Source organism: Balaenoptera physalus (genome assembly GCF_965194825.1).
Source record: "Balaenoptera physalus genome assembly, chromosome: 8".
NCBI lineage: Eukaryota > Metazoa > Chordata > Mammalia > Artiodactyla > Balaenopteridae > Balaenoptera > Balaenoptera physalus.
The window spans coordinates 78,094,282-78,382,639 of NC_138887.1; the positions used below are offsets into that span (position 1 = coordinate 78,094,282).

General features: G+C 46.0%; 2 protein-coding genes and 1 long non-coding RNA gene across 6 annotated transcripts; all 3 read left to right on the plus strand.

The window, feature by feature from the left end:
* Positions 1-7,719: 7,719 nt before the first annotated feature.
* GHRHR (growth hormone releasing hormone receptor) lies at positions 7,720-23,814 on the plus strand (the record flags this gene model as incomplete). The annotated part of the gene is made up of 13 exons (XM_082472209.1): positions 7,720-7,776; positions 12,052-12,154; positions 12,282-12,389; positions 13,072-13,169; positions 14,291-14,388; positions 15,121-15,253; positions 16,709-16,862; positions 17,150-17,210; positions 17,783-17,852; positions 18,542-18,633; positions 19,578-19,707; positions 20,287-20,328; positions 22,141-23,814. 13 exons carry the CDS (start codon positions 7,720-7,722, stop codon positions 22,264-22,266), a joined length of 1,272 nt encoding a protein of 423 aa, XP_082328335.1. The 3' UTR covers positions 22,267-23,814.
* Positions 23,815-86,508: 62,694 nt separating this feature from the next.
* ADCYAP1R1 (ADCYAP receptor type I) lies at positions 86,509-137,995 on the plus strand. Of its 4 annotated transcripts, none has more exons than XM_082471964.1 (17): positions 86,511-86,827; positions 98,084-98,222; positions 99,732-99,837; positions 111,382-111,489; positions 113,650-113,670; positions 114,915-114,956; positions 117,285-117,394; positions 118,030-118,127; positions 118,609-118,741; positions 119,590-119,743; positions 120,176-120,236; positions 120,874-120,943; positions 124,737-124,828; positions 131,590-131,673; positions 134,888-135,017; positions 136,440-136,481; positions 137,706-137,995. In XM_082471964.1, exons 2-17 carry the CDS (start codon positions 98,172-98,174, stop codon positions 137,892-137,894), a joined length of 1,491 nt encoding a protein of 496 aa, XP_082328090.1. In that variant the 5' UTR covers positions 86,511-86,827; positions 98,084-98,171; the 3' UTR covers positions 137,895-137,995. The 4 variants fall into 4 exon arrangements, with proteins under 4 accessions (XP_082328093.1, XP_082328090.1, XP_082328091.1 ...); XM_082471965.1 differs by having other exon boundaries at positions 131,593-131,673; XM_082471966.1 differs by lacking the exon at positions 131,590-131,673.
* Positions 137,996-138,139: 144 nt separating this feature from the next.
* LOC309665600 lies at positions 138,140-221,624 on the plus strand. Its single transcript, XR_014266562.1, has 3 exons — positions 138,140-144,786; positions 161,931-161,991; positions 218,853-221,624. It is a non-coding gene; the product is annotated as an uncharacterized lncRNA (long non-coding RNA).
* The last annotated feature ends 66,734 nt before the right edge of the window (positions 221,625-288,358 follow it).

The following is a 288,358-nucleotide window of genomic DNA, read 5'->3' on the forward strand; positions in this document are numbered from 1 at the left end:
GGCTGGGGTGGGGGGTGGTGAGGATCAAGCTGCAGGGAGAAGCCAGGAGAAGGCATCAGGGGACAGCCGGCCCCTCCTTCACGGACCACCTCGCCCACCCCAGGGGCAGGGAGCTCTTGCCCAGCCCCCAGGTCCTCAAAGGGGGGACCAGGGCTACTTTCTCCACGAATCTTCCAGGCTCAACCCAGCTGCCTTGACTGCACCAGCCACCCTGCTGTGCAAATGAGAGCTCGATGCCCAGGGAAGGTGGGTGTGGGCAGTTAGGTAGGGAGAGAGGAGGTGGAAGGGAGAAGAGGTGAAGAGGAGGGAGGGATTTTACCTGGGGCAGGGGAGGGCAGGTGGGGGACATCTGTACCTCAGGTGGAACACAGTGGTGGCCTCCTTTCTTACCTCTCCCTGTACATTTTAACTTTTTAAAATTACATTAAAAAATAACATACTTATACAATAATATATGTAGCCCAGTAGAGTCGTTTAGACCATGGCCTCTGGAATCAGACTGCCTGGATTAGAATCCAGGGTCTCATATCAGCTATGTGATCTCCAAACAATCACTGGGCCTCAGTTTCCTCATCTGTAAAATGGGGATCCACCTCACAGAGGATTAAATGAGCTCATGTATATAATGTGCTCATTAAAGAGCCTGGCACATAGTAAACTTGATATAAGTAGTAATTATTGTAGAGCTAAAATATTAAGTTTAATAATATAGTAAACACCCATGAGTCCATCACTCATCCCCCAAAGTAGAACATTTCCAATAATTTGCATCTAGCTATGTGTCCCCTGCTCCCCGAAGACCCCTTAGAGGTATCTACTATCTTGAATTTTGTGTTTATCATTCCTTTGCTTAAAAAAAGGTTTTATTTTTTTATCATGCACACATATGTGCCTAATCAATCTATTGTTTAATGCTCCTCTTTTTGAGCTTTATGGAAATGGTAGCACATTGTAGATAGTTTTCTGGGGTGTTCCCTCCATCTTCAGTTTCTGAGATTCATCCATCTGTCACCTGTGGCAGGAATTCATTTATGGTGGAGAATTTGTCACGCTTGGTTTCTCCCAGCTGCTCTTGCCCTCTCCTGACCGCTGGCCACACTGTAGCCAGGGAGGGTCTTGCGCAGAACAAATCCCACCACCGGTGCTGCTACAGCCTTGGAGCCTTTCGACCTCCACCCCTGCAGCCCTCTGCTGGCCCTCCTCAGCCCCCAGCCCTGGCATCCCAGCCCGGCCCCTGGATGCAGGGCCACTTCCCCTTCTCCCACTGCTCTGGGAGGAGTGGCTGGCTGGGTAGCACGCTAGCTTTGCTTCTGACCATCTGTGTGACCCTGGGTAGGTCTCCTGCCCTCTTTGGGCCTCTGTCTGCCCACCTGTGAGGAGAGTGGGTGAAGGAGCCCATCCTTCCTCGGCTACAGAGTCCTTCCTCTGCCTGCAGGGGGCACCTTGCCCCATCCAGAAAGTAAGGACAGTGTGTGTGGGGTGCAACCTCATTCTCTCCTCTCACTGGGGCCCACATGGGCACCTTTCCTCGGTGAGAATCCCACAGAGCTCTGGGGACTCTGCTCCCAGCACCCTCAGTTACTGTGTAATAACCTCTTTAACACCAAAATAAGCCATTGAAATTCTGAATCAGAGCCTTGCAGTGAATGATAACGTGGAACTTGGCCCACAGACAGCACCTGAGGCTGGGAACCTGGAGACCTGGGTCCCAGTCCCAACTCAGAGAACTTACTTCCCGTGTGACCTCGGGCACCTCAGTTTCTCCTTCTGTAACATAGGGACAATTATCCATGCTGGGCATGTGCCAGGGACAGTTATCCCTCACACATAGCACCTCTCGTCAGGCCTGGCTGGAGATAGCCTGCTCCAGGAGGAGGGGAAAGTCTCGGAGAAGTTTAAAGTTTATAAGAAAGGAGTTATCCATGCACAGATCAAAGTGCCTTCTGCAGTTAGAGGAAAACAAAGTGTCACATTGTCCTCATGTTGCCTCGCTGAAGGCCAGTGCTCCTCCCGCACCCCACCGCCCTGTCCACACCTTGTCCCGCCCTGTCCACACCTTGTCCCGCCCTGCCCCGCCCCCATTTAGCAGGTGTTCCTGCGGGGCCATAATTTCTGCTCAGGGGAAAAATCCCTTTGGGACTCTGAGATTGACCTAAAAAACTTAGAAACTGATTCACCCTCAGAGCCCAGAGAATATAAGCATCCTCGACCCTGGTCTTCATTCTGATCCTGACCCTGGCTGGAGACTGAGCCCTGACCCAGCCCCAAACTGAGCCCTGACCTTGACCCCAGTCTGAGCCCCAAACCTGGTCCAATCCAACTCAGACCCCAAATAGATGGCAGGCTGACCTGTGACTCTGGACAGAGACGGAGCCCTGACCCGGGCCTCAGGCAGAGCTGGGTCGTGAGTACATGTGAGGATGGTACGGCTTCTGGCAGCCAGAGCCCCTGCAGAGCCTCAGCTAAGTGGGGTGCCCCCTCAGACGGCCAAGGATGGGGCTTCTGTCCGTAGGGATCCATTCTGAGGCCCCAGGACCCCAGCTCCTGTGCTAGCCTGTTCCTGCCCCTGAGGAAAGGACAGAGTCAGGGAACAGGAAGAGGGGCTAAAACTCAGCCAGGTATAGGGCTCGCTCTGGCCTTGCTCTGAATACCTTCTGCCTGAAGCCCACCCCGGCAAGGGAGATCCCGGCCAAATATCCAGAAATAGCTGCACCCTGAGGCCTGTCCACCAGCTACAAGACCCCAGCCCCAGTTATGGACATGCCTGGAGCCCCCTGAGACAGGGGCCGCTTTCCAGCTTGGCCCTTCCGGCGGGAATCAGGAAGAGGCAGCAGTTGCTCAGCATTACCACCAGGGGGCATCGGACAGAGGCAGGACTGAAAAGCCATTGTGGCTGGGTTCCCTGGGAGTTTTGCTGTGGGTTGGAGGGGCTCTCAGGGAAGACCTTGATGGTCTGTTTAAAGACGCCCAACTGCTTGTGGCGCAGACATACTCCACCCTGACATCTACAATACCCACCGGTGACAAGGAAAAATTAAACACTAGCTACTGTGATCTTTTACATTTAATTTTGATTTTCCAAGTAGTGCACAAATACATTTTTCTTAAACACTGGAATATCAGAGTTAAAGCGACGGTTCCATTTGACCATTCCTCACATTCCATAACCTGTCCCTTTCCTCTTTTCTCCATTTTTAGGATTTTGATGTGGGAGCTTCCAGACATTAAAAAAAAAAAAACTTTTATATATACAAATATGTAACATTTTTCTACATATAATTGTGTCATCTGTGAACACAGATAATTCTATTTTTTCCTTTCCAATTTAGGTACCCTTTATTTCTTTTTCTTGCCTAAGTATTCTGGCTAGAACTTCTAGAACTATGTTGACTAGAAGTGACAAAAGCAGACACCCTGTCTTGTTCCTAATCTTAAGGAAAAAGCTTTCCGTCTTTTATTATTGAGTATGATGTTCACTGTGGGTTTTCATATGTGGCCTTTATCATGCCAGGGAAGCTCCCTTCTGTTTTTAGCATATTGAGTGTTTTTATCTTGAAAGGGTTTTAGATTTTGTCAAATGATTTTTCTGTACCCGGGGAGATGAGCATGAGTGGTTTTCTCCTTCACCCATTAAAATCTAATATTTTGTATGTTTTGTTTAAATTTCTTGCTGTTAAGGTAGAAGAAGAGTAAATCATTCTCTGTTACTCTGTCTTGTAGGGAAGCAGAAGTTCCTCAAGTATATATCTTTGAAATCTCTCCATGTTGATACAAATAGAATTAGTTTATCCTTTCAATGCTTTACAGTATTCTGTTATATGAATATATCACATTCTATTTAGCTATTCCATTATCATTGGACATTTGTGTTGTTTTCTGGGTTTTACTACACATTATAAATAATATTGCCCTCTGGAACAAATATCCAGAAGTGGAACTTCTGGTTTATAGGGTATGTTCATTTATAGATTTAAAAGATTATATTATATTGCTTTTCAAAGCGGATATACCAGTGTCCACTCCCATCTGCACAATATAAAAGTACCATTTCCCCACATAATTCCAAACATCATATTATCAGACATAAAATTTTAGGCAATGTGATAAGTGAAAAAGAGTAACTCATTATTATTTTAATTTTCATTTTCTTGAGTATTAGTGATGTTGAGCATTTCTTCATCTGTTCATTGGTCCTATTTTACTTATTTTCTGAATTGCCTGTTTATATCCTTTGCTCACTTTTCTATTGGGTTATTTTTTTCCTTATTATTAATTTGTGGGTATTTTAAAATACATTTTTGATGCTATATCTTTGTCATTGTTGGTTGCAAATATTTCTTTCAGCCTGTAGTTTGCTTGTAGTTTTATTTATGGGGTCCTTTCTTGAATATACTTTTTCTTTAATACTGATGTGGTCAAACTTATTAATCTTTTCTTTATGGTTTTAATTTTGTATATAAGAAAGTTTCCTTTCTTCTGGGGTTATTAAAAACAAATTTCCATTTTTGGAAAAAAATATTATTTTGTTGTTTTACAGTTGGGACTTTAAGCCTTCTAGAATTTATATTTTGTAAATGTGAGCTAGAGAGCTAATCTTATTTTTTCTGTACAAAGAATTGATTGTTCTAACTTTCTTTGCTGATGGTCCATCTTGTAACATGTTGTCCTCTATGAATTAGGCTCTGTATGAGGTACTTTATATGCCTTTACTTATCTGCTTATCCCATCAACCCTACAAGCAAGGTACCATCCTCATTTTTCAGATGGAAAAACTGAGGTTCAGAAAGGTTAAATAGCTTGCCCAAGGCCACACAGCTGGCAAGTGGTGGAGTCAAATTTTGAACCCTGAGCAGATACAGAGATAGAGATGGGAGTTCAATGACCCTGGCCCATTCAGAAGGCACAATGGGCCTGGGGGAACCTTGGCGAACACAAACAATTAGATCAGGGTCTCTCAACCTTAATCCTATTGACCTTTGGAGTGGATCATTTATTATTATTATTTTTTTCTTTCTTTCTTTCTTTTTTCTTTTTAATTTTATTTATTTTTGGCTGCGTTTTGGGTCTTCATTGCTGCACGCAGGCTTTCTCTAGTTGCGGCGAGTGGGGGCTACTCTTCTTTGCCGTGCGCGGGCTTCTCATTGCGGTGGCTTCTTTTGTTGCGGAGCACGGGCTCTAGGCGTGCGGGCTTCAGTAGTTGTATCAGGCAGGCTCAGTAGTTGTGGCATGCGGGCTCTAGAGCGCAGGCTGAGCAGTTGTGGTGCACGGGCTTAGTTGCTCCGTGGCATGTGGGATCTTCCCGGACCAGGGCTCGAACCTGTGTTCCCTGCATTGGCAGGCGGATTCTTAACCACTGCGCCACCAGGGAAGCCTGGATCATTTTTTAGATGGTTGTGAGGGCCATCCTGTGCGTGGTAGGATGTTTAAGAGCACTCCCAGTTTTTATGGTTTTTATCCCTTACATAAAAATAGCACCATGTCACACCTCCTCCCTACCCCTGACCCCTGGCTGTGACACTGAAAACTGACTCTAGGCATTGCCAAATATTCCCCAGGCCACAGAATTGCTCCTTCTTAAGAATCGCTAGTTTATATACAATGGAATATTACTCAGCCATAAAAAGAAACAAAATTGAGTTATTTGTAATGAGGTGGATGGACCTAGAGTCTGTCATACAGAGTGAAGTTAAGTCAGAAAGAGAAAAACAAATATGGTATGCTAACACATATATATAGAATCTAAAAAAAAGTGGTTCTGATGAACCTAGGGGCAGGGCAGGAATAAAGACACATGTAGAGAATGGACTTGAGAACACGGGGAGGGGGAAGGGTAAGCTGGGACGAAGTGAGAGAGTGGCATGGACATATATACACTACCAAATGTAAAATAGATAGCTAGTGGGAAGAAGCCGCATAGCACAGGGAGATCAGCTCGGTGCTTTGTGTCCACCTAGAGGGGTGGGATAGGGAGAGTGGGAGGGAGACGCAAGAGGGAGGGGATATGGGGATATAGGTATATGTACAGATGATTCACTTTGTTATATAGCAGAAACTAACACAACATTGTTAAGCGATTATACACCAATAAAGATGTTAAAAAAATTAAATTCTTTAAAAAAAAGAATCACTAATTTAGATAATAATTACTAGTAGTATTAATATCAATTATTAACCCTCAGTAATACTAATTGACACTAATTACCAACAGTGATTACTGCGGTATTTGTCCTTGGGCTGTTGTCTCTCTGCAGCTAGGGGACAGAGGCTCTGGCTCTCCCTTAAAGATACACCTGTTCAGTGCTCTGCTTCCGGCACTGCATCCTCACTCAGCCTGTCAACAGAGGGGCTCTGCTTCGTCCTGCAAATGTGCGAGCTAGTTGTGGTGTGAGACCTGCCCCAGGTCACGGCCAAGCACATGAAAATGCTTGTGCAAGGGCAGGAACGTCTGGGCTGGGGATGCTTCATGTTTTCTTTTCAAAATATTTTTCTTTGTTGGTGATGAACACAAATGGAAAAATAAAGCCCTGCTGATGTAAAACGATTCCTCAATCCAGACGTGGCAGGGGCAAGGAGCTTCAACATTCATGATTCGAGTTAGGCTGTAAACACGTCTGTGTCACAGCGTCTGGCCCGTCACGCTCTGGGAATGCAGACCTGCACACAGATGTTGGGACCTGCCAGGTACTGGCACATTCAGGGCCCTTGAAGATCAAATGTGCTTTCCAGTCCCCCCGGTGCCGTGGAGGATCCAGGGCAATTTAGAACACTGTCTGTAGCCTGGCCAATTGGGATTCCTTATTTTAAAGTCTAAAACTATAATAAAAATAACCAGGCAATGAATATGCAAAATAATCCGAGCTGTTGTGTAGGTCCCCTTGTTTCTGCCCCTGATAACAGTGGTTTTGCCCCATTCAGGATGGCTTAGCTCCATGAATCTTCTTGCACGTTTCCTGTTTTTCTCTGTTGCCATGAGGACTTCTGGAGAGACTTGACAAGGCCCCCATGTAAAGTCCAGAGCCTGGACGCCTGCAGACTTCACCTCGCCACCCAGGCTGGCATCCTTGCCGGGAACAGAAATGAGGTTCTGCTGATATGGCACCCTCTCGACCAGCCCATATGGGTGCTTCGTGATTGCGCTGCCCTTTTCTAAGCTCATTCCTACTTTCCAGTGCCCACTGACGCCCTATCCACCTCTGCTGGGTCCCCAGGGCTCTGAGTTCACCCTCCAGCACTGTGGATGAGGCTGAGATCGCAACCAAACTGGGGGCTCCCTGAGGGTGGGCCCAGGCCTTCTTCTTCTTCTCTGAATCTCTCCAGGGTGGGCCCGCAGAGGGCTGGGCTCAGAGAAGAAAACGATAAAGAATACTGACCTACTGGGGTAAGAGGTGTCCTGTGGCTGTCATTTCTCTGTGACCTTGGTATTAGGACAGACACAGGCCGACTTACAGACAGAGTGGAAGGGGGTTGCAGGGGCCCAACCCGTTCCTCCTGGGAACGTGGAGTCCCACCCCAAGGCCGGGGCTGAGATGGGCACAGTGTCCTGTAATCCTGGTGAATATTCAGCCGTTCTGTCCCCTTCGCTGGCTCCTGCCTATGCAAACAGCCACCTGGGAAGGGGAGGCAGACGGTGTGCTGGCAGCGGCGGCAGGAGCAGGGGACAGTGGGCAGGAGAGCGGGGCTCACCGAGGCTGACCGAGGAGCCGCTGCCACGCCCCTACCATGGACAGCAAGGTGTGGGGTGCCTGCCTCCTCTGCTTGCTGCGCCCCTTACCCATCGTGAGTAGCCAGCTCAGACCCTCCTGTCCCTCCCACTGGCCTCGAGATCTGGGAGCCACAGGGCCATACCGGGGTCCACCCTTCACCAGCACAGGTGTCTCTCTACCAAGCAAGGGGTGGCTTGACTTGGAGAACTCCTCATCTCCTCCGCGGCCCCCTCCTCTCCTCCCCCTCCCTTCCCAGGCACCCTGCTCACCCCTGGGGAGCTCTGACAATGAAACCGTCCTTCCTGGGGCGGAACGGAATTTGCTTGCCCGTTGCTCCCCCCAGGGCCTGTCTGCACCCTCTGGGGGCCACAAGACTCTGTCCCAAGACAGTACTTCCGCCTCCCCTTCACACCCCAAGTCTTATCCACACCCCTTCCTCCGACAAGCTCCCCAGAGCCCTCCCTATCCCCACGACCCCTGGAGCCACTCCATTTGGTTGCTTCCTTTGAAGAGGGGGTGGCCAGGGACTGAGAGGCCCTGGGTAGTAAGTGAGCAGCTGCTCCCCTCCGGCATTTGGGGGACACTTCCTCGCATGATACGGCCTGGGGCCCTGAGAAGCTGTCCACCATCAGATGTTGCTCGGAGGCCTAGGATGCTGGAGAACGGGCTGCCAGGAGGGGGCCCTCTCCGAATATGCCGCAGTTCCCCAGCATGCTTTCCCGGAGTGCATGCAAGTGACAGTGACGCGGGGACCAGAATGGGAGACGCGGGGACCAGGATGGGCGACACAGGTCCCGGGGAGGAAGCTGCAGCTCCCAGGGACTCCTGAGAGCCCGCAGGGACTGAGGACTCCCTCTTCCTCCACTGGCTTGTATGGGAGTGTGTGTATGTGGGCGGGGGCCCGTGCCGCGCCTCCCAGGTACTTTGCTGCACCTGCCCCTCGTGCATGGCCTTTAGGCTTGAATCCTGGAGCCGTGAAACTAGCTGTGTGATCTCTGCAAGTCCCTTCCTGAGCCTCACTTGTCTGTCTTGTAAAAGAAGAACACAGTATCTGCCCCCCAGGGCTGCTGTGCATGAAGTCAGATCTGACTTGTCTAAGGCTGGGCATGGGGTGCAGTATGGGAGACTTCTGTGCCCTCCCCTCTTCAGTGAGGGGCGCCTCCTGCCTCTCATCTGTGTGCACCCCACAGTGAATGCTCTATTTTTAGGAGGGGAGACTGAGATCCCGTGGGGGTCATTCAGCTGCTGGTGGCAGGGTCAGGGCCAGCACCAAGTCACTGTTTCCCAGTGCGGCCTCCATCCTGCACAGACCCCGGGTTAGCTGTAGTCACGGTCAGCAAGGCCGAGGTACGCAGGGTGAGAGAGTCTCCCCTCAGGAGGAGTGGGTCCAGTACAGGGGCCAGATGATCCCCGAGCCCTAGGTGAGTGGGGCGGGGGGCGTCCATCAGGAGCGTTTGGGTAAGTCTTGGAATGGTCCACCGTTCCCCACCCCGTACAGTCTCCACCTGTTACCACACATCTGGGTCACGAGTTGGGCTTCCCTGAATTTTCCTCCCCTTAGGAACGGTGAGGGCTGTCTGTCTCTCCTTTCGGTGGGAGGCTTCCCACCAGGGGCCCTAGTTCTTTTGGCCTCAGTGGTTCCCTAGTCAGGCCCTGAGAAGGTATCCCAGGAAGGGATGGGCTGCAGACGTGGAGGGGGGAGGAAGGGCAGACGGAGCCCGCAGTCCCATATCAGGCGAGTCTGCCCTCCCCATCTACCCGCTTCTGACCATCAGACTGCTACTGGGGACATGTGGGGGAGATAAGACTGGGGCTCTGCTCTGAGGTGGCTCCTGGGTCCCTGAGTCCCGGGGAGGAAGCCAAGAGGCACCACCAGGTTGGAGACCCAGAGCCTGGGTGGCAGGTGGAATGTGTAACCTGAGGTCCCAGGGGCCCAAGCAGGAGGTGGCAGAGCTGAGCCCAAGCTGGATTTGGGCGAACAGGGTCAGCAGGTCAGGACAGGGGTGTCCTTCCCCATAGGGCAGGGCTGATAGGGGTAAGCCTACTTACTGGGCTGTGTCTCCAGGTCCTCTCCTAGCCCACTGGCCTGTCCTTGGGTCCCTTCCATGTGGTCACCTGCTGTCCACTGTCCCCACTCTGGTGTTTGAAGTCCCTTCTCTCTCATCCCAGTCCCTGTCTCGCATCCACTGTGCTCTTTGCCGTGCCTGGATTTCTGTCAAAGGACACTGGGAGCTAATTAAACAGCTGCTGATGCAGACTCTGTGCCAGACACTGGGGCTTGTGTGTGCATGTGTGTGTGCATGTGGGTGCGAGGATGGCCATGGGAAGGGCTCTCCCCTCACTCAGCTCAGGTGCATCTGCCCACTCCCTTGTCTGTGCACATTCTTTGTCCCTAGTGCTCTTTTCCTCACCAATTAAAAAAAAAAAAAGCTCCTTTTTTTTCAGGTCCGGCTCAAATGCCACCTCCTTCGTCCTTGTGAGAAGGGCCACCCTCCCGTAGTGCCTGTCCTGCCTCTGATCAGTTTGTATTAGATCTATCAGGACCAGGTTTTAGCTCCCATCCTCACTCCACTCCTCCCTGTGAAATCCTTGGGGACAGAAATCTACACTGATTGAATTTGATGTGCATGTTGTACACAAATGTGGGCTATGGATCATGTTTACAGTGTAAGGAGCATGTCTTATAAAGCTGGGTTCCCTCACAGGTACCTGTTTGGGGCTGTGCCCTGTTGGACAGTCCATTTCAGATTTCCTCCAGTCTGGGGCAGTGGGAGGGAGAGGTGTTAAGAATTCCTGCCTTTGACTCCCAGCTTCCTGGATAACTTGTTAAAATGCAAAGTCCTAGATCCAGCCATAGATCTCTGCATATTCTTGGCTCCATCCCAGGTGATCTACAGTTAGATCATGAGGCACACTTTCAGAAATACTGCTAGAGGGTTTCCAGAAAAACAGCTTCTTTCCCAGCTTCCAGGGATCATTCCCTGTGGTCACTGGGTGGCACCAGGCTCTGGGAAACTCCTAAAACTGTAATCCTTCATGAATACTGAGTCACACAACAAACCCATTATCCCTCCATGTATCTATCCATTACCTACCCATCCATCCACCTGTCCACCCATCCACCATGCATCCAGTCATCCATCCGTCCATGCATGTATTCACGCATCTGTCTATCTATTCACCTATCTACTGTACGTATGTTCACTCATTCTACCAGCCAGCCACACAGTTACCCATTCGTTCATTCATCCATGAATCCACATTCATCTGCTCTTTCACCTCATTCATCTACTCATTCACTTATCCATCTATCCTCTCACTTACTAATCTACCCATTTTTTTCACATATCTTTGTCAGGGTACCTCTGAAAGCAGAGCCTGAGACAAAGGCATCTGTGTAGGTAGTTGTATTAGTTTCCTATTGCTGCTGTAACAAATTACCACCAACTTAGTGACTTAAAATGGCACAAATCTATTTTCTTACAGTTCTGGAGGTCAGAAGTCCAAAATGGTTTTCAGTGGTTTAAAACCAAAGTGTTGGCAGGGCTGCATTCCTTTCTGGAGACTGTAGGGGAGAACTCGCTTCCTTGCCTTTTCCAGTTTCTGGAAGCCACCTGCATGCCTTGGCTCATGATCCTCTACCTTCAAAGTCAGCAGTGTAGCATCTTCATCTCTCCCTCTCTCTCTCTCTCTCTCTCACACACACACACTCACACACATACTCCTCTGCTTCTGTCAAAATATCTCCTTATCTCACCCTGACACTCTTGCTTCCCTCTTAGAAAGACCCTTGTGATGACATTGGGTCCACCCAGATAATCCAGGGTAATCGCTCCATCTCAAGATCCTTAACTTAATCACATTTGCAAAGTCTCTTTGTAAGGTTGCATAGTCACAGGTTTCAGGGATTAGGACATGGACATTTTGGGGGGCCATTACTCTGTCTACCAAGGTACTTTATGTAGAATTGCCTTTGGGGAGTGGGAGTACAGAGCAGGGGAGTAAAACAAAGAAGGAAAAAAGGCTGCTACACGGATGCATTATTGAGTTGGCCATCTCTGTGAGATCTTCTGAAGACTTTTGTTTAATGTGACTCAGAACTTACTTCCATGAAATGGAAAGGGGAAGCATCCGTCCAAATCTCTCTTCTCTCTGCCTCTCTCCCTTCCTGCTTGCCTGCCTTTCGTCCAAATATCCATTAAGTATACCTGGATGAGCTGGGCCCTGTGCTTAAGAGCACGGCCATGGAAATGAATCAGGCTTTATCTCTGTCTTCAGGTCGTTAGACCAGCAAACCCAGAAGAAGCATCCAGTTGGCTTAGCTCATCCCATTAACTCTCTCCTGCAGGTACTGGGCCACGTGCACCCAGAATGTGACTTCATCACCCAGCTGAGAGAGGATGAGCGAGCTTGTCTACAAGCAGCAGAGGGGATGTCCAACTCCACCTTGGGTACGTGGCTCGGGAGGGCGGGGGTGGCTTGTCACGGATTTCCTGATCTCCTCCAGCCTCACATTCAGGATGGTGGACAAGCCTGTCCCCTGGGCTGAGTCTCCTCTGCTCCCATCTCGTTGTCTAGGCTGCCCTAGGACCTGGGATGGGCTGCTGTGCTGGCCGACGGCAGGTTCTGGCGAGTGGGTGAGCCTCCCCTGCCCGGCTTTCTTCTCTCACTTCAGCTCAGAGCCAGGTGAGGGGCGATGGGGGTGTGATGGGGGAAGGGGGAGGAGGCAGAGGTGACAGGTGACGTGGTTTCATCTGGTGGTGGCAGAATACGGTGGCCACGCCCCTGGCTTTGAGGCCAGGCAGACTTGGATCGAGCACCGCCTTCCCCCTCCCCCTCTTTCAGTGTGACCTCGGGCAAGTCAGTCACCCTCCCAGACCCTCAGCTTCCTGACCTCCCGTGACCTGGGGAAAACAAGAGCACTAACTACACAGGGGGTGGGGTTAATGATCGGGGCTTGGCAGTGCTGAACTCAGGGCCTGGAACTGAGTAAATGTCCTCTGGGAAGTTGCCTGCTTCACCTCCTTGGCCTGGGGGTCTGGGGTGGACGGTCCCTCCAGGGGCAGAGAGGGCCTCCTTTCTCCCCCCTGCCCTTAGGATGCTGGAGGCCCAGCTCGCTACTCTGCTCCTCAAGGGAACCATTCTTTCCATTAACAGAAGGTGAGTCTGAGGCCAGAGAGGAAGTTCCTAGAACGTGTCCCAAGCAGGCTGGGCCTGGACCCCAGGCCTCTGGAGAGAAGGGTCCTCTCTCTCTGCTGCAGAGACGGGCTGTCTGTGCAGACCCTGCCAGGGTCACTCCCCGGCTCCCCGACCTCTCCTGGGGAGAGAGGAGGAAAATCTCTCCTTCCCCGCCTCTGTTGCCTCCCAGGGGCCGTGAAGCGGGATTGCACCATCACGGGCTGGTCTGAGCCCTTCCCACCCTATCCTGAGGCCTGTCCTGTGCCCCTGGAGCTGCTAACTGAAGAGGTGAGAGGCTCCTGGCATCTTGGAGGAAGGGTCGCCGTGGATGTTTGATTGGGTGGTGGACAGCACAACGGTAGGGGCTGCCATTCCCATTGTAGTCAGCAGGTTGGAATATTCATTACAGCACATTTCCGGAAGATGGCAGTGTCTGGAAGAGAGGGGGTCTTGTGCTAACTTGCTCAAGGGTGACAAGTGGGCCACGCAGCTAGGAGGGAGAGGGGAGGCAGAGGGCAGGGAGGGAGATGTGCTGGCCACCGTCTTCTTTTCTCCTTGGTGTACCCTCTCTGTGCCCAGGCCTCCAGGGCAGGGAGCTGAGAGTAGTTCTGGGAAACAAAGGCTCTTAGTGGTCCTGGGCAAGCTCCTTGCCCTCTCTAGCCCTCAGTCTGTGGGCAAGCGAGAGAAACCAAAGCCTGGAGTGATGTCAGTGCCCCCTAACCTAGCTGGCACACCCCACGCTTCCAAATTGAGCAGGACCTTTGCAAGGTGCCTCCACACCCATAATCCCATATCTCTTTCCCCCCAGCCCTGAAGGCAAAGCATGAGTCTGACATTTTTTCAGATAAAAAGACTGAGTCTGGGAGGGGCGATGATTGCCTGCATCCCTCAGGCGAGCTGAGTTCCCGATCGATCCCCTCCCCGCAAGGCTGCACGCTCCGTCTCCATCTCCGGAGTCCAGGCTAGACTTTGATGGATCCAAATCCTTGGTCTTGGAAAGAGCTTTTCCTTGCAGCTGTCCCTGGCTGTCCCCTTTATTTGGGGATGTCGTGTTCCCAAGCCAGTGAGCAAGCTGGATGTCAATAAACAAGCCCAATTTCCTCCTGAGCTTTGTCACTCCCCAGGGATGTGCGGTTTCTGTGGCAGCCTCCCCCTACCCCCAGCGACAGCCAGAGTTAAGCAACTAGCTCCCTCCGCCCCTCCCCTCCCCTGCTTCCTCACCAGCGACAGGCTGTAAACAAAAGCTTCGCTTCAGTTCCGGAGGGAGTTTGCTGTGGTCCCCACAGACACCCCTGCCCCCACATGGGCAGTTTCGGGATAGAATTGAAAATGTCACCTGCTTGATTGTCAAGCCTCCCTTTCCTCAAAGGCCCAGTTGCTGAGCATTCCTCCGTCTCCACCCTCCCCAGAAATCCTACTTCTTCACCGTGAGGATCATCTACACCATGGGCCATAGCGTCTCTGCCGTGGCCCTCTTCATGGCCATCACCGTCCTGGTTTCCCTCAGGTTTGCCATCTTCATCACCTACTCCAGAACCTTCGTCCTCCGCATCGTCCACAGCACCAAACTTGAACCCTTACCTGGATATTCAAGACGTTCCCAGATCTGGCATCGGCCATTTCTAACTTTTCCTTTCCCTTTCCCCATCCCCTCACACTCCAGGTCTGGCTCCCACCTCTACACCTTTGCTTGTGTGGAACTTATTCTATTTGCTTGGAATGCCTGCCTCCTTTTTTCTCAGTGCCCTCATATCCGTTAAAATTCAAAGCTCAGCTCTCATCTGCCTCAAGAATCCTCTTTGTCTCTTCCATGAAGCCCTTCTTGACTATTTCAACCCTTTGATCTTTGCCCTCTCAAAGCCCCGCCCCACCCCACCCCCCAGCCTGGCCCGCGCTGTTCTCTGTCTCCCAGGGGGTGAGCCTCCTCTCTCTGATTATCAGGGGGCTCCCCTGGGCAGGACCCTGTCGTTTCTGCCTCTGTCCTCCACACCATGAGCTCCCTGAAGGCAAGGGACTGCTATTCTCTGTCCTCTCACCTACACTGAGCCCAGCTGCCCTGCAAGGTTATAGCTGAAGCCTCAAGTTCAATGCAATCCATCCGATCCAATCTGATCCAATCCAATCCAAGCCAATTCAGTTCACCTCCCACCCTGCTCAGCCTCCGCAAGCCTGCTTTGAGCACACCAAAAGCCCCTCTCCCACCTTGCCTCCTGTTCTTCACCCCTCCTGTCCCCTCCAGGAGGCTCCACTGCCCCAGGAACTACATCCACACCCAGCTGTTCATCACCTTTATTCTCAAGGCAGGAGCTGTGTTCCTGAAGGATGCCACCCTCTTTCACGGCGAGAACACGGACCACTGCAGCTTCTCCACTGTAACAGCCATGGGTCGGGGTGCTGGTGTGGGTGCGGGCGAGGAGATTGGATTAGAGATGCAGCTGTGCCTGTCCGGTAGCGTGGGCTGACCCTGCGGCTCCCGCTTTGCTAGCGACAGAGCGGGAAATCACCCCTCCCCCTTCCTCCCCCTCCTTGCGGTCAAGTTCTAAATCCTCCAGCTGTTTCCTGGACGACGGTGCCCATCCACAGCGTTTCCATTATTCCACTCTCCACTCCATATTCTGTATTCCCGTTCCATTCCCCATCCCATATCCCAACCCGGACCACATTTCACTCCAGCCAGCCTTTCCATTTCACACTTCCTCTGAGCACTGTCTGTCTGTGCTGGGCGTGGGTATGCCAGGGGCTGGGCAGAGCCGTGTGCCTCCCTTGAGAAGCACCCAGGGTGCCTAAGGGGTCAGATTATACCAGATTATGGGACCACTAGGTAGAGGGAGGTGAAAGCTGGGAGAGAACAGGAGAGGGCTTCAGGGAGGAGATGGCTTTGGAGCTGGGTGGGCAGCAATGATAGGGAGGGAGCGGGGAGGACCAGGGTGAACATGTCCAGTGTGAGAGGACCAGCTCTCACAGACAGGAGAAGCTGGGGCAAGTCCAAGAAACAGGGGTGTCATCATGCGGGCAGGGAGGTGGGCTATGAGAAGAGACCAAAAATAAGGGAAGTTGGGCTGAGTGTGGTGGCCCAGCACTTACCAGCTACTCTGACACCGTGCTGGAAATGAACAGCTACATGAATGAACAAACCAACAGATGACCTTCATTCGTTAATGAAAGACATAATAATAGTATATGTATCGAGCACTTATGTGCCAGGTATTACGCTAAATGCTTTACATATGTTATCTCCTTTTATTTCCTATATCTATTCTCATTTTAGTCCCATATGTAGATGAGGGGTAATTGGTGATGTCACCCAACAGCTGAATGGTGGGAGAGGGACCAAACCTGGGCCATTCTGAGCTCAGAGGCGAGCGCTCCTCACCCGACAGATGAGCAGAGTCACGCAGTGAATGAATGAATGCATGCACGGACACATGTGTGTATGTTCGCAGGACAGAGCAGTGCATGAATAAATGGTGTTCCATATCCTCAGCTCTAGGGATTGACTTGAGCTCAGGAGGGATGGGGTGAGAGTAAAAACAGTAGCAATTCGTATACAGGGTTTCCATTCAATCCTTATGATGAGGCCACGAGCCAGCATTGGAAGTTTTTCCTTTTAGAGATGAAAAGCTAAGGTGTGGGAAGGTTATCCAGATGGTAAGTTTGAACCCAGGCTGTCTGGATCCCAAATCTGTGCTCTTAACCACTGCATTACACTACCACACACCCTCTGGGGCAGCCCAAGGTGGAGGTTTGGGGCCTGAGTGGGGTAGGGGAGACTTGGCGGGGCTCCAATGGGTGTCCCGGCTCTGAAGCGCCCAACCCCTGGCCCGCAGGTTCTGTGCAAGGTCTCCGTGGCCACCTCCCATTTCGCCACCATGACCAACTTCAGCTGGCTGCTGGCAGAAGCTGTCTACCTGACCTGCCTCTTGGCCTCCACGTCACCCAGCACAAGGAGAACCTTCTGGTGGCTGGTTCTCGCTGGCTGGGGTGAGCACCGAGGGCTGGTATGGGCACTGTGCGGGTGTTGGGGGGTCGGGGATGCCCAGGGAGCTCACACCAAGGTCCCTTCATCTCACTCACGATGATCCCAAGGCCCAGGGAGAGGAAGGGCAGCTTACAGTCCTACAGCAAGTGCTGGAGTTCAGGGCCAGGTCCCCGGTCTCCAGGCTGTCTCCTGGTCCCACCTTCACAGTGCCCTGTGTGACTGGCTGTAGCGGTGGGAGGTGGGCGCAGGATGAAGACCCCTTACTCGTGTCTTTTCTGTACCCCCTCAGGGCTTCCCCTGCTCTTCACCGGCATGTGGGTGGGTTGCAAGTTGGCCTTTGAGGATGTTGCGTGAGTCTGGGCTATCCCTTCATCACACCCGTGCTGGGTCCCCATGGGGCATGGACTGGACTCTCGGGCAGTGAGGCTGTCCTCCAAGCTGGGAAGAGGAGGAGAGCTGCCAGGCTTGGGAGAGGGGTGGGAGATGCAGTCGTGGGTAGCACAAAATGGGCTTGAGCCTGGGCAAGAAGGGGGCGCAGAATCTCAGGGTTCGGGGCTCAGGGGGTAGGGGGCTGTAAGTGGGGGCCTTCTGGAACAGGGGGAGTGTTGGAGCCACAAGAAGGCAGCAAACAGACTGAGTTTTGAGAAACTCATCCACCTAGGTGGAGAGAAAGAGTGAACCCAGCTTGGATCAGGGCACGCCTTTGGAAAGTGCCTAAACGTCTGAGAGAACATAGATAAAGCTGGTTGGGAGTAGGGTGAGGCGAGAAGGCTCAAATTCCAAAGTGAGGAGCCTAGAGGCTGGTAGGTAGAGAGGAGGGAGGAGCATGGGTGCCGCAGAAAAGGGCTTTCCAGCAACTGCACTCTTCCCACCCCACCCCACCCCCGCCCCCCCCATCAGTCCCGGCCTGTCCTCTCCCCAGGTGCTGGGACCTGGACGACAGCTCCCCCTACTGGTGGATCATCAAAGGACCCATCGTCCTTTCCGTTGGGGTCAGTGCCTGGGGCCAGTGTCCTCTGCTTTATTCAGCCAACCTCCCTGGGTCCACCGAGCAGCCATACACAGCAGGAAACACGACTCCAGGCTGGGAGTCAGGACACCTGGGGTTCCAGCCTGGCTCTGCCGCAGATTCTCTGTGAGGCCCTCTCTGGACCTCAACAGCACATTGGTAAAACCAGAGCTCAGGTCTCTTCTAGCTCAGAGTTTCAATGAGTCTGGTGTCCTGGTTGCAGATCACCTACCGCCGCAGTGAGGCTGGGCTGGGAGAGTAGAAGACGTGGCAGCTGAAACTCCTACCTGCTCCCACGTGGAAGACAGAGCAGCTAGGATTGGTTTTGTGGCCTGGGTGAATGTACGCATTTTTGACAGTTTTGCAGTTGTGCAAAGAGAAGGCCACATGCTTTGTGCCAGAGAAGAGCCTGAGAGGTGCTGGAGGCAGGATGGCAAGGCCTGACCTCCCACCCTCGGTCCTGGGACTGGAAAGGGAGGGGGACCCTGAGCCCCCTATGGGACCGTCCAGTCTCAGGCGACAAGGTCTAGAGCAATGACCTGCACATCCATCTACCTGCACATCCCTGCCTCTCCAGGATTTGAGGTCTCTAGTCCCCAAAGATGTCCCACCCCAGGCCATTTGGGTCACCCCTGACCCTTGCCTTCCACCTCCCTACACCTCTATTTCCAGGTGAACTTTGGGCTTTTTCTCAATATTATCCGTATCTTGCTGAGGAAACTGGAGCCAGCTCAGGGCAGCCTCCACACCCAGCGTCAGTACTGGTAACGTGTGTGTGTGTGTGTGGGGGTGTGCGTGTGTGTGTGTGTTTCCGGGGCTTCTGGACATAACTGGAGTGAGAGTCAGCATGGTTCTCTTTTATGCACGATTAGGCATCCATGATCCTGGTCCAGTGCTTGTCCCTATGTCCCCAGAGAGAATAGATCTGGTCCCTGACCTCCAATAGGTCACAATATAGGAAGGATGGGGCCTCCAAACAGCCAGTTGCCAGGCCAAATAGGTTGATGAGTGTTGGGATCAATTTCTACGGGAGCCTGCGGAAGGAGATCTTTTCTAAACAGATGGTGGGGTTGGAGTACAGTCCGGGAAGACTTCCTGGAAGAGGTGTCTTTGAACTAGACTTTGAAAGATGCATAGACTTGACTAGAATAAATTGAGACAAGAGAATTTGTCAGAGGGAACAGCGGAATCCAGGGGCCCAAAGTAAGGAAACCCAGGGTGCGTGTGGGGAGTTCTCCAGGGTGGCTGGTGTGTAGAATTGATATGGGAAGCTGGTGGGAAGTGAAAGTAGGCAGGGGGCCCATGGGACTTTCCTTTTTTTTTTTTTTTTTTAAAATATTTCAGCTTTTTTTTTTTTTTAAACTTTGGGTTTATTTATTTAATTAATTAATTAATTTATGGCTGTGTTGGGTGTTTGTTTCTGTGCGAGGGCTTTCTCTAGTTGCGGCAAGCGGGGGCCACTCCTTATCGCGGTGCACGGGTCTCTCATCATCGCGGCCTCTCTTGTTGCGGAGCACAGGCTCCAGACACGCAGGCTCAGTAATTGTGGCTCACGGGCCTAGTTGCTCCGCGGCATGTGGGATCTTCCCAGACCAGGGCTCGAACCCGCGTCCCCTGCACCGGCAGGCAGACTCTCAACCACTGCGCCACCAGGGAAGCCCTCCATGGGACTTTCTAATTCCAGCCTTGGGCTTGTCTTTTTCTGCAGGCGTCTCTCCAAGTCAACCCTTCTCCTCATCCCGTTGTTTGGAATTCACTATGTCATCTTCAACTTCCTGCCTGACAGTGCTGGCCTAGGCATTCGCCTCCCCCTGGAGCTGGGACTGGGTTCCTTCCAGGTGAGGACCCCCACAGCACTCACTCCTTCCCTCTGAGTCCTTGGGCAGGAGGAAGGTGCTGCAGCCCACAGGCTTGGTTGATTTCATGGTAGGCTGAGGGCGACTAGGCTCGTTATTCTTCCTTCCAGCCACTCATCCATCTATTCAAGTATCCATCTGTCTGTTTTTCTCCCATCCATCCATCTCTCTATTCATTCAACTACTCATGCACCTATCTACATATCCATCCATCTACCCATCCATTCATCCATCCATCCATCCATCCAATCTATTCAACATTTACTGAGCACCTATTATGTGTCAGGCTCTGTGCTTAATACTAGGGGATGGAGAAATAAAGAGAATCAGAGAAACAGGCCAACGGGGCCAACAGTACAGCCTTGGCAGACTTGCTATGACAATTACATGTGACAATATGCCTGGCACATGGTAAGTGATGAATATGTCTACTTTCCCTTTTCCCAAAGACCTGGTCCAAGTCACAGCCTGGTGGAGAGTAGGGGAAAAAGGTAATAGGAAGACTGCAGACACCTTGAGGCCAGGCCAAGGTGATGGGGTCCTTTCTCTTTGGCCCCACAGGGCTTCATTGTTGCCATCCTGTACTGCTTCCTCAACCAAGAGGTATGTGACTCAGGCTATCCTTATTTGTTAAGCCTTCTCTCCCACCAGTCCTAAGGCTGCCTCTCTCCTGCCCAGCCCCTGTAAATCCCCGATCAGGCCAAACACTGAGTCCTGCAATCCTATGTGGAAACCTGTCCTGAGTTTCTGGATCACGCTTAACCTGAATACTTCCTGTAAACATCTTTTATCCATCCCTCCTCTGGGCTGGGCCAAGTTTACTGTCCATTCAGCAGGAGGTGGAGAAGGCCTTTCAGGGATCAGAAGAGGGATCCAGGGGTGGGTTAAAAGGATCCTTTAATTCTGTGTTTCTAAAACTAAACGAGAGAGAGTGGAGGAAGGAATAAGTCGGCTCCTGGAGAGACAGGGAGAAGACACAGAGGAACCAAGAAAATCAGAGGTGGACATACAAAGTCTAGGAAAATAAATTCAAGTGCAGAGACAGGGAGGATGATGGAGAGCAAAGCCAGGGACTCTGAGACAGAGCACCCGGAGGAGAGGCGCACAGAAAGAACAGACCAAACAGAGAAGGACAAACACATGAATAGACAGAATAGATGGTACCGGTGCACATGTAGAACTATGGAGAGATGGTAAAGAGGAGTGAATTATAACATCCCACCCAGAAGACACTTCGCATTTTTCCTTTAGGACAGACTTGCTTTATGGGGAGGGGTGGGAGAATTTAACTCAGTGCCCCAGACAACCAGGTCCTGTCGCTGTGTGCACAGGCAGAGTCATGGGCTCCCTCTGGTGGCCAAGGATTTGCTGTGGGCTCTGTGTTCTGCTGGAGACCTGGATGTACGTACCTGTACCCCAGCTGTGGAGCATTGCACCCCCCTGTTCTGCCACCACTGTCTCTTATTGACTCCCTCCCCTCTGCCGTTCTTTACTACCACCCTAGCCTTTCTGAGTCTTCTGCAGCCTTATCTGGCGTCTGGATGCAGACACAGGACTGCAGTATCTGATTGTAGTGGCTCATGGGCCCTGGGGTTGCTGAGAGGGGCGAGGAACAGCCCTGGACAAGGTGGGTGGGATCTGGAAAAGGGGATTCCACAGAGAGTTGTGAAGGGATCTGTCCCAGGAAGCAGTTTGGGGACCAGATAGTTAAATGCCTCTGGAGACAGGGAGCTTACTACCTATCAATGACACTTTCTATCATCAGGAAGCTCACCTTTATGTTGAATGGAAAACTGTCTCCTTTTTGTCTTTGTCACAGCCTAAATTCAGCTCTGTCAGAAATGTCACAGCCTCTCAGCCCCCTTTACCTCAGCAGCCCCTTGGAGATGTGAAGATACAGACACTCCCCGCCCTGCCCCGTGTCTCCCAAGTGGCTTTTCTTTCAGTTACTCTCAATCCCCTCAATTGCACCTCCTCAGACAGAGTTTGGAGGCCTCTCTTCCTTCAGGTCATGTCCCCTGGACAGGTTCCCAGTGGCCACAGTTCAGTTCAGTGGGCAGGGGCAGGAATGAGCCCCAGAGCAGGGGATCGTCTAAGCTTTTGGGGAAGACAGAGTCGTTTTTTGGCCAGAAACTCAAGAAAGCACCCATAAATGTCTTTAACTGGGCCCAGACAAAGGCAGTGCTAAAAGAGAAAGGAGCCACAGGGAATGGTCAGAAATACAGGAAGGAGGTAGTATCCTCTAGAGGTAGTACTTAGCAGTGGCTGTGGCCAACCATAGCTTCTCCTGCTCCAGGAACCCCTGTCTCTGTTTCTCCTGCATGGTCTCCCCCTGCACCCTCAGCCCCACTGGGGTTGGGTAAAGAAGTGGCAATGGGACCTTCCTAACATCCTCCCTCTTGTCCTTGCTTGGAGGTGAGGACTGAGATCTCACGGAGGTGGCGTGGCCATGATCCTGAACTTCTGCCAGCCTGGAGGACTCATGCCAAGTGGACGATGCCTTCCCGCTCAAGGGCGAAGGTGCTGACATCTGTGTGCTAGGCTGGCCACATCACGTGACTGGAATCCACACCTGAACTTGGGCAGCTACACGGGCCCACCACCCTTCAGAGGAGTGGGAGCAACGCCCCCTGGGAACCCTCAGTTGACGCCTCCACCCAAGCTGCTGCCCAGCCCTTCTTCCCTGTCCTGCCCCTGACTCTTTTCGCCCGGGTCTCTGTGTGTCCACCTCTGACTTCCTTGGTTCCTGTCTGTTCTTCTCATGTTCCTCTTCCTGGAGTCTGGGCCATAGCCCAGCGCCAGAGGAGCCAATAAACTTGTAAATGAATAGATACACGTTTGAGTGAAACCATGCGCCTCTGCAGGGGAGGGGTCTGTAGGCTTTATTTGAACCCCCGGTGCAGACGTGCATTTATCGCGTCTCAGTTCATGTCACGTCCCCATCACTTGTCTGTGCAAGGATCCTCGTGTTCAATTCATTAAAAAAATGTGTTCTCTTTTGTCTCTACCTGCACTCCCATTCCCCTCCTCCCACAGGCAAACATTCCAATGTGTTAAATGTGAATTCTTGTGTTTCTGTGTTCTTGCAGAATGTGTAGTGTTGTGTGTGTCTGTACTTTTAATTTACATAAATGCTGTCGGCTACATGCTTCATCCTGCTTCTGATGTTTTTCCTCTCAGCACTTTTAAGAGATCCACCCTTGTTGCCATGTGCCCATCTGGTTGCTTGTTTTGACTGCCGTATGGTGCCACATGGTGTCACCGCCCACGTGTGACCATCCTGTCTCCCCCTGCCTCTAGGTGAATGTTCGCGTGCTTGTGCCCTCATGCCCCCACGCCAGCAAGCCTTTCTCCGGGACACATACCACAGAGTGGAAGTGCCAGGTCAGCGGTTGTGCCTTTTCTTAACGTGACGGAGTGGTGCCAGATTGCACCCAGAGCTCCGGCGAGATCTCCACTCCCACCAGCAGCTCTGCCAACTCTAGGCATTACCCAGTCTTTGGGTAAAGAGATTATGGCTGATTTTTATTTTCTTTTAAAATCCCTTCTATTTCTCCCAAAAGCCCTACAATGAGTATGAACTGCTTTTACGATCTGAGACTAAAGGAAGAAATGCATGGTAGGGTTTTTAGACTGTGGTCACACTTTTGACATTTGTCTGACCAGGAAAGTGCTGGGCAGCTGGGCATTATGGCCAACAATGTGCCCTTGGGTTTCATATGGCTGCATCTCCTTTCACTGGAACCCCTGTGACTGTAAGGGCAAGAGTGGCCATCAGAAGAGAAGACAATGGCAGGGAAGGCTGAGGTAGTGAAGGAAGGCTTCCTGGAGGCTGGGGAATGGAGCTGAGTTTTGCAGGACAGATCTGCTGTGAGTGGTTCAAAAATGGGAGCGATTTCGTTTTAATAGTCAAAGAGTGGTCTTTTTGAGTGTGAGTGGTTTCTTTGTTTTCCTAAACCCTGGAGAGGGGCTGTGCCCTTCTATTTATTTATTTATTTTTATTTAAAATTTTTATTTATTTTATTTTTTGCTCTGTTGGGTCTTTGTTGCTGCATGTGCGCTTTCCTCTGGTTGTGGCGAGCGGGAGTTACTCTTCGTTGCGGTGCACGGGCTTCTCATTGCAGTGGCTTCCCTTGTTGCAGAGCAGGGGGTCTAGGTGCGCGGGCTTCAGTAGTTGTGGCAGGCAGGCTCAGTAGTTGTGGCGCATGGGCTTAGTTGCTCTGTGGTGTGTGGGATCTTCCCAGACCAGGGCTCGAACCTGCGTCCCCTGCATTGGCAGGCGGATTCTTAACCACTGCGCTGCCAGGGAAGCCCCTCCTGAAGTCTTAACTGGCATCAGTAGTGGTTAGTTAGCAGTTAGCGTTAGCAGTTCGTGGTGGTAGCAGTGGTTGAAGCAGAAACTCACTTTGTGAATTGTCCATCCCTTCCCTAGAGGTTTCATCTATGGCTGGAAGTCTACTCCTTGCTCCCTCCAGTTTCTACTGGAGCCTCAAATTCCCACCACTTTGCTAGTCTCTTCCACTACAAGGATCCTTTGCCTGGGGCTACACTGAGGGTTTCTGGGCAGATCCCTTGATTGGCAAACCCTTCCCTTCTCGGGGCCTCAGCAACCCCATCTGCAGCAGGAAGGAGTCGGTCAATAGGTGACTTCTGAGAGCTTTTCGAAAGGGACGCTGAATTGCAGGCAACAGAGTTGAGAGGAGCAATGCTTAACTTGGCCACCAGGTGGCAGAACAATGACGGTTAAGAACATTGGCTGGGCTGACCAAGCTCCCTGATGAGGCCCCAATGCTGGAGGTGGACACAGGGCTCCTAGGGCCTGGCCTGGGCCCCAGTGAGCCTGCAGGGTTGGTGGAAGAAGGACCTCGTGGTCTGGCCAGCGTAGCGGGGCAGGAGGCTTTTGGAGGAGGGGGGGAATGGGACACCCCCGAGCCCTTCCAACCCCAGTCTTGAGGAGGAAGAAGCTGATAAGAAGAGTGAGAGCTGAAGGGATAGGAGAACCTGTGCTCACTGGAGTCTCTGTACAGCGTTCACACCAGATGGGAGGGGTTTCCCTGGGCCCCTGGTTTTGTGCAGGGAAAGTAGGATTTTCCATCATCCACTGCAGCGATTTCCTTCCAGCCAGCCTCTCCTCAGGTCCTGAAAGGAGTTTCCTAAAGAGAAGGAAGAAACTTCCCTGTTGTGGCCAACCTGTGCTCCTCTCCACTGTGGGGAGGAGGAGGGAGGGTACAAAAGAGGGGCCTGTTCCCTGTCCCAGGGGAAACCCCAGGAATGTTGAAGAGATCCCCAGGGATGAGCCCAAACCTGGGTGTGAGTAAGAACGGGTATGTGGGGCTCAAATTCTCTGGGCTGTGGGAACTCAGAGAACAGGGTGTCAGTGAGGGCAGGAGCAGTCAAGGAAGGCTTCCTGGAGGAAGGGACTCGGGCTGGTTGTATAGATCCTAGAACCCCCCCAGGCCAAGAGCCACCATCTGCTGGGCAGGAAGCAAGAGTGTGGCTGATCTCAGCTTGAGGAGCAACGTTTGGAGGAAGGGTCTGCAGGACGGGATGGTGGGTTTCAGACTCAGACTTTGTTCTCCTCAAGGATATTCATGGACAGTCCTGTTAGGGCTCTGGGTTCTGTGGGGCCACCTATTTGCTAAGTACTTGCTTAGGTGGCAGACACCTTGCCAGCACTTAGAAACACGGCTGCAAACAATTCCAGAACATTCTTATTCAGGGGCTTAGGGTCTGGTTAGGGAGAATATGAGTCAGAAGTCTCTGTTGCAGGCCACAGGACCCCTCAGGCTGGGTTAAGCAGAAACATGATTTAGTCGAGAATGTCAGGGAGCTCACTGGTCTCCAGGAGTACAGTCAGAGGCAGCGCCCACCCCCAACCAGGCGACCAATGTGGTGAATTCCCCACTCCATCACTTTTGGTTGCAGACTCAGGTGCTCACAGCAGTAACACTGGGGACGCAATACCGGACACCCCACATGGCTGTCCTGAAAAGCCAGACTCCTCCACTGCCATGCTTGCCAAAAACTCAACTGCACTTGGCGCTGGCTTCCTCTTGGTGCTCTCTTCCGAACCCAAGTCTCACAGAGCTGCCTCTGATGGCACGGCCTTGGTCCTGACCCTGCCCACTAGCTGCAGGGGGTGCTAGAGAGCCCACGCTGACTTCTACCTGGAGAAGGTCCACACACTGTCGCAAGTTCCTCAGACATAAGACAGGCATTCAGAATAAGCTGGCTGGCCACGAACATGACAGATGTCCAACACTGGGAGACAGTCATGCAGCTCAAACAATTGCATGATAATGGCTATAGGTGTACAGAGGAGAAATAGAGTACCAAAAGAAGAAACATCTAGAGGACCAAGTCTAGTCTGGGGGTGTTAAAAAAAAGGCTTTCTAGAGAAAGCGACATGTAAGCTGAGATTAGACCGTGAATATGAGTTGGCTGGGTAAGGAAGTGGGTAAAATCCCAGGTAGCGGAAATAGCATGTGCAAAGGCCCTGAGGTGAAAAGGAGCTTGTCATTCGCAGGACCTGAAAGTAGTTACTGTGGCTGGATTGAAGTGAGAAAAGGGGAGGGTGGCCTGAGATGAGGTGGGGTGGGCAGCACTCAGATCACGCAGGGACAGGAAAAGCCACGTTAAGGAGGTTTCATCCCAAGAGCCGTTGGAAGTGTGTGATATAATGAGACATGTTTTTGCAGTAATCCCTCTGACTGGTATGGATGGGAAGACTGAATTTGGGGTGGAGACCTCAGCCGGAAGCAGGGAGGCTGAAAAGGGAGGCTTGGCTCAGGGGATGGTGGTAGGAAAGGCTAGGCCAGATTGAAGATGTCTAATTGGGTGATGAGTTCATGTGTGAGGTGAAGAGAAGGGAGCTTTGTAGGAAGATTCCTGGAACAGGCCGAGGTGGAGAGGAGCACGTTTTAGGGGGGAGAGCACATTTTAGGACAGTGAGCGTGGTCAGTGTGCGGTGCACAGGAGACAGATGGATGCCAAGGCGCAAGCTGGAGCTGAGGAGATGGGCCTGGCTGGGAAGTGAGACTCGTGAGCTGTGGGAATATCTGTGGTGGCGTCTGACCCCCGGGCGGTGAGAGTGAGGCTTGCGCCTGAAAGGACGCTGGAGGGACTGCATATCCCCAGGCCCCGCGCAGGAGCAGGAGCCTCCGGAGGAGGCTGGAGGGAGCAGCCCGAGAGTGGGAGGGAATCCAGATGGACTGGGGCGGGGATGGTGTGAGCGCTGCTGCGCAGCCCTAAGACCCGAGACCAGGCTTGCAAAGCAGGCCGTGGACCTGATGGCCCAGCTCACGGCAGGAGCAGGAGCGTTTGGGGCAGAAGATGGACTCGGAAGGCAGCCTGCAGGGGGCTACGCAGTGAGGGGGCCGTGTGGACACGCCCTTTATCCAGGCTGGTCTGGGAGGGGGAGGGGAGATGAGAGGGTATCGGGAGGGGAATGTGGGTCGATGGGGGGTTGTTTCTTTGTAAGAAGACTGTCTGGATAAATGCTAATGAGCTGGATGTAGGAGTCACCGAAGGATGGGGGGAGGGCAAGTGGTGGAGCGAGGTCATTGAGAAGGTGGCCCCAGGACCCAGGTGGGGGCATCTTGTCTGGGGAAGGGGCCCCTGCCCCCAGGGAGGTGGTAGATGCAGGCGACAGGAGGGCCGGGTGGGCGGCTGTAGGAGGCCGGCTGCTGGCTCCAGCATTCACCCCGGAGGTGGAGGCGAGGTTGTCTGCGGGGCAAGGGAAGGTGCGGTGGGAGAGGAGAGTGGTGGGGCCTTGAGGAGAAGGAAGAGGCTGGGAAGTAGTAGTGGCAGAACGTGGGGGGACAAGCTGGGAGGAAATGGGGTGAGCTGGGCAGGTGAATTCGGAGTTATGACCATTTCCCTCGGGGGAGTGTCTGGCCCAGAGAAGGCCAAGGGGAGCCTCTTCAGGGCGGGGTTTTGCCCAGAAGACAGTGGCACTTGAGACTTCCAGGCCGTATTTGCAAATGAGGGTTTGCACTGATGGCCCCGGGGATCTAAGCCAGAGGAGACGGTGGATGGAATGGAGCAGGTTACAGAAGCGTCAGCTGTGTAGGTGGGGGCATTGAGGAAAGACCCACAAGGACAGGCGGGCGAGGTCAGAGGGGATGAGAGCTGCTCTGGTGCGGTTTGTAGCCAGGGCAAGGGCTCCGCGCTGGGCGAGGGAGGGGCTGCCGGGAGACCAAGAGGAGGGCCGGGGGTGCTGCTTGGCCAGTGGGCCTGGGCATTGCAGTCACCCGGGATGAAGGCTGTGGTTGAGGCCAAGGAAGACTTAGAGCCAGAGTCTCCAGTGACGAGGGAAGGCTGGCGACTGCAGAGAGGGGCTCAGGCGCGGGGGGGAGTGACCCTGAGTAAGGAGGACAGGGCAAGCCAGAGGGAAACACAGGACAAGGCCACAGGTGGAGAGGACCCGGGCAGGGGGCAGGGCAGGAGGCAGGAAAAGATCCAGGCACTTGCCCCGACTCTGGAACCCTGGTGTGTCCCGGTCCTGCCCAGCCATCCTGTGATGGCCTCACCCTCCAAATTTTGGGGCTGCCAGTGGCCAGGCCCTGGAACCATTAGGAACAGGGCTGCCTTCAGAGGTAGAGCCAGGTTTTGGAAACCAGGAGGAAACCGTAAACTGCAGATGTTTGGGACTTTTATTTGGTTGGAGGGGGGCAGTCTGTTCTGTCTCTCTCATCTATGTGAACCTCCGTGTGGATGTTTCTCTTCTGGGGCTCTCCCTCTCTGTCTCTGTATTTCTATCTCTGTCTCTGTATTTCTATCTCCCTCTGTATTTCTACCTCTCTGTATTTCTCTCTCTCTCTCTCTCTCTGTATTTCTCTCTCTGTATTTCTATCTCTATATTTCTCTCTCTGTATTTCTCTCTCTCTCTGTATTTCTATCTCTCTGTATTTCTCTCTCTCTCTCTCTCTCTCTGTATTTCTCTCTCTGTATTTCTATCTCTATATTTCTCTCTCTGTATTTCTCTCTCTGTATTTCTATCTTTCTGTATTTCTATCTCTCTCTCTCTGTATTTCTCTCTCTCTCTGTATTTCTCTCTTTCTGTATTTCTATCTCTCTCTCTCTGTATCTCTCTCTCTGTATTTCTATCTCTGTCTGTATTTCTTTCTCTGTATTTCTATCTCTCTCTCTCTGTATTTCTCTCTCTCTCTGTATTTCTCTCTCTGTATTTCTATCTCTATATTTCTCTCTCTCTCTGTATTTCTCTGTATTTCTCTCTGTATTCTCTCTGTATCTCTGTCTCTCTCTCCCTGTCTCTCCCTCTCTCTGTCTCTGTCCTTCTGTCTCTGTCTGTTTCTGTCTCTGTCTCTGTCTCTTTCTTCCTGTGTATGGGGCCCCAGCTTCCAGTGTGGGAAGTGACAGGACAGCCCATTGGGCAGCTGGCCCGTCTCTGTGATACCGGACATCTGGGGTTGAGGTTGGCTGGAGGTGGCTGGAGCTTTTAGCTTGTATCCAGACGGCCAGCTCCCTGACCTGTCAGAATCCTCTGTGCTTCCCTCTGTCCATCCCCCTCACCCACGTCTTTCTCTTTCCCCCCGTCTTCCCTCCAGACCATTCTACCCCAGGAGTCCCTTCCACAGACAGGGTGCTCTGTGTGTGTGTGTGTGTGTGTGTGTGTGTGTGTGTGTGTGTGTGTGTGAGGAGTCTGGGGGATGACAGGTGGGGCAACATAACCCAAGTTCACGGAGCCTGTCTGCAGGCATCCCAGGGAGCAGGTCAAGCCGGCAGGCAGGATTGGGTTGATGGGCAGACCGTTTCCCAGTCTCGGAGATGTTGCATAAGCAGCCGCAGCTCTGCACACATTCCCATGGTTACGGGGCTGGGACAGGCTGGCAGTGGTGGCATCGCCATGGCACCAGCGTGGCCCGGGGCTCAGCTGGCATGGTGCTGGCACAGAGCAGCTCTGGGTTCTCACTGGACAGAACTTTGCCAGGCAGGGCCCCTCCCGGGCATCCAGCAGCCTGTGGAGTCAGGCAGGAGGCAAACAGCCCGGGACCAGCTTTGGGGGGAAGGCTGGACGTTCCCCTCAGCCTCTCAGCCCAGCAGCCAGAGCTCCGTGGGGTATGGGGGTGGCCAGGGGAGTAAACGCCTCCTACACTAGCCAGCTCAGCACAGGCAGACCTGACCCCGCCCACAGCCCAAGTCCTCAGTCCTCAACCTGCAGGAATCTTGACCTTGACCTTGACCTCAGTCTTGGAGTTCTCATCTCCTGCACACCCTCCTGCTAGGTCTGTGCTCTGGGGATCTCACAGTGGAGACCTAAGCCCTGCTTTTGGGGGCGGGTGTGCATACCGAGAACAGAGGCATGTAGGACTCAGGCCAGCAGGACGGTGGGGATTCAAATGTCAGAGGTCAGCGGGGGTCAGAGCGGTCATAGGAGTCCTCCTGGGAGGCAGTGGTGTGTGGGGCCCATGAAGATGAGCAAGATTTGGAGAAGGGAAAGATCCTGGGAGGAGGAGCAGCTGACATGAAGGTGGGGAGGCCCAGAGCACACGACCTGCTTGATCAGTTTAGGTCTTTCAAAAAGAGAATATCCGTGTGTGTGTGTGTGTGTGTGTGTGTGTGTGTGTGTGTGTGTGTGTGTGTGTGTGTGTGTGTGTGTGTGTGTGCGTGTGTGTAGAGGTTTCTCCGGGTTTAGCTCTGGGTTGCTCCAGCACAGGAAGTCTTCCGGAGGGTGGGGTAGGGGAAGGTTAACAGGAAATCGCCTTACAGGGAGCCTTGCCCATGCCCTGACACAGACTCCAGGGAAGATCTTCTGCAGGTCACCTGAGCTCCCACGCATGGCCCCATCCAGCCCCCCGCCCAGCTCCTCCTCCACAGCTCCGCGTGGGTGACTGAGGCCGGCTCCTCCTGCTGTTCTCCCAGCTCTGAGTGTTAACCCCATCAGCCCAACAGTTCCCACATGGATTCCAGGAGTAACTCCTGAATCTCCATCAGGAGTTTCTGAAGCCTCGGCCTCCCTCTTGTGTCCCACATCCATCCTCTTTCACCGATTCCCTTGTTACAACCCCAGAGCTCCTGCCACAGGGTGACCCCTCACTGATGGCCTCTTGGCCCTTACAGGACGTGGCCCACGAGGAAAGAATAAAGCCCATCCCAGCCCTCCCCACTTTCCCATTTGACTAGGAAAGAAGAACCCAAGTTCCTCTCCGTGGCCTGGACTGCCCACCTCCCCAGCCTCATCTTCTTTCATCCTCCTCCCCTGGGCTCTGCCCTGGCCACACCAGCCATCTCATGGTCCCCAGAACCCCCCAGGCCTGTGCTCATTTCAGAACGACTGCTGCTTGGGACACGCTGCCCCCAGCACCTCCCCTGGCCGCTGTCTCCCCTGACTCCTAATTCAGTGCCAGTGTCACCTCCTCAGAGAGGCTTGTCATGACCACCTAGTGACATTGCTCAAGGTCATATTGCATTTCCATGTTTTATTTGCTTGGTGCCATTTGGCAGTAGTTACAGCTGATCCTCATTATTCATGACAGTTACGTTCTATAAAGTTGCTGTGAACGCTGAGTTAGCAAATACGGAACCATCGCTCCTAGGAGAGATACAGCGTTAGGCTCCTGTGAGCCTCCAGTCACAAGATTTTGTCAACAGATCAATACATAACTTTGTTTTCTGTGTGTTCTGTTTATAGACACATGATTTAATATATATCTTTGATTCTTTAACATTGAACTTGTGGCCAACAGCGCTATCATTCATGACTGAGAAAAGCTAAGTTACACATGTATTTGCTCTGTAGGGCACATCACAGCTTCCATGCACTGAGCAACTCTAGACAACACTTCTGCACTATGCTTGGGGCCATTTAAAACAGTGAATCACCCACAAAAAGCATAAAAATGTGGAAAACATGGCCCTAAGTAAACCTCGAAAAGGACACATTTAAAGTCTGAGCTGAACCAAGAAGGCAGAGGTCACCATGGCGGAACCCAGCTGGAGACTTGTGCATTGGGCCGCTGAAGTTTTCCCTACCCTGTGTTCATCCAAGAATGACCATGACAACACTGTGAGTATCGACTTTGGGGTGCAAATACATTTTAACGAGCAGGCAAATTCACAGATATGGAATCTGCAAATAGTGAGGATCAGCTGTTTGTTATTTTCAAGTGTTTCGTGTTTATTGTTGGGCTTCCCTTTGCTTATTCACTGCTGTATCCCCAGCACCAAACAGGGTCAAGGTCAAGATTCACAGTACATGCCCTATAAATATTTATTGACTGACTGCCCTGCCTCTCTCTCTCTCTCTCTCTCTCTCTCACACACACACACACACACACACACACACACACACACTTACAACACAGAGTCCTTATCAGGTCTCAGAGCCGAAAAGATGTGGGAATCTTGTTTCTGGGCACCAGAGGCAAGGGAGAGAAGGAAGATTCTGGAAAGCGGGGGTAGGTGAGAGTCCTTGTCCTAAAACTTCCCTATTCCTGGCCTCCTCTCCCTACTTATTCGTCCCAGGGAAAGCTGTATGTGCACGTGGGTTGTTAAAACCCCCTCCCGCAGGAATTGATGTGGGCACATGCAGTATGTGCACAGCCTGGCTGAGGACCCCTGCGTCCCGCTCCCGGAAGGATGGTGTGCTTGTGCGCACGTGTGTGCCGTGCCCCCTCGCGTGTAGGCACGTGTGTGAGCACGGGCTCCAGCCTGCCCTGACGAGGCCTGCTGGCTTCCTAGCAGCTGCAGAGCTTGCTGCACTGACAGGGCCTGTAATCACGGGAAATTACCGAGCCCAGAGCTAAAATTAAGGCTGCTGCTGCTGCCACAAAACCTGCTTACAAAGCCAAGTGCCTGGAAGAGGCCCTGGGAGGCTGTGCTGGGAGCTGCAATGTCTGGGGAGGACACGGGTGGGGACTGGGCGGAGAGGCCACAGAGAGGAAGGAAGCCTCTTGTATTTGCCGTGCACCCATGAACTGATAAGCACTGTGCTAGTCAATTCTATGTTTCAGTTTATTTGATCCTCACAGCGGCCCTGCGAGGTAGGAATGGTCCCAGGGGTACCGACGCCAGAGCTGGTCTCAGAGGTTGAGTAAGGAGTTTCAGGTCATGAAGCTTGTAACTAGCAGAGCTAGGGTTTGAATGCAGGGCTGTCTGCCTCCAGGGCAAGGCCTGTGGGGCAGGGAGAGGGGAGCCCTGTGAGCTAAGTGGGAACGGGTGTCACAAAAGGCAGGATTCTCTGGCTTTTAGTATTTGGTACTTGGTGTAAGGAGCCCTGGAAAGAAGACCCCCATCCATAATACTGTCCCCCTCCCGCCTGTCACATGGTCCATGGCACACCCGTTAATACTTTAGGGTGAAGGTGGCCCTGTGGGAACCCACATATCCCTTCAGGGAAGAAACAGGTGAATCGTGCACACTGACATCAAGTCTAAGGGACTGTGTTCCAGGTGCGGGGTCGCCCCTTCCCCAAGCACAGCACCCCCGAACCTCATATGAGTGGGCCTGAGGGGAGAGACTATAAAGCTGCACCAAGGCCCAGGGTCTGGATTCCCAGCTGAGGGCCTTTTCCTTTTCTTTCTCCTTTTCTGTGGCCCTGCACAGACCCCTGGCCCCAGAAGGACCTAAATGTGTCCTAAAAGGACCCTGAGAACTACACTCCCCAACCCTCCCCCCAGCCAGCAAGCAGATCATCAGTGAACAGTGGGTGATGGGTGGTGTCTGTGGAGGGGCATTGGGTGGGGCAGGGAACTCCCTCTGCAGAGGGCAGCGGCTGCACTGGACAGACAGTCATCCACACTGTCTGGGCTGGGCTCTCCGGGTGAGCAGCACCCCGAACCCCTCCACTGTCTCAAGGAGAGCCTGGCTCACTGGCCTGGGGGCCGTGGATAGAGAAAACTCAACCCAGAGGTCCCATATGGCGTATGTTGGCACACAACTGAACTGGCCTCCAGCCAGTAAGTACTTTCGTCTGACTGAGCAATAAAATATTAATAGTGTCAGAGAGTGTTCTAGGTCACACAAACACACACACACACTCTCATACACACACACACACACTCACATACACATACTTGCTGAGAACCCTTTGAGGAATTAGCATCATCCCCATTTTACAGATGAGAAAACTGAGGCACAGAGAGGTTAAGTGGTTTGCCCATGGCCATAGAGCTGGGTGATCATGGAGGCCGAATTTGGACCCAGGCAGTGTGGCAGCAAAGGTTCTGGGCTAACCACTATACTATATTGCCTCTCTTGAGTCCCCAGTCCCCTGGTCTTTTGCAGGCCAGATACACACTGTGCAGGCTGTCTGGTGAGTGGCCATCTGGTCTTTGCCTGAATATGACCCTCACGGTTCCCTGAAGGTGGCTTGCCTGGGCAGAAGGGTCCTTCTTGAGAAGCTGAAACAGCCTCTTGGGAGTGTCTGCCTCCTGGGTCTGCTCACCTGGCCTCTTGTGTCTCTGCTGGCACCGGAAGAGGACAGTCACGTGCCAATGGACATGCTCGTGCACCAGCCCTCACAACCCTGAGCTCTTCACCAAAGGGCTGGAGGGAGCCTTCCGTGAGCCCGACTGCCTGCCAGACCTGAGGCTTCACTTCACGTGAGCTCGTTAATCTTTTTTCTCTTTGGGCTGTGACCAGCATTCAATATTTTTAATGAAATGGAAGAATAAAAATAGAGTGCATCATGCCTGGTGAGGGTAAGTACTGTTTCATGAAACTTTTATTTCCATTTTACATATTTATGCATGTTTATGCTGTCACAATGAAAATGAGGTAAAAAAACCCAAGTTTGAGGAACAGTCCCATAGGTTGCCTTCTCACTCCTTGTGTCCCATTTAGGTTCCTGCATCCACAGCAGCCAGCCCAGGATCTCTGTGAGGCCGAGCCCAGGAGTTCCCTTGCTCCCCACACTGCAGAGCCAAACCCCGCTCCGGGGGCCACAGGAGAGAAGTCAGCTTACCGACTGAGCAATGATCAAAGGGACCACTGTGTGATGTGCGCTCACCAGGTGCCAGGCTCTGTGTGGAGCGCTTTTAAGCCTCATCAAGTAAGTGGCCCTATTCTCTCCCATCCACAGACCAGGAAACCGAGGCTCAGCAAGTGTCATCTGCTTGCTCAGTCATGCAGCTCACACACATCATAACTGGGTCCAAATCTGGGTCTGGATGGTGGGCGCGTGGGTCCTGATTACAGGCAGGCGGTGATCAGAATGCACCCTGACCCTCCCACCCCACCTCCGGGGACACCTCCTCCTCCCTCCTATACAGAGGCTCCTCTGCCACCAAGCTCCCCTGAGGCCCCCTCCCTGAAGGCCTGTGGGATTCTGCAGGTTTACTTTGAAGCAGCTTCTGATTTCTGTGACCCCAGGGCGGAGTGACTCGGGAAGCCTGCTGGGAGCATGGGGAGGGGACCCACCCGAGGAGAGCCTGGCCCTGACTCCAAAGTCTGTTGCACAACCCTTGGGTCTGCACATCTGCCCAACCCAGGCTTTTCCTTTCCCCACGCAATTCACAGCTGGTGCCTGAGGGCAACACCACCCTCCTTGTGTTGCTGAGGGCGAATTGTCACGGGAGACACACTCCTTCCCAGAGCTGCTCATAGGGCAGCAAGGCTGCCCTTGGCTTCCCTCCCTCCACCCTAGCCCAAGCCCTTGACCCAGGGCTCGGTCCTGAAAGCTAACAGGTCACTTCCACTCCTAGCCTCTCCTTTCTCAGAGGCAGGGGACCTAGTGAGCACTGAGTTTGGAGTTAGTCGGACCTGGGTTCATGCCAGGGCTGGATTCAGAGAAGAATATGGTGCCTATTCCTACCCCGACAAACACTAATTTAAAATAAAACCTGTTATTTGCCAACTCTCTAGTAGCTCCCCATTCTCCTCAAAGTAAAACACCAAAGGCCTTAAAATGACCTACAAAGGGCTTCAAAGACCTATATGTCTGCTTTTCTGGACACATCTCCTTTCTTCTTTCCTACACTCACTTGGCTCCAGCCATGCTGCCCTCTTGCTGTCCCTGCCCCAGGGCCTTTGCACCTGTGGTTCCCTCGGCCTGGAGACATCTTCCCTCAGGTACCTGCATGGATCACTCCTTCACCTCAGTGAGGGCCCCTGACCAAATAACACCCTTTAACCCCAGCTGCAGCCCATAGCATGTCTTATGCCACTTTCTCGCTTTATCTTCTTCCTATGGCACCTCCTACAAAAATACTGTATGACTTATTTATCTACCTTGTTTATCATCTATCTCTCTCCATTAGAATGTAAGCTCCATGAGGGTGGGTTTTTTTCCTTAGCTTGTTCAGCAATGCCTAACACCGAGTAGGCATTAAAAAAAAGGTGGAAATGAACTGAAAGAGAGTTAAAGTATGTATAAAGAGGTCCAGAATTCAGATGTCTTCCATGAATTCCCTGAAGCTGCGATATCAAATTCTTTGAAACCAGAATCATCTAAAGAAATGTGTCTTTGACATTCTTGCTTTGCTATAGGCCTTTCTTTGGGTGGAATTCAGCTCTGATTCAGTGCCTGACCCCACCATCATCCTCCTGGTTGCCAGGCCCCAGGCAGGGCACTGTAAATACAGATACAAACCAGAAAGCTCCCCCTCCTGGAGTCACAGCCTGGAGGGGAGGCCGACAAGCGAATAGGAGGCGATGACACAAGTGTGACAGGGAAACACCAGGGGCTGTGGGCACCCACAGAACGGGAAAGTGCCCCAGATGGAGGGGATGGCTTGCGTGCCTAACTTACCTCCTTAGAGCCTGTTTCCTCACAGTGACGCTGAGCTTCTAGATCAAATGAGATGACGACCTGGAGGGCGACCCGGTCCTGAAGAGTGACGTGCAGATAGAGATGTTTATGTTTCACTCTTCACAAAGAGGCAGGAAGGCAGGGCAGAAATTAGTAAACCCATTTCACAGACTTTGCCATGTTCATCCTTTCCCGTGTGGCACTTCTTCCTCCTTCCCAAATTTCAGTCTCATCCAGAGCTCCTGAAGGCAGAGACCCTGTCTGCTTCATTTTGCCTCCCAGCCTGAGGCCCTTCCACTGCCAAACATGTGTTCTTTGGAGCCCCTGCCTCCAGCCTGGGCTCCCCTAGAGGATGCCATGACCTCTGACCCTGCTAAGCCTTCATCCACTCCTCCCGCACCCCTGGGGCTGTCAAACTCAGGGCTGAGGGCCTCTGGGGGCTGGCTGGAAACATGGGAATCAGGGTAAAGCCAGTTCTCACCGAAGCCTTTGCACGCCTCTGCCAGGGCTCTGCACTGCCTTCTCTCCTCCCCTCCTCCCTCTGGAGAGCCGCTCTGAGGGGGACCACGTCCTACCCTTTTGGGGCAGACTCTCCCAAGGCTCAAGGATACAGATTTTCAGGCCTAGAGGGGCTGTCATGAAAATCAAGGTCCTGCCTCTTCCTACCATACTATAGAGGAGGAAATTGAGGCCCAGAGCAGGTGAGAGGCCAGCCCAGGTCCCAGGGGGCCAGAGGCAGGGCCAGGTCTGGAGTCAGAGTTCTGCATCACCATCAAGTCGGAGAATATTTCCTCTTTCAGGGCTTCTGGTGTGTTTCATCTGGGCAGCATCCTGGACTCCTGGTGTCTAGCTAGCATTGCATACCTCCAGCGATGGGGGACTCACTACCAATCTTTGTTTTCTCTTGCTCTCTCCACTTCTGTTCTCCTCATCTCTGAACCCAGACCTTAGAGTTCAGGTTCTCTGCTTCCGACCCTTCCTGCCTTCCCCACTGGTGCTTCTAAAGACACTCACATGCTTGTTGTCTGTCCATGTTTACAGAGGGGACTTCTGTCCTGCTGCCACCCCCTCTCTACTCTAAACAGCATACTCAGGGCCCAAGGTGAGGTTTACTCATTCTTGTCATTCATTTCTTCAAAAATTCTTATTGAATGTTTGTTCTGCTACGTACCAGGTACTGTTCCAGGCACTGAGGATACACTACAAACAAACAAACACAAATATTGGACCAAACAGAGACTTGAACTGTTCCTGACCTAGACCCTCCGTCCCCATGACAGAGCCTCGTGCAGCTCTGAAACCGATAGCCGGAAGGGCAGACTACCATAGAGAGACAGACACACGGAACAGAAGTGTTCAGAGCGAAAGTGGGACAAGGCACATGGAAACTTTACAAACCACTGGTTAGTACAGTTCCTCTGCCAGGAAATTACAAGGTTGCCCTTTGACTTTCTTCTGGACTTGGAGGCTGAGAGTCCCTTGGAAACAACTGGAACATCTGCTAGCTATCCTCTCCCACGGAGGGAGACGGGGCCAGGGCTTGATTGGGCTGGGACTGGGGCCGGGGAGACCAGGCAGGTCCAGCGGGAGGCCACTTCCTCCTCCCAGATCCCTATAATATCACTTGTAGAGCCTGGGCAGGCCTGGCGCCTCTCCAGCCTCCCCACCAGACCCTGCTCGTCCTTCCTGCCGCCTCTGGCTTCTCAGAGTGGGCTGGGTCCACCAGGGGCACATCCTCTGTAGGGCCCTGTGGGGAGGTCAGCTCCCGCAAAGGAATGCCAGGCTCGGGGGCAGGGGCACCAGACAAGCCCATGGGAGCTCACTCTCTGGGGATAGTCAGGACCGGGCTGTCTGAGATTAGAGGTGGGAAGGTGAACGTGCACTGCGGCGGAGGTCAGGACTGGGAGCAGCTAAGACCGTTGGGGGCAATGGGAGAGACTGATGGGCTGGGGAGAACAAAGTGGGTGACTCACACCACAGACTGAAAGGGATCGAAGCTTGCCCCCCACCCCTGCTATTGGGGTTGAAACTCAAGGATGTTATGGGCCTAACTGGGGAGCCCCACCCCCCCGCCAATTCATATGTTGAAGTCCTAACCCCCAGTACCTCAGAATGTGCCCATATCTGGAGATAAGGCTTTTAAAGAGGGGATTCAGTTAAAATAAAGTCATACGGTTGGTCCCTAATCCAATATGCCTGGTGTCCTTTTAAGAAGAGGAGATTAGGACACAGGCACACACAGAGGGAAGACCACATGAAGACACAGGGAGGAGATGTCCGTCTGCAAACCAAGCAGAGAGGCCTCAGAAGAAACCAACCCTGCCGACCCCTGGATCTTGGACTTCGAGCCTCCAGAATCGTGGGTAAGTAAATTTCTGTTCTTTAAGACACTCAGCCTGTGATATTTGCTACAGCAACCCAGCAAACTAACATAGGTGCAAAGCTATTTGAATATGGCACTGCCTTAAGCATGGTCACTTTCAGCTCCCCTGGAGATCCCCTTGTCCAGATGCTCTGCCAGGAAAGCGACAAATACACTTTTAGGATCGTACTCCTAGATTACTATTTCCCATGGATTAGGGTCAAAACTGGGGCAGCTGTAGAAGCTGATATTTTTCATGGAGACCAGGCAGGACATCACTTCTCAGTGATGAGTGGTTTCTGCCTTTAAGAATGTAGGCGAAAACCTGACACAACATCGCCAGTACAAAGACCAACTAGAAGGGTACCCACTGTCTTCCTCTTGGACATTTAAGGGATAGAGGTGCCTTCTTCCCACCTGGAGTGAACAGAAAGTCTATGAAAAAGAGGAATTCATAAACATGTAGCAAGTGCCTGAGGCAGCACAATGTACCAAATTCTAGGATGTGGTGGGGTGCTGAAACTTCTTAATCTGGGGGCCGGGTGTGTGTCCACCGGACAATTATAACAATAGCTAACCCTTTTCTATTTCAGACATTAGCGACAGACCATATTCTAAGCATGTTACACAAATCATCTTCATCAATCCTCATAAAACCCTATGAGAAAGGCACTATTTGTGCCCCCATTTTATGTATGAGAAAACCGAGGCACAAAGAGATCACGTGACTTGGCAAAGCTTACACAGCTGGTAAGAAGGAAGAGTAATAATGTTAGAGGGAGAAGAGACTTGAAGACAAGAGAAAGGAAGGGTGAGGGCACAAGGGAGCAGACACATGGGTTGCCTTCCAAAATCTTGTCCTCCAGTTTGGAATGACTTCAGGACACTTATTGGAACCCTTCAATGAAGAACTACTTAACTCACCATTGGGGTCTAGGGAGTATTTAATCTGAAGATAAGCCCTACGAGACTGTGGGTGAGATAACCAAAAATGTCCATTAAAGTGGAGAAAGATAAACAATGGCACGCAGATCTTACGTATTTTGGGACAACTTTTAAGATGTATGCATCTATTAACCACTCTTGATATACGGCCAAGAGCTTTTCTTTGAGCAGAAGCCTGCTGACTGGAACTCTAATTTGTCTATTTTTTTTTTATAAAAAAAAATTTTTTTTTTTATAAGCCACACCACACTTTTTTTTAATAAGCCACACCCACGATACCTCATCTTTGGTTTCCTGTTCTGTTTTGTTAATATGTAGAGCAGTGAGGGTGTGGGCTGGTTCGCACTCTCTGGCCCTCTTTCTGTCTGTGCACAGGGCCGGATGGCCCTTCTATGCCCACCTGAAGTTGGTTACGGCCACATGACTTCCCTGGGCCAGCAGAATGTAAGTGGAAGCAATGGCCCAAACCAGAGTCCCTGCTCACCATGACGAATCTGCAGCATGACTAAGAAGAAAAACCTGTGTGGTTTGACCACTGAGGTTTGGGGGTTATTTATTATTGCAGCCTAGCCTACCTCCTCCTAACTGGTACACTCATCAAGTACTACAAGTCCAGTCTTAGTCTGGGCAGTTAGATGTATTTCTCTATATTTCTCCAGCATTTTTGTATCGTCTCCTTAGACCTCATTTCACAATTATTTTTAGCTATTTGCTTTTACTTTGGAATACCCAGGACACCCAGCCCTTATTCATGATGCTGTTTCTGTGGTAAAAGTGTGGAACTCCAAGGAGAAGCCCACTGGGCGTGCAAAAGGCAGCACATTGAGTGTGGGCATCTGGGGCACCCTGAGGGCAGGACCCACGCCCACCCCTCTCCTACTTTTCCCTCCTGCTGAGACAGACAACTAGCCTTGGACCATGGGCATCCCTCAACATTCCTGCTGGGTACTCCACGAACGCAAGGCCCTGACAGCTCTTCACTTGGGCCACTCCTCAGGGTCATGTTTGCCACCAGCAACCTTGAGAGAAGAGGTAACATCTCCCACCAGGCAAAGAGCAGGCTTCCTATCCACTTTCTTTAAAACTGAAGACTCTACCAAGCTCAGTACTTCCTTTCCTGCTACTCCAGCCGCTGAGTGACCCACCCATCCTGGGCCCCTTGCTTTGCCTTTGTGGGACTTGGATGGCACCGGAGAACCAGAGCAAACCGTCGTGAAGCTCTGGTAACTGCTTTTGTACAAGTAACAAAGTCCTTTGTCTTGGACCCAGGTGTCTGGGCTCTTCGTCTGGCATCCATGAAACAGTGGCAGGCTAACGTGTGAGCTTGTACACAGGGTAAAGTCTCAGGCCCTGCAACCTCCATCCTGAGTTCTGCCCAGGATTGGGCAGGCTGTGGGCCGATGGGCAGTAAGCATGCGTCCTTTTCTCTCACTGACCTCAGGAGTGGGGAGTCTCGGGACAGTCTCATTGTATACCTGATTCCCTAGGGGCCATTTTACTTCCTGGAGCCTCAGCTTTACCCTCTACAATTGGCACAAGAAACCAGGACCCAGTTCACACTCAGGGCTGTTAGATTTGGGGTTTGGAGGAAGATGACTGGTCTTCTCTGGTAATTGCCAGCTGATTTCTATCTTCCTTTGAGGTGATGCCAGCACACTTGGCTCCTCCCAGAGAACTTGGGAAAGAGGAAGAATTTACTGTTAGTGAGAAAGGAGGAACGCAGCCAGCAGAGACGCCGTTGGCCGTGGAGTCTTTCCTGTGGGCATCTGCGCGAGCAGGACAGGGACTTGGTGTTGTCACGAGGCAGGGCTGGAGTGCGTGTCTCCTGGGGCTCTGTTTGGAATGAGAAACGTGACACCCACCTTCAGGGAGCTGATGGGAAGGACTTGCCTTAGTTTCCAGCCAAGGATTTGCGGTTGCTTTGTCGGGGCAGCTGTGGAGGCCTAGGGAAGGTAGACGGCGGCCAGAGACAATGGGACAGGCCTCTGAGGTCGCTGCCCAGGCTGTGCTGGAATTTGCACCCAAATAAACACTTGGCAAAGCTGGGGTGTGTTCCTGCATTTCAGATTTAATAAATCCAAAGAAAGCAACTCAGTGTGAAATTGAAAAAACAAAACAAAACAAAAGGGAGGGACCATTACTTGACTAGCGTCTTTGCTGTGCCTTCAACAGCTCTCACCAGGGGACATATGTGCCCCTGCATCTCTTTCCTACACTTCAGGGAAGGAGGAGGCTTAGGGAAGATTGCAGGTGGGACTGGAAGGGGAGAGAAGAGGCAGTGGGGTGGTGCAGCAGCTCTAGGAGAGGGAGACGGGCCTGAGCCAGGGAGGGGACGATATAGGAGAGAGGAGGGGATGAAGAGGGGTACACGATGAGGGCTAATTCTCAGCAAGGGGTGTGGTGGCTGACTGGCTGGGGGACCCCCGTGTCCCCTCATCTGCCACACCCGGCTCAGGGCTTTCTCTTCGCAGAGGATTCTGGGAACCATTGCCCCTCCTAGTCTTGGGTCCACAGGGTTGGGGGTCGGGTTGATCTCAGGAACCCAGCTTCCCCGCCCCCCGTCAAGGAAGGGCCTGTCGCCAGGAGAAGGATAACCCTCCCGTGTCCGAGTCCTCATTTCACTCGCAGCTGGGCGCTAATCCAATTGCTGGCTCTAACCTAATTCTCCATTGATGCTCGAGTCCTTTGCCTGCCGATATTAAAACTCTTTTCATTTAATTGTGCAGAAGATAGATCCTCCTCAGCTGGCAGGTGGTAAATATAGAAGAGCTGATGTGGAGCTCTAATTTCTTCCCTGGCAGGCCTCCCACGGCTCTGAGTAACTGGGGACCAAGATGTTCTGAAAGGAGGGGGCCAGGAAGGAGGGAGAAGGGAGGCGGGTGGGTCGCTGGGATGTTACCGCGGCCCAGAGGTTACAGATTGGAGGGAGTTGGGCCTGGTCAGTGTGTTCCTGGCCTGGTCAGTGTGTCCATTTCATAGGGACAGTCACTTCTCTCCCGAATCTCTCACAGGACTGGTATCCCGAGATGTTATGGGAGAATCAAGGGTGACCAAGGGGAGGGGGCTATCCCACTGTAAAGAGTAGGAGGGGGTCATGGGAGCCCCCAGCGTTAGAGGCAGGGAGCCGTGGTCCCGATAAACCCCTTTGATCTCATCACAGAGAGGACCGTTCCAATCTGAGTCAGGACTTTTAATGGACCAAGACCCTTTGAGACCACTGACTGCAGCCCCCTTGTTTGGTGACCACAAGCAAGGCAATGAAGAGTTGGCGACAGAGGGCTGGCTCTTGATTTCCAGTCCAGCCTGGAACGTGGTGGCCACCCTGTGTCCCCGTGGAGGGAGGGACGGAGCATCACAGTGACACCCCAGCAGCCATTCGTTAGCAGGTTCACCCTCCCACTAGAGGCCACCTGAAGTCACTCCCGCCATCCACTGCTTATCCCCCCCCACCCCCGACCCCGCGCGCACACACACACACACACACACACACACACACACACACACACACACACACACTTATGCAGGGAAAGGCAGGACAGACGTAGAGACCACACAGCCGAGGCAGTGGGTCATGGGTAGGTCCCTGACCTGTTACTGACCTCACACCTGACCGCAAGGAGGCAAGAAGCATTCTGGCAAGAGCCACCGGCCACCAGACACTGACTTCTCTAGAGGCCCAGCCCCACCTGTGGCTTCCCAGGAGCTCACAGTTTCTGGGGCTCCGTCGGGCTCTGGAGGACTTGGCACCCACTCCACCTCCTGGGGAGCGGCTGCTCCTTCTTCTTGGCCCCCTGCTCAACTCCCAGCACCCCAGAGCTCCTTGTGCTTGATCACTGGTGGACCTGAGCTCCTGGATGCGCCCTGCTTCAAGAGGCTTTGCTACACCTTAGTTTCCTGAACCCCTCCCTTCTGCCACCCCTTGTCACAGCCTGGTGGGGACCTCAGATGGTCCTTTCCTCTCTTCTTTCCCTTCCTGCCTCAGAACAAGGCACATAGCCAGTATTTCCTGAGGGCTCCTCTCTTCTGGACACTGGGGATTCGTAGACCTCCTTCCCCTCCTGGCCTGCCACCCCAGGCCTTTCTGACTCCACCCCAGTCCACTCCCCAAGATCTGCTCCTCCCTTCCTACCTCCAGCCTGCGCTCTGCCTTTACCCCTTCTTCACCTGCTGAGCTAGGAGATCCTTGGGTAAGGGGAGGGCATACCCTGGGGCTTGGGGTACCTGCTGAATCTGTCACCGACCAGGGTTCTTGGCTTTCCGCAATCAATAGAAATTGACAAGAGGCCAGACAAGAAATTCAGGCAAGGCTTTATCGGGGCCCCTGCCGCAGCAGGGGGCAGCCAGAACAAACAACAGGTTCTCTTGCTTGCTTGCTCGCTGAGGGAGGGGGCAAGCTTGTTTCTTATATGGGGTGAGGGTAGGGGTGTGTCCAGGGGTCGGGCCAGAGGAGTGGCTTAGGTGTTTTGCCCACCCCTTTGGTGGTGCTGTGTGCAGGAGGCATGCGCAGTGCCCTGCTTTTGCTCCAGGCTCTTCAAGAGCGGCAGTTGGGTTTTTTGGTCTCTGTATCTTTTGGGTCCAGAATTTGCCCCAGCTGCGCATGCACGCAGTTATTTTTAGTCCCATACAGTTTCTTTGTGTTTTGTTGCTCGAGGAGAGGTGTGTCCAGGTGCAAGCACTGCAGCAAAGGGTCCCAGGTCCCAGCAAAGGGTCGCAGGTCCCAGGCCTTTCTCAAATTCTTTGACCAGGAGGTCCTAGAGAAGGTGATCAGGGTGGTTTCCAAGACCCTGGCCCAGAACATCACCACTGTCCTTTCCTTCAGAATTTGGGGCCAAACCTGCTGACCTGCTGACTTGGGGTCCCTCTCCTTCATAGTATTTTCAGAGCAAACACTGGCAGGACATGTGACTGCTGGGAACATGGGCCCAGATGGTCTAGTCACAGGATCCCTGTGTGCCGCGGCCATAACGGCCAGGGCTGCTGCCCAACCCCTCTGTTCAAATGAGGAAACTGAGGCTCAGATACACACACAGGAGGGCATGTTTGCCCAGGCTCCTGCTGTGACTCCATCCAGAGGCCCTGGCCTCCCAACTCCAGTCTACACTCTAGACGTTTCTGCCAGTAGAGTCAGAATGATGGGGGTGCTTCTGAGCATGGGGGTCAGGATGACGGAGTGCCAATTCCAGTTCCACCTTCTGCTGGCTGTGTGACCTCCGGCAAGTTACCTGACCTCTCTGGGCATCAGTTTCCTCACCAGTCAAGTGGGGATGCCAATGGTATCTACTGCTTATGTGGCATGAGAATGCACTGAGATAATCCTCCCAAAGCCCCAACACAGCATCTGGCACGTGGTGAGTGATGATTAGCTTTCAAGCAACATTCAGCTCCACTGGATCACAAACATCCTTAAAACCAGTAGGAACCATAACGAACATTAGCTATTCAAGAAACAAGCAGGCATTTAATTTACTCCCTCAGAAAACTGAAGGGTTCTGTGTCAGGAGACTGTTTGGATGGTTTTCTAGAAAGAGAAGTTTGCACAGATGTCGTTATTCCCTCCATAGATGTTTCCCAGCACAGAGCAGGGGCAACAGAGTCATTCTGCTTATCCTGAGGCTACCCCCAGGAAGCAGAGGGAGCCACCCAAGTCAGGATGCTGCTGGTTCTTCTCTAGAAGCTCTCCAGAAGCCCAGGACTGCCCTGACCTGCAGCCCACCTTCCGCTGAGCAGTGTATCTAGTGCTGTGGGAAGCCCCACTCCCCATCCCAGGACCTTCGGAGCAATGATTACGCCCTACGGTTCAGTCCCTGGCAAGGTGTTAAGCAAAAATGCTGATACTCACCAGGACCAGAACTAGGGCGAGGAGAGTGAGGCACTCACCTGGGATGCAAAATTTAAGAGGCACCCCCAAACTCAGTAGCCAAGATAAATAATATTTTAAAACATTAAAATTAATTTAAAAATCCACAATGAACAAAATATCACACTTTTAAATAGAGACAGGCTCTGCCCCTGCAGAACCCTGAGAGTGAGTGCCTCCCTGGCCTCACCCTAGTCCCAGCCCTGAAGCTCAGGTCCCTTCCCAGACCAGTAGAGTCAGACGCCCTGGGATGGGGTTCCAGACAGAGGTACCATTTGGGGAAAGCTCTGCAGGTAGTTCTGCTGTGCAGAGAGTTGAGTACCCTGCTCTGAAAGAAGTAACAAATGCAGGCACGTCTGAGGTTTGCAGAGGGGAAGGGAGGGGATGCTATGTGATCCCTTAATGGCAGCTGTTGAAGAGTTCTGTGCAGAGAGGCCAACAGTGCCCCATCCTCCAAGGGCACTGAAATTCTGCTTTTCCACCCTCTTCTCTGTGGGTTTTCTTTCAGAACGCAGAAACTCCTAGAATAATTAAGCAATACAATAAATTAACTTGTTCAGTCTTTGAGGACTCTCTGCTCCACTGTTTCCACTCCAGATATCTGGGGTCCTTCTCTCTGCTTATTTAAATCCTGTGAAGATTTCCAACCCCAGTTCATCTCTCATGCCGCTCCCAGGAAGCCCTGCTCAAAATTCTGTTTCTGGAATCTCTCCCTCTATTCATTCCATAAGCACACATTTGAGGACCTACTATGTGTCAGGCTGGATTATGGAAATACAAGGACTGAATTAAGAAAACTGTGTTTGGGGAACTCAAAGTAGTGCCAGCATATAACTAAAGTTAAATTATATGAGAAGGTTTAGAAGGAAAAGTAGCAATCTCTGGTCCAACTTTCTCCAAGTTCAGTATCGCCTCTAGGCTCTAATCACCCTTAATTCTTTTGGGTGTTTCGTCTAGTATTTAGTTCCATTTTTCTAAATATAGGCATACACAGTTTTTTGTTTTTTGTTTTTTTTGATTTATCAGTTTTGGGCATTCAGTTTTGAATTCCTGCCATGGTAAATAAAGACTTAAATCTCCCATCTCCCTCCTGCTTCCTTTCCCTCCATCCTCCTAACATAAGTATTTTCCAATTTTTTATTGAACAAAAGCACTGCTGAGCCCAGTTGTACATTATAACTGCATTCTTTTTTATACAACCCTTTTTTTCTAGAACTAATAACCGCCTTTTTTATTTGTCTGATGTGTAGTATCTATTGATAACTTTTCCAATGTCCCTGCCACTCGCCTATCAATAGTAGTTCCTCTCAATCAAACACATCGATTTTATTTTTCCCTCTATTTTCTTGTTTTAAGCTAGACTTGTTGGTTGCTGAGCCTGGGACTCAACTGTCCTCTTAGGACACTTGATCTTCATCTTCATGTCGAGATATACCTTCACTGCACGTCTGTGTTCACGTCCTCACTTCTGGAATCTCTTTCTTTCTCTTCCTGGGTTTGTTCCCCTGTTTTGGTGGCATATATTTTCCAATAGCTTCCTGAGAAAGGGGACATGGGAGGTAATATTCTCCATCCTTTTATGTCTGAAAATGTCTTTATTCTATCCTCACACTTGGTTGATGGTTTCCCAGAGCATGGATTTCTAGGTTGGAAATACTTTCCCTTGTAAAGCATTGCCAATTAACCTCTAAACTCCAGACCTGCTAGTAACCCAATGCCATTCCTGGTCTCCTGTGACCTGCTCTGTCACTTGGAAGCTCCTAAGGTCTCTTCATAACCACTCTGATTCTTGTTCATGACTCTTTTTGCATCCATTATGCTGGGAACTGGGTGGGACCCTTTTGTTCTGGAAATTCATGTCCCTCAACTCTGGTGAGTTTTTGTGTGTAATTTCTTTGGTAATTTCTTCTTCTCCATATTCTCTGTCCTCACTATCTCAAATTCCCTTAGCCAAATGTTGGACTTCCTAAAATGGAGCTCTAATTCTATTGTAATATCTTCCCCCTATATTCCTTTTTAATTTTTAAAAATTTTTCCTGATGGATTCTTTGTATTTCATCTTCTATCTTTTATTGATTTTTAAATTTAATACTCTTTTTATTTTAATTTCTGAGAACTCATTTTTGTTCTCTGTTCCTTTTTCAAAAATCCCCTGTCTCTGGATGTGATTTTTTTTTCTCATTAAGAATGTTATTGTTAGTGTTGTTGAAGTTTTCTTCTGTTCCCTGCATAGTGTCTATTTTCTCTATCTTTCTCCCTTCCTTCCTTCCTTCCTTCCGTCCTCCCTCCTTCCCTCTCTCCCTGACTCTCCCTCTTTCTTTCTTTCCTTCTTCTTTCTTTCTTTCTCTCTCTCTTTTTCTTTCTTTCTTCTTTCTTCCTTCTTCCTTCCTTCCTTCCCTCCTTCTTTCCTTCCTTCCTCCCTCCCCCCCTCCTTCCCTCCACCTTTCTTTCTCTCTTTATCGCTTTCTCTTTTCTCTCTTTCTTTCTTTGCAGTTTGGACCTTGTATTTTCTTTCTTTGCACCTTGGTCTTTAACATCAGAGGATTTTCTAAAATTCTGGTGATTCTTGGCTGCCTGTTCTTACTAAGAGAGGTCCCCAGATGCTGATTAGAAGCCCTGCGTGCCTGGCAAGGCTAGGTTACTGATGGGCTCCTCTGGAGGTGGTCAGATGACAAGCCTGCTTTTTTGTTGGGGGACACCTAAATGTCAGATTTTGTTTATACATATTTTATGGGCTTGTTCAGATCTCCTGAGAAGAATGTGTGTGGCTGTTGGCCTCCTGGAATCCAGGAGGAGTGGAGGGGAAACACCTGAGAGAGGTTTTAGAAGTGGAATCCACAGGACTTTTTTTTTCCTGAAATTATTAATTTTTTGTTTGTTTGTTGCTTACTTAGTTTTCATGTACCTACGTGAATTCTTCCCCAAATCTCCAACAAAACATAAAACTGCTCTCAATTCTGTCAACCTCTGTAGATAATCTATAAGTGTGATTTTTTTTTTTCTTTTTTTGAAGATATGCCCCTTAGAACCTCCCGTTCCCACATGGAGGGGGCTTTCTCCACGTCTCTTCCCCAGCTGAGGACGGTCATTCTAGAGCTCTCCTTCCTTATCTTCCTGAGGATTCACTTCCCTCTCTCTCTGTCTCTCTCTCTCCCTCTCTCTCTCTCATGAGTTGATCCCACTATGTCCTGGATCCAGTGCCTTCCTATTTCTTGGCTAACTTCCTTGTTTTGGTGTAACACGTTCTCCAGTAACTTCCTAAGAAATGTACACAGGAGATAAATTGTGTGAATCCTTGAATGTCTGAATAAATATTTATTTTTACCTTTTATTTACTCTTTATTTTACTTACGTGATGGATAGTTTGGCTAGATATGGAATTCTAGGTTGCAAATAAATTTTCCTCTAAGTTTTTAAGACACAGCTAGATGTCATTCTAAGCCTTTGTCCTTTGTACGTGACCTGTCTTTCTCCTTTTCCCTAAATTTTTCAGGATTTTTTTCTCTGTCTCTGATGCTCTGTGACTTGGTATAGATCTTTTACGATTCATTGCTCCTGTGTACTCATGACTGTTTTCAATGTAGAGACTTATGTCCTTCAGTTCTAGAAAAGCTTCTTGTATCATCTCTGAAAACTTTCTGCCCCTTTATCCTTTCTGTTTGTACTTTCTAGAACTCCTATCACTAAAATGATTTGAACTTCCAATTTCTTATCTTTTATCTTTTACTTTCTAACTTGTCAGTTTGCTCTATTTTTTGAAAAGATGTTTTCAAACAACTTTTTAGTTCTTCCACTGATTTCAGCTATAAAATTTTTTTTACTTTCCATGAGCTTTTGCTTATTCTTTTAATGTACCTTTTAAAGATACCATTCTGTTCTTTTTTCCCCCCATGGATGCAATATATTCTATTACTTTTCAGAGGATATTAGCTATACTTTTAGTTTTTTACTTCCTACTTGTCTCTGTTTTCTCTAAGTTTCTTTCTTTATCTGCCTGATTCCTTTCTTGCTTCCCCCTCCTTGTCTAGTGCCTTTCACGTTGGAGGCATTTCTAGTGCGTCTGGGGATCCTTGGCAGGAGTTCATTTAAGACAGAGGCACCCCAATCTGATCGCAAACTCTGTGTGGACAGGGCTTGTCTTCAGAGGGGCTTCCCTGGAGGGGATCAGGTGGTGAGCTCATATGCTACTATCTCTAGGTCTTTCCTCTTGAGCTGATTGGTTTCTCCAGAGAGGGTTTCTCTACTATCCTACTGGGAGTCTTTAGCCTTTTCAAGTGGAGTAGCAGTTGGGACTAGAGGTCCACCATCCTGTACGTAATCCCCCATTTTCAGTATGGCGCCTCAGGCCCACCCCCGCTACGCAGTCCCAGTGTCACTAAGAAATCCTCTTTCCATCCTCAGCTAGGTGGGGAGAGAATTTGCAGGGAGAATGGGCAGGGGGAGAGGGTGGGTCTAACTCCCTTCTTAAAGAGACTTTCATTGTTCCTCTTTCAGCCTCATTTTTGCTTTCAGAGGAATCTGGCTGCTCTCCATCCTGAGCCTTTCCAGGCATCGAGGTAGAATACGCCTTGCTTCTTGCTGCCTTCTCTCTCCGCTGGCATTTATGTTTCCACTTTCTCAACTCTGTCAAGGCAGTTACTGTTCTGCCATTCACTTTCCCTTTTCCAACATTTTGTTGAGTCCTATTGTCTCGTCTCTGGTTGCCTTTGTCTTTTTCTGTCATTTTAGTGGGGCTTTGCAGGGGTGGGGGAAGGGAATATAGTGGGTGTGGTCAATCCCCAGGGCTTACTTTTTTAAAATAATTAATTAATTAATTTTTGGCCACATTGGGTCTTCGTTGCTGCGTGCGGGCTTTCTCTAGCTGTGGTGAGCAGGGGCTACTCTTCATTGGGGAGCGCAGGCTTCTCATTGCAGTGGCTTCTCTTGTTGCAGAGAACAGGCTCTAGGTGCGCGGGCTTCAGTAGTTGTGGCTCGCAGACTCTAGAGTGCAAGCTCAGTAGTTGTGGCGCACGGGCTTAGTTGTTCCACAGCATGTGGAATCTTCCCGGACCAGGGCTCGAACCCGTGTCTCCTGCATAAGCAGGCAGATTTTAAACCACTGCACCACCAGGGAAGTCTCCCAGGGCTTACTTTTGAAGGCATCAAGACAGGGCTGCATTGACCTCCTGGGACATCTATATGCTGATGATCCTGATTCTATTCTCCAGCCCAGCTCTCTCCCGTGAGACCAGGCCATACGTTCAGCTGTGTTCGAGACACGTCCGCTTGTGTGGGCCACAGACCCCTCGAATTCAGTGTACCTCAAGCTGAACTCATCACCACTCCCTCAAACCTGCCCTTCCTCTTTGGTCCTTCAGTAGTGAATACCCATTCCCTTCCCTCTGTGGTCAGGGGACAGGCCTTCCTGTATGCCAACAAGACAACCATCATGCATTGGGAATACCGCTTCCCACTCGCCTCTTGAGTCCACCCACGTGTCTCCATCACCACCTTGACCAGTCTAGTCCAGCATCATTTCTCACCTGGACTGCAACAGCCCCTAACTGCTCTGCTTTTCCTAGTCTGGCCCAGAAAGACCTCTCTCAAGCTGATCATGTCCAGTGGTTTCTCATTGCCCTTGAGTAAAGACTAACCCTGTCACTTGGCCCATGAGTCTTGCTGACTGCCCCTACTAACCTCTTCAGCCCCATCCCTTGCTTCTTACCCTGCACACTGTTCTTTTTCCCCCCAGGCCTTGGAGTTAGGCCTGTCTCTTCCCTCTGTTCCTTCTCGCTGCCTCTTCCCCTTTGCCTGATCTCTCTTATCTGTCAGGCTTCAGCTTAAAATGTCATTGCTTCCAGGAAGTCTTCCATGACTCTGAACCCCACCCCACCTCATGAAGACTGATTAGGTGCCCCTACTCTATGCTCTTTATCTTGCAAATTCCTTACCTGTTCACCTGCCCTGTCTTCCCATCAGGCTGTAAGCTCTGTGAAAGCTGGGTCATGGCTGACCCAGCTTTGATAGGGAGCAAACCTATCCACCCTGTCTCCAGAGCCCAGCCAGTGCCTGGCATAAAGCAGGTGCTGAATTGGTTATGTTAATAAATCAATGTTATAATTAATTTACAGCTATATATCATACGCAGCCTGGTACATGGGGGAGCCCATGGGAGGAGTGTGCGTGTGTGTGTATGTATGTGCATGTAGTTGCAGGAGTCAGAGAAGTAGGCGGGGCCCAGCCTTCGCCATCCCACAGTGCAGAGGGTGGAGGACAGAGGGTAGAGGGGAAGGGGTCAGCCAGGAGGCAGGGAGCCCAGCAAGGCGGCTGTGGTTGTCTGTAGAGAAGAGGGCAGTCCACTCTCCAGCTCCCCTGCCACAATTCCACTTGGCAAACTGTCCTGAGCTCGGCGAGAATGGGCAGCACTTTGGTATGATGTATGTGCACCAGGGACGGTTCCAGGCACTCTACACATGTTAGCTGGTTTAGTCCTTACAGCAATCCAATGAGCTAGTGTTATCTTCACATACATTCTACAGATGAGAAAAGTGAGGCACAGAGTGAGAAAGGGTCTCTGGTTTTCGTCCCCAGGGCGCAGTGAATTCCTTCTGCCCTGGCACTGCCAGCAGTAGGTACCACATCCCCAGGCAGGGCAGCTCTTTTGTCTGCCCCAGGCAGCTGGGGCCCTGGGCAACTTTGGAGACTTAGGACTGTGCTTACCTCTGCTCACCTCCTCCACGCTCACCCTCCTCCCAGCCCTCCCTTCCTTCCACACTCCCAAATTGAGGGCCTAGGGGTCAGAGGTGAAGGGGGGATGTTCCACTCCCATCAAGCTCCCAGGCTGCTGGAACATCACACAAGCTATGCTCTCCGTGATCATGATCGTTCTGTGTAGTACCTGCCTTGTTCAGAGCCAGGAGGTGGAGCTGAGAGAGGGGAAACGGTTTGCTAAAGGACACACTGCTGGCCTCTGCCCTTCTCCCATCACCCATCGGGTCCCAACCTTCCTACCCCAGGATCTCCTCCCTCCACAGATATTCAGGGCCCTTATGCAGCTGAGCACTGCTTATCACAACCTGGTCCACCCTAAGGGGGTGCCCTAAGCTCCAATGGCGACCATTCTGGCATCTGGGAGAACACTGATGGGTTAACACAACCCTGGCTGCCCCGAGTCTCCCTTGGAGGGAGCATGTGGGTGGTGCCCAGCATTGGGCAAGGAGTCAGCACCACTCCCTCCCTCATCTTGTGCGAGCTTAGAGGAGTAGACAATGCTCCCCAACGCCCAGCTTGGTCCTTTGAGAACTGAAACGCCACTCTCAGGGGTCCACTCCTCAGGGTAAGGCCATGCTAAAATGCTTGGCTCGGGCTTCCCTGGAGGTGCAGTGTTTAAGAATCCGCCTCGCCTGCCAATGCAGGGGACACGGGTTCGAGCCCTAGTCCGGGAAGATCCCACATGCCGCGGAGCAACTAAGCCCGTGTGCCACCACTACTGAGCCTGCGCTCTAGAGCCTGCGCACCACAACTACTGAGCCCGGTGTGCCACAACTACTGAAGCCTGCACCTCTAGAGCCCGTGCTCCACAACAAGAGAAGCCACCGCAATGAGAAGCCCGCACACCGCAACAAAGAGTAGCCCCCACTCGCCGCAACTAGAGAAAAGCCTGCGCGCAGCAACGAAGACCAAACGCAGCCCCCCACCAAAAATAAATAAATAAATAAAACAATAAAAAATAAAATAAAATGCTTGGCTCCCTGGGAAGAGCCGCTTGAAGCCTTACCAGTCACACATTCCTCAGTGTGAATGAGACCTCCCTCCTTCCTGAGCTCGGCTTTTAATGACCGGGGTGGGAATGTAGGGGACGGAGCCCGAGGATTCAGGGCACAAGAGAGGAAAATGCTTTTGTTTGAGGTCACACAGCGGAAGCCAGGCAGAGATAGGGAGCCTGGGCTCTTCTGAACCTACAGCTGGTCCTCCGGGCCCTGCACCACCCGCTCTGTCCTTGGCCTGCTGCCCCAGAACGGAGGCAGACTAGGTTGATACTGTGGAGAAGCCGCTGGGACAGATGTAAGTTGCGGGGGAGAATACGGGAAATGGAGGAAAATACCGCCCCACCCACTCTGCCTCCGGCTGGTTGCGGATCCCCCGATTCCCACATGTGCTTCTTCCGGGGGGGCTGTGGAGAGGGTAGAACACCGGACCACATGTCTCCCTTGCCGTTGCCCCAACACCTGGCCCTTGCCCTCTTTCCTTCTAGCTGAGGGTGGAGCTTTTGTTGTTGTTTTTGCGGTGTTTTTGGCATCGGGGGTGACTCTGGTTGTCATGGCAACTCCAGCAGAGGGAAGGAAGGAGAGGGCCCGAGGGCGGTGAATTTATTCCACCGTGAGCTGGTTCTCCAAGTGGGGATCTGCAGAGGATGGAGACTGAGGGACCAGAGAAAGGCCCTGGCCCAGGAAGGCCCTGTGGACCTCCACGCTCCCTGGCCAGGCTGGCTCCAAGCCGGCTTCTGCACCTCGCAAGGCTTCCTCTTTGGGGGGAGACGCAGGCCTCCCCTGCTGCCACGTGAGGTTCTGGGTCTAGACAGGATGTCTTAGTGTGGGTGAAGGAAGGGGAGGGAGAGCCCCAGGGCCTGGGGACTTGTGCTGAGCCCTTAATCCTGTTGGGGCGGCAGCCGGCGGGGGGTGGGGGGGCAGCTCCAGGGAGTCCTCTGGGCGGCCTGAGAACACAAACTCAACCGCTAGAAGCCTTGGGCCAGGAAGTCAAATGAGAGCACAGAACCATGTGTTTGATGGTTAAACATCTTTCTAGGGAAACGGTCTCCCTTTGCTATTTTCTTCTTAAAACATATGTTCCCTCCAGTTCAATTTTCCACTTTTGACAGCGACACAATGACAAAGAAATAGTATTTTATTAAAACAACAGCACGTCTGGTGGTAAATGGCAGCTGGCATTAGGGATGGGGGCGATGGGGAATGGTGAGGACTGTGGCCAAACGGAGACCCTTTTTTCTGGGTGATGGGTACTGCTCCTACGCACTCCAGTTGACCGTTGCCATGTGGACATACTGGCTCAATGGCTCAGGAGAAGTAGGCAATCCATTTTATGTGAAATTTCCTGAATTTTACCTTTTTCCTCACTAGAGTCCTGTGCCCATCTAGACCCAGGACTTCTGAGGAGCATAGACAAGGGGGCCCCTGCTATCACTTAAACAAGTTAAAGTGGGCCAAGCCTCTAGAAATGATCTCATCTGCCTCATCCTGCTACAGATAGAGAAACTGGGGCCCAGATAGGGCAGAGACCTGCCTGGCTAGTGGCACTGAATGGGCTAGTGGCAGGGCTGCCTTGGGAGGTACCCAGAGCGGATAAACAGAAAGGCAGCCCAAGAATGCATGTGCTACTGTGACCATACGACTAGCACCCGGCCCCATCAAGTCAGATGGACTGAGAGGACCTATGGATGATCATTATTTTAGCTCACATTTATCGGGACAGGCATCAGTCTTGGGTCTTTACATGTATATGTTGAATCAGCAGGGCTTGTGGCTATTGAAAATAATTTTATTTTTGGATCTCACGGCTTTAAAATGTATTATTAAGGAAGTCTTCTCTTGCTCAGATGAAAACTCGGGCTGGTCCCATGTCTTTTCTGCTTGCTCTTACGCCATAGAGGAGACATGAATTAAAACTCTGAAACTGATTTAACAGCGCTTTCCCCCTTGCCCAGCTCAGGTCTGGAACGTGCAGTGGGAAGGGGGGATTTGTCCTTCTCCTAGTGCTTCTCTCCTCCTTCAGCCACTTTCCAGCTTGCTAGCTAGTTTCTGACCCCCCCACCCCCCCGGGTGTGGGAGGACAGGAGGGAGGTGGGGAGGGAGGGCTGGCAAGGGGAGGAAAAGTCTTGCTGGAGCTGGCACCATCATGAACTGGCCTTGTACTCTCTGAGCCTGGCAGACGGGTAAAGCCGGTTCCTCCTTTGCAGTACCTGGGTGGGGGCCATCTTTATCCTGGTGGGGAAGGATAGAGATGGCATCCGTAATGGATAGCAGTGCCCACTCCACAGCCCACCACCCAGCCACAGGGGTCCCCCATCAACTGGACCATCCTGAGGAACTTGATCTGTGTCAGATGCTTTATGCCAGGACCACTTCCCTGCTGTGTGACCTTGTTAAAGACCTTGGGCAATCTCTCTTGGTCTTAGTTACCCTCATCTGTGACATAAAAAGGTCCATACCTTGCATAAGACTGCCTTCCTGCTGGCAAGGAGCAGGCGGGTCCTCTGCGGGGCCTGGGCAAGAGAGGAAACCTCCTCTCCTGGCTCCCACCTGGGCCCCCAGCAGAAGAACAAAGCACTCCGCAAACAAGGACTCTGAGTTCATGTCCCCATCAGAGCCTTTAGAGCCTCCGCTGCCTGCCGGGGGCCCCTCCCAGTCTCTGAGGTCTCCCCTGCCCCTCCATGCCCTGGGCTCCTGTCCTCACCCGCACTTCTTCCCTGGCACCAATAGTGGAGCAAGAGAAACCACTGACTGGGGGGTAAGGAAGGGGCAGGAGTTGATGCCTGGTGGGTCTCTGGACTTTCTCCTCCTTCTTGTCCTCCATCTCCTGACCCCACCCTGATACCAGGCACAAGACCCTGCTGATGGGAAGCTGGCGGTGGAGAAGGGTGAGGACCCCAGGGGGCCAAGTCAGTGCTTGGATGGGGGGTGCAGGGGTGTGGGGTGGAGGCCCAGCTGGAGCCTAGTGCTGGTCTCGGGTGGGGAGAGAATTGGCTCTGAGAGGGGAGGGGATGGGTGGAGGCTTCCCAGCTGAAAAGAGGATCAGGCCCCAGGGACCCTGTGCCTCCTTTCTGCCCCAGTCAGAGAGCCCGGGAGGGCATCTGTGCCCCTGACCTCCTGGGGGTCAGCCCTGCTGGCTGGGGACAGGGCTGTGGGAGCAGGGCAGAGACAGGGTCGGGGGTGGGCTCCCCACCACGAGTCCCTGCTCCTCCTCCAGGACTCAGCACCCATGTAATTGAGGTCGGGAAGTCACACGGATTTTCAGATGAGATAGGGCAGGCCAGGTTAACCTGGAAATGCATAGGAATCCCCCCTTGACGCCCTTGCCTGACTCCCAGAGAGCAACCCCATTACCTCGGCTCCCACAGGCCCCCCTGCGAATAACTCTGGTACAGACCTTTGTCACAGTGGGGAAACAGTCACTGTGTCCGCCCGCTCCTTTGAGGCCCAGGGCTGGGCTGTATCCTTTCCACCTCTGGACTCCAGCACTAGGTGTCATACCTGGTGTTTGCTGAGTGAATGCATCTGGGAGGAAGAGGGGAGGAGGGAGGGAAGGGGCAAGGGCACTGGAGGAAAGGCTGGTGTGAGCGCCACCTCTGGCCAGCTGGATTCATTTCTGCCTGGCCGGAGATATGGGGGCGGGGGTGGGGGCGTGGGCTCTCGGGATGAGGATCTTCTGCTCTAGCGTGTGGGGCATGCCCCGGGCTGCAAGCTCTGCAGCTAGGACGAGGCACACAGCTCACCGGCCACCCCTCTCAGCCTGCCCATGGTGTGTGTGTGGGGTTGCTCTGGGGAGGGAGGGGCAGGTGGGCATGCAGAGATTTGGAGGGAGCCAGGGGTAGGACCAGGTGGAAGAGGATGGGGGAGAGGAAGGTGGGTGTGGAGACCTGAAGAAGAGAAAGAGATCAGGAGGGAGACTGAAGCAGGGATGGGGGAGCTGGAGGCGTTTCCTCTCCCGCCCCTCATCCCTTAGCCTGACAAAGCAGAATCTACCTGTTTGTGTATCTCCTTCAGGACCCACTTCCTGGTTCACTGGGTCTGGCCACCTCCTCTGCAAATGGTTGAGGACTACCCCAGTGCACTCCTTAGTCTTTGGGCTCCCAGGGGGGCTCCAATCCAACGCCTGGGGTGCGGCTGACCAGAGCCATCCAGGCTCACTGCCCTCAGTCCTTAGACTCAAAGGGGACTTGGTGGTGAAGGAGCATGGCACGCTGAGGGATCAGATGTCCTGGGTTCAAATCCCTGATAGCTGCTCACTACACGCCTCCACGGGCCAGTTGCTTAAACACTCTCTGCCTCAGTTTGCCCATCTGTAAACTGGAGATAATAATAGGACCTTTTCATGGTGGTGTTATGAGATTTGAATGAGATAATCCAAGTAGAGCCCCAAGCCCCGGACATCATAAAGTCGCCGTAAATACGTGCTTTTTACTTGGGGCTCTCTGAATGGATGTGAGACAATAGGCAAACACTTAACTTCTGCACACTGGTGCTCTTATCCACCAAAAGGGGGAGAATCATCCTGGCTCGGACAGCCTGCCAAGGATGGTGAGAGAATCCAAGCAAAAGCAATAGTTTCCAATAATGCCAATGGCCTCCTCCTTGGCTTTTTATAATATTTCTAATCTTCACCTAATCCTCTGAAGAAGATGTTAACGCCCATTGTACAGATGAGGGGATCAGGACTTGGGGACGGTAGGTGGTTTGCCCAGGGTCACAGGCCCCGCTGGGGAAAGCAGGGAGGGCTTCTCTTGGTTCCGGCTTTGGGGAGCGGGCTCGGGGTGTCAGGGCGAGGGCAGGAGGAGGAGGGGTTCCTTCATCCCTGCCCAATAACCCTCATTATCTGCCCCATGTACTGCTCCTCGCTGATTCTGAACAGCAGGTAGCAGATCTCACTGCCACAGTCACCTGTCTATCTGAGGAGAAAATTGGACTAAAATGGCCTGGAGCTTTCAGCCTATAGTTTAGGAGAAGGGAGGGCAGAGAGCAGCACGATGGTCAAGGAGGAGAGAGCGGCTTCTGAATTCGAGGTTGTTACCAGGGCCTCAGAAAGCAGCCTTCCCAAGCCCAGGTCCATGCTTGGGTAGGGGGTAAATGCCAGGGGTCAGAGGACCCAGACCTGGACTCCCGGCTGCAAGATGCAGGCTCCCAAATTGCTCCCCGCAAGAAGACATGGTGAAAAACCCACCAGGACCACTGGGATCCCAGAGTTTTTCCCTGAGAACAATAAAAGTAGTTGTCCAGGCCAGGTAAGGGTGGAGGGCATGAGTGGTCCCTCCAGATGTTGAAGGAGACCCTGCTCTGCCCTCCCTTCCCTATGTCCTGGTCTTCACTTGCTTACCCTCCTGGAAAGACTGGGATAGAGACCTGGGTCCTGCCCTCGGGAAGGCCCTGGTTGGTTGGGAGACCAGCCTCACCAGCACGTCAGCCAGAGAAGAGCCCAGGCTGAGGGGAGAGCCAGGCTGAAGGGAAGAGCTCAGCCTCTGGGACAGGGGAGCTCAGAGAAGGGAGGTCCGTGAGGCTCGAGGCAGTTGGGGAGACTCCTGTAGGAGAGTGGATAGAGCTGGTCTTTCAGGACTTGGACATGGTGATTAAGGCAGAAGAACACTCAGGTGGAGGTATCTTCTCGCAGAGTTGGGGCAAGAGTTGAAAATGAACCGAGAAAGGATGGGGGAGATGAAGGAAAACTCTACCTGATTGGATCAAGGAAGGATGGAGTGGAGAGTAAGTCAGGAAAGAGAAAACAGACCTGGAGGCCGATGGCAGAGAGAGTTAGGCTGAGGGTGTTAGGTGTAATGCAATGCGAAATAGGAGCCATTGAAGATTTTGGAGCAAGGGAATGGCTTGGTCAGATTAAAAGGTGGCAAAACTCATTCAACCCATGGCTGGACAGTGGGTGAGAGTAGAGGGCTGGTGACCAGTTGGGAGGATATTGCAACTGGTAAAAGGTAACAGTCCCCGGCTTGGGCAATTCCTTGTGGTTGGAAAACAGAAACAAAATACCTTTCTAATTTAGATGAGGGATAAGCCTGGGTGGATTAGATCAGGATGGGAGTGATCTTTGTGGAAGAGGCTAATTCTTTTTTTTTTTTTTTTATAAATTTATTTATTCAATTTATTTATTTTTGGCTGCATTGGGTCTTCTTTGCTGTGCGCTGGCTTTCTCTAGTTGCGGCGAGCGGGGGCTACTCTTCGTTGCGGTGCGCGGGCTTCGCATTGCAGTGGCTTCTCTTGTTGCAGAGCACAGGCTCTAGGCGTACGGGCTTCAGTAGTTGTGGCTTGAGGGCTCTAGAGCGCAGGCTCAGTAGTTGTGGCGTACGGGCAGAGTTGCTCCACAGCATGTGGGACCTTCCCGGACCAGGGCTCGAACCGCACTGGCAGGCGGATTCTTAACCACTGCGCCACCAGGGAAGCCCCGAAGAGGCTAATTCTTAACTAGGTTTCTGATTTGGGCAATTGGGGGGATAGTGGTGTCATTTACAAGGACTGAGAACACAGAGATGAGCTTGATTTTGGACTGGCTGACCGCCATGTATCTGTGAGGCATCAACTTGGGGACATCCAGTAGATAGTTGGATAGATAGGGGTGGGGCTCAAATGACAGACTTGGGCTCATTGGCAAATAGCTGTGGATAGAGAGTGGCGCTCAGTGGGGTGGGTGTGGGGATGCGGTGGGAGTGTCAGAGTCTGTGGGAGCCATCTCTACCCACCCCGCAGACATTGTGCTACGAACCCGGTCTAAGCGCTGCCTGAGAGTGAGAAGAGGGTGAGGACACAAGCCGTGGGGACCACCATCATTTAATGGGGGGAAGAGGAGGAATGGCAATGAGCGGGGTTAAGGAAGCCCGGGGCATGGTTATAGGTGTCCGTGTTGCAGAGGGGAGTGTGGTGAGGCGTGAGTCACAGCACGGGGTCAGCTGACAGAAAAGCCCAGAAGCCAAGTCACACCTGCTGTTGCTGGTAGCCACTGGGTCTGCAAGCTGTCCTGGAAGGAATGTGCAGGTGCACCCCCAAAGCCCCAGGGAGGCCCTCCATCTTGTGCTCATGGGAAGGTGCAGCTGACTGCCCAGCATCTCTACCCTCTCCTCCCAGCCCGTTTGTCCCGGGTCTTGGCCATCTGTCCTCTCAGCCCTCCTAGCCCCCTTCTCTTCCTCTCACTTTCAGAGCCAGAGGACTAGGCCAGCACTATGCCTGGGTGTGTTACCAGTTCCTGTACTCCACTCCCATGTCCCAGAGCTCCCACTTTCCAGGGGTGCAGGAGTGCCACGCAGGCTGAACCTGAATTTTATGCTGCAGTTCAGATCTGCTGTTGCATGAACAACCCGTGCCTGGGCTTGGGGTGGTTAGACTTGAGGGGAGGCCTAGGCTGGGGCCACCCTCTGAGGTGACACGGTGCACCAGTAAACTGGCCATGTTGCCCTGGGTGGGAGAGTGGATGGCTCTGTGCCACCCACTCCAATGACTGAGAGAGGCAGTCAGCGCCTGGGTGTTGGGCAGCGGAGGGCACAGCCTCTGAGGTCCACGTGGGGGCGCCTGGCAGTCTGGGCAGCGGCTGAGTCATCTCTGAAGCCGCTGTGGCTGGAACATCCAGTGCGCACTGGTGGACCGGAGCTCATCTGGGCCATCCGCCTGCCAGCCTGTGTCTGACATGATCTCCTGGGTGAGACAGGGTTCCCAGCACTGGCCTGCAGGACGGAGGCCTTGCAGAGCTGGGCTGAGGAGGGTCAGGGAGGCCCCTGAAATCCACGGCTCCGGGACAAACACACAAGACTTGGATCTTAGAGGCACAGGGCGAGTTCCTGTCCAGAGAGAAAAGGGAGCTTCTTTTTTATTTCAGCAACCCCTGCCAGATGCCAGCTCCTGAACTGTAGCCCCTTCCCTAAAGGGCCCCCATATCTCCCCACCTCCCGGACTCAACAATATAAGAAACGCCCAGCTATGCCCAGAATGGAGGCTTGCTGTGGGTATGTGGGCCGGCAACATGGAGAGAGGTCAAGGGCTTTAAACGTGGAAAAAAGTTTAGAGAACGTCTTGCCTGGTGTGGGTTTTCAAACATTTTTAGCAGCAGCTCAAGTACATGAAAGTAGTCACACTGACTGCAGTGGGGCTACAGGGCTGGGGCCGCTGTTGAGCCCTCTTCCCCGTGCCCGCTCACTGCAGCCACTGGAGTGTCTGTGATTAACACCTGCAGCTCCAGGTAGCACCGTCTAAAAACTGTATATCAGCTTCAATCTCTGCACGACACATTCTGCCTACCTGCTTTACAGATAGGCACACTGAGACTTAAGGAGGAGGAGTGATTTACATGAGGTTGTCTGTGGCAAAGCCAGGGACATGGACCCAGGTTCCTGCATCCCAGCCTGGGGCCTCCTGCTGCCCGGGAGAACTCCATCTTCCTGACTGTTGATTGGATTCCAACAGCTCTGTTTTAAAGAGTAATTGTATTGTCCTAATTATGCATCTCAATATTCTAAACCATCTTACATCTGCTTTGGAAGCAGGCAGAGAGAAGGTCATCAACGCATATGTAAAATCATTACACTCCTTTTTTGTGCAGCTCTGGTCTCTGCTGTCCTGTGGGAGGAAATAAAAGGATGAATCTGGTCCCTGCCCTGATGAGCTCACAGTCAGCTTGGGCCTTTGGGGAGAGAGGGTGGCAGAGTCTGGGCCCACCCTCAGAAGCTGCAGACAGGCTAGGGAGGAGAGCTGGCACCCTGTGGTGTGCCACTGGGGTGGGGGGCAGCATAGCAGATGCTCCCAGGCATCATTCTGGCTAGCTGCAGGGCAGAGGCATAGCCACAGTTCCTGTGTCTCTGGCCTGAATGCTATTAAGAATGTGGACAATGCCACTTAATAGCTATGACCTTAGGCAAGTGTGCTAACATTTTTGTGCCACAGTTTCCTCATCTGAGTGTGGAGATTATACAAGCACAAACCTCAAAGAGTTGTTGTGAAATTTATCACGTATCAATTTATGCAAAACACTTAGCACTGCAGCTGGCAGATGGTAAATGCCCCTAACAGTGAGCCGATGATGATGATATGACGTGGTCGGTTGCAGCGGGCTCAGGTGGGCGTCCACCCTGGAGGAGGGGCTGCAGGGTGAGCCCTCCCAGGGGCAGCGCTTCTTGCCTGAGGCTTGGTCATTGGAACCTTGACTGAATGTAGAGGAGAGAGTGCTGGTCCAGGAAGCAAGTGACTTGGAGCTCAGATCCTTGCTCGGCAGCTGAGGACCAGGGGCAGGTCTGTTTCTTCCCTGAGCCTCAGTTTTTGCATCTGTAAGGTGGGGAGCGTTACACCAAACACACCACGGTGCTGTGAGTGTTAGATCAGATCAATGTGTAAAATACTTATCACCTTACCTGGCCCGTTGGAGGAGGCATTCAGAGAATGTTAGTTCCCCTCCCAAAGAGGACAGGCAGGAGGACCCTAAGTAATGCATCCCACAAGGATCTTCCTTAGAGTTTAGGGAGAAGCTGGAAGCAACAGCACCAGGAGATAAGAGAGATGGGAGCAGGTAGAGAAGTCAGGCTGAGACAGAGGAAACTTTCATGTTTATTCACTCAGCACCTGGACATGAACTATGTCTGGTCCCTGGGCTGGATCCTGGGCAGATAGACATGGCTGATATAGTCCTGCCCACAGGAGCTCCTAGGCTGGAAAGAGCGGGGTGAAGATGTCCCCTCAAATGAATACTGTGCCAGGTGGAGCTACAACAGGGCCTGAGGTCCCCTTAAGCTGGGGAGGGTTGGGGTTCTGTTTTGTTCTGTTTGGCTGGGGTTTGACAGCTTCGATAGAAGAAATGTCGGCATACCAGATAGGTTGAAGGGCATCCCAGGCGCAGGGAACTCATGGGCAAGGAAAGGGGCAGGAAATCATGAGGGGTGTTCAGTAGACTGAGTGAAGGTCTAAGCTGCAAATTTTTCTTCCCCAAAGGAGGCAAGCTGGATCTGAAACTCTGCTCCATCCCTACCTCTTGCGTAGACCACCCCATTCAAGCAGGAACAGAATTTTCCCTGCAGGAGTCTCTTAAAATACAGACCAAAGCTCTAGACTACACAGGGGAATATTGACTGAAAACTCACCACAGGCCTTGGGAGGGTCCAGTGAATCCTGCAGTGAGCCTGGGCAGGCCTGGAAGGCTTCTTGGAGGAGGTGATGTTGGTGGAAGCTTGCCCCTGTGTCAGGAGAAAGCCAAGCTGACAGACGATCATTCACTTCCTATTGCCGATTAGAGCTGGGGGTTTTCCTCAGATTACTTCTCACTAAAAAGACAGGCCTCTTCTCAGGCACAGCGGTTCTGTTTTCCCCAGATGGGGATAATCAGCTTGTTTGGGAGTTGGGCTGACAGCTCAGGCAGCAGGCGGGGGCTGGGGGCGGGAGGCCCCTGGCTGCAGGCAGCTCTCAGGGAGCAGACGCTGCGTGGGTGACAACCCCAGGCAGGTAGGGATTTCCATTTGTGCCCCGGAGGAGGGGGCTGCGGGGCAGTTAGCTCAGTTACGTGAACCCCGAGAGCCTGCCTGGCTGCCTCGTGCCTGAATCCAGCCACCCCTTTGCTCCAAGGGAAGAGAGCCATCAAGATCTGTGCCTGGAGCTGCGCTGGGTCTTTCCAGACCTCCCGCAGGCAGGGACCTGACTCTCCCCTCTCCCCTTCTCTGGGAAGACTTCCTTGGCTCCCCCCAGTCCCTTGCTGATGGTCCCACCCCACCTGTCTCCACAACCCTGAGAGGCCCAGCCTCAGGCTCCAGCCCAGGATGCACTCTTCATGGACTCACGAACTGGGGGATGAGGGCAGCGGCCGCCAGCCTTCGGGTCTCCATGGACAGGCCACAGGTAAGCCTCTCCTCTGCTCGAGGGTCAGCTCCAGGCCCTTGTCCTGCTCAGCATAGCTAAGCACTTGGCCAGAAGGCTTGAGTACTGAACACAGCAGAGCTGAGGGGTGGCTATTTTGAAATCACCTTCAGCAAAACAGCCATATCCACCCTGAGGATGGCGACCTCTCCCCTCAGGGGCTCTGCAGGTCTGAGGGAGGCCCCATAGCTGCTTTGCCAGCTTTAAGGAGGTGAACCAGCCCAGACAGCCTTTCTCAGGGGCTTGCACTCCCCCTCACCCCCGACCCAACACACACTTTGATTTCCTTCTGTGTGGAAGGAAGGGGGTGGACTTCCCCGGCTCCAAGGTCCCGCTGCCCCCATCTCAACACCCCTATTCTGGCTCCCCAGTCGGGGCCCAGCTTCCATCTCTCAGTGTTGGCTTATTCACTTCCAGTGCATCCAGAACTGGGAGTTTTCCTCAGACTCTGTGGTTACACATTCTGGCTGTTTCAGAGAGCAAGGTTTAGTAGGGATTTTAACAAAGCCTGAGGTCTCTCCCGAGGGCACGGATGGGAGACCTGGCCGTGGAGACCAATACGCCCCCTGGTGGTGTGTTCCTGGGTTGCAGGTCCTGGAGGTCTGCAGAGCCCAGGGCTGGGAGGCAGGGCCCCTGGCTCTGTCCTGGGTTCCCCACCACTGACCCCCAGTGTGTCAACCACAAAAGCCCTCCACGCTCGGTGTCTCAGTTTCCCCATCTGCCTCCTGGGTGTCGAGGAGACCCCGGCAAGGTGCACCTGAGGCTGTGGCCCCCTGGAGAGGCACCTCTGGGACCACCAGCCATCTGGCCCTCGGTAGCCGTGTGGAGCAGCCTTCCTCCACTGTGGTCTCCCAGGCAACGGCGAGCTGCCTGCCAAGCTCGCTGCCGAGGCCTGGCTCCTGCACACATCTTTAGTGCCATGCAGAGATGGCTGATGGCAGAGCCAGGGCGAGGCCCATCCTCCCCAGCTGTCGCAGGGAGCAAATCAGACAAAGGCTGAGTGGGGTTGAGAGGGGAGGTGCCAGGGCAGGGGCCCTGGGAAAGTAGCTCAGAGCCTTGGCTGCCCTCCACCTACCTCATCCTCCTAATACTGCCCTCTCGGTGACCCCTGCTTTCTAGAACACTCCGTTTGGAATCTCACAGCACTGGGCCTCAGTTTCTCCATCTATCAAAGGAGTCGGGACCGATCTCTAGCCCTCCAGACTCTAAAGGCCTGAGACAAGATCCCAGTTGGGATGTCAGGGACCTGTGGAATGGGTCCTGAACAGTCTTTGGAAAGCTGCCCCAACTGCCCCAGCAGGACATCAGAGAGTGTATCTCTCCATGGCATTTACTAGACAAAGTCTCCAGGACCATTTGCTCCAAAATCCAGAAGCCACGCTCTGCCCCTCACTCCATACCACTGGTGACAAGCCTTCTCCCAGCTGCCACTCCCAGGATTGGCAGGTTCTGGTGGCTGGGCAGTTCTTTGTTAGATTAGAGTTGCTCCTGCATTAAGGCCGCCATGCCATCCCTGTCCTGACAGATGTGGAAGCTGGGGCTGGCCCTGGGAGGTGGGACCAAAGGGGGATGTGCAGAGAGGAGAGAGTCCTGGGGACGGCTGCTTCTGCATGTGAATAGCTGGGGCGGGGGGCAGAGAGCTGAGATCTCCCAGCACCCACAAGACAAGGACATGGGAAGGAGGCATCACCCCACCTCCAGCAGATTCCCAGGTCCAGAGCAAAGATGCAGGCATTCCCCATCCACGCTGGGTCCCCCGGGTCTTGGCTTGGGGCACCAGAAGGGACCACTGCTGTGATGGGGAGTTCCACTGGGACTGGGCAGCTGGCAGCATCAGGCAGTCAGGCAAGGATACTGCCAGCCCCTGTGCCCCCTTTGTGTGAATTAGAAAAATACGCCCTCTCTTGGCAGCCATAGCCCTGCAGCACATGGATTTCAGTCCCTCACCACCTGTGTAGGTGGCCATAGCTCAGGGCTGAACCTGAAGTGCCATCCACGGTAGCCAGCCAAGCAGCAATTGGAGAGGTAGTGACTCTTTGACCAATCCCCTGGAGACTCAAGAGAGGTTCCTGGCACAGCTGCGTGGGGAAGCTTTGGTGACTTGGAGCTGAGGCCTGGAGGCCAAGACAGAAAGGGCATTGGTTCCTTCAATACTAATTGAGAGCACTCTTCAGGATGCTGGGAGGACAGTGGTCATCAAGACAGACAAGGTCCCTGTGGTCCCAAAGCTTACGTTTCAGACTGAAGAAACAGACAATGGTAACCTAGAAAAACATCAGGCAGCATGCAAAGACTCACACTCGGCGGGTGGGGAGTGAGTGAAGAGCAGTGGGATATTGGAGGCGGATAGAGATGTCTGGCAGGCCCCGCTGAGCCTGATACTGAGGCCTGAATGATAAGAAGGGAAGTGGGATTGGGGATGTTACTGGCCTCTAGTAGGCAGAGGTCAGGGATGCTGTAAAACATCCTACAAGGCACAAGACAGTCCCCACAACCAAGAATTGTCTGCCCCAAACGTCAATAGTGCTAAGGTTGTGAAACCCTTATCTAAAAGTTGGTGCTCCCCAGGTCTGCTGTTTTTATGGATAACCCAGGGTCACTGTAGTCACATTTCTAGCTTTTTCTGTATATACTCTGGGTTCAAATTCTGTCTCCACCACTTACCCAAAATGTCAACGGTGCAGAGGTTGAGAAACTCTGCTGTAGAGGAAGATTGGAAACTTCGAGATACTTAGACCGCACAGGCTCACGCAACAGCCACTGGCCACGTGGGGCTTTGGAGCATTAACATGGGATAGTCCCAACCAAGATGTGCTGGGATTGTAAAACACACACCAGGTTTCAGGCTTAGTACAATAAAAATAATGTAAAATATTCATCTTTTTATATTGATTAGATGTTGAAATCAAAATATTTTAGATATATGGGGTTAAATAAAATATATCATTAAAACTAATTCCACTTCCTTTTATCTTTTTTAACATGGTTAGTAGAAAATTTTAAATCATATGTAGCTCACATTATGTTTCTACTGGATGGTGCTGAGTTAGACAGTGATAATATTGATTAAACTGCTTACTATGTGCCAAGCACTGTTCTTTTTACATACACCATTTGACTTACTTTTCATAACCACTTCATCAGGGAGATATTGTTATTATTCTCACTTTTCATTTAAGAAAACTTTGGCTCAGAGAGGTTAAGTAACTTGCCCAAGGCCACACAGGGAGTAAGTATAGACTTGGTTCACTGGGTTTGCTTTGAACAGCAGGTGGAGGGTGAAGCCAGTCGCTGAGAAGGGGAAGCTGGGGGAGAGAGCAAACTTGGAAGGGGACTCAAGTGTTCTGGGTGGTCCTGCCAAGTTTGAGATGACTGTAGACATCCGACTGGAGACATCAAGAAGGCAGTGGGTTTACAGGGAGACGTCTGGGGCAGAGATAGACAATTGGGGGTCAGCAGTAGATAAACGGAATTTAAAGCCATAGGGGGTAATGTGATCACTAAGAGAGACTGCAGATGTTGGAGAGAAGGTTGATCAGGATGGAGCCTGGAGCACACCAACACCCAGAGTGTGAGCTATGGAGAAGGAGCCCCGATGGGAGGCTGAGAGAGAGAAGCCAGTGAGGCAAGAGGAAAACTAGGCAGGAAAAGAACGTATCTTAAGAAAGAGGGTGTGGTCAGTTTTCAGGCTGACCTGTGAGCCTGTGAGCCTCTGTCCGGTTGGAGCAAGATAGCAGAACTCATTCCCAAGGTAGGCCCTCTTGGGGGGCTGGGCTCACCCGTGGGCACACCCGTGGCCAGACTCATGCTGAGTTCCCAGAACTAGGCATCCCTGGTTCCTGAAAAGAGCAGGGAGGGGCTACGTCAAGTGCGCCCAGCTAAAGTGAGAGGCAGGCCCTGGGGTGTGGGAGTGGGACCCACGTTTCGTTTGGCAACCAGGAAGTCCTCCCTTATGTCTGACTATAATCCTAACTACTTCAAAGTTAGCCTACAGTTCTTTGTAGCTAAGCTGAGCAGACCCCCTCATACACATCCCTTTTATGGTTGGAGACAGATAAAATGCTTGTTTTTCCCTCCACCCTCTCATAAACCCATCAACCCCGTCTCTCCCAGGCTACTCCTCCTTCTCTCACCTAGGTAAGAAATTTCTCCTTCTTGCAATAGCCCACAGATTTAGCTCAGGACTCAGAGTGGGAGAGATGGGTAGAGACTCTGATCTGAGCTTCCCGTGTCCTGCCTCTGGTTCTAGAAGCTTCCGGCTGGCCCCTAGCCCTAACTCCCATGGTCTCTCTCAGCTGATTTGAAAGGTCTCTGTTCAGGAATCTGTTCTCAAGAGCACTTGTTTCTGCTTTGGCAACCTCCTCGCTGCCACCTGGCTCCTGACCATAGCCCAACCCGGCTTCTGTTCTCAGTGTGCCCACCTTGGCATTCTGAGTGCCCCCCGCCCCTAGCGCACGTCCGCTCTGGGCTCCCCTGCCGCTTCATCAGAGCGGTCGCCCCAGTGCACCAGCCCCTGCATGTCCCCGATCGCTAATCTCTTCATCAGCAGCTTCTTTTCAACCGCACTGCCCACAGAACCAAGTGCTTTGTCGATGAAAAAGCCCTTTGGGGGCAAACACAGGAAATTAAAGACTCCAAGCGCAGTAAGAAAATCCATTCTTTTTCATGGATTTCTGCAATCTGATTGCTTTGGCTTCTGCTGAGTGGCTGGGATCTCCTGGTCGGAGCTCACACCCACGGGGGCTGGCCAGTGGGGGTGATGTCGCGAGGAGGGCTCTGTCTGAGATTCCAGCATCCACATCGTCCGTGCCTCTGGGTGACCATGCGAGGCTGGCCACCCGGTCAGCAGGGGGGTCCTTGGCAGCAGGGAGTCTTCAGGGCACCGTCAGAGCTCACACCTCGCTCGGATCTGTCCCTGGCCAGCTGGGAAAGAGTGTGTCCTGAGAAAGGAGCAGCTGGCAGGGCCAGAGAGTTCTGTGGCTTTGAGTGTAGAGTGAGAAGGGACAGCCTTCTGCAGGGATGTGGGGAAACCACAGTCCTGCCTTCCTGTCCCAGCAGGTTAGTGCTGCTCTCGGTGACTCCTCGGCTCAGCCTGTAAAATGAGGGGGGTTGGACTGATGGTGTTTAAGGTCCCTTCGGGTATAATTTATGCAACAGATGCTAGTAGAGCTCCATTCTTATGCTGGAACTTTCAGGAGCCTCAATTAATAGTGCCCAGGGCTCCGGATCAACCCGGCGGTAGCTGCCTCCCCTTACCTCCTGAGTCTGGCCACTGCGGAGACCAGACTCGGCCTGCTGCTCTCAGCTCACAAGCTCACTGGCCCAGATCTTTGGGAGCCCCTGCATCACTAGGGGGCCTCAGGGACCCTGGGCTCAGGTGGGTATCAGGTATCTTCTCTGAGAACCCCAAGCTTCTGCCAAAGCACTTCACTGTGGCTGGGCTCCGCACACAGAGGAGACTGGGCCACGGAGAAGGCAGGCCAGGGGCTGGGCGATGGGAGGGAGGGAACGCCCTGCAGGGAGGTGGCAGAGGACAAGGAGACCTGGCCTGCACTTGGGACCCTAACTTACCATCTGGGGGAGCAGGCAGAGGAGGAAAGACTGGAGAGGGCAAGAAGAGCAGAGTTTGGAGCAGGAGGCCCCGAGCCCTCCTACAAGGAGCTCGGGCCCTGCCACAGGCTTGAGTGTGGGGGCTGTGGGCTGAGGCCCTGCGGAAACCTCCCAGCTCAGGGCTCTGGGGCGGTGGCCCAGTCCAGGCACTGGGAGAGCAACTCCCACAGGGCAGAACAGGCCACCCTGGCGCCAGGGGTGCAGCAACAGTCAAAGGTGGCGGCTGGACAACTTGTCAGCATCAGTGTAGGGGTTCAGCATCACTTATCCAAGTCTGTCAGGTCTTCTAGTCTCAGCCAGACGCATGGGCTCCAGGATTCCATCATTCATCTGCCTACTCATTCAAGGAACATATTCTAGTTGCCCTTCCTTTGCCGCCTCCCTAGCCCCCATTCCCACTGACTCTTGCCTGGGGCTCTTCCACCACCCATGGGCCGTGGATATTATTCCCTGTGGACCATCCCTTGCATCAGTCAGTTCATCCTGGCCGCGTGTCTGACCTTTCACATCTGCTCCTGACACCCCAGGTGGAGTAACTGACTTCTCACCTTGTAGACGGTCATTTCAGGTACTGGTTCACCAAGTTCTCTCCCTGCCAGCCCGTAACATTGCCAGAAACCTCATGGTTACAGAGAACTGACAGTCCTCAAACATTACACTTGTACCACACTGAAGGGTTATTTGATTAAACTTAAAGGAAAAAAGGGAACCAACATGAACGGAACACGTACTCTGGGTCAGGCCTTTTCCTGATTAGCTTACAGCCCCCCAAAGTTGGTATAATCCTGTCAACAGCAAACGTAGCTAATATTTATTATTGGCTACTGCTATGGTCTAGGCTTTGTGCGAGGTAATTTGCAGATGAAGAAACAGGCTCAGAAGGGATAAGTGCTTTACAACTTGCCTGGTGTCACATAATCAGAGGGTGGCAGCACTGATGTTCAAGCGGGTCTGGTGATCCCTGCCACTTTCCACCTGACATCCCAGAACAGACATGGGCCATGTGCCGTGGGGACCCAGTTGAGGGAAGAGAATGTTTGGTTTCAAGGAAATGCTGGGGCTGGGGCATCCTTCTGGGGGACTTCCTGTACTGACCTCTGCCCTCCTGAACTGCAGGCTCCTCCTGACCCAAATGATACAGGCTTTCCCCCTTCTAGGCTTTCACTGAAGTCAGGCACATTCTTCCGTAAGCGCCCCAGGGGCAGAGGTCCCCTTCCTCTCTCTGCCTCCCTCCTCCCTCTGTCTCCCTCCTCCCTCTGTCTTCCACCTGACCTGGAGAACAGCAGAGGTAGAGAGATACAAGGTGTTTCATAAATCCTTATAGTTTTATTACTGACCACTTTGATGTTTACCAAAAAAACTTACCATTTTGTTACGGATGAGTAGGGCTATTCTATTTTATAGAAGAGAATCTGAGGCCCAGAAAAAACAAATTGGCTGCAAAGAAAGGCAGCAGTAGAGGCCCCGAGGGTTCCCTGTGTGTGTGCTCACAGCGCAGGCAGGCCGGCACTGCACACAGGGTGACCAGCTGCGGTGACAGCCTTGGTGCAGTTGCCCGGGGCAGGGGCTCCATCCCAGCAGGGAAAGTGGAGTTTCCTCCCTCGAAACCTCTGGCCAGGTCAGCTGTGAAGACCAGAGCAGCTTCCTGAGTGGTGACCAGGCAACCCCAGGAGGGAGGGAGAGAGGGACAGAGGAGAATCCATTTTGTCACTGCAAAGCCTGGTCACATCGGAGAGGACTCTTGTGCATCCTCTTTGCCTCTCCTTGCCATGTTCTGTGTAAAAACTCTGATGGAGATGGCTGGGCAGGTGCTCTGTGTCATCTGCTCTTTCTCATCTCCCAGTGGGGCCCGGGAGGGGTGAGAAGGCCTGCAATTGACGGGACCAGGAGATAGATGCTTTTCTCACTCTCTACTCCATCCCTAGGCCACCTCATCCACTCCCGTTGTTTCGTTACCACCCCCACCAGTGGCTCTCATCCCTGGCTGCATGTTAGAACCACCTGAGGGGCTTTTAAAAAATGCTGATGCCAAGCCCTGCCCCAGACGGAACAAATCAGAATCTCTGGGGTTGGGCCCAAGTATCTGAATTTGTTAAATGCTTTTGTGCCGTCAGGGTTGAGAACCACCAATTCATCCTCCGATCACACTTTCTTCCAACTTCGATCTCTCTCCCAAGCTCCCCACCTGCTCCCTGGACATCTCCTTTTGTTTCCTCCTGGAATGCCTCCAACTCAACTTGCCTAAGTCAAGTGCACAATATGGACAACCCACACGTCATGCCACCTTGAAGCCTGTTTCTCCTCCAGGGCTCCCTGTCTTAGTGAACTTGACCCGCGCCATCCAGTGGTGCAAGCCAGAGACCGGAGGGCAGCCCTGCCTCTCTTGTCCGTATTCTTCATGCCTAATCCTTCACTGTGAAGATCTGATCAGCAGCTGTAACAGAGAGATCCAAATAGCAGTGCCCAGGCAAAATAGAAGCTTACCTATTTTTTACATAAAAGTGTGGGTAGGAAATTCAGGGCTGGTGTGGCCACTCCATAATCACGGGGGGCCCAGGCTTCCTCTCAATCACGTGTCTTTGCTCTCCTTCATAAGCAGCTTTCTTCTCTTTGTCCAAGATGGTTTCTCTAGTTCCCACCGTCACGCCCCCATTCCAGCCAGTGGGAAGGGGCAAGGAGGAAGGGGAGGTCATGGCCCTTCCTTTAGGACACAAATTGGATGTCATTCACATCACTTCTGCTCACATCACACTGAGTGAACATCACATTGACCTGAACTTAGACACAGGCTCACACCTGGCTGCAGGGAAAACTGGGAAATGTAGTCCTATGGATTTCATCTCCTCAGATGGTCTCCGGTTCCTCCACTTCCTCTTGCACCATTCCCTTAGTCCAAACCATAATCTCCTACCTCACCTACTGCAATAGCCTCCCAGTTGGTCTCCCCACATCCTCCAACCTGGTTTTTCCTTTGCATACTGAGTGATTTGGTTTAAATGCAAATGAGACCTGATCACCTGTTCAGCAGCTTCCCACTGCCTCAGGATAAAGTCCCTCATGATCTGACCTGGTCCTCTGGCCGCAAGTCAAGCCTCTCTCCCTTGCTGTCTGTCCTCCGCCACACTGGTCTGAGGCCAGTGGGTTGAGCGCAGGTGGCTCCATCGCTCCATTCATGGTCCTTGCTCTTGTTGCTTTCTCCGCTGCAGTATCCTCTCCCCACCCGACTCCCCACAACCCCCCACTCCCAGCCCCATCAGATCTTGTCCCTCAGATCTAAGGTAAGTGGACTCTTTCTCTGGAAAGCCTCTCTGACCTAGTGGATAAGATCAGGCCACTTGTTACATAGACTTATGGTACCTTTTCTTCTATTCCAGTATCACAGATTGGATTATGTTATTTGTGTGATCATTGCTTAACTTCTGTGCACACCATCTGACTGTAAGCTCCAGGAGGGCAGGGACTGTTGCAGCCCCCATGCCTGGCATGGTGCCTGGCCCATAGCAGGTCCTCATGAAATGTTGGTTGCCTGGGTGAACTGTGAGGCATGGGAGAGTGTGAAGAATGACTGCCAGGTCTCTGGCTCACCACGGAGATGAATGTGGTGCCATTTGTGCAGACAGGGCCCTAGGAGGTGGGTGTAGATTGGGGCAGGATCCTGTGTTCAGTGTTGGAAATGCTGGGCCAGGGATGTCACCTAAGCTCTTGGATAGTGACCCTGGACTTCCGGGCAGATGTCCTGCTCAAATCAACTGACATTGGATTCTTCACCTGGCTCAAGGTTATCGTGGGTCAAGGCGGCCAGAAAGGCAGCCATTTGGGGGGTAAAGATAGGGGTCCTGGTCTTGTGTCCAACTTCAGAGGAGAGGAACTGGGAAGGAAGTACCAGAAAAACTCTCTACTGCAATTTTCTTTACTGAGTTCTCTTTTTGGAAGGGACTGTTTGAGCCCTTTGGTTGTCAGGGAAGCTGAGGTTCTGAGCAGCAAGCACAGTGAGCTTGGGAGGGCTGGAATCTGCACTCCCTCACCTGTGTGACAGGGCACACTTCTCCCCCCCCCACCCCCGCTCCACACCCACGAGCAGCCTAGTTCAGCAAACACGTACGTGTTGTCTACTGAATGCCAGAGCCCTGGGGATCAATCATGATGGTGGTGGCAGTAGCAGAGTAGTGTAGCTACTGTTTATAGCGTACTCATACCAGACACTACCGAGGCACTATATATTGAAACACATTTAATCCTTTCAACAGCCCTGTGTGTCATTATTTTTCACATTTTACAGCTGGGGAAACCAAAGCAACAAAAACGTCAAAACAAGGTCACAGCTACTTGGTGGCAAAAAGAAGAAAACTGTAGCCCCTTTGCTTAAAAACGCTTAGAGGTGCGGGATTATTTTGTAATAGTGAGGCTAGCTATTATCACTACCATTAGATAGATGGGGAAAACGATCTGGTGAATATAACACTTCCTAGCTGCACTAATTCTCTCTGCCTTTCTCTAGCCCTTTCCCTTTTGTACCTGTTAGGACTAATCCAGTTTTCCTTGGAAGAGACAAAACTAGTTTTAAGAAGACAGGCAACTGATGGGCTGGCTGCATTTCAGTGAAAGGTGATGGGTAACCATTGCCAAGGTTAACTTTCATCACACTGGTGGAATAATACCCCTTCACAGAGCTTGGTAGTTTAAAAAGTTCCTTTATAGAACTTAACCCTGTGAGATAAATAGTATCCTCCATGAGTCACATATGACTCTGAGAGGTTAAGTGACTTGCTAGGATCCTGGGGCTGGTAGGTTGTGGATAGGACAGAAACTTAAACTTTGTTCTCCAGACTCCCTGTCCAAAGCAGTCTGTCTGAAGTCACTTCATATCAATTCCGCCTGCATCACCTTCTCCAAGTGTCTAGATTTGTTCCTACTTAGGTCTTTCATTTTCCTTTTGCCTTTCCCCACCAGGTTGTTTAAAATCTGCTTCTGCTAAGTTTCAATGGCTCCATGGATGAATCAGCTAATTCATGCTGAAGTGTTAATGACTGATAATGACACTCAATATATTCCCTCTCCAGAGAGTTTTACATTTTAAAACATTGAATAATAACAATAACAAAAGATCCTCTTACGGGTTCTGCCTCTTGGAGTTTTCAAAAAGAGTTACTATACATTTATCCTATTTTTTTCCTCAGATCCAGCCCCTCCCTTTTCCTTCTGTGACCACTGCCTTGATTCAGTTCAGCCCTTCATCATCTGTCCTCAGGACTGCAGAAGTAGGTTTCTAACTACCTACTCAGTGCCTCCCGTACATCCTCTGTCCAGCTGCCCAAATGATTCTGTTTAGCATCCCTTGATTTAAGCCCTTGCCTGGCTCTGCAACCTCCACAGATAAATCCAGTCTCTTGATATAGTTCTTCCTGCACCTTGTGCAGGGACATGTCTCTGGGTAGTCAGCTGTCAGTCTCTGCGTCACCCAATTTCAGCAAAAACTGCCAACCTCTCCAAGTGAGTCTTTTCAAGCTCCTTTCAGTGGGTTGAGGTGAGGGAAGTGCCCTTTTCTACCTGCCTTCCCCTGGGAACCCCCAACAAATGCATCCTCAGTAATTTGAACATCTCTTCCTTACCCCCTCTCATATAGCCTGGAAGTGGTGGGAAGATGTTGGCTAAGCAGGTTTGAGGCCCTTCCCTTGGCAAGTCCTTCAAAGACAATCTCTCTGAATAGTTTCTCAAGGGGGTAGGGAGTGGGCAGTGGTGGGAATGCACAGGAGTGTTTTTAATGTCACAATGACGAGGCAATGCCACTAGCATTTAGACCTGGAGACTGGACTAATGCTTAATGGTTTGAGTAGCAATGGACAGCCTGGCAATAAAGGAGAAGTATCCTAACCAGAATGCTCACAGTGTGGGGTTATGTGGCACCAGTATCGGCTAGAAGCAACATTGTGACCCAGATTAGAATGCAGGTTCTCTCCCCATCACACGAGAGCTCCCTGCACTGTATAATTCCACTTCCCTCCAAAAGAAAATGCATCCCAGGGGAGAGATTTTTGTGCAGCACTAAACAAGAAGATCGTCCAGAGGATAGAGGGCCTTTCCCTGTGACCTCACTTCCTGTGGTCATCTGAGCCAAGTGAGGCTGGACAAGCTGCCCCTTGGTAGTGCAGCTGGCACAGCCCCTGGAATATGGGTGATGGTTTCTCGCTTCTTCGTCCAGGTGATTACAGCTCTGAGAGGTCGGTGGGTCCATCCATCCTTTCCAGACAGGACCACCTTACCTTCCTGGGAGTGAGCAGTGCGTGTGTCAGACATTTTTAAGTGCTTGTTGGGGGAAGCCTCCAGCTCTGCTGGGCACCATATTGATGGGAAGAAGGCAGCCGTCCCTCCACCTTGGAGATGCTGAAAGGAGAAACAGGGAACACACAAAGACTCCAACATATTTGTTATTTGGATTTTTACAGGGTTCCTCCTCCAAAAGCTCTAGGCTCAGTAAGGAAAAACAGTGACTTATTCCAAGACACTAAAACCAGCCAAGTCGAGGCCAAGACAGTGGGTGGCAGAAGCGCAGAAAGGAGTGCAGTTGAGGGAAGAGCAGAAAAGTTGGGAGACCCGCATGGGGTACGTGGCTATCACCGGGCTTACAAATATTCATCTATGTCACCAACTCCATTTGCCAAGATCACCAAGGCAGGCATCCCCGTGGCCATCTCCACCTCAGATACCACCTCCACGGTCACTCGCCCGACTCTCTCGCCACAGTCTGTATCTCTATCTCCAACAGCGTCTTGACTCTGGGTCAGATTAACCCCTGGTCCACTGACCTCCTTCCAGGTTCTCTTTCTCATGTTGGAAAGAGCTCAGGATGACGCAGGGCTACATCTGAACAGAAGACCTTCCCACAGCAGGGAGGGGAGAGTCCGCTTGCTCTGGGCTTTGAGAGAGATTCAGCCCGGGTCTTTGTAGCTGCTTCTAGAAGCCAGCATGCCTCAGAGGTGTGGGACTACTTTACCATTTTAAGGAATCCTACTGGTCTTTGGATTCTTTGAGGTGAATCCTATTTTCAGAGATCTGTGGGCTCATGAGGCACTGTTCGGAAGAATCTGTAGCCGGGACCAGGGCTCAGTCTAGAGGTTAGTTTGTAGCTGGGACAGGGGCGTCCTCTGAGACTGGAATTGGGACCTAATTTGAGACAAGTTCAGGGTTCAGTGTCCAGCCCAGGTCAAAGGGCTGCCTGGGATTGAGTCAATTTTCAGGGTAGAAGTAGTGTCAGGTGTCCATTAATTGAACCTTTGTCTTATATCCAGAATTCTCACCAAGTACCACCATTTTACTCTGGGTCAATTCATTTTCTTGAGGGATTCCTCCATCCTCTGACCCCTCACCACATCCTCCTTTTAGCCCTGAGTCTCCTGGGGCTCAAGACCCAACCACACTCCTGCTCTAGGGTATGGACTTCAGAACAAGATGGAATATCTTCTGAAACCCAAGCACTGCGCGGCCTGAGCCTGCCTTTGGAGGGGAGGGCAGAGCCAGGCCTGGGGCCCAGCCAGGCCTGGCAGCTGGATGGCCAGCTGTAATGGGATTAGGGCCAGCCACGCCCACCCTTTGCCTGTAACCCCAAGCCCCTCCCTCCCTTTCTCCTCTGCTCCTGATTAGGATGCAGCCCTTGGCTCTACCTACCCAGCCAGCCTCATTGTCTTCGGCCAGTGCCAGAGCCTAGGAACCCTCACAGGGGAGCCCTTTCCCACTGCCATCCTGGCCTCTCCCCCTGCCCCCCAGCTCTGAGCACCAGCATCACTTGTGTTTTTATCTCTGCAAAGAAGTCAACACCGTGGAGCCAGCTGGTCTCACCAGATTCTCCCAATGACCCGGTTCTGAGAGTCTCTTCTGAAATTCTGGGCCTCCTCTGCAAGATTCCTGAGTCCTAGTCTCAGCAATTCTCAGATTACTTTCTGAGATTCCAGAGTTCCATTCTGGAATTCTTCAAGGCCTGGAGTCCATTCTAGGAATCCATGAGTTCTAGAGTTCCAGGATTTTATGGGTCTCAGACCATTCATCGTAGGCTAGAATTTGGTTACTGTGGGACAAAGGGGTCTTGTGGTTCCAGGAATGGAGACTGTGGTCATGAATCAGGGTGACAGAGGTTGGAAGATGATGAGGGCATGGAAGTTGCATTTTTATTCTCTTTAAATGAGAACTTCTGAAGAGCACAGAGAGAAATGAAACCTCTGCCTGGGAAGAGGGAAGGTGGGATTCACTCACTTATTCAACAAATATTGTCCAACCCCTTTAGGTGCTGGAAATAGAGCAATGAGCAAAGAAAGACCCTGCCCTCAAGCAGCTTCCATTCTCTTAGGGGAGACTAATATTAAACAAATAGTCAAATAATATGCAACATGTCAGATATCAGATAGTGATAAGAGCTACAAAGAAAAAGAGGGAACAAAGGAATTATTAATACTTTATTGTATTTATTCTGTGCTAGATACTGTTCTAATGCTTTATTTATTTATTTAGTTTTGGCTGCACCATGAGGCATGCGGGATCTTAGTTCCCCGACCAGGGATCCAACTCAGGCCCCCTGCAGTGGAAGCACAGAGTCTTAACCACTGGACTGCCAGGGAAGTCTAATGCTTTAAATATATTAACTTATTTACATTCATAATAATGTGAATAAGTAGATGCTACTGTTTAGTCCCACTTTATAGATGAGGAAACTGAGGCACAGAAGGTGAATTATCTGTCCAAGTGGCAGAGCCAGGATTGGAACTCAGCAGTCTGGCTCCAAAATCTGCGCTTAACCAGTGTGTTATCATGCAGAGTAAGGGTATGCACAGTGATGGAGTGAGGATGCTATCACACAGGGAGGGCAGTGACATTTGACCAGAGCCTTACAGACGGCAAGGTGGCAATGCATGTGCATCTCTGGGGAAGGACACTCCCCTGGGGAGTAAGCCAGGCTCCGTTTCCATGGAGGACACATGTTCTCTGTGCTCCGGGGCTGGAAAAAGGCTCCCATTGGGATCTGGTGGGAGGGGTAAACTCAGAAAGACGCTTGCCTCTGTGGTCATAAACGACCTGATTGCCCATCCCAATCAGATTCCCCTGCATCCTCTCCTCCCTGGTCGTGCAGACGGGTCCCCTCCTTTCCAAAGAAGTGTCCCCAGAATGCAAAGGAAAGAGCTAAAATAGACAATCCCATGTGACAGGACTAATCAGCCTGCTAATTATGAGTAATTAGAAACACCTCCCTGCCTTGTCAGGCCCTGGGTGGCCCAGTGTGAAACAGAGTGATGACTTAATCCTCCTGGGAAGGAAGGGGGAGCGGTGGGCAGAGGTACGGGGGAAGGTGACCAAGCATCGCCAAGCATCCCCACACACCTGGCCTCCTGATGCTGCTCTCAGTCTGTCCCGCCTGCATACATAGGCAAGTCAGCATGGAAAAGGGAGCACTGGGGACATTGGGATCAAGCTGAGTGAGCTTGAGTCCTGACTTTGTGATCGTGCCAGCAGCATCTTTGGACAAGTTACTTCACCTCCCTGAGACTTGGTCTCTTCATGTGTAAACCTGGGGTATTCATCATCCCTAATCACACAGCTTTATGGCAATTCGAGGAGCTGGTAAAATAACCAAACATGGTGCCTGGTAAACAGTAAGTGCTCAATAAATGGTAGTGTTTATTGTTGTTCCAACTCTGTCATCTGTTGCCTTGGATGACTTGAAAAAGTACTTTCCTTTCTCTAGCCTTGGCTTCCCCACTTGTACAATGGAGGTAGGAGTTGGTGACGCATTTATTCAATCAAAAAATATTTTCTGAGGACTGACTTCATACCAAGCACTTGGATGGAATAAGACTGACACAGGCTCTGACCTCAGAGAGCTTTGGTCAATAGGGTGTTCCCACCCCATCCCTCACATTCAGTCTCCAGGTGATATGGACTACGGTAGACAGGATTGTAGGGTCCCCTGGGGTACAAGCCCACACAAGCTCCTCCTCTTGGATGTGGACAGGACCTAGAAATATAATGGGATTTTACTTTCCTGGTTAGGCTAGTTATGTGGCAAAGGGGAAAGGGATTTTGCAGAGGTTGTTAAAGTCCCTAAATGCATTGACTTTAAATTTGTCAAAAGGGAGATTATCCTGAGAGGGCTTGAGATAATCAGATGAGCCCTTTAAGAGAGGGTCTAGAACTCAAAGACAGAGGCATTAGTCTCTCTCCTGTTGGCCTTAAAGAAGCAAATTGCCACGTGGTAGAGAGGGCCAGATGGGGCCCTAGAAGCTGAGGGCCTCAGCCCCAAAACCATGAGGAACAGACTCTGTCAACAACCTTGGAAAAAGACCCCAAGCCTCAGACAAGACCCCAGGCCTGACTGACACTTTGATTGCAGTCTTATGACAGCCTAAGCAGGGGATCCCCCCACTGCACTCCTGCCCTAGGGAAACCGTGACATAATCAGTGTGCGTTGTTTTAAACTGCTAAGTTTGTGGGAACTTGTCACCCAGCAATAGAAGCCTGATCTACAAACCCTGCCCCTGAGTGCATGCAAGGCCTTGGGTCAGTGCCATCCTGCTGGCTCCAACTATCTTCCCAGCCCCTGCTCAGGGCCTAGAGCCCTCAGTGCCCCAGTGAATTCCCCGCAGACAATGCTCCCATCAGCCATGGCAAAGAATTGTTTCATCAGCTGCCAACCTGCTCCCAAAGTTGGTCGTCAAAGAATGTTCTATTTGCCCTACTTTTAATATAATTATCAGCATCATTTGCACAACACCGAGTCAGGGCTCAGCCTGTCACAGGCCCCCGATTATCCCGAGCTGCTTTTCTGGGAACGGCTGTATCCATGCCTCACGCTTGCCGCCTCCTCCCACATGAATTATCTGTAATTTCCACACCTCCGTGCTTGCTTGCCGAGGTCCTTTGTAAAAGCAAGGACTTGTGCTGGGCCGGGCGCACTGTGATTTTCAAGGCAGCCAAGTCAGGCTCTGAGGAAACTGAAACAAGAGCAAGTGGAACCTGGCCATGACTGTGGGACCAGCAAGGGGGGAGGGGAGGGAAGGCAGAGGGGGTGTGGGTGTCCACCCCAACAGGAGCTGGAGCTAGACTGAGGGCAGTGAGCTAGCACCTAGCAATCAGAGGGCAAGGCGTGAGCAATACGGCTCTCGAACACACACAATGTGGCCCGTTTGTAGGATGCCCAGGAGGGGGCCTTTCTTGCAGCAGCAGAATTCTACACACCAACTCCAGAGTGTGCTGAAGATGTTGGAGAGGATGGAGGTGGGGGAAGAAAAGAAAGCCCTGTGGATAGAGGAGAATTGGAAATGGAACGGAAATAGCACATTCTCCTTCAACCAGAGTTCCCTGCAGGGTATTCAGCTCCCAGGGGTAAACAGCTGAGTCCCCTGGAGAGGGGACTACGGAAGGTGGATGGGAAACGTCGCTCTCTGAGGAGAACTGCCTGACAGCAATGAAGCCCTGCTGCTGCAGAGTGGCCCACTGGCTGGTTCAATTCTGCAAGAGAGAAAACACCTCTCTTGGTAGAGACGATGTACTTTCACACGGCAGGTCTTTGGAAGGTGCCCTTGTGTATGTGCGTGAACACGCTTGGACCCTATGTGAATGTACATTTGGGCATACATAATGGATGGAAATGCACATGTGCGTGTGTGCAGAGTATAGTCGCGTGCAGCAGTATGTGTATTTGGGTGTATGCTTCTCCGGGCCAGAGGCTGCCTTTGAGTATTTATGTACATGGGGGAAGAAGACAGGGCATTTGGCTCTTCATATGTATCCCTCACTTTTACCTCTTTTGGTACCTACTCCCATTACATCCACACGTTCCAGCTCCCGGGAAGTGTATCTTCCCTTTTAAGAGTTATGGTTCAGGGGACAGAACTCAGTCAGGACTTGAAGTCCAGAGACCTGGTATGTGGCCCCATCTCTGCTACTAGTTAGCCTTATAACTTTGAGCCAACCATTCCTGTTCTCTGAGCCTCCTTTGCTTCCTCTGTGAAATGGGGTGCTTAACGAGTCAAGTCTGCACTTAGAATTTAGGATTCCAGATCCCTGTCCCCCTGGTCCCTTCCCCCTGTTCTGACAGTCCTCCCCTTTCTCAGCCTTATCCACTGCCGTGCCCTGTGGGGTACGGAACAGAGAGGACTTGGGACTCCTCAGCTCTGAGGAGCTCCCAGGAAGCTCTGAAGACAGGTCTCCCTTCCTTCTGTACTCCAGGTTTCTGGTGAGGCAGCTTCAAGTATTCTAGAGCTCCTGGAATACAGTTTGGAAACCATGGATCTAAATAGCCTGATGTTCATTGCCTTGGTTTCTTAGAAAATTCCAAGGGTCCGTGGGGTAGCTGAAAAGGCTCTGGAGGGTATTGGTTTATCTGATGAGGATGCTGCCTCCGGGTGAGTGGGCACGGGGCCTACTTCTGGAATGGTGCTCGCCCAGGGGAGGCCAGGCCCTGCCACCTGTAATGCCCCTGCAGCCTGCGTATCTGCGGGAGAGGGGACTTTTATGAGGCAATGGGCCTGGCCTTGTACCTTCATGGGGCTGAGTCTTCCAAAGCCTCCCTGCTGCTCACCCTGCTGTGTTTCCGGGCCTTCCAGTGGGCACTCCCTGATGCACCTGGGCCTTCTCAGAGCCTGCCTGGCTGTCTGACTCCAGCACAGATGCAGGAGGTGACCAGAGGGCCTTCAGAATCAAACTTTCCCCAGAGCTGCACAATCTAGAACTCTGGCTCCCACTGGCTTGGGTGAGAAGTGACCCAGGGTCAGCATTTTGCTCCTCCATAGAAAGAAACCCATACTCCATAGACTGCCATTCAATGAATGCCCAGGACATTCCCCAAATATGAATTAAATGGGCAAATGCCCGTAAGGCAGCTATTTCGCATCCTTTTCATGTCCTGGAGCACATAGAAAACAAAAACGTGTGTACAGCTCCCAGAGGAAGTAGAAGAGGCTGCTTATGGTTACCAAGGGCTCTGAGGGACAGCACCTTGGCACGCCTCTCATGGCTTCTGGACATATGAGCATGCCACCTTGGGACGTACAAAGGTAAAGCATTTAGCAGAGGGCCTACGGCAATGGTTCTGAGCCTTGGCTACACACTACAATCCACTGGGGGGCTTTTAAAAAAATACTTTTGGCCAGGCCTCACCACAGACCAACTGTCTACTGATCTTGGTGGTGAGGCCCAGGCATGGGTACATTTTTTTTTTTTAATGAATTTATTTATTTATTTTTGGCTGCGTTGGGTCTTCGTTGCTGCGCGCGGGCTTTCTCTAGTTGTGGCGAGCAGGGGCTACTCTTTGCTGCGGTGTGCAGGCTTCTCATTGCGGTGGCTTCTCTTGTTGCAGAGAACGGGCTCTAGGGCGCACGGGCTTAGTTGCTCCGCGGCACGTGGGATCTTCCCGGACCGGGGCTCAAACCCGTGTCTCCTGAATTGGCAGGAGGATTCTTAACCACTGCGCTACCAGGGAAGCCCCCATGGGTACATTTTTACAGCTCCCCAGGGATTCTGTAGCACAGGAGGGTTGAGAAGCCCTGGCTCAAGACAAGGTGAACATTCAGCAAATGTCAGCTATTTACAATAAAAACTCCTTGGTGTCCTCGAATGTGCTGTTCTCCCTGCCTGCGCAGCTGGGCTGGTGTGGCTGGAGCAGGGTGGGGGCCAGGAGTCACGGAGGGAAGTGCTGCTCAGGAGAGATGAATGCTGGGTAGGGCAGCCTGGCATCCATCTCCCTCAGCCACATCTCAGAAAATTGAATTAAAATCCATCTTTTTCGGCGGCTGCCTGCTTGGCTGGCTGGCTTGTGGAAGCGAGCTGAGGCAGTGAGCACCTCAGGGCAGGAAAAAGCTGTTGAGGAGATGCCCCAGCCTCCCACCCTAGGGGAAAGAAGGCAACTCAAGGGGTCCTCTGGAAGGAGACCATTCCCAGGGGTGGTCCCTCGGCCTCCCGTCTCCCTCAAGCCAGGCAGGCAGGGTGAGGAGGGGCTGGCTATCTTGGAAGAAGAAGGAAACTCTGGTCCTGTCCTTGGGGAGGCTCAGTCTGGGGGACCAGACCTGGCATAGCTCCTGCTCAAGGAGAAGCAAGATTGTTTGGAGAGACCAAAGCCATATGCCTGGATGGGCAGAGAACGGTCTGGGGCATGAAAGCCCAGCCTGCTTCAGCATGATAGGGGTAACCCACTAGGTAGAACTACAGTAAATTGGGCACATGGACACAAGCTTTAGTCCCCAGTCTGAAAAGTGTGTCCTTGGGCTAGTCCTGTGGCCCCTCCGGGCTTGGGCACTTCATTCATAGAGAAGGGGACTAGCCAGCCTTCCTGGATCCCAGCTCTGATGATGTTCATTCCTGTGCCTCATCCAGGCTGATGCTACTAGGTACGGCTGGGATTAGAAGCCGTCTAAAAGGACTACAACACCTTGGAGAAAATTAGAGAGGTGCCCTGTCCTGGACCAGCTAGAAAAAGCACCCCTTTTGGTGGACTCTGCATTCCTGGCTTGGTGGGAAGTGGGCAGAGCAGGAGCTGGATTTCCACCCCTACCTGCCCCGTGCAGGGAATGGACTGCACAGTGGGACCTGGAGCCCTGACTGACCCCTAGCTATGGTCAGCTAAGAGCCCACCCTCTGGCTAGGGACCTTGCAGCAAAGGGAGAACAGGTGAAGGGAAGGGGTGTGAGCAGAGGAACGCGGGTTCATTCCTGTCCACGGGCTTCCCAGGCAGAGAGGAAGGGGTGCCCAACCTGCTCACTGCCCACACCAAGACATACATCCGGGACACAGAACAGAGGGCAGGGGATCCAGAGCCCAGAGAGGGACCTGGAGTATGGAAAAGGGAATAAACCTGGAAATGAAGGTTGACTCAGAGCCAAGGGTCCTCATCCGGCCGCCCGACCATTGACATTCCCAGGGACAGCTGGCCTGCTGCAGGTGACTCTGATATCCACCCTTCCTCTCACTTCATGCCTCCAACGACCCGTGCCCCATGCTCCCCTCCTGACTCAGAGATTGCCGCAGCCCCTCCTTCCCCCTCACGATGTTTCACAGTCTACAGAGCACTTTCACACACAGCATCTCATTTGATCTTCAGATACCCAGGTTGGAGACAGATGAGAGTAGGCTCCCAGGGGTCATGGCAACAATCTAGAAAGGGGTGTACCCAGGACCAGGGGGAAGTCCTGTCCATCTTGTCTGTCTGACTCCAGCAAGGCACCAGGCCCTCTTCTTTCCAGAGGGGTCTCACCCTATACTGATACAGAGAAGAACTAACATTCTCCTCCTCCAGGAAGCTTTTCTGGACTGAAAGAAATGTGATCCGTGAAGACCAACAGTGTGGTATACAGAGGGGGGCAGGGTTCATTGTGCAGTAAAGAAAAATCATCAACTCACTGAGCGGACCCAGGGAACTCCTCGCATCTTTCCAGATACTTCCTTCGTTTTCGTTATGGGGTCCTGCTCCACGCTCCAGTCCTCTCCTCCTCAGCTGGACTAGAATTCCCAAGGAAAGGCTTAAGTCTCTTTCTCTTCCCTCCTCCTCCTTGAAGCTTCCTCAACAAGGTGGCCACACCCAAAACTCAGGCCCACAGGGAGGCTGAACAATGACTTGAATAAGGAAAGACAGAGCCTGGTTGCAGAACTGTGGATGGGGGCATGGAGGGAGCCTTGGGATGCTGACACCTGGGGTAGTGACCAGAAGCTGTGAGCAGGGGCAGGTGGGAGCAATGAGTTGGCTGGTGGGAGTGGGTAACTGTTCTCTGTTGGGCTTTGGCTCCACCACCAACTGGCTACATTGCCTTGACCTGTTTAGTTCCCCACATTAAGCCTCAACTTATCCATCTGTACTAGGAGGAGGCTGAGTGGTACTACAATAACAGTAGCAATAGGTATTAATTCATTAGTGAGGAAATAAAATCAGTGAAAACCTACTTTGGGATGTGTGTACCATTCTTGATTAATGCTGTTGTTAAGAGGTGGGGGGTAGGTACTATGATTCCCACGTACAGGGAAGAAGTTGAGGTTCAGAGATGCCCAGTCCCCTGCCCCAGCTCACAGAGCTAGCCCTGGCACAGCAGGGACTGAAGCCAGGCAGTCTGACTCCAGAGCACTGTCATCTTAAGTTGCTGTAGGCCGCCCCGGTAAGGCCCCCACCTCCCTTTTCTGGCAATAGAGGCGTTTTCTAGGGGATCACATTTGAAGACATCCAGGCAGGCATCCTGGAGCTAGCTGACTTTCCCAGGCCAGGGCTGTGTGGGCAAAGAAAATCCCAAGGGGAGTCTGGGTCTTGCCCTGTACGGAAGGCTTCCTGGAGGAGGAGGAGCTGGCTCACACAGGGAATCAGGAGGACGTGGGAGGCAGAAGGCAGAGGGTTTCTCGCTCTGGGTATCTTGGGAGGGTTGAAAGGAGGGCGGTAAGCCCCGGGGAAGGCCCGACGCTGAGCCCCAGAAGCCGAACTACAGAGGGGAATTGTTGCCTCCGCATCCTCCCCGCCAGGTCTCTGCGCCGAAGCTCCTGCTCCCATGTGCTGCGGGCGGGGTCCCGCTCCCCTCCATCCCCGGCCTAACCCCTCCCCCGGGCGCCCATTGGCCTGTACCCCACCCCCAGCCTGAGAAGTGCGCGGGGGAAGGCGGTGGTCGGCCGCCTCCCTCCTGCCCCCGGCCTGCCTTCGCGGCGGAGGCGGCGCCTTTCCCGCAGCGCAGACCCAGCTGGGCGGGCGCGCCGCGCAGGGCGGGCGAGGGCAGGCGGGGGGCGCAGCGCTCGGGCCCCGGGCGGCGACTGACGGCGGCAGCGGCGGCTCCAGGCGAGCGCGGTCCCCGCGTGCGCACAAGCTCGCTCTGCCGCGCAGGGACCCACGGCTACCGGCAGCCGGCGGACACACGGACGCGGAGACCCGGGCTCGGCGCGCGCTGCTGAGCGCACACGCTCTCCGTCCTCGGGCGGCTCGGGGCGCGGACTCGCCGCTGCGCGCCCTCCGCGCGGAGTCTGCCCCGGGCCGACCCGCAGCCCGCGGCCCCGCGGCGAGGCCCCGCTGTGAGCAGGTAAGGGCCGCCCCGCCGCCCCTGCCCCTCTAAGCCCTGTCCGCCCTCCCCCGACTCCAGAACCTTCGCCCCTTGGGGACCACGGAGCCCCTCCTCCAGCTCGGCTGTCTCCGCAAGCAGCGTCCTTCACCGACGGAGAGCGGGCCAGGGCCAGAGCGGGGCCAACCTCCCGAAACCTAAATGAAGCCGTCTCCCGCCGCTGCTCCCATCCTGCGCGACTGTCTGATACCCTCCCTCTCGCCGCCCCCCCCCCGCCCTCCCAATATCTGGGATCATGCTCGGGGGCGACCGATTTTTGCAGCTCGCAGGGGGTGGGGTCAGCTAGCTACCTCGCGCCCCTCTCCGTGCCAGAAGGGAGGACCAGGGGCAGGGAAGGCACTGCGGCCGGAGGGACCCACAGGGACCTGTCTCCCTACTCCCAGGGCAGACGGACGCGGCTAGGCGAAGCTGGAGGGTCCCCTGGGGGCTGGGTACCGCAGTCCTCACGGGATTTGAGGGGTGGGCAAGCGATGTGCTGTGTAGAGGGTGGAGTATGGGCCGGCGGAGAATGTCCCCCTGTAGTGACACCTTCGGGATTGTTCAAAAGCGTCGTCTCTCGGTTTCCCGCGGCGCAGAGAGGTGGGGGTCCGGATGCCTGGGCTTCTGCGGTCCCGCGAGGAAACGCCCCACGGGGGCGTGTGGGAGAAAAGCGTTGGCCTCCGCTGGCTGAAGTGGGCTCGCCTGAGATGAGACCCCTGCCCGCTGCCTTAAAGGCACAGGCTCGTGCTGCAGCTGTGGGAGGCTAGGGCCCACATCCTGGGCAGGCAGGACCTTTGCAGGTTGGGTGGGGGGTGGTCCGAAGGGGCCAGGGTGCCAATGGATGGAGCTAGACGCTCAGGGGAGAGCCCAGCCAGGAGCTGATTGTATTTCACGTGGAGCTGGGAGTGGAAGCTCACCCTGGCCCGTGTTCAGACCCCCTTTGAAAGCTGCTGGGGGAAGGATGGAGGACCCCTGCTAAATTCTCCAGATGATTTCTATGCTTTTAGTGCAGGTGCATGTCTCCTTTATCCGCTCCCCCCGCCTTCCCACACACACCAAAAGAAAATACACAGCATTTGGCTTTTCTAGTGAGCAGCACTGCTTGGGGGGTGGCTGGGGGATGGGAGGGGGCTACACAGTCTGTGGAGGGCACCCTGCCTTGGGACCCTCTTGGGCAGAGGCAGACAAGCATTGTGAAGGTCAGGCTAGAGGCTTTTGAGAGGCTGTGGGCTTCTGAAGGGGATACAAAACTATGTATGGGCCTTGGTTGGGGGGCAGCAGCACTCAGATTTTCTCAGGGGCCCAGTCTGAGTTGGTGCTGGGTGCAGGTTGGGTTGGCAGAACCCCCAGTCCCCCGATGAGTCTGGGGCTCCTGCTCTCCACTGACTTTGGGGAGGGCAAGCAGAGGTGCCAGTCTGGACACAAGTCAAAATTTGAGTATATGAATTAGAGATAGAACACCCTGGGGCAGGCCCTGTCCAGATCTTTCAAACAATTCATCAACAAGTGTGTGTGGGGTGACCAGGGAGGCGAACCTGGTGCCTTCCCTCCCCTGTGGTGGGTAGTTCGTCCATGATTCTGCGTCTGGGACGAGACCGTATGATTCTGTTCGCCCCTGTGTGCAGTGAGAGGGGTTATTTCTGGGGAGCCTCTTGAAGGACTCTTTCCTACATTCTAAGAACTAATCAGGCTAAAAGATTCATTAAGGTCCTGTTTTGTGTAAGGTTTAGGCTGGCAGGGCGTGGACTGGAGAAACACTTTGGAATACATCCTTTTTCGTGCGGCCACCCCTCTTTGCCATGCTCCTACTTTGGGACACTTGCTCAATTTGTGTTGAATGAACAAAACAAAACAAAATGGGTGTTTAGAGATCAGTATCTACAACTAAGAGGGTAGGAAAGACAAGAGCTAAGGCCATGAGGTGGCTTTCTTCCTGGGGATGTGGCCTCAGGTTCAGTGTCCCAGGTCTCTGGCCTCTTAGGGGTGAAGATTTCATTGACCCAGGGCTGGCACTGTTAAGCAGAGGACACCTTGTGCTGTCTGCCAGAGGGCAGAACCAAGGTGTGCCAAGCACAGAGCACGGGCTCAGCTCAGTGCCAGGAAGGCCTTGCTTCCCCAAGAGCTACCCAGTGTGGAGCCGACACTTGGGGTGACAGTGGGTTTCCTGTCTGGGGAGGTATGTGAGCAGAGGTCCCATGCCCCAGACAGGTGGGACTAGAGGCCCTGGAAGCCTCGGCCACCTCTGAATGGAGGAATCTACAAGTCCAGGGTCTGACTGGTCTGGGCCTAGTGGTCCAGCTGCCTGGCAACATGCAGGCTGGAAACTCTTCAGCTGCGGCGTGTTTGTACTGAGCCCTGGATGCCGTCAGAGGCACATGGTGACAGCCACCTCCACAGTGACACACAGAGAGGGAGTGACACACTGCCGGGGTGGCATAAAGGTTTCCCATGACACCTGCCAGAGAGCTGGGGCAAACATACAACAGCAGAGCACGACAGACATACGGACAATGGGACACACCCTCTCACACAGATCTTGACACACCTGGGGACTCAGACGTCTGCCCAACGAAGATCGCAAAGTCTTCCTTAATGAGCGTCCAGATGCACGTTGCATTGAGTGGAGAAAGCGTGTGTGTGTTGTTGCGTGAGGGTGGGTAGGCTTTTTCTGTAAAGGGCCAGATAGTAAATATTTTAGGCTTTGCTGACCATACACTAGGTTGCAACTGCTTCATCCTGCTGTCATAACGTAAAAGCAGCCATAGATGATACTTATGCAAATGAGCAGGGCTATGTTCTGATCAACTTTATTTATGGACACAAATTTGAATTTTGTACAATTTTCCTGTGTCATGAAGTATGAGCCTTTTAATTTTTTCCTGACCATTTGAAAATTAAAAAACATTTTTGGCTCACTGGCTGTACAAAAATAGGTGACAGGCCGGATCTGACCTGCTGGAAGGGTTTGTGAACCCCTGGGCTGTAGGTTAGCGAAGAGAAGTGGTTTAAGAGGTGGAAGAAGGGAGGGGCTTAGTCCTGGGGGCTCAAGCCGCCCTGGGGGGGGCCTTGGATGCTTCCCTTCACCCTGCCTGGAGCTCAGGGTGCCCATCTATTTAATGCCTGGCCTCAGCATCCTACCTTAGACAGGTCTCTGCTGTGTTCATGTGATAAACCTCCTGCATTAAGGACACCCTGAGACAACATTCATGCCTGAAAATGAAAGGACAGCGCGTCGCTAAGCTCACCAAACAGGTCCTGAGCCCCCATTCCCATTCACCCTCTTTGGCCAGGGGCATGCCCATCTCCACCAGTAGGAAAACCTCAGGGAAACCTGGACATGCCCCTTGTTCCCAGACAGGCTTCAAACTCACGAAGAGAAGGACGAGACCTGAAACAGCCCAGGCGGGAGTAAGGGGCTCCTCATCTAGGGCTGGTAGTTCTTAGAGGAGGGTGAGGCCAGTGGAGGTGGGTGCAGCCAGGGTGGGCTTCCTGGAGGTGGTGGTAGGAGGTTGGATTGGCCTTGTAGAATATCTGGACGTTCTCATCCCAGCTCCAGGCATTGCCTTAGCTGTCACCTTTCCCTCGTGAAAAATGGGCATCAGAGAAGGGTGGCTGAGACAAAAAAATAAACATACAGTTCCTTTGCGGGCACTTCCGATGTCCCAGTTTCTGATTTAAGGTCGTGTGGTGAATCGGGTCCTGCCTTTGGTTTCTTCCTATCCCTCCTGTCTGTCCCCTTCTGACGTTTCTTTCCTGCCATTTCCCCAGAGGGGTGGGCCAGGGAGACTTTCTTTTCCCACTTGCCCAAGCCTCTGGATTCTGTCCCCCACTTTCCATTCCAGCTGCCCTTCCCTGCCCAGGCCCCCATCACCTCTACCCTGAATCCAGGATAGGTTTTCTGCCTGCGCTTTTCTCCTTCCACTCAGCTCACCACCTTTCTGAGGAATACTCCCTAAATGGGAAGCTTAGCACTTCACTGCCCTGCTTAACACTCCTCAGTGCCCCCAGCCCTCTCCCGTGGAACTAGGCTGCAGTGTCCCTGGCATCCGCAGACTAGCACCAGCCTTCCACCCTCTCGTCCACCCCCAATTCCTGGTATCTTGCTGGGTCCCTCGACACCCCGCATTCACCTTCCTAAACCCGTCCACCCGGCACTCCTCAGGGTTTGAGGGTCCCCACCGCATGCTCTACCTGTGCCAGGTGCCAGGGCACCTGCCAGTCAGAGCTGGCCCGCCCTTCCAGGGACTCACAGCTACTCAGGAGGGACTGCTGGCTAGCAGGGGTCAGCGCAGGTGGCAGTGCTCTCCATCCCACCTTGCCCCAGCCTCACCCCCCGCCTGGGAGGTGCTCAGTAAACTATCCACAAACCAGAGCCTGCTTCCTGTGCCCTCCCTCCCACCCTCTCCCCACACACCTCCCACTGCCTTCCGTCACTTCCCGTCCCTCCTTTCCCCTTTCTGGTATCTTCTGTTTCCTCCTTCCCATTCTTCTCCCCTCATCCTCTTTCAGGCCCTGGGGAGCTGTCCCTGGCAGAGGACTCCCAGGACCCCTCCAGGACAGGAGATGTGCCTGAACTAGCCAGTGTGGAAGGGCTTTGCACCGTGACCTTGGGAAAGGCTCTGGGTCTCTATGGGCCTCAAACCCTCACCTGTGAAATGGGATATTGCTACCTGTGTGCATGTGTGCCCAGCCTTTTCCTACCCTGAGCCCGGGTTCCCTATGTGTAAAATGCAGGGCCTCAGTGGAATCATCGTAGGCCTTCCAGGGACCTGGCTTCTGTCACCTGCTGTGCACAGGACTCTGGGGACCAGGCTTTGAAAGGGGAACGTCAGCGTTAATGATTAATCCGTTGATTGCCCGAACACCCCTCACTCCGGCATTGGACACTGACCTTTATCAGCTCTGACCTTATTGAGGAGGAAAGAGGTTCTTGTTTCCCAGAAAGAAGTCAAGTTCCCTCCCTTTGAGGGGTGAGTTGTTGGAGGGGCAGTGTTTCATCTTTCAGGCTTCCCTCTCTGGTCCTCTGTACTAGGCGGGCGAGGAGGAAGTGGGAGGTGGGTGCTGCTCAGGTTTCGTTAATAAAGGGAGCGTGTGTAGAGCAAGGGAGGTGAACGATCCACCTTGCCTGGGTCATCTTCGGTGTGGTGTCCAGGCTTGGCACTGCCCCACGGTGGAGAGGGATGCTGAGCGGCCAGGGGAGTCCAATAGGAGAAGCCTCAGCTCCATGAGGGCAGAAGAGGGACCCAGGGCTGTGTGGCCCCATGGAGAGGAGGAGTGCGATGCTGCCCTCCCACTGTGGGGGGGCTCCCAGGAGGCAAAGGAGCCTGTGCTGCTCACGGCTGGCCCGGGAGGGTGCAGCGGAGAGACATCAAAGCTTCCCCTGAGGGCCCTGCACTAGCTGCTGGAGAGGGGTGAGCGCCCCAGCCCAGGAGCTGGACCACCCTCAGCTGGGGGGCTGCAGAAAGGGTCGTGCAGGGTGTGGGGCAGTGTGGGAGGTGGCTGCAGGGTCTCCGAGTCCCCTCCCACTCCACGCGGAAAGTCAGAGCCCGGTGAGTCACCGCCGGCTCCGGTGTGCTGACTGATGACGCCGTCTTCCTGCGTGCCTGGCGCAGTGGCTCGCCGGAGGACACAGCTGCTCTTTCTGTTCCCGCCCCAGGCCAGTCGCTGGGCTTATGGGGCCTGAGGAGGGCAGGTCCTCCCAAGTCTGTAAGGGGGACACGTGCGTTCCCGCCAGGCAGGGCTCCAGGACTGTCTCCTGTGTGACCTTGGGAAGTGTCTCCCCCAACCCCCCGGCCTCAGTTTCCCCACAGGAAACTCAGTACTGTGGGGGAGGTGACCTTTAAAGTCCATTTCAGGTCTGAAATGCTGTGTCTATAATTCACTGTTCTTAAGGAGGGTGCTTCAGATATAGAAGTGTGGGCAGAGGGGTAGCAGAGGGTGTGGGCAGAGGGGTAGCAGAGGGCCTGGCCAGTCCCCAGGGATGTGAGAGAGTACTAATAGGGTACCAATGGACTCTGAGCTGGTCTTCCTTTTACCAGTAACAGAGAGTGGCAGGAGCATAGGGATGGAGTGCGCAAGCTTTGGAGCCAGGCTGCTTCGGTTCACTTCCCAGCTCTACTGCATGCTTGCTGTGTGTCCTTGGGGAAGTTGCTTAGCCTTTCTGTGCCTCAGTCGCCTCAGCTATAGAATGAGGATAATGCTAGGAACGACTGCCTGGGTTTGGGGCAGGTGAAATGAGTTAATGCATATTGACTGTTTGGAAGAGTGCCTGGCATGTACCGAGTGGTTAATAAATGTTAGCCATTAGCAAATAAAAGTGCAGCAGGCCTGATGTTCCTATTTTGAATATGACAGAGGGCTTATGGTGGTGGAGGTGTCAGCAGGAAGGTGGAAAAACCTGAACACAAAGTGGTAAGATAATAATAATAGTTAACACATGTATAGCCCTTACTGGGAGCCAGGCTATACTCCTCTCTCCATAGTTTACTTATATCAATTGGTTGATGCCTCCCAGTAACATCTATGAAGTAGGTATTACTGTTATTCCATTTTCACATATAATTGAATTGAGGCAGAGAAAAGTTAAGTGGCTTCCCTGAGGTCTTTAAGCTTAAAACCCTAGCAAAATGGTTCACGAGTCCACCACGCTAAATGCCAGGAGGTAGTTTAATTGTCCTCAGATTAGTTGCACAAGCCAGTTTATCCCAGCAGAGCCTGGACCCAAGAGAGAGCACCTGGGAATATCAGTGCCCAGGTCATCCAGAGCCACACGCGTGGCTGGGCTGAAAGAGCCCAGCATCCATCCTCAGGGAGGGGAGAGTCCAACCCCAGGCTGCAGTGGCCAGGCCTGGCCCTTGGGAGGGTCACTGGCAGCTTGGGGAAGTCCAGAGGAGAGAGGCAGCTGGGACAGGGCGCAGGGGACAGGGCTGGGAGTGGCTGACCCAGGGGACACATCTCAAAGTGCTTTCCTGGGACAGAGGAGCCAGGCATGTTGTCCAGAGGAGCATGAGGTTTGGGACAGGTGGCCTCAGACCGTAAGCTCTGAGCATTGTCCCGCAGGGGCTGTGCCCAGTGGCCTCGGGGCGGGGGTCAGGGGAGAAGAGCTGGGGGCTGAGATCACCATCCTGGAGAGGCTGCAGGAGGTCGTCCCTGAGGTTTCCAGCTGAGGTCGGGAGTGGGAAGGTCAAGGCCTGGGAGCTCCCAGCTTCCCTCTTTCCACCTCTTGGCTAGTGAGTGTCTGTGTCCTGTCGGGCAGAGGGTGGACTGTAGTTGGGGAAGGTGAACAAGAAGGGGCAAAAGTGGGAATCAGGAACCCGGGTCTAGTGCCAGAGGAGGCCTCGTGTTGAGAGTACCCCAACCCCTCCACCCTGGGGCACTGGGCTGGGGGCACACCGCCCTCCTGGTTCACCGCGTTGTCTGAGCAGCCTGGTGACAAAGCACAGAGCGAGGGGATGGTTAGGCGGGGACCTCTGCTTGCTCCAGCTTGTTTTTAATCCACTGCAGGGATAAGCATCCCGCAAGTCTGGGCATCGTGTGTTTGTGTGTGTGTGTGTGTGTGTGTGTGTGTGTGTGTGTGTGTTGTGTGTGTGTGTTGTGTGTGTGTGTGTGTGTGTGTGTGTGTGTCCGCGCATGCTCATATGTATGTGTACCTGCAGCCACATCTGAATCCAAATAAATCTAACTGCCACTGAGTATCTGAATGCCTTTGCAGAATGAGTGTGTGTGTGATTATATGCATCAATAATTTGATAAACATATGTGAAGATCTAAATCGCTGTGTGATGCATCTGCACGTACCTTTGTGCTGTGCTCTGAGTGTGCCTCTGCATTTCTGTGAAGGTGTGTGGAGCTGTCTCTCAGTCCCTGAAGGAATCTCCACCTTTGTGTATTCCACACATGGGTGTTTGTATTGATGCCTTCAGGTGCGTGCCCTGGGGATAAATGTCTCTCTCTGTGGAGTTGACGTGTCTTTATGCTCTTCTCTGTAGACCTGTTTCTGTGTGTGTGTGTGTGTGTGTGTGTGTGTGTGTGTGTGTGTGTGTCTGAGAGAGAGAGAGAGAGAGAAAGAGAGGAGCGCGCCAGTCCTCAAAACACAAACTCCTTCTCTGCTTGCCCGCTGCCACCCGCTTGCCCTCCAGGGCACCCCCAGCTGGGCAAGCCACTAGCTCTTCCAGGCCAGCCCTCTTGGTCCTAATAAGTTACGGTTAAAATGGAGGCTTTATAATCCTATCTATACATGAGAATCACCTGAAGAGCTTAAACAACACTGATACCCGGGCCCCAGCCCAAGGCTTTCCGACTTAGTTGGGCAGGGGTATTTTTTTTTATTATTTATTTATTTATTTATTTATTTATTTATGGCTGTGTTGGGTCTTCGTTTCTGTGCGAGGGCTTTCTCTAGTTGCGGCGAGCGGGGGCCCCTCTTCATCGCGGTGCACGGGCCTCTCACTATCGCGGCCTCTCTTGTTGCGGAGCACAGGCTCCAGACGCGCAGGCTCAGCAATTGTGGCTCACGGGCCTAGTTGCTCCACGGCATGTGGGATCTTCCCGGACCAGGGCTCGAACCCGTGTCCCCTGCATTGGCAGGCAGATTCTCAACCACTGCGCCACCAGGGAAGCCCTGGCAGGGGTATTTTTAAACAGTCCTCAGTGGTTGTGCTGAGCAGCCCACGTTGAGGACTGTGTTAAGAGGTCAGAGCTCACCTTGCGTCCCGGGTCAGGGCTCAGGGGAGGAGGCCGTGAGTCTCCACTTGTGGGAACCCAGTCCTGAAGGAAGGGGGTAGTGCTCTTGCCATCTCAGGGGGCCCTGAGCACTCTTCCCTCTTCCCAGGCCTCTTCCTCCAGGAAACTTGCTTTGTGTCCCAGGGCAGAGGTCTCTCCCAAGAGATGTGTTTCTGGTGGCACATTGCTGGGAGTACAAGGGCGACGGCCTCCAGGAAGGAGCGCCGTGTGTCCACCTGGAGACACAGGCCATGCACCCATCTCCCTCCTCTGGCTTTGTCTGGGCTCGGCTGGCTGTGAGGCAGGCCAAGGAGGGAGCTGACATGGTGAGTCCCCTTCCTCTCGGCTAAGAAGGCTGAGACCCGCAGAAGCAAAAGTCTTGACTGTGGCCAAGTGCTGAGGCCAGAACCCAGGCCCAGGCCACAGGCTGTGGCTGCTTTCGCCCCTGCCAGGAGGGTCGAGGGAGGTGCTGGGGGCACCCAGGATTGTCCTGGGTGGAAGCCTCCCTGGCCCCAGACCCCACCAGGCCTTGGCTTGACATTGTCCTACGTGCAGGAGAGTCAATCCAGGTCTCGGAGGCCTTCTGCCTTAGTAGCTTCTCTAGGCCCTCAGTCTGTAGCATCTGCTGAGAAGCTGTGGGCCCGGCCTTCCTCTCTTCCAGCCGGGTGGGTAGGGAGCACCAGCTCTCTGCAGACAGGGCCTTGGCCTCCCCAGGGATAGTGGGGGTGGCCAACCCCCCTGCGGACCACTGGTGTCACATCATGCCAGAGGCAGCCTGTGGCCACCAGGTGTATGGAAGGTCCTGGGAGTGGGTACAGAGGCTGAAGCCTGTGCTTGGGGTGCCCGGGGGTGCTGAGGCCACTGCTTCCCCAGCCTGCCCAGTCCTTCCTGACACCTGGGGGAGAGGCTGGGCCAGCATCCCCATGGCCCCCCTGGGCTTCTCAGAGCATCTCTTGGGGATACCAAAGCGTCCCTCAGTATTTCCAAGTGGGCACCAAAAAGGCAGAACAGTGGGTAGATAAAACGGACCCCCTTTTCCTTGAACCTTCCTGCAGCTGGTTTTCTTTCTCCTTTTCGAGTGCTCGTTTGTCGCCAGATTGAGCTTGGAGAGGCCAAGGGGAGCTTGTTGAGGCAAGGAGAGAGGGAGGGAGGCGTGGGAGGCAGCCACTGGGGGCACAAAGGGCCCCAGGGTACCGGCTGCTCTGCCCATTGATGGGGGGTGTGTAAGGACTCATGGTTGGGAGGCAGCCCCCATGGGCCTCTTAAACCAGGCACCTGTGGGTTAGTGGTGGCCCTGACATGGGCCTACTCAATCTTTTTAATAATAATTTAATAGTAACAAAAAATTTTAATTACTGTATAGTATTTCATTGTATGGCTACGCAGGGGCCTATTAACAGTGCCTGCATGATGGATGGTTGGCTGCCGCATTTTTTGCTGTTGATGCTATTTTAAATGATGTTGCAGTGAATATCCTTGCATATGCTTCTTTCTGTATAAGCACAAATATCTCTCTAGGATAGATACCCAGATGCAGAATTGCTGGCTTGCAGGGAATATGTGTTAACGATCAGTTGTAGAAGCAGACCGGACTCTTCCTCTGGGCATGTGCTGGGGCTCCCTCAGGCTCCTCACTCGACTGCCCGTGCCCTTTCTGGTCCTCAGTAGTGACTCGGGCCTCAGAGCCCCAGGAGCTCTGGGGGGAAGGTCCTCGAGGTCCGGGCACATCCTCCTCGGTAGTCACTCTTTTTGTCTGTTGCATTGGTGAAGGCTTCATCCTGGAGGCCAAGTGGGCTGAGGCAGGGTGAAAGGAGGCTATGTTTGTTGGGGACCAGGCTCGGCTGGTGGAACAAAGCGGCCCTGTATGAGTGAGTGAGTTAGAGAGAAGGGCACGTAGCAGCCTGAAGCTAGGTAGGCTGTCAGGCTGGCGGGCTGGCTCAGCGCCGCGGGTGCACTCAGTCATCCTGGCTCCTTTTGGTGTGTCGCTCCCCACCTCTCGGTGTTGTCCTGGCTGCTCTGTCCAACCTGGGTCCGGCATCGGGGAGGGGGAAAGAGCAGCAGGGGTGAGCACGTGATGCCTTAGGGACAGGTGGTGCATAGGTGGCACGTGTCACTGTCACCCACGTTCCATAGGTGGGAAATTCATCATATGCCCGCACCTGAGAGCAAGAGGGACCTGGAAATGTCCTCTCCAGGTGGGCACGCATGTGCCAGCTAAAACTCTCTTCCTGTGGAGGGAGATTTGGGGACACGGTCACCTGCTGCAGAGGAGAAAGCCATTCAGACCATTCTTGTAGTCCGACGGCGCCCGACCCAGCGTGTTCCCTGCTGTATCACCAGTGTCTGGTAGTGAGTAGGCACTCGGCAGATGCTTGTGGGATAGAAGAATAAAGAACAGCACAAAGGCATGGAGGGGGGTTACCCTTGGAGGCTTTGATGCAGGTAGGGGTGGGGGGCTGTCGCCGCCCCTCTTATGCCGCTGGACCCGCAGGATTCATGCCTTTCCTTTCTTTCTAGCCTGTAGATACCTGGGGCTGAGCAGCAGCTGCTGTGAGTGAGAGGCGGGCAGCAGTGGCCTGAGCCTCCTTCTGGGCTGAGAAACATCATGACCAGCGTTGTACAGGCCTTCCTGGCTGCCCTCCTGCTGCTGCCTATGGTAAGGGCCCAGGAACCTCCCCTCCATGACCAGCTGGAGCCCCAGGCTCACCTGAGCTCCCACCCCAGATAACCTGTGTCTTTTGTGTGCTGTCAGCCAAGCTCAGTTCCCATGGCTGGTATCTCTGCCAGCACCCCCCTGGACCATCTGGCACTTCTGTGTGAACTAAAAAGGGTGTCCCTTCCTCAAGACCCTGTACCGATTTGACCAGAAATTGTTACATAATTTACAAATCTATTATGATAGTAACATATGCAGCAGCCTTTAGAGTTGTGCAGTACACAACCTGCTCAACTGTATGCAGGGGCCCTCGTCAAGGCCGCGGAAGGCTCTTGTGATCCTGGTCCCCAGCTCACTAGTCTCTGGCAGGTTAGAGCTCAGAAGGCTGCTCTCTGCTCATGTCTCTGAGCAAGAGGGATGTGGTGCAGGGTGCCCAGGCATTGGCCCCTGCCCCTCAACCTGGGAATTCTGACCAGCATGGATGCAGCTGTCTTCAGAGCCCTGGGTGCCGGTCCTGCCTCTGCCCTGACTTACTGTGTGACCACAGACAAGCTCATCCCTTTCCGTGCACATCTGTGAACAGTCAGAGCTAGACTGGATCCCTGAGCACTGCTCTCGGCAGCTTGGGATGCCTTGTGCCTGCCTCCACACTCGCCAGCATCCCCTTATGGAACCATCCCTGCCCTGGAGTTTTGAGTTGAAGTGACGACATTAGGATGCAGCTGTCGTGATAGCATCCGTGGGCTTTGAAGTTACTTGGTCCTACACTTAAATCCAGTATCTGCCACTAACCAGCCGTGTGACCTTGGGCAGGAGTTTCTAAACTTCTCTGAGCCTCAGTTTCCTCCTTTGTCACATGGGGCAGGAGTAGATGAGAGTGGCTACTAAGCCCCACGGAAGACTACCACTGTCCTTCACCTGCAGCTCCCGGGCCCCCAGAGGAGAGAGAGGATGAGCTCTCTCAGCCCCTCCTCTCTCTCACCCCCTGCTTGCTCCCCTAAAGTGCACTTGTAGCCTCGTGGTCTCTGGAGCTGGAGTGCCTGGGTTTGAATCCTGGCTGTACAGACTACTAAACTGTGTGACCCTGAGCAAGTTTCGTAACATCTCTGTGCTTAAGTGTCACATCTGTAGAATGGGAAATGGTAAAAATAGTGCCTGCTTTGTAGTACTCTTGATATATATATGCGTGCATATGACAGAGTAATGCACTCAGTTAGTACAGTGCTCTGTGTGTGCTTGCTAATGTTATTATAAGACATGGAAACTGAGACCCAGGAAGCGGGTGGGATCTGCCCAGGTCCCACACTGAGTTGGTGAAGGGGAAGAGTCCCCATGGCATCTGTGACGAAGTGGAGGCAGGGTCCCCGCTGGCTCTGAAATCTCTCTGTCACTATCGTCTTCCTGCTTCTGTCGCTCCCCTTCCCCCGCTGCCCCTGAGGCTTAGGTAGCAGGGCTTGTAGGTGAACCTCCCTGCTCCTTCTCACCGTCTATCCCCTGTGCCTCCTGCAGGCTACCGCCATGCACTCTGACTGCATGTTCAAGAAAGAGCAAGCCATGTGCCTGGAGAAGATCCAGAGGGCCAACGAGCTGCTGGGCTTGAATGACTCCTCCCCAGGTGAGGAGGGTGGCGGGGAGGGCCACCACCCCTGGCACATCCAGGCCAGCCTTAGAAGTCATGTCCCAGCCTCTGGCCAACTTATAGAAAGTAGTGGAGGGTACAGGTCCCTGGGTCCTTCAGAAAGCCCTTTGGGGTGATGGAGCCCTGGATCTGCTCTAGGCAGTGACACTGGGGTTGCCCTCCTTGGGGATGGCCTGCCCTGGATGCCTCCCTCTGGAAGGGGCTATTCCGGGTGACTGGACGTGGCCGCCTTCACTCCCATGGGAGCTGGGATAGAGCTGGTGTCTGGGCTGAGCAGTGGCTGTCAGAGAGCTCGTTAGCAGGCCGCCTGGGCCTGGTGGTGGAAGGGACACAGCTGTTGCTGGTGGCCGAGCTAGAGAGCACCTGGTCCCCCCAGAGCATGAGGTGTGGGATCATTCCCGTCTCCTTGGCTCACTCCATCAGAAGGCAGAGAACAAGGCAGCAGAACCCCAGTCCTGTGCGTGTCTGGTGCTGCTATTCTCCTGGGGCTGCTACCAGCCTGGGGGGCCTGATGCCGCTTCCTTGTGCTGGATGGTACCACGCACTGCAGGACATTTAGTGGCCTTAGCTCTCCCGTTAGATACCCCTAACACCCCCTGATCTCAATGACAGTCCCAAAAGCCTCACTTTTCTAGATGTCCCAAGGGAGTGGCATGGCCCCGGCTGAGAACCAGTTGTCCTGTGTAACCCCTTTCCTCCTAACTCCCCTGCTGTGCAGATGGGACGCTGAGGCCCATAGAGCAAGGGTACCCTCAGCTTCCTGACTCCAGCAGGGCCAGGGAGAGGGTCTGTGTGGGAAGTTGGGGATTTGGGGGTAGGGGGCGTCACTGGAGGACTCGCCAGATTCTCTCATGCCTCAGTCACTGGAGGTGGGGTTCTCCACCCACCCTAGAGGGGTCCACTTTTCCCCCCGATCCTCCCCATTTACAGGGAGCTCTTCTGAGCACCATCTGTTTAAATGCTTGATTAGTCTGCAGCCCAGTTAAATGCAATCGTCCCGCTGGGCTGGGCTCCCTAGCCAGTCAGCTCAGCAGGCATTAACTGGTAATGGAATCACTCCCAGCCATGCTGGCCTTTCCCTCCAGGTGAGCTCTTGCTCAGCTCTAACTGAGGCCAAAAGTGGATTTGAGGCCTCACCAGCCAGGGAAACCGAGGCAGGGGTCCTAGATGGGTGCACAGTTGCAGGAGACTCAAAGAATATCTTGTCCAGGCCTCTTGTCTAGGGGATGGGAATGTGGAGCCTGGAGGGCAGTGACTCTTTAGAACCATGGGAAGGGGGAGTATCAGGCTCAGGTGGGCCTGGAACCCAGGTGCCCTCCCTCCCAACCCGGGGCCATTGTTCCTGCTTCTCAGGTCTCAGATATACTTGGGATCGAGTAGTAGGAAGCGTCTGTAGGGATGGGTCGAGGTGGGATGCGGGGCTGGGACTGGGCCAGCAGGCATGCAGGCGAATTGCACCTGTGGAGCCCTGGGCAGGGAGAGGACAAGCCCCCCCGCCTTCCCCCACAGGGGCATCCAGGCGGAGGTGTGAGCATGAGTGAGGCAGCTGGAAGGATGGAAACCACCCCAGGAGGGGCAGACCAGTGCTGCCGGGAGGGGCTGTCACCCCCAGGCATGCTCAGGAGAGGACGATGAAAGGAATTCTCTGTGGGGAAGGATTCATGGAGAAGGTGGCGTTTACATCAGGTCCTTTCAGACCTGGCTGTACGTCAGAGTCACCAGGGAGCTTTGAGGAAAATGCACCCAAGACACAATCCAAACAAGTTAAACCAGAACCTCACTCCATTGTAGTCACTGTGGTTTTTAGAGGCTCCCCAGGTGATTCTGACGAGAAACTAGGCTAAGAACCCCTGAGTTAGGCCCTAGGGAGGAGGAGGCACTTGATGGCAGGTGAGAGCTGAGGGATGGATGACTGGGGAGAACGTTCTGGGCTGAGGCAACCACAGCAGCAAGAGGCGGGTGGGGGAGGGGAGTGAGTCCGCCCCTAGGTCTGGAACCCTGCATTGGAGTCGGTGGGGATGGGCTAGAGGGACGCGTGGCTGAGGGTCCGGGAGCGGGTATCTGTGTGTTGCACGTCTGCCGCCACTGGAGTCGGAGGTCGGAGGGGACGGCAGTGGTAGCTTCCCCTGAGCTGCCATCCCTCCAGCTTTCCCCAGGACCCGGCCTGGACCTCCCTCTTCTAGCCCTGCCTCGGGGGCCCTGTGAGTCCGGTCACCCCCAAACCTGAACCTGGTCAAAGGACCCCAAGCCCGTGGAAGAATTTCAGTGACCCATCCACCTGCTCATTCATTCGCTCACTTATCCCCTCACGCTCTCCTGCACTCATTCAACTCACATGACGAGCTGGGATCTTAGGTGTCCAGCCCGGGCGGAGTGAGGGCAAAGCCAGGGGCGGGGCCTGCAGAGCTTCTGGGAGAATTTAAAGATGCTGATGGCCAGGCCCTCCCCACACCAGCGTGATTGGCATTTGGACAGGGGGACTTGTTGAGAGCACGTGTTAAAAGCCTCCCGACGATTCTAAAGTGTATCCAAGTTTGAGAGCCACTGGGTTGGCCAGAGAATAGCCTCCACCAGGGTGCTTATGTCAACTTGGGCCAGAGAGCAGCCCCCAGCGTCCAGGCAAACCCGGCTGGGAGCCAAGAGTCCAATCTGACTATAAGCAAGAATCAGCATTATGGTATTAATATCTGTGCTTGGGGTGAAATGAGAGAGGCCAGCCCTCCTGCTGTACCCCTTCTCTGCGCCTCCCCTGCCCGTTCTGTCCCGAGCACATGCACCATGCACAGAACGCTGGCCAGGGGTCAGCCGATGTCCCGGAAACACACTTGAAAAAGAAAATCTGTCAGCTTGTTCCAGTGACTGTGAGTGTGTATTCACAACAATGCTTGGATATATATTTTTATGTATTTATATATATATATATATATATATATATATATATATTACTTGTATGTCCCCATGATCTTTTAAATCCCATAAAGTGAGTGCATTGGAATGAAGACACTGATCTGTTAGAGGGGAGGCGTGTCTGTGGCATGTACGTGTGGTTGGGGGGGATGGTGAGGGGTTCCCAGGAGGGCACCTGCATCCCCTCAAATCCATATCCCTCACTGATCCTGGGACCTCCACCGCAAAGAGAACGTGGGACCGCAATGCATATAGGGGCCTTCAGGATGGAAGCCGAGGGACAGAGGTATGCTGGGGAGGGGCACCGGAGCTCAGCAGGCAGCTGAAGGGGGTAGAAAATATAGGTAAGATAGTGGAGGGTGAAAGCAAGCTTTCTGACTGGGTGGTTTTGTCCACAGCGTCCCTGGTGGGTTTTAAAGATGTTTATTGGGACCGTTGTTGAGGTGATATATTTAGTGGTTTTGTCCCTCATTCCAAACTCCTGAATGCTAAACAGAACTTGAGACAGCACCAGGTCCGGCTGTATCATGTGACACACGGAGAGGCTGAGGCCAGAGTTGGGTGTCGCTGGCCAAGTCACACCGAGGGCCAGAGCCAGTTCTGGGACAGGACCCAGGTCTGCTGTCCCAGCCAGGGAGGGCCCTCTGTGCTGCAGTGCTCTTGTGCCCAGAGAGAAGCAGAAAGGACTCCTGTGCGTGGGAACCAGCGCGTCCTCTCTGGAGCGTCCCCAGACCCACACAGGGCACAGGCACTGCCTGCTGGGCTGGCCGCTTTGTTCTCTCGGCTCAGCCCGGCCAGCCTGCCTGCCCAGGGTGAGTCCTGCCAGCACGTCCTCTTTGTGGGACTGCGGGCTTGCATCAGTCTGGAGGCCTTCCCTGCATCTAAGTGGGCTGGTCAGGTGTGGTCCTCCTTGGGGGTCCCACGCCCCATACTCTGGAGAAGATGGAAGAGGGAGGCCTGAAGCAGCCTTGGCAGGGGCAGGAGGGAAGTGGCTTGGAGGAGGGACAAGAAAGCCTGCTCATTGCTATTCTGACCCAGCCTCTGAGGCCTGTCCAGGCTGCAGAGTGTGTATCCTAGCCCCCAGCTCCACCCTCACCAGAAGAGAGGCCTGGAGGAGGGCGGGGGAACCACTGCAAGGCTGGGCCCAGGCTCCCCATCCTCGGAGCACGATCAGCTTCTTGTCTGTGCCTCCCAGCTGCTCTGAGAACGAACAGACCCCCAGCGTGGGGAGGGGGCGGCGTCTGTAGGGACCCTCCCTCTGTGGAACTCGCTCCCCAAATCTGACAAAGGGTTCTGTTTCTGTCCAAACCTGTTTTCCTTTGGTCCGTAGTTCTCAGGCTTAAGCCTGTATCAGAACCTGCTGGAAGGCTTGTTAAAACCCAGATTACTGGGCCCAGCCCCAGTTTCTGACTCAGTGGGTTTGATGGGGCCCGAGTGTCTGTATCTCTGGCAAGCTCCCGGTGGCGCTTCTGCTCTGGGGTCCGCACTTTGAGAACCACTGACTTCCAGAGGGGAGGGCTGCATCTCTAGTCCTTCCTCCACTCCCCCAGCACGGAATTCACAGCTGGTTCTCATTTTATGGATCAGAAACATTGGCTGTAAGGTAGATTTCAGTAAATCGAATCATTTTTTACCCGTGAATCGCATGCCGAAATGAGGGGCTTGTTCTAACAATACCCAGGCATCCTCAGGCAGCTTCTCAAAGAGAGGACTGCGCCTTTGTTTGAGTCCCCTTGGCGCCCCTGGTCTCATGAGTTTTGAACACTGTGTGGAACTGGACAGAATCATCACCATGACAACCCGAGATTAGCTCCTTATTTTGTTCCAGTCGGGGCTAATGGCTCTTGCGTTCTCTCTCCATTCAACCTGCGCAAGCGGTCTTTTCCCCTCCTGCTGTCGCAAGGCACTGCCTCTCCTTGGCTGCTTTGTGTGTCAGCATCTTAGTGGGAGCAGCCCCGGAGAGTGTGCCCAGCATTCTCCCCCCGAGTGGGAATCCCCCGGTGCCTGAATTCCTCCCATCAAGTCCCATAGCGGCTTTCGGCGGGACAGACTGAGCCAGGAGGGCACAGGCAGGCTTCGTGTAGAATTGGGGCACAAGGGGGGTAGATCGGAAGGGTGCTTGGGGTGTCAGAGTGGAGAGTTCTCCCAGGGAAGAGGGTCGGTTCTTATTTCCTCTGCACGGGGAAGAAGAGGACAGGAACTTTCTCGACCCCGCAGCCGTGTCTGATGCACTTGACCACCTCCTCCTTGAAGCAGGCTTTCCTGCTGCTGTGTCACCAGCGTCTGCTGGTTTTCCTTGTATTTCTGGCCACCCCTCCTGAGTCTTCTTTGCCGGCTCCTCTTCTGAGTGGTGGCATCTCTTCTGTTGGGGCCAGGCCCTAGTCTCTTCTCTTTTTTTCTTCTCAAATCTACGCCCTCTCACTGGACATATCATCTGGGTCCACGGCCCTACAGAGCCTCCCTGTGCCGACCACTTCCCGTTCTCTTCTTCCAGTTCCAACTTCCCCGCTGAACGCCAGAAATTTGTCTAACTGCCTATTTGAAATCTAGCTTCACTTGGCTCTTCGCATCATCTCAAACTAAACATACCCCAGATGACACTCTTGAGTTCCAGCTTGCCGATTCCCTCCAGCACTTGCTTCTCATCCAGCCCTCCCCACTGTGGCGAGTGGCTCAGCTAGCCAGCCATCTAGACACTCAAACCCAGGTGCCATCCTTGGCCCCTCTCTCCCGTTCCGCGCATCAGTCACGGTAGCCTAGACCATGCTGCGGTAACAAATGAACCTTAACATCTCAGAGACTTAGCACCATAACATTTCTTGCTTGCACACGTCACCAGCCAGCGTGGTCAGCAGAGGTGGGAGGTGGAGTTCGACTCTGCCTGGTCCTTCAGAGATCCAGGCTCCTTTCATCTCGCAACACTGCCACACTGGATATGCGGTCTCCAGGGATGCTGCAGAGAGGGGAGAGAGAGAGAGAAAGGGTATGGAGTCTGTGAGGGATGTTTTTGAGACCTGTTCGTCACTTCCCCCCACTTCCCATGGGTGAGCATTCACTCACAACGCTCCCTGGCACACTCACCGGCTGGGTCCAGCCAGTGTGTCACCAAGTCCTGTCAGTCCTGCCTACAGACTCTCCTACGCAGAACTCCTTTCTACCTTGGCTGCCATGGCTCCTAATCGAGCCCCACCACCCTCCTCTGGACTGCTGCCATATCCTGACAGACATGTCTCCATGTTTGCTTTCCTGCTCTTGAAATATATTACCTTCCCACACAGCTGAATCAGATCACGTGACTGCGTCTTCAAACCCATCTGTGGGAGGCAGAATAATGCCCCCACCAAAGATGCCCACGTCCTAATCCCCAAAGCCTGTGAATGTGTTGCCTTACATGACAAAAGGGACTTGGCAGGTATAATTAAGATGGAGCAAGTAGCCTGGATTATTCAGGTGGATCCAGTGTAGTCACAAGCGTCCTTATGGGTGACAGGAGGCAGCAGGAGGGTAAGAGGAGAGAGCTTTGAGGATGCTATGCTACTGGCTTGGAAGATGGAGAGAGTGGCCGCAGGTCAAGGGATGTGGGTGGCCTCCTGAACCTGGAAAAGACAAGGAAACAGATTCTCCTCTAGAGCCTCCAGAAGGAATGCTGACAACTTGACTTTGGCCCAGTGAGACTTCTGACCTCCAGAACTGTAAGATAAGAAATTGTGTCATTTTAAGCCACCAAGTTTGCTTTGTTATAGCAGCAACAGGAAAGTAATACACCATCCAAGGTTTTCTCAGCATTTGGCATTAAATCCAAACTCATTCCCATGACCACAGGCTATAAGCCCTGTGCGGGCACAGACCGGGGGGGTTTATTCACCCCACTTTTGCTCTTTGGTGTCTAACTTGTAACAGGCACTTAATATTTCTTGAATAAATGAGTGAAGAAGAGGGAAGGGAAGGGGAAAGAGAAGACACACAAAAGGTAAAAGGAGAAGGGGGGCGGGGGAGAAAAGGCATCTTGAAATCTTCTAGCCTCAGCAGAACTAAGCTTTGTTGGGACTGGAGTCTGGAGCAGATGGGGAAAGAGAAACTGGATGTGTTTTGTGGGCGTGGAAGGAAAATGAGTTGCTGTCCTTAGTTAGAAAAACCCAAGGCGCTCTCAGGAGCCCAAATCCCATCCTCATCTCCCTGGAAAACGTTCCTGGGAGGATTCAGCTCCAAGGCTCCTGAGGCCAGAGCAGACCCCATCAAGAACAGGAGAGGAGACAGACACCACCTCTCTTCCTGTGTGGGTCAGACCAGGAGGTGATAATTACAGGAGAAGTGTGCACAGGGCATCCTGGGAAGCCCCGAGATGGTGACCTGCGTCTCCTGTGACCCCAGTGATGCAGGCCAGAGAGGTGTGTGGATGGCTGAAAGCTCCCGATGGGGTCGGGGACATTGTCCCATAAAGCAAAACTGTTTCACAGCATTTCTGACACCAAATGTGTGGCTTTTCCATACCAAGCAATTCTCCAGTTTTCTCCGGATACCCACTGGATGTCCCTACAATTCAATTCAAATCTGACACTAACTACCTGGAGTTAGCACAGACCCAGCAGGTTAAGGGTCAGCTTCAGGAGACTGCTCCCCCATTTCAGATGCCAGTTGCAAGTCGTGGGTCCCCAGGTTACCCACACTTCAGTGTGTCTTGGCTACAAATCAGGAGTTCCCATGGCCTCCTCCTCAGGCTCCATAATTTGCTATAATGGCTCACAGAACTCGGGAACACGTTTACCAGTTTACTATAAAAGATGTTATAAAGGATATAAATGACCAGCCAGAGGAAGAGGTACATAGGGTGAGGTCCAGAAGGATCCCAAGTGTGGGAGCTTCTGTCTCTGTGGAGTTTGGAGTGTGCCACCTTCCTGGCACATGGATGTGTTCACCCACACAGAGGCTCTCCAGATCCCATTGTTTAGGGGTATATGGATGTTCCATTATGTAGGCATGATTGATTAAATCATTGGCCATTGGTGATTAACTCGATTTCCCGCCCCTCTCCCCTCCCCCAAGGTTGAGAGGTGGGGCTGAAAATTCCAATTCACTAATCACATAGTTGGTTCCTCTGGGGATCAGCCCCAGTCCTCCAAGAGTCATTTCATTAGCATACACTCAGATATGGCTGAAAGGGGCTTATGAGTAACAAAAGATGCTCCTCTGACACCATCACTCAGGATGTTACCAGGGTTTTAGGAGCTCTGTGCCAGGAATCCGGGATGAAGGCCAAATGCATAATTCTTATTATATCACAATATCATAGTCTCCTAAACCCAGACACTGGGATTGGGCCCTGGAGTTATGGGTTCTAGTTTCAGGCTTCATACCTGCCCTGGTGCTACAGGAATTTGCCCCTAGGATCCTTAGTCTATGGAGGGGACTCAGGCTAAGAACCAGGAGGACTTCCAGAGTGTGGCAGGCCACAGGGCAGGGTGAGGGGACCTTGGCAGATGCCCCTTTGAGGATGTCTGTCCTGGCAGTGGGGCCAGGGAAGGCAGCCCCAGCCTCCCAGCCATCCTTCTGGGCCCCAGCATATCCTGAGTCAATCTCTTCCCGATTTGAGTTCTAATCACTGAGAGTTGGGAGTCCCCTCAGAGACACCCAGCCCTTGCTGTGCACAGAGGGAAACTGAATCAGGACAGAGGGGATGGAGACTTACCAGAATTATGCAGTGAGCCCTTGGCAGAAGGTCTGGGACTTCCCTGGTGGTCCGGTAGTTGGGACTCTGCGCTTCCAACGCAGAGGGCACGGGTTTGATCCCCATGCGTGCCACGCGGTATGGCCAAAAATAAATAAATAAATAAACTTAAAAAAGAAAACAAGTCTGTGGCTGCCCTGCAGGTGTGGAGGGGACACCCTGCCCTCCCCCCCCCCCTCCTCAAATGCAAACTTCTCAAATTTGTTTTTTCGACCTCCGTAGCCCTGGGCCTGATGGGCCCTGGCACACTGTAGGTGCTCAGTGAATAGCTGTTAAGAGGATGGGTCCCTGCCTTGCCTCCACACCTCTGCCCTCCAACCTGGGAGCCCCTCCCCATTGTGCCATCCCCACCTGAGCCCTGTGTCCCTCCCTGCCCCTCGGCCCTTGTGACTCTGTTCGCTCGCTCTATAACGAGTCCTAGGCCTTAGGAACGTCAGCTGGCAGAAGCAGCTGGCCGTGCCAGGGCCTAATGTTCCACATTAAGGGAACATCTGTTGACTGGGGTTCCCAGGGCATGGGCCAGACACGGCCACGCTCCATGACCATTCCACGGTCAACACGGGCCATGGCGGCCAAAGATGTACTGTTAGGTCTTTTTTCAAGGATATGTTGTCATAACCAGCCACGTGCAGGTTGGAGTCCTGCTGTGATGGGTGGACAGGAGCCATCAGTGACAGACCTGGGACCCATCTCCCTTCATGTGGCCCCAGCATCCTCATCTTCTTGGTTGGTTGTCCTCAGAGCTTTCTATGATGCTTCTGTCTCCCAAACTCAGGCATTCTGGGAGCAGGATACTATAGGCTAATGTGACTGGGTGTGAATTCTAAAGTAGCCAGGTCTGAGTTCTGAGAGATAGGGTTTTCTGCACCTGGAAGCTTTGGGCGCCTTCTGGTCCAAACAGGACCGGAAAGTCAGTCATGGACCCCAACAGAGAGGCTGTGAGCTCACGAGGACCACCCCGGGCCCCCATCCCTGCCCAGTGCCTGCCCAGCACCTGCCCGGGCTTCCTCTGTGTCTGTCAGTGGCCCTCCACTGGCCTTTCTTCTCACCTGGTAGGGCTGTGTTTCATCTCTCTTTCTTGGGGGAATGATCCCCAGGGACACCTAATTGAAATAATGAAATTAATGGTAATAACAACGGCGAGCATGCATTGAGTGAGCCCGCCGTTCTTCTGCGAGCTTTACATGTATGAACTCATTAGTCCTCCTAGCAGTCCTGTGGGGTGGGGACAAGCGCTGGCTGTCCCATACATGGCAGAGAAGCCCTCCCAAGCCCTTATTATAGACCGCTCAGCAGCATGTGGTCCCTTTTCTGAAAGTCTGTACTCTGCCGTCAGACACACCACACTGCTGCCTCCCTTCTCTGCCTTTGCCCCCCCTGTCATGATTACATCTCTGCCCGCCTGGAAAATGTGGGGTTCCATGCTCCTCTCACATCACGTCCTTTCCCTGGGTGAGCTCTCATCCCAGGGCCTCACCCATGCCCCACATGCCAGAGTGAGAAGCAAGGGCCAGGCCTTAGGAACCACGTTAAGGAGCTGAGGTGATAGGACCACTGGATGGTGCTCACTGGGGGTGGCGGCTGTGTGACCCAGCCACATCTTCCTTTGGAAGAGCTCACGGTCACAGCTCTGTGCGGTTGAGTGAGGAGACCACTGGGGAGGCTGTAACCATGGTCCCAGTGAAAGGTGGTCAGCCCTTAGCTAGGTGGGAGTGCAAGGATGGAGAGTAGGGCGTGGATTCCACAAATATTCGGAGGTCAAACCAGCAGGACTTGGTGACCAATCGGCTATGGAGCATGAAGGAGAAGGAGACAAAGCAAGAGTGACGCCAGGGTTCTAGCTGGGGCTGAGACAGGAAATCGGGTTTTGTAGGAGATGCTGAGTTGAGTCTTGGACACGCTGTGTGTGGATTGTCTTGGGCCTTTCAAGGTGGGGATATCCAGCAGGCCCCTAGCCATGGAAGGCAGCCCCCATGTTGTGCAGGAGTCAGGGTTGGGAGTTGTCTGTGTAATTCTCTCCTGAAGTCCTTGGGCCTGGTGGTCTCCTTTAAGGGCAGTGGGGCAAGGGGCCGAGGGCAGGGCAGACACAAGCCCCTGCATGCAGTCGGGATGGGCAGGGTGGGGCCCACTCAGTAAGGGCGGAGAGGTCAGTAAGGGCAAGAGGCCTCTCGGTGGAGAGGAGGGCCGGAGTCAGATGAGGGGGGAAGTATGAAGGGGAGGTGAGGAGGTGGTGATGGGAGTACAGAGAACTCCACAGAGAGGCTGGCAAGGGCTGGAAGGAGAGCAGGCACAGGGGTCGGAGGGTCCACTGAGCCCCCCAGGTCTGAAAATCTGGTCGCCAAGCTCAACGTCTTCCTCCTTCTCACAGGCTCATGTCCAGCGAGTCACCCGTCTTGGCGATTCCTAAATAGCTCTGTTTGTCCTCGCTCTTCTCCGTCCCTCGGTGCCCGCCTGATCCGGGCGTGCCTCGCCACCACAGTGGCCTCTGAGGGGGTCCCTGCCTCCTAGCTCTCTGTGCTCCGAGCCCTTTCACAGTTCGGGGCCTGGGCTTTGCAGGCCTCTCCCCTCCTCCCCATCCCCCATCTGGCCAATTTATGCTCCTTTTCAGGTCCCAGCTCCGTGTCATCTTCCTGCTCCAGGCCTGCCCTGAAAGGCGGTGGGCGACTGGGGGGGGAGGGCGTGGAGCGGCATCCTCGGGCCACACGGTTCCTGCCCCTCCCCCGAGGGAGAGGGAGGGCCCACCGAGGAGGTCGATGTGAAGTGGGACCCCACCGTGATGTGGAGCCTGGGGACGTGGAAGAGCTCACGCAGGGTGATGTGTGCGTGTTACGTGTGTGTGTGTATGTGGGCGTCTGGATGCCCTCTCACCATGGTTCCCTTCCTCACAGGCTGCCCTGGGATGTGGGACAACATCACATGTTGGAAGCCTGCCCACGTGGGAGAGATGGTCCTCGTCAGTTGCCCCGAGCTCTTCCGAATCTTCAACCCAGACCAAGGTGGGTTCCCCCCGGGGGCCTCTTCAGGCCACTCTGGGTCCAGCCTGCTCCCCATATTCGGACCTCAGGCTTTTCTGAGAGACAAGCACCAGAGACATAGGGCGCCCTGCAGGCAGATATTTCCCATTCCAGAGCTCATGCGCTGGTGGGGAGATGAAATCACGGACCCTCGTGCACACAGGGACACAGAAGCACCCCTCAGACGTGGCAAGTCCACGTGGAGGTGCATCGTTGTGGCTGGGCTCTCGAACTTGGACTCCATCACTTAACCCAGCTGGGGACCTTGAGCAGGGCATTCACCCCTCTGTCCCCCATTTCCTAGTCTGTAGTCTGTCAAATGGGAATGTGGCATGGTGACTGTGGGGAACCAGGTGGAAGCTGCAGATGGAAGTCCCTTAGCGAGACTGGGCATGTCTTAATGGTCAGTGGTAAGTGTTAGCTGATGTTATCACCATTATCACTCACTCAGAGAGGCCTGGGTGACCGCCTCTCCGTGGGGAGGTGTCTGAGGGGAAGGGGTTCTGGGGAGTCTCTCCTTTGAATGTGAGTCTGGTGGTCTCTCCAGGCCTGTTCCTGTCTTTGGTGGAGGCCTCGTGGACTCCTAAAGAAGGTTGGAAGCTGATGAGTCCACATTGACACTGGGAGGGGCCTGGAGCCAGACTGGCCCTCTACCCCAACCCTGGGGGTGTCACGGGAAGCAGGGTGGCAAGCTGAGGGGCGCTGAGTTGGGCTGGGCGGGGAGAGATGGCGGGGCTGGGCTCCAGGCCGGTGATGTACTGAGAACCACCCGTGGACCGCTGAGCCCTGGGTTGGGGCCTTGGTTTGAGGAGGACACAGGGTGGGGCTCCTGAGGAGATTAGAGAGTCTGAGACACGTGTGTGCGGCCATGCTCGGGCCCCTTGAGACCTAGGTCTCAGCTTCGTCCTTCACCTGCCTAAGGCTTCAGCCAGTGTCCTTCCAGAAGTGGAGAGTCTCCAAGCTCCACTTCACTACAGAATCCTGCCTGCCGCTGTCCCTAATGTGTGTGTGAGAGGCAGCGGCAAAGTCTTTCACACCTGTTAAGTCAGCAACCTAGACTGTGCCTGGAGGGGAAGGTGCTTTTGCAAGAGGTGGCGGAGGGAGGTAGTGGCATTGTATCGGGGTGCCAGGGCCCCATCTCTGCCTCCCCGCCCAGGACCAGAGGAGGCAGGGTCTAGCTGCACCGCACCCCTGCCTCGCCTCCCCACAACTTCCCCTCCGGGGCGGGGCCTGTTAGCCACACCTCCCACCTCCAGAATCTCCAGCCAGCCCAGCAGGAGGGTGGCAGTTGAACTCTTCCATCCTGACAGCGTGGGGACTGGGTGTGACCCAGGGCAGGATGGGAAGTGCTGAAGCGAGAGGCACAGTTTGAATGGTGGGACGTCAGGCGAGGTGGCAGCCTGCTGATTCAGCCCAGGTTCTAATTCATTCCTATAGAAACCGACTTAATCACTTCCTCCACTCACGTACTCCTTTCGTTCAGTCGTTTATTTAAAGTTGACGGAACAGCTACTCTGGGTCAGGTACCATGGCAGGACTACTTCTTTTCAACCACAAAAAAACGTAAAATGAATCAGCAGTAAAATAAAATTTTCTGAAGATAAACTTTCCTTCAGACTCTATGCCTCCCTCTGGCAATTGCACAATGAATGTGTTATTTACCCCTGCTTCTTAATGGTTCATTAAGGCAGGGCTTTTTAGCATCTCCATTCACAAAGCTGGATGAGTGAAGACTTGCCTTAAATACTTAGAAAGCTGAAGGTGGCGTTTTTTCATTTTATTTCTTGGTTCCCAGGGCTGAATCTCATGCTCATTGTAATAGTTGTTGCTCTGCAGGCTATTGGAGAGACAGGAGCGTTGATCGCTCTCCTCCTTACACATGCCTCTGATATTTCTCTTTAACTGTGTCCTGTTCTCGAGGGAATCGTAGAAGTCTCCAGTGTCTGGTCCAGCCCCAGCTTGTAGTTCTCATGCCTCTGGCCACCCCCAGCAGAGCCTCTCTCCAGAGTCTGGGAGTGGGAAAGAGGAGGAAATCATCAGCAGGGCCCAGAGAGAGCAGACCTGACTTTAGCCCCCTTGCTCACCTCTGTGTTCTCTCTCTCTCTGTCTTTCTGTCTGTCTGTCTGTCTCTCTCTGTTTCAGTCTGGGAGACGGAAACCATCGGTAAGAGGAACCTTGGAGAGGACAGACTGCTGATCATCTGTCCATCTGTCCATCTGGCAGGAGCCTGGCTCTGACTGTTAGGAGTGGGTGGGGGGGGGAATGAGACGCTCATCAGGGGCTGGGTTCATCCCACCTCCCCCCCACCCCCTCCCTCCTTGGCCATCTGGAGGTGGGGGAGACACAGGAGGATGGAAGATGGAGCTCTTGGTCTCAGGGTGCTCATGAGCTTGTTTGGGAAGTTGACACTCGCCTGTGGAGGGGTTAGCAAACAAGCCCACCCGCGTGCATAGGCACGTGCATATGTACACATACAGGCCTGATTGTGTGAGTGAGCCCACATGTGGAGTTGGAATGTATGGCAAGCTCCAGAGTAGAAGAGACCTAACCAGGTGGCATTCAGGCAGAATAACGATGATGTCGGGGAGGCTTCCTGGAGGAGGTGGCATGTCAGCTGAACCTTGAAAACAGAATTTTGAGAAGTAGAGGGGAAATTGGGGTTCACTGCTAACAGGAGATTCAGCCTAAAGAAAGGGTGGAGGTGGGAATAAAGAGTCAGGAGAGAAAGAGAAAGAATGTCTGAGGAGGAAGTCTTCGGAGTTCTGGGTTGCCTTTGATGGGAGTGGTTTGTGGGCTGAGATGGAGGGTTGAGCACCAAAGAAAAAATGCAAGCCCAGGACCCATATTGCTATTCTTTGCCCTTTTCTTGAAAAGACCCAGTTAATTAATTTATTTACAAAACAGAAATAGACTCACAGACATAGAAAACAAACTTATGGTTACCACAGGGGATAGCGGAGGCGGGGGTGGAGATAAATTAGGAGTTTGGCATTAACATATACACACTCCTTTATATAAAATAGATAAACGACAGGGACCTACAAAAAAAAGAGGAAAGGCCCAGTTACCCTCTTGCAGTCCTCTCCCACTCCAGAGGCCCTCCCATCCTCCCGACAATGTCCCGTTTCCACTCCCTGTGGTCCAGTGCGGAGAACAGAGCCATGGGCCACCATTAGCATCGTAGAAATACAAAGCAAATGAGATGGCATTGGAAGGTGCAGTGTGTCAGACGGGTGTGTGTGGGCGCTCTGCGTGATGCAGCCTCTTGGCCGAGATCCCACCTCCCCCCAGCCCCCATCCTTCAGGCCAGGGGCAGCCTTGGCCTTCCACGGTGCAGAGTAAGCAGTGGATAGCCCTGGCAAGCTGATGGCCAGGTGTCCCGACTCATGCTCACACCTGTTTTGCAGGAGAGCTTGGTTTTGCCGACAGTAACTCCTTGGATCTCTCAGGTAAGGGATGAGCTGGGGTTTACCATGGGCTGGTTGGAGGGAGGGCATCTGCTAACCCGTGAACTTGGGGAACCCCTCCTTCCTGGCCGGTCTATGCCTCTCTGTGGCTGTGTGATCTTTGGCAGCTCGCTTTCCTTCTCTGATAAAGCTGTGGATTTTCTCCATGGAAATTTGCACGCAAGTGCTCAGACAGAACACTGTGCATACAATTTCAGGGAAGCACAGATCTCGGGAAAGAGCTCCTTGGTTAAGTGGTCTCTGATAGCGTTGAACTCCCATATGTAGAACAGTGGTTCTCATACTTTAGAAGTCACCTAGTGGGCTTGTTAAAGCAGATTCCTGGACCTCACTCCCAGAGTCTGATTTAGCAGGCCTGGGTGGGGCCTGAGAACGTGCATTTCTAGCCAGTCTCCCAGGTGATGCTGATGGGCTGGTCTGGGGAGGGCACCCACTTTGAGAACCCCTGCCCTAAGATTCTGTGCTCCTACGAAGTTGCTGGGGCAAAACAGCCTAGTGAAGTAGGTGCAGCCACTGCAGGGTGTTGACAATCTGGAGAGTACTACATCTTCCGGAGATTTCTATCAGAACAGTAGAGTGGCAGATTCATGGAATAGTTCTGAACAAAAAGCTTTATACTTTTCTGAGCCCACGCTGTATTATAAAAAGAGAAAGAAGGAAAATAAAAGAAAGGAAATGGCTTGTATCTCCAGGATACTTTTTTAAAAAAATGTTTTTCAAAGCGACTTCCCTTTCATCTTCCCACCACCCCGATGTGGGCAAAGCAGAGAGGAGACCCAGGGAAGGGAAGGGCTTGGCCAAGGCCGTGGTCCCCTAGGACGTGCAGACTTTCTGAAAGAAACGTTCAGAGGGACTTGGAAAGAGGTTGCCAGTAGCAGCCTGAAACAGATTTGCTGGAAGAAGGAACCGTTTGGCATCAAACTGTGGGACAGAAGTGAGCCCTTCTCTCCCTGGGCCTGCCAGATGTCCTTTTTGTCCTGGGTCATAAGACTCAGAATCTGAGCAGCGATGGAGACCAGTCTCCCCGCTCTGGGCAGAGCTCTCTTTATGGCAGGATAGCCCACCCTCCGCTGCTTCCCAGAGTCCCAGGAAGTGCATTTCTGACTCCTGCCTAAAAAGAACTGGCCTTAGATCTTCCAACTCAACCAGCAGGACACGAGGTTGGAAAAGTGTAGGGGTCTCCTTTCTTGGCCTCTGCCCTTGCCCCCTTCCTGAGTGCCCCAGAGGTGGCCTTGGCCACAGAGGGGGGGGGATTCTTCCAACAACATGGGTGTTGGAGCCTCTTTTATGCAGATGTCTCTTGTATACGATTTTCTGGCCCCTGAAACCTGAAAGGAAGAGCCAACCCCAGGTGTCCTAACACACCAGGTAAACTCCCAGGAAGCCAGTCTGGGAAGAGGGGTCAGTCTGGGGCCACACTCAGGGGCTGGGCTGGAGGCAGAGGTGGCTGCTGCCTTCTGCCTTTCCCCAGACATCCGTGATTCACCTTTAGACAATCAGGAGCGGGGAAGATGAAACGAGCAATCATTAAAGGCCCAAAGGCACCCAGGCGGGGTGAAAACCAGACTGGACTGCACTCTGCAGCCAGCAGATGACTCCTGCCCCCTCTGGTGTCCTGCAAAATGGCCTTTAAAGTCGAGCAAAAGAAAATTAAAGTGTATTAGTGACAGGAAACAGACCTCTAAACCTGAAAAGGCAAAGTCTTTTTTTTTTTTTTAAGCCTAAATATGTATCTTAATAAGATCTGATGCTAGGTTAATGGAGGTCTGGTCCTTGTTAATTAAGCCAGCCACGTGTCCCCTTGACATGGGATATTGCAGCTGCTGGAAGGCCCAGAGCTCCCGGTAAAGGCATCACCTAGAGCTCCAGGTGTGACGAGAACTCCTGCTGCACCACCACCTGAGGTGATTCCTGGGCCAGAATCTTTGGGCCTGGAATCTGCATTTGTGATCCCAGGTCATTCTTCTGCTCACTGAAGTTTGGCAAGTGCTGACCCAGGGCCTAGGGCAGGGGCTCAGGCCTTTCCCTAGGGAGAAGGAGGCTGGATTCGTTCTGGCTCAGTCCCCTCACCCCTTGTTTAGAGATCAGCTTGCACCTTGTCCTCCTACCCTCCTGGTCCTGTGTATAAAGGGTAAGCAATTACTACTTTCCCTTGGACAGTGGAGGATCTCATGAACCTTCAGCTGCCATGCTTCTCGGATGGGCATGTGGATCTCCAGGAATTCCCACTTAAGAAGTAATTTTCGATTAAGAATTTTGGGGCCCTTTTCAATCATTGCAGTGGCTCGCTGAGTTTTTGTTCTGCTGCAGGCGTGAGGGTGGTGAGCCGGAACTGCACAGAGGATGGATGGTCGGAGCCGTTCCCTCATTATTTCGATGCTTGTGGGTTTGATGAGTACGAGTCTGAGACCGGGGACCAGGTGAGTGTCTGCTCCTCACCTGGAGGTGGAGGGATGAGGCTGAGAAGGTGGGTGGAAGGGTGTGTCTCCCAGAGGCCTTGACTCCTCCTGATGGACATGCAGAAGCTCCGGTCCCCAGGCAGCATTCATGAGCACCTGCTGCGTAGCCTGCTGCGTGAGAGGGCAGGACTTTCCTTCGCTCATTCTGGGCTGAGAAACAACTGGTTTGCTGCTTGAGCTCCTCCGGCCCCCAGCCCGGGTCCTCCACCTCCCTAGCTACTCTTTCAGGATACACAGCCTTTCTGTGGCCCGGCCATTGAAGGGTTAATGTGGGGCCCAGCAGGGGGCCTCCTGGCTCCTCCTCCAGGATGAGGCTGGGCCCCGTTCTGGCTGGTCAGTGCTCCTGCACTCTGCCAGCACTCAGCTTTTCAACAGTGTGGACCCTGCAGAGGGAGGAGGTGGCTCGGGGGTGCTGGGGGCTGGGGGTGTCGGGGTGGTGGAGGAACTGATGGGGGAGTGGAGGAGAGGCCATCAACAAGACAAGAGAGGAAGGAGGAGCTGGGCAGCAGGCCCTGGCCTGGGAGATCAGATGCAGTTCCTTGGGGGCTGGGGGAAGGCCCCATGTGGAGCCCTGCGTGTCCTGTGCTCTGCTCCAGGATTATTACTACCTGTCGGTGAAGGCCCTGTACACAGTTGGCTACAGCACGTCCCTCGTCACCCTCACCACTGCCATGGTCATCCTGTGTCGTTTCCGGTGAGACCCTGGGCAGCATTCGAGCGAGCGCGGCCCGCCCCAGCTCAGAGCCCTTGCTCCATCCCTCCCACCTCCCACTCCTTCCCTGGATGTCAGCTCTGGAGGTCCCTTGGAAGGCCTTTCCCCCACCCCTAGGATAAGAGATGGGAAACTTGATCCCAGAGAGGGCAACTGACTTGTCCAGGGCCACACAGCAAGGAAGACCCTGGGCAGGAGACCTACGTTCCTCATTTTATCTTCCTGGTCTAGATAAAGGGAGGTCACAGGAGGGAGTAGGTCACGGAGTCGTGGGGCCAGGTGGCAGGGGCCTGGGAGTGAGCGAGGGTTTAGAGTCTAGGTGGGAAGAAGGGGGTGGTCTAGGTGGAGGACCCCCTTGAGACAGAGCCGTGGAGTCGGCCCAAAGCAGACCCCGAGATGGAGGGTGGAAGGCTGTGGAGTTCCTTACTTCAAAGCCTTTTGCTTCCCTGGCCCGCTGGTGTAGGAAGCTGCACTGCACCCGAAACTTCATCCATATGAACCTCTTTGTGTCGTTCATGCTGAGGGCCATCTCCGTCTTCATCAAAGACTGGATCCTCTACGCTGAGCAGGACAGCAACCACTGCTTCATCTCCACTGTGAGTGCACGGAGCCCTGCCAGGACTGGCCCTGCCTGCGACGCCCTGCCGTCCAGGTGTTTTCCTGCAGATTAAGGCATCGACCCCAGTGAACACGGAAACCCAGGAATGATCATGCGGTTACTAGCAGCCAGTGAGACCCCAGCGTGGCTTTACTTCCTGTCCCTTGGCCTCTGTGTGTCCTTGGCAGAGCAGTTGAGGAGGGTTGGGTGGAAATGTCAAGTCCCACTTGACTAGGCTCAGAGAGAGGGCTGGCTTGGCCGCGGGTCGTTTAACCCAAGATGGAGCCAAGGGGCTGATCGGCTGGGGTTCCCTCCAGACCACCTCCCCAGTTCTGATACATTTGGAGGTAAGCAGAAAAGATAGGCTTTGATGGGGTAGGAGGGAAAGAACAGCCCAGAGCACAAGACCTTGACCTGAAAGGGCTCACTTGGAGGGGGAATCTATGATATTTCCAGGGGGCCAGGGGTATTCCCCTAACCTATGTGATGCCTGAAACCTTTATTTTACCAAGGAGGCTCCTGCAGGGTCCTCCTTATTCGCCCCTCCTGTGGGGACTGGGGACAGGATGGGAAAGTCAGGGAGAATGAGCCTGGGAAGAAAAGGGGGTTCCATGTTTTCTGACCTGTGCAGAGCTGCCTCCATGGCAACTTCGACTCAGACTCATAGGATGCTGCAGTTTTAAACTCTGAACCCAGGAATGCTGAGTCTTTCAGACCCACGGGGTGTTTAAGCCCGAGCATGCTTCAGCTGAAGGGCCCTCAGGATCCTGTCTGGTCCTGCTGAGCTGGATTTTCAGGGTTCGGTGGGGACTCGTGCCACCCTCCCCCTCCTCACTCTCCCTGCAGGTGGAATGCAAGGCTGTGATGGTTTTCTTCCACTACTGTGTCGTATCCAACTACTTCTGGCTGTTCATTGAGGGCCTGTACCTCTTCACCCTGCTGGTGGAGACCTTCTTCCCCGAGAGGAGATACTTCTACTGGTACATCATCATTGGCTGGGGTAGGTCACTGGCTGTCGCCCAGACAGGTTCAGGCCTCATGGCCAGGGACGTCCTTGGTCCTGCCGTCCGGGAACGTCAGGTCAGAGGAGGGAGGCACTGCCCTGCCTCGCAGCTGATGGCACACTCCCGGTTCTTGGATCCTTTCTTGCTCTTCTTGTAGAAAGCCCACTGTCTGATGGAGGGGATAGGCTCAAGAGTCCTCCTGAGAGGCGAGGTAGCCCAGGGTTTGGGAGAGACGTGGACTCCCAGGAGACCTGGGTGTGAGGGACAGTTAGGGTCCCCAGGACTCCAGGTTTGAGAGGGAGACATGCCCCATGGGTCGGGACCCCACCTCTGAGGGGTTCATTGGCCCCCAGAAGACCCAAGTCTGAGGGGGACACCGGGCCTATTGGTTTTCCAGTTATCACGGGGCTCCTTTTCTTGCTCTCCAGGGACCCCAACTGTGTGTGTGTCCGTGTGGGCTGTGCTGAGGCTCTACTTCGATGACACAGGGTGAGTACATGCCCGAGAGCCAGGGCCGGAGCCCCACGTAGGCTCTTACGGATGGTTGTCAGCGGCTCTCCTGATTTCCCATTAACTGTCTCAGACAAACCATCCAATGCCGGGCATGGCTGCACCCCCAGCCCTGGGCAGTGACTGTGCCCTGACCCCACTGCAGGTGGACCCACCCAGCCACATCTCAGCCGGGACTCAATGAGGGAATGTGCAAGGTTTCAGAGTCCTGCTCTGCTTCTGGGCCCAACTCTGAGTGGCTCTTCTCCTTTTAGGGAGGGGAGGAGGAATATCAAGGGTGAGGTCGCATCCCCCAGAGCCCTAGGTCTGAGGGGGGAACATGGCCCTTGCCCAGGAGCCCATTGGTGCCCTCACTCCTGGGCTCCAATCCCTGCCTTGACAGGGGAGCAGAGGGAAGGACCAAGGCAACTTGAACCAGGGCTGGGCTTGGGTGTGCAGCCCGCCTGAGAGCTCTCCTTCCAGCCAGAGAGCTGGAAGGAAGGAGAGCTCTCCTTCCTTCCAGAGCTGCAGGAGGGGCTGGCTGGAAGGAGACGATGGTGCCCTTCCATCCCTTCCAGCCAGCCAGGAGGAATGATGCCCCCAAGCATCATCTCTCTTCTTTCTGTCTGTCTTGCAGCTGCTGGGATATGAATGACAACACGGCTCTGTGGTGGGTGATCAAAGCCCCTGTGGTTGGCTCCATAATGGTGAGTGTCCTTGGGACAAGAAGCAGGGAAGAAACAGAGGCCTGGGCTGAAAGGCAGGGGAGGAGGAGAAGTAAAGAGGTCACCACACAAAGCAACCTCCCGTGGCTGTGTTATATTCTTCAAAAAGGGCGCACAGGTTATTCAGCTCTTCCTCTAGTGTTGGACATTTATCTTTATCCCGTTTTCCCTCATTATGCAAGATGCTACTAGGAAGGGTTCTGTGCGTAGTTTTGAAAACGTGTGAATATTTCTTTAGAATTAATCCTTAGAAGTAGAATTGCTGGGCCACAAAGGGTATTCCCATATCATTGTCTGCATTTGTAATTTCAATCATTTAAATTTTTGCACAGCCTTGTGGGAGATAATGGTACCTTATTGTTTTAATGTGCATTTCTCCACATTGCTAGTGCAGCAGAGCATTTTTTTCAAATATTTATTGACAATTTGTTTTTATTCTGGTTATTATCTATTCTTTGCTCATTTTTCTAGTCCAGTTGTTATCTTTCTTACTGTTGGATAGATAGTAATGCTTCATCTGTTATACATGTTGTAAGTATACTTCCAAGATTGCATAATTTTATATATATAGTCAAGCCGTCAGGCTTTCTCATCATGAATTCTGAGCCTTACTTCTCGTTTATGGAAGTCTTTCCCAACCTTAAGATATAAAAGTATTCTTAATTGTTTTATAACAATTTTGTAGATTGCATTATTACACGTATGCCTTTAATCCATCTGAAATTTTATTTCTCTGTCTGATCTGAAATGATATCTAACCTAATTTTTTTTCAATGGGTGGACATCCACCCTCTCAGTTCTTTTTATTGAATAGATCCTTCTTTCTCTATTATGTAGAAACGCCACTTTATCGTAAACACTCAATGTGCTCTACTTGTATTTAGTTCCAGACTTCCTACTCCATGTTACTAATCTATTTGGCTGTTCCTGTGGCAAGTTACTGTAAACTGGCAGCATGTTTTGATATCTGGTGTGCTCATATCCCCTTCCTTATTTTTTTCCCCTTCCAAACTTTCTCGCACATTTACTTTTTCAGATGGACTTTCAAAATTGTCGAGTTGCAAATTTGTCAAGTTGCAAAAAAAGCTGGTTGAGATTTTTATAGGAACTCCATTGAATTTATAAACAAATTTGGAGAAGTGGTTTTCTTAAAATATTGAGTCTTCCTTTCCAAGAATATGGCATGATTCTCCATTTATTCAGTCTTTCTCATAGAGTCATTTTTGACAGTTTTTTTTTAGTTGTCTTGTTAGCTTTCCCTTTATGGTGTCTTTCAGTTTGTGCTCGTCTTGTGTCTAGGAATCATTCTTTCGTTACATTTTCTAGTGCGTGTATTTGTGCTGGGACTTAGGGAAGCTACTAGTTTTTGTGTATTTTTTTCTTTTCTTGGTTACCTTTTGAAGCTCTTTTATTGGTTCTTATCCATTTTCAGTTGGTTCTCATGGAAAAATTACATGATCTATAAATGGAAATACTCTTTACTTTTCATTTCCAATATTTATACTGTTTATTCCTTGGTTTCTTTGAGGATGGTGTTTGCTATAGTTTTGGGCAGTTGCCTTTACTGAATTAGCAAAGTTTCTATTCCTGGCTTGTTTTAGTGTTTATTTTTTAAAAATCAGGAATAGGTGTTGAATTTTATCAAATGTGTTTTGGAGACATTAATTGATCATTCCCTTAGTGATGGACATTTATAATATTCCAGTTTATCTTCATGATCAACAATGTTGTGGTGGATATATTTGTGCATACCCTTGAGTTACGTGTGAATATGCTTTAGAGTAAATCCCAGGAGTGGAATTTCTGGGACAAAGGATGTATACATTTAACATTTTCATGGATATCAAATTGCCCTCCACAGGCAGAGTACGAAAGTGCTCATTTCTTATGTTTTTGTTGATGTTTCCATTACTGAACTGTTCACCAATCTTATGTGGGATAAAGGTAGTTTGTTGTTTTAATCTGTTAATGTAACAAATATTAGTAGATTTCTTTTTGCATTCCTGACATAAAACCTTTATGGCCGTGATCTGTTTGTTCGTTTAATGCACTGCTAAATTCTATTTGTTAATATTTTGTTTATAGTTTTTACATTGTTCTTTGTAAGTTCTCTGGTTTTAGGTGTGTGTGTGTGCGTGCGTGTGTGTGCGCGCACACACTTTCTGTCCTTGTCTAGGTTTTGTACTAGAGTTTTGTTAGCTTCATAGGTAATTTGGGAGGTTTTCTTTTTATAAGCTTTTAAATAATGAAGTAGTATGTAAATTACATTCTCCCTAAAGGTATTATGAAAGTGGCCAGTAAAATTATCTGGGCTGGTGCCTTTTAATGCATACATCTTTGAGTACTTTTTAAATTTCTCCTGAGGTCATTGCTCTATTCTGATTTTCTACATCTTGATTTAATTTTATTAATTTATATTTTCCCATTTTGTTTGATTTTTTTCCTCGTGATGATTTAAAATATTCTATACATCTGTTGTCCTCTTTCTCATCCCTAAATGTGTTTAATTGCATTTTCTCCTTTTGGACTAACATATGCAGTTAACAGTATTTACTGTGCTAAATGCCGGGTACTGATTAGACACTGAGCATGCAGTAGAAAGCAGGACTGACATCCTGCCCTCTGGAGGATGCTTTACCATTCTACTTGATCTGTGAAAACAAGCAGAGCAAAACCAAAAAATTTTATTTTTATCTATCAAGTCTACTTTTTTTTTTTTTTTCCAAAGAGATTGGAGTTTATTTATTTATTTATTTTTGGCTGTGTTGGGTCTTTGTTTCTGTACAAGGGCTTTCTCTAGTTGCGGCAAGTGGGGGCCACTCTTCATCACGGTGCGCGGGCCTATCGCGCGTGGCCTCTCTTGTTGTGGAGCACAGGCTCCAGGCGCGCAGGCTCAGTAGTTGTGGCTCACGGGCTTAGTTGCTCCGCAGCATGTGGGATCGTCCCAGACCAGGGCTCGAACCCGTGTCCCCTGCATTGGCAGGCAGATTCTCAACCACTGCGCCACCAGGGAAGCCCTGTATTTCTTTAATGAATTTTTATCTTTAACTTCTTTCTTGTATAACTTAAATTTGTGGTACTCTTTCCCTAGATTTTGATTTGAATGGTTAAGTATTTTATTTTCAATATTTATTATTTTTTCTTAAGTTAGTGTTAGGCTCTACATTTTCTCCTTGAGTGCTGCTTTGCTACAGCCAGATGTTGCTGTGTAGTCACCTTGTTTCTTTTTATTTGCTCCCCTCCCTCCTCCTTTCTCACCATACACACAGCTTCCCACTTTGTTTAGAGAGCTTTTGTCTGAAGTGAAACGCTATTGCTATTCCCAGGCAGTCCTTTAATTAATAATGCTTATGGTTGTCCATTCTGGTTTTGCATATTCAATGACTCTGGACTTGGAGTTTCTCCAGAGGACGGCTCTCACCTCTGCGATAGCCTCTTCTCTGGTTGGCATTGTAGTTTTTGCATCACCCTGACACTGTTTGCTCTTTCTTTTCCAGAAATTGCTCCCTTTTCTGGCTCACTCATGATAATCTTTGCTATTTCTCAGTACTCTTACGGAATTCTTCATCTCTCTCTTCTGTCATTTCAGTGATATGGAGGGAGGCTGGGAGGTGAATGAGTGTTCTCATGCTGCCATCTTAGATTATAAGCCTAGATGGGATCTTGACTGGATGGGAGGAGGGCCCTGTTGGGGGAATAACAGACAGTGCAGAGGCAGGGACATGGAAAGTCTTTGCTCAGAATCATTTTCATCTGTTTTTTCTTTGCTTTTCAGGTTAACTTTGTGCTCTTCATCGGCATCATTGTCATCCTCGTGCAGAAACTTCAGTCTCCAGACATGGGAGGCAATGAGTCCAGCATCTACTTGTAAGTACCATTAGGTGAATGCCATGGTCATGTCCAACAGCTGTATGGGCCCTGCACACAGGACACAGGAGGAGAAGGCCTGGGTGTCGCTGACGGGGTACCCTAGCATGGGCATTGGCAAGAATTCTTTTGGGTTAAAGTACCTTTAAAATATAGTTGCCCACCTCTCCTTCAGCCATCTTCCATCTCACCCTTCTTGCTTCGTGGTCAGGAGCATGACAGCTGGGTGTGTGTGCTGTGGAGGCACTTCTGGCCCCGGGGAGGCAGGTTGGTCCCCTGTGATTGGCTGGAGGGGCCAGATAGGCACAGGGAATCTGAGGACAGTCTCTGCCGTGGAATCCGTATGTGTTGCGTCCTCAGTTTAAGAGGAGAGCAGGTTAGAAGGAGCTGAAGTGCTCTCATGGCACCAGAGGGGGCTGGTCCGGCCTCCATCAGAGGCCGCAACCTGGGGCTCAGAACCTTGATGGCTGCCCAGTGGACAAGTGGGACAGCAGAGAGACTCCAGCAGAGGGCTCCGCCACCCTGCCATTCTCCCAGAGAGAGAGAGAGGCAGGAACTGCTCAGGGACCAGCGCCAGATCCTTCCCTCAGGCTCCTTGAGGCTTCCCCAGGTCAGTGGAGATTGCCCTTGGTCTCTGTTCAGCCTGGGTACCTCTCCTGTGGCAGCCCTTCCGCTGGGGCCAGGGATTAGCCTAGGGCCTGGCTCCGTCAGGCTTGTTTCTCCCCGCGTGTAGGATGATTACATTGACCACCCCTCTCCTCCTTCTTTTGGCTCTCCATTTATTGTCCTTTATTTTTTCATGTTTTGGCAAATGTTTACCAACCTTTCCTTATACGCGTATGTTATGTAGCTGAAAATTGTTCATCCACGTAAGTCATAAACTCTTGGAGGTCCTGCCCTGAGGGGCTGGTAGGGCCAGCTCTCTGCCCTGGAGAGATCATTTCTGCCTTCGTCTCCAGGAGCCACAAAACAGGGCCCCGCCACTCCCCTCACCTTTTCTGGTCCAGTGTCAGAAACCATGTCCTTAAGTCTGGCCTGCTTATCCTGCTTGAGGGTGGCTTGGTTCCCCCGCCAGCAGTCATCTCGGACCTCTGAAGCTGGTGGGTAGCAAAGTCGGCCTTGTCTCTCCTTTGAGCTCTAAGCAACCATGGTTCCCCCAGCTCCTGCCCCACCTTGCTTCCTGGTAGGATCTGTTTCTTCTTCTGAGGTCCCTGGGACTCTCCTCTGGGGCCTCTCCTAGCTTCCCCTCACTCTGCCTGTGCAGGGACACACATGGTGGCTCAGCTGCAGCTTCAGTAAGGACACTCTACCGACCCCCAGACATACTTTACCAGCTTGAACATCCCGCCCCAGGCAGCAAGAACCCCAGGGTCTGGAGGGAGGGAAGTGTGGAGCCAGGGTTTTCAAGGTAAATTGTAGACTGGAAGCTGTAGAGTCTTGTCAGGCCTTCCTAATGCATAGATAAGAACCATGTGTAATTAGCACAGGGTTTATACATTTAAGTACAAACGTTTAAAGAACCAGCTGCAGGCATGCCTCGTTTTATCACGCTTCTCTTTACTGTGCTTCGCAGATATTGCTTTTATTACAGATTAAAGGTTTGTGACAACCCTGTGTTGAACAAGTCTGTCAGCCCCATTTTTCCAATAGCATTTGCTCACTTCGTGTCTCTGCATCACATTTTGGTAATTCTCGCAATATTTCAAACTTTTTCATTATTACAGTTGTTGTGGTGATCTGTGATCAGTGATCTTTGTTACTACTATAACTCACTGAAGGCTCAGATGATTAGCATTTTTTAGCAATGAAGTGTTTTCAAATTAAGGTATGTACATTGTTTTTTTAGACATTATGCTATTGCACACTTAACAGACTACAGGATAGTGTAAACATAACCCTTATATGCACTGGGAAACCGCAAAATTGATGTGAGTTGCTTTATTGCGATATTCGCTTTATTGTGATATTCGCTTTATTGCTGTGGTCTGGAACTGAACCCACAGTATCTCAGGGGTATGGCTGTAGTTGGTTTACTTTTATCATGTAAAAAATCCCCTCAAATCTCAGCAGATTTTTTTTTTAGAGAAATCTAAACTTGTGCTCGTCTCAAGCCCCAAAGATTAAACCTCAGGTGGATGTGGTCTGCAAGCCAGGTGGGAGGGCTGACACAGGACAAGGGATCAGCTTGATCCATTAAATGCAGCAACATGTTTGAGTGTTTCCAGGGTCAAGGAGACCCTACTGGCGAAAGTGAGGGACATTCAAAGTGGCCATGCCGCTAAGAACTGCAGAGCATTTAAAAACACTTGCCATTCAGTACATGCACGTTTAATGCCCACACAGCAAATCTGGATTAAATATAATCCCCATTTTACAGCCAAGGGAACTAGTTATCAGTGAAGGTAGATGAATCCAGCAGGAAAGAGTGAAGCCATAGCCACAATGCAGGCAGACCCTTGACTTCAAACTTGACTGCACCATCATTTCTACCCTCAAAGACTTTACAGTCAAGAAGATAGTGTTAAACAAGGCTTCCTGGAAGAAGAGGCCCCAGTGGGTTCCAGCCTTGTAAAAAACTGCCCCACCTGGAGTGCCTTGAGCTGGGAGGTGTCTGCTGCAGGTGGGGAGGTGGGTAGACAATGGGGGGATTAAAAAAGGGGCATGACATGGTAGGAGAGGGAGATTTCGGGGCTGCGTCCGAGTGCCCTTGGGTCAACAGAGTTATGTGTTGGGCTGATATCCCTTCACATCTGCCCACAACAGTTTTCCGGTTTTTCCCTCTGTTTCCAGAACAAATTTAAGCCTGGGCATCCCCAAGAAAGCCCGAGAGGACCCCCTGCCTGTGCCCTCAGACCAGCATTCACTCCCCTTCCTGTAGGTTGGTTCCAGCTGCTCAGATGATAAGGGTTTGTCCTCCATAGACCAAGACGGCGCTCCCGACCCAGTCGCAGAGGGACCTGTTGGGGGCTGGGGCTCCTGCAGGGGGACAGTGGCCCTGAGCCACCTCCATTCCCTCACTGGCTGGTAGAAGGAGTGGCTGGGCTCAGGACTTGGGCAGTGGCCAGGCATGGAGTGTGGGCCTGGGTCGGGGCTAAGCCTGCGCTTAGGCTCGACTTGGTTTGGGGCAGAGGGTTTGGGCTCAGCCCCATTCTGGGGTCAGGGTTAGCCTGCCTTGTCTTGGGGACCAGAGTTTACCTCTGTGAGAAGCCAACTGGTTGAGAAAAAGGAGGGTGAGGTTTCAGGGCAGACACTGATTGTGCTGAGAGCATCTCAGGCCTGGCCCTGTAGGGAGCTGGCTCTATTCCCAGTGCTCTCCCTGCTGCACGATGGGCATTGGGAGCTGCCTCTTGGGTCTGGGGTCGGGGAGGGAAGCCGCATCTGTATTTCCCTCAGGCACCCCACAGAGCAGGTCCCCACGGCACCTTGGGGTAAAGGAAGGAGAACAGACACCGTGATGTATTGGGTTGGCCAAAAAGTTTGCTCAGGTTTTTCCGTAAGATGTTACCCGAACGAAATTTTTGGCCAACCCAATAGTATATAGCTCAGCAGGGCTGTGACCTACCCAGCGTCGGAGGGATGACATTCGCCTCTGAAGACAGACTCTTCCATGTCTAGGCAGAAGTGCAGCCGGGAAGCTCTCAGTCCAGGAACTCAGCCCACAGCCTAAGGCTCCCAGTTCACATGGGGCTCTATCTTCTCCTTCCAAGGCACTCTCTCTCTCCCTTGTCTGGGGGCACCCTATCCTGACAGCTCCTGTTAGGGATTGGCAGTAGGGAATGTTTGCCCCCATTTTGCAGATGGAGAAACTGAAGTCCAGAGAAGGAAAGTGGCAACACCTAAAATCAGCAAGTCATTGGCCAAACAGAGCTTTGAGCTCAGGTGCCCCGACCCCCCAGGTTAGGCAAGGGGCACTGAGGGCTGACTGGTCCTCAGTGGTGGGGGAGAAGGAGGGTGGGCAGGGAAACTCCAAGATCTGCTGAACTGGGCTGCTGGCTGGAGTACCAGTGTGGTGGGGATTGCCTCCCTGGGGACTGGGCCGGGGCTCTGGGGGTACACAGCATCTTAGCACCAGGAGGGACCCTATGGAGAATGTTTAGCTCAGGTCACAACATTCTGTGGGCCTGCCGAGTGTCCAGTGCTATGCTGACCACTAGGATCAGGGTGAAATAGACAGGGGTGCTGCCCACAAAGGGTTCCCCTGCAGGGGTCTCTGTCTAGCATCACGGGGCTACAGCCCAGGCAGCCTTGAACGCAAAAGGCACCGCAGCATTCGTGGAGTTTAGCTTGAGACCAAAGCAGGGTCAGAAGAAACCAGGTGCTGCATCCCTGGGTTATAGATGGCAGTGTCGAGACCTGGAAATGGCTTTGACCTTCCTGCAGACACACAGCAAAGCTTTGGCAGAGTCAGGCCTGGGAGCCAGGGCTCCCTGACTTCCAGATGTGGGTGTGAGCCGTGCCCCTACTGTGGGGTTCTCCTGCCTTCCCATTCAGGCTGACGCTGCTCTCCAAGCAGCCCCCATCCGCTACCCTTGTCTGAGTTTCTTATCCTCCCTTGGATCCAGATAAGAACTGAGCTGATCAGCCAGCCTAGGTTTATCTCTTCCTCTTGATTGAATTTCTTTTCTATTTTTCACTAACAAGTGACTTTTCAGAGATTCTGACGTCTTTCTTTCTCATGCCTGTCTCTGGCTTTTCTGCCACCCATTTTCCTTTATATTTCTTTTCACTGGATCCTTTTGAACAGTCATTGGAGGTCTGGGGAAAGGGGGTCTCAGAGGAGAACAGCTGAAGCTTTAGAGTTTGGGTGTATAGGAAGTGACATCTGAGGTTTGGGCTCTCGGGCTCCTGGACCCTGATTTCTGTGGCTCACCCAGGCCAAGGTTGAGGGGTCAGGCCACTGGCTGTAGGAGAGAGTAGTCAACCTTTCAATCTGGGCAAGGTAGAGAATAAATTTGAAGACTAGAATGGCTTCCATTCCTGAATACCCAATTAAGCTCTTTTAATTATTGAGGAAAACATACTTATATGTGTCCATCTGTCTGTTTGTACGTGTACAAAACAGACCTTTGACATTCATTGAGGCACATGAAAAACTTCTCAAATACATGACTTCCTCACAACAGTGTTCCTGGAATTTTGATTTGCAGGTGGAGCACCTAGGGATTTTGTTAAAATGCAGATTCTGAGGCAGCAGGTCTGAGCCAGCCACTGAAATTCTCACTTCTAAGAAGCTCTCAGGTGGTACTGATATTGCTGGTCTGGGTAGCAGAGCATCATAACATCCCTCATCTGTATAATGGTTCACTAGTGCCCATCTCACAGTCTGGTGTGAATTGAAACATGTTTTTAATTAAATGAGAGAACCACAGACATAACTGAGGCAAGGATGCTGGGTGGACCTCGGCTTGCCCCATCTTTGAAGTGTGTGATTCACATGTTCGCCTCAGCAAAATGACGTGTCACTACATGTCAAGGACCTTCAGACTTACTCTTAAAGAGTGGGAATCACAAATTACAAATCCATGAATGCCAAAGGTCTGGCCTCTTTGTGCGTATCTGTTCTCATTTGCATCCGACCCCCTCAGGTTGATCAGTTCACCGGCAGCTACTAGGAGCTCGGCCACACGGTGCCTGAGGAGGGTGTGTGAAATGGGCACCTCTCCTGCAGTCTGACGAGATGACACAGCTCTCACTCCATTTCTTCCATGTTTGTCAGAGATGGAAACAAATGAGTTGGGCCAACCGAAGCATAAGCAGGACCGTGAGGGGCTAGAAGAGGTGGAGATTGAGCCTGATAGCTCTCTGAGGAGGCAGAGCTCTGTGCCTCGCCCAGTGCCAGGTAGAGCTGACGAGCATCCTGGGCCCACCTGTGGGTGGCTCCTTAAGGTGACTCGTTTCTGCAGGCGGCGGGGCAGAGCCCGAAAGGTGCTCTCTCAGCCTTCAGCCCCTGCCCTCTGAACGTTTATCGAGAAGTCTAGCCAGCGCTGTGCAGTAGAACTCTCGGCAGTGTTGGAAATGCCCCAGATCTGTGCTGTCCAGCACAGGAACCACTAGCTACCTGTGGCTGTTGAGCCCTTGTAGTGTGGCTCAGGCAACCCAGGAAGTGGATTTTTCACTTAATTTTAACTTACATGGTGGATGTGTAGTGTTTCATGGGTCTGCTCCATCCATCCTACCTCTGCTCCCCTTAGGCCCACACTGAGGTACCCGGGGGCTCAGTCAGAGGAAGGTGCGGGAGGGGAGGGAGGGGGGGAAGACCAGTGGACGCTCCAGTTGGTTTTCACAAGCAAGCGCAGAAATGGCCTGATTCCAGGGCTGGGCCAGCGTGAGGTCCATGGCGTGAGTCTCCAGCTGCCCATCTTGCTGAGGGATCTCCGTCAAGGCCATGCTCTGTGCCTGGAGCTGACTCTGGAGACAGTTCCTGGTCCCCTGCGTGAGCCCCAGTCAGGCCCCACCTTCCAAACACACGTGTTCCCCCCCTCCCGAACCCCACCACCTGTCGGTTTCCCATTGTGAGGGCTCACATGTGCCTGTGTGTCCGTGCACACACGTATATGTGTAGAGGTGTGTATTTCTATGTCCAGAGCTGACCACGTCTCGGCCCTTGGCTTCCCCCTTCTCCTTCACGTGATGCCCCGGCCCTGTCTCTACACCCTGGGCCTCTCCGCCCGCCCTGTGAGCCGTGTCACCCTAAGTCCCACCTCAGTTTCTCGTTGCCCAGTGCCCGCAGCTGACAGAAATGCCCATCTTGTCACACCCAGCAGCTGCGTGCAGAAATGCTACTGCAGGCCACAGCGGGCTCAGCAGCACTCTTGCAAGATGTCAGAACTGTCCACCATTACTCTGTAAGTGTGCGTGGCGTGGCTGTGGCGTGGCTGTTCTGGACGGGAGGGGGACGCATGCTGCTGCTGCCACCGCCCGGAGCTTGCGTCCGCCCAGGCTGGAGGAGAGCAGGGAGCGAGCCTGTGCCTCCGGCCCCAAGCCCTTTCCCAGCTGTTGCATGCTGACATCTGTGTGTCTTGTGAGTTCTCTGCAACCTCGTGGCCTGGGGCAGGAGGGGAGGTTGCGGGCATGGGGCTGTGGCCACTGTGGGGCAGCTGGGGCGCGGCCGGTGCTGAGCGGGAAGCAGCTTTGAAGCCTCCGCCGCTGCTGCTGTCGTGATGTGTGGTCCTCCGCAGATCCCCACTTCTCTGGGTTTCCATCTTTGCAACTGCCAAATTATTTCTAAGGGCCTTGAGCTTGAGTTCATTTAGACCGTCCTCCTGCAGGGGGCGGGACCCTCACCCCATGCACCTCACTCCCACCGAACGTGCTGAGTGACTGACTCCCCACACGAGCCTATTAGGTGGGTACTTGTATTATCCTCATTTTACGGGTGAGGAGACTGAAGCACAGAGAGGTGAAATGACTCGCTCAAGGCCACACAGTTGGCAGGGTGAGGATTTGGACCCAGGGAGTCCTAAGCACTAGTCCCTGGGGCATCTCTTGCTGGAACCTCAGCTCCAACTTGGACATCCCTTTAAGTCGGGGAGCCCACTGGAATTTGGGGGGCTCTGACCGTTGGAGCTCTTCTTTGTATTCTTTAGGCCTCTTCTGCCCAGTGATGCCTGCTTGGGGCAGGAAGACAGAGGCTAAGGCCCTGTGCCGCGGTCTCTCTGGGTTAATCAGATCGTAGCGTGAGTCTGTGACTCCTCAACGCGGGGTTCCAAGGTTCACACCATATGTTCCCATTCCAAGGCCTCTGAAGGACAGAGGTCCTCGGACTCTGAGACCTAGTGACTTCCTCACCTGCCTCCACTGTCCCATCTACCAAAAGGAGTCATGGGGATGCCCTGGGTCCCTGGCAGAAGTCCCTGATTATTCCTGGGCGGCACTGGGGCCACAGGGGAGGGAAGGCGTTGCCCTTGGACTATACTGTGGGATGCCCTGCTGCATTTGCCACATCTGCCTGGGGCTGGGAAGGGCCTGAAAGGTTGTGCTTCTCACGTACCAAACCCGTCCCATCCACCACCACCACGAAAGCTGGAGAAGTTTGGCCTTTTGGTTTCCAGGGCACTTTTCAAACTTCAGGGGCAGATCCCTGGAAACAGATCCATTCTGGGGAGAGGAGGCAAGAAGGCAGGGACCGCAGGCACATCCCAGGGCTGCCTTCCCTCCTCAGCTTCTTCAGTTAAGCTGCTCTTTTAAACTAACCCCTTTAGGCAGGGTCACAGAGGCACCCCAAAGATGTCCACATGCCTGCGTTTCCAGGCCATTTTCCTCTTCTTTTTGGACTTTCATTCTCCACCCAACACTTCCTGTTGCCCTCTGGGTGCCTGGAGATGAGCATGAGCAGGACCCGGGCTCCCAGGTCATGCTCAGTGTCAGGGGCTCCAAGGTGTTCATCCCGGGCCCGTGTGGTTATCCCTTCATGGACGCACACTTTGCGAGTGTGAGCCCTGTGCATGGCATACGCTGGCCAGGGCAGATGACAGTTAAGTGAGGTACCATGCCTGCCTTCAAAGAGCCACATCCGAGAGAGAACAGACAGATAGGCTAGACCACTCCCAAACTCAGCTGGGCTCTGAGTGGGACCCGATCAGATCCTGTTGGCGCCCGCTCTGGTCCAGGCACCCCCAGGTCCTGTAGAATGGGCAGTCTGTGAGCACGGGGAGGATTGGTGGGCACTGGGCACTCGAGGGGCTTTTTCCTTCCGGGACTGAGCCTTGGTCCACCTGAAGGTCTCCCCAGGCTATTCCTTCCCCTTCCGCTGTCCCCTCCCCTGCTTTTCTTTCTTTCCCTTCCCCATCCTTTCCTTTTCAGTAGATGCCAGTAAGCCAAGGGCATCACTCAGACTCCATGGATTCTACTTCTCCTGAAATCCGGAGGCCCCACATTCAGTAGAACATTCTCTCCCAGAAAGGCTGGGATGGGGAGGAGGGAGGGAGGGGCACACGGTGTGACTGCCCCAAGTCAAACGGCCACCTCCATACCCCACTGCCCACCCTGGTGGGCCGACCTCTGCTAGGAGGGCCCAGGGGGCGGACTGCACCTGTAGGGCGGGGCTGGCTCTTCCAGGAGATCCAAAGGGAGCCAGTCTGCTGGGGTGGGCAGAGACGGGGTCCCCCTCTTGGAGACCCTCTGGGAGCCGCCCTCCCCCCAGAGCAGGACCCACAAGAGCACATGTCGCCATGCCTACTCCTGATGTTTTCCCGAGGCTTCTGTGCCCCACCCTCTCAGACCAGAGCCCCACCCCACTGGGCCTAGGAGCCAGTTGCTGTCAGAGGAACCTCAGAAGAGGTGGCCTCAGGGAGTACTGAGGTCCCTTGGGCCGCTTCTCCCTTGCCCGTTCTACTCCCACCTGAGCAGACAGCCTTCCCTCCCCTGACTCAGTTTCCCAGGTGGCAGTTTCCTCCTGCTAGATGGTGATTGTTTATGCTCGGAGTCAGTAAATCCTTCCTAGGACCCCTCCCAAGTCTCTCCTTCTGTGGTCTACCCAGTGTTCCCCACCCGCCTCCCTGTCATCAGCGCCTCTCCTTCACTCTCCACGAGCGTGCCTGGCTAGCCCCAGACTCAGCAGACTCAGGAAAGCCGACTGTCTCTGTGGTCCCCTAGGGGCTGCTCTTTCCAGGCACAGGGAGCTTCTTTTCAGAGCAGGAGAATGCTTGTTTTGCTTGAGGACACATCATGTTGTCCTTCCAAATCCCATCCCAGTGTTTTGCCCTGACTTCACTTTTCCCAAAGGTTTCGCACCTCCCAAAAAGGGTCTGTGTAAATCACATACTCACATGTGCATGTTTAGTGGTTCTACAGGATACCGGCATGGCCTAGAGGGATGGGTGCCCTGCAGACAGGGGGATGTCTCCCCAGCACTTCCCAGGGAGTTCTGGAAGCCTGGGCTCTGTTGGCTACCATCTCCCCCTGGCCCCACGCACCGGGAGGGAATCCTGAGGGAGCCCATGGATAGGGGCCCCAGCTCTGGGGGAGAGTAGGGGCTGGGACTGGGCTTCTCTGCCCTCCATGGCTCTGGCCTCAAGCCCTGGCAGCCCCCGGAGCAGATGTCTTGCTCTTTCCCCACAGACGGCTCGCCCGGTCCACCCTGCTGCTCATCCCACTATTTGGAATCCACTACACGGTCTTTGCTTTCTCCCCAGAAGACGTCAGCAAGAGGGAGAGACTTGTGTTTGAGCTGGGGCTGGGCTCCTTCCAGGTAGGCGTGGTGTGTGTGGAGGGCAGAACTCACGGGGAGCCAGGGCCCTGGCCTCTACCTTGTTGGTGGTTCTACGTCTTTAACGTATTCTAGGTTCCACCTCTGGAACAATAGTACTAGATTAGAAGGGAGCTGGGAGAGCCCTTTGTACTGTCCACCCTCTAGGCTCCCACGAGAAGACATGCTGATATTTTCATGTTGCTGCTGCGTCTGGGTGTCCTGAGCCAGGCCTCCCTTGGGCAATCAAAGGCGGCAGCTCCCCGCCCCTCACCATCGGCCCCGGGGGTGGGCGGAGTGGCCTCAAGAGACCTCTCTGTCCACTTCTGACTTCAGCCTGTAGAACATGCACCCCATGAGTGCTGGAGCTTTGTCTTACCCAAGTAAGACAGATCCCCAGCACAGGATCTGGTCACAGGGAGCTGAATGAGCTGAACAGAGGGGATGAGCGAACAGATATGTAAATAAGTGATCCAGGGAATGAGAGAGCCAGAGACTAGTAAGTCCATGCATGAAGGAATCAGTAAACGGGGCTGTAAATGAGTGAGTGAAGGCGTGAGTGAGTCAGTGCGAGGATGCATAGTGAGTAAATGAACAGGTGGGCGCATGAGTGGGGCAGTGAAGGCGGTGGGTGGCTCTCTTGAAAGTCCCCAGGATAGAGCGCCTCTCCCTAGCCCAGCTGTTTAGAGGAGTATTTGACCTTGATGGTCACAAAGTTATTCTGTGTATCTGACTGGACTCTCTCCCTTCCCCCATTTTAATTCAAAGCCATTTTACCTGTTCGGGTTCTTAGCCTGGGAAGGCTGGGAGGTTTGTTGACAAAGCCCCAGCCTGGGAGTCAGAGCCTGGGGTTCCTGTCTCAGCACAAGAATTCTAAATGCACAGAATATAAGTCAAGAATATGTGTAGAAGAGCCGAACACCTACTCTGCCCCAGGCACTTCCGTGGTGTTCTGTGTGTTCTGCGTACAAGGGTGTCTGGCCGAGGGAGGGTGGAGTGGGGAGGTGGTGGTGGATACAGACAGGTCTGCTCTGTCCTGTAGGAGTGCTGCCCTCAGGGGGCCTGCGGGCTGGCTGGGGAGCCCAGGGGACACTCTGGAGCATGCAGGGAAGGCCTCCTCTAGGAAGTGGGTTAGAGCTGGCCCTTGGGAATGGGAAGGATTTGACCAAGGGAACGTGAGATCCAAAGCCAGGGTTGTCGGTGGGAGGGAATGCCCCCACCAGCCACTTGGCTTCATGGGTGTGGCCATCTTGGTGGAACAGAACTTTTCCCATCTTACCGCAGATTCCCAGGCAGGTGCCTGCATTCAGATCATCTTATTTTTCTGCTTCCTGGTGTCACTCCCTGCTGCTGCGGCCTCCCACACACCCCGGGTGGAGGGCTCCTTGCTGGCATTCTCAGGTTTTGTTTGTCTTCTCTCCCTAGGGCTTTGTGGTGGCTGTTCTCTACTGTTTTCTGAATGGGGAGGTAAGATCCTGGCCTTCTTAGCAGTGGAGGTACAGCTTGCTGGGGAGCAGACAGGGCTGTGGCCTGCTGGGCGCACAGGGCTGATCCTCCCGACCTGGACTCTGCCAGACTCCCAGCACCTACAGGAGGGGGGCGGCAGCCGTGCTGGCGTCTCCTGACGGCCTCCGCCCTGTGCCAGATTCTCTCCCGCTTTGCCTGCTGTGCAGCTGAGGCCCAGCCTCCGGAGCCGAGCTCCCTCCATAAAGGCACCAACTGTTGAGTGCAGACCCACCTGGGGGGGCTCTCACGATAAGACACACCTTAGTCAGGGCGAACTGAAAGTGAGGAAGGACAAGGCACAGGAAATGGTACATACAGTTTCTGAGGCTGTTGATGGGCAGGGGTGCTGAGTGGGGAACTATCCAAAGTTCAGCACTGCCCCCAGCAGGCCAGCCTGCCTGTCCAAACCCATCCCCTGTAAGAGTGGGACTTGAGGGACCCTGGGGAGCGGCTTGGAACCTTCTAGTAACGCTCCATTTCCAGGCCTGTTAGGGTGAGGCTTTTGAGCAGAGTGCAGAACAGATGCTGAGATGGGGATGGGGGCTGAATGGGTGGATGGCTTTGGAGAGCGGGCAGAAGTCATTGCACCAAGTGCTTGGGCCTTGGCTGGGTCACCATGGCAGGCTTCCTCCTCTTTTTGCGTCTGAGAAATAAGAAGATTAGCTCAGACCACCTACAAAGGGGTCAGATAAGGGTAGATATGAAGAGGCAGACCGGGCCCTGCAGGGAGTGGCTGGGAGTACAAGTAGCTTGTCAGGACCGACGGTGGAAGTGGGAGCTGGAACTGGAGGTGGAGGGTGCCTGCACCGCACGAAGGTGCTGGCGAAGGGGGTGGGTACGTGGACACTAAAACTGGGCATGCCCTGCGCGCACCATGCTAAGAGCAACACGGGGCGGTCTTCGCCCAGAAGGGTGCTTTATTTAGTGATCCTCAACCCTAACGGCGTATTGGAATCCCCTGGGAAGCTTTAAAACATATGGGTGCCCTACCCCAGAGATTTGGATGTCATTGTTCTGGGGTATGGCCTGGGCATCTGGGTTGTTAAAAGCTCTCCAGGCGATCCTCATCTGTAGCCACTGTTAATGGGAGCGCCCGCCTGGGAGGGGCCCCAGGGCAGGCAGGCGGGCAGGTGAGGTGTGAGAGGGTGTCCGCCCAGAAGTGACCGCCCAAGTTGCCCCCCGCAGGTGCAGGCGGAGATCAAGCGGAAGTGGCGGAGCTGGAAGGTGAACCGCTACTTCACCATGGACTTCAAGCACCGGCACCCGTCCCTGGCCAGCAGCGGGGTGAACGGGGGCACCCAGCTCTCCATCCTGAGCAAGAGCAGCTCCCAGATCCGCATGTCTGGCCTCCCAGCCGACAACCTGGCCACCTGAGCCCACCCCGCCCCCTCCTGTCCTCGGAACAGCGGCTGGGGCTGCGGGTGGGTGGGCGCCGGCCCACGCGTGTTGTGCCTCTTCTCTCCCTTCGGGCCGGCCCTGGGCTGGGAGCCCAGCTCCCCGAGGTGGGAGAAGGATGCAGGGCACAGATGGGTATTTCCCCTCCCCGTTTTGGCATTGGCCCCGCCCACCGTGGGCCCCTGGGCGTTGACCCCAGACATGTAAATACTCCTTAATTTCGGGAAAGTCATCCCATCCCTACCCCTCTACCTTGTGTCCCTGCTCACCTCAGGCAGGTCCCCAGCTCCACCCCACCCCATCCCCACCAGCCTCAGTGATCGCCTGACCCTGTGTGGGAGGCCTTCTGAGCTGAGGCTGGTGACCTTGCTTTGGCGGATGTGGGGTGGGCCCTGCCCGACAGCCCCCCTGCAGTGTCTGACTCTCGGTGTGGACTCTTTGAGTCTACTCGCCACCCCGCGGCCCTTTTTAGGCCCGGCCCAGTCCCTGAGGCTGCCAGAGGTCCAGCTTGGAGTGCTTTTCGGTACAGGCGAGACCCATGCTCACCCACCATCTTGGTGTCCAGGTGCCCAGTTCCTGGGTATCAGACAGTGGGAAAGCTCCAGGGCTCTTCCAGTCAGAGACTTCAGTTTGGATGTGGGGCTAAGGCCAGAGAAAGTTCTGGTGCTTTTCACTTGGCCCAAGAAATATTGCCAGGAGCCAGAAAAGTGGATGTGATTGGAATGGAGATGGAAAGAGTTTGGAGGGACCCATGGAAGAAGACCTTCACCACCTCCATTATTTTACCCCTGACTCAAGGTAGGCGGGGGTTCATCTGGTGGCCTCCCTTCTGTCCCTCCTGTCCCCAGGCATCAGTTGCAGAACGTTGAGAGGTGGATGCCTCAGAGGAACTCTTCCCCAACTACACTCACCATATAGAGTATGCCCTATACTCTATACCCTAAGCCCTCCCCCTTCCCAGTTCCCCTTGAAGTCAAAGCCACGACTGGGATGAACCAGCCACCTTTCTGTGATATCAGTGAATCGCGAAGCACCTTACACCTCCATGTGCCCAGGGCCCAGGGCTCCCCTTCATCCCCCGCCCCCATGGACCACGAGGAACCCCAGTCACCAGCTTTCTCTGGCTTGGGCTCAGCTACTGAAATCGGAGACCTCTGCAAAGACTTCCCTCTGTGTGCTTTAGACATTGAGTCAGCATGGATGCCAGGGTGTCCTAGGGTTTGGGAGGGGAAGCCACACCTGCCGTGCTTGTTAGCAGGGGCTGCTGATGGGAGGAGCAGCTGCACCCCAACTCCTGTCCTGGCTGCCCAGCCGCAAGTTACCAGACCACACCCTAAGAATTTAAAACGGGGCAGAACCAGGTTCAGGGCAGGTGGAGGAAAGTGCTAGAATGCCATGGCCCATGTGCGGGGCCCACCTCATTTGTCTCAGCTTGTGGTGTTTCCAAGTGTATTTGTGGGCTTGTTTCACAGGCACGTTCTGGAACACTTGGAGAGTTTGGGAGGATGGGGAATGTTGCTTTGCTTGGTTTTATAAAGAGGAAGAGGCCCAGGGGACTTAGGGACGTGTTCCTGGAGAGGCCTTCGAAGTGGCTGGAGAAGGGCCTAGTGCTTGGTTTAGAGATAAGCCCCATGTCCAGTGAAGCACTGTGGACCCTGGGTCTTGGCTAAGCCAGAGAAGGACAGGGCCTGCTTTCCCTGCTCCAGGCACACACGGCGACTCAGGCTGGCCATGGAGTGTGTGGCGGCCTTCCCACCCTACACCTACCTGCCTCATGATCTCCTTCCCTCTGTCTGGGAGCCACGTGTGTTGCATTTGAGGTCACACTACCTTGCACGCGTGGCTTGCATTTGAGGTCCTTGCATTTGAGGTCCTGTTGGGAGACCTGAGTTGCTTGGAAGGACTCACAGGCTTGGATTGAGAGACACACAGTCTGCCCCAGTTGGGCTCAGACTGCTGAGATAGTGGACACAGTGCTCTCTGTTCTGGGCCTCAGTTTCCCCATTCGTGACATGAGGCGACTTCTAGTGCTTCTCCAGGCTCTGTGCTTCAGTAATTCTCCAGTTCAAAGCCAAGGCGGGTAAAAGGGCATGCATCATTGTTATGTGTATCATCTACAGTTCTGAAACATCTGTGTGTGTGAGTGGAGGGAGGTTGGATGCTGTGTATTTTCCCTTTCTTAGAAATGGGACATCTGTCTCTTCCATTTGGACACCACAGTGAGAGAGAAGGCTCAGGCCAGGGACAGTTGGACAGGGCATGATGTGCAGACCCAGCTGTGTCCCGGCTGGGGCAGGGTGCCCCGTCTGGGTGGGCAATGGCTACCCCCAGATCCTAGGAGCGGTACCCTGAGTTTGGACCCTGTTTCTTCATCCTCGCCCCACCAGCAGGTGTGCTTCACTGTGGAAGAAGAGGGTTTGATTTTATACATATATCATCACAAAATAGCAAAAGCAAAATCTACCCCGAATCCCCATGCCATGCTGCCCCCTGAGCTGTGGGCCTGCATCCTCGTAGAGGTTCCAGGTTCCTGTTGGTTGCCCTTTGTCTCTGAACAAATTATTGCCAGCCTTGTGAGCAGATGCACCCGATGTATTTTGAATGCTCCAGGAGGTTAGGCAGCTGTCCTTCAGGGTCACAGGCAGTGGGGGGACAGTATAAGGTTTGGGTACCACCCTTCCCTCTCTGACCTGTTTTTTCAAATCTGTAAAATGGGCAATAAGACTAGCTAGCTTTTAGAGCCCACTGTATCTCTGAGATTCTCGTCTAAACATCAGCCATCTACTGGGAATGGGCCCCAGGCAAGGATTGCAGTATTCACCTGGACCAGGAACAGGTAGGAAATCATGCTGAGTAAGGAGGGGCCGAAGGGCCTTGGGAACGGTTGGGCTGGAGAGGAGCAGAGTTATCTGACTCAGTGTCTCTAGAAAGGGGTTGTTTTTGTTCTGTGCAATCCTAAGGGACAGAACCCACCCAGGGGAGGCCGAGTGTTCCTTGGGATGAGGAGATCTCTCATCCTCTGTCATGACTGTCCTGTCACGCAGTGTCAAGAGAGAGACTCTAGCCCTGGGGGAAATGGGACTCCAAGTCAAAGATGCTGAGCCTGTCAGGGAAACTGTGAGGGGGTCAGAGTGTGGGAATCGGGGTTCAGGGGCTCTCTGGCGGTCCCCAGCACGACAGACTTCATGACTTCCCACCGTGCCTGAGGCCAGGCCACGTTCTCTGTCTCAGTGGGCAGCTCCGTGACCCTCCTTGACATATCCAGGGGCCTGCAGTGATTCCTTCTCTAACCCACACCCCTCCCTGAACCGGCTTCTCTAGGGCATAGGGCCAGAGAGCTGGAGCCGGGGCCCAAGCCTTGAAGTACCCTGAAGTCCATTATCACCCACCTCCTTCATCTGACCCTCTCCCTTCCCAGAAGGAAAGCTACAAGAGGCTTCTTTGTAATTCTGTGAGTACCCTTGATCCACTCAAGGCCACTTCAGAGTCAAAGCAAGGAGTGCTTCGTCATCGTAAGTTCCTACTTGGGCCCAGTGACCATGGATGCCTCTGGAAGAGCCCTGAGCTGGGAGCAGGGGACCTGGGCATCTTCCAGCTTTGCCACTGATCTGTTGTTTGGCCTGGACTCCTTCATGTATCTTTAGGGAAACTCACAAAGTACTAGAGCTGGGAGGAAACTTGGAGATCTGCAGGTCAAACCTCCCCATCGGGCTGATGAGAAAACACAGACAGGTGGCCTTAGCACAGTGCCTGCACCATCTGGGGACCCAGTATGCTTTACAAACCTGAATGGGGAAATGGGCCTGCCAATATGTGCCCCCCTGCACGTGAGCCAGAACAAGACACCCAATAAAGCTTCCGACCAGAAAACATTCAGCCTTGCGCAGGAGAAGGGCTCTGGTTACGGAGGTTGTCAGGACTCCGGACTGCAGGAGGAACAGTGGAGTCGGTGTGGTGAGGGGAGACCTCCGTTCTAGCCTGACTTTACCACCTGCTCTGTGCTCCAAGGCACAGAACCTCTCTGGGCCTCTGCTTCCTAATCTGAGAAATGGGTGGACGTGATTTTCAGTCTGCCCCACAGGTCAGGGGTAAGGTTGAGGTGAGATGCCCTTGTATGTGAAAGGGCTTTGGAAACTGCACAGGTGTGAGCTGGTTACTGGGGTGAAGACCTTCGAAAGGGGGACCCCATGCTGTTTGTCAACTGCTTTGAGCCCTCCTGGGTTAATCTTTGCCCCATTTGTAAAACCACCAGCACTGGGGGGTGGAGGGGGAGGCCTGTGGGCTTTGATGGACACAGAATTCCAGGTTTATTCCCATTAGTTGGGCTTTTGTTCTTGGGATAGAATGAGGAGACTTCCATGTGGGTAATGTTAGTGTTTCCATGCCACCCCCATGGGAATCCTTCAAGAATCTGGGACACCCCTCAAGTGGGCTGTGTGCCCATCTTTCTCCTTTTCCTGAACTCAGTGTCCTGGGATGTGTCTGTGCTTGGCCATGTGTGTCTTGTCTTATGTGTGTCTTCTGTAGCTTTGCCCCCGTGAGGGCTGGAGTGGGGACGTCCCCTGGCATCCCAGACGTGGTCCAGGCTCGCTGTGGGAGCCGGGCCCACCTGGGTCTCATCTTCCACAATAAAGATAAGCCCCACAGACCTCACTGCTACCGCTGTGCTCACAACCTTGTCCGGGATTTTAAGAATGTCAAACTGCTATAGATGATTCAATAAATGTCTTATCATTTTTTCCTGGTGGCTGTAACTTGGCAGAAGTGGAGGGCAGGGAGGAGAGGAGGTGGAAGGGGAGGAAATCTGATCCCCCAGTGTAATCCAGTCTACAAGGTCCTGTGGCCTTTTCGAGTCCAAGGGAAGGGTATGAGAATGGGCCTGAGTGACCTTAGAATGGACTTGGAAGAGTAAAGTCCTGACCTCAAAAGGACCTGCAAGGATCATGCAACCTGAGTGGAATCGAGGTCACTTGGATGTTTTGGGTTCCTAGAAATGGAAGCAGCTCACCTCATAGTCTTTGTTGCTTCATGGCCTTTATATTGTTTTCTGAGAGTGGCCACCGGCTATCCCCAAAGCTTGCCTGCAGTGAGCATTTCATTCCACAGGTAACCACAGGCTGCCAGAGTCCCATCCCCTAATTCTTCTGGACATTCCGAGTCATCAGCCCCTGCCAGACCAGATAACCAATTCCAGGTAACCCCCATTTCCTTGAGGTTCTATTGATTTTTCACGACTTCCAATGCCCATATTTATATTAGAATTTTTAGTTGCTAGCTACAGAAGATCATTTTGGCTGATGAATCAGAAAATAAGTTTAGAAAAGAAGAGATTGGGCAGCTCATAGAATTCTTTTGAGGCTGGAGGAACCAGAAAAGGTGTCTCAAGCCTTATGATGTCATGGAACTGACGCAAAGCTGCTGCCTGCTGCTGCTGCCAGCCCAGGGATGTCTCCTCTGTGCCAGGGACCCAACCTCACAATTACCATTTTTGAAAGCAAATAGCTTTGCTGTCTTTGTCACCAGCAAGCCCAATTCCACATGCAGCCCCTTTCTTCCACTTGCTCACTTCTGAATCAAAGTCTCACATGAGTCCATCAGATTGACTGTGTTCTAGCTGCAATGAGGCTGGAAATTTGACTTTTCTGGATTCTACCTTGGGGAGGTTAGGCTCATACATCTGGAGAATTTCTAGATTTAACATTGGTGTTGTTAAACAGTCCTGAAATAAATGCCTACCACCTCAGGCCTGAGGTCCACAGCAGTTGCAGAGCCAGCTCCCTTCAGTGTTCAGGTGGCCACTCTGAGGAAGTCAAGTCAATGGAAAGATGAATCCCAGCCCAACTGCACGTGATCCCTACAAGCAGCTAGACCACTCGCCGAAAGCTCCTAGGTATCCGGTGCGGGTGTTCCCCAGCTGGGAGGCTGCCTGAGGTCACCCCTGCTCTCTCCTCTCCAGGTCCACCTCTTCTTCCACTCCTAAGGGAAATTATCAGGCTATGTCATATGACTTAACCTGGCAGATACCTTGAGCTGCTTCCAAAATGGAACCTACCCTCAAAGGGTGAAAATTAGGCTCCTTGTGTGTCAGACTATGCTGACCGCTCACAAAGATGACTTCCCTAGTGCTTAGAAAAATATTCTTAACTGGTGTGACCATGATAAATTGAGGTTCTATATGTTTCATTCGCAGAGAGAGGTCACACTCAACAAGCAAAGATAAAGAACCAAAGGTAAATGGAAAGCCTTGAATTCCATCCCAGTCTTGAATTTCTTGGCAACTGTGAAGATCAACCAAAGACTTAGTCCAGATGAGCACTTATTAAATCCTGTTTCCTCTATCCATTCCTCCCAATTCATCAACTATTCCAGCTCTCTTTTGTCCCAAACCCCATAAAAGAATGCCTTCAACCCTGGTTATTTCTGATGATGCTTTTTCCTCCTTGTAGTGTGAGCAGTTCCTCTTGGGTACCCAGTGGTCCTCAGGCTTTAGCATGCATCAGAATCATCTGAGGGCTTGGTAAAATACAGATTGCTGGGCCCACCCCCAGAATTTCTGATCCAGGTCTGAGGTAGGGCATGATAATTTGCAGTTCTAAGAAGTTTCTAGGTGCTGCTGCTCTTGACCTGCAGACAGTGCTTTAGGAACCATTGTTCTAGACGTTCTACCCAAGGGCACTGGCTGGGTATCACAGTCCCTTTTTGGGAACCTTGGGGCTTGACAGTGATTAACTTCCCAGCATAGGGAGGACAAGCAGGGACATCAACAACATGAACTTTCATTGACTTTTCTTCCCAGGCCACTGTGTAGGGGCAGGAAGCAGAAAGTTCCAAGAGAAAATCAGCACATGGATGTCATTTATTTTCAATCAAAGTAAGTATTAGACCATCTCTGAATCAACTAGGATCAAGTTCAGTGGGCTATAAAAGAGCAAGCCCAGTGAAAAGTGACTTAAAGAAGATCGAAGTTAATTTTTCTCACATTAAAGAAGTCCAGAGGTAGGCACTCCAGAATTGGTAGGGTGGCTGTATGGTCTCTCTAAGGACTCAAGCTTCTCCGTTTCTGCTCCTCCATCCTTAGCGTGTGACTTCCCCTCTCAGGGTCACCTCATGGTCCAAGAATGGCTCCCAGAGGTCTGGATGTCACCAGACTCAGGGGAAAGTGAGAGAAGGCAAAAGGTACCTCCTCCTAGTTTTAAAATTTTCTTTTTAGAAGAAGCCTTAGATCTGCTTACATCTCATTGGCCAACAGTTAATCACAAGGCTATACTTCAAGGCAGGTGATGTTATGCACCTCTAGTAAAAATAGAAGAGAGAATGGATACTGGCTGGCAAACAGTAGTTTGTGCCATAGTCTCAAAACCTCAAATCTTTCAGGGTTTAGGTGATGGTCACTGAGCTCATCCACACCTGTGAAAACCCAGAGCCTAACTGATCCTACTGATGTCCCACTCTACACCTGGAAACAAACTGGGGGATGCAGTCTCCAACCTGGACCAAAGAATAACTCGAGATGGTCCCCAGTCAGAATTGAGGGAGCTGCTTATGTCCACCCACAGGAACCTACTCTGGTGTGAGGTGTGAGGTGTGAGGGCGTGTTTGCCTCACTTCTGGTTTCCTACATCTTTCTTGCTCTCTCATGACTGCATTTCCTGAGTGGATTCTGCTCCCTCGCAGCTGCTACATTATTTAATCTCTTTTTAATTTGGGGGATCATCAGAGCGGTGACGTATTTCACTTTTTTGTTTTTTTTGGTCTTTTAATTTTTGTCACTTGTCCTCAAGTGAACCCAACTTAGGTGCTTCTGAGCCTCCCAACTATCTTAGACTGCCCCCTGGTGGATGCCTGTCACAGCCATTCTTCTGATCTGATCATAGAGATGGCTTTTTTTCCCTGTCCTGGATGCAAGATTAAGGATTCCACGTGTGAAACTCAGCCACCAAGAGCTCTTCTAACTTTTAAGATGTGGTACTGTATATGTTCATATGGAGATAGTTTTTCTTGGCCTCTTGAAATTGTCATTTCCTCGATTTCTATAAAGGACAGGCTTGGGGTGTAAATCCTTTTAGAAGGAGGATGGTGGCAGTAGGGTTTGTACCTTTCATTTATTTATTCAACAGATACTTGTTGAGCATCTGACTCTTCATTTAACAATTATCTCCTGAGTGCCTACTATGTGCCAGAAACTGTTCTGTCACTGGTGAGCACTGGTGATAAGGACCCTGCTCTCAGGAGCTTACATTTCAAGTACAGAAGAAAAGAAATGAGCTGGTTTCAGATAGAGGAAAATGTTATGAAGAAAATAAAGCAGTTAGGACCCACCCGAATCCAGTATGACCTCATGTTAGCTTATTACATCTTCAAAACCCCTATTTCCAAATAAGGTCACATTGATAGGTACCTAGAGTTAGGACTTCAGTGTGTCTTTTTGGGGGTGGGGACACAATTCAATGCACAACAAAGGGAGAGAAAGTCTGAAGCTTCACTGGCTGAGCTGGCACACTGCTTTGACTTGGATAATTTGGAAGAGGTGGGGGTCAGTGATGGATATGTGGGGCAAGAGAGGGTGACAGCTTCCTCTTACCCACAGTCACCTCCTGGCACCACCAATGTGTTTTGGTAAAAAAGCAAACAAAAACTCACCCTGGCCCTGGTTTGGTCCTTTTTTGAGCATTTCTCACAGAAATTAACTGGCTCCTAATATTCCATTGCCTGCTAGATCATAAGCTGCACAGCAGAATCCAAATCCTTAGCGGGCTCAGTGTTAGCCGGTGAAGCCGGATGAAATTCATTCAAGCAGGCTGAACACTGACCTCCTTTCACTCTGCAAACAACCCCAACTTTCAAAGAAACTGAGTGCCCATTTCAAAGCAGAAACAAAAGCAAACCAAAACCATCTTCCGATAGCCATCTACACTCATGAATGCCAGAAGACTTGTATAAAACCATCATTTACATGTATTCCAATTCACATAGACTCTCGTGGGGTCTGGGAGCGAAGCCTCAGCTTTAGTTGGCTTATCCCCAGCCAGCTCAACGGGAAGCATCTTTGTTCTGGCGCTCAGGGCTTTCTCCCAGGCCACCCCGCTCAGTCACTCTCCTCTCTCTTTGCCTTCCAGATAGCCCCTACCCCAGTCAATTATATTTTCACTGCCTTTCCTCCCTCACCCCAAGTCCCTCCTCTCTGCCCTTGATCTAGACTTGGGCATGGCTTGGCAGTCAGTGTTTTCCTTGAGTTGATATTCTTTTGGAGCTCACATCTTTTGAATTTCCCTGATACTTGGGAATTGTCTGTGGTTTTCTCCTCAACCCCCTTTTCTTTAGACACTCCTTCCATGAGCAGAAGCATCTATTCCTATGCATTAAACATGATCTCGGTAATCCTGACTCTTCATCTCCAGGGACAATCTAGTGGCACAGGCAGGGGCTGGTGCCGTAAGTACCATAAAGAGAGCTGAGTGAACTTGGCTCCAGCACCACAGACAGTTCCAAGGCACTGTACCTATTTGAGAGCAGATTGTGGCCAATTTATCTGATGGGAACAAAGGCAGATCTAGGTTTTATGGGGCCTGAAACATAATTTTGGGGGAGGTCCTCTTTAATAAAAAATGAAAACTTTAAAATTCAAAATTAGGTGTAAAAATGAATTTTTTTAGAATGAACAAAGTTGATAACTATCAAATATTACAAAATCCAGAAAAATAACATTTGTATTAATTATGATAGTTTTAACCTACTTTTTGGTGGAATATTTTTTGATTCTGTCTTTATTGGGCAACAATTTTTATATCATTTTCTAGACAGATAATGGAAATGGAATTCAGTCACATGATCAAAATACGTGTTTTATTATTGATAGTTTGGACTCAGCACCAATGAGAACAGAATCCTCCACTTAAAATTTTACATATTTGATGCCTGGAAGATTTTTTTCACAGCTTACTGCCTGGTTCCACACATGCCAAGCTTTGTTTCTCCACCATTACTCACAGTGCCGGACACTGTAGGACATTTCATGTTATGATATGATCTCTGGCCCTCTGCGTTTGTATGTCATACTGAGTAGAATATAGGGTAGTGATAATCTAACTATATACTGAAGCAATAGTACACTACTTAATCATAACCCAAACTAAATGTATCTCCAGCATAAATTCCTCTTAGCTGGATCTCCAAAATGCTCATGGTCTGTTCAACAGTACCATGCATGTGAGATGGTGTTCAGTTTTCAGTCTCTTGTAGCATATTGTGTCTTGACTGTTAGAGCTGTCTGCTCTAGCTGGGGGAGAGGTTTGGCAAGTAAACTTTTCCATGAGAATTTGCTCTTAAGCTTGAGTATGAATGAGGGAAAAAAAAAACGAGAGACAAGAAAAAAAAAACCATTAGAAGCAGAGAAATTATAGTGAAGACTTTTTCACTTTCTTCTGAAAAGCTTTCCAAGAGCCCAAATCTGATTAAATGCCTCTTAGATGTTTTCTCATAAAATGCTGTACTGAAGGCACACTGAGTTTTAAGCATTTATACAAGAAATATTAATGGCACCTCTGTTAGGTTTTACTTTCTTCAGATACCTGGCAGTAAAACTATGAGTTAAGGATAAGAAATTTTTTTTTTTTCTTACAGGGAATACATTCTAATCAAGAAAGCAGAAAGTACATAGGCAAACACATATGTCCCTAAACTGTTCCTGACTTACGCAGTTTAGGGCAGAAACCAGCGGCCGGCTGGGAGGAGTGGTTCCTGTTAAGGAACACCCCTCACCCCAGGCTCCGCAGGGCAGGCAGCAGTGCTTGAAGGGACCACAGTGGCCTCCCCACAGGAGAGCCCAGGGCTCATCCAGACCTCCCAGGGGTTTGAGACCTAAAAGTCACCTGGTGGTGGCAGGATGGGCAGCTGGCGCGAAAGGGGGTTTGTCACTTTGCAGTCCTTACTAACCCTGGTTATTAGGGGCGGGTCCTAGCACCTTTAGGAACCACGAGCCTCTCTCAGCAAACTCCAGGCCTCGTCCCAGCCTGCCCCAGGGTTCCAGAGCTGAGTACAGGCCGCAAAAAGGGCTGGGCGGGAAGAACTGGCAGCTGGCTCAGGGAAGGGGCTCAGTTGGGAGTCTCTTCTCCCTCCAGGATGGGTTGGGTCAGGCCCAGTGTTGGCAGAAACCATGGAGAGTTCTCTCATGAGAGTCCAGTCTGCATCCCTGCCTCTTGAAGGAAGGAGAGGGCACTGCCAGGTGTGCGAACCAGGCCCTGGAAACAGTGGGGATGGTGGTGGAAAGGCCCTGCTGGAAAAGAAACCCATCCTTTTTCAGTCCTTATTTGCCCCCAGGAAGGAACTTTGCCGGAAAGCAGGCCTTTCGCTGGAGTGAAAGGGATGCAGAGGAAGGGATGAGTTGAAGATGGAATGGGTTTTATCTTTAGGCACGTTTAAGGGAGTGCTGCCTTATTTGGCCCACTCAAGCAATCAAAATGTCAGACCCAGCCCTGGCCCCAGAACGTCTGCATCCATTGCTTTGACTGGAACCCCAGGACTGGCCAAAGCCGCATCCCTGAATGGAACCACACACTGAGGTTTGAGGAAAGGTCTAACTGGTCTGTGGACCTGCATGATGTCCAGGCTGCACCAAGGCTCCCAGTGACCCGAGGCCTGAGGCTGGGCCCTGGCCTGCAGACAGACAACAGGGAAGCACACAGAGGGCAGAAGACAGGCCTCGTGGGCTCTGCAGACGGCCTGCCGAGGGGTCCTGCCTCGTCATTCATTTGCATCACCAGCAGAGAAAAACTGAAAACAGGTCCGACACAACCAGTCGCTTAACCTGAAGCAGGTGAGGCAGCAGCAAATATAAAAAGCCTGGGAACCAAGAGCCAATTCTTCCCTCCAACCAAAATGCCTACGGGCAAGGTCTCCCATCTTGATTTGTCTTGGCAAAAAATCGGTGCATGCGTCTGCACTGCCCTCTGTCGGTCACTTGGTTATCAACACCGGCAGCCCGGCACTAACCTGGAAATCGCAGGAGCTCTCCCCAGAATGGAGTGTTCTGCTAACCGGGCTTGTTTCCATCCGGTGACTCATAAATGAGATAATGAGGGATAAGAGCAAGTTAAAATATTTAATATAATTAACATCGGGTGGAAAAACATATCTTAAATCGCCTGTGGAAAGAATGTGGCCTGGAGAAGATTTTGCCGTGGGTTTAATCCTCCGCATTTCCTGTTGACGAAGCATGCGCTTACATTGTTTTCCTGATCATACAGAAAATTTATTTCTGAAGGTCACATAAATACAAGAAACATATGTTTGGTGTCATTTAGGAAGTGAATATGTGTCTAAGAATATTCACACTTAATTGTAAACATGAGTGTTCGCATTTATCCGTTCATTCCTTCCTCAGTTTTTCAATGAGATGTTTGCCATGTCGTCTCTCCCATGCTTTTGGGGGACACGAAGGTGAAAGAGATAAGGATGCTGGTCTCAAGGAGCTTGTTTGTAGGGAAGTTGATAAATAGGCTGAAAGAAGGCAAACAGAGAGATGTGCCCAGATGCTGTTGGTGGCCGCCCAGGGCTCCCTCGCCAGTCCAGTTGCTGCAGGTGTGGGCTGCTAACGGCATCCACCTGCCCTTCCCCAGACGCTTGCTGAGGGATGCCTGAGGGGTAACACTACCCCCTCTCCACCCTTCCCGTCCAGGGTGGCCTGTGGCCGGAGACTGACTGATGTGGGCCCCGCCCCCTGCCCTCCGGGTGGGACCGCCTCTGTGGTGCCCTGTACATTCCAGAGCCCCCTGCAGGGTCGGGAAGAGGCTGATTCTGCTGAAACGACATTTTTGCCTACTCCTTCCCCTGCCCCTCCCTGCTTTCCTCACGCCTCTACAGTTTCTCCCAAGGGCAGCCCCTCCATAAGTTCCTTGCTCAAGAATCTCCATTTCAGGCTCTACTTCTTGGGAATCCAGACAAAAACATGTGCTATCAAAGAGGCCCAGGGAAGATGATGTCTAGTTTCAGGATCAGGGAAAATGTGCCTTAAAGGTTAGTTTAGATTTGAGCACATTAGAAAATATTCATTCATTCTACAGACACCTATTGACAAATGCCTTCTATGATCCTGGCACTCTTCCAGGCCTCAGGGACACAGCGGCAAATATGACAGTCTTGTTTTCACGGGCACTTACATTCTGGTGGAGAAGGAAAGAAATAAGAAAACAAATAATGGACGATTAGATGAATTCAGATAAGTTCTATAGTGAAAATAAAGCATGGTAACTGGTTAATGTCACCAGTTCTCTTTCCTACCATTCTACAAACACTTACCCATGGGAACAGGTAGTTCAGTCCAACCTTTCTCCCAATGGTTATAATTCTTTACATCCAATGGTTCAGATTTCAGTCAGTGTCGATTCCCACTGAGTTCCTGTTGTGGATGGTTATTTTAAACCAGAGCATTGACCCCAAACATGTTTCAGACACTTCCGAAGCCTGAGTTTGGGATCTTGGAACATTCTTTAGGCTTCCCACAGTTCAAGCATTGAAGAGCTTCATTTAGTCTGGATTCAGAGCAGAGCCCTCTAGAGGACTGGGAATGCTGTAAACTGGTAGAAGGCAAGTCGCTGCCATTGCTGGCAGTGAGTACTTGTGGCTGCCTGACAGATGGTTCTGGGGACAAGGAGAAGTTGGCTCCCCTGGGAGTTCAGGCTTGACTTGTCCTGCACCGCTATCAGTCCCGTTCTCCATACCAGTATCCCGGAACCACACTGTCCTTTGATCCAATGTGCCTTCCCAAGGTAACCCCTCTTCTTTCTGGTCTGTGAGGTCTCCCAGGCAGAGAGTGTTTTATTCATCTTCCTGTGCCACAAGGGCACAAACAAATCGTGTTGCATGAGAATTAACCAGTGACATTTGTGTTAATAAGTGAATTCCAGGTCCTTTTTTAATCCCTACTTCCCTGCCTTACTCATGGTCCCCAATGATCAGGCCATAGTCCTCTCTCCATTCGACAAGCCTGATGCCGTTTCCAGCCACTGTGCCTTTGCTCAGCCTGCTCTCCTGCTCGGTGGCTGCCTGGGTCATTGAAAGAAACCCCTGGGCTTTTGGGGCAGCCAAGCCTGCACTGGAATCCCAAAGTGTGTGACTTAGGGCAAATGGCTTCTGCATAGAAACTTTGTACACAGTGTCCACTCCTGCCTGTACATAGTAGGCACTCAATGTATGTCATTCTCCAGTTCTCCCATCTTCCCGGTCTGCTTTTGAAATGTCCTCTATTTTCATAACCAAACAGCATCTACCTTTCAAATCTCACCTCCTCCGCAAAGGCTCCCATGATCACTGTGATGCAGACTGACCTTAGAACCAATGATTGTTCTCCAGTTTGTATGGGATAGGATCTTCCTAACGCAGCAGCAAACAATCCTATGAAATTCTACCTTCCTTTTACATAACACTTTGGATTGTCGTTAGGGCTTTGCTGAATATTCTGATCCTTCTCTTTCTTGGGATGGCATTCACCCAAGGTTCTTGAAGTCAGGCATAGGCATGTGACATGCACTGGCCAACGAACTGTGGCAGAAGTGAGCTGGACCACTTTGCCATTGAAGCATTAAAGAGCCGTGTAAGATTTGTCACGTTCTTGTTCCCTCTGCTGGAGTGAAGAACAGTGTGGATCTGCAAATTACATTGGAAATAAACTTTGGCTGTTTGAAGTCACAGGGATTAACCCAGGTTGTTAATTTCTGCCACGGAATATAGCTCATTATGACTGAAGCACCCATTTTAGTCTCCTAAAATGAAATTCATAGTATACGTGTGTGTGTTTGTGTCTATATGTATATACCTATATACATATACATATATATAATATGCATATATATTTACTTAATTTTAAAAAGTGATATGATGGTCTAACTGCAATATGAAGGAGAAAGAAAGGGGCATTAAATTGTAATGATATATATTCAGTAGTAAATGCTCTCAGCTGACAACACTAGCAGACCTAAAGAGGGAGATGCTTGTCCCTATACATCTTAGCACTAGGAATACAGCAGCTGCAAATGCAGACTCTTAGAGCTATGCCAGTGACTCAAACATAACTGGCAGTGCTGTTGTCACTGACATGAATATCTAAAAATATGAACAAATCTCAGTAAAGTTTTTCATGAAAATTTAAACCTCCCTTGATTAACAAAGCAGTTGGCTTCCTGGGAAAATGCAATGTATTTTGAAACTACGCTCCAAATACTTTGTGTTTAAGTATAAACAGGAGTTGTGTTCCTGGTCCAGGTTTAAATGTAACCTACAATTGACCCAGGTTTTAAGTAAAAACCTACATTTTTTTTGCCTACATAACAGAAGGCAAAAGGTCTGTTAGGATGTTGGAAAGTCGTGCAGAATGTGGGACAATTCTTTATAGTGTGCACCTGCCCTGTGTATTGCAGGATGTCTACTGTCCCTGGCCCCTGCCCAGTAAATGCCAGTTGCACCCCAACTCCAATTGCTGTGATGAGCAAACCCCCTCCCCGCCAGCTAAAATTTCCAAAGTGGCCCACAGAGGCTGGTTTTACCCTCCTTAAGAAGCACCAAAGTGTTTCTGAAGAAGGATGCTTCTTCATACTTCTTCAGAACCCCTAACACCACCCAACACTGACTTGGTTAAAAGTAGCTTTCTTTTAAAAATCTGTTGAGCTGATTTTTTAAAGTTGATTCTGTTAAGCTGATTTGTTCTTATTAGCACATGTTGGATGGTTGCTCCTATGGCCTGACTCTCCAGGATTCTATCTCTGATGTTGGCACTAGGACCTGTGATTTAGAGCAGCACAGTGGCGCCCAAAGGGCTGGATATGCAGGTAACCTCCAGGCCAGCACCTTCAAATGCCATGGATGTTTTCTGAGCATCCCTAACTTTTCCTCATTTGGCTGTTAGAGCTTATCACACAAGTTCTTTCCCATGATGATCTCTGGGGTTTCCACCCCATCTCAGCCTTCCCATTAGTCCCGGTTGCAGATGGCCAGACTTGGTTCAGGAGATGGTGGTCTTTGGGCTGGGCTGGCTCAGCTGAGACTAGCTGTCCGTGGGGAACAGGAGCACATTGCAGGCAGCTCATGTTCTTAGCTGCTTCTGGAAAGGATGGTGCTCCCAGATCCTTGTGGCCCTCTCTGCCCTCTTTCTCCCCCAACCCATCATTCACCATACCTGGCCGAGTTCAAGCTTCACACTGGAGGGATTTCCTTTATACCTTGTTTTCCACGGCTACACTTGAAAGCAAGATTCAGGAGGATTTCCCTCTACAAGGTACTGCTATGCTTCAGCAGCTCATTTCCTGTTTTGGCATTGTTTTGAGAACCAGGGGATGCTCTTGGGGATAGATATTCCCTGACCCCCATTTGCTAGTTTGGGGATTCTCTAAAAGGTTGATTGAAAACCTGATTCTTGGAAAATCTGTGTTCTGCTCTCCAGCTTCACAAATCATGCTGTATTGTGGCCTTTACATCAGCATCCTAACGTTACAGTTCCTGTCTCTCAGCAACAGGCTCTTGCTCTATCCTAGGCGTCGGCTAGGTGGTGACTTTCTTGACCTCTGCTTCTGAAGGTTAGACTTGTGTTTGGTGGGTGGAGGGTAGAACTCATCTGTTTCCTGATGGTGTCTCTCCAGACACCAATTCCAGCTGGCACTCCACAATGGCGACAGGCATTATCTCTGGCAGACAGCAGGGGTGGGAACGGACTGAAGATATCATCTCCCCCCATTTCTTTGATCCCTCTCTGGCCCAAATCTTACTTCCTGCCATGTTTTCTCTTTGTGACTCTGTTCATACAGGCTTTAGTACACCACACACATTTGGTTTTTGCAGTTCTGCAAGATGTTTGATTTTCTGATTCTTGAATTCCTAGACCTTCGTCTTTTAATTAAAATTTTTAGTAATTTAATTTTTTATTAAGGTAACATGTAACATCAAGTTTCATGTGTAGAACATTATAATTTGGCTTCTGAATACAATACAGCATGGTCACCACCAAAAGTCTAGTTTCCATCCATCACTTTAAAGTCGACCCATTTCACACTCCCCCCGCCACTTCCCCTCAGGTAACCACCAATCTGTTTTCTGTACCTATATGTTTGTTTTTGTTTTCTTTTGTTTGTTCGGTTATTTATCTATTATTAGAATATTCCACATATGAGTGATAGCATACCGTATTTGTTCTAGACCTTCTTAACAAGGCTGAATCCTGTTTCTATTCTCGTTTCAGACAGGCCAGCAGAAACCAAACCATATCACTTTCATAAAGAAACTTACTAGAGTAAAAAGAAATAAGAGAGGTTAACCTATAGTATCTAGGGATGTACGTTGGTGTAATAAAACTTTAAAGAAACCCAGGAAGGGATTACTATAAAAGTCAAGATAGTCATTAATTTGGGGGGCTGGGACAGGACTGGGATTGTTATACCACATGGATGGGCTTCTGAAATGGTTTAGGAAAACTCCATTGATTTGGGTCCTGGCTACAGGGTATTTACCTTATCATAATTTATTAAAGCTATGCATTTTTGGGGTATAGTTTCTGTATCTATATTTATCTTACAATAAAAGTTCTATTAAACAATCCAATTAAAATGCAGAGATTGTCAGGCTGGATTAAAAAACGTGATCCAGCTATATTCTACTTACGGGGAAACACACTTTAGATCCTAAGAAACAAATAGATTGAAAGTAAAAGGCTGAAAAAAAATATCATACAAACAGCAACCACAAGGATTCTGGAGTGGCTATACTGATATTTGACAAAACAGACATAAGGAGGGACATTTTATAATTATAAAAGAGTCAGTCAATCAGGAATATATAATAACGATAAACATGTGTACCTAATAACAGAATATCAAAGTACATGAAACAAAATTGATAGAATGCAGGGAGTAATAGACAATTCAATAATAATAGTTGGAGACTACAATACCCCACTTTATTTTTATTTGATTTGATTAAAATTTTTTTGTTTTTTTGTTTTTGTTCTTTAACTGAAGTATAGTTGATGTACAATATTATATGTTATAGGTATACAACACAGTGATTCACAAATTTAAAAAGTTATGCTCCATTTAGAGTTATTATAAGATATTGACTATATTCTCTGTGTTGTACAATATATCCTTGTAACTTATTTTATATATGATAGTTTGTACCTCTTAATCCCCTACCCCTCCCCTTTCCCCCTGGTAACCACTGATTTGTTCTCTATATCTGTGTCTGTTTCTTTTTTGGTTATATTCACTTGTCTGTTGTATTTTTTAGATGCCACATATAAGTGATATCATACAGTATTTGTCTTTCTCTGTCTGATTTATTTCACCAAGCATAATATCCTCCAAGTCCATCCATCCACGTTGTTGCAAATGACAAAATTTTATTTTTTTTATGGCTGAGTAGTACTCCATTGTGTGTGTGTGTGTGTGTGTGTGTGTGTGTGTGTGTGTGTGTATCACATCTTCTTTATCCATTCATCTGTTGATGGACTCTTAGGTTGCTTCCATATCTTGGCAATTGTAAATAGTGCTACTATGGACATTGGGGTGCATGTATCTTTTCATGTATTAGTTTTATTTTTGTCATTCTAGTGTGTGTAGTGATATCCACTTTAGTTTTAATCTGCATTTCCCTAATGAACTATTCTGATGAACAGCTTTTCCAGTATTTATTTGCTACTCATATCTTTCCTTTGGTTAAATGTCTGTTTATATCCTTTTTTCTAGAAATTGCGTTATTTGTTTTCTTACTCTTGATTTGTGAGAGTTTGAAAATATATATATATATTCTTTATACAAGTCCTTCATCAGATAAGTGATTTACGAATATTTTCACCAGTCTGTAGCTTGTCCTTATTTTCTTAATAGTATCAATTTTTTTAATTTTTAAAATTTTAAATTTAAAATTTTTCTATTGGGGTATAGTTGTTTTACAATGTTGTGTTAGTTTCTACTGTACAACGAAGTAGAGTTCCCTGTGCTATACAGCAGGTTCTCATTGGTTATCTGTTTTATACATATTAGTATATATATGTCAATCTCAATCTCCCAATTCATCCCAACCACACCCCTGCTTTCCCCCGTTGGTGTCCATACGTTTGTTCTCTACATCTGTGTCTCTACTTCTGCCTTGCAAACCGGTTCATCTGTACCATTTTTCTAGCTTCCACATATATGCGTTAATATATGATATTTGTTTTTCTCTTTCTGACTTACTTCACTCTGTATGACAGTCTCTGGGTCCATCCACATCTCTACAAATGACCCAATTTCATTCCTTTTTATGGCTGAGTAATATTCCATTGTATACATGTACCACATCTTCTTTATCCATTCCTCTGTTGATAGACATTTAGGTTGCTTCCATGACCTGGCTATTGTAAATAGTGCTGCAATGAACATTGGGGTGCATGTGTCTTTTTGAATTATGGTTTTCTCTGGGTATATGCCCAGTAGTGGGATTGCTGGGTCATCTGGTAATTCTATTTTTAGTTTTCTAAGGAACCTCCATACCGTTCTCCATAGTGGCTGTATCAATTTACATTCCCACCAACAGTGCAAGAGGGTTCCCTTTTCTCCACACCCTCTCCAGCATTTGTTGTTTGTAGATTTTCTGATGATGCCCATTCTAACTGGTGTGAGGTGATACCTCATTGTAGTTTTGATTTGCATTTCTCTAATAATTAGTGATGTTGAGCAGCTTTTCATGTGCCTCTTTGCCATCAGTATGTCTTCTTTGGAGAAATGTCTATTTAGGTTTTTTGCCCATCTTTTGATTGGGTTGTTTGTTTTTTTGATATTTAGCTGCATGAGCTGTTTATATATTTTGGAGATTAATCCTTTGTCTGTTGATTCGTTTGCAAATATTTTCTCCCATTCTGAGGGTTGTCTTTTTGTCTTGTTTATAGTTTCCTTTGCTGTGCAAAAGCTTTTAAGTTTCATTAGGTCCATTTGTTTATTTTTGTTTTTATTTCCATTACTCTAGAAGGTGGGTCCAAAAGATCTTGCTGTGATTTATGTCAAAGAGTGTTCTTCCTGTGTTTTCCTCTAAGAGTTTTATAGTGTCCGGTCTTACATTTAGGCCTTTAATCCATTTTGAGTTTATTTTTGTGTGTGGTGTAAGGGAGTGTTCTAATTTCATTCTTTTGCATGTAGCTGTCCAGTTTTCCCAGCACCACTTATTGAAGAGACTGTCTTTTCTCCATTGTATATCCTTGCCTCCTTTGTCATAGATTAGTGAACCATAGGTGTGTGGGTTTATGTCTGGGCTTTCTATCCTGTTCCATTGATCTGTATTTCTGTTTTTGTGCCAGTACCAAATTGTCTTGATTACTGTAGCTGTGTAGTATAGTCTGAAGTCAGGGAGTCTGATTCCTCCAGCTCTGTTCTTTTTTCTCAAGATTGGTTTGGCTTCTCGGGTTCTTTTGTGTCTCCATACAAATTTTAAGATTTTTTATTCTAGTTCTGTAAAAAAAATGCCATTGGTAAATTGAATCTGTAGATTGCTTTGGGTCTTAATAGTATCTTTAGAAGAACAATCACTTTAAATTTTTATAAAGTCCAGTTTATCAATTTTTAAATTTATTTCACTAATTTTGTTTTCAGAGGCATTTTTTATGCAGTAGGAAGTAGGCAGATTTTGAAGAATTTTGAGCAGGGGAACAATATCTTGAAAGAGACATGAAAACAGAAATTGGTCTGATTGTAGACAATGATATAAATTGAAGTAGAAATAAATCTACAGTAAGGAAAATCAACTATTACATTAAATTAGGTATAAAATAAATAACAATTTAGGTACGTGTGGGAACAACAGGAATTATAGTTTATTAAAAATTTCCCTCTCTCTGCTTAACCAGAATGTACTAATGATTACATAGGGTTACTTACAGCCAGTGTTGGATTACTCCAGAGGGAAATCAGGAGTCCTCAGACAGGCAACATGAGAAGGCCCAAGTTCCTTCATACCATCTGACCTATTCCTCAAATGTCTTCTTTTTGGCATCATGATTTCTTATTCAGTCAGGAAATATAAATTTTCTAAGATGTAATTTAGCCATAATGCTTATAAGAGTTAGCTGTTACTATATCACAAATCACCCCAAAGGAGTTTTAAAACAATCACCATTTATTTCGCCCATGATTCTGAAGACTGGTGATTGGGGCTGTTATCATCTGGGTGATTTTCTGGTTTCTACTGGGCCCTCCCAGGTATCTGTGAATGGCTTTGCTCATCTTGGCTGGGCCCTGCCATGTGTCACCATGTCTTGCTGGGATGGTTGTCTCTACTCTGTGTGTTCTTGCAAGCTCCACCAGGCTGCCTGGATTTGTTTGCTTGGCAGCTGGTAGGGTTCCAAGAGATTGAGCTGAAGCACACAAAGCCTCGTGAGGCCCAGACTCAGAATTGGCAAGTGTCTTCCACTGTGTTTTGGGGGGTAAAAAACAAATCAAAGCCAGCCCAGACTCAAGGAATAAATATAGGGAGGGGAATAATTGTGACAATTTTTGCAAACAATCTATTTCAGTGTCTATCTGATGACCTGATATAAGGTCATTTTTGTGACATTCCTTGGGATGAAAAGCATCTTAGAGATCTTTTTTTTTCTGGGAGTTGATGGTGAAAGAATTGTTTTTAAGATAAACTTTTATTATGCTCATTATTGCAGGACCTGGGGCCCTTAAAAATGAACCAGAGTTACGATCTAATGTGGAAATCCCAACTCTTGTTATTTGCCTCCCACAAGGATAAGAAACAGCCGCATTATTAAGTGCTGTACTTTGCTACAAATATTAACTAACAACAATTGACCCTCTCTGGGATTTTCCATTTAGTTATTTACTGGAAGCTGTTCCTGTAATTTTCAACAATACTCTTATCTATGAGATTATCTTTCTTTTAGCTGTGCTGGGTTTTCAGTTGCATGAATACAGCTTAATATCTCTTCCTGTTGCTTCTCTAATTAAAAGCTTGTTGGATATCCAAACAAGAAATACTATATCCAAGCACTAGTAATAAAGACTGCTAATAATCAGGAAGAAAACATCAGAAAGGGACAACATCAACCAGACATGAGAAATCTGCTGATCAGGCAAAGAAAAGGGACCAGGGGTCTGGGGAGGATTATAGGGCAATGATGTGGCTCTGACAAGCCAGCCTCCCAGGAGTTGACGGAAGACTGCAGATGGAAAACCGCCAATGGGCAGCCTGAATGTAGTTCAGGAACCCTGTTCCAAGCTGGATGTATGAATCCTGGGTCCCAGAAGAACATCTCATGTCTGCCTTTCCAATCGCTACCGCTCTCCTTTCCTGATTCCCTAACTGCCCCATTCCTCCCCTCTGGCTGCCTTTGACGGTCCTCAAAGCAGGTGTCAGTTCCACTTCCACTACAGTAGTTATAAGAATCAGCCACTAGATAGCACCAGCTGTTCAGACTAAAGTGCTTTATTGAGCCAGCTCCGTAGGTCCTTCCTCCCAGAGCGAAGGCAGGGTCTGAAGATAGCTTCCCCTCTCTGCCACTGTCATTCTCATTCTCCCACTTTTCTCTCCATCTTCTCACCCCATCCCAACCCCATTTAAAAATTAGGTTTTTTTCCAGAAGCAGTTTTTGTGTGATTTTGAAGGCAGAGGAGACAAGTGTGTGTGTGTGTGTGTGTGTGTGTGTGTGTGTGTGTGTGTGTGTGTGATGGCATGGGGTGGTAGGGAGGGAGAGGGAATTTGTGAGTCCTACGCAATTTTGGATGGTCCCTCTAAGGGCACAGATTTAACTCTGGGCAAGAAAGAAGGTACTGCAACTGCTCACTGCTCTCATACTTGAGCCCTCCCCTCTCTCGAGCATCCCCGCTGAGCTCTTCCACAGGCACCTCTATCGTTTCAAAAACCAAACTCATTATTTCCTTCTTTTTATCCTCTCCCACCCAATCCTCTCTTTCTAGTTCCCTCCTGATACATTACACTCTCATAACCCTATCATTTCAGGAACCTCAGAGCCATCCTGTTTCCTTACGGAACTCTCACCCTCCTGTGCAACCTGCTACCAGTCAGTGATGCTTCCCTTCACCTCTGCTTCCTCGGTCCCCCCATTCCTCTGCATTTGCACTGAGTGACGCTGCTGTTTGTCTGATCACCTGTGTGTTTGCATATAGCAGTGGTGTTGACACTGGGGATTCAACGGTAACATCTACCCTGAAATCTTAAAGATGAGTTGAAGTTAGCCAGGCAAGTGGGGGTAAAAGCATTCACAATAGAACAGTGGTTCCCAGCTGGAAACTAGGGGTGATTTTGCCCCATAGGAGACTTTTGGTAATGTCTGTAGACATTTTTGGTTGTTACATCCTGGAAGGAGGAGGAGGTGGTACTGGCATCTAGTGGGTAGAGGCTAAGGATGCTTCTAAACATCCTACAATGAAGAGGACAGTCCCCATTAACAGAGAATCATCCACCGGCCTCCCCCCCCCCCCCCCCGCAAAATGTCAATAGTGCTGAGGTTGAGAAACCCTGTGACAGAGGAAGCAGCAGACGGGTGAGAGAACATGGCTTTTCTGAGGCACTTGAAGGGTTTTATTATGGTGAGAAGGAGTGGTGGGGAGATGTAGCCAGAGACCCGAGTTTGCAAAGTTGCACTCAGGAGTTTAGACTCTCCTCAAGGCCAATGGAGAGTCCTTGCAGCCATTGGCGCCACTGCAGACTTTATTCTCAGGGTCTCTGAGAGCCGCTGATGGGAGCTTTGGAGCCTCGGAAGTATTTAGTGAATGAATAGGCACGATTTCAGTCACTGGTTTGAACCAGGCCTTCTTGTCCCGGTCTCATGTAGAAAAAATATTGGTATGCTATGATCCTTCGGAAATAAACTAGAAGTAATCATATTCATTCATTTCGTTAAATAAATAAACAGATAAACTAAACTTACATACCAAAGCACTGTTCTAAGCTTTTCATAAAGATTTTTACCTTTCATCTACCCAACAACCCCTATGTAATAGGAATCTTTTTGTTTTTGTTTTATATCCTTGTTTTTTTCAGATGAGGACACAGAAATGGAAAGAGTCATCCCCCAAATATCAGACAGCAGGGACATAGTAAGGTATGTATATGTTAAATTTTAGGAGATACTGACAAATACTTTTCCAAAGTGGCTGGCTGTACAACATAACAGTCCCACCAGCAGTATATGGAGTTAAAAACTGCTCACCAGCACTTAGCATGTCGATCTTTTAAATTTTAGTTATTCTCATGGGTAGGTAACAGTGTATTTCACTATAGTTTTAATATTCATTCCTCTGTTAAATAATGACATTAAGCATATTTTTATGTGTTTAGTTGTACAATTGGATATTATATTTTTTCAAGTGACTGCTCAAATCTCCTGTCTATTTTTCTATTGAGTTGACAGTCTTTCTGTTTTTATTTGGAGGTGTTTTCAAAATATTTTCTGGATACAAATCTCTTGAGAGTTATATGTAGTTGATCATATCTTCTCCCACTGTATGACTTCCAGTTTTACTCTCTTAATGTAATATTTTGATGAATAAACCTTAATGTCAATGTAGGCCAACTTACCAATCTTTTTCTCTGTGTACATTCTCTTAGTTACTCTTGGGGTTCTATTTAAGAAATCGTAGTCTATCTCATTTTCATGAATGTGTTCCCTATGTTATCTTTTTGATGTTCCTTTAAAAATCATTTACATTTAAGTTTCTGATTCATCTCAAGTTTATGCTTGTGTATAATGTGAAGCCAAAGCCAATGTTCATTGTTTTTTCCATATGGCTATTCAGTTGACCCAGCACCATTTACTGACAAGGCCATCCTTCCTTTCCCCAGTGTTCCACAGTGTCAGTGTATTAGTTTCCTGTGGCTACTATAATACATTTCCACAAACTTGGTGACTTAAGACAATGAGAGAAATTTATTCTCTCACAGTTCTGGAAGCCAGAAATACAAAATCAGTATCACTGGGCTGAAATCAAGGTGTTGGCAAGGCTGTACTCCCTCCAGAAGTTCTAAGAGAGAATCCATTCTTTGCCTCTTCCAGCTTCTGGTGGCTGCAGGCGTTCCTGTTTATAGCCACATCACTCCAATCTCTGCCTCCATCTTGAAATCACCGTCTCCTGGGTGTGTGTAATCTCCCTTTGCCTCTTTCTTATAAGGACACTCGTGATGGCATTTAGGGCCTGCCAGGATAATCCAAGATAGTCATCTCAGTGTTTTTAATCACCTCTGCAAAAAACTTTATCATATAAGGTAATATTCACAGGTTCTAAGGATTATGACTTGGTATCTTTCTGGAGCCATTTTTATCAGCCTACCACAATCACCAGCTATCATAAATCAGGTGTTCATGTATGTGTCTGTCTGGGCTTTCAATTTCATTCCATTGATCTATTTGTCTCTCTTTGTGCCATTATTACATTGTTGTGATTTTATTATATATCTTGATATCTAGTACTGTAAGTCTTCCAATAATGTTCTCCCTGCACCCCCCAACCCCAGGATTGTCTTGGCTTATTTTCCCCTTTTACATTTCTTTATAAATTCTAGAATCAGTTTGTCAGTTTCCTTAAAAACATAGGCTAGGATATTGACTGAAATTCCTTTGCATCTGTAGGTCCATTTGGGAGTAACAGACACCTTCAACAATATTAAGTCTTCCAAAGCGTAAACATGGTAATATTAAGCCATTTCTTTAAAAAAATATTTTTCAGTAAAATGTTATAGTTTTCTGTGAAGAGATGACACCTTAGATTTATTTCTGGTGTTTAACTTTTTGATACTTTTGAAAATGGCATAATATTTTAAAAATTTATTTTCTAATTTTTGTTACTTGCCTAAAGAAATACAGTTAATTTTTACATAAACAAACTTGTTACCTTACTTATCAAGCATTATAAGTTATCTGTAAATTTTAAATATTCTACATGCAATCATGTCATCTGCAAATGCTGACTTATTAAAATGGAACATAAATTAGTATTTTAACCACTCTCTGTTAATGCAAAGACCCTAGAATTGTTATGATGTATTTTAGTTTTACATACCTATTAATCCCTTTAAACAATTATTATTTTTATACAATCAATATTTATTTTTAGATTCACCCTCATATTGAACTTTCTTTTGCTCTTTATTCTTTTCTGCATTTCCATGATTACTCTAGGATCATTTCCCTTATGCCTTTGAAATTTCATTTATTGTAGATCTGCTGTTAACAAATTTTCCCAGTTTTTCATTTTCTGAAATGTCTTTTTAAATTTTTGGATGGATATTTTTTTCTGGGAAAGAATTCAAGTTTAGCAGTTGTTTTAAGTACTTAGAAGATGCTATTCCATTGTCTTCTAGATTCCATTATTTTCATTGAGAAGTAAGCTGTAATTCTTATTTTGATTCTTTCAAGGAAATGCCTCCTTTTCCCTCTAGTTACTTTCAATAGATTTTTCGTGTGTGTGTGTGTGTGTGTGTGTCTGTGTGTGTGTGTATTAGCAATTTTACTGTGATAAATGTAGGTGTGTTTTTTCTTTACATTTTCCTATTTGGGGTTCATAGTGTTTCTCAAACTTGTGGCTTGATGTCTTTCATCAGTTTTAGAGAATTTCTATCAAGTATCACTTCAAATATTGCTTCAGTCCCACTGATTCTCTATATTCTCTCCTGGACTACAATTATACATATTAGACCTTTTTGTTGTGTCTTTTATGTCTCTTACTCTATCCTCCTCCTTTTTTGTCCTTTACTTTTGATATTTTCTTCTGATCTATTCCCAGCTACCTAATTTTCTCTCTCTCTCAGTAGATTGATAGATATACAGAGCTCTCTCTATATTGATACATATATACATTATATATGTGTATATAATATATATATATATGTTGCTGTTAACACATCTTTTGAGCTTTTAATTTTGGTTTGAAATTAAGATTCTATTTTTTTCTATTGTACTGTTTACAGTTCTCTAATCAAACCTACCAACTTGTTGCCTAATTTCTTGAACAGCAGCAATCACTTATTTTAAAGACAGTGTCTTATAAAACCAATATTGAATCATCAATATTGAATAAATATTGTGGCTCTGTGTCTGTTATCTGGTTTTTTCCTCATGATTTAAGCCATTTGGTTTTATTTCCTGATGTAGCAACAAATTTTGACTAAATCCCTACATTGAATATAAAAACATTTTAGAGATGCTCTGGATGGTGTTATCTATGCCTAAAGAGGGTTTATTTTGCCCCTGATAGGCAGTTAGGGTAGGATACAATAATTTTAACACAATCAGATAATGAGTTAATTTGAAGCTGGGCTTCAGTCTTTGTTAGGGATGGTGTATTTCTGGTTCATCTCTATTCCTACAATATAGGTCCTTTAGGGCTCTCAACCAAAATCCTAGGTTGTTTACTAGGGCCCCCCCTCCACTTACTTTCCCCAAGTCTTATAAAAGTGTAGGAGATCCTTGCTCAGACTCTCTGTCTGTTAGCCACCACTTGTGAATCATCAAATTCCTTGATCAGAAAAGCAGTATGAAATTAATGCCAAGCTCACCTCATTGTAAACTCATTCTCTCTAGGACTTGTTTCCTCAAGTTCTCACTGTTTTGTAGCTCTCCAATAACTTCCAAATACATATTTTAAAAACATATTTCCAAGTATTTCTAGTTGATTTTAGTGGGAAAGTTGATTTGAAACCAGCTACTCTGTAATTATTAGAAGCATAAATCTCTGATTACTAATATTTGAAGTATATATAATTTTCCTGGATGAGTTTTTACAGGAGATTTCTGTGGAAGAATAGTAAGGGCTCTGTATCAAGGTAAATTTTTTCTTATGATCCAGGATTTGGTGCATAAATTCATATTCATTTCACTTTTATCTTTTTCCCTATGAACTGGATAGATATCTGTAGGATTTTTCTCTTTACCCACTGCTACAAAGAAAATGTTTGTGGTTTCTGTGTTTATATTTCCTGTTCTTTTTAGTTTACAAAGACTTCTGGGGAGATGAAGGGAAAAATTCTAACTCTTTAATGCTATCTTCAAATCAGAAGTCTGATCTCATTTTAATTTTAAATGAATCCCTCTGGCTTTTGTCTGGAACGTTATTTAAAATAGCAAAAGATTAGAATAAACCTAAGTGTACATGAATACAGAATGGTTAAATAAATTATGATAAATTCATATAATAAAACATCATAGCCATTAAAAATAATGAGGTAACTTTCTATGTAATGACATGTAACTATTCCAAGAGGTATTGAGTGAGAATATCAAAGCGTGGAAGAATGTGTATGATATTACTGCTATAATTTGTGTGAAAAAAAAGTATACTTTTTTTTTTTTATAAATGCATAAACAGTCTGAAATATATACAAAAACTAGTAAAAGTTACTACTTTCTCCAAAAGTTACTGCTGGGGAATGGGACAAGGTCACTGAGGGACAGGTTCAAGGTGGACATTAAGTTTTCAATGCATATCCTTCTCTTTGTTTTGGATGTTATACTGGGCATGTGTTACCTATTCAAAAATGTACGTGAAATATTTTTAAAAATACAACATGCATTTTAATATTCTCTAGTGAAATAATTTTCATTTGTGGGCATTACTGAACTGCCTATTTCCTTTCATTATTTGCCTATTATCATACATATTTTACATAATTATAATCAGAGAATTTGTTATTTTATTAAGATAACTTTTTCATATTTTTATAGTCTTCAAAGTTATTTTAAACTTTTGCATAATATTTTGTTTAGCTCATGTACCATAATTTACTTATCCTTTCTCTAATGTTGGTCATTTACATGTTTCCTTATTATGTGTAACATAGTGATGAGTGTCTTTATGAATGTATATTCATTTGGTCTCTATGATTAGCTCTGATACTTTATGGTTATTTGGTAAGGCTGAATGAAAATAAAATAAGCACTACATTGAGTAGAAAAAAGGTCAGAAATGATTATAGATGATCCTCTAGATACCCAGGATAAGCACAGTGATTCTCATTCATTTTAACCCTTGTCTATAAGGGTAAAACAAACAAGAGTTGTTGCTCTTTAAATATACCTACAGTGAAAATTGAACTCATAGGAAATAATGCACTTAAAGAATCATTAATTATTACCTAATTACTTGCACCACTGTGGCATGGACAGAAAAGTGCTCTGCGATGATGAAGTTGTCAATTACAGTTGATAATTAAGGGGCCAGGTGCATGTTTAACTTAACAAGATAAATATCTGCCCAGATGTTGTTTGTCTGCTGCTTCATTACCAGGTAGGTTAGAAGATTTTCATAAACTAGAAAGACTATTAAATTCATAACCATGCTGCATCAAGAAATTTTTAACAAATCTGTTACTATAGCCAATATTCATTTAAATAGGCTGTTCATCAGACTTCCTGGAGAGCTGAAGAAGTAAGTATGTGCATATAATACCATATTTGCAGATTCTCAGTGAAACGGCTATTTGAATATAAAATAGGGCTAAAATATGACAGTCTTGGAAACTAGAGAAAATGCCTCCCCATGCCAGAAACATGAAGGAATTTTATGCAAGATTTTATATGGCAGATTGAAAGAAGACTACAAAGAATCAGTCCATGTTAGACCATTCCAAGAAACCAAAGATCCTTGGAGGTAAGAGATGAAGGTTCTGGCAGAGTTACAGTATGATATCCTAAATTGGAGGGGAGAGGCTGGGAAGAAAGGGCTGCCTGCAGAAAACATGGAAGTCAGGTCATGTCACTCCTTGTGTTAGTTTGCTTGGGCTATCATAACAAAATACCACAGACTGGGTGGCTCAAACAACAGAAATTTATTTTCTCAAAGTTCTGGAGGCTGAAAGTCCAAGATTAAGGTACTGGCAGGGCTGATTTTTCTTGAGAACTCTCATTGGCTTGCAGATAGCTGCCTCTGCCTCTGTGCTTACCTGGCCTTTTCTCTGTATATGTGCATCTCAGGTGTCTCTTCCTCTTCTTATAAGGACACTAGTCATATTGGACTAGGACCCCACCCTTATGATCTCATTTAATATTAGTTACCTCTTTAAAGGACCCTATATCCAAATACAGTCACATTTAATGCTTCAACATATGAATTTTGGGGAAACATAAAAATCTGGCCTATTTTTAAAAAAATAAGTGTATTTTTTTCTTTTAATCTAAACTTACAGACTTCATCTTGTAACTGATGGATTTAGTTTACTTTTAATGTGATTCTTGATATATTCTGATTGGTGTCTACAACCTTAATAACTGATTCATCTTTGTCTCACTTTTTCTATGCTGATTTTTCTTCTCTATTTTCCCCTTTTTATATTTAATAAACTTGTATTCATTCTTTTCTTCTTCCATTTTTGCTCCTCTACTGGTTTGGAATTTTACATTCCTATTTACATTTTGATTCTGTTTTCCTAAATTCCGTAAGTTGGACATTAATATTTATTTATTGATAAATAATATTTGCTTAGGTTTATAAACTTAAGTATGTATGTATTTCTTACCTTTCCTTCTTGCATCTTAGATCAAAGACATTTTAGGATCATTTTCCTCCTACATGAACCAATGTTCCTTTAATGAATGTCTCTTAAAGGTAAATTACTTTTGTTTTCATTTACCTGAAAACGCCTTGCAGGATAATTTTCTCAGTTGATAATTATTTTAAATCAACCAATTGAAAACATTATTCCATTATCCTCTATCTTCTATTATTGCCACTAACATCTCCTGTCAATTGAATTGTCTTTCTTTTATAAGTCCTGTCTTCTATTTCTAGCTGCTGTAACAGTAACAGAAACAGAAGCCCCTTAGCTCATATAAGTCACTGCCTAAATCTACTAGGAACACATTGGTAATAAGCAAACAAATATATATCACAAGACTTAAGTGTTATGAAAAAAGATAATAAAGCTGTGTAAGAAGGAAAAGAAAGTGACAGTGAATTCTATTTTCTATGTGATGGTCAGAAAAGACTTCTTTGGCAAGGAGCTCTTTAAACAGGGACCTTGCAGCAGTGAGGCTCTCTAAGGCAAAGCATCCCAGGGACAGAGAATAGCCATTGCAAAGGCCCTGACATGGGAGTATGCTTGGTGTCAGAGATATACTAAGAAGATCAACGTGGCTGGAGTGCAATACACAAAGGTGAAGGGTAGTACGAGAAAATGTTGGAGAAGCAGCGTTGAACCAGATTCAACAACACTGGCCCTTTCAGGCCATTTTAAGCCTTTGGAGAGTTTTAAAGAGAGGAGTGTTATACACCTATTTATGCAATTTATAAAAAAAAAGAAGAATCTGGAAAGATTGGAAGTGAAAGGATAGAAAAATATATACCCGGCAACACTAACCAAAACAAAGCTAGAGCAGCATCATTAAATTTAGTCAAAATAGAATTTTAAGTCAAATAGAATAATTTAGGACAAGGAGGGTCTCTACATAATATAAAAATTTTAATTCACCAGGAAGACATAACCATTATAAATTTCTAGGCATCTAAGAAAATAATCTAGAGAAATATAAATATATAAGTAATACATACATCAGATTGATAAAAATTATAAAGAGAAATTGACAAAGTTACCATCATGATGGGAGATTTCAACAATTATAGAAAGGCAGATAAATATTAGTAAAGCCAGCGAAAATTTAAATATATAATCTAATAAGTTTGAGCTAACGGAGCTTGCAAAAAATTCTGCACCTGTCAAATAGAGTATGCGTTTGTCTTAAACACAATGAAACATGTATAAGAATTTACAGCAATTTCAACAAGATGATTTTGTTTTCTGACTTCAGGTACATTAGAAAACTTAATAGAAATTTCAGAAATACTTAGAACTAAATGACAATGAAAATACTATACATTAAAACTTGTATAATCCATTAAACTTTTTAGGATGTGGCACAATGGTGAAGGGAAATTTATAATCCTCAATGCTTAAATATTTGTGTACAGAATAACTTAGTAATATATTGATTAAATAAAATGTTAAGAATACAAGGACAAGTTGACAGACACACAATTGTATTTGGACACTTTAATAAGCAGTCCTTAGCCTCCGATAGATCCACAAACCAGAATAAGATTATACGGTATCTGATCATTCAAAATTAATGTGATTGGTAGTAAATACATAAAAATCTGCATACACAATAAAAAATTCACTTTTTCCAAAATTTTATTTAGTGTATAATATGTAGGGTCTCAAAAATTTCCTCACTACATTAATTTTTTTTAAATGCATAAACAAAAAAACACAAATATCAGTGAATTAAGTGTTCTATTAGTGTTAGAAAAACACCTATAAAAAATCTCAGATATGTTAGTTAGGATTCTTTGGTTGCAAAAGACAGAAACCCAATACCAATTCACTCAAGCCTAGAAGAGGGATATATGGACACTTACCCAGACTGTGGAAAGGTGAGGTGGGCCTGGCATTGAAGATAAATGGGTTCAGACCAAAAGCTGTCAGACTTTCCCTCATTATTTTTAATTTCCACTCCTCTCATAGCTTCTGCACAGAGGGTTTCTCCCAGAGTTGGGGACGTGGCTTGGACCATCTCAGTGGCTGTAGCAGAGAAAGCCACTATGTGCTTACTACTCTGTGGCCTCTTCCTTGCACAAAGGACTATGACATTTCCCAGCCTCCTTTGCAGTTAGTTTGGGGCCAAGTTGTCAGTGAGCTTTATGTGGAAGAGACACGAACCACATCTAGTTGGAGGTACTTAAGAATTCTCTTTGTTCTCTCCTCCCCTGCACAGTGACCCTAGAAGTGCTATGTTGAGAAGCAAAGATACAGGGATCTTTGAGTTACAAGTTGTGAGGGGTTGCTCTTGAGTGCTTATGGACGTGCTGAAGACTTCATGTGAGTGAGAAATAAATTTTGAGCTTTGCTATCATAGCATAACCTCACCTCATCTAAATGAGTCAGATACTATAGTGACTAGGATACATTCCCCAAGAGCTAGAGCAAAATCCTGAAGGATTCTGATGAATTCAAATTTGCAATGTAGACAGGAGGATAAGATAATAGGATGGGCTGAATTATGTACACACTCCTCTGACCAGGGTTGGGTCTGTTACCAGAAGGGTCTGGAGTTGCACAGATATGGCCACTATTGGGAGTCATGAAGATGTCCCAATTTGTGGCTATTTGATTAAGGCAAACAAGAAGATGATAATAAACATGAAAATAAAAATTAACATATTTTATTGAAAATAAGTAAAGCCAATAAATAAGCCTAACCATTCATTCAAAGAGAAAGTAAAATAATTAAGTCTTTGGCTGATTTTGTCAAGAAAAAAGAAAACACAGACACAGAATCAGAAATTAGAAAAAGCATATTGGCCACCAAATTCAAGGGGAGCTGATTTATACTCATATGTTTGAAAAGCTTTATGAAATATATGCCTTTTTTGGGATGTGACAACATGATCCTGAAAGTCATATATAATAATAAATGGAAGGAAATTACTAAGAAAGTTTTGGTAAAGAGAGAGAGGGGGGAATGATTTTCTCTATTCATTATTATAATATATAAAATGGTAATAATTAAAGTGTACTCATACAGGAATTTTTGATTTGTTCTTATTGTAAGATTATTAATTTTATGTGATTATAATGTTTATGACTATTAATCATATATAATTATTAATTTTTAATACTCTATTAAATTGATTTATGATTATTATATTTTTACTATATCTCTTCTCTTAAAAATTCATTTAAATTTGTATTCCATTTTCTACCATATTTATAATTTATAATTCACCAAAATTTTAACTGATTTCAGGGCTCATGGCTAATCTACCTTTTCTACATCTTTATTATTTTTAAAAGTTTTTATTTATTTCATTTTTTTCACCATAGCACTTAACACCACTTGTGTGTGTGTGTGTATATATATATACATATATATGTATATATACACACATATATATAATTTTTGCTTATGCTTTCTTCTTAAGATTCATCAATATTGTTATGTATAGTAATAGTTTATTCATTTTCATTACTATATGGTATTCCATTAAGTAAAGATACTATAACTTATCCATTCTACATGGATAGACATTTCGTTATTTCCAATTATTGTGGCTATTATAAATAGTGCTTCTATGAATGTCATCATATATGTATATGGTACACCTAAGCATGCATTTCTATAAGTATATACCTAGGAATAGAATTAACATGTAATAGTTTACAGGTATCTTAACTATAGTGGGAAAATACAGCCTGCTTCCCAAAGCGGTTGTACTTCATTTTAAACCAGTCTAGTGGGTGTGTAGTGACATCTTATTGTGGTTTTAATTTGCCCTGCCCTGATTACTCATAAGGTTGAGCTCCTTTTCATGTTTATTAGCCGCTTGAATTTCCTTCTTCCTGAAGTGCCATTTCAAGTCTGTTGGTCTTGGTCAGCTGACATTTTCTTGCTGACTTAGGAGTCCTTTACTTATTCTGAATGTAATAAGTATTGCAGAAATCTTCTGCTGTTCTGTGGCTTACCTTTCATTCTCTTAGTGACCTCTTTTGATGAACATAATTTTTTTTTCTTATTTTAATGGTAAGCGTTAAATCTTTCCTTTAATAGTGATGTTTACATCTCTTTTTTAAGAAGTCTTTTTCTAGGATACAAGAGCCAGTCAGATGGTGCTCCCAATATCCAAAACTAAAACAGCTTGAGCAACAAAATAAATAATGATAATATTAGGTTATAACCCACAGAATAAAATAAATAGCTATTAACTCATACTGGTACAAATAAATCATTGAATAAATAAAAAAGCGGGAAGAGGGATAGCTCTTCCTTATAGAAGAATAATAATTTTAAAATGTAGAAGATATAAGGCAATAGAAAGTCACTGTTAGGCAAACACCATAATATTTAAGAAATGCAACAACTTGGATTTAAGATCCAAGATCGCCAAAGGAAGCTAAAATCAGTGGATGAAACTTTGAAGAGAAACAGGATATTTGTTTAGTCTCAGAGTATTTTCACCAAGAAATTTATTAATTACAAAGGGAAAAATAGTGACTTTGTAGTGGAGAAACCCAGTAGACACCATCTTAACTAGGTGATCAGTTAACACCACAGGTAGTAAGATATATTGATACCATGTAACCCTTTGTATGATGCACTGGAAAGAGAACAACATCACTTCTAAATATTCTTGCAAAAATGCATAACTTCAATATAATCATGAGAAATTATCAGACAAACCTAAAGTGGGAGACTTCATATGAAATAATTGACCAGTACTTTTCAAAATGCCAAAATCATGAAAGACAAAGAAGATTGAGGAATTATCACAAATTGGTGGACACTAAAGGGACATAAATGCAATGTGGGATCCTGGATTAGATCTCAGAATAGAGAAAAGACAATTTAGAAAAACTGGTGAAGTTTGAATAAATAAGGGCTATAGTTTTGTTCATAGTCTTGTGTCAATGCTAACTTCCCGTTTTGATAATTGCACTGTGGTATGGAAAATGAGAACATTAGGGAAACTTGGGTGAAGAGTACACAGGAACTCTCTGTACTATTTTGTTCATAACTGTTCTGTAACTATAAAATTATTTCAAAATAGAAAGTTAAAATGTTGATGTCCTCTGTTCTTGAGGTCAGTTTAGCCTGATATAAAAGGCCCACATTTTATTTTTTTAAGTATATAAACTGTTACTCTTATTATCATCTGGCATATCACATTACCGTCAAAAACAAAATGACAGTCTGATTTTCTTTCCCCTAACAGTGACTTAGTCTTTTTGTCTGGATAGCCAATATATGTTTTCTTTCATTCATTCATTCATTCATTCACTCATTTATTTATTTACTTTCGGAGTGTTAGTCTTGAAATGACTAGTGGTCAGATTTGCACAGCATTGTGCAGGATACACAAAGCACGGGGTGCCACAGGGGCTTTTTTCCCTTTATTTATTTATTTATTTATTTATTTATTTTTGGCTGTGTTGGGTCTTCGTTTCTGTGCGAGGGCTTTCTCTAGTTGCGGCAAGCGGCAGCCACTCCTCATCGCGGTGCGCGGGCCTCTCACTATCGTGGCCTCTCTTGTTGCGAAGCACAGGCTCCAGACGCGCAGGTTCAGTAGTTGTGGCTCACGGGCCTAGTTGCTCCGCGGCACGTGGGATCTTCCCAGACCAGGGCTCGAACCCGTGTGCCCTGCATTAGCAGGCAGACTCTCAACCACTGCACCACCAGGGAAGCCCATATTTTTGTTAAAGTTTTGATAAAATTACTAGACTCTGTCTTGGTGTTGGCCATTCTGGATAAAATTTTCCAACATTTAGTGTGTCCTTTCAAAACAGAATTTTACATTTTTAAATTTATTGTTTAAGTGAAGTTTTTTCCCAACTTTTTATTTAAATAAATTTCAACTGTCCAGAAAAATTGAAAAGATATTAAAGCCAACATCCATATATGTTTCATCTATATTTACCAATTGTTAACATTTTACTAATTTGCTCTGTATCTCTGTCTATACATGTGTGCATTATTTACTTTTATTTGCCAAATATTTTTAAAGTAAATTGTTGATATAATAATACTTTATCTTTGAATATTTCATCATGTATCTCCTAAGAATTAGAACATTCTCATATATTAGCACAAAATAATGATTATGCTAAACATTGATAAATACAGTTATCTAATATAGTCATATTCAAATTTCCTCAGTTGTTCAATAATGTTCTTAATAGCTTTTTTTTTCAATCTGAGTTCCAATAAAGGATTACACATTACACTTAGTTGTTGCATTTCTTAAATCTTCTAATCTAGAACAATTCCTGCATCAATTACACAAGTTTGAATCATTGAAAGGATTCACAAAACTCCAGAGGGTGTACTCCTGGAAGCCTTTAGTCAAGTAGAGAATATAGTACAGCAGGAGAAAGAAAGCACAGAGAAACATCAAAGAGGCCCAAGATTGCCGGGCACAGCTCCCCAGGCTTCCGTCTTAGTTACCCTGAACATGCTTCATGTTCTAATCGTAGATTATTATTATTATTATTTGGGAACTACTACTTGTTTAGCCATTTGAATCTGTGAAAAAAGAAATATGAATAAGTTCCATACAAAGAGTCTAAACAAGCAGACCAGCAGGTCTTAATAGTCAGTGGTTATTATTCTGGGGCCATAAAATACCCCAATCCAATATTTTGTCCATTCTACTATCTCTGATTCAATTCACACAATCAAATTTAAGTAAAGATTGGGCAAATTTTCAATATACTTGACTAATCGAGTCATCATAATCTGGAAAGCCAGGTATTAACAGCCACTATTTACTATTTACAGCATTTACAGCATTTACTATTTAAATGACGTTAGGTTAGGAGATTTCACAGACTGAAAGATCATTTATTACAAGACAGGTAGTATTATCCCTATTTTTACAGTCCAGTACATAGAAGGAGATAGTCAAGTAAACTAGAGATGACCCCATAGTAGTAAATGATTGAAAGCAGATTTGAAGTCAGGTCTGTCTGAATTCAAGCCCTACTCTTTCCACTGAAGAACACAGAGTATTTGGAGAGCTCAAATGCACAGCATGTATTAAATGTCTAAAGGTCTGAATGATTCACATGGGTCAATCTGTACTGGTTGAGTTGAGGGGCTGTTTTCTGAAGCGCCATTCCTTTTTATGTGGCAGAGTATCCTCTTGATATCCAGTTCTGTGTGTATCAGAAAGAACATTCTTTACCCAAGGTGATCCCTGTGTGAAAAATCTCCATGTAGCTTGACCTTCCAGAGAAGCCACACTTTGCCCCTTCTGAGGCCGGCCTGGGATTTCCCTTCTCAGTATCTGACATTGGCAGGCTCAGTGTGTGGCAGGCACCAGTGCTGGAGTGCTGGGTCCCAGCACATAGGGAGCTCCTCTTCAAGTATGGTGCTGATTGGGTGGCTACCTAAATCCGTAGCATGACCTCTGGGAAAAAGAAGTTGGCTTTGGCTAATTCTGTCCTTGTTTTTGAGATCAGCATTTCACCTATATACTACCTCGTATTTTTTTTAAATCAGCGTTTTTGAGGATTAATTTGCATATTTCCTTGTATTTTTGGTAGGGCTCTTGTCTGTCCTTTTTTCTATTATCATAATACATACTTATTGTAAAAATGCAAAGAGTACAGAAATATATGACAGAAAGTGAAAGCTTCTTTAATTTTTTTTAAAAAAATTATTATTTGTTGGGTACTTAACCATGTCCCATATGCTTTATATACATAGCCTCATTCATGTCTTGCAACAACTCTGTAAATGGGCATTATTATTCCTATTTTGCAGATAACAAAAATGAGGCACGCAGATTAAATAATTTTTCCAGAAGGTCCACCAGGTAACAAAACCCATTCTCTTAATCATCGCACTGGACTGCATTTAATTCTTGCAGGGCTGACCTAGCTTTCTCACTTTGGCTCTGCCCGTTATGGTCTTTTCTCCACGTGATCTTTATTAGAATCTTTTTTCCCCCTCTTTGACTTCAATTATATCTCTTTTTGACATGACATGTACTATGGGGACCTCACTAGCTAGTAAGCTTTATGAGAGCAAGAAGTAGTTATGTTTACTTTCTTAAGTAGCTGCAGTGTCTGTAGTGCAGGATCTGACATGGAGTTGCTGAGCAGTAAATCTTCATAGAATCAATAAATGAATAAGTGAATGAATAGAGTTTTAACTGACGGGCCCTTTGTATGCGTTATCTCATTTGGTTCTGTTAAAATAAAATAAAATTCATTTGAAAGGGACAATGTATACAGTGTTCCACTGCTGAATTCAAGTCATCCTATCAACTGTTTATACAAAAATTTAATAAGAATAATAATATTAAGAGTTTAGGGTTTTTATGTTCTCTGAAGAAGCCAAACGCTCTTCTTTTTTATATATGAATGTGGATTTGTCTTCCATCATACTCTGTTTTTACCATGTCGTGTGGGCGCTCTTCTCTCTTGCCTGATTTAAAGCCCTCTTTATTCAGAATTTTCTTGCCAGCAATGTCTTCCCGGTTCCCACTGGATGCACTCACACCAGTAGTCATCATGTTGGCGTTGTAAGAGGCACCTTAAAATCCAGTCCAGCTGGTTACTTACCTCAGCCTCCTTTCTCTTCCAGAATCAAAACTTTCTAGGGGGACTTCCCGGGTGGTGCAGTGGTTAAGAATCCACCTGCCAATGCAGGGGACACGGGGTTGAGCCCTCGTCCAGGAAGATCCCACATGCTGTGGAGCAACAAAGCCTGTGCGCCACAACTACTGAGCCTGCGCTCTAGAGCCCACGAGCCACAGCTACTGAAACCCGCCTGCCTAGAGCCCGTGCTCCACAACAAAAGAAGCCACTGCAATGAGAAGCCCGCACACTGCAACGAAGAGTAGCCCCCGCTTGCCGCAACTAGAGAAAGCCCGCGCGCAGCAACGAAGACCCAGTGCAGCCAAAAATAAATAAAAGTTAAAAAAAAAAAACTTTCTAGGGAAGAGGAGATGAAAACACCACCTGAATTACCTTCTGTTTTCAACTCAGATTCCCTGGTGTTGCACTCCACGTTTCTCCCAGCTCTGTGATTATTCTCTGTGAAACTGTGTAAGTGAGAAGAGTCGTGGGCTTGAGGTACTTTTTTTTTTTTTTTTAATTTATTTAATTAATTTATTTATTTTTGGCTGCATTGGGGCTTTGTTGCTGAGCACAGGCTTTCTCTAGTTGTGGCGAGTGGGGACTACTCTTCGTTGTGGTGCGTGAGCCTCTCATTGCTGTGGCTTCTCTTGTTGCAGAGCATGGGCTCTAGGCACATGGGCTTCAGTAGTGGTGGCTTGTGGGCTCTAGAGCGCAGGCTCAGCAGTTGTGGCACACGGGCCTAGTTGCTCTGCGGCATGTGGGATCTTCCCGGACCAGGGCTTGAACCCGTGTCCCCTGCATTGGCAGGCGGATTCTTAACCACTGTGCCACCAGAGAAGCCCCGGTTTGAGGTACTTTGGTAGATTTTCCTCACAAGTATTTATGCACATGCACACTGGAGGACAGCCATTTTCACTTCTCCAGGGTCTTCACACGGGCCCCTTCTTTTTTTTATTTTTTGGCTGCACCACATGGCATGTGGGATCTTAGTTCCCTGACAAGGGATGGAACCAGCACCCCGTACACTGGAAACGCGGAGTCTTTTTTTTTTTTTCTTTTAATTGGAGTATAATTGCTTTACAATGTTGTGTTAGTTTCTGCTGTACAACGAAGTGAATCAGCTATATGTACACATATATCCCCTCCCTCTTGGACCTCCCTCCCATCCCCCGGCTTCCTGCCCATCTAGGTCATTACAGAGCACCAAGTTGAGCTCCTGTGCTGCACCGCTGGTTCCCACTAGCTATTTTTACATATGGTAGTGTATTTATGTCAAACCTAATCGCCCAGTTCATCCCACCCTCCCCTTTCCCCACTGTGTCCACATGTCCATTCCCTACATCTGCGTGAAGGGCGGAGTCTTAACCACTGGACTGCCAGGGAAGTCCCACGAGCCCCTTCTTGTCCCTCCCTTAGACCTTCACCTGCCCCACAGAGGGTCACATGCGCCACACCCCATGCTATTGTCTGACTCAGCTACAATCATACCGAAGCAGCCTGACTTCAAATATCCCACTGGTTTGTAGTTTGACCTTGAAGAAGTTGGTAGACCGTCTTTGACCATGTGGGAAATGGAACTTACTTCAGAAAGAGAATAGTGAACTAAGAGTTGTGGAATCACAGCTCTTAAAAAAAATAAGCAGCAGCTAAAATAGTTAATTATGCTAGTGTCTCTCCACCCATTTTGTTGATGAAAGAGCTTCTAAAACATTACCTGTCAATCTGATCCTTCAGATAAAAGACTCTCCCTTTGAAAACAGTCATCATATGAAAATCTGAGGGCCAGTATCCATATTTATTAGGGGGTGCCCACCCCTCCTGTCCTGTTGTATCATGGGTTTATAGCACACCAGTTATCCTGAGCTCCCTAAGCTCTTTCAAGAATTGTGCTAAAATTAAACCTGTCGGCTGTTCCTTGGGAGAATCACAAAGTTTCAGACATTTGTGTAGCTGACTTGCCTGCAGAAGTATGGAAGCAGTGTTTTGTTTTTTTAAATCTAGAGTTAGCAAAATATTTCTCCTTTTGTCTCTCCTGCCCCTATGGTGGTGATTAGTATCTGAAGGCCAAGTTCCTCTGGGAATGGCTGACATCTTCTGCCACTGCATAGATCAAAAGGGAAGAAGAGATATACGTTGGCCACTGAGTGAAGGGAAAAACAGGAAGATTGACAATCAGAAGGGATTAGAAAAAAGAAGGAATAAGAAACTTACAACTGTGAAAGGAAGAAAAAAATCGAACTCTATTTTCTTAAAATTAATTTTGGAGAAAGGTTAGGTCGATTAGGAAAGTGAAAGAAGCTCAGTGTCCAAAGCGAGGAGCAGCAAATAATCTGACGGTCCATGTGAGCTGAAATTAGTGCCGCAACAGATTTAGAAAGAACTAGGAGGGCCCTTCCCTAAAGGGAAATGTAGTAATACATCAATAGTCAAGTGTGTTGAGCTGTGTATTAGGTACAATTCCCATTTTGAGAACTCCAAAAATTTCCTAGGAACAAGAATAGAAGGTGCCAGTGAGTGAATGAACTGAACAGAACAAGGTTGATGATGTTCCTTCTGACCTGGCCAGATTGCGCCTGAAATACTGTGCTCAAACCAAAGGACCACTGAGATGGTGACGGTCTGGGAATCGCGTTTATGAGGAATTTTGAAGAAACAGGAAAGTTAGATTTCAAGAGGGGACACTTAAGGCCGTGGAGGTACCTCGTAGCTGCTTCCAAGTATTTAAAGCCTTAGTGAATTAAATAAAAATCTGAGCACCAGCTCAGAGCCAGCCCAGTTCATGGAGCCTGGGATGAGTAGATGAATATGGATACATCCTGCCTTCTGGATGCAGGAAGGAAAATGAGATTGACTCTGTGTGCTTCTAAAGAGCAAACTGGGATGACAGTAGCGGCTCTAAGACAGGAAGGTTTCAGTTTAATAAAAGGAAAAGGACGTTTATAAACGCACCTGTCCCAAGTTAGAAAGGGCTGCTTAAGACACAGCAAGCCTTCCTGTTGCAGGGCTTCATGGTAGGTTAGCGTGACGAGGGGTCTTAGCCGTCCTAGAGGAAGCATCAGGTAGAGACAGGATGACCCCCTGGTTGGGCTGTCCTTGGAATGGATTCTCCATCCCCTTCCACTTCCCGTGAATCTGTGTTTCTGAATCTTAAGATTTGGAAGAAGAATGAGGATAGAGTAGCCAAGTAGTAAAGGGAACATAGTTTAAGTAATTAAAGCATAAATAATAATTGCTAACTTTTATTGAGAGCTTACCAAGTGCTTGGCAGGGTTGGGCAGTACCTGTCCTGTGAAGTAGTGCTATTTTCTTTTCACAGCTGAGGAAACAGCTAAAGTCACTTGCCCAAGGTGCCACAGCAGGTCAACTAGCCTGGGCACCGAAATGCATGCTTTAGCCTCCAGACGGCACCGCCTCGCTTTCTCACACCCAGTGTCATTTCCTCCCTCAAACCTGCACTTGCGTGCCTTCAGAAACGATACCTGCAAGGATTCTAGGAACATGTTTAATTTTGCTGCAACTTGTATAAGCTTATAGGAATGCACACCAAATGTATAAAACTATGGAAATATGAGGAACTGTGGAAAATTATTTACCGCAAGGGTTTTTTACGTGGCATCCGTGTGTGTGTGTGTGTGTGTGTGTGTGTGTGTGTGCACGCGCACGTCACTCTGTGAAGAAATCCTCAGAATGGTGATGCATTACCTCACAAAAGTTTAAGAACTACTGTTTTAAGACCTTCTCCAGCTTCTGTGCAGAGAAGAAAGCCTAACCAGATAGAAACTTTCATTCACCAACAGGAATCAGCTAGTTTAAGAAAGAAAACCAAATCAAAACAAAAAACTCTCAGCAATTGAAGTTATTAAAACAATTCTTTCTGATTGTAGGAACCATCTAGACTTAACCTTTTGGGATTCGCTTTACTAGGTGTTTCAGACACTATGAAGAGGCACTTAGTGGATGTTTCTTTTTCCCTAAAGGAACCTGGGAACAGAGGAAGAACACAGGAACGGACTAGGATGGAGGAATGAAGATTCCTCACTGGCTTTTCTTAAGCACCCCTCCCCTAGGGTTTTGCAATATTCAACAGGGAAGTCTCTGAATGATCATTTTGTTTTCACAGTGCTTCATTTCTCCCACCTTCAATCCTGGCCTAACACCATCAAGCATTGCATAGCAGCAGAAACAGGCAACAAAATGGAAACCACAGAGATCAAAAACAGTCAGATTTCCAATCAGAAAAATTCATCTCTGTTTCTGAGCATCCAAAGACACTCTCCCATTCTTGCTGAATGCTTCTGATGTCAGTTAACTGCAGGAGTGATCCTTGCATAATAATTGCATTCTCCTTTGTGCTATCTGTTGTGATTGGTTTTTGGCAGAAAACTTTTGAAAAGCTATTGGGAGAAGGGAGAGTTTGGTTTTATTAACTAGTCTTACATTAAGCATTTAATGATTGCATTTGCATATTTCTGTTAGCACTACATAAAATACCAATACCATCTTGCTTTTTTTTTTTAAATTAACAGTCCATTCTCTTGCAGGTAACGACCCAGAAAAAAAGAAAGAAAATCAAACACTTTCAACTAATGAAAAAGATCACTTCTATTCTGACTCAGCTTTTTTTCCTCTTGCTTAATTCTCACATCCGTTTTGGAAGGACGGTCTCTTTGCCTAAGTGTCCATCACCATTCCACATTAACTTACTGAAATCTCCGTATGTAACCTGCTTGGGCTTTCCATTATGGCTTTCGCAAATTGAGGTTTCTTATTTGTTATCAGCAGTGGTTCTTGATTTGTTAGCTATGAGCCTGTAGATCAGTGTATGTTGGTTCTGTTGATTACCTTAAGATGCTAATAAGGTTGAATAATATAACTGATATGTGAATAGTTTATCACAGTTTATAAACTGTTTTCATATTCAGATCTCCCCTAATCCTAATGAAACATGTGTTTGCTCAGAAAAGAAAATCGTATTTTCTCAGCAAAATATTGCATTAGGTTATTGTCTTTGCAAAAATGTGCAAAAAGTGACCATATATATTCCATTGGTTCTTTTTCTCTGAAGAACCCTGACTAATACATTATCTCTATTATCTCTATCTCTATCTCTATCTCTCTATCTTCTGGTATCTGTCTCTCATCGCTCCTCTCTGGGGTTGCATCTCCTTGCTACTAGTGCAATAAAGTAGCTGGGACCTCTTTTCCATTGAGAGGAGACTCATCTCATACACTCACTGGTTGGGGGACTTCCTAGTCCTGATCCTGCTCTACTATCTAAGAGCCAGAGGGCTGACTTGTCTCCTCGGCACTTATTTCTTGACTCTTTTTTTTTGGTTGTGTCAGCCTTATAGATGAGTGACTATGTTCATTACCTGTGGGCTGAACTAGTTGGGCGAGGGGAGAAGAGAGGGTAACCTATGGTTATGAGCTAACAACGCTAACAATAATGGAAAGCACATAGCCGTTGCTCTTACGGTATTGGCAATCACTTTTAAAAATCCAATTTATTTATTTTTTATTTTTTATTTTCTTAGAAGAGTAGCAGAGAGGTATTTTAAATTTTATTTATTTATTTATTTATTTATGGCTGTGTTGGGTCTTCGTTTCTGTGCAAGGGCTTTCTCTAGTTGCGGCAAGCGGGGGCCACTCTTCATCGCGGTGTGCAGGCCTCTCACTATCGCAGCCTCTCTTGTTGCGGAGCACAGGCTCCAGACGCGCAGGCTCAGTAGTTGTGGCTCACGGGCTTAGTTGCTCCGCGGCATGTGGGATCTTCCCAGACCAGGGCTCGAACCCGTGTCCCCTGCATTGGCAGGCAGATTCTCAACCACTGCGCCACCAGGGAAGCCCCAATTTATTTTTTAATAGACTTTATTTTTTGGAACAGTGTTAGATTTATGGAAAAATTGACAGCATAGTACAGAGAGTTCCCATACACCACACACCCAGTTTCCCCTATTAGTAACACAGGAGTATGGTATATGTGTTATATATAAATATGTTTGGCATATTAATTAGTCAACAAATATTAGTCTGTTATTATTAACTAAAATCCATAGTTTACTCAGATTTCCTTAGTTTTTACCAAATGTCTTTTTTTCTGTTCCAGGATCCCATCCAGGATACTGTATTACATTTAGGTATCCTGTCTCTCTAGGCTCCTCTTTGCTGGGACCATTTCTCAGACTTTCCTTGTTTTTGATGACCTTGACTGTTTTGAGAAACAGTTGTCAGGTGTTTGGGGATTTGTCTGATGCTTTCCTTGTGATTAGACTGGGGTTATGTGTTTTGGGGGGCAGATCACAGAGGTAAAGTGCCATTTGCATTACGGCATTGCAAAGGTACACCCTATCAATGTGATTTACGATCGTTAATATTGACCTTGATAACCTGGATGAGGTAGTGTGTGTCATACTTCAGCACTGCAGAGTTATGATTTTCCCACACCCACTATGTGCAGCCCACACCTAAGGAGTGGGGAGTTATGTTCCCTGTTCCTGAGGGCAGAGTCTCTACAGCGATGATTTGGAATTCTTCTGTATGGGAAATTTGTCTCTTCTGTCACAGAAATCACTTTTCAAAAGTTATTAAAGGCAACAGTATAAAAGCTTTTAGAAGGAAGATATGGTATAATTTCTCCACAATGTTACTAATCTGTCCATCTGAGACATATATTTTGAATCATTTACTCCATAAACCTAAAATACAATTATGGCTACAGATGTGCCAGGCATTGTGCAAAAAAAGCTAAAGGATAAACAGTATATGCAGTTCTCAATTAGTGCAGAAATGTTAGATGAATCGCTGGGAAAATTCCTAAATGGGCTCTGAAACCTCTGGGGCAGCCCAGAATAGGCAGGTAGAGGTAGAAACAGATAATCCCATACACTATGGTGAGTACTGACAATACAAGGACAGTATACAGAGTGTGCACTAGGGGTCCTAAGAAGAGAGGCCCTAAGTGGGCAAATGTGGAAAGACACATCCAGCAGTGGTGGTTGACCAGAGGTGCTTTTAGAAAGATCAGGAAGAGGAGGAGGATGGGAGGGAGATGATAGGGATGGTGAAGCCTATAAAGGGAACGAGTTTGTGACAAATCGCTCACCCTCTCACTCTGCCCTTTGTTTCTTAGCTTTGTTACCTCTTGTGGCAAGGATATGAGGTAAGGACCTCAGGTGAACAGAATTGAGTCAGTCAGACTCCTCAGTTCATGGCAATGAACATCATTGGTCCATGTGAGACATCTCTTTGGTTTGGTTTTATATTTTCCACCCATTCCTCATTCTCTCCAGCCCCATTCTCATTACTCCATATGCACCCACTCTGGTATGTTCAAGCTAGGTCCCTTCAGTCTACTTTCCTAATATTCTTAAAAAATAGGTAGTGTTGTTTTGAGTTTGTAATTTTAAAATTTATATGATAGTAGTATCATGCTCTAAATCTTACTATTTCTTAATTTAAGGAACGTTTTTCTTTATTGTCACCGAATATTATTTTTAAAAATCTATCTAAAATGCCATACATAATTTAGTCCGTTATTTCTGACTGCTAAATTATATTCCATCCTGCTTAAACTCCTATTTTATTTATCCATTTTCCTGTTGTTATTATTATTATTATTATTATTTTTAATAAATTTTATTTATTTATTTATTTATTTATTTATTTATTTATTTATTTATGCTGTGTTGGGTCTTCATTTCTGTGCGAGGGCTTTCTCTAGTTGTGGCAAGCAGGGGCCACTCTTCATCGTGGTGTGAGTGCCTCTCACTATCGTGGCCTCTCTTGTTGAGGAGCACAGGCTCCAGATGTGGAGGCTCAGTAGTTGTGGCTCACAGGCTTAGTTGCTCCGCGGCATGTGGGGTCTTCCCAGACCAGGGCTCGAACCCGTGTCCCCTGCATTGGCAGGCAGATTCTCAACCACTGCGCCACCAGGGAAGCCCATTTTCCTGTTGTTATATCCAATTCCTTGTTCTCATAAATGTTACTACAATGAAAATCCTAATAAATGTCCCCATGTGACGATTAGAGAGCTTCTCTGGGTTACACACTGTAAGTGGAACTACTTGACCTACTGTGTTGATATATGTATACCTACTTTCATTAAGTACAACCAAATTGCCGTCAGGATCACCAACGATCATGTTGCTGAATTCAAATGTCAGTTCTAAGTAACCTCTCAATAACATTTGTCAGAATTATGGTTGCCCCCCTTTTGAATTCTTTTTCATTTTGGTTCCACTGAACTAGATGATTTTCCCCTTTCTTCACTGGCCACATGTTCCCATTCTTCTTTGCCTTTTGCTGACCTTTAGATGGGGGCAACTCCAGAGATCTGCTCTAGAAGAAGAGAACCCCTTCTCTTCACTGTTTATATGCAGGACAGCGGGTGCGCTCATGCATTCTCCTGGCTGTTAATACCGTATCCATGTTAATGCCTTCAAATATATATGCACAGCCCTGAACTTAACTCCAAACTCTATACTCACAGCTAACTGCTGACTCAGTGTTTCCATTTGAATATCAGCCTGACTTTCCCATGACAGGTTCAGGGATGGTTATAAGGGAGGGACCTGGCAACACATGCTGATAACCATCTTGTTCATCTTGTTTTGAATTTGAATGGATTCTTCTCTCCTCTGGGTAGATTACTGGTTTTAGGAACTCAGAATCACTCCTTTCCCTTCGGTGTCTTGAGCGCTCGTGAAACCTACTCATTTTAACCACTGACACAGCCAAAGCACTTTTGCGGTGCAGACTGAGAGTTCTTACAGAAAACAGACCACCAGGATCACCAGTCTGCTTATGCCTGGGCAGGTTCCAAATGGGAACCAGAGTCCACCTTTGCCCCCCTACTCTAGGTCTAGGCACTCAGACATGTCTTTCCCAGAAGATGGTGCAGCAACTTCCCTTGGATACTCGTCTGGATTCTTCCTCCCTTTAGACAAATCTCCGCTCAAATATTGGCTTCTCAAAGAAGCAGTCCCTGATCAGCTGAACAAAAATAGGCTCCACCTACACCGTCACTCTCTGCCCACTTAGCCAGCTTTACATTTCATTACATAACTAACATGATGGTATATATTTTCTGTCTCCCCACAGGAATGCATGCACCATGATGCCTGGACTTTGTTTTTTTTTTGTCATGGTATTCCTAGCACTTGGCACACCAAGAATGGTGAATAAATGCTATTATTTGGCAGCCTCTATGCGTGGATATCACGAGGGAACATCCATGACCTTTCTATATTCTGCTTCTGTTTTTAGCTCTTTTCCTACTGGGGTCACTGTGGGAACCAGGATGGCTGGGTGAGGGCAGCAAAAATCCAGACAGAAGGGTGGGGATGCCCCAATTGTGACTGTGGGACTATTTCAGCCCCAAATGCTATTCTGATGGAAAGTTTTACCCTTAGTCCTCTGACACATTCCAACCACGTGGCTGTGTAAAGTGCCAGAGTTCAAGCTCTTGGGAGTGGAAGTCTTTGAAGCTAGGAGGAAAATTTATAGAATTTGGATCATATGCTGTTTTTCAGCTTCAGTTGCAAATGAGTTAGCAAAACAAAGTTTAAAGTTCCCAACTGAGCATTTAAAATAAAAATAGAATTTTTCAGGGAGCATAACATCTTTCATTGCAAGAGGGGATAAGCAAGCAATGAGCCTTTTCTGAAAAGTGGCATGACAGAACAATCCAAGGTGGTTGCCCAAGATAACTGGAAATTTGTGTGGGAAATGAGAAAACTCTGGCTACTGATAACCTCCTTCCTCTTGCAATAATACTGAGCGAGATGGTCAGCAGGGCATGTGCTTGACTACAAATGCTTCTTCTTTCTGATGTGTCTGAGGGCTGAGTGGAAGGGATTTTAATAGTGACTGTTTTAGCTCTATACCTTTTTAAAAGTTTATTTTCTTGTACTTTTGTAAATTAAAGGGAGGCTTTATAATATTTTGCTCGTTCCATCACTGACCCATAAACAAGCAATTATAAGAGTTGGCACTAACCAAACAATTCTTGTGAGTGACCTAAAGCATACATTTGGGAGAGACAATAATCAGAGCTACAAGTCCTCTGATAAGGAAGGTTGTGAAGCCATAGCAACAGGCTGAAGATGCTGTTCCTTCTGTTTCCAAGCTTGCTGCATCCTTGCATCCTGGGAATGATGTTTCGCCCAACCTGGTGAGCTAATCTCGTGTGGATTCTACTCAGATGTCACTTCCGTTGTGCAGCCTTCCTGACCATCGTTTTCCCCCCAGATGGAGTTCTTTGCTTTCTCCTCTAAGTTCCCACAACACTTTTTTTCATGCCTCTGTTGTGGACCCTACCCCATATTGTAAACAAGTGTTTATCTTGTTTCGCTAGATCATTAAGTCATCAAGGGAAGTGGCCTAAGTTTCCTTCATTCTTGTGTCTCTGGTATTAGCACAGTGGCTGGCCCAGAAAGTGAATAAATGAGTGAGGTTATTCATCTATTATGTATATTGACCAACCACCACTCCAATTTTATGACCAAATTCTCCCGTGGTACAATGTGTTAATTTCTGATGCTGTCCGTCTGCACAGGGATGGGGTCATTGCAGCGGAAGGTCTCTCTCTGCAAGTCTTGGGGGTGAAATTGCACGGAGCAGCCAATTTGCACTGACTCCTACTGGTACGATTGAACATTGCTACTAGTACACTGCTGTGTGTTTCCTTCCCATTTTGGTGACTTCCCAGCAGGCCCCAAAGGCTTACTGTTCAACCCCAAAGGCTTACCATTCTGCCTCAGATGCAGAATCGTGGTTTGACAGGAAGCCTGGATCCGTTTCTCGGTGCTCTTTGCCCGTCTTGGATGGCACTCGAATCCTGCTGAGATGGACCATAAACAGCATGGCACTGCTCATCCTGCTCCGTTGAGTTAACTTTCCCTGCCGTTTGGAGTCTCTGCCTTCTTAAAAGAGTGACCAGATGTCTCTGAGTGCCTCTGGCAGGCTTGGCATCCGAAGACACTGCCACCTCTCCCAGTGTACCTCCATCAGGATGCCAGGCCAAGTGGCCAGAGCAGGCTCTCCCGCCTGCCCTGAGTATAGGGACTCTTCTAAAACTGTCCGAGTCCTTAGATGTCTGTCTTGGGCCTTGTAAATCTGTATTTGTTAATTTTTCAATGGGCCTTTAAAGTAAGCTAACAAAACCTCCCTAAGATCATCTTGTCATAGAGTGGAGACATAACTAGGTCAAGTTCATTCTTGAACTTGAACCCCACATCATGTGTTCACCAAGTAGGCATAGAATATATCTATGATGAACTGGTGTTGTGCCTGGGATGAAGGGGCTAAGATGCTCTCCCCAGAGTGCCAATTAATCATGTTCATCCCTGTTAAAATTGGTGAGGAGACCCTTGTAAAGTCCAATTATTTACCAGCCAAGTGAGCAGATTGGTACCTTGACAGTTAAGCTGCGTTTTGGTTTTTGGTTTCTTAATCTGAAAAAATATGAGAAATTATTAGTTCACTGGAGGAGTTATTAAGTATGTTTCTTTTGCTCCTAAGGTGCTGTGTTTTAGAAACCTCAAGGCCCAGTGGCACACACATTGCATGAAACAGGGCAGCAGGAACCCTGACTTCTAGGCCTGCCTCTGCCAACATCTAGCTGTGTGACTTCGGACTTGTCACCTCACCCTTCTGGGCTTCACACTCATAGGGGATGAGAGTTCCTTACATGTCTAATAAATCAAGCATGGTGACATTATTGGAGCATCAGGGATTCAATTTTCTGCCTACATAAGAAGGTTCTTCCTCTCACTCGAGGCCATTTTAATCTCTCCCACCATAAGCTCCAGGTGGTTTGGCTCTTCTGTCCAGATCTGTCAAGAAGGCTCCAAGGAACACCATTTTCCAGACTAGAATCCAAGGGTGCCTCTGGAATTGTGAGGCACAAAAATGCATCAAAATCTGCTTTTTTTTCCTTTAAAAGACATGTCAAATTTCAATTTCATAGCTGAAATTATATAGATAATGGTGTATAAATCACGAGGCAAAGCATCATTTTGTAAAAAGACATCTGAATATACTCCACAGCAAAGAATGTGCGCCCAAACATAAGTACATCAAATGTAACAGCGTATATGTCCTCCTTCCCCCAATAGCAGCAGTTGAAAGGAATTATTCTCCCTAAATATCCTTCCAAGTTCAGAGCTCTCTTTGATGGTTCCCTTTCTCTAGTCATTTGAATCCAATCTGCTGTTTGACCCTTATGTGTTCTTACGTTCTTCATTTCTGCTCTCAGTCTCTTTATTTTCTCTCTCATTTCTTTGTTCAAGCCTTCTCCACCTCTCATTTTGACAACTACAGTATCTTTTGGTTTCCCCACCTCCAGTCTCTTTTCTTTCCAAGACATCTCATGTGCTGCTGCCAGATGACTCTTCCTGGAGCACAGCACTGAGTAAGCCCGGCCCCGACTCTGAGTTGATCCCACACTGCTCGCCAGCAGTGGTTAAGACAGTGGACTATTTAGTCAGACTCTTCGGTTTGGATCTTGGCTCCTCAGCTTGCTGACTCTGTGTGCTTGCAAAAGTCACATCCCTTCTGTAAGCTTCACTTTCTTCTGGAAGATGGAATTAATTATTGGTCTAACACAAAACAGTGTTAGGGAAACTATATGGCACATAGAAATTGTCAAAGAACGTTAGCTGCTCTTTTTATGATAGGTATTCGTGGCTCTTCCTAATCAGTTCTCATCATTTCTGCCCAAACCCATATGTCACCACCCCTCTTTACATAATCTGTGTTAGTCTACGTTGCTCACTGTTCCTTACAGCAGGCTGGATGTTCCCACCTCTGCACTTGCACCCATGTATGTCTTTTCACCTGGTTCCTTATTTATCCATGGTTAGATCAGTCATTCATAAAAAAATATTATGTAAATTTTCAGGTATATAGTTAACCCTTGAACAATTCAGGGGTTTGGAGCACTTGACCCCCATGCAGTGGAAAATCCAAGTCTAACTTTACAGCCGTCCGTCCATATCTGAGGTTCCTCTGTATTTTCAGTCCTGCACCCATGGATTCAACCAACCACGGATTGTGTAGTACTGTAGAATGCATTTATTGAAAAAAATCCATGTATAAGTGGACCTAGGTAGTTCCCCTGTTACTCAAGGGCCAACTGTATACACTAAATAGAATAGTAAAATGACCCTTCATGTACCTGTCACCCAGCTTCAACAATAACCAATACATGGCCAGGCTTGTTTCAACTTTACCCTTAATAGATTATTTTTATTTTTTATTTTAAAAAATTTATTTTATTGAAGTATAGTTGATTTACAATATTGTGTTAATTTTTGCTACACAGCAAAGTGATTCAGTTATACATATATATACTTTCTTTTTCATATTTTTTTCCATTATGATTTATCACAGGATATTGAATATAGTTCCCTGTGCTATACAGTAGGACCTTGTTGTTTATCCATTCTATAGATAATAGTTTGCCTCTGCTAATCCCAAACTCCCAACCATCCCTCCCCTCGCCCCCGCCCAGCAACCACAAGTCTGTTCTCTTATGTCTGTGAATCTGTTTCTGTTTTGTAAATAAGTTCATTTGTGTCATTTTTTTAGATTCCACATGTAAGTGATATCACATGATATTTGTCTTTCTCTGTCTGACTTACTTCACTTAGTATAATAATCTCTAGGTCCATCCATGTTGCTGTAAGTGGCGTTTTAATAGACTATTTTAAAGCAGATCCCAGACACCATACCGTTTCATTCATAAGTACTTCAGTAAGTATCTCTAAAAGACAAGGACTCTTTTAAAAAACATAAACACAATACCATGATCACATCTAAAAAAATAAAAAGTCATTCTTTAATAAGTTTATAGTCAATGTTTAAATTTCTTTGACTGTCTCATAAATGTTTACATACTTAGTTTTATAGTTGGTTATTCAAATCAGGATTCCAAGAAAGTCCATCCATTGTATTTGGTTGATATGTCACTTAAATCTCTTTTAATCTATACATTCCCTTTTTTTCCTTATAATTTATTTGTTAAAGAAACTGGATCATTTGTCCTATAGAATTTCCCACATTCTGTTTTTTGCTGATTGCATTCCTGTAGCATGGCTTAATATGTTCTTCTGTCTTCTGTATTACCCATAAATTGGTAGTTAGGGCTACAGACTTGATCAGACTCAGGTTTGAAATTTGGGGTAAGAATGCTTTAGAGGCAATGTCACGGACCATTTCTTGGGCACTGAGCCTTGGGTGCGGTTCTGGGTGTACAGGGGGTTGGGGCACGTTTCCCACATTAGGGTGCATACTCCTCCAGGATCCACCTCACTGATATTTTCTGGTCAATAATTTTTCCCCTGATATTAGAGCTTTTTAGGCATGAATCTTCCTTTTTCCTTCTCTGTAGTGGGCTTCCCAAGGGAAGTATGTGGAAATCAACTTCATAACCATCTTTTTCTCCCCTACCCTGAACGTGCATAGTCAGGTTTCAATAAGAAGCAATAAAAAATCAGGTACCTTTTCTCAATACCAGGCACTGTGGTACGCCCTTAACATGAATCATCTCATATAACTTCACAAGAACCTTATGATGAAGCTGTTTTAGTATTCTCATTCTAGAGGTGAGGAAACTGAGGGACAGTTTAAGAATCTCCTCCAAAGAAACTTTTAAGTGATGCCCAGAATAACTGGGATCAGTCTCCAGTGTTGAGTCCTTACTATGGCAGTGATCCAGCCCTGTAGATAATCCTACTTCTTTTCATCCTATTTGAGAAACTCTTGGCTTTTCCTTTTGAACCTGGAGTGCTAGGTTATCTAAGTGTTAATAAAATTTTGCTATTTGCTGAAGTCGTTGAGTGCGTAAATTCAGGTTTGAAAAATGCTTTGAGTGCTACAGCTTAGAAGGGAGTGCAGTATACCAGTTAGAGAAGGAAGCTATGGAGTGGAATCCTAACTCTGCAACTCGCTAGCTGTGTGACCTTGGGTAAGTCACTTAACCTCTCTGTGCCTTATAATACAATATGTATGCTAAGTGAAAGTAATGAGAACAGCGCCTAACAGCATATAGTAAGCACTTAGTAAATGTTACCTGATACTGTTATTATTGTCATCATTATCCAAAGCTTTTGAACAATTACCAGAAAGAAACAAAAAGCTTGAAAATAACTAGTTCCTGTTGTGAAGAGGCCATCCCCCTTTTCCTTTAACTAGTCATTTCTTTTTCATAGAGGAATTAGAAGTACAGAGGTCTCTCTCCACCCTCCTCCCTCCACCACACACATTTTAATTAAGGTATCTTTTGAGAAGGAATACTTTAATCCAAAGTGATCACTTTGATACTCAAAGAGACACATTTGGAGGCCACTTGGCGAGGGGGAATTCAGGACGGAGAAGCTGAATAAATAGCAAGCAAAATGTTAATGTTTTGGCTTTGTGGTGTCTGCATCTGAGAGCACTCGCTGCGGATTTGTTGGCCGGCTCCAGCTGGAAGCTCCGGCGACTCCTTTTGTGTGCGCGGGAGCCCTGGCTGCGGATTGCCGCGCTGCCCCTAGGGGTCAGTCTGATCCAGGGATTGTCCGGATACGTGCCTCTCTGGGCACGGGAGGAGCTGGGCGCCAGGGCCACGCGGCCTCCGTGAAGGCCCCAGAGAGCATCCCGCTCGTCCCCGCCGCCGCGCGCCGCCGCCCCGCCTTCGCCCCTCCCGCGGTTCTCCTCCTGAAGACGCGTTTTTCCGAAGGCAGAAAAGGTCACATTTGTCTTCAATTTCATGGGGTTAGCCTCACTTCTTAATGGTAAAAAACAAAAAAGAAAGATGGCTCTAGATGGCTTAGTAATATTTTCTAATAATCTCTAATTTTTGCTTGTGCTGCATTCAACCTCTTGCATCCAACAGCCATAAAATGTTAGAGCTGTGAGAAACCTCATATACCTTTTATGTCAACCCTTCATCCACAAAGAAACTGAGGCCCAGAGGAGAAAACAAAAACAGCCTTGGTTATCACATGAGAAGTCTCAGCTGAAGGTTATTTCCACTATATGTAATCTTTTTCGTTATTTTTTTTAAAAACCTTATGAATGATTACTAATTTAAAGGCCCTAAAATGATATAAAAAGTAGTTATTAGATGGCAAACTAGCATAGTAATTAACTGGAGGACTTCAGAGGCGGGTTACCTGTGTTCAGATGGGAGTGGGCTGGGAGGAAAAGGATTATCACTAACAATCTGGGAGGTCCTAAGTCCTTAACCTCTCTGTCCCTCAGTTTACTTATCTGTAAAATGGTGGTGAATCGAGAGAATTCATTTTTTAAAAAGTTCTTACAAGATAATTCGGTAAACATTCAGTGAACGTTGGCTGACGTTAATTATTACCATTGGAAGCATTACAAAGGCAGTCCTTGAATTTTCAGGAAGGTGTGGGAATGCCCTGATTCATCTTGGGAAGCACAATTTTACTGCTTCCAGTTTGTACCCTACATGACTACCAGAGTAATCTTCTTTAAATATATTTCGTGAGTCCCTTCCCCCATCCCAATACGGAAACACAATGTCCAACTAAAGCAGAAGGAATGTCCCTTGGGAATCTGGTGAAGGAGTCAGGAGTAGGGTGATAACAATCAGGGTGACAGGTGTTGGAAAGGAAGAGTCTGCCCCCAGACACATTTTCAAGGGACAATTCTCAGTATTTAGTAACCCTGTCAAGTTCAAATTCCAAAGGAACAGGACTTTCCTGGGGACTTTGGGTATTTTATTTCTTGCTCTGTGGTTCAGCTGGCTGTGTGTTGTTCACGCTCAGGTCATCCAATCACAGCTTCCTAGAGGACAGAGATTCCCCCCCCACCACCACCAATCCCCCCCTCCCGCTTTGGCTTCATGTGCAGCGGGTGCTTATGAAAATGCTTGCTATGGTGTGAATTGCTGGACAAGATGCTCACTGCGATCTTCCCCTTATGAACTATCTTGGGTACCATTCTTTCTCTGCAAACACCCTATACAAGATAAGTAGTAAGAAAGTTAATCCAACAATAGACCACTGCCTTTAGGCTTTTCTGTCTTCTTTTTCCATTGATTTTGCTACATTTGTGGTGTTTGAAGATCCTGCCATGTACATTTTCCTCCTGTTAGTACTTAGTCTGCCTTCTGGAGAGGGGCTGGCATCTAATCCTTCTTTTCACCTGTCAGTTCTGGGGATATTCAAAGACAGCTACCAAGGCTCCTGAATTCTCATTCACAGGTCTCCAGCCATTCTTCAAGGAGCATAATTCAGAATCATCATTATCTTGGTTGCCATTAGCTTCTAGATCTTCTCCAGTTTGTAAATGTCTCTCATCACCTCTTAGATTTTGGTACCCACATTGAACCCGGAACTGTGGATTAGATCGGATTTTCCCAGAGTGCTAGTTTATCACCTGCTTTATTCTAAACACTGCACTGTCATTAACACATTCCAGGAGTACATTAGTGTCTCTCAGAGCAACATTTTGCTCTTGAATCGTGGAACATGGAGCAAAACAAACTCCAGAGATTTTCACATCAAGAGCTATTGAACCACATTACTCCCCGCTCCCCATCCTGTACTTGTTTGACTGATTGAGTCCAGAAACCGGATTCTGTATTTGTCTCATCAATACCAACTTGTTCATTTTGCAAACTGTTAGTTACTTTGGCTAGATTATGAATTCATTGAGGTCAGAGACTGTGTCTCTTAACTCTGTGTGTGCCCAACACAGTGCCTGGCATTTCATAGGTGCTTAACAAATGCTTGTGGACTGAAAGAATGAGCCCGTTGAGAGTCTTTGAATCTTCAGTTTCTTATTCATAACTTTTACAACATTATTTGTAGCACGTAAATATGTTATATGTAAATATATTAAGTGTTCTTCTGTGTTTTCATCCCAAGTCAGTAATATTTTGATTGAGACAGAGCTATATAGGACCTAACTAGACACCATCCTTCATAAAGTTGAATAAGAATTGTAATGATAGTAATCCACACTTCTTGGCCAGGGCTAATCAATGTACCATATATTTATTTCATTTTGCTAATACCCAGCTAAAATGTTCAGATACTGAGCACAAGGATTTCAGGAAGTTTTGCTGAAGACCGTGTTAAAATCAAGATGTGTTTTATCCATAGCAATCCTGATATTGGTATTATTGGTAATAACCAAGCACTGGAATTGAGGTCCATGTAACATAACTTGAGTTTTAGTGATTTGCTGTTTCTTTAGGCAAATTGCTTACCCTCTCAGTGTTATTACTGCCTCCTATGAAAAATGTGGATAAAATAGTACTACGTTATTGGGTTGTTGTGTGGGTAGCACAGTAATCCACACAAAGCATTTAGCACCATTCCTGGCACACAGTGTCATGCTTAAAAGTGCGAACTACTCTTATTATTGCTTTTATTTGGCCAGCTATGAACCCACTCTATTGGATTAGTATCCAATAAATTGTGCATTCATGCAGTCAAGTCTGTTTTGATTTTTAAAATTAGTTTAGCTAGTTTGGTGTTCTATATCCAAAAACCATGGTTGGCTCAATTTTTATCATATCAACCTTTTTTGTTTACTTGTTTGTTTTGTTTCTTTGCCTGGAAGAGACAAAGACCTGAGTGTGTTTCTTATGAGCAGATGCACGTGTTTGTTTAAGCTGGTGGCACAGGGCTGGGAAGAAAACGAGGTAGAATGGCCAACAGAGAACCTTGTAAATACAGGTCAGGCCAATGCAAAGAAAGTTTGTTGGCTAAATCATTTGTGTCTCAGTGATTTGTGAAAACAAAATGCAGGGAGTTTTCTCCATCTATCGGCAAGGTAGTTTAAGCATATGGCAAAACGTCCAGCATTTTTAATGCAATTGTATAAATTAATAAAGTCTAAAATCCAATGTCAACCAAGGTATGGTCACTGAGTGGTTTGATATTTGAGTTTTACCATGTGGGTCTTTCTGTTGCTTTAGTTGAGTGCAGGTTTTGATATCCTCATCTGTCACGGGATAGTTTCAGGTAATTGTTAAGATGTATTGGTCCTGACCATGTCATTGTTCTAGATTTTTCTAAATTGTCTTTATGGTCCTGATATTATTTAATCCTCAAGTGAGTTAGGTATGAGTTAGATACTATTATCTAAACTTTCCAAAGAGGTTGACTGATTTGTCCAAGGCCACACAGCTAGTAAGTGACAAAGCAAGGTCTGTTTGACCCCAACAGTCACGATTTTAACCATTTTGCTATACTAGCCTCTCCATGACATGCTTCTGCCTTTTAGGAGATCTCAATGACCTCTTCAGCTCATTCAGTGAGCTTTGAGAATGCTTTATGGAAGTAGGAGTAGCTTATAGATTATTAAAAAGAACAAAAGGGCCATATAACATCTGGTTTTGATCTCTGGGACAAGTAAAACCAAAGAAGTTGGATATCAGTTATTCATAAACAGCCATTGATTACCTTCGTAGACTTTTGAGGTTCGATCTTCAGTTACTCAATTCAGAATTGATTAATTAATAATTTAATTAATTCAACAAATATTAATGAAGCACTTATCACTTGCCTGTCATTGTCTAAATAGCTGAGGAACTACGCTGATTCAAAGGCTTTCTATAGAGTTGGATATTGGTCTAAACTAAGTACTCACTTTTTAATCATCATTGAAACTAAAGTTCTCACTTGATTGACATGTTTTTTATCCCTCTAGTTTAATTTATATATACGTACACCTACTCCTGAACCCTGGCCATTCCTCACTTCTTGTATCCACTTAGCCAAACCCTACGCCTCCTTCATAGACCCAGGGCCACCTTCCCCTTGAAAACTTTCCTGACCACAAGGCTACAGGCTACAGGTTCCTCTTCCTCCTCTGAATCTCTATTTAGTGTCTCTAATACCCACTTGTCCCTAAGAGCATGACTGTTGGATTTTCATATTTCAAGGGTTCTTAAAATGGGGTGAGCCCAGAGTCATCCAGGGAGTTTTAATCAAAATTCATGTGACTGGCCTTTATCTCACTGAATATTTGCTCATTCAAATATTCAATATTTCTGGCGCTGGAACGTGATTATGTATCATTGAAATAGCTCTCTGAGTGATTCTGAAGCCTGAAACAGGCTAAGAAACCATAGTCTTGTATTGTTGTCAGTGTTTATTATGGAACCCCTACGTTTTATGTGCTATATTATGTGCAATGTTATATAAATTAAATTTATATGCAATATTAGAGTATTACCTCTTCTACTAGATTTAAGCACCTGGAAACATTGTGATTATAATCCTTTGTATTTTCCTAATTTCCTAGCACAATGCTGAACGAATACTCAATAATCACTGAATGAATCATCAGTAAATGGGACTGATCCTGTTTCTTCTTCTTTCCTAATGCCCTCAGAAAATTTCAGGGGTGAAGTATGCAGTCTGATACTAAGCCTCACGTCTTAGAGACAAACTCCCTGGCCCTGGCCTGTGTGGTAGACACAAGGATGATTCACTTGCTTCTGCTTTTCTTCCTTACAATTGTAGGAGAATGGCAATTCCCACACCCTTGAAATTATTTGTGCAACCACGTGACTTCTTTTCTTCCTAGAAAACAAGTGATGGGTGTCTGTCCTAGGCCGGAGCATTGAATTGCTGTTGCAGTACCCACTCAGGTTCCCTTCCCCTGCCTGGATAACCAGTAATGCTCCAGATACAGAGGCTCCAGGACATTGGGTCCCTGAGTGAGGAGACGAGAAGCAGACCCTCCATTTACCCATATGGGATGTGTAACATGAGCAAGAAACACAGCTTTGTGGTGACAAATGACACACATTTGTAGAGTTTTTGTTACTGCATCTTAATCTCTCTTGAGTGACCCAGCATGGACCAAATCCATATTGAATTATTTGCCATATGTATTATATAAGGCTTTTCAATTAAAAAAAAAAAAAAGGGTGTGTAGAGTTGAACTATTTCTAGGAAGGAACAGTAGAAACAAAGCCCAAAACTAAGGCCTAGTATAGAAAGTTAAGAAATGTGGGACTTTTGTTTCTATGGCCACTAAGGTAATGTTTTTGTCCTACATGTGCTTATTAAAAATCAATATTCTTTTCACTCAGCTGGTAACATAATGAGGAGTTGTTTGTTAAGAGGGGTAAATACCATCTTCAGTCCTTTGATATGGAGGATTGAGGACTGAACATAAGGCAATCATCCGATGAAAGTTAGTACCTTGGTCACATTCTCAATTAGTCATTTGGGATAAATCCACTAAGAGAGATGGCTGGGTGACAGGTATGCCACTTTTCAGGGTTTTGATATTTACTAAAAAGTACCAGGAAGACAGTTCCACTTTACATGAGTACCAGTGATTTATAACAGGCTCTGTTTCTTTAAACTCTCCCCGATAATGGGTATTATCTTTTTCTCAGTGCTTGGTAGTTTAATAGATAAAAAATGATGTCTTAATTTGCATTTTTTCATCAGTAGTGAGGTTGTCCAGCATTACGTGTGCTATTGAACCTTTATTTCTTCTTTTGTGAATTGTCTCTTCGGGTCTTTGACAGGGATATCTTTAAGGAGGTGGATGTCTCTCTTGAAGTCAGGACACAAGGATTCTCAGCCCCTCTGCTCACCTTGGGGATTCATGACTGCTCCCAGGCAATCCTGCCAGCATCTCAGCACACAGGCTGGCAGAAGGGCGGGGAGATGCTATCAGTGTAGGAATCCCTGCCTCCTAACCCTAACTTCTGAGTGTCCCTTTCCTTTTGACTCCCTGAGTTCCAGGGTCTGATCAGCTTTCTGGAATGCCAAGGAAGGTTAGGGAGGGTGTGAGAATAAATCTCAGCTCAGGACATTGGGAGAACCCAGAGACTTTGACTTTTAAGAACTGGCCTCTCTTTTCTCTTCCTTTCCTTTTTTGAACCTCTCTCTCCCTCCCTTTTCCAGTTTCCCTTGTACAGGGGGTCAGGTGGGCGGCAGGGCTGCAGCAGCTGAGACTCTGACCCCTGGATTCCCCCTGGGAGCTGCCAGCAGCTGGTTCCATACCACGTGCTCCTCTCAAGAGAGTGCAGGCTCACTCACAACCTCTCCTGACCTTGGGGAGGGTCACATTCCAAGGAAGCCGTGGTTCTCCCTCCTCCCAACCTCCCTATCCCACCTCTGCGCAGGCTACCTCCACTCTGGTCTTCCACCGCATGGGGTCTGGGTGATCTTTCATTGCAATCATCTTATCTCCCCTACTGCCCAGGGCCCATCACCTACAAGGAAGATGAAGACTCCTGACTTGGCCTGTAAGGTCTCTGATCATCAAACCTATCACCTGATGAGGAGTTTCAGTTATACTTGGAAAGACAGATTGAGGGCAGATCCTGATGGACCTTGAATGCCAGATGGAGGAGTTTCGATGGAATCCTTTAAGTAATGGGAAAACAGTGCAGGTGAGTGTGTCATGGCCAGAGGTGTCCCTTATCATATGGGGAGGCCAGGTGACTCCTCTTTTGTTTATAAACCCTGACAAGAAGCAAGGGGTCACCTTCCTGCATTGGCAGCTAACATGTAGTGTCCTAGGTGGGACACCCCCTTTTCTGGGAGATCTACTGGAGAGAGGATGCAGGGGGGACTCTGGCTAAGATAGATGGATGAGAGTTTTCTTCTAAGAGAGAAGAGGAAGACTTCCTCCCACCTCTAAGGAGAGTGCTCTGTTAAATGCCACTTTGGCTTCTGTGGGGAGGGTGTGAAGGGGGTGCAGCTTTGTACTGAGACCTGAGGCAAAGTAACTGCAGAGGATTCTTCTGGGCACATGGTGGGTGCTGGCTCAGCTGTCTTCTCACCGTATCCTGCAGAGACTTAATCAACTCTCTGATGAAAGAGAGACAGAGAAGATCAGTTTGTCCTTTACTCACAAGTGCTGGCATGCTGGTGGTGTTACTTGGTTACTTTCTCCCCTCTCGTTGATCATAAGCACAAGGACGGTGGCCGAAGTGGCAAGAGCAGTGGTTGAGCTTTCACGGCTCCAAAGGAGCATGAAAAGGTGGGCTGGGACCCTGCTGCCAAATCAGGAGAGAGGGCTTGGAGTAGCAGGCGTTCAATGACTCCCCAGAGATGGGGATTACGTTCAAAGGTAATGAGATTGCCTCCAAATTCATGATTGTCTTCCATCTTCCTGATATATGAGCAAGGGTTCTGGTAAAAAAAAAAAAAAAAAAAGCACATCCAAATTGGGTAATTTGGAGGAGTTCATATGAAACCATGAACAAAGGCAGAGGGGGTTACAGAAAGCTTCAAGGGGTACAGTAGTACCCAGGGGCTAGACAGGACTCTCTCACCCTTAGACCAGAAAGGGTAAGAAGAGGCAGAGAAGTTATGTGGAGTGGGCTCCCTTGCAGGAGCTGGGCTTTCAGCTGAGGGACACAGCCCGTGGTGACCTCACAGCACTGGAGGGAACGGAGGGAATAAATACCTTGACCTCATTCTTCTTTCTCTGAGCTCTTCCTGGTGCTTCCCATTAGCCAAACCCAGCTGGAAACTAGAGGACCAAGGGAGCCTGTTGAAGTAGTCCATACAGGCGAGTCTCCTAGGGCAGAGCAGAGAGCAGAGAGGAGAGGGTGGGTCTGGAGGGGCAAAGGGAGGATACCCAGCACACGCTGATCCCACTGTAGAGGAGGAAAAGCCTTTCTTCTACCCTCTTAGGTTCAGAACTTGAGGACCTGCAAATTAAACTGACAAAAGACAGATTAGCAAGAGAAAAGAGAGATTGAAAATGTACTTAAGGGAATTCACAGAAAGATGTAACTCAAGGAAGTGGTTAGAATTTGGGGCTTATACACCATCTTAATAGGGGAAAGGAAAAGGGAGGAGGGCACTTACAGGAAAATAAATGACTTTTTGCAAAGATAGATGGATGCTTAGAAGAAAAGGTGGGAGACATGATAGTTTTATGACAGTGTCTCCTCTCCCACGATGAGCCAGTCTTCCCAGTTGCAAGCTCTGGGACGAATGACGATTGAGTTCTTTTGAGTCCTCTTGGGAGACTCTGCTTTTAGTCAGAAAAGAGATTTCAGGAACTCAAATGCCTCTGCTCAAAATGGTTTTTAATGCCACAGTGGTGTGTTCGGGAACCCTTTACCACCAAAGGTAGCATGGTCTGTGGGGGACCGTAGGGAGACCAAAATTTCCTATTTTCCTCCACATAGAGAGCTGAGTAGGTGGCCCTGCTTCGAGGAAGTGCAGTCCTGCCCTATCTGAGGTTTCTCTGCAGCATGACTAAGAACACTGCACCCTCATTTCCACGCAGCCCGCAGGGTATGGCCCACAGCCTTCTCTTGCTAGGAAGTCAACGTCCTATCTATCTGGGAACTTTAGGAAATCTTATTGCTTCTAGGCAGGTTCTGCTAGAGTAAAGAATTCCAGACCATGTTTTCTTCAGGGCTTTGGGAATATGCATAGCACTTCTAACTACTCTAAGAAGATTCTGTGTACAATCATAAAAGTTTTTTGGAGTTCAAGAAGAAAGTGAACTTCCTAGGGGTGTGTGTGTGTGTGTGTGTGTATGCTTTCCAGATGGAAGGAAGGTAAAACAGATAAGGTGATAGAATTTCCATTGTTAGATGCCTCTCGCTTGTCTGTGAAATACGCATGAAGGAGCTATACTGAGCCACGAATACTGAAAACACTTGAGGGTTTTGCCACGTGTGAAAACGTTACCCTTTGAAAAATCCAAGGCCCGCCCCGGGCCACACATGTCGGATCCGGAGCTCAGCTGTTAGGCAGCTCCTCACCTGCGCCAACAGCAAAAGCAAAAGGGGTACGGCACAGACATTGTTTAAAATGAGTGCGTTAAAAATACCATCTCAGCTTCACAAGTTTATGGAACAGTGAGGAGGCATCCTCATTTATGTACTCGGGTGAAGGTAATTCTGGGAGAAATGCACAAGCCAGTTAAAAGTATTTGTCTAATTGGGTTATGCAACAGCAGCTTTGAATCTCAGTGCTTAAGATTTTAAAGAACCAGCAACTTCTTGGGGCCCAAGAAGCAAAGCTTCTTGGGATAGAATGGGACAGAGGCAGGCAGCTCCGTCAAGGTGTGACTTTTGGAGCAACAGGACTATTGTGTGGGATGAAGGAGATCTGTTCATGAGGAAGGCTTCCCTAAGCACTGAGGAGAAAAGAAACTATGCACGTGTTGAAGGGAAGGATGCAAGGACTCCAGAAAAAGACCTGATGCTGAGGGTCCGTTTCCAGTTAAGGATGTTGGTGATAATCTTGGTTCAGGTTTACTTTAGAAGCCATGTGAGTTTTGTTTTCTCCCCCGCATGGTCAACTCCAAAAGAAACTAAGTCAGGTTCTTGAGCTTGGTCTTCCTCTTCAGAAGGCATCTGTTTTGCGCCCCCAGGCAAACATTTTACAAAGGGCTTTCTTGCCTCCTGTTAACTGCAACCTTAGCTGCCTACCAGCCCACTGACCCTTCCTCCCCCTTGTTTGACACAAGCTTAGCTTGGCCAGGCTCCATTCCAGTGGCACATACCTAATGGGCTTGTCTAGGACTCACAGACCTTCTGAAAAGGGAGATCATAGCCGTAAAGCCAGTGGTATATTTGCTTCAAACCAGACTCTCTGTTGTCTCCATTTTTTATGTCTCTATTTACTACTTTATTCTGCAACTAGCCTTTGAGGTATAGTCAGAACTGTCAATGTTTCTGAAGTTCCTTCCTCCAGAGGTGGTGGGGTGGGAGGTTGAGACAAGAGGAAAGGGTTAAGAAAGGCGGCCAATATGGTGGCCCCTTGGGAAGATAACCTCTAGTATTTACTCCTGAAAAGTGGGACAGTTGCCAAGCCACTCAGACGTCAGGGGAAAGGATTGTAAAAGCATAAGAAAGAGGAAAAATACTCAACATGTGTTGATTATGAATTTTAATTACTGAGTTATCTGTTCAGTCAAACAGGCTGGGAAAGAAACATGGGCAAGAAGAACTCTATGAATGTTACAGATGATAAAATTCAGTTTTTAGGAAATGCACAATTAGACTGTGTCTACACAACCCAAAGTAAAAGCAGATGTAGCCGTCGTCAGACAATTTTGATTAATGGGGAAATTTGGAGCTTAAATTATCTGGTTCCGCCAGCTATGTTGATCAAATGAACTGGATCATTGCCAGATCTCCATTTCCTTCAGTGAGGTGTAGATACAACTTTTTGGGTGAGGCAGTCTCAGAGACAGAATTCATCATGTGAAGCAGCAGAGTCTAAGGGGAGGGGAAAAGCACCACAAAGCAAGTGATGATGTCATCCTTACATTTGGATAATCCATATGAGAGGTCATGGACTTAGTTTACTTCCTAATCACATAATCAATTCAGCAGGCCCCATAATCTCTGTATGGGGCCATACTACTTATTCTTCCTGGGAGTTGGTATCCAATTAGGGAAAAGGTCCTCATGATGTTGGTCTGTAATGAGGGGACTGAGTGACTAGACAGAAGTAGAAGAGATGACAGAGCCCTTCCACACCCAGGGAAGACCTCTTTCATGATAGCTCATGCCAATGTTGGGGCTGGTGCCGTGAAGATGTACCATTAGCCATCTAACTGACTGAACCAAAGTTCTCTCTTTATATGATTGTCTGCCCTCCAAAGTTTTCACTGAGCCACTCAGGTCTGATGATTTGTGTCTTGGAGGATGCTCTTGCAGAAACAAACATCTGTAGAAATAAGGCATTTTTGGAATATGGGTCCTTCAACATTAACTAAAGTGTCAAATGATCCTGAATGTCTTTTACTGCAAAATAATAGAAGCAAGTTAAAAATAAAAAGGAATAACCACACTGGAAATCATTAATGATAAAAGGTGATTAGAAAATGGCTACGATAACCCAAATGTCCATCAATGGATGAAATGATGAGTAAATTGTAGTATGTACATACTAATAGGGTATCAGCCATGAAAAGAAATGAAGTACTGATACTTTCTACAATGTAGATGAACCTCAAAAACATGCTAAGTAAAAGAAACCAGGCACAAAGGGTTGCATATTATATGACTGCATGTATATGAAATATCCAAAATAGGCAATGCCTCATTTAATTTGCCCTCAAATCATATGACATCAATAAGGAAACAGAGATCTACCAAGGGTAAGTAAATTTCCTCCAGAGGTTAGTAGTGGAGTTGGGGTTGGTGGTCTATTGCCAAGGGCTTCAGTGCTCTTAACCAGTACACTAGTGGTTTCTAGACCTCTAGATTTTACAAACTAATAAAATTTCGAGAAACCAACATAAGGTAGTCATATTTTATTTTGTCTAGTATAAACATTGAGTAACAAACAAATAATAAAAGCAAAAAACCCTACCACCATTATGCAATCAAATAAAAATATATTTTTATACCAAAAAGCAGAAGGACCTAATCTCAAAATAGAGAATTGTCTTTTGAAATGGATCTGTTTAGCTCTATGAAAAATCTTTTCCTCATTTTGCTGTCCAGGAGGATTTCATAGTAGAGGCTGAGTTGTCTTTGCTGATGGCTGTTTGGGCAGCCAGCAATGAAGGTGGGCAGTGAGTGCTGGTGAGGGAAAGTCCCCATCTCTGTGCCCGTGCAAACCTCCCTCTCTGCCACCATGACCACTTTGTACATGGGACCATTGGACAAGTATTGAGGTGGCTGGAAAAAGAAACTGATTGACACCCATCAGACAGGTCACGTTGTCCACCAGATTCCTGAGATCCTCCTCCTCAGTGGATGTCCAATGGTAGAAATTTATGTGGAGCACAAATATCTTCATATGCTGTGCCCATTCCTAGGAGTTACCTCCCCACCTCCTCCTTTAGACCTCCTTGCCACCATTTTTCCAATATTATTTTTTCCTAAAACTTGACCTTCTGGCAAACCCTTTGAGCATTGCTCATGAATATTTGTAGATTCACATATGAAGGCTTCTCTCCTTGCATATAAAGTGGACAATTTGATGTACTGCCCACAGTTTGGTTCCCTGGGAGGATTTTTCTCCTCTACTGCCTTCAGGGCTGGAGCATAACCACCTTTCACCTCTGGCTGGTGCCAGTAGGCTGGAAAACACATCAGTAAAGCTGCCCATGCATTCCCTTCCTCTGTTAACCGGTAATGGAGAGAACTCTCCAAGATATCATCGGTTCCAGCTGGGAAAGAGATAGCTCAGTATGAGGAGCAAGTACCGTGGGGGTCTGAGTCACCGTCTGTGCTCTTCACAGTCCATTGCAGACTTGCTTGGGCCAAGCCTTAAGCAGCCCATTTCCATTTGATAATGGAATACTGCCATGCACACCCAATTTTCTGATCCAGTCAATCAAATCACATCCAGTTCATGACAGGTAACCACTTGATGTTCCATGGTCAGGTGTTCAGACTCTACTAGGCTTGGTAGCAAGTCTGGATCTGACTTTCTAACAGAATTGCCATTGGTAGGAGTTGGCATGGCCATACTCCAAACCCCAAGGGAGGTGTTGTGCGTTTCTCCTACTAGGACTTGCCAGAGAATCCATGAGCATCCCTGTCTGCCATAGACCCCCCCAGTCCAGTTGGATATGATTGGTCAGAAGGTCCAAGTGTCTAAGCAGTTTGAATGGCTGCCCCATGTTTAATCAAAACTGCCAGCCTCACAGGTGATCCAGAACTTGGGTCAGAGCAGTACACCTATGTTTTTTCTAGAATCCAAAGAGGCCCAACAAACCTAATGCTCTTTGGGAGAAATGGGTCAAGGTAAAATATTTGTCTCATACTTTAAAGAGATACCCTGCTATGCTCCCCAACTGCTGGACCCTTGGAACCTTCACTGATATGGCAGGCCCCTGAAATTTTGTGGAGATTTTCTTCCATAGTCTGGGATGCACATGTCTTTCTAAGACACATGAAGTTCTTGCTACTCTCTGTTCTCCAGATCCAACTAGCATGATATCAGGGATGAAATGGACCAGAGATATTCTGCGGGACACCAAGGCAATCAAGATACCTCTGGACTGTCTTATGACAGAAAACAAGAGAGTAGACAGAACCCTTGCAAAGTATACAGTTGTCCCTTCCACTTGAAGACAACCTATTTCTATGTATATTTTCTTATCCCTTCCCTGGTTTATTGGGGGTAATTACATGTGATGATTAAGCACTGCCATCTGGTTTCTATTACCCTGAGGTCCCATTATTTCCTTTGAAATCAGGAAGTTCAATGCCAGCTTCCACCTTTGTCTTCTGCATCACCACCTCAGGGACTTTCAAAGATGCTGGTTCTTCTGTTGTCAGTGGTTTTCTAAATGCCTTGATAAAGCATTGTCCAGGTCCTCTCAGGGGAATGGTTAGGAGATGATGATAATTTGAGTGTTCATGATGGTAGCACATGCCATGGATTGCCAGTGTCTTATTTTTCCCTGGCAGGAAGTTTATTTGTGCTTTCATGAAATATGTGGGCAACTCATTCCCAGAATCCCACTTTGAGGGTCTGTTTTCTAGAACTAACCTGTATTAGTCAAGGTCCTATCAAGAAATAGATGACATACTTAAATGGGATAAAGTAGAAGAGTTTAATAAGGGAAGCAATTCTCACCTTTAGACCTGAATGGGCAAGAGGAGGAAACTGTTACCAGAATGTGGAAAGTGCTACATGGGAACTGGATGCCTGGCAGGAACTGTGGCCTTAAGTAGAGAAATGCAGCCACTCCCCAAACCATATCCTGTCAGGGAAGAATAACGTGGCTCCCTCTTCTTCCACACTTCAAACAATGTCCTCATTAAGACGTTTTAGGTTTTCTCTTTGGTTAAACGCAATTGGAAGCCAAAGAACAAGAGCTCCTAGTGTTCACCTCTGGAGGTGAGCCTACTGGACAGAGCACAGTGGAGAAGGGTGGAGAGTGGATCTGGAAGGGCAAATGGAGAAGACCCAGCACTAAGGATGTGTTTCTGCATTCTGGAGTCATTGGGAAGTCATGACAACTTTTTTTGAGTAAAGACATAATATTATTGGACTATGTTTTAGGATAAAGGTGGCATTAAAGTTTGGGTGATTTACAGAAGGGATATCTACCAGGAGACCAACAGTCTGAATGTCCATGACATGAAGGTGTTGCAATGGGAATGGAGAGGATGGAGAAGAAGCTCGGAAGAAAAATATTCGGTGTATACATGTCTTTTATGCCAATCAGGTGATAGACAGTTGCTGTTTGAAGACTAGAGCTTCTATCTGATGCTGTATTAGTGAACGCAGTCAGGAGGCTGTGAAGACTGCATGCTGCAGCAGATTGCCTCAGAGTTCTGCTTTGAAGTTAGAAAGCCAAATAGATGTGAAGAGCATTTGGTCTCTCCTCATTTCTATGCACATGGAGATTTCATATTCATATCAAAGGAAGTCAGCTGTGTATGGAAAGGAGAAAATAATTTACGTTGGGGTCCTTATTTGTCAAACTCTATCAGGATTTCCTTCTTCTTGCTCATGAAAGTGACAGAATTCACTTTAAATGCTTTGACAGCATGTGATGAAACTTTTATTGCTACCAGAGGTGGTAACCGTAAAAATAATATTAGCTAATATTTATTGAGTACTTACAATGATCCAGGCAGTGTGCTTTGCACTATGTCTTATTAATCACTGGCAACAAACCTATGAGGTGACAGGTATTCTTTATTATTCCCATGTTACAGATAAGGAAGCAGAGACATAGACAAGTTAAGTCTAAGTTCACACAGAGAAGAAGAGACAAAGTTAGTTCTCTAAGGCAGAACTGGGCAGCTCTAAAGGCCATATTCTTAACTTTTCTTCTCTATTGTATCTCAATAAAATTTATGCTGATGATTGTCTATCGCCTGTTAATTATGTATGCTAATGTGTGTGTGTGTGTACTCAGTGCATTTGAATCTTTGGCTTTATCCAGTGCTGCCATCAAAGTCAGGTTTTTAAACATACTAATAGTTAATATGATTAATTTTCTATTGGATGAGAAATTGATCAGGCTTTGGCTGAGTTATTTGGGCATAGATAAGAATGAACAGAAGAATTATAGCTAATGTTTACACCAAGCACTTACTTTGGGTCAGGCAGTGTTTAAGTCCTTTACATATATTATCTCATTTTATCCTCACGACAGTTCTGGGAGAGAAATACCAACGGGGCTTTTCTGAAATTTAGCAATAATTAACAAGGTGGAAAAATTGCCCTCAGACTAAAAGGCTGTATTAACACTTGTTTTAATATTTCCACATAAAATGACCCTTTGGAAACAGAATTTTGTCAGGACTAGTCAATTACCCATCCATACTTTCAGGTTTACTCATTCACTCAGAAAATGCTGCCAGCTAATATTTATTCAGTTCTATTCTCAGTAATGGGTCTATTTTCAGTAATGGACCATGCTGTTGGATAAAACATAGCCCCTGCTTTTGAGATGCCTACATCTTCACGGAGGGAGAACTGAGGTCCATCTACATGCCACCAACACTTCCTGCCCTGGTGAAAAGTGGGTAAGAGAAACTGGATGGACCCAACCCTGATTGAGGAAGAGATACGATAACTAACAGTTTCTTAACATTTAAGATTGAATTGTTAATTCAATTTTGGTTGCTATCATGGAATTGTGATTATGCTGCTTTGTCCTAAGTCGGGAGTATTGCCCTTCCTAACCTCTAACTCTAACCAAATTCTTGCCTTCCTGCTTGACTCAGAGGTACAGAAAGCTAACCCCATCCAAATATTTTCTTTAAATGGGACTATTTTTTACTAGAAACAAGAAAATAATATCCTCATTTACCAATGTCTATTCTACCACTAATATGAGAACTACACACAATTCTTTAAGCAGTCATTGAGGAGCAGTAAATGCCATTTAGTCGCCCCCTTGAGCAAGGACAGTTGGGTAACACTATTAATACTTCTGATGTTCCCCCTCCCTTTAGGAAAAAAGAGGGAAAAAGAAGTTATTTCTTAATGTGTCAGTGAAAATTTCCCCTATACGTTAGGTTAAGATATTTTCGTACTCAACCTGCATCAGAGTGGTGCAACCGATTATGTTGATCATAAAATATTAGTCCCCAGGAAGAGTTTAGCTAAGAACACTTGCTAGAGCAGCAGTGTAGTCTGCAAATCGTTTGTGCAAACCATTGCTTCCATACAGCACCAAACTTATCCAGGGAGAAGAAATCATATTTCATCAGAGAACAGGTTTTCCATCTGATTTGTGCTCAGAACATGTAAAAAACATAGCAGATTGCATGCTGCATTGACTTAGGAACATACATATGCATTAAATCACTTATGTTTTACTTTTTTATGATGCATTGGTGAATTGTATTTCTTTTGCATTTGTAATTAGAAGGTGGAACAGATGTGATGGCTTCGTTTAAAGTGATATGTCCATTAAAATAACCTATACTACCAAGTAATTGTTTCCTCTAACAAGGGAGTCTGTCCATTGCATTGCCGTTTTTTGAGCCATTTAAATAGACAATGAGGAAAAACATGCGTGTCTTTAGGAAATGTGGATTGATTATGGAAGTCAGAAATTTTTGTGATGGGGTTCAACTATTTTTATATATTGGTTGTTGCTTGTTTTTGTTTTCTTCTTTTTATTCAGAGATGGGACATCATCAAATAAACATTCATTCCTTCAACATCACTTTTTGTTCTCAAACTGAGACAAATAATCAGACCTGTCTGTATTTCCAAAGAGACCAAGACTTTTTTATTTTAGCAAGCTGCAGTACAGTAAACCTGAATACTCAACTATCACACACTTGGTGATCAAATGTAGTTGATATTAGCACCAGCCCTTTGAACCTAAATAAAATGTAGATTTTTATTTTGATCAATACAGCTTTCTGGAGATCTGCAGTTATGCTTGATTGAGACAGACTGTGACAGCCAACGCAATAGCCGGCAGACAATTCTTTAATATATGAACTCAACTGACCCAATTACCCACCTCCAGCCCCAATGCAAATAGCATCTGCAGCAGCCTTTTCACCATTTTATTCTTGCAACATCAATGCACTTGTGATAAAAAAATTTAACTAAAATTAGTCTTTGTAGAACAGATGCATATTAATACCTTGTACCACTATAATTAAACAGCTCTGTCTTTGAGTCACCAATGCTTGTAGACACATCCTCAAGTTCAAAGTTGACAATTTCTTTAAAGGGAAATTTAATATTGGGAACACCACATGGTCTGTACATAGCTTAAAAAGACAGTATGGTTTCATACAAATTCCGTTTAAGATACATTATTGCCAAAAATAACAATCCTTTCTTGACATAAAGCACGCAGAAAGGCTTTATATGGGAAGAAATGTTGCAATGAAATATGTTATGATGATTATGATGTCCAGTCTAATAATCAACGTTTCTGTATAGAAGGAGGCTGCTGAAAGCACTAGTGTTATGCCCTATGAAGCAGGTGGAAAGAAAATCCTTTCAAACTCCTTTAACCAGATCCCTGAGATGGTCAGCATAGTTGTATAATTGAACACTAGCAAATATATTTTGAGGCTTACTTCTCCTTGCTTGATGGTTTTATAGGGGAGGAAAAAGTTTTCCTCGACCCTCTTAGGGTCTCTGGCTGAGTCTGAACATTAAATTAACAAAGACAGATTAACAGAGAAAAGTACGAAAATTCACTAAGTTTAAGTTTTATGTGACATGGAAACCTTCATAAGGAAATGAAGACCCGAAGAAACAGTTTGACTTGAGAATTTTTATGCTGGGTTTGATGCAGAGTGGGCAGTCATGCAGAGATATGATAGGTTATGGAGTATGAAGTAAGCGTAGCAAACTGGGGGAAACTTAGCAAGACCCGTTTGTTAGGACAGTGTCCCCTTGTCTTCAAAGATAAGGATGCTCTCCTTTCTTCCAGGTGTAGGGAAGGGACGTCTCACATGAAGGTTTATGACCTGTTTCAGGGAAGCAGGGTGGGAGGAAAGTCAAAGGGACTTTCCTGCTTCTGCTGTTTTCTCAAGCTTCTTCAGCTTTAAATATTCAATATGCTAAGTGCCATATTTTGGGGTAGTGTGTTTGCATTTACTGCAATATAGAAGAAAGGCTAGCTTTCTGTTTTTGCTGTGGAAGTTTATTACTATTTCTTGTTTTCCTTGTTTCACTAGTCATGACTCTGATTTTCTATTTCTATAATAAACATATTGAATGTACACTACCTGTTGATAGTAGCTCTCAAATCCTATTTGGAAGGAGATATACAGACACTCTCAGATCAATGATTGTGAATCGATTTGACCAAGCAAATAAAACCTTTGATGTTTCCTAACCATTGATTTTCCATTTACAAAAGAGAAATAATGATAAATTTTCTTCAACTGCATTATATGCTCTGTTTCCTATAAATCCATATTTTATAAATTCTTTAAAAGTTTATTCAAAATGCCAATTAAGTAGTTGTTGGCAAATGATTGATAGATATTAACAGCAAAGATGTTGCAATAGGAATAATAAACTCAATTTATTAAATTGATATCTTATTGGTTAGTTATTTCTGGATATCATATAAACAGACACTCAGGAAGTATGTTAGGGAGCCTCTATTCTACAGTAGCCAAAAATGCACAGAAGGTTCAATACTCTATAAAGCTTACAACTGCTCATAAATCCACTTATATAAAGTATCATTATCTCTTTCAACCTCAGGGGCTTGGGGAATGAAAAGGAAGAGTTTAAAGGTAGTTCTCTTATCAAGGAGGAAGTCATCTTTTGGGGACCCTTCTCAGCCCATCCTTTCAATAAGCATCACCTCCTGTGGGGTCACAACTGTGAGCCCTGGCAACCACATTTGTATGTTGGGACAGATTCTGCCCTTCTGCCCTCAGCATATCAGGTGGGCACTGGGTGGTCCTTGCATGGGGCTGTAACCAGGGATATTTAAACACAAGTGTTGCAGGTCAGCCTTGTGCAGAGAGAAACAGAAAGAAGAGGCCATGCAATGTACCAGCAAGAATAGTTTTATAGCTTTGATGTTTGTATCAATGTTCTATCACTGATGCAATGGAAATATGAAAAACCAGTGTTTAGTAATGTAAACTCTCTTGAGTTCTTTGACTGAAATTCTACTGCTTCCTGGGAAAAAGAGGTTAGATTGGATCACTTCTAGGACCAATACTTTATGTAGCTGTATTTGATTTTTTTCTTCATATTTTATGAAAATACATTTATTTTCCTTAAAGGAAATTTTGAGGCTAGCAATAGCTAGTAGCCACTAAGTTCTTTGATTTTTGAAACTTTTATTTAGATTTACTGTAGCTAAGAAGAAATTAAGATTCCTGTGTCGTCTTCTGATAATGCAAGTAAAAATGGATCTACTTTATTGTCTAAAACAGGGGGAATCCTTTCATCTGTTCCCTTGAAAATTTTAATTATTTAAATGGAAGGAATTTTTTTCAAGTTTCTGGAACGACTACAGTGGCTGAATAGAGATTTTCCAACAAGTAAAAGCTCTTCTCTTGCCTCTCCAAAGAATGCACCATTTACTTCTCTTTTGACCCTTGTTCCTTAAATGCTCCCTGTGTCCTTCGCCCAAACCTCTCTTCTGTTTTTCTGTTATTTCTCTTGGCAATTTAATCCCCTCTTACGGCTTCAGTGATGATCCAAAATTTGTATCTTCACCCTTAGTTCTAAGTCTGTAAATGTCCCAAGCATATATAAGCAGACTTTCCCAAAAGCCAATATATTATACATTTCCAAACAAAGATTGTGTGTATATAATATGTATGTATATATATATGTGTGTGTATATATATCCCGATTTACATGTCTACAGTTCTGTATCTCCAACCACATTTAAAATTGTCAGTCCCCAGGAGCTCTAAAACTGTACTGGTCATCATCCTTCCTAGACCTGTTTTTCCTTTTTGTTTATTTATTTATTTTTATTTTATTTATTTTTGGCTGTGTTGGGTCTTCGTTGCTGTGCGTGGGCTTTCTCTAGTTGCAGTGAGCGGGGGCTACTCTTCATTGCAGTGCATGGGCTTCTCATTGCGGTGGCTTCTCTTGTTGAGGAGCACAGGCTCTAGGAGCGCGGGCTTCAGTAGTTGTGGCACGCGGGCTCAGTAGTTGTGGCACGCAGGCTCAGTAGTTGTGACACACGGGCTTAGTTGCCCTGCGGCATGTGGGATCTTCCCGGACCAGGGTTCGAACCCGTATCCCCTGCACTGGCAGGCGGATTCTTAACCACTGCGCCACCAGGGAAGCCCTAGACCCGTTTCTCTACTCTCTTCCTATTTCTGTAGTCAATTCCATCGTCTCATCTTCCCAGACCCCAAGCAGAACCGCCTGGCTGTCTTTCAGCTCTTCAGTTCTTTTTCTACCCCTTGCCTCCCATAGCAAAGCCATCTGCTGAGTCCCAGTGACTTTACCTCTTCTTCAGTGTCTGTCTTTTCTGAACCTTCTACTTTACCCCCTTACTCTACTCTACTGCATTGGGTTGCCAGCTGTTCTGCCCCAACTCAAAATGCTTTCCTCTTCCAACTGATTATTACCTGACTTCCAGATTAATCTTTTTCAAGCACAGTTCTGATTTTGTTACAGTGCCGCCAAGGTATTTCAGTGGCTTTCCTCTGCATTCAGCCTAAAATCCAAGCTCGCTATTTGGCCTTAACGTACGCTTTTGGTCTTCTCTCCTGCTTTCTGCAGCCATGTGCTTGACATGCTCTTCCCGCTGTGAAAAACACCTAGCTTCTCCAACTACGTATGGCCATTCTCTACTCCAAACGCCATTACAGAAGCCACCTAGATAAAGCTTTCTCCAAGGCTCCCAGCTGGAAGGATGCTTCCAGTTCCCTGAATCCACGTAGTTTTTGTTTTTCTTTTATCTATCTCATTAGTTTACCAGAGCTGCCAAAACAAAGTACAAAGACTGGGTGACTTAAACAACAGAATTTATTTTCTCCCAAATCTGGAGGCCTAGAAGTCTGAGATTAAGGTGTTGGCAGGATTGAGGCCTTTTTCCTTGGCCTAGAGATGGCGGTCTTCTCCCTGTGTCTTCACGTGGTCTCCCCTCTGTGTGTGTCAGTGTCCTAATCTCCTCCTCTTAAAAGGACAGCAGTCATATTGGATTAAGGTCCACCCAAATCACCTCATTTTAACTTAATTACCCCTTTAAAGAAACTGTCTCCAAATACAGTTAAATTCTGAGGTACTAGGAATTGGGGCTTCAACAGACACAATTCAGTCCCTAACACCTATCTTTGCAGCATGTCTCACTTTTTTGTGTACATATCATAACTTTCCGAATAGAGGGCAGGGTCCACATTTCCTCCATGACGTGACTATGCACACCCCATAAACACTCAACACAGTACCTTGCACATAAGAGATATGTAATACTTTTTTTAAGATGAAAAGAAAATAAATTGAACTTTCTTTAAGGTACATCTGGTATGTAAATAATAAAGACTATGTTAAGACAAATCAGTTTGGGCAGGTTTGGGCAGGTGTCAATTATTTGGATAATTCTTGCAAATACAGCTACTGAGAAACATGAAGACTTTTAGCCAGGATTTTGCACATCATTAGCATTAGTTACACTAACCAACTAGCTAACTAGCTGATGTGTATTCTGCCACAGAGTGTATTCTTTGGTCTGAATTATCTGACTAGCATTTCACAGTGAATATTGCCAAATGTCATATTCAAAACGTTACAGAACGGGCATGGACTATAAAAAAACTTAGTTTTGTCTCATGGCCAATCTCTCTAATATAGAAACTCAATTCTGGCATATAATTACAAATTGATACATTGCTGTGGTGGATGGAAGATTCCTCAGGACTACTGACATATTTGGTAGATACAGATCAATGACCAAAAATGACATAGGTAATTAAAGATGGGCTAGTGGAGTACCCTTCCTTTTAAAATCAGCATATATGGATCTTTTGAGATATTGATCCGTGTTTGCCCTTGGAAAATTTGCATATAAAAGCCTGCAGAATTAAGAAATATAAATTGGTGCAGTTGGTGCATAATATTGCTTCTGACTTTTACAAATGCCTATATTAGGATAATTAGCCAACTCAAAGTAGCTTGAGAGAGAGAGAGAGAGAGAGAACTTTTAGGCTCCCGTCACTGAGAAGTTTCAGACAAGCTGAGCATTAATTTTAACATTAGCTTTCTGACTCTCGCCCTCTCTCTCTCCATCTCTGGCTTTCTCCCCTGCTTCTCAGTATGTAGGATTTTATCAGGAAAAAGCGCACTCATCACAGAAACAAAGGTGGCCCCTGTAGCTCCATAGACCCTTATTAATCATCATTTTAGAAGGAGAAAGAACCTCTTTCCTCTGACATACATATCAGCCCCCTCTTCAGAACGCTGAAAAGGGCAGGGTGGGGAGTTGGGTCTCCTGAAGACAGTGGCAGGTGGGGAGGAAGTACAGATCCAAAGAAAGAGAAGTGCAGGTGAGGCAAAAAATAACAGAAGCCTCCCACAGCTGCTGAACTATTTACAAACAAAATCTATTTAACTTCTTTCTTGGGAAAATTCCCATCTTTTTTTTAACTCAAAGTACATCAAAGTGGCAAAGATAATCCTTCTAAGGATAGGAAGTCCATAAGAGAGTAAAACTTAATGCAATACAGTTAAATGAAATAAAGATAGGAAGTCCAGATAGTATTTTGTGATTAATGTAAATGCTGCTGCATAATAAAAATGTTAGGTGTCAGATGTACTCTGGCCTTCCAAGGTGAGCTTTTAAAGAGTGGTAATGGTAGCTAGGTACATTAGAATACTTAAAAGCTTTGGGGTAAAACAAACAATCTGAATATGTTTTTTGGTTCCAAATCTTGCTCCTGCTGCTTGCTTATTGGAATTTTTCCTTTCTTTCTTTTTTATTCCTTGAGCCAGGGACTGAATTTCTTTGGATTTTGCTTCATTCACTTGTCAGATGAGGCTATACTTTTCTCGGATGGTTGATGCAAGGGTTAAAGAGACGATGCACATAAAACACGTGTCATGTAGTAGATCCTCAATAAAGGGTAGTTTCCCAGCATGATGTATACTCTTAACACAGTCAAGTTTGATTTCCCTTTCCCTTTATTAGCCATTTTTTCCCAGTTGACAGTATACAATACACATGGAAGCAAAAGTAGTTTGTTCAGGTGGTATGGATTAGGAGCAGAATTAATAATAAACTATGCTCACCAGATTTCTGGTAATGAAAACGACAAGCATATAAAAAAGTTAATTACACCTTGTTATATGTCAGAAATCCAGTAGAAAGGAAAGACAGAGCTGGACACCCACTGAGTCACAATCATGGTGAGGCGAACATTTTGATAAGAGAGAATATTGTACGTCACATTGTCCCCGTCACTCTGTCAGTCATTGGTGACGCGGCCATATGAGGCCCGAAACAGCGCACAGCTGCTCAGCACACCATCCAAACCAAAGAATACAGCAAGGTCTTATATGTTGACCCATTATTTTAAAAACTTCAAAATCATATTTTCCATTAATAGTGGAAAAATGGGTTGAGTACTTTACTGTCGCTTTGGATTTTGTGTTCAATATTTAAAGATGACGTAACTTCCCTATACTTTTATTTCTCAAAGATAGGTTACTGGCAGGCTGAAAAATGTTTTTGAATATCTCTGAAAAAGATTCCCTTCCACTTGTAAAATGGCAAACCTCTCTTATAAGCCTATGGAAAGAATATTTAAGGGAGAGTGTTCAATAATGTTAGTTTTATCTAACTGTTGCTTCTTTGGGCCCACAATTGAGATTAAATGACAGGAATGGGATTTTCATCAGAAGAAATCATTCTGGAAGTTAGATGAAAAACAGAAAAAAAAAAACCTGAATTAATTTACACAGCCTAACATATGATCATAATTTTCTTCGCATGTGTTTATTGTTGGTAAAATTAAGAAAAATTCATATTTTAATCTGAAGTATATTCTTGTGAAATGTACATGGCTGTGTGGTTAAATGTTTATGGAAACTTCTCAGTTTTTGCTGTTCAGGCTGCTTTCAAAATATTCAAATATATTTGGCTTTTGTAACTTCGCTAATTAAACCTTCTAAAACAGATGGAATTATAGAAATTAGAGGTATCATTTTAATTGGTTTACGATCTGTGTGACACACAGTGCCATTCATACTGTATAAAATATATACGAATGGCTTGATAGAGATAGCACGCCAATTAATTTTTCTTTAACTCTTTCAATTAAATCTTGTTATCTTTGTTATTTAATCCCCTTTCCTTTAGCCTGGCTCCAAGCAAGTCTGGTCAACCCTAACTGTGAAGATACAGGTTGTAACCTGAACCATATTGGAGAGTTTCTTTTAGGATGACTGAAGGGAGGAGAGAATCTGAATTTACCTTCTTTCTAAAGAAAATAAATGACTTTAAGCCTTTAAGCCTGCGTGTGGCAGCCCCCTGGCGTGTTGCATAGATTCATCTTTCTTTTTAAAATATGATTGCCTAATGTATGTGAGCAACCATATTCCTCTGATTTTCTGGAATACCCTTGATTTCAAATATTCTGTTTTACCATCCCACTAAGAACACTTGCATCTATCAGACCTCATGTTCAGATGTTTGAGTTGAGATGGGGAGCTATAATCTCTGTATGTAGATTTTTAGAAGATTTGTATAGGCTGTTTCATGTGTGTCTGTGTGCCTGAAGATCAAGAATCTGGTTGAATAAAGCTCACCCCAACCCTCAAAGATTCTAATTTTAAGGCCCACAATGAAGGCCTTGATTAAATAGACCTGGTTTACCCAGCAAAATAACATGCCGTTTTAAAAAAAACACTATACTACCTTTTTTGGGCTAATTTTTAACAAAATTAAACTTGACTGTTTCTTTCAAATATCTCAAGGTGCCATTTCAATGTGATGTTAAACACACTATTCTCCTTTGTTGCCATGGTAACAGGTTTGGGCCCTCATGGGTGACAGAAAAGTATCACAGGACTGGTTCCTGTTTGAACACACATGTTCACTGGGTCTTGCCTTGCAGTGCGAGGACAGAGGAGGTTGGAATCACCTCACTTCCCACAGCAAGGTAAACCCATGTATCACATCACACTCAGAGCTGGGAAAATCGCCCACAGCAGGGACAGATTACCTCTTACAGTCACTATGGAGAACGATTCAAATTCTAGCTTTAATGATCCCAGATAGAGCCCTTCTCCTCCCCACCAATGTGACATTTTGCAGACATTTTATATATCAAGGAAATATTTAATTGAAACGTGCTTCTGAGAATGCCTACCGAGCTGGCTCTAGGCATCTTCCAGTGTTGCAGGGGTCAATTAAAAGAACGAATCAACTGTTCTTAAAACTTTAAAATATTTTTTAAAAAAAGGTGGGGTAAAGAAAGTGGACAAAAAGTAATGTTAAATAGCATGGAGCATGACTAATGGCGCTAGCATGTTAAAATCATTGGGAAAATGTCCTTGGAAGACAAATGAATTTTCAGCAGAATAATTAACTTAATTAACAAATTTGCATGCATATTCATCAGGCTATTGAAGTCTTTCCAGCCCAGCTTGATGAGCGTTGGTGTAATAATTGTCTCATTTACATTCTGCAATCTACTACAATTTAGGGCATGCAAAAAAAGCCGACCTCTTCCCTTTGACTTTCTTTAGAACCCACACACCCCTAATAACAGGGCCATCACCCAGGCAGTGGCCTTAAGTTCTGGCCTTTTGAGAGAAGCCCCCCCCAGGAGAGCTGACTGTGGTTTCCCCAGCCCCCAGCCTTCCTCTTCTTTTTTCTTCTTTTTTTTTTTTTTCCTTTTGGCCCAGGTTCTCTGTTTTTGCCTCTGCTTGCTCTCCTGGGTAAATCTTGGCACCAGTTCTGACTTCAAATCTCCTGGGTCGGCAGACTGCATCATGTAAAAATTGCCATTTCCCTCTATCTCTGCAGGGCAATCTTTAAAGGCAGTAAGGTGTGACGCTCCAGACTGGCAGCTTGGCAAGACGGAGCCCATGGATACCAGCACACGGGAATCTGGACCGTTCACTCTGACAGCAGTCAGCACTGGGAACAAAAGGAATGGCGGGGAAAAAAAGCGCAAATGTATTTTTACATATTGTAGGCATATGGCCACAAGACCAGCAGAAATATATTTAATTACCAATTGCGTACATTGAGGAGAAAAACAGTGGGAAGGGAGAAAAAAAAACTGTGTACACAGCAATATTATTCTACTTTAATTTTTCACCTCGTTTTTGTTGTTTGTTTTGTTTTGTTTTGTTTTTTAGATGAAGATTAAAGGGACGTTGATTAGAATTGCGAAGGGTTATCTGCTGGAATCCTACCAAAGGTGATGCGGGTTTTGACACGCCTTCCTGAATAGTGTGACATTACATAAGAAAATATAAAAGTTTTCTTTTAATTATTTTAATTACAAAATAATTTTATGAAGGTATTTTGGGGGGCCTGGTGGGGGGGGCCTACCTGAAATACAACAATTAGACAATCTTACTGTTCTGTTAAAACTATACTTCTGATGTTACACATTCGTTTGGGCCTTATCAATGAACAAACCACATTTGAAAATTTATAGTTTTGTTCTTTCTTATGAAATCAGAACAGTTCAGCCCCCACTGACTGTCTGCTAGGAAGCAGGCACTATGCTAGCCAGTGGGATGAACCAGATCTACTCCCTGCATTCAAGAAGCTCATAGTCTAAGATGGAAGACAAGTACACATATGTATAATTACACTATTAAATTATTAAAGATATTAAGAGTATAACAAAAATTAAAAGTTTAAGTATAGGAACTTCCCTGGTGGCACAGTGGTTAAGAATCCGCCTGCCAATGCAGGGGACACCGGTTTGATCCTTGGTCTGGGAAGATCCCACATGCCGCGGAGCAACTAAGCCCGTGCGCCACAACTACTGAGCCTGCGCTCTAGAGCCTGTGAGCCACAACTACTGAGCCCACGTGCCACAACTACTGAAGCCCCTGCACCTAGAGCCCGTGCTCTGCAACAAGAGAAGCCCGCGCACCGCAACAAAGAGTAGCCCCCGCTCGCCGCAACCAGAGAAAAGCCCGTGTGCAGCAACGAAGACCCAAAACGCAGCCAAAAATAAATAAAATTTAAACATAGTATAATTATAGTACACATACTAAAATATGTGCGTGTTATTAGGTAGGTATATTGATCCAGGCGCCAGAGAGAATTGACTCTTACTTCAGCCTGGGAGTCAGTCACCCAGGAAGGCCAGGGAAGAGTTCATTAACTCCTGGAAGAGTTAATGAAAAGGGACTTTTGGTCTGAGCAAGAGTGTGGATAAGAGGTCTCATGGAATCCGCTGATCCTGTTGATTCTGCTTCCTCTGAGCCCTCTGAGGAGAGCTGGGGAGGGAGACCTTCAGCAGTAGGAGAGGCAGCGGCCCCAGCATTGAGGTAGGGTTGTGAGACTTGGCTGTATGATCAAGTTAGTAGCCATGGACTCTAGTTTGGAAGAGGAATCCCAAGGACCAAGGCAGATAGACCTGATCCACCAAATTAGTGGCCAGGCCATGAGTTTCCCAACCCTGATTAATGATATCTGGCAGGTATGCCTCTCAGGTTGACATTTCTGCAAATCATGTGGGCAGTTCTCTTCCTTGTTGTTGCTGGCCTCCGAAGGGTTTTTGTTTTTAAATTTTTATTGGCGTATAGTTGCTTTACAGTGTTGTGTTAGTTTCTACTGTACAGCAAGGTGAATCAGCTATACGTATACGTATATCCCCTCTTTTTTGGATTTCCTTCCCATTTAGGTCACCACAGAGCATTGAGTAGAGTTCCCTGTGCTATAGAGTAGGTTCTCATTAGTTATGTATTTTATACATAGTATCAATAGTATATATATATCAATTGGAAGGATAGATATAGAGAGGGTTGCAACCCTAGGGATGGTATAGTTGTGATAACCACCAGAAGCTAGTCCCACCTTTACTGGAACAAGTTTGGTTTATTTGGGTCTTGACCCTGGAGAGGCCAACACCTAAGAAAGAGGCCAAGGTTATTGCAAGGCTCAGATGGACCCCATTTGAGCACATGAGTTGTGCTGAGTAATTAGTGACTCAGGTGTGCTTGGGTAGGAATTAAAAACGTTGAGGGGTCTGGGCAAGATGGCGGAAGAGTAAGACGCGGAGATCACCTTCCTTCCCACAGATACATTAGAAATACATCTACACGTGGAACTGCTCCTACAGAACACCCACTGAACGCTGGCAGAAGACGTCAGACCTCCCAAAAGGCAAGAAACTCCCCACGTACCTGGGTAGGGCAAAAGAAAAAAGAAATAACAGAGACAAAAGAATAGGGACGGGACCTGCACCAGTGGGAGGGAGCTGTGAAGGAGGAAAGGTTTCCACACACTAGGAAGCCCCTTTGCGGGCGGAGACTGCGGGTGGCAGAGGGGGGAAGCTTCGGAGCCACGGAGGAGAGCGCAGCCACAGGGGTGCGGAGGGCAAAGTGGAGAGATTCTCGCACAGAGGCTCGGCGCCGAGCAGCACTCACCAGCCTGAGAGGCTTGTCTGCTCACCCGCCGGGGCGGGCGGGGCTGGGAGCTGAGGCTCGGGCTTCGGTCGGATCGCAGGGAGAGGACTGGGGTTGGCGGCGTGAACACAGCCTGAAGGGGCTAGTGCGCCACAGCTAGCCGGGAGGGAGTCCGGGAAAAAGTCTGCAGCTGCCGAAGAGGCAAGAGACTTTTTCTTCCCTCTTTGTTTTGGGGTGCGCGAGGAAAGGGGATTCAGAGCGCCGCCTAAATGAGCTCCAGAGGTGGGCGCGAGACACAGCTATCAGCGTGGACCCCAGAGACGAGCATGAGACGCTAAGGCTGCTGCTGCCGCCACCAAAAAGCCTGTGTGCGAGCACAGGTCACTGTCCACACCGCCCCTCCCGGTAGCCTGTGCAGCCCGCCACGGCCAGGCTCCCGTGATCCAGGGACAACTTCCCCGGGAGAACGCACGGCGCGCCTCAGGCTGATGCAACGTCACGCCGGCCTCTGCCACGCAGGCTCGCCCCGCATCCGTACCCCTCCCTCCCCCGGCCTGAGTGAGCCAGAGCCCCCGAAGCAGCTGCTCCTTTAACCCCGTCCTGTCTGGGCGGGGAACAGACGCCCTCAGGCGACCTACACGCAGAGGCGGGGCCAAATCCAAAGCTGAGCCCCGGGAGCTGTGTGAACAAAGAAGAGAAAGGGAAATTTCTCCCAGCAGCCTCAGAAGCAGCGGATTAAAGCTCCACAAACAACTTGATGTACCTGCATCGGTGGAATACCTGAATAGACAACGAATCATCCCAAATAGAGGAGGTGGACTTTGGGAGCAGGATATATTAATTTTTCCCCTTTTCCTTTTTTTGTGAGTGTATATGTGTATGCTTCTGGGTGAGATTTTATCCGTATAGCTTTGCTTTCACCATTTGTCCTAGGGTTTGGTCCGTCCTTTTTTTTTTTTTTTTTTATACTTAAAAAATTTTTTTTCTTAATAAATGTTTTCTTAATAATTTTTTCCTTATTTTCTATTTTTAAAAATTAAAAAAAATTTTTGTAATAAGTTTTTTCATATTTTATATTTTAAAAACTTAGAAGATGGCGGAAGAGTAAGACGCGGAGATCTCCTTCCTTCCCACAGATACAGTAGAAATACATCTACACGTGGAACTGCTCCTACAGAACACCCACTGAACGCTGGCAGAAAACGTCAGACCTCCCAAAAGGCAAGAAACTCCCCCTGTACTTGGGTAGGGCAAAAGAGAAACAAGAAATAACAGAGACAAAAGAATAGGGACGGGACCTGCACCAGTGGGAGGGAGCTGTGAAGGAGGAAAGATTTCCACGCACTAGGAAGCCCCTTCGCTGGCAGAGACTGCGGGTGGCAGAGGGGGGAAGCTTCGGAGCCACGGAGGAGAGCGCAGCCACAGGGGTGCAGAGGGCAAAGCGGAGAGGTTCCCGCACGGAGGCTCGGCGCCGAGCAGCACTCAGCAGCCCGAGAGACTTGTCTGCTCACCCGCCGGGGCGGGCGGGGCTGGGAGCTGAGGCTCGGGCTTCAGTCGGATCTCAGGGAGAGGACTGGGGTTGTCGGCGTGAACACAGCCTGAAGGGGTTAGCGCGCCACAGCTGGCTGGGAGGGAGACCGGGAAAAGGTCTGCAGCTGCCGAAGAGGCAAGAGACTTTTTCTTGCCTCTTTGTTTCACGGCGCGCAAGGAGAGGGGATTCAGAGCGCCGCCTAAACGAACTCCAGAGACTGGCGCGAGCCGCGGCTATAAGCGTGGACCCCAGAGATGGGCGTGAGACGCTGGGGTTGCTGCTGCCGCCTCCAAAAAGCCTGTGTGCGAGCACAGGTCACTCTCCACACCGCCCCTCCCAGTAGCCTGTGCAGCCCGCCACTGCCAGCGTCCCGTGATCCGGGGACAACTTCCCCAGGAGAACGCACGGCGCGCCTCAGGCTGCTGCAATGTCACGCCGGCCTCTGCCGCCGCAGGCTCGCCCCGCCTCCTCTGTACCCCTCCCTCCCCCGGCGTGAGTGAGCCAGAGCCCCCGAAGCAGCTGCTCCTTTAACCCCGTCCTGTCTGGGCGGGGAACAGATGCCCTCAGGCGACCTACACGCAGAGGCGGGTCCAAATCCAAAGCTGAACCCCAGGAGCTGTGCGAACAAAGAAGAGAAAGGGAAATCTCTCCCAGCAGCCTCAGAAGCAGCGGATTAAAGCTCCACAAACAACTTGATGTGCCTGCATCTGTTGAATACCTGAATAGACAACGAATCATCCCAAATTCAGGAGGTGGACTTTGGGAGCAGGATATATTAATTTTTCCCCTTTTCCTTTTTTTGTGAGTGTATATGTATATGCTTCTGGGTGAGATTTTGTCTGTATAGCTTTGCTTTATAATAGCTTTATTTTATTTCACTATATTATAGCCTCTTTCTTTCTTTCTTTCTTTCTTTCTATTTTTTCTCCCTTTTACTCTGAGCCGTGTGGATGAAAGGCTCTTGGTGCTCCAGCCAGGCATCAGGGCTGTGCCTCTGAGGTGGGAGAGCCAACTTCAGGACACTGGTCCACAAGAGACCTCCCAGCTCCACGTAATACCAAACGGCGAAAATCTCTCAGATATCTCCATCTCAACATCAAGACCCAGCTTCACTCAATGACCAGCAAGCTACAGTGCTGGACACCCTATGCCAAACAACTAGCAAGACAGGAACACAGCCCCATCCATTAGCAGAGAGGCTGCCTAAAATCATAATAAGGCCACAGACACCCCAAAATATACCACCAGACATGGACGTGCTCACCAGAAAGACAAGATCAAGCCTCATCCACCAGAACTCAGGCACTAGTTCCCTCCACCAGGAAGCCTACACAACCCACTGAACCAACCTTAGCCACTGGGGACAGATACCAAAAACAACGGGAACTATGAACCTGCAGCCTGTGAAAAGGAGACCCCAAACACAGTAAGATAAGCAAAATGAGACGACAGAAAAACACACAGCAGATGACGGAGCAGGATCAAAACACACCAGACTTAACAAATGAAGAGGAAATAGGTAGTCTACCTGAAAAAGAATTCAGAATAATGATAATAAGGATGATCCAAAATCTTGGAAATAGAATAGACAAAATGCAAGAAACATTTAACAAGGACGTAGAAGAACTAAAGAGGAACCAAGCAATGATGAAAAACACAATAAATGAAATTAAAAATACTCTAGATGGGATCAATAGCAGAATAACTGAGGCAGAAGAAAGGATAAGTGACCTGGAAGATAAAATGGTGGAAATAACTACTGCAGAGCAGGATAAAGAAAAAAGAATGAAAAGAACTGAGGACAGTCTCAGAGACCTCTGGGACAACATTAAACGCACCAACATTCGAATTATAGGGGTCCCAGAAGAAGAAGAGAAAAAGAAAGGGACTGAGAAAATATTTGAAGAGATTATAGTTGAAAACTTCCCTAATATGGGAAAGGAAATAGTTAATAAGTCCTGGAAGCACAGAGAGTCCCATACAGGATAAACCCAAGGAGAAACACGCCAAGACACATATTAATCAAACTGTCAAAAATTAAATATAAGGAAAACATATTAAAAGCAGCAAGGGAAAAACGACAAATAACACACAAGGGAATCCCCATGAGGCTAACATCTGATCTTTCAGCAGAAACTCTGCAAGCCAGAAGGGAGTGGCAGGATATACTTAAAGTGATGAAGGAGAAAAACCTGCAACCAAGATTACTCTACCCAGCAAAGATCTCATTCAGATGTGATGGAGAAATTAAAACCTTTACAGACAAGCAAAAGCTGAGAGAGTTCAGCACCACCAAACCAGCTTTACAACAAATGCTAAGGGAACTTCTCTAGGCAAGAAACACAAGAGAAGGAAAACACCTACAATAACAAACACAAAACAGTTAAGAAAATGGGAATAGGAACATACATATCGATAATTACCTTGAATGTAAATGGATTAAATGCTCCCACCAAAAGACACAGGCTGGCTGAATGGATACAAAAACAAGACCCATATATATGCTGTCTACAAGAGACCCACTTCAGACCTAGAGACACATACGGACTGAAAGTGAGGGGATGGAAAAAGATATTCCATGCAAATGGAAATCAAAAGAAAGCTGGAGTAGCAATTCTCATATCAGACAAAATAGACTTTAAAATAAAGAATATTACAAGAGACAAAGAAGGACACTATATAATGATCAAGGGATCGATCCAAGAGGAAGGTATAACAATTGTAAATATTTATGCACCCAACATAGGAGCACCTCAATACGTAAGGCAAATACTAACAGCCATAAAAGGGGAAATCGACAGCAACACAATCATAGTAGAGGACTTTAACACCCCACTTTCACCAATGGACAGATCATCCAAAATGAAAGTAAATAAGGAAACACAAGCTTTAAATGATACATTAAACAAGATGGACTTAATTGATATTTATAGGACATTCCACCCAAAAACAACAGAATACACATTTTTCTCAAGTGCTCATGGAACATTCTCCAGGATAGATCATATCTTGGGTCACAAATCAAGCCTTGGTAAATTTAAGAAAATTGAAATCGTATCAAGTATCTTTTCTGACCACAACGCTATGAGACTAGATATCAATTACAGGAAAAGATCTGTAAAAAATACAAACACATGGAGGCTACACAATACACTACTTAATAACGAAGTGATCACTGAAGAAATCAAAGGGGAAATCAAAAAATACCTAGAAACAAATGACAATGGAGATACAACGACCCAAAACCTATGGGACGCAGCAAAAGCAGTGCTAAGAGGGAAGTTTATAGCAATACAAGCCTACCTCAAGAAACAGGAAACATCTCGAATAAACAACCTAACCTTGCACCTAAAGCAATTAGAGAAAGAAGAACAAAAAACCCCCAAAGCCAGCAGAAGGAAAGAAATCATAAAGATCAGGTCAGAAATAAATGAAAAAGAAATGAAGGAAACAATAGCAAAAATCAATGAAACTAAAAGCTGGTTCTTTGAGAAGATAAACAAAATTGATAAACCATTAGCCAACTCATCGAGAGAAAAAGGGAGAAGACTCAAATCAATAGAATTAGAAATGAAAAAGGAGAAGTAACCACTGACACTACAGAAATACAAACGATCATGAGAGATTACTACAAGCAACTCCATGCCAATAAAATGGACAACCTGGAAGAAATGGACAGATTCTTAGAAATGCACAACCTGCCGAGACTGAACCAGGAAGAAATAGAAAATATGAACAGACCAATCACAAGCACTGAAATTGAAACTGTGATTAAAAATCTTCCAACAAACAAAAGCCCAGGACCAGATGGCTTCACAGGCGAATTCTATCAAACATTTAGAGAAGAGCTAACACCTATCCTTCTCAAACTCTTCCAAAATATTGCAGAGGGAGGAACACTCCCCAACTCATTCTACGAGGCCACCATCACCCTGATACCAAAACCAGACAAAGATGTCACAAAGAAAGAAAACTACAGGCCAATATCACTGATGAACATAGATGCAAAAATCCTCAACAAAATACTAGCAAACAGAATCCAGCAGCACATTAAACGGATCATACACCATGATCAAGTGGGGTCTAGCCCAGGAATGCAAGGATTCTTCAATATACGCAAATCAATCAACGTGATACATCATATTAACAAATTGAAGGAGAAAAACCATATGATCATCTCAATAGATGCAGAGAAAGCTTTCGACAAAATTCAACACCCATTTATGATAAAAGCCCTGCAGAAAGTAGGCATAGAGGGAACTTTCCTCAACATAATAAAGGCCATATATGACAAACCCACAGCCAACATTGTCCTCAGTGGTGAAAAACTGAAACCATTTCCACTAAGATCAGGAACAAGACACGGTTGCCCACTCTCACCACTATTATTCAACATAGTTTTGGAAGTGTTAGCCACAGCAATCAGAGAAGACAAAGAAATAAAAGGAATCCAAATTGGAAAAGAAGAAGTAAAGCTGTCACTGCTTGCAGATGAGATGATACTATACATAGAGAATCCTAAAGATGCTACCAGAAAACTACTAGAGCTAATCAATGAATCTGGTAAAGTAGCAGGATACAAAATTAATGCACAGAAATCTCTTGCATTCCTATACACTAATGATGAAAAATCTGAAAGTGAAATTAAGAAAACACTCCTGTTTACCATTGCAACAAAAAGAATAAAATATCTAGGAATAAACCTACCTAAGGAGACAAAAGACCTGTATGAAGAAAATTATAAGACACTGATGAAAGAAATCAAAGATGATACAAATAGATGGAGAGATATACCATGTTCCTGGATTGGAAGAATCAACATTGTGAAAATGACTCTACTACCCAAAGCAATCTACAGATTCAATGCAATCCCTATCAAACTACCACTGGCATTTTTCACAGAACTAGAACAAAAAAATTTCACAATTTGTATGGAAACACAAAAGACCCCGAATAGCCAAAGCAATCTTGAGAACGAAAAATGGAGCTGGAGGATCCAGGCTCCCTGACTTCAGACTATATTACAAAGCTACAGTAATCAAGACAATATGGTACTGGCATAAAAACAGAAACATAGATCAATGGAACAGGATAGAAAGCCCAGAGAGAAACCCAAGCACATATGGTCACCTTATCTTTGATAAAGGAGGCAAGCATATACGGTGGAGAAAAGACAGCCTCTTCAATAAGTGATGCTGGGAAAACTGGACAGGTACATGTAAAAGTATGAAATTAGAACACTCCCTGACACCATACACAAAAATAAACTCAAAATGGATTAAAGACCTAAGTGTAAGGCCAGACACTATCAAACTCTTAGAGGAAAACATAGGCAGAACACTCTATGACATAAATCACAGCAAGATCCTTTTTGACCCAGCTCCTAGAGAAATGGAAATAAAAACAAAAATAAACAAATGGGACCTAATGAAACTTAAAAGCTTTTGCACAGCAAAGGAAACCATAAACAAGATGAAAAGACAACCCTCAGAATGGGAGAAAATATTTGCAAATGAAGCAACTGACAAAGGATTAGTCTCCAAGATTTACAAGCAGCTCATGCAGCTCAATAACAAAAAAGCAAACAACCCAATCCAAAAATGGTCAGAAGACCTAAATAGACATTTCTCCAAAGAAGATATACAGATTGCCAACAGACACATGAAAGAATGCGCAACATCATTAATCATTAGAGAAATGCAAATCAAAACTACAATGAGATATCATCTCACACCGGTCAGAATGGCCATCATCAAAAAATCTAGAAACAATAAGTGCTGGAGAGGGTGTGGAGAAAAGGGAACCCTCTTACACTGTTGGTGGGAATGTAAATTGATACAGCCACTATGGAGAACAGTATGGAGGTTCCTTAAAATACTAAAAATAGAACTACCATACGACCCAGCAATCCCACTACTCGGCATATACCCTGAGAAAACCATAATTCAAAAAGAGTCATGTACCAAAATGTTCATTACAGCTCTATTTACAATAGCCAGGACATGGAAGCAACCTAAGTGTCCATCATCGGATGAATGTATAAAGAAGATGTGGCACATATATACAATGGAATATTACTCAGCCATAAAAAGAAATTAAAAGGAGGTATTTGTAGTGAGGTGGATGGAGTTAGAGTCTGTCATACAGAGTGAAGTAAGTCAGAAAGAGAAAAACAAATACAGTATGCTAACACATATATATGGAATCTAAGGAAAAAAAAAAAAAGTTCATGAAGAACCTAGTGGCAAGACGGGAATAAAGACACAGACCTACTAGAGAATGGACTTGAGGATATGGGGAGGGGGAGGGGTAAGATGTGACAGGGTGAGAGAGTGGCATGGATATATATACACTACCAAATGTAAAATAGATAGCTAGTGGGAAGCAGCCGCATAGCACAGGGAGATCAGCCCGGTGCTTTGTGATCACCTAGAGGGGTGGGATAGGGAGGGTGGGAGGGAGGGAGATGCACGAGGAAAGAGATATGGGAACATATGTATATGTATTACTGATTGACTTTGTTATAAAGCAGAAACTAACACACCATTGTAAAGCAATTATACTCCAATAAAGATGTTTAAAAAAATAAAAAATAAAAAAAAATAAAAATGTTGAAATTGTCATGGATTAGGAGTTTGCTGGAAATTACCTTCCTATAGCCCAAATTTAAGGTACTTCTGGAAAATAAAGAGACTGCATCAGAAGAATTCTAAGGTCTTTCATTCACTCACTCATTTATCCATCCATTCATTCATTTATTCATCAGATTTATCCAACACCTACTATGCCCCTGGTATTGTGCCACCTGTTGACGATACGATGGTGAACGAGATAGACAGACACAGTCCCCGCCTTTCCAAGGCTTCTAGTCTGGCTGTGGAGAGAGGTGAGTAAGCAAGCAGAGATGACTAACTCCACGTGAGTATAAAAGATCAGGGGAGCCCCTGGTAGGAACAGCTAACCAAGTATAGAGGGACCAGGAAACTTTTCTGAAGAAAACAAGCCTAACGTTAAAGGTTTTAGCCCAGAAAAGACGGGGAGGGGACCAACAACAACCGTCCATTGAGGGCTTACCCTGTGGTCAACACTTAAGTGACTTGCCCAAGGACACTCTATAGGAGGAAGAGTCTGATTTTTGCAAAACCAGACTCTATGTTCTTCATCACTTTGCTCCATTGTCAATATTGAAATTATTATTTAAGAGGCCCAAATGCTGGTCACAACACACTGGGGACCAGATGGTAGATTTGGCTGCTCAATTGGCCACGTGGAGTTTGGAGCTTCAGCTTCTCAACCAGTAGAGAAAACCCAATCCAAACTATTGGGTAGTAGAGGGAGCTAGGTCTCTTAGCTGCACAATACAGATGTTGTTTATACCCTGAATAACATAGTCCAAACAACTTTCCTATTGTTTAAGTAAGTCCACACCACTGGTTTTCAATTTGGTTGAAACATGCACATTTATGCCTTGAATAAAGTCTTGCTTGCCTGTTAAAAAAGCACCATGTGGTGCTTTTAAAAGCTTGCAGAGTAAAGTAAGGATGATACTTACTACCAAAGGTCTAGAACAATGCCTTGATAAATTAGACACCCGCTTTTAAATTTATAAAAGGTGTGGCTCCAAATACATATATACTGATATTCTGTCTCCCAGAAGCATATGGAATATCTTAAAGGAAAAGTAATTTTTAAAAATTAAGATTCAAAGGAATATAAAGAGGAAGTTCATTTGAATAGGAATATGTATATTGCATCTGAGCTTCCTAGAAGCCAAAGCAAAAAGGGAAACATGGAAAACTGCATAATTTTTTATTATCAAAAAGAAGGAAGTACATACATTCTCACGGAGAAAAAGTATTTGCTAAGACACAAATTCTGAAGGTAACGTAGACTTCACCTTTGAAAGAAGGAAGGTACAATTTAAGGTGTTTGTAATGGAGTGGCTCACAGTACAATTCAAGAACTGTAATGAAATACAACCTTTCCCTTTCCCTTAAACCTAGACTGGAGGAAGCATTCCAACCAAGGCACTATTAGTGGAAAGTCAGAGAACCACTATGCCCTGATGCACAGATCTGGGTTCAGAATGCAGCACTTATTAATCTATTTGGTTATGTATTCATGAAGCAAACATTTGTTGATTACCTGATTTGTGCCATTCATGCTTGTAGGGCTGGAATTGAGTGATAAAAAGAAAAAAAAAATCCCTGCTCACAGTCCAAATGAAAAAGATTCTAGAACATTAATATAAAATTTTATAGTTTTAATTGTTCCAATGATGTGTGATGGATGAATTATGGGTTACTCAACTTACATGATGCTTTATGGTTTACAAAATGTTTTCATACATCGTTATAACCCAAGTATCCTTACTGGAACGTTCCAGGTATAACTTAACATTCAGATTTAGACAGATGTTCCTGGTTATATTATGAAAGTATTGTTTGTGCATATATTTTTCCATTAGAAAGGATATGCTTGAGAGCCTATTTCAGAACTTAGTAAGAAAATCTGCTAGTTAATTCCACAAGAGACCTTAACATACTTTCATATGTTTGAGACTTGAAAGTTATACTGAGTGACACTTGGTTTAATGAACATCTTAATTTTCTTCACATCCCATGAAGTATGGCAGGACTTTTGGCAAATAGTGAGATCCTTGTGCGAGGCACTGCTAGGAAATATTAATAATTGTTAAGTGATAACCACTTGTCAGTGTCTCAAGGAGATGATTGCTAGTCATATGGTCCACTCAGGCTCTCAGGCCCTTTATTATCCTTCCTCAGCATACCTATTGTGCACAGTGGGTGAAGAATTCTGCTTCTTTTCCAGTTAATTAACCCACATGCCAGTGATACTGTTCCATCCTTGGTTAATTCAGAGCAACCTCCAGCTGTCTGCCTCCTGTCTATAAGAAGGAAGTAGCTGCAGACGTTCACCACTGCAGGCAGGCAATGTGCTGGTGGGATGACCATCTCATCCCATCTTGCCCATGACTTTCTTGGTTTTAGTGCTAAAAGTCCCAAATCATGGTAACCACCTCAGTCCTAGGCAAACAGGACCAGGATTGGTTACCCCAAGTGCAGGGAACTATCTGTATAATCGAAAAGCAACAAATGAACATCTCCATCACTGAGTAAAATACAAGGGGTGTAGATAATGTTGGGTGCCTTGGTTTGGATTCCCCTAAGAGTCTGTCGGTAGTGGAGAAGTATTAGCAAACACAGAGCAGCTGTGTGGAGCTGCATGGCCACAATGGTGGATCATTGGAATGAGAAGCAACATTGGCCTGCCATGCAGAGGAAAAGGAAATAGGTGGCTCAACTTGGCTTGTGTCTTAAAAGTCATTCCAGTGTCTATGAGTGTGGCTAAGAGGCTGCTGGGAGAGTTTTCTGTCTTCTTCAGTTCTTACATGCAGCCTTATAAGCAACCCAGTTAATTGAAGAAATCTGGGTGTCCCCATCTACCTGACTAATTATATTTTACATATTTGAAATTGCTTCTCACCTTTCTGATTTAGACTAAATAATTTAAATTCCATTCATATTTTTTATTCTTACAAAAATTTTTTTGGATAGGTTTCATTTGCTATGTTCTTTCTCATTCTGTCATTTTGCCTTTAGAATTGGTTTATTTGTTTATTTAATTTTTTCACCCTTGTTGAGGTATAATCGTCAAATAAAATTGTAAGGTATTTAAAGTGTATGACATGATAATTTTATATAAGTATACATTGTGTATTTTTATAATTTTAACAATAGTTTTATTCAAAACTTAATTTAAAGACTGATAGATTTAATTCATTCTTTTCAAGTCCTCCTGCCTAATAGGCATTGGGTAAAGGGGGAGAAGAGTCTAAGATTTGGGGAAAGAAAGATACAGATATAAATCTTGGCCCTGAAATTTACTATAGATGTGCTCATGGGTAAGTTACTCAATGTCTCTGAATCTTGAATAAGGATAATATTTACTATGAACAGTAATTTTATCATTATTATTATTATTACCCCACAAGAAATAAGATGTGTGAAATTCTTTCTCCCCACCTATCCCTGTCCCCAAATACAGTCTATAAAAGATTAAGTTTGGTCATATTAAAAAAAAAAAAAACTCTAATAATAAAAAGAACAGAATAAGAACCAAAAACCTGCTAGAGGGAGAAGAGATAAGCTAAGAAAGCCTATTATAATTGAGCTAAAACCTTAGTAGTGAGCTTCTTGGAAACAAAAGCAAAATACCATAGCCATATCCTATTCCAGTAAGATAAAATATAAAATGAAATCTTATAAGGTAAGAAATATTATTTTGTTTTAATTATAATATGAATTATTACATGATTCTATCAGAGACAGTGAAATACACAGTAGAAATTTTACAGTAGACAGAGAAGGGCCTCTGTGTCCTATTTCTTCTACTGACTGCAAATTAAAAGCTATGAATGTAGGGTTGTGTTGAAGGTTCCTAAAGGTATTCTATAGAGAACTGAGAGAAGATAGCCCAGACATCTGTTTTCTAATAAAATGAATAAATGCAGCAATACAACCTAAAGAAACTAGAGAAATCATTTGGTTTATGTCCTTTCTGTAATCATTTTCCAATGTGAGTTGTCATGGTTTACTTCGATGTTACATAAGCTTCCTAACTGGTCTCCTTGGCTCCAATCTTTCCCACCTTGACACTCTTTCTTTACACTGCAGCCTGTGTAGTATTTCTTTTTTCTTTTTTTAATTAATTAATTTATTTTATTAATTTATTTTTGGCTGCATTGGGTCTTTGTTGCTGCACGCAGGCTTTCTCTAGTTGTGGTGAGCGAGGGCTTCTCTTCGTTGTGGTGCGCAGGCTTCTCATTGCAGTGGCTTCTCCTGTTGCGGAGCACTGGCTCTAGGTGTGCGGGCTTCAGTAGCTGTGGCACGTGGGCTCAGTAGATATGGCTTGTGGGCTCTGGAGTACAGGCTCAGCAATTGTGGTGCACGGGCTTAATTGCTTCGTGTCATGTGGGATCTTCCTGGACCAGGGCTCGAACCCGTGTCCCCTGCACTGGCAAGCAGATTCCCAACCACTGTGCCACCAGGGAAGCCCTGTGTAGTATTTCTGAAACATAGCTCTCATTGTGTCACTCCCTGGCTTTAAGTTCTTTCCATAGTTTATTCCTAAATTCTTTCAGTTTCTCAAATACGCCATGTATATGCCCTTCGTACATCCTTCTTTGTCCGGAATAGCCATCTCTGTTATCAAACTCCATTCCTCCCCACCCCTCAAATCGCCAATACTCATCCGTTAGAAGTCAGCTCAGACATCATTACTTCTACCTTGACATCCTCAACCTCCCTTTCCTGAATTAGTTCCCCCTTCTCTGTGTTCCTTGAGCACTCTACTACATACTATTGTTACTCTGTATTGACTTATCTAGACCTCCCATTAGACTGAAGGTATGTAAGTCAGGGATGTCATCGTCAGAACTTCAGTGAGCCTTTAGTGTTAGCAGAGCCCTGGCACATAGTAGGGGCTTCATACATATTTGATAAATACGTAAATGTGTGACTTGATAGAAGCTTTCAAACCAACAGTCGATGTCAAGGTAATAGCCAATGGACATTTTCCCATACTGGGTTTCATGAAACACTGCTTCTGAGAAATATCAATAGGAGTCCCGGACTAAAGACTTCTACAGTTAAGGAAGTAGAGAATGCTGTATATTTTATCTCTCAAAAATTCACTATTTTAATTAAAATATTAAAGGTTCTGGTATATTTTTCAATTAATAAATTTATTATTTATGTTTCCCATACTTTTTTGGTGTGTGTGTGTGTGCATGCATGCACACAGTACCTGTTGGAACTAATGGCATGCAACAGTACTAGTTGCACTACAGGATTTTACTTTAAATTAAGAAATGAAACAAAGATGCATTTGTCTTCATGATTACTTACATCATTCTGTAAAGGTTGAGCCAATGCAGTAAGACCAAAAAGGAAAAAGAAGGAAAAAAAGAAACAGCAGCAGTACAGAAAGACAAAATGACTGTTTTGCAGATAATATCAATCAACTTTGAAAACACAAGGAAATCAGCTGGGAAAACCTATTCAACTAACAAGAAATATATGTGAGGTTAAAAAAGAAATATTGAAAATGACTATATATAGTACATAATGATCATCTTAGGAAATATTATGGGAAAAAAAAGAGCCCTCATTTGCTAACAAGTATAACAAAACATAATGACTAACAAAATATAACAACTTAGGAATAAACCTCACATAAATATATATGATTTAAATAACCCAAATTTTAAAAATTAATATATAAATGATCCATAAATTAACAGATCTACCATATCTCTGGATGAAATCATTCAATATTGTAGGACATACCAAAATATTAATTAAACACAATGCTATTTAAAATCCCAGTTTAGAACTTGGTAAAGTGTTTCTAAAGTTCAGCTAGAAGATAAATGGGTAGAAGTAGCCAAAAAATAATAATAAAGAGCAATTAGGGGAAACCAGCAATGCTAGTTACTTAAATACATTAAAAGCTGTTAAGTCTCAAAACCACACTGTACCATGCAAGAATAATCCAAGAGATATTAGAATATTAAAAGGCATTTTTATACCTAAAGACAATGTAAAATAAAGGTAGAATCATACATAAATGTAAGATTGGGTAATGTTGCTGCAGATATTGGATAACAGTTTATAAATTAAATTTAGTTCCTCATTTCATGCTATATACAATTTCCAGATGGAGTAGGGAATTTAAATGTAAAGAAAAAAAAACACAGGAGAACTAGGAGAAAATAAAGATACATTGTTTGCTTTTAAATTAATAGTTATTTTTTAGAGTTTTTAGAATTTTAGGTTTACAGGAAAATTGCAGAGAAAGTACAGGGTTCCCATATGCCCCTTCCCCCTCTTCCCCTCACAGTTGCTCTAATTAGTAACATCTTGCATTGGTACATTTGTCTTCATTGATGAACCCATATTGATACATTATTATTAACTAAGTCGTAGCTTACATTAGGGCTCACTTTGTGTTATATAGTTATTAGGATTTTGACAAATGCATTATGTCATGTATCCACCATTACAGTATTACACAGGTAGTCTCACAAAAAATCTCCTAAGCTCCACCCATTCATCCCCGTTGAGCACCTGGAAACCACTGAATATTTTTTTTTACTACCTATATAGTATTGCATTTTTCCAGAGTGTCACTTAGTTGGAATCACACAGTATGTAGGCCTTTTAGACCGACTTCTTTCATTTAACAATATGAATTTAAGGTTTCTCCCTGTTTTTTCATGATTTAATAACTTATTTCTTCTTACCACTGAATAATATTCCATTGCATAGATGTACCATAGTTTATTTCTCCATTTACATATGGATGCACTAGATATTTTTAAAGGAAATTTTGTAATATTCATTAAAACAAAATAAAACAAAACATTTATTTTACTTTTTTTGAATTTTTGAATTTTATTTTACTTATTTTTTATACAGCAGATTCTTATTAGTTATCCATTTTATACATATTAGTGTATATATGTCAATCCCAATCTCCCAGTTCATCCCACCACAACCACCCACCCCTCCACTTTCCCCCCTTTGTGTCCATACGTTTGTTCTCTACATCTGTGTCTCTATTTCTGCCTGCAAACCGGTTCATGTGTACCATTTTTTAGGTCCCACATATATGCGTTAATATACGATATTTGTTTTTCTCTTTCTTACTTACTTCACTCTGTATGACAGTCTCTAGATCCATCCACGTCTCTACAAATGACCCAGTTTCATTTCTTTTTATGGCTGAGTAATATTCCATTGTATATATGTGCCACATCTTCTTTATACATTCATCCGATGATGGACACTTAGGTTGATTCCATGTCCTGGCTATTGTAAATAGAGCTGTAATGAACATTTTGGTACATGACTCTTTTTGAATTATGGTTTTCTCAGGGTATATGCCGAGTAGTGGGATTGCTGGGTCGTATGGTAGTTCTATTTTTAGTATTTTAAGGAACCTCCATACTGTTCTCCATAGTGGCTGTATCAATTTACATTCCCACCAACAGTGCAAGAAGGTTCCCTTTTCTCCACACCCTCTCCAGCATTTGTTGTTTGTAGATTTTCTGATGATGCCCATTCTGACCGGTGTGAGATGATATCTCATTGTAGTTTTGATTTGCATTTCTCTAATAATTAGTGATGTTGAGCAGCTTTTCATGCACTTCTTGGCCATCTGTATGTCTTCTTTGGAGAAATGTCTTCTGTACATTAAGGTCTTCTGGACATTTTTTGATTGGGTTGTTTGTTTTTTTAATATTGAGCTGCATGAACTGTTTGTATATTTTGGAGATTAATCCTTTGTCTCTTGATTCATTTGCAAATATTTTCTTGCATTCTGAGGGTTGTCTTTTCGTCTTGTTTCCTTTGTTTTGCAAAAGCTTTTACGTTTCATTGGGTCCCATTTGTTTATTTTTGTTTTTATTTCCATTACTCTAGGAGGTGGATCAAAAAAGATCTTGCTGTGATTTATGTCAAAGAGTGTTCTTCCTATGTATTCCTCTCAGAGTTTTATTGTGTGTGGTCTTACATTTAGGTCTCGAATCCATTTTGAGTTTATTTTTGTGTATGGTGTTAGGGAGTGTTCTAATTTCATTCTTTTGCATGTAGCTGTCCAGTTTTCCCAGCACCACTTATTGAAGACACTGTCTTTTCTCCATTGTATATCTTTGCCTCCTTTGTCATGGATTAGTAGACCATAGGTGCATGGGTTTATCTCTGGGCTTTCTATCCTGTTCCATTGATCTGTATTTCTGTTTTTGTGCCAGTACCATATTGTCTTGATTACTGTAGCTTTGTAGTATAGTCTAAAGTCTGGGAGTCTGATTCTCCAGCTCCGTTTTTTCCCCTCAAGACTGCTTTTTCTATTCGGGGTCTTTTGTGTCTCCATACAAATTTTAAGATTTTTGGTTCTAGTTCGGTAAAAAATACCACTGGTAATTTGATAGGGATTGCATTATTCTTTTTGTTGCAATGGTGAATGGGATTCTTTACTTAATTTCTCTTCTGATCTTTTGTTGTTAGTGTACAGGAATGCAAGAGATTTCTGTGCATTAATTTTGTATCCTGCAACTTTACCAAATTCATTGATTAGCTCTAGGAGTTTTCTGGTGGCATCTTTAGGATTCTCTATGTATCGTACCATGTCATCTGCAAACAGTGACAGTTTTAATTCTTCTTTTCCAATTTGTATTCCTTTTATTTCTTTTTCTTCTCTGATTGCTGTGGCTAGGACTTCCAAAACTATGTTGAATAATAGTGGTGAGAGTAGACATCCTTGTCTTGTTCCTTATCTTAGAGAAAGTGCTTTCAGTTTTTCACCATTGACAATGATGTTTGCTGTGGGTTTGTTGTACATGGCTTTTATTATGTTGAGGTAGGTTTCCTCTATGCCCACTTTCTGGAGAGTTTTTATCATAAATGGGTGTTGAATTTTGTCAACAGTTTTTTCTGCATCTATTGAGATGATCATATGGTTTTTATTCTTCAGTTTGTTAATATGGTGTATCACATTGATTGATTTGTGTGTATTGCAGAATCCTTGCATCCCTGGGATAAATCCCACTTGATCATGGTGTATGATCCTTTTAATGTGCTGCTGGATTCTATTTTCTAGTATTTTGTTGAGGATTTTTGCATCTATATTCATCAGTGATATTGGTCTGTAATTTTCTTTTTTTGTAGTATCTTTGTCTGATTTTGGTATCAGGGTGATGGTGACCTCATAGAATGAGTTTGGGAGTTTTCCTTCCTGTGCAATTTTTTGGAAGAGTTTGAGAAGGATGGGTGTTAGCTCTTCTCTAAATGTTTGATAGAATTCACCTGTGAAGCCATCTGGTCCAGGACTTCTGTTTGTTGGAAGATTTTTAATCACAGTTTCAATTTCATTACTTGTGATTAGTTTGTTCATATTTTCTATTTCTTCCTGGTTCAGTCTTGGAAGGTTACACCTTTCTAAGAATTTGTCCATTTCTTCCAGGTTGTCCATTTTATTGGCATAGAGTTGCTTGTAGTAGTCTCTTAGGATGCTTTGTATTTCTGTGGTGTCTGTTGTAACTTCTCCTTTTTCATTTCTAATGTTATTGATTTGAGTCCTCTCCCTCCTTTTCTTGATGAGTCTGGCCAATGGTTTATCAATTTTGTTTATCTTCTCAAAGAACCAGCTTTTAGTTTTATTGCTCTTTGCTATTGTTTTCTTTGTTTCTATTTCATTTATTTCTGCTCTGATCTTTATGATTTCTTTCCTTCTACTAACTTTGGGTTTTGTTTGTTCTTCTTTCTCTAGTTCCTTTAGGTGTAAGGTTAGATTGTTTATTTGAGATTTTTCTTGTTTCTTGAGGTAGGCTTGTATTGCTATAAACTTCCTTCTTAGAACTGCTTTTGCTGCATCCCATAGGTTTTGGATCATCGTGTTTTTGTTGTCATTTGTCTCTAGGTATTTTTTGATTTCCTCTTTGATTTCTTCAGTGATCTCTTGGTTATTTAGTAATGTATTGCTTAGCCTCCAAGTGTTTGTGTTTTTTACGTTTTTTTCCCCTGTGATTGATTTCTAACCTCATAATATTGTCATTGCAAAGGATGCTTGATATGATTTCAATTTTCTTAAATTTACTGAGGTTTGATTTGTGACCCAAGATGTGATCTATCCTGGAGAATGTTCCATGTGCACTTGAGAAGAAAGTGTAGTCTGCTGTTTTTTGGATGGAATGTCCTATAAATATCAATTAAATCTATCTGATCTATTGTGTCATTTAAAACTGTGTTTCCTTTTTAATTTTCTGTCTGGATGATCTGTCTATTGGTGTAAGTGAGGTGTTAAAGTCCCCCACTATTACTGTGTTACTGTCGATTTCCTCTTTTATAGCTGTTAGCAGTTACCTTATGTATTGAGGTGCTCCTGTGTTGAGTGCATATATATTTATAATTTTTTTATCTTCTTCTTGGATTGATCCCTTGATCATTATGTAGTGTTCTTCCTTGTCTCTTGTAACATCCTTTATTTTAAAGTCTATTTTATCTGATATGAATATTGCTACTCCAGCTTTCTTTTGATTTCCATTTGTATGGAACATCTTTTTCCATCCCCTCCCTTTCAGTTTGTATGTGTCCCTAGGTCTGAAGTGGGTCTCTTGTAGACAGCATATATATGGGTCTTGTATTTGTATCGATTCAGTGAGCCTGTGTCTTTTGGTTGGAGCATTTAATCCATTTACATTTAAGGTAATTATTGATATGTATGCTCCTATTACCATTTTCTCAATTGTTATGGGTTTGTTTTTGTAGGTCCTTTTCTTCTCTTGTGTTTCCCACTTAGAGAAGTTCCTTTAGCATTTGTTGTAGAGCTGGTTTGGTGGTGCTGAATTATCTTAGTTTTTTCTTGTGTGTAAAGCTTTTGATTTCTTCGTCGAATCTGAATGATATCCTTGCCGGGTAGAGTAATCTTGGTTGTAGATTCTTCCCTTTCATCACTGTAAATATTTCGTGCCACTCCCTTCTGGCTTGTAGAGTTTCTGCTGAGAGATCAGCTGTTAACCTTATGGGAGTTCACTTGTATGTTATTTGTCATTTTTCCCTTGTTGCTTTTAATAATTTTTCTTTGTGTTAATTTTTTTCAATTTGATTACTATGTGTCTTTGCATGTTTTTCCCTGGATTTATCCTGTCTGGGACTCTCTGCGCTTCCTGGATTTGGGTGGCTATTTCCTTTCCCATGTTAGGGAAGTTTTTGACTATAATCTCTTCAAATATTTTCTCTGGTCCTTTCTCTCTCTCTTCTCCTTCTGGGACCCCTATAATGCGAATGTTGTTGCATTTAGTGTTGTCCCAGAGGTCTCTTAGGCTGTCTTCATTTCTTTTCATTCTTTTTTCTTTACTCTGTTCCATGGCAGTGATTTCCACCATTCTGTCTTCCAGGTCACTTATCCATTCTTCTGCCTCAGTTATTCTGCTATCGATTCCTTCTAGTGTATTTTTCATTTCAGTTATTGTATTGTTCATCTCTGTTTGTTCTTTAATTCTTCTAGGTGTTTGTTCTTTAATTCTTCTAGATCTTTGTTAAACATTTCTGGCATGTTCTCGATCTTTGCCTCCATTCTTTTTCCGAGGTCCTGGATCATCTTCACTATCACTATTCTGAATTCTTTTTCTGGAAGCTTGCCTATCTCCACTTCATTTAGTTGTTTTTCTGGGGTTTTATCTTGTTCCTTCATCTGATACATAGTCCTCTGCCTTTTCATTTTGTCTATCTTTCTGTGAATGTGGTTTTCCTTCCACAGGCTGCAGAATTGTAGTTCTTCTTGCTTCTGCTGTCTGCCCTCTGGTGGATGAGGCTATCTCAGAGGCTTGTGTAAGCTTCCTGATGGGAGGGACTGGTTGTGGGTAGAGCTGGGTGTTGTTCTGGTGGGCATAGCTCAGTAAAACTTTAATCCGTTTGTCTGCTGATTGGTGGGGCTGGGTTCCCTCCCTGTTGGTTGTTTTGCCTGAGGCGACCCAGCACTGGAGCCTACCCCTCTCTTTGGTGGGGCTAATGGCAGACTCTGGGAAGGCTCACACCAAGGAAAAACAAAACATTTATTGAGAGCCTACCATGGGCCAAGCTCTCTCCTCGAGTGTTGGGATGTATCAATGAGCAAAATATGCAATGATCTTTGCTCTTGGGAAGCTATATGAACGTGGGAGGAGACAGACACACAGAAAATAAAGAAGAGAAACAATAAATAGATAAATTTTAACGTATACTGAAAGTGGTAATTGCTATGGCAAAGTATAAAAGAGAGCAAAGTACGGGAATTGGGAGTGTTGGGGCTGGTGAGATAAGGCAGCAGGTGGCAATTGTGAATAAGGTGTCAGAGCCCCATACAAAGATGATACTTATGCCCAGAGTTGGTGGAGATCAGTACAAACAGATGGCCTGTAAATGTAAAAATTTTAAACATACTACTAATATAAAAGGCAAATTCAAACAATGTTATAATATTTCACTTATTAAATTGGCAAAAGCTTTTAAAAATACAGGGTCAGTTATGTTATGTGGAGTTTTCACACAGTAGGAAAAAATAGTAACTTCTATAATCATTATTGAAGGAAATGGTGTAATATGGAATATGGAGTCTTAACAATGTTTAAACACAGTCATTCTACATCTATAAATGAATAGTTAAAAAGTAATCAGGGATGCTAACAGAACTGGTGTAAAAATTATTTAATTGTAATTTTAAAATTTGGAAATAGCTACAATTTCTATAATGAGGATAAAATTAGAAATTATTATGGTACATTCAATTAATATAATGCTATGCCATCTTTAAAAATGATGAAATCATTTTTGAAGAATATTTAATGATTTGGGAAAGTGCTTATGCATAGAAAATGTTCCAAAAGAAATATACCAAATGTTAGCAGTAGTTATAAACCTTGGGTGGTGGGATTGTGGATGCTTAAAAATAACTTCTTTTTGATATTTACGTATAATACATTACAAAATTCATGCATAATACATATATGGTATAAAATACATGGTTAAAAATGAAAATTTCAGAAAAGTAGAAAGAAAATAAAAATAGTTTTGGCTTATTTCTCCTAATTCTATTTGTTGTTTTACTTTCTTCTTCTGGATCAATTATTACTTGTCTTTTTTCTTTGCTCCTTCCTTTGTCCCTCTCTTCCTGCTTCTACCTCCTCCTCCACCTTCTGCTGCTTCTTCTGATGTTCATGAGGCAAAGGGTATTCACATATTTTATTCACTGCCAGATTACACTCCAGAAAGTCATCTATAATTTCACCCTTTCTCCTCATCCTCACCAGCACTTTATATATATAATTTAACATTCCTGTTTTTGCTATTTGGACAGATGAAGAGTCATGTCTTGTTTTGAATTGCATTTCTGTGATTTCCAGTGAGACTGAACTCCTTTTCATGTTCTTACTAGTTTTTTGGGTTTCCCTTCCTGTGAATTCAGTTTATAGGTCCTTTGCCCATTTTCTGGGGGTGGGGGATGTGGGGGTTGTTCATTCGTTTGCCCCTCCCTCCCTCCCTTCTTTCCTTCCTTCCTTCCTTCATCCTTGCTGACTTGGAGGCATTCCTTGCTGTTCTGGATGGCAATCTCTTGTAAGTTTAAGCAATTCAAATATTTTCTCTCAACTTATGCCCTTCCTGTGAACTTTGCTATGCTGTCCTCTTTAGAAGAAATTCTTGAATTTTGATCCATCAATCTTTAATTGACTCACCAATATTTCCATGTAGAACATCACTTAGATCATCAGTTAGATCTTTGAATTTCTGTGTCCATCATTTTTTCTCTCCCCATTTCCATTTTTGTCTTTTCTGTCTTTATTCTATAATGAATTCTCAAGTTTGTCCTCTATATTACTTATTCGTATGTCAATGCCAATTCTGCTATTTCTGCCTTAAGTAAGGGCTTAATTCTGCCTTTTGAAATTTTATTTTCCTTATAGCCATGTCTTACTTCAGTAAACACTACTTTCTTCTCATCTTATTGCTTATAGGTCTATTTGATCATTAACCTTCTTTTTCCATTTCGTCTCATCATTTATTGAGATATAAACAACTCTTTTTTTTTTTTTTTTTTTTTTTGCTTCTTTGAGCCAAAATGTCTAGCAGTATCCTTTTTCTGAGTCTTTCAGAAGGTATTACCTTTCTCTTCATCCCCCCTACTTTTTAGGTTGCTCTATCCTTACCTGGGGAGCTGGTGGGAGGGTACCCAAACCCCTGTGCTCTGACCACTTCTGCAGTGGCTGAATCTCCTTCCTGAAGTCACAGATGGAAGGTAGGTTGGTGAGTCCAGTGCCTCACATGTTTCCTGTCTAGTTCTGCTCCCTAAGACAGAAATGGGATCCCCTCCTACGTCCATCGCCAGCTCTCAAACGCATGAAACAGATGGACTGCATGGAAAACTATAGCCCTGGTTTTACTGCTTCTATTTCTATCTTCTCCCAGGCCTATTTTGTTTTATTTATGGAGACTACTATGCTGGTAGCCCACAACCTAAGTCTTGCCCAGGTGTTTTCTGAAGAGCTGAAGTCTCTGGATATAGATAGGGGTGAGGTGGGGGTGAGTGAAATGAGAAATTACCATCTGGCTGTCCTAAAAAATAGCATGAGCTCAGTGAAGGGCTAGATGGCTAGTTTTCTGGTGGGTACAGTTCATGTGTTTCTCAACTAAGCATCGTACACTGGAGGAGAAAAAAAGGATTTTTCTTCCTTCGTTCAGGTATACAGTTTTTTGTTTTGTTTTGTTTTTTTCCTTTAGAAACAAAGCTCACAGTGTCCTTTGTTGTGGCATGGTGTTTATGAGTCTGGTTATAGTGGCATTAAAGCCAGATTCTCCTAGTATTTGGAAACAAGCTCATTGTTCTAGTTTTCACTGGTGTTACGAATTTTCATCTTTGTGTGTCTTCAGAGATATTTTAACGAGGCATTGAGAAAGACCAGGAATAACTTAAAGCTGATCCATTTATTTAATATGCCACAGTTTCATTTCTCGCCCTGGAGGAGCAGTGATCTCTGTGCGGAAAGTTCTTCAAGGGATGCCGCAGGCCAGGCCAGGCTACTTCTCAAAGAATAACAGGCTTGAAACTGCTCCAGATATTTGCGCAAGCAATTCTCTATGAAAGAGAAAACTTTGCCTGAGAATTTCTGAAATTTGATATTACTAATGCCCACTTCCACCATATAAAAAGTTTTGATATGGCTTCTCCTAAAGGTATGAACTTTAGAGAAATTGCATCTTGATGAATCCATTCTAGTAGATGAAAATACAAAAATGAATAAAGTCTGGTTGTATGGATACTGAGTAGCAGGGAGCAAAGAATAATATAAATGAGATACATAACACATGGGGAGTGCTATATGGTTTAACATGTTGTTCTGTGTATGGACTTATTTGGTATCATTGCTTTTCGTTTGGGGGCCGAAAGCCAAAGAAAAACAATAGGTGTTAATAGCCCTTATTTCAACATGAGAAATACACCAGCTGTATATAAGTTTGCCAAATCAAATAGAACTTGCTCAGTTAAATTTGAATTTCAGATAAACAAGGAATAATTCTTTTTAGCATGAGTATGCCCCACATTTACAGGACTTGCAAAAGGTGGTGTCTGAGCATTTTTAGTGACACATTGAATATATTGTTATCAAAGTGTAGAGGCTGAGGAGTCCAGATGATAGAACATTGAATATATTGTTATCAAAGTGTAGAGGCTGAGGAGTCCAGATGATAGAACATTGAATATATTGTTATCAAAGTGTAGAGGCTGAGGAGTCCAGGTGATAGAGTTTGGTGTCATTCCCATTGTCCCCACCCTCATGGGAGAGAGGAGGGTGTGCTTCCTTCTATAAACCCCTCCTGAGAAAGGCCTGAAGAACCTGCAGCCTGGAGAGAGCAGGAGCTTTGGGGTTATGTGCCTGGTAGACTCAAATTAAAGACTGGCAGGGATCATCTGCCTGGCAGTGAGCAAGGGGGAGAGGGTGTGTTAAAAGCAAGCTGCGCCTCCCTGGAGGACAGGACAGAGAGGCCTATTTTGCATGGATCGGACACGGGTCCCCTGGCAGGGACTGGAACTGCAGGTTATTTGAGAATGAGATCCACTCAGGAGGGCCTCCTTCCAGATGAAGAGACTTTGGCAGAAAGAGACCTTCCAATTGCAGGCACTGAGGAGGTTGCCATAAGGTGCCACCCGGAGGAGAACTGAGGGAGGTCAAGGCTAATGTCCTCGAGGAAGAACTTTCTGCGGGATTTATGAAAACGTCCCAGAGCAGCAAACATCTAAAGGTCAGGGAGCACCAGCAGAGGTCATTCATTCATTCACTCATTCATTCATTCCTTATCAAAGATTTGTACTACATGCTGGGTACGCAGGGTTCTCCGTGCTTTGGATACATCAGAGAACACAGCAGACACAGATACTTGCTCTTGAGTAGCAAAGGGGTGGCAGACAGTGAACTAAACCTGATAAATACATAAACTATAGAGTATGTTAGAAAGTAACTATTGCTATGCTGTCTTCTTAGAGCGGAGGCTGGGCCTTGGGGGCGCCAGGGGAGCTGGGGTGCAGGCCTTCATTAGCGAGGTAAGTGTTGATTGGAGTGCTCAGGGCTCCTTGTGGAAGCCTGCATCATCTTATGTGATATGTCAAGTGGGCATGCATCCAGTTCGTTTAAAATCCCCATAAATAAATTAATGCATATGACCAGTGGTCATACATCATTCTTAAATATCCTTTCAATTGGTCGAGAGAGAGCACAATCGTAGTAAATAGCAAAATTCCCCAGTCAGAACTGTCATTTCGTACAGAGAAACCTAAGAGAGACTCAAAGTAAAAAAAAAAAAAAAAGCTGGGGAAAAAGTTAATGTCAAGCTTTCCTCTTTGGTTCCTCCATCTACCTGGCTCCCGGGAAAGATGGTATTAGGAGGGATACGAGTGTACAATGAAAGAGGTTGAAATGAAAGGCCGTCTTCTGTTGGAAATGGAAGAGAACTAATAGAAAGAATGACCCTGAAATGGGGGAGGGTGGCAGTAAAAAAGACCAACATTTCTAAAGGCTGGTTTGAATGAGAGTTAAACAGGAAAAAGAATATATTTAAAGTATTTAAGTAGCTTTTTAATTATTTTAATTTATCAAAATAGTGCTTCTCTGAATACAATTCTGTGCCAAGCCTGACTTCAAAGTTAGGGAGCCATCTCAGTTCATGCAGGTTACCAAAGGTCATGTTCATAGCAGGATGGCTTTGAAGGAGTTGAAGATCACCAGGGAACGTGTAAATGAAATGTGTTTATACCATCAACAACAATGGACTAAGTGTACATGTAGCAACAAGGATAGATTTTATAATATGGGGTGACATAAAAATGGAAAATGATTAATAGCATAACACCATGACAGTAATTAAACACACATAAAACAACTACTCTGCATTTTTTGTGCTACATGATGTCTACACAGACATATTGAACGTAGACAAAAAGGCTCAATAATAATAATACTAGAGTGGTTGGCAAGGAAAGGAGGGGAATTAAGAGTGGAAATGGGGAAGGAACGGCACTGAACAGCCACTGATATTGTGCCACATCAGACCCTAGATGCCTGCAACAGATGAAAGCCTTAGGTTTCTCCCAGCCATCCTCTTAAAGTAAGTTTGCAGCTTCCCAATAATGGGGTTCTGCACTGGGCTGTAGGTACCATGGCAGGCCCCAGGCTACCATCCGGCTCCGGTCCATGGGGGGCTAGGACTAGGGAGCCACCTTTCCTCTGTGGCAGACCATCAGACCTCTCTTGCCAATGAGACTTGGGTCTTGATCCGTGTCCCACATCTTTCATTTTCTCTACAACTCACTGATGGTGTGATGATTAGCTAAAGGGGAAACCCTCTTCCTATACTTTTAGATTCTAACTGGGGAATTGTTTTGCTGAGTTTTCAGCAGTCCAGCATGGTATTAGCTTTCTTGCCAACTCATGCTTGCACTTAATCCTACCAACTTCTCCTGATACCGCATGTGAAATCTAGTTAGAGATGGAAACTATTTGTCTTCTGCCCACCACTGGGAGATCAAATTGCTTGCATTCAAATGCTGTGTGGCTTATATAATAGAAATTGTTTTTACCATATATTATATTTTAAATTGGTTTTCATGCTCAAACAGTAAAGAAAGCACAGTTTAACTATTTTAGTATGGAATTCAGTTTTCCAAATGTAGTATATTTTCTTATTTCAAACTAGAATATATTTTCTTATTCAACCTAGAATTGTTTCATTCATTAAACAATATTTATTAAACATCTATCATGTGTCAGGACCTAATGTTTAAAGATCCCTGGTTTAAAAAGGTAAAAATCATGATTCCTACCTCTGTGAACTTCACAGTCTACCAGGGAGACTATTATAATACATTAAAGCAATTGCTATAAGTGTATGGTAGCATAAGAAAAAATGTTCCTTGCCGAATTAAAGAAAATTTTACACAGGAAAATCTTTAGCCAAGTCTTGAAAGACAGTTCAACAAGAGACACAGGGAGTGAAGAAGGGCTGTGAAAGGGTACTTGACAGACAGAATGGCTCTATTTGGGGGACAGAGCAAAGCAGGAATGAGGATGTTGAGATGGAGTTCCCGTCCCTGGTTCTCAGCACAGCCTTTGCAAATCCCTTAGGTCTTCGAGGAACTTTGGTTGAGCAATCCTTACAGATCATTGATTGCAGCAGATTTGCAAAAAGTTTTTGTTTGCTTCAGAAAGAACCATGGATTTGAGAACCGGTATGCATTGCAAAAATTCCAGCTAATGTATCACAATTACAGAAACACCTGTTCTAGATACGGCGATATTTTTGTTGTTGTTGATTCGCTAGGCTGAGTACATCAAAAGTAACTTCTTCATTTAAAAAATTAATCAATAAATGATATTCCTAGCTTCAATTCCCCCTCTCCAAAAGTTTAGAAAACGTTTAGGTTGAAAAAGCCATGAATTTTTGTAGTTCCAGAAAAATCTCATAGTGAGCACTGACTCACAAACGATTGCAGAGGTACCATTTCTTCAAATATTACAGTTGATCGAGTAAAATAAGTAAATTTAGTTTTGACCTGATGGATTCTAGTTTCTTGCATGGAACTAAAATTTGAACGGTTTTTATTTTAAACTCTGAGAGCACTATTCAACTCTATTTGGTAACAATAAAAAAAGAGCATAGTGTCTTTTTATCTGGTTTGGATCTATATAAATAGAGTCCTTGGAATGGAATATGAGGCCACTTGCTGTTCAGTGATATTATCCCTTTGGTTTTAAATATTTGTCAGACGTTATTTTTAATTGTGATTATTATCAATTTTTTCACAGATACTTAGAGGGTACAGAAATGAATAATATTTGAAATTTTAAAAATGTGAATTTCTTTCTCTCCTCATTAATTCAGAGCAATTATCTCTTTGATTCAGCACTTTGCAAATGCTCTACACAGTAGCAACCTGTGTAGAGGATGATGGTGAGAAAATACGCTGGATTTCAGCTCCAAAATCCTCAGGGAACCTCAAGGCCAAGATTATGTAGCTGAAGTAAAGAGCAAGATTCAACAATTACATGTTTGTTTGTTTGTTTTTCTGGTAGTTTAGGAAGTCTAGATGAATATTATAAACAAAACATATGCATTGACCCTCTTCTATGATTGAAACAATCCTATATCTACCAAGCCTTTATCTAACCCCTTTAAAGAAGAGGATTGACCAATGTGTTGACAATTTCTCAGCCCCTCTACTTTTCTTTCAATGTGGAAAGCAAGCATTATAGGAATTAAATGTGCAGGCACTGGAGCCATACTGCATGGATCTGAATCTTATTTCTTCTCCTTGGTGGCTGTGTGACTTTGGGAAACCTACTTAAACTCCATATACCTCACTTTCCACAACAGCAAAATGGGAATATTAATAGTTCCTGCCTCATGGGGTGACCTACAGGATTAAATGAGTCAATAGATGCATTGTTTGCTTTCCCAAATTACCGGGCTAAAGTCACATGACAGAGATAGTTAGTGAGTTAGTGTTCACCAAATATCCATGTACCCCTATATATCCCAGCTTCCTTTGCCATTAGATTGGGGCTGTGTGGCTAGTTCTGACCAATCACCCTGAGCATCTGTGATCTGCGTCACTTCCAGGCCAAGGTTGTTAAGGATCAGTGTGCTTTCTCTGTCCCTCCTTTCCCCCACCATGGTGACTTCAGAGACCACACGTTCCTGGGTTATAGCTTTGACATGGTAAAAACCTGGGTCCTGAGTCATAACTTAAAAGAGAGACACACAGGACAGCTGCCCCATCTGCAGTAAATTTTGCATGAATGAGAAATAGACCTTATATTACAATAAGCCAATGAGGTTTGTTGCCATAACATAGCCTAACATTACCCTATTACAAGTCATAAGTAGCTTAATTTTAACTTAAATATACCTTTCTCCTCCCTTTAAACTTTATTTTAGACATATTTTAAGTTTTCCCAATAATTAACTTAAAACATTAAGTCATAAAATTCTTCAAGAAATAAATTAGTATATTTAATTTTTATTATATGACTTCTATGATTTTTGCATCAAATTAGGTTACTCTCTTTGATCTCTAGTGGGTATTAGGCCAATCTATGTAATTAGAGACGGAGACTTACCTGAAGAATTTCTGGTGCCAATTATCTAGAAAAGAGATGTGCTTTGCTTTCAGGAAATAGGGACTAAGAGGAGCCTGAAGGTGTGAAATTCTCTTGTTCTTGATAGTTTGTTCTTAGTAAGGGAAAGGTCAAGGTATCTAAAAGGCAGTAAAAAGTTGGGGATTGCAATGTGAGTGATCTCTGCCCTTGAAAAGAGTTCAAGTTTCTAGTAAACAAAGACCCCCACCAAAGGCTATGGCCCAATACCATGGTAGTGGAGAAGTGATTGTTTAAAAAAAAAAAAGAAAAATAATAAAAGGAAAGATGTCTTAGTTCATTCAGGCAGGCTGCTATTACAGAACACGATAGACTGGGTGGCATATAAACAACAGAAATTTATTTCTCACAGTTCTGAAGACTGGGAGGTCCAAGATCAATGTGCTGGCAGATTCGGTGTCTGGTGAGAGTCTGTTTTCTGGTTCATAGACAGTGCCTTCTCACTGTGCACTCACATGGTGGAAGGGTCGAGGAAGCTCTCTGGAGTATCTTTTAGAAGCAAACTGTAGTTGACCCTTGAACAATATGAGTTTGAATTGTGTAGGTTCAAATCACTTATACACAGATTTTTTTTTCAATAAATACATACTATAGTACTATAGGATCTGCAATTGGTTGAATCCTTAGATGTGGAACTGTTGATACAGAGAGATAACTGTAAAGTTATATGAAGATACTCAATTGCGTGGAGGGTCGATGTCCTTAACCCCAAGTTGTTCAAGGGTCAACTGTAATCCCATTCATGAGATTTCAGGACCAAATCACCTCTCAAAGGCCCCACCTCCTAATACTATCACATTGGGATTTAGGATCTCAACATGTGAATTTGTGGATGGGGCACAAACATTCAGGCCGTAAAAGAAGGTAAACTCAGGGCAACAAGAATGCTGTCTCTTGGTCTCCCCAGCCAACAAAATTCTCCTCCAGAATTAATCATGGAAGTGTTGCAGGAAGGGGACTCCCTTCCAGGGCCTAAGAGCGGGTTCTTGTCTAACACTCGGAAATGAATTATCCGAGGAGACACACGTGCTGACAAAGCGAGAGACTTTATTGGGAAGGGGCGCCCAGGTGGAGAGCAGCAGGGTAAGTGAACCCAGGAGAATTGCTCTGCCACGTGGCTCACAGTCTCAGGTTTTATGGTCATGGGGTAAGTTTCCGGGTTGTCTCTGGCCAGTCATCTTGTTTGGCCTGTAGTCTGACTCAGGGTCCTTCCTGGTGGCGTGTGCATCTCTCAGCCAAGATGGATTCCAGCAAGAAGGACTCTGGGAGGTTGGTTGTCTCCTCCCTCTTTTGGATTCTTCTGGTTAGTTTTTGGAGGCAGCACCACCTTCCTTATCAGGACCTCCTGTTGTGAGACAATTCAGGGAAGCAGGCCTGGCCAAGGTTGGTGGTTTCAGTCAACTGTTCCCTAACTGACTGAAGTAAATGGTTTTGTTTTTCTTAAGAAAGACTCCATTTTCTTAATTATCTTGAAAAAAATTGATGACTTTTCCACTAATTCTCAAGGATTTCAATTACACTTGATTCATAATTTTATGAATGAGCACCAATTAGAATACCCCTTTGAATGTACTCCACTTCTCCTAATTTGGAGTCTTGTGTGTGTGTGTGTGTCTGTGTGTTTCACAAACATAATTTTGTATTTGTTATGTGGAGTAAAGACTGGGGAAGGGAGACACAAAAGTTAGAGACACCAGTTAAGAGGGTATTGTATTACAGGGGTACAAAATAATAGGAAAGGGCAATTACAGAGGTAATTAGGAGAGAAAGCCAATTCAGGAAATGGTCTTTCCTTCTAACTGATAGACTTCCAAGAATTGTTTGTTTGTTTGTTTTAAACATCTTCATTGGAGTGTAATTGCTTTACAATGTTGTGTTAGTTTCTGCTGTATAACAAAGTGAATCAGCTATATGTATACATATATCCCCAGATCCCCTCCCTCTTGCATCTCCCTCCCACCCTCCCTATCCCACCCCTCTAGGTGGTCACAAAGCACCGAGGTGATCTCCCTGTGCTATGCAGCTGCTTCCCACTAGCTATTTTACATTTGGTAGTGTATATATATCAGTGCTACTCTCTCACTTCGTCCCAGCTTACCCTTCCCCGTCCCCGTGTCCTCAAGTGATATGGAGTCTGGAATTTGTCTCTTCTTTACCATCTTTTCCAATAGTCTTATCAATTCTCTGGACTCAGAATTCTTGCATTTTTATTCCACTAAGTTGAGGGCAAGCCCATAAAACTGTCTTGTAAAACAATTCAGATCCAAGGACTGGCTTTTCTTGATTGCAGGCTTGAGTGACAAATTACAGCTGTGAAAGTGATACAGTGTTTTATTTCCCATACCAAATCCTAACTCCTGAGCTCATGTAGCTGGGTGTTTCTCTAGCATTTCTCTTGATATTTGCTTCTTCTGAATTTTTATGTGGCCTTATGTAGGTACAGTAGAGTACCTACGAGAATGGTCTTTTAGAGTTATAATTTTATTATTAAATTTTAAAACGTAGGTAGTAAGCTTGTGTGGTTCAAAATTCAAAAAGTATAAAATAATCAGCAGTGAAAATTGTCTCCCTATTCCTATTCCATCCCCTAGTTACCCATTTCCCTCCTGGAAGCAGCATGAGACAGTATTACTGAGTTTCTTATGTATACTTAAAGATATAAAGGGTGCATATACAAGTAAAGAAGTCACACACACACGTACACATATGTATACACACATATTCTTTGTCCCTTTTTTACACAAATGGTAGATACCACATGCCTTCTTCTGAGCTCTTATTTTCTCCTTTAACAATATATCTAGGAAATTATCCCATATCAGTACATAAAGATTTTATTTTATTTCTACTTTTTAAACCGAAGTAAAAAAAATATGATATATATATATATATATATATACACACACACTCACTATATATATATACACACACACACACACACACACACACAAATATCGTAATTATACAGTTCAATGAATCTTACTGTGAATGCATATGTGTTATCAAAATTTGGATCAGGAAATAGGTTATTATAAAAACCCTGTAAGGCCCTATTAGCAGGTCTCTGAGTTACTACCACCTCTTCCACCACAGTATCCGTTAGATACACTCCAAAACTGAGGGGCTTAAGACAACAGTCATTTATTGATACAATTCTATGGGTTGTCAATTTGGGCTCAGCTCAGCTGGGAAGTTCTGTTGATCTGGATGAGGCTCAGCTAATCTCAGGGTGGGTGCTTGCTCCTGCATCAGCTTGTGACCGCTAGATTGCCTGGGGGCTGGTTGACTTCTGGCTGGAGTGTCGAGTTTCTCCTCCATATAATCCCTCCAACAAGCCAACTGAGGCTTGTTCTCCTAGTGGCAGAATTGCAACAGTAGCAGGAATAGAAGTTACAAGGCTTCTTATGGCCTAGGCTCAGAACTGGTATATATCACTTTGTCACATTTTCTTTGTCAAAGAAAATCACAAGGCCAACCTAGTTTCAAGGGGTGAGACTCTACTTCTTAATGCAAGGGTCTTCAAAGTATTTTGGCCGTTTTTATAATCAACCAAAATCACCATTAATAGGTTTCGCCTGTTTTTGATTTTTATATAAATGAAATCATACATTATGTACTACTTTTTTGGGTTTTTTTCACTTAACATTATGTCTATTGTTGTGAATAACAGACACAACAATTTATTGCTGTGTAGTATTTTTTTAAGAATATACTATAGTTTATTCTACTATTGGTGGACATTTGATGTATTTACCTATTTTAACTATTATGAATAGTACCAATATAACATTTTTGTCCATGTCTTTTGGTGAACACATATACACATATCTGTTTGGTATGAAAATCTAGAAATGAAATTTTTAGGTAACAGTGCATGTATATATTCAGCTTTAACAAATACCGCCAAATAGTTTTCCCGATGTTGTTGTAACAATTTACCCTCCCACCAGCAGTTTATGAGAATTCCAATTGATACATATTCTTGTCTAAACTTGGTTATCACTTGTTACCAGTGATTCTAAATTGAACCATTCCCAAAGGTGTGTACTGATAGCTCATTGTTGAATTTGCATTTCCTTGGTGAATAATGATGTAGAGTTTCTTTTCATGTGTTTATTGGCTAGTTGGATATCCTGTTTTGTGAAGTGTCTATTCAAGACCTTTGCTTATTTTTCTATTCAGTTATCTGTGTTTTAAAAAATTGATTTTTGAGTTATTTATAGATATTTGATGAGTCCTTCGACAGCTATATGTATTACAAGTATCTTCTCCCAATCTTGCCTTTTCACTGTCTTAGAAGTATCTTTTTATAGTCAGAAGTTGTAATATTTTAAGTAATCCAATTTACCAGTCTTCTGCAGGATGGAGAGTGCTTCCTGGGTCCACCTTAAGAAATTTTTGTCTACCCTAATGTCAGGAAGATATTTTTATGTGTTTTTTCTAGAAGTTTTATTGTTTTGCCTTTCATATTTAGATCAACAATCCTCCTTCAACTGATTTTTTTGGGTATGGGCTGGGGTAGGAATAAAAGTTTTCTTTTTCTGTATGGATAACCAGTTCACTCAGCACTGTTTGTTGCAAAGACCATCTTTTCAGCCTCCCACTGCAGTTTTACCTTTGTCATAAATTGAGTGTTTGCGTAAGGTTCGTAGGTCTCTGGATCCTCTCTTCAGTTCCATTATTCTGTTAATCCTTGTACCAAATACCATGCTACCTTAATTACTACAACTTTCTAAAAAATCAAGATACCCAGGAGATTAAGTACTCCAGTTTTCTTCTTCATATTCAAAGCTGTCTCTGCTATTCTTGGCCATTGCATTTCCATATGAGCTTTACTTACACACAAGTAAAAATCCTGTTTGGGTGTTGGCTAGGATTGTGTTGACTCTTTTGATTATTTGGGAAGAACTGACACTTTAACAATACTGAGTCTTCAAATTCATAATTATGTTCTGTTATTTCATTTATTCAGGTTTTAAAAACTGATTCTTAATAAATTTATGTAGTTTTCATTAGATTTGTTGTTCATTAGATTTTATATATATGAATGATTGATTTTGTTATTGACTCATAACCAGTGACCTATCTGAGTTCACTTATGAATTCTAATAATTTGTCTCCATAAAGAAGACATTCTTGTCTAGTCCCAGATCTTAGGGGAAGAGCTTTCAACCTTTCACAATTGAACATGGTCTATTTAACTTTGTTTTGACCCGAGGTACTCCAAACTTATTTGACTGAGGAATAAGCTATTCATATTGGGAAACACTTTTACCGATAGATAATACCTGGAATGAGTCTGCAATATCTGACAACTAGAATAAAAATTCTGGTGCTCAGAGAAACACATGGCATTTAGGTTTCCACTTTTGATTCCAACATTTGACTCTGCCATTTTGAGGAAGCCATTTTATTTGCTTAATCAATTCCTCTGTATACTTCAGATCAATTCACAAAGCAAACAAAAAATGTACTTTTCTCAAGCAATGAAGCAAGATGTGTCTACTAATTAAAATGCAAAGAGTGAGTTGTATGTGGCATTGTTAATAGAGGGAGGACCCTCACACACATGGCTTTGTGCTCTGTAGTATTGTATTGTTGGTGGTTGAGAGAATTCAGCAGAAACAGTTAACAGCCGAAAGTTTTATAATTTGCCTTTTAGGGAGAAAGGTGTGAGGGTGAAATGAAAACACTGGGTATTTTCTCTCCTTGACAAAATTTCTTGATTGTATCTTCTTCACTCTGATCACTACTCATTAATTTTCACCAAGCACCCCATCTCCACATGCATGCTTTCTCTCAAAAAATCCCGACCAAGACTCTGCCAAACTTCCCTCATCTGAATACATTACCCTTCTTAGAGTTTACAGATAACTGACAAAGGCCAGGAAATAAAATGATGAATAAACAAATTGGCTGAAAAATCAGAGTTGTTGTAAAAGTGGCAGCAGTAAGATAAGCAAGCAGCAAAACACTGGTGGTGGTTAAATAATCAAACAGTAGGGTCAAAATGGCTGGGCTTAAACTGGCTTCCTTAGAACTTTCTGGCCTTGTGGACAAAACCAGATGAATGGCACTTCTTGCAAGATTTAGTCATAAGACTAAAGTCAAAGAAAGTTCTATGTGTTTCATGGATGGCTTGGTTTTGTCATGTCTTTGCATGAGTCCTATCTCCATTTTGAATAGCACTAACTGGCTTTGCATATGATGGGAGTTAAATAAATGGTAGGTCAGAGAGTCACTGGGAGAAAGATTGTCATTTCTGTGTCAGCCACTCCGCATTGGCCTCTTTGTTCTTCCTCAGATATACAAAGCACTTTCTCATCTTAGTTTGAACTTTTTGTCTCTCTGCCTAAAACAACCTTCCCCAAATACTTACAGGGTGTTTACCCCTGATTTAGTTAAGTCTCTGTTTAGAGACGTCTTCCCTAATGCCCCTTTATAACTATCTCCCAAAACCTACTATCCCACTACCCTGCCTATTCTTCTTTATGGTTCTTGATTCTTGGCATTATGTTAAATGTTTATTGATATATTTATCTGTTCACCAATATCACTTCTATGAGGGCACAACTTTGTCTTGTTCGCTGCTATACTGCCAACACTTAAAACAATGCCTTGCCCGTTGGTTAGGTACTTAGAAAGTATTTTCTGAATAAATGAACTAATAAACTGATAGAAAAGTTATTTAAGAAACAAAAGATAATTCATTGGCTCACTGAAATAAAAGAAATCTTGTCATATATAGGTGGTAGATGATACCCTCATACAAGGTCATTGGCTCTCTCTCTGCCCCTCAGCTCGGCTTTCCTCCCTGTTGGCTTCATTCTCTAGCAGACTCTTTCCTCATCATGAACCCTGGCAACCTAAGGCTTACAGGAAACCAGGTTAAAATATCCAGAGATGAGGACATGCCTCTTTCCCAGTAGTGTCAGCAGGATTTCAGGGCTCTCCTGAGCTCAACTGAGCAACACCCCTGAACCGAACATTTTGGCCAAGGAATTGAAACATTACCATAATATTGGTAATATTACAGTAAAATTGGTACTATAACACTGGTAATTGGCCAGACTTTGGGCACTTGTCCCATCCTGGAGTTTGGGTGGTGTATGCCCACTCAAGCCACATGGACCAAGAATGAGGAAGGACAGTTCTTAAAAGAAAAATCAGGGTGCTGGTACTAGAAGATGGATAAAAGGATTACAGGAAGTCAAAAGCAACCGAGTACACTGTGTTCCCTATGATTGAATAAAGAAAGAAACACAAACAAAACCAAATCCTTGCTGCTCAATCACCTCTTAACTTTCAGAAGTCCTCTCTGACAGGAAACTGGTACAAGTATATCAAAACTTTATTCCAAGTTGGGAGTCATGTCTTTATGCTTTGTTAGCACCCCTAAGGTGCTAATTGAAACGATCAGGACGTAGTAAGCCTCTAAAATTTCAAATGCTGGACATATGCCTGTGAGGAAGGCACTGAACTCTTGACTACTGCCCTCAAACACATGTGGAACCCTTCTGTGTGCCAGGAACTACTTAGGATGCTGGGAACAAACTGCACCCCTCACTCCCTGTCCCCCTTCTCTGCTTTGGTTTTCTCCAAAGCACTTCTCACTTCCTAATATATTTTATGATTTATTTATTGTCTGCATCCCTCCTCACTTCCCAGAATGTAAATTCCATTAGGGCAGAGATTTTTGTCCCTTTTGTCCACTATTGTATCCCTAGAGCCTAGAACTGTGCCTGGCATAGAGTAAACACTTGGTAAATATTTACTGAATAAATGAATGGGGATGAGTTGAACCTCTGTGCTTTTTATTTAATACTTCTCTATATTCAATAACTTAATATTATTCTATCTGGTATATTTTGCTCATTTCTTCACAAGATTTTAATTTTTTGGCTTTCATACTCATTTCTTATAGTGTTTTTAGCTTCTCTGTTGTTCAAAAGAAAAGAGCTATTACCTAAAAATGTGTTTAGCATCTGATATTGTTTGTAGCTAAACCAGCTTCATTAAAACACACACAGACACAGACACACACACACACACACACACACACACACACACACACACACACACAACAACAAGCAATGCACTGCAGTTTTATAACAATTCGCATCGTAGTTTGTGCCAGGAAAATAACAATCCCCTGTGATCAGAGCTTTATATTTTTTTAATGCTCAGCTGTCATTAACATAAGGGTTTCCTGATTTGCTTTGTCAGTTTAGTGTTAGATAAGGAAAAAGAAGAATGGGATCCAATTTTGATTTACATAAAAATTAGACATTTAAATCAAATTGAAATTTTTTTTCTTTTAGTCAGTGGCTAGTTGTGGCTTTACCAGAGATCCCAGCATTCAGGTTTCGGTAGCCTAGTACAATCTGCCCGTCGTGCACATTGTTCCCTCTACAGGCCAAAGATTAGAAGTGGAGCTCCCTTTACCTTAACCTTATTTCCTTTTCTACTCCTCCATAAGCCCCTGCACTTCCCTCCAAAACCCTGGAATACTGCCTACTTTTCAGTAAGAAAAGCTATGTAGCAATGTCCCATTTCTCTTTTTGCCATGGCTGCCAAATTAGAATTCCTATGTTGAGTTTAGAGTTAGTGAGTTTATGCATATCAATATATTTGCAATTTCCTTTTTCTCTATAATATTAATTTTATATTCCTTTTTTATTTACTTTTTTGTCAGTGATTTTGGTTATATACTAATTCAAAGCTTTTAGGGAAAGACACAAGTTATAAATAAGCCAAGTAAAATTTTAGAGTACGTGTATGGGCTGGTTGCTATAACAGCCACAAGGGGAGAGGAGGAGGATCCAAGTAAAATATAAGACCTTTGATGCTCTTGAAGAGTTTACAGTAATATTTGTTGAATGGGACAAATGTGGACCCAAGGAGCATGGATATGCTCTGGATCATTCCCTATCCTAGGATTCCAGAGGCCATGATAGCTGTCAGCTACTCTGAAAATGAGTAGTTTAAACCTTTTCAAATATGAGAAGTTACTTTTCATGTCAAAAGATGCCGTAGACTCTGTACCAGTCAGGATAGGCTAGGGAAAGTGGTAATAACAAACAACTTCGGAATGTTAGAAGCTTTAAGCCACAAAATTTCTTTCTGGATCAGCTCATCCAGAAAGACCACCCTGAATCAATGAAGGCCTCTGACCATCATAGTCACTCTGGCAGACAGGCTGACAGAGGCGCCATAATCTCTGATTACAGAAGCAGAGGGAAGAGCCGAGCTTTGGAGGGTCTCCCACTGGCCCTTAAAGCCTGGCTCAGAAATGACAATCACCACTTCCTTTCATTCACTAGAACTAGTCATATGGCACCACAAGATTTGCAACCCTAGTGTGGGCTCAGAAGGATGAGTGAACTTGGATATACTGGGTAAATGGCACTAATAACTACCACAGATGTGCCTGTACAACAAGGTTATCAATTTTTAATATCTGTTGCTTGTGCAAATACATAATGATAAAAAGTTGCTATGCATTTGAGTAACACTTTAAAATTAATTTGTATTATATTAATCATGTTAATATCTAAGTAAATGTAGCAAGACTGAGACATTTTTATCTTAAGAGTTAGGCTAGGAAAAAATAGAGTTAGTACCAGGATTTTTCTAGGGAGAGAATTCTCTTTGGTAAAAGAGCCTGATGATTATGTACGGGCAATGGTGGGAATGTGGAGGACAGGAGAATAGGCTGGTGTGAGAAGTTTGGAGTTTTGGGAGGCAGTACAAGAGGATGAAAAGAAGGAGGGGTATGGGAAAGGAGGTGGGGCGGGGAGGAGAGGGGAGAGAGACAGGCTAGCAAATGGGGAGAAGGATTTGTTCCCTGGAATGATGACTCTCTGCCTTTGACCTTCACCCACTCATCCACAAATGTCAACAGTTTAATAAACTCAGAAATGCATGATGTGAGTGAACTTTGGTTGTGAACACTAAAGAAAGAGATGTTTCATGCTGGATTGAAGCCTTAAACATTTTAGACAGTAAGGATGCAGAAGAGGATTAGAGAATGTAAGCTGCTCAGAAATTTGCAGAAGTCTTAGAGAGGGCTCTAGGTGGTCTGGCCAATTTTGTGTACCTCTTGAATTCCTAGCTGACATTTTTGTTAATTAACACTATTATAGTTAATTGATATTATTTTAAAATGCACTTAATCCATTTGTACCTTGACTTATTCATTTAATAATATGTATTGAGTACAAACAAGATAATAAATAACATGATAAACAATGTTCCTGTCACCCATGGAGGTTATTGTCACTCAGGAGAGGCAGAAATTAAATAAATACATATGGAAATAAACCTATTTATTCAGTCTACAACAATGCTCAATGGCTACAGATTTATAGACTGTAGATTATAGGGTCTGTGAGTTGAGAACCATAGTACCAGGAGTTCAGGCTATTCTTTAACGGGCTTGACATGGAAAGAACTAAATATACCTATGACAAATTTAATACTTCTCTTTTCTTAGAGTGTTCAAAGAGATTTCTTAATTTTTGATGCCATAAGTGATCCATGCTAGAAAGTTAGTGGATATAATTAAAGAGGAGAATTTACATTTGAGGAACTAAAGATAATATATCAATTAGAAAGAGGAGAAGGAGGAGATGACCAAATAATCATAAAATTGATTAGGAAGTTAATTAGATGAATATCTACCATTAAAAGTGTCATAACCCAGATAGTGTGGACGTTGAAGAACATATTGTTCCAAAATCATTTATCTATTCTAGGTCAAATGAAAGAATGAAAAACTTCCTAAGTTGTTTTCAGAAACTAACACAACATTTATATCAAAATCTGATAAAGATATGAAAACTAGAGAATGAGTGCACTTATTAATGTCAATGCCAGCAATTATAAATAAAATATTTCCAAACAGAGCAGTCTATCAAAGTAATAATACACCATAGTTAGGCTTTATTCCAGAAGGAGTAGTTTAGTGTTAGAATATCTATTAATTCGTTTAATTAACAGATCAGAAAGAGAACAACATAAAATCATCACCATAGATGCTTTATATAAGCATTTAAAAATATTTAACATCTATCACTGATTAAAAAATTCTTAGAAAATTAAAAATAGTGGCAAACTTCTTTTACCACATAAAGAATATTTAAAATTAAGAGTAAGACAAAAATTCTTATTTCTATTATTATCGAGTACTTTTTGGGAAGTCTAACCACTGTAATAGATATGAAACAAATATAATTATTATAAGGAAGGATACAGAATAATCATTATTTATAGATAATGTGAACTTCTACCATGAGAATTAAAGAGATCATTCTGAACCAATATATTTAAATAATATAACAAGTGAAAAAAATAAATATAATAACTTTTCTCTGTGCCTTCAGTTGTCAGTAGAAAATATATGGGAAAAATGGCCATGTTTGAAATAGTGGAAATACAAATTATCTAGGGAAAATACTATCAAAAAATGTTTAGTATTTTTATGGGGAAAAAAACACCTGAACTGAGCCTACTTCTCTGAGGTATAAGAAGGACTTCTTGAAACACTCAGGGAAACCTGAATGTTATAAGATGGAAGATCTCTCAAATCAAGGTATAAGCTTACTGCAACACCAAATGAAAATCACTATGAGATTTTGGGGTGCGAGAGCTGGGTAAGACCAATAAAATGATTTTTAAGATAGTGTAGGGGAATAAATAAGTGCTAGCTGTCAATGGCATTTCTGGGTTAAGCACTTTTTATGCATTGTCTCACTTGATCCTCATGAAATTTTAAGTCTAAGCTTAGGCTCGGAAAGTTTAAATAATTTTCCAAGGGTTACACAGCTGGGTGGAATGGGGACTCCAACACAGGTCTGATGGCCTTATTCCAGAAACTGAGATTTTTTAATAACCATATTATATACTGCAAGAGCAACAGCCCTTTACATTTTTCGTATTATGAATTTTGTCTAGCCTATTTGAAGAAGAAGCAGTTTGCACTAAATAGTGTTACTCACATTCCCTTTACAGACTATTCAAAAAGGGATATTCAAAATCTTTCTTTACCTACACTTAAAATAGTAGTCTTATGGAAAGCTGTTCATGATACATGGTTAAGTGAAAAAGAAAAAGCCAAACCCCAAAACACATTGCAGAGCAGAATGATACACTTTTGCACAAAAATATCCTTTTATGTTTATATATATGTATATATGGCAGGATATTAATGCCCATCAATATATATGGCAAATATATATATATATATGGCAAAAATATATATGTATGGCAAATATATGTATGTATATATATAATATATGGCAAATATATATATTCGTTTTATATAAATGGCAGGATATTATTACCCCAAAATGTTAACAATGGCTAGCTCAGAATAATCTTTCTTCTTTCTGTCTGTATTTTCTACAGTCAGTTCTTTTAAAAGTTGTAACATTCCAATAAACAAAACAAAAAACAGAAAAGCCCCCCAAACCCCAGCTCTTTTTAAGTCGAAGAATGCAGGGAGCTAAATTTGTTCCCTAATCTAGGTTCATAATGAGCAATTATCAGTATTTTTTATCTGCAGCCTGAAAAATATTAGTAGTATTAATAAAGTTATTCTAGGCATTTTATTTGGGAAAACTATCAAGTCCAATTAGCTTGATCTTTAGCCGTTACCTAAGTGTAAGGTGAAAATAAATAACGATTTTAGTATGGTAATCAGGTGAAATTATACCGTGTGTTTATTTTAGAAATGGGTCTCGTCAACTTCCGAGGCTGTTATAACAAATCCTGTTTTTCGTGCTAACGTCAGAATGTGGTACTCTTGTCCCTGGGTTTCCGTGCCCCTCCCGTTTCCCCTTTGCAATGCCCGCTGACTGGTATACCAAGGGACGCTGGAACGCTCCACTAATAAGCAGCATTCCTTCCACAGTCATGTTCTGCTTGGTTGTTTGAGAATGTCCAATGATTCTTGTTCTCACCATGCAGCTCTACATGTTAACATGCATCTTAGCAAGACCTTAAATACTGACTTTCAGGCAGCCGCATTTCAGCTACACTCTCAGTGTTTCCTTTTTGTTTGTTAGCTATATAACCGAGCAAATGGGACTGAGGGACTCTGGCAGGGCTCCAAATCAGAGCGAAACGCATCCCGAATTGGCCCTTTGCCCAAAGGTATAATTTTCAGCTGTGAGTTGCCATTAATTTCGAAAATCACTTTTGTAGCTTCCGATTTTTCAGAGGAGTAGAAGCATTTTGTCTGCTCTCCAGGCAACCAGCATTCACAAACAAAAACAAAATCACAGTATTTTGCTTTCTCTTTGCATCTGATTAGACTTCTTTAGCTAGAGGATTCAACATATTAAGGACATTCAAGTGTAAATGATATAACTACCTTGTGCTTGCCAGCCATAAACATCTCAATAACATGCAGATTTCTTTAGGTTATTTGATCTTGGAATAGATCCTTCTTTCAAGTTTGATACCTGAGGTATTTTAAAACTAGATTTCTCCGCCTTTATAAATAGTAAAAGTTCTTAGCAGTTTCAATTATGTTGGTATAAGTAAATTACTCTGTGATTAAGGATATCAATTGACAATACATGTATTTAGTAAACATGAGTGCCAGTGTGTACAAAATATCCACAATACGCTAATACTACAGAGCATGGGGACTTGGCAAACAGCAAGTTGATATTTATTTCTATTGTTCTGTGAATAATGTCTTCTAATATGTCTTAAACTCCATCAGGCAAAGGATTTGTGGTCCTAATCAATAGATATCTGTCCTTCTTTGAAATGATCATGCCTATAAGAACTTGAAGAATTTTTGTAGCTGCCATTTTGCTTTTTGTATTTATTATAAGTAAGATGTGTTATTTTTCTATTTTAACAAGTGCAGTTTACAAAGAGCAGCTTAAAAAAAATCAACTGAATTACATCAGCTAATCTTCTGTATCTTTTATCTCCCAAATTGAAAACTAAATGTACAAAAATAAAGAGAATTATATGCGACTTATCATTAGTTCTATGACAAATACAAACCACAGTCTTTGAAATCAGACAGGCATGGTTTCTAATACTCTGGTAAAAGAATTAAACCTGTGCAGAAGACATCAGTCACTACCAACAATCTGACACTTATTCACTGTTTGAACCAAGGCATATACTCTCTGGCTTCAATTTCCTTAACTAAAAACATAAGAAATTATGCCTTTTTTTGCAAGGCTGTTGTGAGGAGCCAGGAGAAAATATGTGAATAGATTTGGCACAGGACCTGACAAAATTTAGGAGTTTAATTACTGTGTGTGTATGTGTGGGCGTGTTGTTGTTGATTATGAAAGGAATATAAGCGTATTATAGAAAATTGAAAAAAAAAAAAAGTAGAAAAAATCACCATTGCCACACCATCCAGTTTTTTTGCTGGACTTTTTCCTATCATGGTTTTTGTAGTTGAGGTAATGCTCACTATAAAATTTTAGATTCTGCCTTAATTCAATGTACTTTATAACACCAACATTTTCTCATCTCGTTACGAGCTCTTCATAAACATCAGTTTTAGTGTCTGCATAGTATTCCATCATGTTGTTTACTAACCATTTTCCTATCACTGGATAAGTTGTTTCCAATGTCTTGTATTGTGGATAGTGCCATGATAAACGCCTTTGCTTCTAACTTTTGTATTTCAGATTATTCCTTCAGAATATTTATCCCATCTGTTCTTTGTTCCATGTTTCCACCTTTTCTGTCTTCATTTGATTAAAGTTCTTTTGTGATTCCATTTTATCTCCTTTATTGGCTCATTCACTATAACTCTGTTTCAGTGGTTGCTTTAGTACTGATAGCATACATATTGAACTCAGCACAGTGTACCTTGAAGTAACATTATACCACTTTATGTATAGAATAAGAACTTCACAATTGATTATATTCATCCCTCCCTCCTGCCCTGTGTGCTACTTTTGTCATTTACTTTTCTTGTACATATGTTATAAATTCCACAATACACTGTTTTTATTTTTTGTTTTAAACAATCAAGTCTTTTTTAAAGATATTTTATAAGTGACAAAATATTCTTTTATATTTAGTCACATATTTACCATTTCTGATGCTCTTTATTCCTCTGTATATCTCCAGATTTCCACCTGGTATCATTGATCATTTTCCTTCTACCTGAAAGGCTTCATTTCACTTTTCTGGTAGTGCAGATCTGCTGGAGATGATTTCTTTCAACTTTTGTGTGTCTGCAAAAATCTGTATTTTGCCATTGCTTTTGAAAGATTTTTTTTGTGTGCGGGGTATAGAATTCCAGATTGATAATTTTTTTCTTGTAGTATTAATACATTAGAAATGTTGTTCTACTCACTTCCAGCTTGCATTGTTTCTGACAAGAAGTTTCTTGTCATTCTTATCTTTGTTACTCTACATACTGTGAGCTTTTTTTCTCTGGCAACTCTTTAGGTTTCTCTTTTTCATGGGTTTTAAGCAATTTGAATATGATGTTACTTGATGTAGTTTTCTTCAGGTTTCTGGGGCCTGGGATTTGTTGAGCTTGGATCTGGAGGTTTGCAGTTTTCATCAAATTTAGAAAATTTTCAGCCCTTTGTTTTCAAGTATTTTTTCTGACCCCTTATCCTATCCTCCTGAGACACCAATTACCTGTACAGCAGGATGTTTGAAGTTGTTCCACACTCACTGATTCTCTATTCATTTCTTTTAGTCTTTGTCTATGTTTCACTTGGATGATTTCTATTGCTGTGTCTTCATGTTTGCTAATCTCTTTTTCTATATTATCTGAACTGCTGTTAATTTTTTTTTTTTTTTAATGAAAGCTTATTTATTTATTTATTTATTTTTGGCTGTGTTGGGTCTTCATTTCTGTGCGAGGGCTTTCTCCAGTTGCGGCGAGCGGGGGCCACTCTTCATCGCGGTGCACGGGCCTCTCATTGTTGCGGCCTCTCTTGGTGCGGAGCACAAGCTCCAGACGCGCAGGCTCAGTAGTTGTGGCTCACGGGCCTAGTTGCTCCGCAGCATGTGGGGTCTTCCCAGACCAGGGCTCGAACCCGTGTCCCCTGCATTGGCAGGCAGATTCTCAACCACTGCGCCACCAGGGAAGCCCAAACTGCTGTTAATTTTATCCAATGGACTTTTCATCTTAGACATTGTAGTTTTCATCTCTGGAAATTCTATTTAGGTCTTTATATCTTGCATGTTTCTACTTAAAACACTCAATCTTTCTTCTACATGTGGAATATAGTTATAATAATTACTTTAATGTTATTTTCTAATTTAATCATCTGCGTCATTTCAGAATGTGTTTCTGTTGATCAATTTTCTCCTCCTTATGGGCCATATTTTCCTGCCTTTTTGCATGCCTAGTAATTTTCTATTGGATTTTGGATTGTGTATTTTACCTTGGTGTGTGTTGGATATTGTTGTGTTTCCATAAATATTCTTGAGCTTTGTTCTGGAATGCAGTTAAGTTACTTGAAAACCATTTTATCCTTTCAAGGCTTGATTTTTAAGATTTGTTAGATGGGACTGGAGCAGCATTTAATCTAGGGCTATTTTTTCTACCACTACTGAGGCAATATCCTTTTGAGTACTTTATGCAATGCCTCATGAATTACATGGTTTTCCACTCTGGCTGGTGGGAACATGAATTAGTCCAAGCCCTGTGCCAGTTTTATTTATTTACTTATTTTTGTGCAGGAACACTTTTTTTAAAAAATTGAGTACCTATTATGTGCCAGGTCCTATGTTGTGTGTTTAATATACATTACTTCTGATTCTTGCAAAAGCTCTTTGGTGTCAGTGGTATTATGTATCCATTTTGCTGATGAAGAAACGGAGATTCAGTGAGCATAAGCAATTTGCCAAAGACCATACACAGGAAATAACAGTAGTAGGATTGAAATCCCTGGTTAGTTTTGAGGAGTGTTCGCTCTAATGCTTTCAGATGGTTCTTCCCCCAACCTTGGGCGATTTCTTCAGACAAATGCCCAGATCAGCATGCAGCTGAAGACTTGAGGGGATCCCTCTGCAGTTCCCCAGAGCACTCTCTCTATGCAGCTCTCCTCCCCCCACTACTTGGCCCTAAGAACTCTAGCCACAGTAAGCCTCCCCAGACTCCCAGCAATGGCTCCTCAACAAATTGAGACTGTTGGCCTCTGCCTAGGTTCCCTGTGACTGCGCCATGGCTTGGAAACTTTCTTTGGACCGTTAGCTGGCATAATCATATGGCTCACATAATTTGTTTCCTTCTCTTAGGAATCACTGTCCTCCCTATTGTCCAATGTCTAGAATCATAGCTTAGTATCTCTTGACCAGATATTTAGTTGTTTTAGGCGTTTGTGTGTGGCGTGTGTGTGTAAATCTGGTTCCTTTTATTCCATCTTGGATGGAAAAGGAAATCCTTTCAGAATTGATTTCTAGGAATTATATATTATCTTTAGAGACAAATTACTCATCAAGAATTCTAAGTATAAGCTCTAGTTTATTTGGCTAAGAAATTAGATCTATCTAGAATCTACTAATGACAAGTTTATTCTGACTAGCAAAGCTAGATTTAGAAATAAAAGTCTGTTATATGCTATAGCATGTGTTATAGTTTCATTCTAAGTTTGTCCTTTTAACTTTATCCTCTTAAGAGATATACCCAAATCATCTACTTGGGAGGAAAGAGCATAAATTTCATACTTTTTGCCTAGCATAGTATCTGGTACCCAGTAGGTGTGCAATAAGTAATAGTGGGAGGAATGATGGATGAATAAGATTGTGAACATGCTAATACTACTACTAACGATAAGATAAAGGCACTAATGCCAGGTTTACACACATACATAGAATTCAACTAAAAGTTAATATTAGCAAATCTAAATATTTTAATGAATATTATTGGGTAGTTTTTGTTCAATGAAATATCCATTTTATTGGAAGAGGGAAATGTGTTAGGTTTAGTTGACAAAAATAGGGTATGCTGGGTCATGAATTCGGTAAAGATATTGAGAAGAATGGTTAGCTAGGGAGCCTGCTGAGTGCTTACACTCTTCAAACTATGAGATTCATGTGAGTCCATAACACAGATGAAGTTCAGACCAGTGGAGCAGATGCAGCTAATACTGAACTTTGTAGACACCACTCCCCATCACCTCAATTCTAAAATCTTGAATCATGACCATGATATTAAAATGAAAAGCCATGTACAAATAAATAGTAATTAATGATAGAAAAACACATAGTCTTACTGCTCTATCTTGGGGAGAAGTTCTGGGGAGTAGTTGGCAGTGTGGTGAAATGCAAAGGAGAAAAGACAAAGGCAAGAGCAGGAAGGATGGTCAAGGATTGCAAATAAGAGAGATGTTACTGGACAGGCAAGCACGTGAACCCATGGGTTGTACAGTATTTTGTTTCTCCCAATGATGGAATTACAGTCAGTGTTTTCATGAATTCAGGTCACACCACAGTTTTTTTGGTGGCCATTACTGATTAATACTGTCTAATACCAGGACTGGATATTAGATGTAAGGATTAGATTTGTAGTCTAGAAATTGTGGCAGCTTGCTGTCTTGAAGGTTGGCGTCACCTTCTACTGCTACCAAGGAGGGTTAAACCCCCAAAAGTCTTGGAGGGCAAGAAAGAAGCTAATAAAAGTTCTATATATAGAATGCAATTTAAAATACTCAAATAGTATTCATGTGGTGACAAGCATGACCATTGATTACTTTTAGTATAGATACTAAATATTTTACTGTTTGATTAACATACTGGATAACACTGACATTTCTGCTGCTTTAGGTAGCATGTAACAAGAAATATTCGAAGACAATAAATATATAACTCTAGTAGAAAAAATAGAACAGACACAGAACCGAGACACGTGGCCTTAAGTCAAATACCTCGGTTAGTGTTAGTTCTGTATACATCTGTTTAAATGTAATAGAAAACAGAAAGATCATTACATATTTCAGTTAAATCAGCAGGTGCTAGTTTTGTAAACCAAATATCAAGAAAATGATTTCTTAATATATAGGAATCAAATCCACGTGATAAATGCTCATATTATTTTAATGCATTAAGATCTGGTAAAATAAAAAGACTTCACTTAACATTATGTGGTTAAGTCATTATATGAACTATTACTTGTTCCATGCTCTCAATAAAATGCTAAAATGAAACAATAATATTACTTTCAAAAATCCAGTTTGTTAATTTCCATTTTATTTAAAACATCTACACAGCATCTGGGATTCAACCTAATGCAGTGGGCAGAGTGCTTACGACGTTCGTGAAGCCTCAAGTCTGCCATGCATATTTATCTTTTTAAAAAGCGCCCCAATCTTGTTACTTTTTATGCATCAGTACATCTAATAGAGCATAGGTTGGATATACTTACAACTGATTGGATCCGTGATTGAAGTATTAGCCACAAGGAAGCTTACTTAAGCGTCAGAGAGGCTTATACACTCTGAATTGGCTTGTGGTAAAATTCTGCTAAGCACTGGATAGTATAAACCCATCCCATCAGATCTTCTTCTTCTTCTTTATTTTTTTAAAAAACATATCCATTTTAACTGAAAAGTGTTACACATGTGCTTGGTAAAAAGCATTTAATCAACATGAAATGTTCAAAGACACACCTCAAAACCAACTACCCAGAAATCACAGTGTTAATATTTGAATGTCACTCAGAATTTCTCTAAGGATACACAGAAGGATGAGTAGAAATAATTTTATAGCATTTTTGTTATCTAGCTATATAAGTGTTATATGTTATATAATTATATCATTATATGTTAATATAAGTGTTATAATATAAATGTTATAAATATCACATCTTCCTTTAAAAAGCATAAGCACTCAGCAATTTGAAAGAAATTAAAACTAGTGTGTGCTTTGAGAAACTCTGACATATGTTTCTAGGTCCTTCTGATATGTGTTTTCCATCTCAGCCTAGAAAGTATGTGGACATAATTGCAGAGGCCCTGTTCCATGCTACTTCGTATTCTTGAATATACTTAAATAATTCCTTATTATTATAGATAGTCTGAGTATATTTTCCAAAACCTAACAGCATGGCAAATAAACCTAACTTAATCAATATACCTATTTGCCTCTTGGTAAACCCTGTTTAGCAATCTTTGTGTAGTTTTCTTAAATAAGAGGTAGTCACTCATGATTTATCATAAATATTGAATTTATATTTATTACAAGGTATATAGGGAAACTTCTTAAAAATCATGAAGATAATTTTATCAGGAACCAAGAGTGATAATTATAGTAGAGGGAAAATGATAAAGGTATTCCACATTAGATTAAGAAACAATAATATATCTACTGTCGTCATTATTTTTTAAACATTCTGAAGGTTCAAGCAAATATCGCAATGCACGAAAATAATCAGTATAAATATTGGAATATAAGAGAAACTATTATTAACAGTTATATGAGTATATGATTGTATACCTACAAAATACAAGAGCATCAGTTATAAAGCTATTAATAAAGCTAAAAGAATTTATTAAATTGCTGGAGTACAAAAACACACACAAAATCAATAGCTTTCCCATTTCCTAGCTATAAGTGACAAAAAGTTGAAATGAAAAAATAAGATCTCATTCAGAATGTCTGTAGAAACTATAAGTTACTTGGGAATACATTTAATAAGAAAAAAATCTACATAAAGAGAAATATAGTGGAGTCATAACATATGCCCATTTATCATATACAAATTAAACTTATTCCATGCTGCACATGCTTCTTTTTTTTCTTTAAGATATGTATATTTCATGCAATTGAGCCCCCAGCTATAGGCCAAGTCCTATACTGGGTGTTCAACTTAAGAAACAGCAATCTGTTTCAATATTGGAGGAAAAGCTGACTGTGTTGAATTTATTGTAAGATATTACATCTGTATACTGTTTATCAGGGGCCATTTAAAGGCTTTTCAAGGATAATTTTGACTATAAGCCATTGTCACCTTGAGTGCTGGTTTTGGAAACCAACCCTTGTGTAAGATGAGCCCCCGCTCACTGTGGTATATACAAGTCTTCTGAAGGACGTAAGGTAAGACCAGAATAAATGGAGTATGAGGTTATAATAGTATTAAACATTTGGTTGTCTAATATCAAAATAAAACGTACAGAAAGGCCAGAAGAAGCAGAAAACTGTCAAACGATGCTCTCTCCTCCAACCCATTCCGGGAGGCATCTTAAGGCCAAATGCTTAGAACTGTCAGACATCTGCCTTCCCCTTGATGCTTTTCTTCCCTGGCTGAGTTAGAGAATCCCCATTATTAAGGAAACGCGGCTGCATGCAGACTTTCAAACCATTACTTACCTCTGTAAATAAGATTTCAGGTAGTAAAAGTGAAGCGTGCTTGATTTCCTCGAACTAGTATGTCCATTTACAATAGCAGAGGCTGGACTTCCCTGGTGGCGCAGTGGTTGAGAATCCGCCAGCCAATGCAGGGGACATGGGCTCGAGCCGGAAAGATCCCACATGCCGCGGAGCAACTAAACCCACGAGCCACAACTACAGAAGCCCGCGAGCCTAGAGCCCGCGCTGCGCAACAAGAGAAGCCACCACAATGAGAAGCCCGTGCACCGCAGCGACGAAGAGTAGCCCCCGCTCGCCGCAACTAGAGAAAGCCCGCGCGCAGCAACGAAGACCCAACGCAGCCAAAAATAAAATATAAAATATATAAATAAATTTATTTTAAAAAAAAAAAGAATAGCAGAGGCTAGGTCTGGGTTCCATGATGCTGCTAATACTTAGATGCTTCGGGTATGGGTGATGGGAAAGATCAGGAAGGTGTAAGAGCTCACGAAGACAGGATAAAATTAGAGAACTCCTAAAATGAAGTGTGAAGGAAGTCAAATTCTCCTGAGACACTCCTCCACTGTTCTGCTTCATTTTGTGGGATGTTTGTGTATTGTACTGGGAGAGGGGTGTTACCTGACTCCCTCGGTCTAACCTCTCCCATGAGCATAACCAAAACCTCTAAAATCTGTCAACCAGCTGAATGTTACATATATAGCCTTGGGGGACCATAGCAGGGGAAGATGCAGTGGCTATGACCTGAAACAATATAATGCAAATGTTGATCTTTCCCAGATGAATATAGACATACAATGCAATTACAATCAGAATCCCAACTGCCTTTTCTGTTTGGTTGTCTCTGGACCTGGACAAGCTGTCTCTAAATATATGATAGTTGTCAAGAGAATTTTTAAAAAGAGCTAGTGAGAGGCATTTACTCTATCAGCCATAAATAGACACTAAAAATACTGCAATAAAAATCCTGTGGTACTGGAATAGAAATAGTAAATTGTGAAAACATAATAGTAAAGACCTAACTGCAATCATTCAACAACAAGTAATTTACTGGGCGTGTACTATGTGCCAGAGGCTATGCTAGTCATTGGTGAAAAGCTGTGAACAATATACAGTCATTGCCCTCGTTATAGACTGAATATTTCCAAAGTATGAGAAATGTCAGGGAGAATGAAAGGTGCTATGAAACATAAAACAGAGTGATGGATCCTAGTGTGGGACCAAGGAGAAGCATCCCTGAGGCTGAGGTTCCGGCTGAGTCTTGAAGGATCACCACAGTTAGCCAGGTTAAGAGGGGCCGTGTCAAGAGGACATGGCTCAGGGGGGAAGCACCCCATGTGGGAGCAGTCTGGCATGTTTAAACATAGGGAAAGCTTGTGACTGGTGTGTAAGAGGGCCTCAGAAAATGAGTTTAAGAGCAGATCATGCAGATCCTAGGAGAGGCTGAGAGAACTAATTTTACCTTAAGAACAATGGAAAACCCTTGAAGGTTTTATATAAATTTCCTTGTCTTTCAACTGATGTGGATGTATACATTTCAGTGCAATATTGATTGGTAAATGATATCTCAGTATCTCTTTGATACAGGACAACATTTGAATAGGAATATCAATAAATACTGGTTATCAAGTAGAAAAGTACTAGTATCTATATTATCAGTGAAAAATATCCCTTTTCTTTGATTTTTTTTCTTTTTCTGAGCTCACTACGTCCTCCGCTTTCTTGTCATCAGCTTTTATATGGTATATTTTGCTTATCAATTCTCCCTCATAGTGTGTGCTGTCGTTGTTTCCTTTTTTCTCTTTAGTGGTTTTTAAGGGATTGACCAAGTTTCTCTTTTTTATTTATTTCTTCAAATAGTTTTGATGCAGAGCTAGGATTAGAGTGAGCTGAGTGAGAGGCCTTGAATGTAAAATTTCAGAGGGCACCAAAAAACCCAGTAATCAAGATGAAGGATATTTTCATGCAATATATTAAAAAAATCAAAATTAATGCAAAAAGTCCATGATGAATAACATCAAAAATTTAAATAAACACAGAAATCTGCACTGCACACTTTGCCTCATCCTAACCCCAGCCCAGGATCTAATAAAACTGGACTTACAAAGACAGCCAGCTAGCTCTTGGGCTATAGTTTGCTGATTTGATTTTAGCTTTGTAGCACATGTATGGGAATTTAGCTTTGTCTTTGAACACCCAGAATTTAACAGCATTTGTAACACTGTCCATTCCTTACAAAATAAAAGGACATGAATATGTTTTTATTTACCTTCTACCTGCCCTTCTCCCAATTATTTTAATAACCTAGAGTTCTAGTTTCAGTTTACTTTGACGTAATATCTTTGACTTTAAGGTTCCTTTCTAAATAACAGCATTAAACTTCACAAGTCCATTAACCACAGTTGTTTAGGTTTAGTTATGTATTTTAGCAGTTATATTGCTCATTTTTGTATGTTAATTTTTCCTCTCTTGAGCCCTGCATTCAGAGTCTTTTTTGTTGTTGCTGTCGTTGGAGTGATTGACTAAATGATTTTCCCTAGGACTTAAAAAAGATGTTTTTTCCAGAAAATGGGCATAGGTGGTACATTTTTTAAAATCTTTAAATGTCCACAAATGTTATACTTTCCCCCTCTTGTTTGCACACCAGTCTGTCTGAGTACAGAATTCTAAGAGAAAATTTCTGTTTCCTTATAACTCTGTGAACATTTCTTCATCTTCTAGTATTTAGTCCAGTGCTCTTCTGGTTCACTTGTCATTTATTCTTGGTATTTGGAAATGTCAATATGATATGACTAATGTGTGGTTTCAATATTCCTGTCCAGGACCTTTTAGATCTGACTCAAGTCTTTTTTTCATCTCTCTATTTTTGAACTTTGTTTTCCCTCTCTCCACTCAAATTCAGCTTTCTAGAACTCCGCTTACATGGATTGTATAGGACCCCGTGTGTGGTTAAAGGCCTTGGAGATGCCACTCATTATGCGGGTCTCCCGTGGCCATGCCTGTGCTTTCTGGCCTGGATCCACCCTGGCTCTCCAGGGTTGGGCACCTGACCCCGACTGGACCAATCAACATCCTTCTCCAGGAATTTCCTTTTCAACTGGAACTAAGGGGAATGGGTTAGTTCTTCTGAGTAGTAACAGAAGAGAACTGTAAAGTTTTAGGCTTGTAACTGACTATTTTCTGCCATCAGGAACATCCTCAGTTGCAGTGAGAAAGAGGGAAATTGCAGGAAGAAAGGAAAACAGATGGTGGTATTTGGAAACTTGGTTCCTGATGTTTCACTTTTAAGTCAGGAAGCGTGCCATTCATTTTAAATGACCAAATTGGCACCAAAGTGGAGGGACCAAGAGAAAGGAGGCAAGGAAACCAATTGAGAAAATATGTTAATAGTTTCCATGAGAGGTGATTAGAACCTTTTTTTGAGTCTTTAATTTTAGGGATGAGTTGAAAATATAACTAGGAGTTATAGTCGATAGACCTGTTCATAGATTAGATGTGAGAGTGGTGAGAAAGGGGAGGCTAGCATGTGCTAACCTTTCTTGTTGTGTGCTCGACAGACACAAGGATGAAGTTGACATCATATGCAATAATGAAGTCGAGAGAAGGAAGCCAGATACAAAGAAGCACATACTGTATGATTCAGGTTATACAAGCACAGAGCTAGGCAAAACCGGTCTATGGTGTCTGAAACCATTTTGGTAGAAGGGTGTCTGAAACCACTTTGGCAAGATGGGCCGTGAAGCCACTTTGGGGGCCACTGGCGATGTTCTGTTTCTTGACGTAGGTGCTGGTTACACATGAGTGTTCATTTTATGAAAAATGTATGATATGGCCATGTTTCTATATGAATTTCATACTGCAACAAAAATGGTAAAAGCAAGGGTGAGGAGCATTGGGGGTAAAGAGGATGATTACTGTTTGAAATATTCTGAATTTGAGGTGTTTGTAGAGCAGTGGTTCTCAAAGCGTGGTTCCCAGGGCAACAGCAGCATTACTCAGGAACTTGCTAGGAGAGCAAATCTTTGGGCTCGATATCAGATGTCTAGGAGTCAGACCTCCTGGTGGCAGGGCCCAGAAATCTGTGTTTGAACAAGCTTCCAGGTGATGCTAACGTACACTAACACTTGAGAAAGGATATCTGGATGGATCTGTTAGGCATATAGCTAAACCTGAGTCTGAAGTTAAGTAGAAAAAGGTTTGGGCTAAAGACACAGTTTTGCGATTGCATCATTTATTTATTTTTTAATTTTTATTTTATATTGGAGTATAGCTGATTAACAATGTTGTGTTAGTTTCAGGTATACAGCAGAGTGATTCAGTTGTACATATATATGTACGTTGCGCCGGGTCTTGGTTGTGGCACGTGGGATCTTCGTTGCCACATGCGGATCTTCGTTGTGGCCTGCGGGATCTTCTAGTTGCAGCATGCGGGATCTAGTTCCCTGACCAGGGATCGAACCCAGGCCCCCTGCGTTGTGAGCGCGGAGTCTTAACCACTGGACCACCAGGGAAGTCCCATATATGTATATTTTAAGTGATCTTTAAAGTCATAAGAAGAGATGAACCCCTTCAAGGACATTGCATACAGAAAAAAAAAAAAAAAGACCCATAGGAAACCGCAGCACTTCAGGGGTAAATAGGAAAATAAGAAACTGCTTGAACTGACAGCATACACATGCAAATATTACCCAGCTTTAAAAGACATTGGAGATAAACATTCATATGGAAAGATTTTTGTGATGTATTTTAAGTGAAAGAAGACAGGCAATAAAAGGGCACAAAACTTAGGATCCCACTGGCATACATTGATTATCTTTGAAGTGCGCAATTAAGACTCTATTTTTATTTTCTTCATTTTGCCTATCTGTTCTTTTAGTTTTTCCTAATGTGAAGATGTCTTGCCTTTTGTAAATAAGGGGAAAAAACACAATAAAATTGTTTTCAAAAGGTAAAAGATATCTTGTACACATGGAGCTAGATAAAACAGACACGAAGAAAATGCAATTTTAAGACTAGAAAAGTCTATATGAAGATGAAAATCACAATTGCAAAATTCTAAACTGTAATACAGGGAGAGAATTGAGAATGATGTTGGCTGTGGGTTTGTCATATATGGCCTTTATTATGTTGAACTAAGTTCCCACCATGCCTACTTTCTGGAGGGTTTTTATCATAAATGGGTGTTGAATTTTGTCGAAAGCTTTTTCTACATCTATTGTATTGATCATATGGTTTTTCTCCTTCAATTTGTTAATATGGTGTATCACATTGATTGATTTTCATATATTGAAGAATCCTTGCATTCCTGGGATAAACCCCACTTGATCATGGTGTGTGGTCCTTTTAATGTACTGTTGAATTCTGTTTGCTAGTATTTTGTTGAGAATTTTTGCATCTATGTTCATCAGTGATATTGGCCTGTAGTTTTCTTTCTTTTTGACATCTTTGTCTGGTTTTGGTATCAGGGTGATGGTGGCTTCGTAGAATGAGTTCGCGAGTGTTCTTCCCTCTGCTATATTGTGGAAGAGTTTGAGAAGGATAGGTGTTAGCTCTTCTCTAAATGTTTGATAGAATTCACCTGTGAAGCCATCTGGTCCTGGGCTTTTGTTTGTTGGAAGATTTTTAATCGTAGTCTCAATTTCAGTGCTTGTCTTCCACAATTTTCTACACAGTAGCTAGAGCGATCTATTCATAGTATAAATCAGACCAGTTCACCGCCCTCTTAAATCCCCTCAGAGGCTTTCCATTGCATTTCAGTTGAAATACAACATTCTTGACTGGCTACAGAATTGTCCACTGTCCTCTCTAGCCATCTTCTATCTTCATGCTCCCAACACTCCAGTTACACTGATCTTCTTTCTGTTCTTTTTGGACCTAGTTCTTTCTCATCTCAAGGCCTTTGGGGATGCTGCTGCCCTCACTAGAAATATTCTCCTTTCCGTTATTCTTCAGGTCACAGCCTAAATCAAACATCCTCAGTGAAGCAGTCCTGCCATGCTGTACTTCTCCCTCATGGTATCCATCATAATACATAGATATAACTTATTTGTACATCTTCCAGTATAGTATAAACTTAGTGAGGGCAGGGTCCACGTCTAATTTATTCACCTCTGTTAGGCTGCATGTAACAGGGTCTCTAGCACCCAGGAGGTGCTCAATAAATAATTGTTAATGAATGATGGTTGCAGATGTTTTCTCATTGGTGTGTTTTCATGGCCGTTTAAAAGAGAAGTTTGAAAATGGATTCCCCTGCATCTATGCTTATGCCACCCTCTTACACAGACGTTGGCAGATGTGAGGCTTTAATTGCAGCTCCTCCTATTATATAAACCAATTTCTAGAAGTAAGCTAACTAAATCTTAGAAGGTGTGTTGTCCATTTGGAGTTTCCTTGTGTGGTGTTCGGATGGCCTGGAAGAATGAAAATGGCATCAAAATCTGCCTAGTATAATCTCAGTGAGTAGTTTATGCATCAACAGACTCTAGTTCAATAAATGGCAGGGGCTACCTTTTAATTATGTTGTTTTCATTCTGTCATCTAAAACAGTGCTGCACAAATTGTAGGTGTCTTATACATGCTTATTGATTTAATCATAAGTCAACAGACCTGTTTTCTTGCAGAATGATAGCTTAACATTTCTTAATTTTTAGTGATCATTTCCTACTGCCAAATGGACCTCCCTTTCCTACTAAACTGATTAACTCCTGAAATAGTAAGAGCTAACTCCTTGTTGAAAACAATAATTGAAATCATGATGTTTCAAAATGTCTCTAGCAATGTTATGTGTTTAGCTTCTTTTATTCTCATAATATTTGTGTTAGTTATCTATTGCTGCATACCGAATTGCCACCAAATTTAGCAGCTTAAAACAACAAACGTACCATATCACAGTTTCTGTAGGTCAGGAATCCAGAACAGCTCAGCTAGTCCCTCTGGCTCAGAGTCTTCTGAGACTTGACTTAGGGAAGATCCTCTTCCAAGTTCACTCATGGCTATTGGCAGACCTCAGATCCTCCTTGGCTGTTGGCTAGAGGCATCACTTCCTTGCCATTGGCACCCCCGCTCCTCTCCCCACCCCTGCCCCCTCATAGGGCAGCTCACAATATGGCAGCTGGCTTTTCCCAGTGGGAGGGAGGAGAGAGAGAATGAGAGAGAGACCAAGAGAGAGAAACAAGAGAGGGCAAGTCAAAAGCCACAGTCTTTATGTTATCTAATCTCAGAAGTGGTATGCTACCACTTTTGCCCTATTCTGTTCATTAGTCACTAGGTCCAGCCCACACTCAAGGGGAAGGGAACACAAGGGCGCAGATACCAGGAGGCGAGGATCTTTGGGGCTTTCTCAGGAGTTGCCTAGCACAGAATTTTCTCTTATTACTTAATACCAGAAATCTTTCTTATTATCTTGTGGGAAATTGCAACCATATAATAAGCAATCATATATCCAGCAACTAACTTTAACAATTGTTAACATTTTGCCATATTTGCTTCATTAATTTTCTTATTTCCATTTAAGTGCTTTTATGTTAGTTATGGACATCATGACACTCCACCTAGAAAAACTTCAACAGACATCCATGGAAAAGGAGTCCGTGTTCCTACATAATCACAAAACCATGATCACATTTGACAAAATTATCAATAATTCCCTAATATTGTGCAATAATCAGCCCATTTTAAAATTTTCCAAATTGTTCCCCAAATGTCTTTTACAGCTGGGGTGTCCAAATCAAGTTTTTGTGACCCTTAATTCTCTTTGAACTGAGAAGATCCTTGGCCCATAGTTCTGTATTAACTTGTTTTTCTTTGCTAAATTATTGTTACACATTTGTTCCTCAACAAGAAACACAGTTTGAAAGAATTCAAATGGAAGATAATTCAACAATTCCTAAGTATGCCATTTAAATTATAGATTTTAATCAAACCCTTCTAACTCATACATATTATGAGATTTAAATATTTCTGATCTCAACCACTTTCAGAGTAGCAGGGGACTGCTTTTTTATTTCCCAAATTACATGCTGTTGTTTTAGTTCTTTCTTTGTATTAGTCACATGAATTATTATTATTATTATTTTAATTTTTAAAATCTTAGACATTCTAAATTATTATCAAATTCACATTAGTATATTAAAGTTGAAAAATATTTGATCATCTCAATAAAAGGAGGAAAAGCAATGACGTTGATAAATACATTTTTATTATTAAAAGCCCAAACAAACCAGGAAAGTCTTTAGAAACCTATGAAGACTATCTATCCCAAACCTCAGTCAACATTGTTTTTTATAGAAAAATTTTGAAAGAGGTCTCTCTATAGCAAGAAAAGACAAAAATATCCATTCTCACGGTTTTTATTCTACATTGGTTTGGAAATTCTAGTTGGTGGAATAACATAAGGAAAAAAAATTAAAGTTATAAAAATAAGAAAAGAAGAAACAGAACTATCACCATTTGTGGACAATAGAACTATTTCTAGAAAACCCAAAATAAGCTACAAATTATTAGAAATAATAAGAAAATCTATTAAAGTGTTTGTATTTAAGGTCAATATACAAAAATAATAAATGCCAACCACAGTTAGAAAATGCAAATAAAGAAAAAAAACCTTTTTATTTACAATAACAACAACAAACTGTAAAGAACATAAGAATAAATCTAACAAAATGTGCAGACTTGTATGGAGAAAATTAGAAAACTTTGTTAAAATGCACTAAAGCAGCCTAATAAGTGGTGAGGTAGTGCATGTTCATAGATAGGATAGCCCAATATTGTAAAGATGTTAATTCTCTCCAAATAAATTCAATGAATTTCCAATCAAACTCTTAAGAGTGTTTTCCATGGAACCTGAGAAGTTGGTTCTAAAATTTGTATGTAAGACCATGGAGTCAAGAAAAGTCAAAGTATACAGAGGAAGAGACGGATGGAAGAACTTGCTGTACTTGGTGTCAAGGCTTGTTATAAAACTATGTGATTAAGTCAGTATAGTATTGATGCAGGAATAGAGAAACTGACCAACAGAACAGAAGAGGGAGCCCGGAAATAGACCTACATATATATGGAATGTTTATACATGACAGAGGAGTGTTTTAGATTGATGGGGGAAAGAATAGAGAATTCCAAAAATAGGTAGAACTAGTGGTTTTTAATACAAAAAAAAAATAATGAAGTTTAACCCTACCTTACACCATGTACAAAACCCAATTACTGAATTTATATATGAAAGACACAACAATAAAAGTTTTAGAAGAAAATACCTAATATTATCTTTTTGACCTCAGGTTAGGGAAAAAGTCTTTCTGACTTTTTTAGATGAAGCACAAAAATAGTGTCGATATTAAAATGTAAAATTAGCTAATTAACGCTATAAAGAAAATGAAAGACAAGTCACAAATTCAAAGATATGTAACATTTAATTAGCAAAGTAATGTTATATATGTGTGCATGTATTTCTACAAATCACAGAGAAAAAAATGGAACAAAAGACGTAAAAAACATTTATTTTAGTTTTATCTTTGACAAAGATTTTAGAAATTAATAGATAAAATTCCTATTGCTTCAAACCTTATACTTTGACCCATCTCTAATAAACTAATTATTAGAATTCACATTAAAATTTGTAACACAAATTTAAGCTCTAGATGGTTTGAAAATAACTTTTTTTATTGTTGTAAAATATACATAACATATCATTTACCATCTTAAAGTGTATAATTCAGTGCCACTGAGTATGGTAGTCATTACCACTATCTATTTCTAGAATTTTTCATCATCCCAAACAGAAACTCTGTGCCCATTAAGCAATAGTTCCCCATTCCCACTCTCTCCAGCCCCTGATAACCCCTATTCTATATTCTCTCTCTATGAATTTGCCTATTCTAGATATCTCATATTAGTGGTATCATACATTTGTCCTTTTGTGCCTGGTTTGTTTTACCTGGTATAATATATTCAAGGTTCATCCATGTTGTAGCATGTGTCAGAATTTCATTCCTTTTTATGGCTGAGTAATATTCCATTGTATGTATATACTACATTACACTTATTCATTCATCTGTTGATGGACATTTGGGCTGTTTCCACCTTTTGGCTATTACAAATAATGCTGCTATGAGCTTTGGTGTACAAGTACCTGAATCCCTGTTTACAGTTCTTTGGTGTATATACCTAGGAGTGGAATTGGTGGGTCATATGATAATTTTATGTTTAACTTTTTGAGGAACTGCCGAACTGTTTTCCATAAAGCCTGCACATTCCCATCAGCAATGCACTAAGGTTCCAATTGGGAACATCTTTATGTGTCACCCTATCTGATTTTGAAACAAAAACAAAACATGCCGAGATTAATTCACCTAGAGGTGAAAAGCAATAGTTAAATAGCAAACCTATGTGACATTAAAACCTGAGATTTGTGGATTTCTTCTTGTTTGGCGGACTTTTCAGGAATCCGCAAGTGTTGTTGAAACAAGCTTCTTTGTCAGCAGGTAATGTGAAAATTGAATTTGTTGTTGGTGATAAAGTTCACGTCTGCTTTCTTTGGGGGGACATTGATCTGGGAATATAGTTTACTGTAACCTGAAGTTCACGTCAACTTTCTTTGGGGGGACATTGATCTGGGAATATAGTTTACTGTAACCTGGTGATTTCAGTAATGCAAATGCAACAAAATGTTACTTAAAAACAAAACATAAATTCAATCGGGGGTGGCAAGGCAATTAAGGGGAGCTCTCTCCATTTTGTTGTCCTTCTGGGGCATTATGGCAGCTGCAGCCAATATTGAACAGAGAGCTGCAGCTGTTTACCGATGCATTAGGAAGAAGAGATTTTGGAACTCAGTTGCAGAATTTCTCCTGTGCAAAAGAAAGGCCAAAATTGTCGGAGAAGGGGGATATCTAAGGGATATAAGTAAATTTAATTTTCAGCAAGAGCTCGAGGTGCTAATACTGAGCATTACAATTGCAGTGAATCAAATTCTTGGTTTTGAGTGGTCACAAGAAAGGTGATCTAAGTTCAGAACAGTCCAGTCATGTCTTTATTTCCCAGTATATCCATTACTCTTACATAGGCCCACAAAAGCAGTGTGTACCAATGCATCTTTCATTTAGGGTATTAATATAGTTCCTACATGTTAAAGAACTGTTAGTGTTCCAATTATCCATGAATTGCAAGGCTGTCCATTTCCACCATGATAAATTCAATGATTATAGGTAGGTGCTAAAACATCAAGTCTTCTGATATTTGATTATCCGTAACATAGAGCTTTGATAATAAAAAGATTTCTGTTGAAAATGGTATAGCTTCAAATTGGAATGATGAGACTTAAAGGGGAACATTTATAAACCTGGGGCTCTTGGTTTTGACTTGTGACTAGATGCTTAACAGGTGGTCTGCCACTTGCCTTGTGACTCTGATGACATCATCTCTTTGCCAAGATGTCAAAGCTGAACACACACCCAACAGAACAGGAGCTACCTCTGTAATTCAACAAATTATATTTATCGTCTCATCTGGCTATACCCAGTTGCCCAGGAGTATGACTTTTGGTCATTATTATTCACCATATATGTGGTTGTCATGTAAAAAAGCCAAACAAAACAGTCACAAAATCAATTTGTTTCCAGGGAAGAAAGGGGGCTTCAAGGCATGGAGGAGGACCCTAATCCCTTTGGGAAAAAAGCAGAAAGGTCAATTTGGTTTATTAAAGAGCTGATCCTTTTAGGTTCAGGATATAATATACTTCCTTTAATGCCATCTAATAGGAAATCAGAAACAGTCCAAAAGCATACTATTCCCTGAGGAAGAGTCAACACAAAATTAGTACCACCAGGCCAACTCCAGCGCCTTCTGTGGCCTTAAGCACAGAATCCTGCAATGCAAATGTCATTTCAGCTTCTTGGAATCAAATTTAAGGCCTGGTGTATAGAGGTGTTCTGGTAGGCACACACACACACACACACACACACACACACACACACACACACTATATATATATATATATATATATATATATATATATATATATATATATATATATATATAAAGGAAGGGCAAGTAAATTGTACTTTAGAATGATCTGGCAGATTTGTGCTGTAGCTTAAAAAAAGAAATATATTTTTCCCATAAACGACACATTAATGAACACACACTAATTGGGTACTTACTATTGCTCAGCACTCATAAGGGTAGATTATCTGAGCAGATTCTTCAAAGGAGAAAGAGAGGGGGCTCCTGGACCCTGACAGGGTCCCAGGATCAAGGTGAGCCAGAAAGGGGCTTACCTAAGGTAGGGCACCTGGTCAGAATTAAGGTCCAAGAGGTCAAGCATTCGTCAGAGAAGTCTGTGGTTAGAATCAAACCTCAAGGGCACAGAAAGAAGGGACAATGATTTGAATTGGATGATAAAGTGTTGGTGAAGAATCAGAGTACTTGTGGCCCCCTTGCCTGGTATCTGCTGTTCAGTAAGAAAGCAGGTACAATGGCTTCAAGGCACCACGAGTGCGTGCCAATGGGGATGGGTACAGATACATGCAACATGCAGTTCTTCTTCTCAAAGGACTCCCAGTGTAGCTGGGCTGACTCGATCACATGTGAAGCAACCAGAGAACAATTCAAAATAGCAAATGATGAAGGACTAAATAGTGGGTTGCGGACTGACTGTGTGAGATTCAGAGAGAATAGTCAGAGAAATCCTCACAGAGAGGGGAGATCAAGCAGGCTTCAATAAGCTTAGGGGAAGGGAGAGGGATTGGGGACATCCCAGGCAGAGGTACAGCATGTACAAAGGCTCTGAGGTTGAAGGAACATGGCAGCTGCATAGATCATGGGAGATTAACCCATAACAAACATGGCACTGCACAGACCACAGGAATCTGGCCCCAGTGGAGCAAATGGTGCACTGTGAGAGCCAGTGGAAACTGGGTCGGGCTGGAGAAGCTTGAGGGCCAGTAAAGGTTTGGATGAAGTAGGAAAGAGAGAGCCCTGAAGGCAATGTGAAGAGAAGACTAGTCAGGAGGAGAATAGGGAAAAGTGGGAGAAAGAAGAGACAGAGTCTGAGGAAACCACATGGCAGCCAGCTGATGAAGTGGTCCAGCCACAGTGCCTAGTTTAGAACCCAGAAATAGGACAGGGGAGGAAATGATAAATGTCAGGACATTTTAGAAGGAAAATCAACAGGGTTTGTATTTTGACAGTATATGAAGTTTAAAGAAGGGAAGAGGAAAAGTTCAGAATTTCACATCTGAGTGAAAGTAAGGTTGGAGAAAGGAAACTTTCCATGTGAACTTGGTTGTGGAAAAATGACTATGCATGTAATATCAAGCATACTGATGTTAAAATCACATCTAAACATCCAAATGGAAATGTCCAGTAAGCAGGTAGAAAGATGGAAATAAAGCTAAGATAATAACATAGGACAGGAAATACAATTTGATCATACGCAAGGTAATTCTCAGTGAGCTGTATGTTCATTTATTATGATCTATTATGAACTATTTTCTGTATTCCATATGGGATATGAATTTATGTCCTGGAATTAACTGAGTACAATTTTCCCTTTATTAGAAGAAGTAGTAACATAAAGCAATCTTCTTGGTACCAGAATGGAGAGGAGAGAAGTCTACATACAATCTAGAGATCTAACAGTCGACTTGGGTCAGCATTTTCTTTGAGTGTTGAGACTCCTTAACCATGATTTGAAGGCAAAAAGGAAACCCATCAGAATGTTCATCAACATTTTAAAGATTCTAGTGGAAAACTCAACATAAGAGCCAGAAGTACTTCTTTCCCACTGAAAGCCAGCCTCTTGGTCTAAGTATCACTTCCTTACTGAATAGAACTTCTTTCATGGAAACAGGATGCTTTGTTTCCTTAGTGTGATGTTCTCATCAGAGAAATCTGTTGTTTAGTGTATACAGGTTGATTTGGTGGAATGGTATCTCTGTGTGGTGTTATGTAAATAGAGTTATAGCCCATCCTTCTGATAGTAACTTAGGCTATAATTAGGATGTATGTGTAATGATGCTGTGTGTGTGTTTGAGAGGGTGTGTGTGTGTGTGTGTGTACGGACACATGTGCGTGCTGAGAGCAGGGGGTAGAGAGATGTGTAAGCAAGTCCGTGTTAAAGTTCTTCATGTACAGAAAGTCGCCAATTCACAAAGGACTTTGATTACCTCTATCCATTATACACACACAGTGAGTGAGCGTGCCACTCACCATCTGTCATCTATTTCATTTGCATCACCAGCACCTGGCCTGTTTATCTGCTACATTCGTTTCTTCGCCGAATTCTTATGCTGCTTTAATAAAATATAGAAATGTTATTGTTAAAAACCAATTAATTTACAATCCTCTACAGAGATAGTATTACTTATAATTCAATTTGGCTTCTAATGATCTGCTTTCTTGCAAAATGACTTAATTCTTGTGTCAAAGATTAGTTATTAGATATTACCCTGCTGTACGAGTCATGTACTGCTGAGGTAGGCAGAGCAGCTTGGAATGTCCCTGGCCATTAATCAGAAGTCCGAAACATGTTCTTGTTTAACTCCTTTAAGAACCTGGCTGCAGACATCATGCCCTTAACTCTTTCCCTGACCAAATGCTCAGATAGCATGCTTCCTACATTAGGTTAGGTCTGGTGCATGGAGATCTGGAATTTCCAATGAAAGATTTTGGTCATTAGGAGCTTGAATAAACATATATAACTTGAAATTCTCTCCAGTGCCATGTATCCACATACATTTTTATTTGTCTATTTCATACAGAGTTTCCTTTCCTATCCAGCCATGTTACGAATGAGGTATGAAAAGATTGTCTCCTCTCCTAAACCCTGACTTTGAAGTGAACGTGGTTGTGTCTCTCACACAATGACGGTGCTGGGTGTCGTTTGCCTTATTATTACAGTGTTACCCACACCCATCATGCAGGCCAACCTGCTCACACAGGGCAGTCTGGCAGCTCTCAGCCACCTCGTCCACACATTTCAAGAACGGACTCACTAAGCATATGGCTGTCGCCAGCACATTCTAGAAACATCAGCTTGGCCCAGAGGTATCTGAGAGAAAATTTATTCTTACAGATTAAAAATCCTTATATGCCTTCAGAATTTTTTTTTCAGTATAATATTCTCAAGCTGCCCATGTCTTTGTTTTTTAAACCTTCTGATGTAACCCAGAATTTAGTGTGGAAACTATTGTTTCCTTTCTTGATTTACTTTTGATTATAACACATGGCAAATGACATATCCTAACAGTGGAAAATATATATGTATATATATATATGTATATTTTTTGTATTTTATTTTCCATAGGTACAGAATATAAATATGCTTACATTTAAAATTATGGCTATAAAGACTAGGACCTGTCCTGAGAAACCAGATGAATTGCTATGAAAAAATGAAGCCACAAAAGTAATTGCTGGGGATTACTAATAACTGAGTCAGGATACTTCTCAAACCTTGAAATAATTCAATTAGCTGAATCTGAAGGGGCCAGAGAATTCAATAATACAGACCGAAAGGAGAATATCATTTTGATGTAAAAGGGAGAAAAAATCTTTTTCGTGGTCTCAATTAACTAAAAGGCCAGCATTCTACATTTACAAAAATCTATTTTTTCAATGATGCACTTGTTCTGCTGATACGTTTTAGCTTTATAAAATGCATTTGCTGCCAGCTCTGGAACATATGCACATATGAAAACTACAGGGGGGCTACAAAGGTAGCGACACTTTAGTTTGACTTCTTCTCTGGATGGTGCCACATGCAAGGCATGAGGTGCTCATTATTTTACAAAAGCAGAGAAACCAGCTTTGCGATCGGGGCAGGCAAAACTTGAATAACTGTCTTAGAAGAAACATTTTCTTTTTTGTACATTTATAATATCAAGGGAACTGTGCCTAGCTCCACACACTTTGTCTTACACAATAGGCTTTCTACAAACAATCAAACTCATTGGTAAATTCCAAAAGATCATCTGATTTCAGCTATATGCCTCATCCTGAATGCTACTCTCTGAATGCTCAGTCCATTATACATGTTATTTTAAATAGCTTTTCCTGCCTGTTCATGCACATTTTTATAGTCTTTTGCTAGTAAAATTAAACAGGAAAGATGGTATTTAATATGAGCTTGTCCCCAAACTTGGAAGATTTAGAAATTAGGTCTGAGGGGGCCAAAGGGAGAAAACTACAGGAATGAAGATGGACAAATGGTCTCCAAATCTGTTCCCTGGTGACTTTGGCTCAGGTTGATATGATTTATAAACTTCTTTTGGAATAACAAATACTTCATGTCCCTGAATCATTGCTCTATATGCAAAGTAGGGATGGGAACCAAATGCCAAAATATGTCCCCCAAAAGAAAAATTCCCAAATAACCCTATTCTCCAAAGCTTATTCTTCAGTTTCAGACAATACATCATCAACCTCAGAAACAGGAGCTGAGCCAAGCAAGCTGCAATCTAATATGGAAATGTGTCCTGGCCATGGTACTGTGTCATTCTTCTGAATGGGATCACCTGCACCCATCTCTCCTGGGAGAAAATTTCAAACAGAGTTAGCTCCTTAAACCTTCTAATTAAAATGAGAAATCCCCAGGCTTCCATGACTCAGCCTCAGAAAAAGATTATTAGGAATTTAATAGGGAAAATATAGCAGCTCAGACCATCTGTGACCCAGTGCTCTGTGAGAATTTAAAGAAAACTGGAGGGAGGCAGTGCACACTCCAATGTACTCTTGAGGAGTACTTTGTAGGAGCTGCAATAAATCAACATCGTTAGAGTACAGCCTTTTTCAGATTTAATTACTGTTACATAATTATTAGCAAAGCATTCTC

Coding starts and splice junctions, on each gene's coding strand:
- ADCYAP1R1 (XM_082471964.1), top strand. CDS start 98,172: ATGACCAGCGTTGTACAGGCCTTCCTGGCTGCCCTCCTGCTGCTGCCT. Junction 120,944..124,736: donor CTGTGGTTGGCTCCATAATG/GTGAGTGTCCTT, acceptor TTTGCTTTTCAG/GTTAACTTTGTGCTCTTCAT. Junction 136,482..137,705: donor ACTGTTTTCTGAATGGGGAG/GTAAGATCCTGG, acceptor TGCCCCCCGCAG/GTGCAGGCGGAGATCAAGCG.